This window comes from Nymphalis io, chromosome 13 (genome assembly GCF_905147045.1).
Source record: "Nymphalis io chromosome 13, ilAglIoxx1.1, whole genome shotgun sequence".
NCBI lineage: Eukaryota > Metazoa > Arthropoda > Insecta > Lepidoptera > Nymphalidae > Nymphalis > Nymphalis io.
In genome coordinates this window covers 12318418-12580785 of record NC_065900.1, presented here as the reverse complement: position 1 = coordinate 12580785, position 262368 = coordinate 12318418, and the positions used below count along the sequence as shown (strand labels likewise).

At 34.4% G+C, this 262368-nt stretch overlaps 9 protein-coding genes across 13 annotated transcripts; 3 read left to right on the top strand and 6 right to left on the bottom strand.

Annotated features, from left to right (window-relative positions):
* The first annotated feature begins 52659 nt into the window (after positions 1–52659).
* On the top strand, positions 52660–64659 carry LOC126773032 (iodotyrosine deiodinase 1). The gene is made up of 4 exons (XM_050493653.1): positions 52660–52915; positions 62617–62838; positions 63365–63681; positions 64195–64659. The coding sequence occupies exons 1-4, from the start codon at positions 52744–52746 to the stop codon at positions 64375–64377; spliced, it is 894 nt and encodes a 297-aa protein (XP_050349610.1). The 5' UTR covers positions 52660–52743; the 3' UTR covers positions 64378–64659.
* A 780-nt stretch (positions 64660–65439) lies between these two features.
* Positions 65440–70285, bottom strand: LOC126773037 (protamine-like). 2 transcript variants are annotated; one of them, XM_050493661.1, is made up of 6 exons: positions 70164–70285; positions 68611–68759; positions 67601–67714; positions 67095–67127; positions 66393–66519; positions 65440–65725 (listed from the first exon to the last, which is right to left on the bottom strand). In XM_050493661.1, the coding sequence occupies exons 2-6, from the start codon at positions 68754–68756 to the stop codon at positions 65603–65605; spliced, it is 543 nt and encodes a 180-aa protein (XP_050349618.1). In that variant the 5' UTR covers positions 68757–68759; positions 70164–70285; the 3' UTR covers positions 65440–65602. The 2 variants fall into 2 exon arrangements, with proteins under 2 accessions (XP_050349618.1, XP_050349617.1); XM_050493660.1 differs by lacking the exon at positions 70164–70285 and adding an exon at positions 69616–69636.
* A 1607-nt stretch (positions 70286–71892) lies between these two features.
* LOC126772994 (uncharacterized) lies at positions 71893–107839 on the top strand. 3 transcript variants are annotated; one of them, XM_050493600.1, is made up of 17 exons: positions 71893–73189; positions 75492–75697; positions 77119–77186; positions 78524–78746; positions 79299–79481; positions 101747–101872; positions 101994–102137; positions 102255–102362; positions 102901–103148; positions 104205–104424; positions 104720–104793; positions 104873–105352; positions 105429–105825; positions 105991–106093; positions 106548–107099; positions 107266–107396; positions 107691–107839. In XM_050493600.1, the coding sequence occupies exons 1-17, from the start codon at positions 72342–72344 to the stop codon at positions 107819–107821; spliced, it is 4242 nt and encodes a 1413-aa protein (XP_050349557.1). In that variant the 5' UTR covers positions 71893–72341; the 3' UTR covers positions 107822–107839. The 3 variants fall into 3 exon arrangements, with proteins under 3 accessions (XP_050349557.1, XP_050349558.1, XP_050349556.1); XM_050493601.1 differs by having other exon boundaries at positions 77113–77186; positions 104732–104793; XM_050493599.1 differs by having other exon boundaries at positions 77113–77186.
* On the bottom strand, positions 86539–91296 carry LOC126773029 (uncharacterized). The gene is made up of 6 exons (XM_050493650.1): positions 91117–91296; positions 89866–89996; positions 89249–89372; positions 88967–89131; positions 88641–88736; positions 86539–87174 (listed from the first exon to the last, which is right to left on the bottom strand). Exons 1-6 carry the CDS (start codon positions 91165–91167, stop codon positions 86728–86730), a joined length of 1014 nt encoding a protein of 337 aa, XP_050349607.1. The 5' UTR covers positions 91168–91296; the 3' UTR covers positions 86539–86727.
* Positions 91367–96427, bottom strand: LOC126773041 (uncharacterized). Its single transcript, XM_050493664.1, has 6 exons — positions 96301–96427; positions 95139–95206; positions 94614–94720; positions 93431–93509; positions 92320–92388; positions 91367–91547 (listed from the first exon to the last, which is right to left on the bottom strand). Exons 1-6 carry the CDS (start codon positions 96317–96319, stop codon positions 91464–91466), a joined length of 426 nt encoding a protein of 141 aa, XP_050349621.1. The 5' UTR covers positions 96320–96427; the 3' UTR covers positions 91367–91463.
* On the bottom strand, positions 96859–101372 carry LOC126773033 (uncharacterized). The gene is made up of 6 exons (XM_050493654.1): positions 101122–101372; positions 100190–100299; positions 99725–99954; positions 98933–99011; positions 98015–98083; positions 96859–97201 (listed from the first exon to the last, which is right to left on the bottom strand). The coding sequence occupies exons 2-6, from the start codon at positions 100241–100243 to the stop codon at positions 96881–96883; spliced, it is 753 nt and encodes a 250-aa protein (XP_050349611.1). The 5' UTR covers positions 100244–100299; positions 101122–101372; the 3' UTR covers positions 96859–96880.
* A 729-nt stretch (positions 107840–108568) lies between the features above and the next one.
* LOC126772996 (protogenin B-like) lies at positions 108569–217096 on the bottom strand. The gene is made up of 24 exons (XM_050493602.1): positions 216962–217096; positions 146426–146594; positions 143554–143681; positions 128670–128814; positions 128192–128257; positions 126323–126506; positions 125949–126089; positions 125287–125451; positions 124747–124819; positions 124433–124624; positions 123913–124004; positions 123699–123783; positions 123033–123209; positions 121600–121723; positions 120786–120932; positions 120336–120469; positions 119243–119406; positions 118800–118905; positions 118321–118469; positions 117799–117931; positions 117311–117398; positions 116846–116906; positions 115961–116035; positions 108569–115648 (listed from the first exon to the last, which is right to left on the bottom strand). The coding sequence occupies exons 1-24, from the start codon at positions 217023–217025 to the stop codon at positions 115346–115348; spliced, it is 3165 nt and encodes a 1054-aa protein (XP_050349559.1). The 5' UTR covers positions 217026–217096; the 3' UTR covers positions 108569–115345.
* Positions 217097–225386: 8290 nt separating this feature from the next.
* Positions 225387–238729, bottom strand: LOC126773042 (peptidyl-prolyl cis-trans isomerase 8). Its single transcript, XM_050493665.1, has 19 exons — positions 238391–238729; positions 238144–238249; positions 237204–237291; positions 235900–235929; positions 235591–235730; positions 235158–235263; positions 234532–234708; positions 233902–233974; positions 233515–233610; positions 233016–233082; positions 232568–232636; positions 232343–232408; positions 232186–232249; positions 231608–231850; positions 230750–231175; positions 230414–230483; positions 229279–229369; positions 226861–226939; positions 225387–226358 (listed from the first exon to the last, which is right to left on the bottom strand). Exons 1-19 carry the CDS (start codon positions 238583–238585, stop codon positions 226307–226309), a joined length of 2238 nt encoding a protein of 745 aa, XP_050349622.1. The 5' UTR covers positions 238586–238729; the 3' UTR covers positions 225387–226306.
* A 301-nt stretch (positions 238730–239030) lies between these two features.
* LOC126773025 (heterogeneous nuclear ribonucleoprotein H2) lies at positions 239031–246898 on the top strand. Of its 2 annotated transcripts, none has more exons than XM_050493645.1 (8): positions 239031–239289; positions 239530–239658; positions 239792–239956; positions 240271–240409; positions 242016–242188; positions 242853–242980; positions 243230–243337; positions 243654–246898. In XM_050493645.1, exons 1-8 carry the CDS (start codon positions 239172–239174, stop codon positions 243759–243761), a joined length of 1068 nt encoding a protein of 355 aa, XP_050349602.1. In that variant the 5' UTR covers positions 239031–239171; the 3' UTR covers positions 243762–246898. The 2 variants fall into 2 exon arrangements, with proteins under 2 accessions (XP_050349602.1, XP_050349601.1); XM_050493644.1 differs by having other exon boundaries at positions 242835–242980.
* Positions 246899–262368: the final 15470 nt, after the last annotated feature.

Here is a 262368-nt window from a genome sequence, read left to right as displayed (position 1 = left end):
ATTATCCTAGCGTCACGATAAAGCAGAAGGAAAACTAATATTAAACCCGGAGCGGTGCCTCCGTTTAGGCGTAAGCCAGTCACCTGCGGCCAAACCAGCACCACACGTATTGACTCGTCATTCCTGCGGATCCTGCTGGGGAGGAGGAGAGGGTGGCATGGGTACTGGGCAAGCCCGTGTTGCCATAAAGTCGCCTGGCCCAGGCGTAGCAGCATCCACGGAGAGGACACTTCGCTCACCTGTCTTGCAGGTGGAAAACAACACGGAGAGTGGCAGTCACCGGTTATAAGTCAACACGAATAGGCGTAAGTGCGGACGCCAGAGGCCACTCTTGACAGTAGGAGGATCCATCGTAGATCCATTGATCAGTTACCGCCTGCTTTAAGTCGGGCAGCCCCCGATCAATAAGGTACTGATCCGCCTCAGCGTTAACTTGTTCCGCCTGGGTGAACGGAACACAAGCCTTACAGCTAGACGTTGACGCTGTGACATTAACCACCTGCTCAAAGAACTCAAAACCCACACCAACGCTGCTTACATGCGCTTTGCGACATGGAATGTCCGAACGATGAGGACAGGCTTCCCGAACACCTACGTAAGCTCCGATTGCGCCCAAAAACTGCGCAAAACCTACAGTATCGACGTGGAGCTTAAAAGGCTCAATATCGATATTGTAGCCTTACAAGAGACCAGAACTGAAGACGAAGGGTCTTTGCGTGAAGCTAACTACACTTTTTACTGGAAGGGCGAGAGTTCCTTGGAAACACGAGAGCACGGTGTAGGTTTCGCGGTTCGAAACCATCTCATCAACGCCATAGAAACACCTGTAGGCGTTTCCGAGCGGATTATGGTCTTGCGTCTAAACACAAAAAGCGGCTTTGTCACGCTAATTTCCGCTTACGCACCGACGCTTAGTTCAAAACCTGAGACCAAGGATCAATTCTACGGCCAGCTCGATGAGACAGTGCGCAGGGTGAATCCAACTGACAGACTGCATATTTTGGGTGACTTTAATGCCCGCGTCGGTCAGGGCACATCAGCCTGGCCTGAATGCCTCGGTGCACACGGCATAGGCAAGCTTAACGACAACGGACAACGACTGTTGGAGTTTTGCTCAAGGCACCAGCTGTGTGTTACCAACACCTTTTTTAAAGGCAAAATGATGCGGAAAGTCTCGTGGATGCACCCTCGATCTAAACACTGGCACCAATTAGACCTTGCTCTTACAAGAAGGAGGGATCTACGGGAAACGCTCCACACGCGGGCGTTTCACAGTGCCGATTGTGACACCGATCACAGCCTCGTTGCTACTAAAGTCCGACTTGTCCCTAGAAGAGTCCATTCTTCCAAGCCACCCGGTCGAAAAAAGATAAATCAATTCAAGACTCGTGACATGGAAGTAGTGGAGTCATTTGGGGAACTCGTCCGCGAAGAAGTTGCAACTTGGGATAGTACGGCATCAGCGCGAGTCGAATGGAATAAAGTCAAGTCTCTTCTCACTGACACTGCAGGCAAGATTTTTGGCTATCAAAAGGCAAAATCTTACGACTGGTTTCAAGAAAACGAGGAGCACTTACTTCTATACTTCTTACTTGATTGACTCGAAACGCCAAGCCGCTTTAAATTTTCGCCTTAACCCTTGCGATGCGACGCGTAAAGATCTCATGAAGGCAAAAGCCTCACTCCAGCGTAGCACGCGCTTCTTTGTAAATGCGTATTGGACAGAGCTTTGCCAAAGCATCCAAGCGTGCGCAAACGCGGGGGATATTGGCGGGGTGTACGCGGGCATCAAAAGAGGTCTTGGACCTACTCCAAAAAAGACGGCACCTCTCAAGGAAACGGACGGTTCTGTTATAACAGACAGCACCCGTCAGATGGCAAGATGGGTAGAATACTACAAGGGGCTCTACTCGTGCCCAGTGAATATTCAGCCAGAAGCAATGGAGCTTGTCCCGAATCTGGCAACTTGGCACGAGATAGACGTTGCACCCACAGTAGAGGAACTTTATCTGGCCGTCAAGAAGCTCAAATGCGGAAAGAGCCCCGGAAAAGACGATGTTGTCACCGAAGTCGTCAAGCTTGAGTGCCTCTTGCCCATCCTTCATAACCACCTGGCTAAGTGCTGGGAAGAAAACTACGTCCCTCAGGATATGCGAGATGCTAACATCGTCACTCTTTATAAAGGCAAAGGCGATCGTGGCGACTGCAACTGTTACCGCGGAATATCTCTTCTTAGCATCGTCGGTAAAGCCTTTGCCAGGGCCATTTTAGGCAAACTACAAAGGCTCGCCGACCGTGTATACCCTGAGGCACAATGTGGTTTTAGGTCCCAACGGTCAACTGTCGACATGATATTTTCACTCAGCAGCTACAAGAAAAGTGTAGGGAGCAACATACCCCCCTAGTCATTGCATTTGTAGACCTAAATAAGGCTTTTGACTCCGTGAGCAGAGAGGGGTTGTACTCGGTTCTTGTCAGAATTGGATGCCCCCCAAAACTCCTAAGGATAGTGCAATCGTTCCACGAAGGTATGGAAGTCACCGTCCTGCACAATGGCAACGCATCCACGCCATTCGACGTACGCCGTGGTGTTCGTCAAGGTTGTGCACTGGCCCCCACCTTGTTCGGAATATTCTTCTCAGTGCTTCTGAAGGTTGCTTTTGGAGATGAACAGCAAGGCGTCCACTTACACACGCGAACCGATGGTAGGCTGTACAACATCTCAATGCTCAAGTCCAAACGCTACAGGGAGGACCTATTTGTAGATAGTCTCCTCTTCGCTGACGACGCTGCCTTCGTTGCTCATGACCAAGCTCAACTCCAGAGTCTAATGGACAAATTTTCCAGAGCGTGCGACCTCTTTTCAATGTCCATAAACTGAAAGAAGACCGTTATTTTAGCGCAAGGATGTTTAGAGCAACCAGTCATCTTGCTTAACGGCGCACCTTTACAGGTGGTTAACAAATTTTGCTACCTTGGATCGCATTTGTCGAGCAATCTCTCGCTTGATGCAGAGATCGACTTCTGCATCGGCAAAGCAGCCTCTACGTTCGGGAGGCTCTGTTCAAGGGCTTGGGATAACAGACACCTTACGGTAAAAACGAAAATGCCTGTTTACCAATCATGTGTCCTAAGCACACTCTTGTATGGAGCAGAAACGTGGACAACGTACGCAAAACAAGAACGCCGACTAAACACATTTCACTTGCGCTGTCTTCGGAACATTCTGGGCGTCACATGGCAGGATCGCGTGACAAACGAGTCTGTTCTAGGCGAGGCACAGCTGCCTAGCATCATGGCCATTCTCAAAAAAAAACGGTTACGGTGGCTAGGACACGTGCATCGAATGGAGCAGACCCGTCTTCCAAGGCAAATACTACTGGGAGAGGTTGTGGATGCAAAGAGGTCTGTTGGGCGGCCTATGCTCCGTTACAAAGATTGCGCTAAGCGTGATATGGTTGCGTTTAACATCCCTAGCAATCGATGGGAGGAACTGGCAGAGGACCGTGCCAAGTGGCGACGCCTTATTCACGAAGGTCAATCAAAGCATGACAATGACTGGTTTAAACTACTAAAAGAAAAACGCACTAGGCGTTATGAGCGGGCTTCAAACCCCCGCCCATCTGGGGGCGCATACACTTGTCGGAAGTGCGGCCGGAGGATCCTCTCTCGCATTGGTCTTTTCAGTCATGAACGCAAGTGCCTTCGCGATGCCGCTTAAATCATCTGTCAAAGATGCAGAGGCCTATATATTTCAACTTTTAATTTATAACAGCCATGTTTGTTATTTATATTTTCGTCTTAACGCAATCTGAAATCTGAACACGAAAACTAATATACAGCCTTGAACAGTAATAAAATTGATATAATATTTAAAATCAATTCAAATAACACTTTTAAAAGCCGAGGTAGCCCACCGGATCAGATCGCGTGATTCCTAACCGAAGGTCGTCGGTTCAAATACGGCCTAAGCTCAAAACCTTAATAAGACAGAAGGCGTTTGCCCAGTAGTACGATATTTAATGTATGTTACTTTACTTAACGCAGTGTAAAGTTAGTTCTTAGATTTAAAATTCAAATAAGGAAAACCTACTGTTCCTAGATGGAGAATGATTCATTTTCCGTAGAAAGTGAAACCATTTTATATAAAAAGAGTTTGTTTACCTTTATTTTCATCTCGCTGGAAATACACATTTACACGTTTCGCCTTCATGAAGTGGGGCATACTAGAGTTCCCGGTGCCGAGTGAGCCAGCATACCCACAAAGAACTAGTGTTATGCCCTTTGTCTATTCGGTGGCGTCACGGGATTCCTTGTACGGTTGACCTATGTGGGTCTGCATTCCTAGGGGATTCCCCGGCGGCACTTACGGCGGGAGAAGGTGCACATAGTGCCAACGCCTCCTCCCCGGTAATCTTCGGCAGATCGGATCAGCGGAGGAACTTTCCTGACGCTTTGCTAAGTTTATTTTCCTGAAAATAACTCTTATACACATTACTTTATTTATATATTTCAAACCGTAACCGTAACAGCCTGTGAATGTCCCACTGCTGGGCTAAAGGCCTCCTCTCCTCTTTTTGAGGAGAAGGTTTGGAGCTTATTCCACCACGCTGCTCCAATGCGGGTTGGTAGAATTCACATGTGGCAGAATTTCAGTGAAATTAGACACACGCAGGTTTCCTCACGATGTTTTCCTTCACCGTAAAGCACGAGATGAATTATAATCACAAATTAAGCACATGAAAATTCAGTGGTGCTTGCCCGGGTTTGAACCCACGATCATCGGTTAAGATTCACGCGTTCTTACCACAGGGCCATCTCGGCTATTATATTTCAAAGCCGCTGTTGAAACTGTAAGACTTTAAATATTTATTTATTTATTTTTACTTGTAATCAACAGTAAGGCCACATAGGATTACAATTTTATAATACGAAGCTTCAGAAAAAATAAAAGTAAAGACATAGTATAAGTATTAATATTTACAGTAAAAAAATAAAATAAAATAAAAACATTCTTGCTTAATATTAATGCGAGAATTCGTATGTATTGTTTGTGTTCACTTGTTTGTGTGTATAAAGAACATTATTTCACTTATTAATTTAATAACCTCTTCCAGCCCGATTTCGGCCACGGCGGCCAATCTCAAGAGAGGTTAGCCAACTGCGCATATTATAGTGCACAACCGTATGCTCGAAGAGAGGTGCACTCTCTATTCCCTAACTCTCATAATCCGATGGACGTCATTCCGACACAACTGGAAAGAGTTCAGGCGCAATACGAACGGCCCCACGTGATTTCCGAGGCACGGGACAATTTAATTATAATAATGTCATAAAAGGTTTAAGCTATGTGTAGATAGCAACCTATATATAAGTCGGAAGTATTCACTTCTCAATAACTTATCCTTTAAAAATCAACGCGTAATGGATATACGACGAAATAAGTAATTTAAGGACGAAACATTTTTTGGCTTGACTATTTTTTCATCATCATTATATGCGCAACGCCAGCGGTTGAACTCAAACTGACTATACTGACATTGTTTTTGTTTTAGCGACAACAAAAACAAACAAACGTCTGGATAAAAAAAATCCACCTGACCTTCGCACCTCGAATTTGCGTAAAAATCAATTCTATTAATGAAACTATTGAATACGATTTGTTTGTACAAAAGTTATAATATTTAAAGGATTCCGAAGACCTTCGAAATGAAAAAAATATTGGTCACATGAGAGTCGACTTAGCACACGGTGGTTCCGTACATTACTAAATATTTACAACAATAACAAATAAAGCTTTTATTCAAAAGATATTGTTTTGAATATTCATTATTTACAATTGACAAATTGCATTGAATAATATTACTTAATACGAAAGCAAATTGCCTCGTCATCGTGCGGGACGAAATCTCGGCCAACGCCCTCAATAGCACAGTGAATGTGTGACGTCATGGTTCCTTGACGTCGTATTCCTTTGACTGACATCAGAGAGAACGGTAGTATAGTATGAAATAATTAATTTTTTCTTATAAGCCCTTATTAACTTCAATAGAAAGTTATGTGGGACTTTAATATAAATACTAATTAAATTTTTACTGAAACGATAGTCGTCCATGAACCATCCTCAAACCTTTTTAAAAACCAGCTAAAATCAATTAAAAATATATGAAAAAATGTGGCTGAAACGTGACATCCGGCATATATGATATGGTAGGATATATATGTTTATGTGTAAAATAAATAAAAGCAGAGTTTTCTTAATAAAATCAATATATTTTATTCAAAGTATTAGGTAGGGCTTTGTGCAATCTCGTCTAGGTAGGTACCATCCATTCAACACATTCTACCGCCAGCAATATTTAGTATTTTTGCGTTCCGGTTCGAAGGATGAGTGAGCCAGTTTATCCATAGGCACAAGGGACATAGCATATGCACCAACCTTGGGATCGTTCCCAAGGTTGGTGCAGCATTGGCGATGTAAGGAACGCTTAATACTTTTACATCGCCAATGTGTTTGGGCGTTGGTGACCACTCAACATCAGGTGGCCCATTTGCCCGTCCACCTATAACATAAAAAAAGGTTTTTTTAATTAAAATAATATACACCAACGAAGTATATAGTATACGCAGGGTAGAATAGTGTAAAAGACCGCCATACCATTTGCCCGTACGGCATACAAGTCGGTTTTACCTCAAAGCGCGTCATCAGATGTGTTATCAATAATTGCTCTGAATTACAGGAAAATTAATGATTAACATAAGTAATTAGTTCCCATGGTTGGTGGCGCATTGGCAATATAAGAGATGGTTAATATTTCTTGCAATATCTATGGGCGGTGGTTACCACTTACCAAGCCCATTAGCCCGTTCGCTTACCTTTTCTATAAAAAAAAACTTATTTTATTTTTTTGTCACTATAGATGTTAAAGTCTAAATCCTAAAGAGATTTTGCCAAAATTACACAACCCTAACATTCAGACTCATACTAATTGTGATTATAAACATTGCAATAAGCATAGATAAGTTAAAAAATGTGATTAAATATGAAACTTCATTGCAGTTTAACTTTGAAATTAAAGACAACTGTCTGTACAAGCTTCATACAATATTATAAAGAACAGCGTGTAATGAAATAAGCTTTTGAATGTATTTGCAATATCGGGATCAGCTAGTATTCACATACACATATAATTGTTAATAAACACACTTTAATTTTCTTTGTTGCGTTTGCAGTTTAATTAGTAATCTTTTCTGTTTAACATTGAATGTGACAGTCAGAAGCCATACTTCGTGATATTAATTATCTTTGATTCAGGGGAGTTCCTTATTAAGTTTTTGAACCTGTTTGCGCATCGCCTTGCTCATCTTTTGTACCGGAATTAAAATACAATAGTATACTAGTTGATCATAAAATAAATGAATGTCCACCCACAGTCATATTGGACTTTAGCGTATTTTAATAAAATGTTCATCATAAACATTTAAGGACATATATGAACAAATGCCTTTATCGTATATATATATATATATACTTCTGTATATACTTCTGTATTTAATATTATAAAAAGTATAGATTTGCTTGTTTATCTACTACATAGTTACTATAGTACTAAGCGATTTTAATAATTAGAAAGACCCTTATAAAAATTATATCTTATAAAAGGCTTTATTTTATTTCACTATCTATTAGATCGCCTATAATCACTACATTATTAGAAAACAATGTGCCCCGCTGCCTCTATCTGTCTGGACGTGATAAACTCAAAAACCACACACCGGATCTTCATACTTTTTTAACCAATGAAAGGATTGATTCACGAGGAAGGCTTAGGAGTATAATTCATTAATATTTTGTGTAAATTAGCTGAAATATGACGATGAATGCTCAAGATGTCGGAAAAGGCATGCCAACTGGGAATTATACTGGCGTGTCTAGCGTAAACCAATAAAATTATAATATATGTATATGATACGAAATATTCGTCTTTATGTAGAACCTTATTCTACACGTGTGAAGCGGAAACAGGTAGCTAACATATAATAAGAAGCTTGAAATAATCGTAAGTATATGTTAAGCAAGCCAGAAGAAAAGCTGCTATATCCGCGTCCACGTTTGTATGTAGTACGCGGGCGAAGCTCGGGGCACAGCTAGTGTTTAAATAAATTTGTCAAAGACAAAATATAAGCTATGATTATAAATTATTCTTGTATACCACAGACAATATTTAACATATAAATTAGATTAACGCTCGCGATTAAATAAGAATCATCGCATGGAAGTCTGAAGCGATGGTGTGTTGGAATTAATTAGCACTTGAATGCGGTTGACCGAAATTTGCTAATCCGTTAATGTAAACAACAGCGAAAAACCCTAATAAGTCATAAGCGGATGCTTTACTATATACTATTTTTTTTATAATAGATAAGCAAACAAACCGAACTCATCAATATAACGTATTACTGCTGGCCGTGGAATATATAATGAGAGTGTAACTTCAGTCACAAGGGACATAACATCTAACTTTCAAATGTCGATGGCGCATTGGTAATGTAAGGAACGGTCAATATTTTTTACAGCTTCAATATCTACGGGGGGTGGTGACCACTTACCAGCAGGTGGCCCGCTTATCACAGTATTACAGATATGTTATTAGACCAAATAAACTAATTTAAGTATTATATGATTATTTAAACTTAAAGCTGACGACAAAAGATAGCATACTGGCAATCAGACAAAAATTCCACATAACCTTCTACCGGTTTGCTATGGGAGTAATGCATAAGTGAGTTTTCCAGGGTCCAAAAGGCCGATTCTTTTATAGCGATTGTGACAAGTGTAGCGATATAATTCCAAAAATTACAATAAATATAATAAATTGTTGCGTCATATCTAGGAAAAATTGTACCTAACATGTGGAATCTGGAAATATATCCAAAATCTAAATATTATTTAATCAATTAGACTTCTAAAAGCACTTTTGAATTGTTATCGGGGCGCACTCGGCGCCTTGGACAAAGCGCGAGCCCCACGTACACCCCCCCCCCACTGTTCCCGTGGGTTCTCCCACGCTGGAAACGTAACGCGTTTTTCTTGCGTTAAAAAAATAAAACATGTTAATTAAATATAATTAAATTGATTTATTTATCCCGCACGAAAATTTATTTTTGTAATCGAGAAATAAGCTATATTTATCAATGATATATTTTTATAAAATTAGATTTAAATTTATTATAATGCTGTGTTACCACAAAAAAACCCATACCCATTCATCATGAGCAGGAACTGTCTGCGACTATTAATACCAAGCCTTCATCTCTGTAACAAACAAGCATGTATAATATATTATCAACCCAGATATTAATGTTAATAAGTTACATTTTACAATGAACTTCCACGATACATGTAATCTTCGTTATCTTATATATATTACAATATATGTGACTTATTACGATATGGTAATAATATAACATATAATGCAATGTAAATATATATATAATATAATGCAATATATATATATATATCAACGTGTAACAAGTAATGGGTCCGAAATTATAATGCCTCTGGTTCCTGGCTGTACACTGGCTCACTTTAGCTTCACGACACGACTGTGCTTCTGTATTTGCACATTATATCCCTTTATTCTTATGATTCGATGAGATGGTAAATCCGGCAGGACCGGAAAGAGTTCAGGCGCAGGATCAACGGTTTTACATACTTTTCGGTCAGCCGGATATCATCATCATTAATAAAACTTTGTCTTCTTCATTCGAATGTCAGTGTCAATAATGACAGAAAGAGAGAAATGAGTGTTTAACTAAACAGCCACTAAGAATCGTTTATAAGTAAAACCGTAAATATTTCTTGCATATTTGTTTTTATACATCTCATTCAGTAATAGCACTTTCTGATGCGTGTCAGGGATTATTTTGTACCATAAATGTTGTAGCAACAGCCTCCGACTGCAGGTTACGTAACGTTCAGATCGCATATTACAACACTATCAGTTTTTAAGATAATACTGACTCGTATAGATGCTCTTAAAAGAAATATTGTTTCAAATTCTATATAACTACCAAACCTATCTTTAGCTATAGTTTATTTGTTTAGGATTAAAAGTCGTACTAGATTACAAAAAGAGACCCTGAGTATCTTAAATAATAATAAAAAAACTAAATCATAAATAAAAAAGCATAAATTTAAAACACTTTGGAAAAATATTAAAATACAGTTATGTAGCTAACAATAACAATTATAATTAAAAAATCTGTTTATATATATTTGAAATAATATAACGTAAATTCACCCCTTCAAAACTAATATTTTTTAATTATCTACATAATTTGTATTTTTTTCTTGTTAATATCTTTCTTTATATTTTTACACATTATTTCATCATTTTTTGTCACTACATACATTGTTTAATTTTAAGAATAACTATTCTTGTTTCGAGGTTTTTTTTATATATATTTTTTTTACAATTAATAGGCCATCGTTTGACCGTTGACTTGCTTGATGTTAAGCATCGACACGGTCTAGGATGTAACACGCTTGCCCATAAGGAAACTGTTTACTCTGGATTTGAAGACACCAATATTGTACCTATCAGGAAATACGGAGTCAAAGCATATTTATAAATTGTTTTGTGTTTTTACATTATAAGTGAACTATAAATGTGTTATTTATGGGAAAAATTATTACATTTAAGCCGAACTATAATGTTACTAGTAGCTTAGATAATAATAAAGGATGATTGAATGCAAGTGTTTTCATTAATCATTGTTATATCGTGTCAAGTGTGACAGAAGGATATATACTTTTAGTGATACATACATATACATATAATACCGGATAATTATAATTATTGTTAGCGTATAAGTATCCTAGCCAGGTTGTAAATATTTGAAAAATTATGAATTGCGCATATTGTTTTTAAAATAAAGGCCAAATTCAGTTAATTTATAAACACAAATCTAACCTAACCTTAAAGATTAGAATCGAAATTGTATGCAAGTTTTATTGTAAAAAAGTTTCCATCCACGTGTGAAAGGGACAGGTGCTAGGTTACCTATATCCTTACAAACAATTACAAGCTGAAAAGTTTCTATTAAGTTTGAGAAAAAGTTCAATTTTTTTCCTATATATATTTTTTGTTTTGTCATCTTATTCATCACATGTCGAGTTAAAATCGTAATTATAATTTTACCTGAATATTCCAAACACATTCATGTCACCCAACGAAGGGTTTCGATAAAAATTTTACGCTACGCAGATGTTATCTTTGCGGCCACATTTATCCGAAAGAGCTCGCTATTCATGTCATGTTTTTAATATGCGATTGCTCAAAAGAATGGAAGCATTTTATACACAAAGGTCACAATAACGTAACCCACTGACCGACCTCTCGTTATGCGCAATAAAAAGGTCTGATAGGTCGCCAGATATCTTTAGGGCATCATTGGAATTTTCGAGAATATTTGTAACAGGATGAATTCGTAAATCCCATTACTATTTAGTGGAGAATAATTTGTACAAAAATTGATTGATGATTGATGTAAGATTGAATTTTGAAGTCATTAATAAAATAATTTGTGGAAAGATTAGATTAGGCTTCAGATCAAACAACAAAGAAGATGAAAGACAGATAGACAAATATACCACTTAATATTAATGGTGACCTCTGGCAATCAAACTTTACTGTCTTAATGGGATCTCGATTGATCCTGCTTGTTAAAACATTTGTTCTCTTAACTGGAACCCAGTGGCTTAAATCCTTGGATTAAGAACCATCTAGATAGATAGACCTAAACAGGCAAAAAGGAAAATTCTTTATTGAAGTAGAGACATCATACGCAATTTTCTGCCATCACGTTACAGGATACATTCAGAAATAATTCAGTACACCGGTAGTGTTATTTTGTAAGAACACATTCGAAACTTACCCAAGAACACTCTGAAATCGATATGCGAAATTGACGAACAATTAAAGAAATGAGTGGATAAAGGTGATATGTAACAATTTATTAAATTATATTTTATCTCATAATTGAAGGTGTCATGTTCATATTTTATTTGTGCATTTATTACATAAATCTATCGCACAGCAAACTATTTAAATTGGAACTGATGTTTTGATTGTTTCTAAATTACAAAGTGAATTATCACGTTCATCAACTCTTGTCTTCAAATGTCTTCAAATGTAAATTAAATTTTCTCAAATGTAATTCAAAGCAAATACATACAAACAAATTTATCCTCTAAAGATATCAGCACATATGAGCTCCGCGCTTATTATCATCTATATATTCTCAAAGAAAGCTTGGACTGCAAGACCTACAACATATTTAACAGCATATGCTTAACAATGATTTTTATTGTTAAATCTACGATTTAAGGTCCCACCTGCAAATGTTACACAATGACTTTAATTCTTTTGAATAACGACTTATCAACGATGCGAGAGTTAAATGTCGAAATTTATTCGATACTAAAAATCCCACACATGAAGCTTAAGTCTTGATTTGTAACATATTATACCTATACCTATAACAAAATCAATGAGATTATTTTTTATCTGTCCTATTAAACATAAATGATAGAAATTGTTATGTATATTCCATTTTAAATGTAGTTGGGTATTTCTATTTCGGGATTAGCAAAATTTGAATTGTCTCTCCTTTCATCGTTAGATTAAACTTAGAAATTATATTGCCTAACATTGTAAACATATTGCCCTCCGGCCAAAAATTTGACAAATATTTAATAACTCTGTAAAAAAAACAAATGAGTTTCAATATTTGCAAAAATATATTTTCTTACCTCTCGGAATTCACTGCGCTACTTACGGTACTCGATTTGTTACTCCGATCAAATGACTATATCACTGGTGGTAGGGCTTTGTGCAAGCTCGTCTGGGTAGGTACCACCCACTCATCAGATATTCTACCGCAAAACAGCAATACTTGATATTGTTGTGTTCCGGTTTGAAGGGTGAGTGAGCCAGTGTAATTACAGGCACAAGGGACATAAAATCTTAGTTCCCAAGGTTGGTGGCGCATTGTCTATAAGCGATGGTTGACATTTCTTAGAATGCCAATGTCTAAGGGCGTTTGGTGACCACTTACCATCAGGTGGCCCATATGCTCGTCCACCTTCCTATTCTATAAAAAAAAAAAAAAAAAATGACCTGCGTCGTCGTTTGGAATGAGGCTTGTCGTTCCGCTTACTTTCTGCGCTGCGGCTCACTCGATGCGTGTTTACGCCCGCCACTCACTCGATGCTCGTGTTCACGCCCGCCACTCACTCGATGCTCTTGTTCACGCCCGCCGCTCACTCGATGCTCTTGTTCACGCCCGCCGCTCACTCGATGCTCTTGTTCACGCCCGCCGCTCACTCGATGCTCTTGTTCACGCCCGCCGCTCACTCGATGCTCTTGTTCACGCCTGCGGCTCACTCGATAATCGTGTTCAAGCTTGCGGCTGAGTTTCCGACTTTCTCAACGCTGTTCTGTTCTTCAGTTCGTGTTTGATGACTTTTTATCCGCTCGCCTCATCCGTGGACTTATTATTAATTAATATAAAAAACGACATACTCTCCAGTAATATTTTAAAATATATTTGCTAACTATGCTATTCATGGGAAATTTGAATAAACTGATGTCCCATTTAAGAAAATAACTGTGTGCGTGGATGTGTGTTTGTGCAGAAAAGTAATTAGAAGATAAACTATTTTTATATATATAAGTTACTAAAATGATAAGGTATACATTTTTGGAGTAAAATATTTTTTACTCGGCCTTTAACGTTATTTTTTCTACCTTGTAGTCAATATTTAAAAAATATATATTTACAAGAATACGAATGAATTATTTCAGCACTAATGCCTCATATAACACCATTGTATATGTGCAATGCTTATCAGTGATCATAATTGTCCTATAAGTACTAAAATATGACTTGAGTGAAACTGAAGCTTTTAGCTTGTTAAATAAATACGTCATTTGGAAAGCGTTTATTGAAAAGGTCCCGTTTAACGGTGGGTTCATTGAACCGACACAAACAATGAAATATAGGTTGTAATGTACTGTAACTTGCGTCACGAGAATACGCTTATTGACCAGTGGTTCTCGATATTTTAAAGTCAGAGAATATTTTGTAGATTTTTCTTTTCTTTTTTATTTCAAAAATAAAATATGTGTGCAAGTAAAATGGCCATGTGATAGTAAATGGACATATTTGAATCACCAACAGTTGTACATAAAATACCTCCAACACATTCTTTAAATTTACTTAAACTAAATATGCACTATTATTACCCGTCTCATACGTCAGATATTGTAGTATTACAATAGGCCTTCTACTGTGGAACGTAACATCTTAGTCCCCAATGTTGGTGGCATTGACGATGATATAGTTAAATTAGATAACATACCGTCAGGGGGCTTATTTGCCATTCCACCTACGTATATTAATAAAAAAAAGAAAAGGCCACGGGTTGGGAACCACTGTTATAGAGTAATCATATCGGAAACGAATTATCTTTACTTTTTTTTAAGGAAATTCCGATATCAAAGGGCAGTCTTAATTTAAATGACTTTATTTTTTTATAGTTTTTTTTTTGTGCTGAATTTGCTCGGAAGTAGAAAATCATTCTGTTTTGGAAATATAAAATCAACAGTATTTAGTACTAACAAAGTGCAATATTCATTGGCAAATGTTGTCAAAAGTATTAATGAATTAAAAAAGAAGAAATATTCGGATTTTATAACACAATTATTACACAATTAAATCTTAAAGTATGCATACAGTGATTAACAAATAAGGCGCATTACTCAACGAGTTATTTTATACAGAATAAAAAGCGTTAAGTTAATATTTGGCGATTTTCATGCATAATAATATATAATAATACCAATCTCAACACACCAGGGCCATCTGAAATATAACGCACCGTACTAAACTTATCTTATATTATAAATGCGAAAGTAACTCTGTCTGTTCGTCTCGTTCTCACGGCTAAACGTCAGAACTGATTGATGAAATATGTAATGAAGCAAGTTTGAACCCCAAGGAAGGGCATAGGCCCCTTTATAACACACTTTTATTATCTTGGTATGTATCCATATAACGAAATCCTTAAACGTGATTTTCACCCACTTTAAAACGTCAGATTGAAGTGGAACTTCAAACACTTATCAAGGATCGATAACAATACAATAATTTGATAAATTTGTCCGAGTTTAAAAAACTAAAAAACATGCTATTAAAGCTAGGGGAAATAAAAGTAGAAAATAAATAATAGTATAAAAGAACTTCTACTTTTTAGTTCGGCTAGTTACAAAAACGTGTTTTTTAGTTTTTTAAACTATTATTTATTTTTTACATAATACCGTGCCAGTGCTAACACGCGGTCGAAGCCATATGCGAAAAGAAGTCAGATATAAACAAACCATGATTTATCTGACGTAGACAAACGACAGGATTTAGTTAGGGTGCAGGGCCAACGGCTTTAAGTGATTCCAAGATAATGGAGGCTGTCAGATTGACAATGTTGCTACTGGCGGAAAGAATTAATAGCTTTGTCATTGGTTTCACCCGGGACGGGCTGTCAGGAAATTATTAGCCACTAAACCAAGATAAGAGAGAAGAGAGATTAACATGAACGCTTAAACATCGAATACTAGGTGGTCGGGCTTTGAGCAAGGCCATCTGGGTGGGTACCACTCATTAGACTTTCTACCGTTAATAAGCAATACTTAGTATTGTTGCGTTCCGGTTTAAAGATTGAGTGAGCCAGTGTAACTACAGGCACAAGGGACATAACATCTTCGTTCCCATATTAGTGTCGTCTTTAATCGAATTATCGTTAGTTGAAATTCAGCCATTTTTTGGCAAAAAATTCGACATTTCTCATTTTACACATCGATGACACAGTATATCTTTTTTATTAGTTAATATATAACTTTTATTATTCTTAACTAAAATAAATGACGACACTTCTCGATGCTTAAGTGTTAATAAATTATTAATTTTTTAAATATAGTAAATGATTTGAATTTGCAAATTGCTATTTAATGCAAAGATGAACTCAAACTGCCGTCGAGACCCGAAGGTCAAGGATTATTAAAATTTAACTTAAATATACAGTTTTCTGCTTAATTTATGACTTTTGTGAAGAATGGAATTTTTATGAAGATTTTTCTCGTCGTTAATTGAGGATTTCTCGCCTTATTACAAAAATATCTAGAAAACCAAACTTAATGACGTCACTGAACGAAATTACTTAAAGACGTCCTCATGACCGATTTTGGCACAGCGGCCAATCTGAAGAAAGGTTAGCCAATTGTGCAGGACATATTATAGTGTATATATACACTTGTGTGTGTGTGTGTGTGTGTGTGCGTGTGTGTATATACACTTTTTATACACTAGCATAATCCAGGACACGACCGGAAAGAGTTCAGGCGTAGGATCAACGCTTTTACGTGCATTCCGAGGTACAGAGGATTTTCCGAAGAAAACCTAATAAGGTTTTTTATTGACCCGACCAGGGGCTTAAGCCAGGGCCGTCGGATCTTCTGATTTTCTCGGATCTCTATCTAGCCACTAGACGAATGAGGCTTTCAAAGTCACGGTTATTTTGTTAATTACTTAATATATGTATATCTTAACTTTCTTATTATATAAAATGCAAAATTCTTGTATATACATATATATAAATTTATCTCGGAAACATCTCTAACTATTTGGATTTTTTTCTTGTATTTAGGTAATTCTTGAAAAACACTATTTTTCAAAAAAAAGTACATTTCTTTTATAATGAATTAAAGAAATCCAGTTGCACAAGTACTGAAATTTATTATTTGACTAAATTTACGTAAACGTGTTTATATGATAGTTATTTTTTTTTAATTTTTTTTTTAATTGATTTGGACTTAGGCCTTAAATTAATTTTCACGCCTGTGATTTCAAATGTAACTGATTTTCATACAGTTTTTGAGTATTATATTGTGAACTAAAATTCACATTTCGCACATACTAGAGTGAAATCGACACAAGCAAACACATGTAAAAATATATTTTAAGCAGACGAAGGCGTTTGTAACAAATAAATACAAGAATTCAATACACATTTCATATTTATCTCAGTCATTTTGTCAATGCTGTTTGAGACGTGTGTCTATATACAAATTGCAATTAACAACGTGCAGGTAACAGAAACTAATCTACAGGAGATTATATATATTATACGTTTTAGAATTAACAATGAGAATAAAATTTACTGATGGTAGGGCTTTTTACAAGCTCGTCTGGGTAGATACCAACTACTCATCAGATATTCTACCAGTGTAATTACAGGCACAAGGGACATAACATCTTAGTTCCCGAAGTTGGTGGCGCATTGGCGATGTAAGCGATGGTTAACATTTCTTATAATGTCTATGGGCGTTGGTTACCACTTGCCACTGGTGTAATATATATATAATGAGCTATTCTCAAATAATAATCACTCATCAAAAGATGCTATGCGACATTGACTATAATAATTATAACATTTAAATACACGCATCAAAATAGCGTATCACCGTAAGTCGGTTGTCAACATTTGTGTGTGATGAGTGAGATAGGAAGTGTGTTAATACGGGACTATTTGAAATATCAATTAATAGTGTATTTAGTTACGTAACGCCCACTCATCACATATTCTACTGCAAAACAGCAATACTTCAATTTGTTATGTTCCGGTTTGAAGGTTGAGTGAGCCAGTTCAAGTACAGGCATAAGGGACATAACATCTTAGTTCCGAAGGTTGGTGGCGCATTGACTATGTAAGGAACGGCTAATATTTCTTACAGCGCCAATGTCTATGTGTCACGTGACCATTCAAAACATAGAACACTTGACTGTCCGCCGACTATTTTACATAACAGTTACAGTTAACAGTTACAGCCTGTTAATGTCCCACTGCTGGGCTAAGGCCTCCTCTCCCTTTTGAGGAGAAGGTTGTATTTTATATAAAAAGCCTAAAATATAAAGTTATTTAGAGTTTAAGTACAACACTACTAAAAACATTGAGAAAGGTAATATGTTTTAAATTTTTGCATTTAAGCAAATCAAAAAGTTTGCCCGGCACGTTATCTCAATATTTATGAACCCATCCAACATACGCAACAATAATACTATAATTTTCCCGTTTTTAGTGCCAAGTGCAGTTAGATGACGTCAATACAAAGTCCGACCCTCCGTTCGTCTTAAGTCCCGTGCACACGTTAGTCCTTGCCTCCGCATTTAAGCAAAATTGTTAATCTTTTATAAGTTTTACATGAAAAACTAAGATAGAAGTAAAGTATTGTATATATAACTGAAAATTATATTTTTAAGTTTTTACACATTTTTTTAAAACATTTAAAAAAAACTCGATAGAAAAATAACGAAATGTTCTATTTTAACATAAGTGTACGAACGACCCTTTCGCTTTATTTTACAACGATAAAAAGCTTTTGATATTTACTATTTTGTTTCCGCGAAAATCACATTTCATCGCATGTCACCCATACTCAAAACAAATATTTGTTTCTTGAGTAAATTGCTGCGGCGCTATTGAGATGAGACGTCGAGACGAGAGGACAACGCTTTGCATTAATTATATCAGAATATTCTTATCAGAATATATTTAATATGCATAAATTTATTCCCTAGAATATACACAATACTGCCGGTCATTGTAGATAGAAGAACATGGAAACGAGGTCACGTATCGAGTGGGAAGCCACCTTAAGGAACGCGAGGGTGAAATCTAATAATTGCAACTATGACATCACCTTACCGCCCAATAGCAATACTGCTATATAATAGTATTGCTGTGTTCCTAGATACGATGAGTAAACATTATTTTTCTTGGCACGAGGGATATTACATCTTAAATCCCATGGTTGGCGGAGCATCACGGCGGTTTATGCTTCTGTGTCTGTGCAAAGCCTATTCCTGCTAAAAATAAATAATAAAAAAACAAATGGCTACGAAGAACGACAGCTTCTCCCGCTTACTAAAAAAAACCAGTTCTCCTACCACCAGTGCAATAAAACGGGGATATTAATGTATACAAAAATAGATTCACAAAATAAATTGTTAACTAAATAACGTACCTGTTGATTTATTTCATCTATAAAAATAAAGTAAGATTTCCTTGTAAGATAAGAAATAATAATAAGCATTTGGCACTCGCAAAACAGACATTTAAATGACAACAATAACCTTTTAAGTAAATTAAAAATAATTTATTAAATTTAATAAATAATTCGTATTTAAATGACGTCTACTTTAAATATTATAATGTAAAAATGTAAAGTTAGATGAGTTTTATGTGCTTTTTCATATTTTGTCCATTTAATGATACTTTTTCGACGTAAACGACGTATATTCTTCATATAAAAAAAATATTATGCATCAATCTCACTCTTATTATAAGGTACATGTTTTCATAAAATTTTGACGATTTCGATTAATTTAGGTAGTCGTTGAATAGACAACGGATTCGGTTTTGCATATATAAGTAATTATTAATTAAATGTTCACTTATTTCTGATTCGACAATCCTAAATTTGTTATTGCTTAGTATTAAAAAAATATTTTACATCCTTACTAATGCGAAAGTTTGTTTGTTGCGCTTTCACGTATGAACCACTTAACTGGTCATTATGAAATTATGCAATTATATTTAGAAATTGATCTGTTAGAAAATGACTTTAAATATAGAAGTATATGAATTATAGTTTTTGTAACGCCCGGCTTGTAAAGCCGCCTTAACCTTTATTGTGTAAGCAATGATGAAAAGATGCATCACCCGCGCCACGTATTGTGCGTTGATGTAACGATATTCGAGAAAACTTCACGCACATACCTTTTTTATGCAATGGAAACCTTCTGAACGGTACCCGAGCCATTGGAGGGACCGGGCTATGTTACTCATATAGAAAGAGTTATGGGATTTTTACCCACTAAAAATACTGAGACTGCCTTCGGCAAGTATAGGAGAGGCTGCGGAATCGTCGCGATATAAAGCTCCCGTGCTCTGTTCCGCTTATGGCTTGGAGTAGCTTTACTGGTGCCGAAGGTGTACAACAGCGTGTGGCCATCCTGGCTGCTATCCTTCTCAGGCTCGTCTGAAACAGAACAAGCGAGGCCTCAACCTCACGCGTCCACGGCCCCATGGATCATGCGCTATATTTTAAGCCCCGGGTATCGGGGCTGTTCAAGCACGTGTCAACACGAACTCGGCAAAGTTGCAAATTAATCCGATGTACAATACGCTAATTTCATAAAATAAGTACAAAAATAAGCAAATATAATTTTTTTTACCAGCCTTTTGCCGTCCACTGCTGGACGAAGGCCTCCATAGAACGCCAACCATCCCGATCTTGGGCATAAGTCATTACATGTAGGACGCACTGATTGAAGACCCTGGTCCTAAGCGACTGTGGGATCGACGATGAAAAAATATGAACAATATGACGTAACCTCCCGAATGCCGCCCAGCCCAAACGTATTCTTCTTTTAGCCTCCTTCTCAAAGTTGTGCCGGCCAAGTTGTATAGTTTGGCCCAGGTAGATATATTCCTGCACAACTTCAATTGGAGAGCCATTTACGACCACTGGTCTCGGGGATACATGTCGGTTTGCTATAACTTTGGTCTTTTCAATGTTCATCCCGAGACCTACTTGTCTTGAAGAATCGCTCAGGCTGTTTAGCATCTCTTCCAAATCCTGCAGAGTCTCCGCCATGATGACAATGTCGTCGGCAAATCGCAGATGTGTAATGTGTTGGCCATTTTTATTAACATGAACATTAAATGAATGAAAAATATAATTATTATATATAAAGTATGAAAACAAAGACGATTTTACCAAAAAGTTTTAAAACCAGCTTTTATAATATGTAACAAAATAAATGAAATAGTCTCATATAATATTGTTATTCACGTCCTCTAAAATATTAAATAAAAAATCTATAGCTTTAGTTATAAAGTATTTTTATTACACTTGATATCACTTACGTCAGGCCTCGGGCGATATCGATGTAATAGAACAAAAAAATACCTGACTAGACTAGACTCGTAATTGGTTTTTTTTTTTAATTTTTGGCGCATGTCATGTTAATCCATATTACAAGGAAAAAGCACATTTTTGTTCATAGAAAGTTGCAAATCCGTCCCATCGGATTATGAGAGTAAGGGAATAGAGAGTGCACCTGTGCTTGCGCACACACTTATGCACTATAATATATCTTGCGTAGTTGGCTAATCTTGATATTTACCGCCGTAGCGGAAATCGATCTGGAGGACATTATTATTATGGAGAAAAGCGCTGTTAACTTTACAAAATAATGATATATTATGTCAACTTTGATAATGTATTAAATGCCCTAAAATATAACATATATTTAGCGACGACCACACCTTATTTATTTTGTCTGAAGTTGCTAAGAAGTTGTATATATATTTCGGCTAATTCCCAAATACAATCTGTAGCAGATAACGAGAAACAAAAAAATAATATTGTTTTTCTTTATAAAAAGTATAAAACAAACAGAATTCTTTGTCTATATTATAAAGCACGTAAACTACACTTATAATACCTATACATGTAGGTATATCTAAATCGGTTCAACTTTCAAGTCGTTAGCTAGAGGCTGACTACGTGCTTAGACACAGGTGACCTTTATATCTCAAGCTCGAATTAACCGCGAAATTGAATGATATATTTTTATTGTATTTATTGATTTACAAATACAATTCAAGAGTGTGTAAGGATATAAAAATACAATAACTAAAGTAGTCAATATTCTAAGCATGGTTGCTAACAGACTAGACTGTATATTTATAAACCGCTGTTGTAAAGTTTCAGCTGGACCAGTAAATTATATAAGTAGTAGATAGTACTGTTTATTTTATTTTATTTTTTTGTAATTTTATATATGAGTCTTGAGATGAATACGTTTGGGCTGGGCGGCATTCGGGAGGTTACGTCATATTTTTGAATCGTCGATCCCACAGTCGCTTAAGACCAGGGTCTTCAATCAGTGCGTCCTACCTGTAATGACTTACGGTGCCGAAACGTGGACACTTACCGTAGGACTGGTCCACCAATTTAGGGTCGCTCAGCGAGCAATGGAACGCGCGATGCTTGGGGTTTATCTTGGCAGATAGAATCCGAAATGAGGACATTCGCCAGAGAACTAAAGTCACCGACATCGCGCTTAGAATTAGCTCGCTGAAGTGGAAGTGGGCTGGTCATGTCTCCAGGCGCATTGATGGCCGATGGAGCCGACACGTGTTGGAGTGGAGACCACGCTTAGGCAAACGTAGTGTAGGACGCCCAGTGACAAGATGGGCCGACGATTTAAAAAAGTTGGCAGGTTCGGGATGGATGCGGACTGCCCAAGATCGGGATGGTTGGCGTTCTATGGGGGAGGCTTTCGTCCAGCAGTGGACGGCAAAAGGCTGAAAAAAAAAAAAAAAAAAAATGAGTCTTGTTACTGTTGAATAAATAAATTATTATTGTTATTTCTTTGTATCTTTTTTTATATCTCCCTTTTAACAGGGGTAACATTACTATCACGCGGGCCATCACCAAGCGTGATAGGTCTGTTAAATATTAAATTGACAATGGTGATGTGAGGAACTTTCGAATAAGACGTGTGGTGTTCAGTATGACTGCTTTTTGTAAAAGTGCGGGAGTGAACTTGGACATTTGGAGAGTATTGAGATTAGTCTTGAGTGTTTTTGGGATAATGCCTGTATTGGAAAGAATGATTGGTAAAATTTTCACTGCGTTTATGCACCATTGTTTTTTTAATTCAATTCTATGTATTTTATTACTTTTTCATTGTGTACAGAGTAGGTTGTGTGTGTTACATGCTGCAATATCGATTATAAAAACTATTTTGTTGATTTTGTCTGCCACTGTTATATCCGGTCTATTATAATATATGGTTTGGTTGGTGATGATTTTTCTACCCCAGTAAATTTTATAATATTTATTTTCCAGGACTTTACAGGTATGGTATTTATAGTAAGCTACTTTATCTGTTATGAATTTATAAAATAAAAAAAAAAATATTGATGGGTTAAGTTTTGGTAAACCATTGCTGTTACTTGGTCATGCCTGTACTTATAATCAATTTGGACGATTGATTTGCAAGCACCGGTTATGTGTTGAATCGTTTCTGAACTGCTTTTTTACATAAATCAGTCGGTAAATTAGGTGTGCGAATAATATGTTTCTGATAGTTTCGGGTGTCTATTACTTGATATTGTATGGCTATCATAAAAGCCTCTGTCTCGAGGAATAACTCACCATGCCGAAGCCACTCGTTCAACGCTTCCATGTCGACATGTGTTTGGCTCAAGTCGGCTCGATATCTTCCATGCAATGACTTTTGTGACCACATACTAATTTTTTGTTCTTTACTTATTATTTGTTGGCTTGATGAAATAATAGAAATAAACAATTTCTATTATGTAGGAGTGGAGTGAATTTTTTATCAATTACAGTTATGTATTTATGGATTGGAGTACTTTCTGCCTTACCGTGAAAAAACTTTCTCAGCTTAGCTATGACACTATTGTGCAAATTATGTATATCAATAAAACCTCTTCCTCCTTCACCGCGTGGTAGTATGAGTCTCTGTATACAACTTTTAGGGTGATGTTTCCTGTGTGTGGTCATATGTGTGTTTATTATTCGCTGTAGTTTTGTAGTCCATCAGTTTTAGACCAATTTAAACTTCCAAAGGAATATGTGAGTAATTGTATAGGAATTGATCGCTTTTGTGCTGTTGCGTGAATTTAAATGTGTTTTTAATATTTTATTAAACCTTATTTTAAATTTCTGTGTTTTATTTGCTTGCTAACTCTTTTTTATGTGTTTTATTTGCTTAGACTAGTGAAATCCTAAATATTTATAAGTGCTCATTTCATCCATTGCTTCTATTTGTTCTCCCGTTTCTAACATTTATGTATTGATTACTGTTTTTCCCCTATTTATTGAATGCATTTTACATTTATCAACCCCAAAGTGCATTTTTTTTATATTCGCCGGGAGGGCAAATGACTCAACTCTACCTGATGGTAAGTGGTAGTAGAGTCCAAACGCGACGACGGCCAGTACAGACGGGAAAAACGTTTTGCACTAGCCGCCCTCGCCTTGCCGGCCCGCAAGATGCCTCTTCACGCCTCGTTTGAAGGCACCCGGGTTGTTAGAGGAGGGGAACACGTGAGCTGGTAAGGAATTCCATTTTTTGGAAGTGCGACAAAGAAAGGAGTTGCCAAATTTCTTTGTTCGCGATGGAATTGATGTCACAGTTAGGCGGTGACATCGAGAACCAGCTCGCGTGGACTTAAGAAGGAAGGGGGAAGCAGGAATTAGAGAGAATAATTCCTCAGAGCACTCGCCGTGATACAGTCGATAGAAAGCGCTCAGTGCTGCTATCTCACGACGCAATTGTAAAGGTTCAAGGGTTTTTGTGACCTTTACGTCGCCAATAATGCGTACGGCACGTCACTGGAACCGGTCCAAGGCCTCAAGTAGGTACTTAGCGGAGCCATCCCAAAGGTGCGAGCAATATTCCACGCAAGACCGTACCTGTGTTTTGTACAGCAGGCACAGTTGTTGTGGCGTGAAAAAGCGCCGCACCTTGTTCAGAACTCCGAGTTTTCGTGAAGCTGTTTTTATAATAGCCTCGATGTAATCCCTTGGACTAAGGTCGCAGCGAACGTCCATCCCCAGCATGGCGATTTTGCTTTGTATCATCAGCGGTGTGCCACAGAGGGAGGGATGAGGGGAAAATGTTTACTTTTTCGCCGTGAGAGCGCATACCTGTATTTTCTTGGCATTAAACTCAACAAGATTATTAGAGCCCCATTTGGTGATGAGCTCTAACGTCCTATCGAGTTCAATGACAAGATCCTTCCGCCTCTCCTCAATTTCCGCTCGCCCAGCCACTGCGCGTCCGTGGTATCCACCATGCACTGTACTATCGTCTGCATAGCAATGTATGTTCCCAAGAGAGAGCATATCATTGATATGCAAAAGAAAGAGTGTGGGAGATAGCACAGATCTCTGGGGGACCCCAGCATTCACTACATATAATTGTGAAGCGCAACCATCAACTAAAACACGAAGGCTACGCTTGTGTAGGAAGCTGGCAATCCAGGTGCATAGCTGAGCAGGCAGACCATATGCCGGCAGCTTGGAGAGAAGACTTCTGTGCCAGACCCTGTCGAAAGCCTTGGAGATATCGAGGCTGACAACCAACGATTCTCCATGCTTGTCGATAGCTCCACCCCAGAGGTGCGTTACGTACGCTAGAAGATCACCTGTGGACCGTTTTGGTCGAAACCCGTATTGACGATCATTAATTAAAGAGTGATCTTCTAGGTAATGGATCAGTTGGTTGTTTAAAATCCATTCCATCACCCTACAAAGTACTGAACTGAGGTGATAGCTATTGGCCGATAATTTGCCGGGTCAGACCGATCCCCTTTTTTGGGAACCGCTTGCACATTAGCTCTTCTCCAAGCCTCCGGCATACATCCCGAAGAGAGAGAAAGTTGGAACAGGCGCGTTAACACAGGAGACAGCTCCGCTGCGCACTTCTTCAGCACTATGGCTGGTATTCCATCGGGACCGCTAGCTTTCCGTACATCAAGTGATTGCAGCTCCGCACGCACATCACGTTGCCTGATTTTGATGTCAGGCATCGTATGGCCACATGAAGGTATTGTAGGTGGCAGCGCCCTACAATCATCGATGACAGAATTGTCGGCAAAGAGTTTAGTCAGGAGATCAGCTTGCTCTTGCGGACTGTGAGCTAGCGATCCGTCCGGATTTCTGAGCGGTGGCAGCGAAGGTTGGCAGAAATTGTTTTGCACAGACTTGGTCAGACGCCAGAAGCTACGGGAGCCCCTAGGATACGAAACAAGGTCATGACCAATCTGTACAACGCGCTGTGCATCCGCTCTCGTGTATGCCTTTCTACAGGACTTGGAATTTTTATTGTAGTTTGCTTTCAGTGAGTCAATGTTAGATGCCCCGCTAATGCAGCCATTAATCCACTTGCGATATGCCGCCTGCTTAGATGATACAGCATCGGTACATTCACGAGTGAACCAACGGTTACGCGTACCCCTACTGACGAGATCTGAGCTAGGAATGTAGTATTCCATTCCCAACGTGGTCTCGTCAGCAACAGCAGCGGCACTAGCTGTCGGGTCATTCCCACTGAAGCAACGTTCCTTCCAAGGGACCGACGCATAGTAATCGCGCATACCGTCCCAATCTGCCGACTTATAGTGGTGAGCATTAAAATCCCCCAAAAATACCAATTCCGCGTTAGGAAACTGCTCTTGCGCAGCATCTGCCACCCGACTAAGATGGTCAAATAATCGGCTTATCTCCAAGTCACCATTATGAGATCTGTAGAGACACACGTAGACTCGACTCTGACGAACCAGGTCCACACGTACCACCAACATAGAGAAGGAGGGGTCCTCCAAGCAGCGCAGTCGGTGACAGCAAACATCCGTCCTGACGAACAAACATACTCCGGCTTTCGCTTTGAAGGATTCTTCAAGCGTGTAGCCGGGATAATTAAGGTATCGGCAGGACGGAGTATTTGTGTCTCCGTGAGAAACAACATTGCTGGCCGTGCTGTCTCGAGATGGTGGTGGACAGCGTTGAGGTTAGTGTGGAGTCCACGGATGTTAGAGAACTCGACCTCAAACAGCGAGGGTATGGTGGGGGTGTGCACCGCTGTACGACCGTTATTTCTGTTTTGTTGCGCTACAATTTGGGGAAAAAAAATGGAAAAGAGACGTAAAGCGAGCGACGTATTGCCACGATAGGGATGGGCAAAGTGTGGAGGCGTGTTTCCCCAAGTGGTTGCCAAAAGGAAAAATACACTGACCCGCCGGACGGAAGGGCCCCCGAACCCCCCCGTAAGTGGCCGCCGGGACCCCGGTGACCTTCCGGTCACCAACCGGCACGACGGTCCACTCCGAGATTATGCGTGGCTTGGTGGGGCAGCCTCGCGAGCTGGTTAGGCATGCTCGGGCCCCTGTACTATGCCACTGGCGGCCAGCGGAGCAGCCGTTTCTTCGGGTCTCCCTGTCTGGCAGGTCAATACAGTTTCCCCCGGCATTGGTTCAACAGCCGTCTCCATTGGACCAACACCCATCGCGGAAATACTCGCTAGGGCTCTGGCTGTACGCTGGCTGACCTCGAAACGCGGCTGCAAGCCACTTCACGAGTTTTTCACCATGCGTACGGTGGTAACAAGCCAGGTGGATGTTTAACAGCCTACCACCAGATGAGCAGATGGTCGCTCAGATATCCCTTAGTCGCCTCTTACGACACCCATGGGAACGAGAGGGGCAGTGAAATGTATTCTTTCTCCGTCACTACACGGATAAAAATGTGTGATTTGTATGTCCGTAGAATAAGATTGTGTGACGTCTGTTGGTTTTGTGCATTAAGTGGGAAATAAGACAATGTGTGACATTATGTTTTAGCTTGAAACCAGCATTAGTATTATTAAGTAAATCAGAAATGGGGTTGAGTGCCATACGAAACCATAAGGGACTAAGTGCATCTCCTTGAAATATTCTTCTTTATATTTTAATCGGATCAGTAGTAATTGATGTGTTATTCTGATAAACTTTCAGTGTGGTTTACTGCTGAGGCATTATACAACTAAAAAAATTTATAAGTACCAGGTCGATCTTATAAAGTTGAAATACATATAGAAGCCAACTGTGAGGCACCGAATCAAATGCCTTCTTATAATTGACATACATTGTGTAGATATTTCGTTTGCTGGTCAGTGTTGTTCAATTGTTCTTTACATCCTTGACTTTTTTTCCTACAACATTTTTGTTGTTCTTTTTTTTTTTTTTTTATAGAATAGGAAGGCGGACGAGCATATGGTAAGTGGTCACCAACGCTCTTAGACATTGGCATTGTAAGAAATGTCAACCATCGCTTACATATCCAATGCGCCACCAACCTTGGGAACTAAGATTTTATGTCCCTTGTGCCTGTAATTACACTGGCTCACTCACCCTTCAAACCGGAACACAACAATATCAAGTATTGCTGTTTTGCGGTAGAATATCTGATGAGTGGGTGGTACCTACCCAGACGAGCTTGCACAAAGCCCTACCACCAGTGATGTTCTGTGATGTTCTGCTAAAATGTTATATGCTTCTAAATGCTGATAAATGATTTCACTAATACATCCTGTAATTATTTTATATATTATTGTAAACATGTGATTGGTCTATAATTTACAGGATTTTTAAGATCTGATTCATTAGGGAGCATGTAGTTAATTCCAGTTGTTAAAAATTTTGGTATAGTTTCTGGCGATTTGAGGAATTGACATATGTGATTATGAATGGATGCAAGTGAGTTTCTACTGAGTAAATTAGTGCATGTAAATATTTAAAATCTTTGATGTTATTTAAATGTTTCGGGAGGATTTCATTATTCAATGTTCGTGTAATATTAGCAAATTTACGAGGACTTTTTTGTTTTGGAATACATGGTCTTTCTTCTGGATGCATGTCTTTAAACCTATTTATTGCGTTATTAAGCTCTGTTTCGATAAAGTTGGGTGTTCATTTACTATTTTCTAACAAAATACTATCACTTTCATTTTTACTCAAAGATATACCGGTACCTAAAATGGTTTCGGGCTGGTTGCAATTTGAGTCTGTTAACGCTATATTTGATTCTATGGATATGTTGTGTTCAGATTGATTTTTGCATTTTGTAGTTTTTTGTTTATTTCTATTCTAATTTCTTCTATCTTATCTTTATTTACCAAATTATTGAAAAATATTACTCTTCGCTGATCTGCAATTCTTTGTTCTGAAAGATGTGAAAGGTGTGGGTGGATGTTTGTCTACAACGAGCTCAAATAACTTTTTCCGATAAGCTGTTTTATTTGTTTCTAGGTTTGTTGATTCAAAATAACATCGGACTATATCTTCATTGATTATATTGGACCATTTCATTCGTTTATTACGGTGTGAGTTTATCTGTGAGGCTAGGTGTTCGGACTGAGAAGATTGTCTGAGTGGAAAATCTACTATTTCTCCCTCTCTGTATTTTATCTGCCACTTCATTTCTTGTCTCACCTAAAACGTTCTGTAGTAGTAATTTGCGCCTGAGAATAGCACGTCGTTGATCTCCTACACGTTATCGTTATTATATACTGGTGGTAGGGCTTTGTGCAAGCTCGTCTGGGTAGGTACCACCCACTCATCAGATATTCTACCGCAAAACAGCAATACTTGATATTGTTGTGTTCCGGTTTGAAGGGTGAGTGAGCCAGTGTAATTACAGGCACAAGGGACATAAAATCTTAGTTCCCAAGGTTGATGGCGCATTGGATATGTAAGCGATGGTTGACATTTCTTACAATGCCAATGTCTAAGAGCGTTGGTGACCACTTACCATCAGGTGGCCCATATGCTCGTCCGCCTTCCTATTCTATAAAAAAAAAAAAAAAATCGCGATACTTGCATTTTGGAGAATTTCTGATTAAGCTGCTTGTGCAATAGTTGTAAATAATTATTCATTTTTGTTGTTTCGCATTTAGTAATTAGTAAATATGTGTGCCATATAAAGCGATTCATATCCTGAGACCATTTATTTCGCACACGAGAAGTACCAGCACTGGGCGCAGCATTGATGGCATATGCCTCCTGCGCAACAGCTGTTTGCATTGAAATATGGGATGAACATCGTGATGATGGTGAAGAGTTGGGTGATTTGAAAAGAGTTGCAGTTGAAGAAGGTGATGGAAAGTTAGAAGAAAGTGCATGATTTGAAAGTGAAATAGATGAAGGTGAGGGTGATTGGTCGGCTGTAACATATTCTTCGCGGGGAACCCACCTGTTCAGTCCCCCATCGCCAACGGATCGCATGCTGTGACATCTAGCGTCAGCTCCAGATGCGCCCCGGTGACCCCCGCGCAGCGACCGTAAACTATCTCTTTTATTACTGCGTTTCATGTTAATCTCCAATGACAAGATTGAGTCGGGTTTAGGATCGTTAGTTTGGGTACGTGTTTACCAAACAACAAGTTACCACCACTGTGTCGCTGACCGGGACACCGCTCAGCATACGTTGGAGGTCTGCGAGCAATCGTGACGGCGATGCTTTGCAGGGTATCAGCGTGGAGGGCCGTAGCCTCCTTCTGTGAGACAGTCATGGTCCAGAAGGAGACGGTAGAGCGGTAACGGGAAAGGGCCGATCCTGCTCGGCGGAGACGACGACGGCGTCGTCTCGGCCCTCCCATAGCCCAGACGCCCGGGTATTGGTCAAGATGATAGGACCACAAGAACCAGTGCCAGCTAATTATTATTATTATTATTAAAACCTAAATTACACAACATTGGATTATCCTCAAGCCATTAATCAGCCCAACCCATTAATATAGAACGATTTCTAGCACAAAAAGGAAAACAACCTTGCTTATAAGCATACGTGTAACTTTCATTGCATTTCCATTCGACTGACAACGGACTTCAATCAAAGAAAATTTAAACAGATATCAAATCGATACTTGAGTCTACTTTCAACTGAGTAATAATTAAAACTCGTTCTAAAATAAAATTCATGCTTGAGTTTTGATCTGTACCTAAAATTAGTTTTGGATGATTAGAGTTAAACTCTACTTGAGTCACTTTCTGGAATACGGGCCTTAAACGACTAAGTATATAAAGCCTAGAAGGTTTTAACCGGTAAGCTGATAGCGATATGAAGATTAGGATTTACAGAATTAACACGAACAGTTCTTTGTAGTTCTTAGAAATATTAATCACATATGGCTCAAGTTTTTTTAAAGGGATAGTTATTTATAAAACATTTTCTAGTTGACAGCTATGTATATAATGATATTTGTTAAAAATTTTCAAACATTCCATCATTGTGTATCCTTATTTACCGGTTATTGTAATACATACGTGACTAAGTAAACGTATCTTGGTATTATCTATGGTATCTAATGATTTAAATGCTTTTTTATGCGACGAAGATATATATATCTTCGTCTTACTGCCTCTACTGCTGACTGTTGGTTCATTTTTCACTCAGAGAATCGGAATTGCGATTCAAAGGGGAATGCTGCTAGCATTCTTGCCACCATTCCACGCGTTCATGATTTGTACAGTAGGTATTTTTAATTTTTATTTATATATTCAAGGTTTTAATGCATTAATATACAACAAGCGAATATATCACTGATATAATAATATTTAATAGATGTAACACAGAAAATAATACAATTATTTTTTTTTTACGGGATTCGGCGAAGGTCGGCGATGTCAGGAATTCATGGGTGTAGTCGAAGAACGCATACCAAATAATATATAATGTACTTTTACTTTGTATTCCTGCACACACAGTAAATACGAACTTTCTGTATGTCTATCTTTGTTTGTTTGCCTTAACATGATAGAATAACAGAAGAAGAAAAATATCAACAAGAGCGTTGGTCTCACATTCTGTTGATCATCATTAAAATAATTACAATTTCTTAATTTTAATTTGCTTAAGAACTGTGACGATAACAATTGGTAAAACACGGGAACCCTAAAACCAACGAGTGAGTTGCAGCACCAATGTCCATGTGCGTAATGAGTGTTTATAAATCATCTCGAGCTCGGCCGTAAAGAAAAAAAACCGCGAGATAATTTTAATTTCTGGTATAATTAAGTGTGATGCATCGTGGTTATATAAGATTCTAACTGTCGTCAAAAGAAAAGAAGGCCTTCGGATATTTCATTTAACTTTCTTACATATTTCCTTAAAATAAAACCTATTTTTTATTATATACATTTAAATTACAAAGTAATATAATTTGTACGTATCACGACTATGTAAAATGAATCCGACACATTTTTTAAATTAATTATACACTCGTTTAGTTTTCTTGCCATGACATTTTATTAAGAGAATATTTTAAGAAGTGTTGTCGCTGTGATTTTGAGGTTGGCAACACTGCTAAAAAAATAAAAACGTTGGCGGTAAAAAGGCATTGGAGGCGAATTGCGAAGAACTTTTCTTGATACGCTCGATTCGAGGGTATTGTGATCAGATGTTACAGAAGATAATTTAATATTTTAGTCTCTTTTTCTGCGTGCTTTTTAAGTTTTGTCTAGTCTAACAGTGACGCACACAAGTGTTTTTGTTTTTGATTTAATCCGGTCACAATAACCATTCTTAATTCATTCTTATCTCTGATAGTCGACTGCGCACTCTATTCTTTCATTCATATAAATTGATGGTGCCGTCCCATCTAAGTATAAGAATGAGATAATAGACAGGACCGAATAGGCAAGAGCAAGGTTTACATGCTATCCGGGGCACGGGAGTATAAACGCTACAAAGGTCAGTAGTCAAATAAAGATATAAAGGTAAATAAATATATAAAGATATTGGGTTATTATGGCTTAACCGATTTAGAAGATTTAGATAAGGCTGCTTATAAGATAATAACTACATCAACGAGAGGGTACCTACAATTTTATCTATACTAATATTATAAAGAAGTAAAGTTTGTGAGGTTGTAGCGGGTAATCTCTGGAGAAAAAATCAGTTCAGTAGATGAACTGATTTTTTCTTCTTAACAAATTCTTTCACCAATAGAAAGCTACATCATTTGTGAATGTCATAGGCTATAAATTAACCCGAAAAATGAAAAGAATTTTTAGTGGTAGTGGAATTTGCAAAGTAAGTCGAAGAAAAAACGTTCGAACATCAAACAAGAGAGACATACGATTGAGTTCTACAGAAAAGATATAGAGCTTAGAAATAAATTAAAATATCAAATACGCCAGATAATTTTATTAATGTTCAGCCAATCGATCACAAGCAAAAATGTTTAACGCCCAACGTAGTGGGCACGGGTCAGCTAATGTTATATATATTTAAAATACGTACGGACGAACAAATATGCCACTTAATAGTAAGCAGTCACCACCGCACATAGATGTTGGTATTGTAAGGAATAATAACCATTTCCTTCCATAGCAAATGCGCCACAAACTTTAGGAACTATGATGTTTTGTCCCTTTTGCACATGTAATCCTGGCTCACTAAACTTTCAAAAGCGGAACACAACAATATTAAGTATTGCTGTTTGGTGGTCGAATATGTGATGAATGGGTGGTATCCACCGGGCTTGCACAACTACAAAGAAAAGTATCCTTGTAATCCATCCATCGGATACTAGCATAGCTTTGAGCCATCGTCATGATAAAGCAAATATATTGAGTGGACCCCAATAGGTCGAATCATACAGAAGATATAAAATGACTACCGTAATAGCTTATGAATGTCCCACTGCTGATCTAAAGGCCTCCTCCCCTCTTTTTGAGGAGAAGGTTTGGAGCTTATTCCACCACGCTGCTCCAATAGGGGTTGGTGGAATACACATGTGCCAGAATTTCAGTGAAATTAGACACATGCAGGTTTCGTCACGATGTTTTCCTTCACCATCAAGCACGAGATGAATTATAATCACAAATTAAGCACATGACAATTCAGTTGTGCTTGCCCGGGTTTAAACCCTCGATCATCGGTTAAGACTCACGCGTTCTTACCACTGGGTCATCTCGGCTCAAACTACTAACAAACAACAATTATATACATATTTATATAAAATATATGTTTGATTAAATAACAAAAATGTAGTTAAACGTTCTTGAAATTAAATTTAATTCAAAAAGAGGTCAATGATTTTGCAATTTGATACTTATCTTGATACAATAATTCATGCTAAGATAACATTAGTAATGTAGAAACACTGAAACATTATTCTATATCTCTGGTAGGAAAAAACACGATCTCGCGTGATCGTAAGTGACGATTTAATCAAAGACGGTAAGCTGGCTAGGCCTAGAATGTAACTCTCGAAGATAACTCATGTTGACATTTTGTACTGTAGGCACGACCTTTACGCTGCAATGGTTCTAAATAACTAGAGACGCGGCCCAAAGCGCTTAAACGCTTATTGAGCTCCTATTAACTGCTATACGTATCAACCGACTGCAGCGTAAAATTCCGATCGATGTTTAAACGCTATACGACGACGACGATGATTGCTGACGATGTCGTCAGCTATCAATACATATTTCACCAGCGAACGACGTCTCGATCACAACAATTATCGATAAACAGTACTTGAGTGTAGATTTTTGTTTTCAATATTGAACTAGTATTAGACACGATGTTTACGCTGCGTACTTCAAAATAACTAGAGACGCAACCCATAGCATTTAAGCGCCGCGCCGCCTACGTCAAAATGCCGGCATAAGCGTTTTAAAGAGACAACAACAGGACATTTCTATAGTAAGCATCGACACGGCGTACGCTGTGACGCTGTAAATAGCCAATGTCGTGTACAGGATATAAACATATTATACGATATAAACTAAATAACCTGGATTGACATTAAAAATAGTTTTTGAATGAACTACAAAACATCATCGCTATCATTTCTTATTTTTTGATTAAAATATATCAACTTATTAACGATATCCATATTTTACGATCGGAAGTTCGAAACATATAATTTAAAAATTTCACTTGGACGGACGGAATTTTATATAAATTATAATAATGAGATACAAATAATTAACATAAAAACCTTAAACTGCTTATAAATAGCATTGTTATAGCGGAACTTCTTGCGATAAACATCACGAAGGCTATTCATACATTGGATAAACAAAATAGCATATGTGTGTTCTGACGTGATTATGATGGCGTATTTGCGTCCACCTGACTGATTTTGACCGCACTTGCTATTCTCAAGAGACCAGCAATCTGGAAAATATTATATAGTTCACATTACTTGGTGGTACGGCTTTGTGCAATTTCGTCCCTTAAACTACCGCCGAACAGCAATTGTAGATGACCCTATACCTGCCTACAATTGATAATTTATAAGTATGTGCGCAAACACAAACGGACTGTCTTTTCTCGCACTATCATTACCGGATGGGACAACAAATCCGAGACGTCTGGAATAAGTTCAGGTGCAGGGTTAACGAGTTTTCGTTCATTTCAAGACATGGGAATCAGTGAGCACACTTGCAAATTACAGACTCCGAGCTGCGACTGAAACTGATTATATTTATTTGTTTATTACGTTTTTACTTTTTGACTACTAAACCGATCATTATGAAATTTTGCATACATAATGGCAAGGGTACAAAAAAGGACATAGGGTAACATACAGCTAACCGCCCTCTAACACGTGGGTCCGATTGTGATGAAATCTTGGTGAGAAATTCTACGTACTTCCGTGAATTGGAACATTCAAAAACAAGAATTTTTCTTCATATGTTTGTCCTTTAATGTTCTATGTATACTGTTATCCTACTTATTCGAAGGCGGCAGTAATGTAATAATCTCCACTTATCTAAGTATTGACACGAGGCAAATTAATAGAAACCTTCAATAGGTAATTACAAAAAGGGATGATGTAACTGTAATTTTGCAAAAACACCAGCAATTACTTTTAATCTAGTCATAATTAACAAATATGATTATCGTAATAATTTCTTAGTACAAATATAAGTTATTACATGCGCGGACTAAGTTGGCCGGTGTGAAGTTAGTCTCTCCGAAATATTTTTATTGTTTGTAACACTACGTGTTAATCACTCAACTGATCATCATAAAATTTTGCATACACGTTATCAAGGATAACGAAAGAGACATCGAGTATCTAACACATTTCTTCTCCCCTCACGCAGGCGAAGCCGCGGGCGAAAACTAGCATCTAGGAATTGATGTGTTGCAACCATCTTGTGGCACCCTGACACCAAAATATATAGTATAACAAAAATTCTAAACACGTAGCACTTGGAAATTTAGTGGTCACCTTCCTGGTTGACCCATAGACACTGGCAATAAGTTTAAGTCAGTTTTTATACGATCAATATAACGACAACCAATCCAAGATGTTATATCCCTTGTGCTGGCTCAGTGGCTCACCCTTTAAATATGAGAACAGCAGTCCAACGTACGAGTAATACTGTTTGGTACCAAAGTAATTTATGTGTGTCAGTCGGACACCTCTACTATACATATTCATTAATTACATATCACTTTAATTTTTTTTTTATTCTTCATTTTTTTGAGAATTTGTCCATTTGGACATACCATATCATATACCCATACCATATCTTAAAATATACAATAAACAGATCATTCATTAAAGTATAAAGAGAGTCACTAACGAGAAGAAGCTATTAAATCATACATGACTACCGCAGCTTCCGAATTTGGAAAACAGAGAATACTCTGCGCAGCACCTACATTCATACAATTAACATTGTCTGTTGCCATTAGTCTCAATATCAAATAATACACATCTTCTAACACATTACAGACATCGCAATTTGGTGAATCAGTTTTTTTCATTAAATATGCAAACTTGTTGCATGGGTGTCCCGATCGAATCCTTACTGCTAATTTGACATATTTTCTTTTTAATTTTGAATTTTCAAACCACGGAATTCGAAGAGGGTCAGATTGCACATATTTTAATATTTGAGAACGCCTATTCTGAAGCGGTAGAGCAAAATTATATTATTTTTGCCCCTCGGATGGTCTCTCCCATAGGCCGGTGCCTTGTAGGCTTAGGAATAAATCCGGAACTGCATATATCTATTAAATATTAATGCAACTGCAAAAAATAAATGTTATAGTACATAAAAGCAACACATATTATAATTGACTTTACACTTTGAACCTTATTGTAATCCGTAAGTCATTGTGACTTCATGAACGAGATCAAATTATAATTAAAATTATATAGATAAATATACAATATAAACCCGTATAATTAAATGCATCAAGAGTCCTTTACATTGTGTATATTCATAAAGTATAATTTTATACATAATAAAAATTGATAACTGTTCTTAATAAAAAAATTGCATTCTAATGGAAATATTATTATGCACGTGGTGTTATATACGCGTTATTAATACATATGTATTCATAAAATATATACTTTTGATTGTATATAAATCGATATACTTTTATAAACAAAACAAAATTAATTTTATTACATTTATTGGAAAAATATAAGAACTATTGACTTAATACTTTTCTTAAAATCTGGTTTAAAATTATTATTACAAAAATGATATTAGTGTTTTTTTTTTTTTAATATATAAGCTAGCGCTTGACTGTTATCACACCTGATGGAAAGTGATGATACAGTCTAAGATGGAGCGCGCTTGCCTAGAAGATGCCTATTCACTCTAGACTTGAAAGTACCCATATTGTAGGTGGAGGGAAAAACGGAGGTCAGGAGGGTATTCCAGATCTTAGCGGTGCGTATCAGAAACGAGGAAGCAAATCGTTTCGTACGTGTCTTAGATACATCAACTACGTACGGGTGCAGATCTTTACGATGGCTCGCAGTTCTATGGCAAAAAGGTGACGGAGGAACCAAATTAAATAGTTCCTGGGCACACTCTCCGAAATATATTCTGTAGAAAACTGACAGACAGGCAACCTTACGACGGGGTTCCAAGGTCTAGAGTTTTGCGACCAGTGTCTGGTCGCCAATGAGCCTTCTAGCACGACGATCCACTGAATCCAAAGCTTCAAGCTGGTACTTAGCAAAGCCGCCCCATAAATGGCTGCAGTACTCCATGCATGATCTGACTTGAGCTTGATATATGGTCACAAGATAATAAACAATAAATCAGATACGCCTGAGCGTATTTCGCGCTATCAGCTGCTGTTGATATCTTGACGTATGACATTCGGAAAGTGTGACTTATTCTGCTTATACTATAATCAATTAACCAGACCTGCGCAGTCTAACACTGACGTCTGAAACTCGTCAAGGACGACGGCATTTTTAATATTAACTATCTAGACGACCTACAATTAGTGATAGTTTATTTATTTTATTTTGTTTTCCCATATTTAATAAATTTTATGATAGTTTATTAATTAGTATGTCGTAATATTTTGCTGTATTTGTTTGTTTTATTATTTTTGGGATGGCAACACGGTTTAACTTAAAAAAAGCGGGAATAATTATAAAAATTTTCAATTTGGAGGACTGTAACAAAACGCAAAAGAGTTGGACGATTGGTTTTATTTATAATTAGTATCAACCACGCTTTACATCCGTATACCATAATACTAATATAACAAAAGCGAGTTTATTTATTCGTGCGTTTGTTATCTGTGTATATGCTATGATACCTAACATAATATAACACTACTGGTGGTAGAGCTTAGTGCAAGATCGTCTGGGTAGGTACCACCCACTCATCAGATATTCTACCGCAAAACAGCAGTACTTGTTATTGTTGTGTTCCAGTTTGAAGGATGAGTGAGCCAGTGTAATTACAGGCACAAGGGACATAAAATCTTAGTTCCCAAGGTTGGTGGCGCATTGGCTATGTAAGCGATGGTTGACATTTCTTACAATGCCAATGTCTAAGGGCGTTTGGTGACCACTTACCATCAGGTGGCCCATATGCTCGTCCGCCTTCCTATTCTATAAAAAAAAATACTAAATACAGACTGAATGCCACTAAAAACGCTTTTGTTATTTCTAATATTAATTGAGTGGTATTGCTTGCCCGTATCCTTAACATGGTGCTCGTGTTTAACTAACCTTTTTTATTTTATTTATTGCGTCATTTGTTATTGCATAACAATTTTGTAATTATAGATAAATGCGCGTATTTTCATTAAATTCGACTGCATTCAATCCTTCATAATTGAATAAATCACCTCCTTGTATTTTATTATATATTTTTCCCAAAGATTGACTGAATGAGATTCTGATTTTGTGTTACGCCTATACACCTCACGCAACTTTTATAAATCCTACATATACATATGTTTTACTATATATTTGGGGTGAATATAGATTACATATATTTACAACGCGCTGTCACTGCCTAATGACGTCACTATTCATGATCTAGATATAAAATTACCCTTACTTTCGTTTGTAATAAAAAGTGAAACTCAATATGTACGTTTCCCTGAAAATAATTTCATTTAAATTTATTTCACTGGCTTTTGGCTTTGTGCAAGCTCGTCTGGGTAGGTACCACCCACGCATCAGATATTCTAGCGCAAAACAACAGTACTTGGTATGGTTGTGTTCCGGTTAAAAGGGTGAGTGGACCATTGGAATTACAGGTACAAGGGACATAACCTCTTAGTTCCTAAGGTGCATTGGCGATGTAAGTGATGGTTAACATTTCTTACAATGCCAATGTCTATGGGCAAAGTATTAGGCCGAGACAAACATCTATAGAGCTATTCTATAAGAACGAACTCGGAATAAAGCCGAAATAATTCCTGATATGTCAAAGAGCCTGAAATGTCTGAAAATTATATGTACAGTTGTACAAGAACTCTCCTATCACCATCATATTCAGTCCACATTAATTGTTGGCGTTTTTTGGCGTGCGAGTAAGGCGGCCTATCTCCACTGCTGGAGATAGGCCGCCTTACTCGCACGCCAATTCTCACGGTCCTGTTGTAAGCATATCTGTCACAGTCTGCCCACTGGCCTTTTGGTTCTAGGCCATCACTCCGTAAAGACTTTGGTCCACCTTCCATCCACATCGTCTATCCACATGTCCATATATCCATGTCTATTTATTTTATTTTATTTTTTATGTAAGAAGAGATGAATACCTTAAATTTAACACAGTCAGTAGTTTCTGAGTTTTCTTCAGTGACAACTAACTTTTTAACATTTAGAACCCAAGAAGTCACACCTGCGAATTGAAAAATATATTTCAAATTATTTTATCGAAGTCTTAGCACGTATGTGCCATCAAAACTTCTGAATCACTTCCAGAAGTTCTAAGACGTAAACTTAAAATCTTATCAACAACAGACTATATATATTACGGCACTATTAAGAAACTAATTAAATCAAACGATTTTATACGTGTGAAAAATAAAAAAATCTTTTACCCAGAAATAGTTACGAAAAAATCACACTATTGACATAAATAACAAGGATACTTTGAACCTTTCTTTTAGAGAAATTACAAGTATGCCTTGAATAATTATTTGTGCGTAATTACTTCCTTATATTAAATTTATCACGGCTTAAGCCATGGAACACTGATCATTATATATGTATTTATCTACATTATATACAGCCTTTTAACTATAAAAAAACTATTCTATCGTCATAATACTTAATCGAAAAACTTAACCAGTTTCGAATGATACTATTATCCTTGTGATGGAGTTGACTTATACAGACTTGTCTTGACTTGACTTGACTTGAGTTGTCTCATAAAGACTTTTTTTTTATAAATATACAAAAGGTTAATTAAAAATGAGCACCGTCGTCATAACGCTATTGTCATTTATAATTAGAATATATCAGACAAAGGACCATAATACATACAATGTTTGGACTTTTGAATATAGAACCCAAAACAAGTTAAACTTACTATTAAGTTACTACACCTTAATATACAAAGCCGTCGATATAGAACCGAGATGGATCAGTAGCTAGAAAAAGTGAATCATAAGTTTTTTTTTATAATTCATCTCGTGCTCGGTGCTGAAGGAAATCATCGAGAGGAAACTTGCATGTGTTGGATGAAAATCTTCTACACCTATAAACATATATCATTAGAAATCTAACTAACACATAGCAATTGGTTTTAATATTGTGTGGGCTACCTGGTAGTACTATTTCTGCACTCAGATAATTTAATTGTTCTCAAATATATTGCCAAGCCTTATGTAGTTAAGAAAATAACAAATAATTTTAAAATACAACTACCGCCATCTAGTAACAAAAAAAAAATTAAAATATCAGATACAATGTGATTTGAGCTTGAATAAATATCGACAACATGACACGCCCTTAAATTACTTATTCGAATATCCATTACATGTTACTTTTTAAAGGAAGAGTTATTGACAAGTAAATACTTCCGAGTTATATATAAAGTTTGCTTTCTACACATAGCTATAATCATATGACAATATTAATAATAATTGTTCATTTGTGCCTTTAATATTTACTAATTATTTATCATTGCAAACCGAAATACGTAACTTTATTTTATAGTAATTCACATTTTGATTTTTGGTTTATACGTAGTCAGTTCATTCCGCATGGAAATTATCATTTGATAAATGGCCATTTTATACCCATGAAACACAAACCTCCTTAAATATCTTTTTGAATTGACAAATAATAAAAGATAAAAATCCCATTGATGGCTCATTGGGCATCAACCAAGTGACCTAAAATATAATTTTGTCAATTCTGGTCGTTATGAACCGAGTTAGCCAAGTGAATAGAACAGACCATCTTACATGAAGGTAACGAAAACATCATGAAGAAACCTGCATGTGTCAGATTAAATTCTGCGACATGTGTATCACCAACGCGCGATGTGATGATATTCCAAGCCTTCAAGCCTCAAGGGCGAGCAGTGAGAGTTTTGCCTAGTTGGATATTTACTGGCTGGTTTTGCTTTTACTTTTTAAATCTTAATTTTAACATCATATCGTCTAGCTTAGCATAGCTGCATATGTAATACGCATCAGGAAGTAAATAATGGATGATAAGAACTTGACACTTATCGATTTTTAATTTAACGATATAATTGAAAACTGTACATAAAACTGAAGCAGATCGCCTTCTGGGGTCGTTAAATTCAATCCTTGTTGTCAAATTATAAGACGGTGTATTGTCTTATTGCTTAAAAGTCAGAGGTCGATAATCTCGTAACTACTTAATTTTTTATTCTGTCTCGTTTACCTAGTGGCAAGCGTATACGGGTGCAATTATAAGATTCAAATCCTATGTTTTTTTAATAGGGTAGGCGAACTGGTCACCACCTCTCATAGATATTGGCAATGTAAGAAATATTAAACATTCCTTACATCGCCAATGCGCAACCAACCTTGGGAGCAAATATATTATGTCCCTTGCTCCTCTTGTTACACTGCCTTACTCATCCTTAAAACCGAAACGCAACAATACTAAGTATTGCTGTTTGCTGAGTAGGTAACTACCCAGACGGGCTCCCACAAAGCCCTACCATCCAGAAAATTGTATGATGTGTAAGACATTGGAACACTGTCGTACTTGTTTCGAAATGATTTACATAAATGATGGCCCAGTGGTAAGAACGCGTGAATCTTAAACGATAATCGTGGGTTCAAATCCGGCACCACTAAATTTTCATGTGCTTAATCTGTAATTTTAATTCATCTCGTGCTTTATGGTGAAGGAAAACATCGTTAAGAAACCTGCATGTGTCTAATTTCACTGAAATTCTGCCACATGTGTATCCCACCAACCCGCATTAGAGCAGCGTGGTGGAATAAACTCAAAACCTTCTCTTCAAAAAGGAAGAAGAGGCCTTAGCCCAGCAGTGGGACATTCACCGGCTGTTACGATACGAAAGAATTACATAATATTATACTTAACTGGGCGTCGGGAAGCTGGGCTATCGGATCTAATTGTTGATTTGTGAATTCGGAATCCATGGTGGGCATTACGCTCAGGAAACGTTAAAATAAGTGAACTGCAACGTTGTCTTTTGTTACTATTTTAATTACAGACACTTCGATTTCTTATACAATGAGAGATTACATTAATAATTATCGATTTAAAGCCAATGGGTTCGCGAATGATCACCGCGTAAAAAATGCCGTGAAAAACGCAACTCCATTCGTTGTTATATCTAGCTATCGGTGGTAGCTCTAATAAACTAAACAGATTTAATTACATATAAAAAAATAGTAATAAAATAAATTATCACTCTCAAAATTAACTGATTTTCATTATTTAATAATATCACGCGCCGTTACACTAAAAAATTTTCTAGAGGATTCTTGGCGGTAAAGTCGTGAAAATATGAAAAGATAATAATTATTGAAACAAATATGTTTCTTTAAACTAAGGTGTTAGCAAAAATTAGCGTCTTGTTTGCTCGCGTATTTTAACTTGTTTTATCTAAAACCTTTTAATTTACGCCTTGTTGTGTTTCAAAATGAGTAGTGACGGTCATAAAGCGATATTATTCGTTGTGTTGAATATAATTGATGTAAATATACTAATAGGTAATTCAACAAAGGTTGTTTGTATTTTACCGCTAATATAAAATTCTATTACGATAGACACGTATTTTCGGTTTTTTTTCTAAAATTTCTTCGGAGACCTTAGACCAGTTTTTGCACAATTTTTGTTTTTTTTTTGTTAATTATAAATTTCCAATTTACTTGTGCTTTATTCAACTTATTTATATATATATATATATATGTATTTTTGTCTTTTATTTTTCCTAGCCATTCATCACATTATGATGAAACTTTGGTGAGTTATTCATCGTGCTTCTGAGATGAGGTTATTGACTCTGAAAAAACAATATATTTTTCAATTTGTATGTTTCTCCTCACCTTCTTGAAGCCGAGATGGCCCTGTGGTAAGAAAGCGTGAATCTTAACCGATGATCGTGGGTTCAAACCCGGGCAAACACCACTGAATTTTCATGTGCTTAATTTGTGATTATAATTCATCTCGTGCTTTACGGTGAAGGAAAACATCGCGAGGAAACCTGCATGTGTCTAATTTCACTGAAGTTCTGCCACATGTGAATTCTACCAACCCGCATTGGAGCAGCGTGGTGGAATAAGCTCCAAACCTTTTCCTCAAAAAGTGCAGCAGTGGGACATTTACAGGCTGTTACGGTACGGTACGGATGTTTCTCCTTCAATATATTAAATAACGTTTTATTTAGACCCTTATTCTACCTGTTCAGACAGAGTTTGAAACAGTTGAATAATAATTCAAAAACAAAACTTCAGTAAGAAAAAAGTGCATCTGTATATGCGCACACTTTTGTGAACGATAATATATCCTTCGCAGTTCTAGTCGCCCTTGAGATTGGCCGCCGTGACCGAAATTGGTAAAAAGGACATCATCATACTAGCCCAGCTCTCATTTACCGAGTATCTGGAGTGTAATGTGCGATATGGAACTTCGTTCCAATTAAAATATAATGTAAAAAATATGCGAAGGACAAATAATAAAAGACGAAGTTAAGGCACGTTAAAGTTCCGCTTTGCAAAAATAATTTTGCTTTATGTGACGATGGCGTGTGACGTCACTTGACCTTGACATAAGATGACGCAGCTCGTACTCGCTGAGGCCGAAAAATTCAACAAATTGTCTCTGTATCGCAATCGAATCGGAACGTAGTAGTTGCCGAACCGTTTCCTATTCTATTAACTCAACGATCCAGTTTTGGTTCGATCGAAGTTGGATCGGAATAGACTCAGGATTGATTCAGAATTGGTTCCCCTGAAGGACAATTTAAGTCTTGATCAGACAGCGGACGGCCAAGATGGCGACGCGACGATGGCATGATATTGTGTTCTATAATTTTTCATAATATTAGTTGTCTTTATATCTTATACGTAGTTTAATTGCTGACACCCCGTCACCGTGCCGTTTCGCTCGGCACCAACGGCTTTAAAAATAGCTGTCCCACTAATATTTCGGACTGTTTTAAGCGCAATATTATTATGTAAATTATAAAACACAATAAAGATTTTATGATCTACGACTGGTAGATAAGAATTGCCTTTTTTGTTTTATTATTGATCATAAAATAAATTATAAAGTCTACGCGCTGACGAACATATTAACAACCGACTCGGTGGTTTAGAAACCCGGTATGTATGACGTACAAGACAAGTTATGTACAAAAAATAATGGCACCAAAAGCTTAAAAAAAACTGCCTGTCTTAGTAAATACGACTTAGAACGCGTGTTATAAAATGTAAAAAAATATTTTTTTATCCTGTTGATTCTGTCCTTTTGAACGATTTAGGCTAATTACGCCGGACATAATTATTATAGTGGAGGCAAAGTGTGCACCCACAGAAGTGCAGCGTAAAATACCTCACTCTCATAATCCAATCGGAAGAAGTGCAGGCGCAGGGCCAACGGTTTCAAACGCTATCCAAGGCATGGAAGTGATATAACTCGGAGCTGTTACTGAAAAAAATATCGACAAAATGAGCTAATATTATATTTAATCTGGAGTTCAAACCTTGGACCTCGAGGTCTGCGGTCTTATATACCATTACAACTACACCAACGAGCCAGTATCAAAAGCACACACAAGATTTTGAATTGTCAATAGTGCAAAGGTTTACAGGCCCCTAGCGATGTCAAAGATTACAAGCTTTAATTACAGAAATAAGAATATCATTAATTTCTATAATACCATTCGTTACTTGACTTAAATTGTAAACATATATATATAAATATATATACATTAGCGATTCAGCCGCGATTACGCCCGCGGCATAATCGAAAATCCAGTTAAACGGGACAAAAAGGTCAAAATATGTTAATTATGTCATATATTAGCTGTAATAAAGTTTGAAGAAGTAACAAATATTCGCTACATTCCGTATTTATGATGTGAGTGTGATTATTATTAATAAAGTAATTAAAGAACTACATATTTTTGGAATTATTGTAATGCCTTATGTACTATATTAGGTGTAATGTTTCCATTTGCTAGGACTACGATATAATTGGCATGACTTACACGTAAACATGCTCATACAAATTACAACCCTTCTAATCTAATTAAACTAATAAGGTTGAAAATTTGAAACTAAGCAATTTAATGCAAACTTTGATTAAATCTATAATTTATGCACGCTTAATGAAATGAAATGAAAATGAAAATGAAAATGAAAAAATAGTTTATTCTTTATCAAGTTGTACATAGCAAATAAAGGTTGGGACCCTCTAGTGAGTATAATATAATACTCGTGACAGAAGGACCCGCTCTTCCATAACATACAATTCTGTCCATGTTCTTAAAAAGAATAAACAATATCTTACTATATACTAAAACTCACAAACGGTAGGTAAACTAACATTATATCAAAATAAATTTTACTTGTGTGTTTGTGTGTGTGTGTGTGTGTGTGTATGTGTAGGTGGGTGGATGTGTAGATTACAGTAGATTAGATTATGTTTTATGAAACAGAATTAATTCGGTGTCATCGTATGTTTTTGTTTTTCACCATTCAAATAATTTCTGTTTGACGTTAAAATATTGTTCGGGATATATGTTTAGAATTTTATTAATTTTATTATAAAGGTAGGCAAAACGTGTTATATATTGGTTGCTAGCAAAAGTAGTCTTAGCACCATACGTTTCAGCAATTTTATGTTTTATTCTTCTGTTTAATTAACTGGATTTAATGAATTTTAATGATTTATGAGCTTTAAGAATGATACGTTGGATATACATTTGTCTGACAGACAGTATCTGGCTCATTGAATATAGCGTGTCCGTTGAGAAGCGATGTGGCTTGAAGTGGATAACTTTTAGCAAAAGCCTTTGCGCTCTCTCAACTTCAATGAACTTAGATTTAGCAGCTCCTCCCCATACAGGAATACAGTATTCCAATATTGACTGCGCCAAAGCTTTATATATTTTATGTAATAAGGCCCAAGAGGCTTTGTGGCGTAACATCTTAAATATCCAAATTAGTTTACGCAATCTACATCCTACAGCTTCTAGCTGTGCATCCCATGATAGTCTTTGATCTATTAACACACCAAGGTACTTGAAAGAGTTCACTCGTTTGATCATGGAGCAGTTATTACAATCCTTACATTTAATGCTATTGGAAACATGAACTGTAATATTATAGTTACTATCTGGCTGGGTTCGATTATAGATGGAAAAAGGCATGTAGTTTGTTTTGGTTGTGTTTAGAGACAGTAAATTTGACTTCAGCCAACAGGAGACAGTGAAGAGACCTCTTTCTGTTGTATTTTTAACTTTAGTCCAACTAGTATCTGTAAAAACAATTGCGGTATCGTCTGCATAGGAAAATATTTTAGCATTGTTTATTTTTAAATTACAGAGATCATTAATGTAAATTAGAAACAAGGTAGGTCCTAAGACACTACCTTGCGGTACTCCATAAGTTATTTTTGAGGCACGACTAACAAACTGTCCAATTTTGACTTCTTGAGTTCGGTCGCTCAAGTAGTCCCTAAAAAGAGCCAGCGAGGTATCTCTGATTCCCAAATATTCTAACTTTTTCACAAGAATGGGGACAGAGACCGTATCAAAGGCTTTTTTTAAATCAAGGAATACAGCCAAAGACCTTTTACCACTGTCAAGACTCTTAACAATGTGCGAGGTTAGAGCTTCAACAGCGTCCTCCGTGGATTTGCCCTGACGAAAACCATATTGAGACTCTGACAAAAGCTTAAATTTATTTAAATAGTTGAAAACTCAAAAATAAAGGATAGCTTTATTACTAATGACAAAAATAAAGCAAGCACACCGCCATCTATCGGTTAAATGGTCGCAATATGTATTATGACTTATAACTTTAACTTTTGATAGGCTCAACCGATTTTGATAAAATTAAGACTAAACGGAACCTTGAAATCCTTCTTATTTCTATAACGCATATATTCTTATAACGCAGTTATTTCAATTTGTAATTTTAGCCCGGACAAACAAACACAGAGACAGGCTAATATAAAAATTGATTGTATTGGTTTTAGTAACTCTTAAATTACCATATTAACTTTTTAAAAGGGCAGTTATTTTGAAACCACAGACAGACACTTCAATTTTATTTATTTTTATAGTAAATATACTTTTTCTATGTGTTAAAGTGAAATAAATAAGCTGTGTACTTATAAGACGCCAAATAGTATATCCGAGAATGTGTTTATATCTGTATTAAACCAATCAAAAGAATATATTATATAATAATTACGTTTATAGTTTTATTTTTTATATCCTGGAACTCGAAGTAGTTTGTGGATGACGGTGTTTGTTTACCAATATTATTCTGACATCATTATCACTAAACGATATTTAGACTAAAAAAAAATCCTACATAAAAATCTGAGCAAATTCTATAATAACTGGATTGCTATAATAAAATTTAAGGCGTTTGCTTCAAATATAAAGCGATTTCAGGAATTTCAATTTCGAAAAAATATTTTCGGTAATGTATCAGTTCAAACAAACAAACGACGCGGTGGAGATTTTGTTTTATAATATTTAGTGATTACATTTACACAGAAACCACAATTATTGCCTTTAAAGATTTGTAGTAGTTATATTATACATTATAGGTACCCATTTATAAGTATTATTAATAATTAATAACTTAGTGATACGCAGTTTTGAAAGTATTACTCGTATATATATGAAGCATCATTTATAGCATACACTACTTCGTCCTAAATCGAGTCCTAGTCGCATAAGAGGCAACATTACAACGTGCGTATTTTGAACCCTCAAACATATTTTCAGCATCCGGCTTGAGTCATACTACTCATCCTTCTCCGGTGACGTCAAAGCCAATATTCAAATTTTGAGTAGATTTATCCCCCAGCTATCTAAGTAATCAGATGACGTGACAAATCTATCACATTCTTATGTGTCGGAAATCAAATCATCGCACACGCAACGCATATAGAAATATATTAAAAAATGAGTAAATTTTCATAGTTTGTTTGTTACAATAAAACTACATCCCCAGACATTATGTATTTTGATATATAATAGATCAATAATCAATATAGTATTTTATAAATAAAAATATAATATAATTATGGTTTTAAATTTAGTTCAAAAACAATACAGGTCAATTAGTTTCAGGTATTTGTTTAATATAAAACTTCTTAACTTCGTTGCTAATCAATAGCACAATTAACATACAAACAATCGATTATTCTTTTGAAACAATAGTTAACACAATTGTTCTTACTGAACAAATTTAGACCGTTTATTAATACTAAGTACTAGGTATTCTCAATAAAAGTGATTATGTTTAACCTCGATATGTAAATTTTGAACCAAAATTATGCCGTGGATGGAACATGCCATTTATTTTTCTGTGACATTTTTGTAGTCTTCGTTCCGATTATTGCGAGTGTTAAATCGAAATATATTTTACTCGCTGGTGGCTTTATCCAAGTCAGTCTTGGTTGGTACCAACCACATAACACTAAACAGCGAAAAAAATAATGAAAGTGTGGGGTGGGGCAGAGTGAGGCATTGTCATTTTCTACATTCAATTTATGAATAGTTCTTTATTCAGAACAATGCGATGCTCAATGTGGGATTTTTGTCTTATTGTACATTTTATTTGTTTATAATGCAACTATTTATAACAAATAATAATTTAAAAAGTTTAGGATAGATCTGTTATTATGATATATTTTTTTATTATAATATGTAGGCAGACTGACAAATCGGCTACCTGATGGTAACTGATCAACACCGCGCATAGAAATTTACTATAAGGAAATATTAGTCATGTGAGGTACATGCCAATGCGCCACCGAACTTGGGAACTAAGATGTTATGTGCATTTAGTTACACTGGCTCACTCTCTCTTCAAGCCAGAACACAACAATTCTAATTCATTCTATATATTAAATACAAAAAACGTACTTAATGCATGAAGGCATTCTTCAATTTACAATAATAGAAAAGTAAATAGTTAATTCTTATTATGTATCCAAGACTATATAAAGTTGGTCAAGGCTCAGAGAGCTAAATCATACTATATTATAAATTTGTAAGATTGGTCTGTTTATTCTTTTCGAATACACTCAAAAACTACAAATACAATTGAAATTGAATTTGTAATTTTGTATTTTGAAGATTTCTTGAGATATAGCCCATTATATCACGTAGTCAGGAAAAATTGTCTGTCCGTACGCTATTGAAGCTGACGCTGTCAAACTATTAAGCAACAATTGAAATTTTCTATAGAAAATTAACGATAATATTTATCTATATAAGTGTCAATACATACTAAGTTATTTCATTTGTTTAAAAATGGAAAGTAACTTAAGGTTAATTTAAATATTATCGTTATTAAAATAACTTAATAAATAATTACCTTTAAGGTTTAATAACGCACCGTGAGAAGCTTCCTTTATATATATTTCCTTTTGATATTTAAACAAACGCTTGTAAAAATTTCGCGGGGCGTGTTTGATTGATTCAGAATCAAAGCCGAGATGGTCTAGTGGTTAGAACGCGTGAATCTTAACCGATGATCGTAAACCCGGGCAAGCACCGCTGAATCTTCATGTGCTTAATTTGTGTTTATAATTCATCTCGTGCTGACGGTGAAGGAAAACATCGTAAGGAAACCTGCATGTGTCTAATTTCATTGAAATTCTGCTACATGTGTATTCTACCAACCCGCATTGGAGCAACGTGGTGGAATAAGCACCAAACCTTGTCCTCAAAAGGGAGAGGAGGACTTAGCCCAGCAGTGGGACATTAACACGCTGTTACTGTACTACTGTTTGTTTGATGCAATGATACAGGCGAATTTAACGACCGTTTGTATTTCATTGTAAAAATAGCGTGATATATAATCCTTCTTTTATTCAAGAAAGAAAGAAGTCAGGTCGGGTTACTAGTGAAAATATATATTAAAAATACAATACACGTAAGTGTATGCATTTCGCGTAGAATATCAACGACGCAAACGTCTCATGTTTCGCAATAAAGGCGGATGATGATTTAGTTTTCAAATTGAAACAAATATTTTAAAAAAAAATTGAAGTAAGTATATAACCTGATTAGTTTTCAGACATGCAGGGCCGGTGTTAGGTAAAACAAATCCAAGTCTATGTCTTGCCCTGTCTTGGTGTTCAAGCTTGCTTTATACCAAATATTGTCAAATTCGGTTTAGCCGTAAAAACTTCATACACTGATAAGCAGACAGAGTTACTTTTTAATAAAGCATTTATAATATTAGTTTAGATAAAAGGTCGGCTCGCTGGTCGAGCGGCTGGCTAATGAGACCGTAGGCTACAAAGTCGGGCGAGATTAACAAAAAAGCAAAATAACTTAAAAGCCCGACCTGGGGGTTCTTTTTTACCGAATATGGGACTCGTTTGACAAGAACCATACCAGATGTCAAGTACTTCCTGATGCAGCAAGATGCATCTCAAAATCTTGTTTTGAGATGCCTACTCACTGCCTTTAAGATATCCGGATGGTAATACTCAGGGAACATAGACAGACAGGTTATTTATTTAAAACTAAGTTTAGTCTTTCGATAAGCACAACTGATTGTAGTCAAACAATATTTTTTTTTTATAGAATAGGAAGGTGGACGAGGATATGGGCCACCTGATGGTAAGTGGTCACCAAACGCCCTTAGACATTGGCATTGTAAGAAATGTCAACCATCGCTTATAGCCAATGCGCCACCAACCTTGGGAACTAAGATTTTATGTCCCTTGTGCCTGTAATTACACTGGCTCACTCACCCTTCAAACCGGAACACAACAATATCAAGTATTGCTGTTTTGCGGTAGAATATCTGATGAGTGGGTGGTACCTACCCAGACGAGCTTGCACAAAGCCCTACCACCAGTAAAGCAATAAGTAAAGTAATATGATCATATGACTCAATATGTCTCAAAATAAAACTATTAAGGACCAAACAACTTATATTTAATATTTTATAACATCTAAATCAAATAAAAATATACTTTATTCAAGTAGACTTTTACAAGTACCTTTGCATCGTCGCAATATTAAGTACATTAAATTTAAAGCACCCACCGGTTCGGAATGAAGATTCTACCGAGAAGAAGCGGCAAGAAGCTAAGTAGTTAGGTACTAATTTCCACCAATGAAATAAAATAGATATGTTAATACAATACAATGAAATTTATTTATCCTTCCTAAAAATTAAGACAAACACCACGCATTTTTATCTAATGATTTCAATTTATTTATCCTTAGTCAACAAATTTAATTATTTTTATAAGTATAATGTGTAAACTTTGCATGAATGTCGAAACCGATTTGCGTAAATTTTATACGATTTATAAAAATGCAGGTCTAAGAAATCCTGTCAATGGAAATCTTGACACTAACTTGATATGAACTCCTAACATTAATTTAACAAAATACACAGTAACGCCTCCGTAGCTACCGGTCTACTCAGAAAAAAATAATTGAAAATATATAAGCCGACTATCAAATATATCACGTTTAAAAATGAGAAGAAATTAATATTGTAAATTAAACTTTTTGTGAATAAAAGCAATATTATATTATAATTTTCTCTTTAAGACTTTTAAGGCCCTGACTTTTCTTGCCTGTTTGTCTAGTAATATAAAATCCTTGACACATTTTTAATCGATCGTAAAATCAATTATTATAAATAAATAAAGATAATGGCCATACATAAATAAATCTTCTTTATAAAAGAATGTAGTCGACATAATAAAAAAGCAAAATTCCATCGAGGGCGCGTACAAGACATACGTCACACTTCATACACATTTCTTTTTTTTTTCGTCTGCAGTAGTCAAGGTCGCGTGAACATGCACTCGGCGTTATACAAGATTATCAATATATTCTAACTTATAAGTAATACACCTAACACAGTCACTAATACGTTGTAAAAAGGTACTTAATCGAGAAGCACTATCTCAACGACCGCACGTTAAATTATTTTATTCGTTTGGAAATGACAACAAACTTAGTTGGCCGCGTGCGAGCGTACATGTAGCTTGTGTTGTGAATTATTAAAAAGAAAATAAAGTCAACGTACGCGGGAAACATCGATTATCATGAATTTTATATCATTTGTGATTTGGACGTTAGAAAGTAATTGTTTTATAGTTTACACGGTAATGATAGTGCTTTTTGTTGCATTTACAATGTTCCACAAAAATAGGTTAGAAGAAAATCAAAATAGAATTGGCTCGAAAAAGAAATTGGTGAACAACAATGGCAGTAAAGGTTAGTATCGTTTTATTTATGTTTCGATTGAAAATTGCTATCATTACCAACATAAATATCCTTTTATAAGTAATATGTTCTCTGTAATGTGCCTATATAGAAGTTTGAAATAAACACATTAATAATTTAATAAACTTCTTCTGAATAATACGAATATTATAAATATTAAATTATTATTATTATTCAATATACGCTTTGTCCGTGTGCTACGCATATATATAGAGATTCTTTTACGATTTGGTATTTAGATGACTTCCTGTGTGTATAATGTAATTAGATATAGCTTAGGATAAGCACTGGAATCCCATAACATATTTGCCTGAATTAAAAAAAAAATCAACGAATTTTTTTTTTCGAAAGAGGTTTAGGTAAGAGTCGTAACTTTTACCAAAACCTCCTTCGAAAGATTGTATAAATAACAAACACCTGCAGTAAATTTACTAATTTAGCATCTTTATAAGTAATCGAGATTTTAGGTACTTTGTTCTTTTGAATTTATTCAATCAAATGTTTAATCAAACCATCAATCAATCAAAGCATTCTATATTCCTTAGAATATAGAATGCTTTGATTGAATATAGGCTTCTATAGAAGCCTTTTATTATTTGAATCATCTTTATTAAATTATTTAATCCTGTATTTTTATCATCTAAATATATATACATTTTTTTTTTATCGAACAATAAGCAATTTTTTTAACATGATTTTTTTTATTTATTGCTAAAGTTGAAAATATCTGCGGATTCTCGTTGTAGAACAACAATAAAAACCGATGATTAACTACTTAATCGGCGAAATGTTTACTTCATTCACATATGTTTAACATTACGCCGTCTATATTCTTGTCGGAATATCCAATAAATTACAATTTGGACAAAAGGTAAATAAACGCGATATTTAAATCTGTCAAAACATCCGTTCTGTTATATGCTCATATCAGTTACTAAGTATATATATATATGTATACATTTTTTAAACTAAAACCGAGATCTATTTACTTCTTTATACATTTTATTGCATCCTTGTTCAAGGTGAAGCAGCACACCACGTTAGAGCAACTTATATCAAGCTTAGATTCCATTCCATATGTAGTACGGTATTGCAGTGCGATTCTATCCGAACTTACTTCATTACTCACGCGTAAAATGTTGAAAACCGTCTTATGGTCAGTTACTATTTTGATGCGTATGTTCTTGAAATGTTATAATTGTAATGGTCAATATCGCATGTCACGACGTTTACGACTGTTTTCTGCGGTGAGTTTCGAATTTGTTCGTACAGCCATACTGTAGTCATATCTTCGATGGATTAGCTGAATATCAGCTTGCAAGTCTTCGGCGATGTATAAATAGACCAAACTAAGCTCCTATATTTCGAACGTTGCTGTAAATTTTCGAGTCTATCGATATTTTCCAGATTATTATTCAGATTGATTTGATCGCGTCTTTGTAGGGGGATCTACTGATACGTATTTGATATACTATTTCGTACGAAGCGCTTTGTTTCTTTATATCTGTCGCGAACATTTAAGGTGAAGAACGCTTATGCTTATATATTCAAACCAGATATAGGCATGTTCTGGATCAGCGAGTTTTGTCCTATAGATTATTCCAATGGTAGAAGAAATAAAGAAAAGTAAACATTCCATTTAAATATCCCATGCTATTTGCTATATTATGCACCATAAACAGTTCTTGATTAATTTATAATTCAACACTATTTCACTTAACTACTTATAACATTCATTTTACGTCCCCGATAACAAATTCGTCGACATTTAATTAAAAAAACGCAAATCCACGAATTTTAGACCTCGATCAATATCGATTCAAGGTCTATATTGTTTATTTATCTTAACCCCTAATGCCATTGGAAGATACTATAGCATTCAAAGCTTACGATATAATATCAATGTGTAGGTTTTTGAAAACTTTAATAAATATTACATTTATATTCAAGCTACACATTCATTAACGACCATAGATAACTTAACGATTTTTAATTTGTAATTATAATTTTTTTATTACATTCGTCTTGTAACGATACAAGTGAGTGAGTGAGTGTGAGCGTGTATGAGCAACACAAAAAAATACGAAGAATATTTCGCATTAATCGCCTAAAAAAACTAAGAAGGTTAATGGCAAGCCAAAATTAGTAGCTTTTTTTGAATAGTATTAATGATATTAATTATCTATACAACTAAAATTTTATAAAGCGGTGACGTTATAATGTAATTAAAAATGTATATATTTAGTTGTTAGTTACATTGTGTCGTGAGCCATGTTGAAAAGGACGTGCGTTTTTAATGTGGCAACGAAAGTGTTAATTTTATTAAAGAATATTTACATTTTTCAGGGCGTGTATTATATGACATACAGAGACAAACCTTGATAATCGTATATCCTTATCGTAATTCATTGGAATAGTGTTAATTAGATAATCTATTCAAAAGCCAACGGTCTACAAAATATTGTGTATAGATAATAACAGTTATATGCATGCGCGTTTTAACCACGTCGTGAATAGATTCCATGCATTTGTAATTAAATTAATAACAATCCTTACTTGTAAATATTCTTGTATTAAATATACGTTGAGTTGATCTTATCACCAATAACAAGAATTGTATGTTATTATATTGAATACATAATTATATTTACTGTTTTCAGACAATTCGAAAGGAAATGATAAATTCAGTAACGTTTGTTTTGTCTTTATGTTTCTCGATATCTAAATTCGCATCTAAGATTAGAATATCTATGTGTGTGTATTTTACTGGATATCTGGATATTGTGATAGTTGACCATGTATATATTTTAAGAAAAAGCGTAAACAGTTAGTTGCTTGACGTTCCTTCTAGATAGAATCTACATTCCGAACCGTGTCAGTTTTACATTTAATTCTGCAACTTGAGAATTACTTGTCCACTTAAATAAATTATATTTCGATTACAATATATAAACAAATTGATATGTCGATCCACTCCTATTTGCTCGAAAGGTGATAAAATCATTTAAATTTTTGGTTCTCCATTGATCTATTTTTAAACACTTATACAACTGGCAAGATATATCAGTATAAAATAAAAAAATAAAATTAAAAAAACGTTCGTTATCCGAGAGTTGATAGTGTTTTTATCATAGTTCTATTTAAAAGTATACAAGATAAGAATAGATATACACCATGAAGTAAAAAACAGACATACTGATGTAGACGAGTAGGTATGTTGTCCGTTGGTTCTTGCCTTGCTTACACGTGTTAAAGAAATACCACTTTTGACCAAAGCGTACCCTCCTTAAGGAGAACTTTTGAGGCTTATTTCACCACGGATTAGCGGTTACACATATGTCAGCTCCAATACGTGAAGGTTACCTCACGATGTTTTCTTCCACTGCCGAGGACGAGGTAAACATTTAACACAAATTAACTACATGAAAACTCAAACGGTGCATGTCTAAAATTGAAGTCTTGTGGGTACACCTGTTGGTACTTATTATTTCTTTCTTTAAGATCCTTAATTATTTGCTACTAATATTATTATTATTTATTATTACTTCTCTTTATACTTACTTTGTCGATAATAATTATGAGATGTATTAAGTACAGTACGAGTTACTGACTGGACCTTAGCTTCTATTTAAATTTCCTTTCCAATATATATGCAAAAATCAGTCAATTGTTTTGTATATGGATATATTTTATTTATTGAATATCAATTGTTTTATTTTAATATTCATTGATATGTTCCCGATATCGACAAAAAATATGTCACGGGGTCAGTACACTGAAAATAGAAGGTTAAACGTTGTGTGTTTATCTTATGAACATTAGCAGCAGTTCAGTCGTTATCATTTAATTGTTAGTGGCAAAATATAAATGGTATATAATAATATTCTTAAATATAAGTACTGACTATATTATTTTTAAATCCAATAGATCTATTTATTTAAGCAATTATTTAGCCGTTAAAAATTAAAACATATTTAAGTATATCAAATTAATTTATTATATTGAAATATATTGAAATATGATGCTTATTACATGGCTTGCCATGCTTTTTACATGAGTCTCACAGTTTCAGCTAACTTCAAATCTAAGCTCCAAGTGATCCAATATTGATATATTTTTTTATTTTTTCATATATTCTCTATTATGAATCAATTTTAACGATTTGTATACCCTATAAATATTTTCACGTAATTGAAGTTACGCGATAAACTCAAAAAACTACCGAACAAATTTTCATAAGGTTTTCCAGGCACGAGTCACGAGGGGTTAGGAATATAATTCATTAAGGATTTGAGAAATGACTGAAATATAACGACGATGGAAGAGGTCGGATATAGAATTTTATAAGAATCAGACTTATAATAGCGACTATGTATTTTACACTCACACTTTGTTGTAGGATGACCTTTGGTTCTAGATACACAAGTACGCAATCGCTAATGTCCATTTGTAAATGGCTATATAAATATTAAATATTCGTTATCTATAAAGCCCCGGCCACTAAACTCGGATATTATAGAAAATGTCAAATGCACTTTATAAAAAATACTGCTATTTTTTCTAATTGCATTTTGAACTTTGAAGCATCTGTTGTAGAAGTTTTTTTTTTTTAATTGAAATAGTTATTTAGATAAAAGTTTCTTTCGTAGGTTCTTCTTAGGACTTTAATAATAATAGACAAATACAAATTAAAATGATCGCATTGAATGTTGCTAAGAATGCTAGCAGGATTTCTCTGTTGATTCGTAATTCTGATTCTCTGGACGAAAAATCAACCAACACAGTGACGTTAAATAAGCTGTGTAACATAAAAATTATAATTTTAAGTAGATTATGAAGAAATAATAACAAAATAAAATTATATACATAAATACATGTTTATGTGGACAATTGGTGGATAAAAGTGCCAGTTCGGAGAAGATGAGATGGACGTTTGATATAACTTTGTGAAATGATTTAAAAGTACTAGATTTAAGAGTAAGTAAGATATACCTTGAATACTTTCAACTATTTTAATTTTACTAAAAAGTAAATTTCACTTGTTTAAAAATAAATTAGCACAAACATTGATTTATACTTGAGTAATATGAAAATAATAGCTTCCTTCCTTATGTAATCGTAAACAATTCGATTCCCATTGGTTTTATGTATTCCGGTAATTTACAAACCATTACACAAGCTTTAATACTTACAAATTTTATTGTTAAATATAATATTATATAAAAGAGTTTCCGCCTTCACAAGCTTAAATAAGCAGTGGTACTCTTTAAGAATTTCTTTGTCTCTCAGTCGAGAAATGTTGAAACCGACTAACAATGATGAACCATTCTGATTCGTATTTCCTTTAGTGCTTCGTGGAAAATATGATTTTATAGTACACTAGCATTATAGTAGTCGCCGATGTATCTTCATTCTACATAGCTACTTAATCAAATAAAATCGTTTTTATTAAAATTTAGTACTTTCGAATCGTCAAGCGCTACGGTTCAGAATGTAGATTCTAACGCGAAGAACCTTGTTTCTCCTTTTCTTTAAAAAAAAATATACATTTGCGTAAATTATATACAATTATTTAGCCCCCACTAATTCAATTCTTGTTTGGTTTTGTAAAATTATTATATGTTAATAATTTAACCATATCATATTAAAATAAGAGAACAATGTAATCAAAGGCACATACGGATGTCTAAAGAAAAATGTAAATGAATTTAAAAAAAATAATTCAGTAACGGCTTACATTTTATTTTACGAAACATTTATTTTCTTATTTCTGAAGTTAAAATAGTTACCGAGGTTATTCTACATTAGGTTTATCTATAGCTGTTTGGTTTGCTAAGTGGATTAGAGCCACTTCCTCGCAATTTATGGGTAACCTGATAAGAGGTTATCTTCTGTCATATATGGTGTGGTAGCGATAACTAATACATCAGCAAAAGCTTTCCTGAAGATAGCTGGCGTCAGGCAGATGGACGAACGTAAAACAAATGTAAAATAAGCAATCTCTAAATGTCCCACCACTGAGCTATGGTCTTTCCTCCTTTTGAGGACAATGCTTGGAGCCTATTCTACCGCCCTGCTCTAATGTGGGTTAATGAAAATACATGTAGCAGACTTTTTATCTACAAAACGCATTCAAAATATAGTGGTACTTGAACCCGCAATCGTAGTTTAATATTCACGTATTCTATCCACTGGGCCATCTCGGTTCGGACGAATATAAATTCTGCGAAATCCCTTCCCTTGCAGTGTCATCAAATACAGAATGCTGACCCTGAGTAAAATGGATAAGAGCAAGTGAATGGTGAATGTTGATGAGTTGTATCTATTATAGCCTTGCCAAAGTTTACAAGTTATAACAATAGCACGAGAATCAACGATTTTCTCGTGTACAAGATTATTCTTGCGTAAATCGGAATTAACAGACAAAACTAACCTCTTTATATCATTAGCTTGATACTTTAGATAAGAGTATTCATTATTAATGATATGAAATTATAATAATTAATACAAGATTAAAACTAATTTACTATTTTTAAAGTATATTAATACATTGAAATATTAAATATATACAAATAAAAATTAAAAATAGCTACTGTACAAATTGTGACCTCCACATAACGATCCTCTTGGCGAAAAATGAACCGGTCCGCCTATCACCAGTAGAAGCAATAATAAATAAGCATTATAATAATATCCACATTCAAAATCATCATGAAGACGCCAACATTTATGTATATGTATATTATATAAAACCGAAGAGTTTGTTTATTCGAACGCGCTTATCTCAGAATCAACTGAACTGGCTTAAATTTTTGCGTTAGACTATTTTTGAAAAATGTTACAGCCATGCTTTGTCTTTGTAGCTGGGATGAAACCACGCTAAGCGTTACTGCTTTCGTACGTGCCTCTGGTGTATCTATATATTAATATTATTTTAATTTGTCTACATGTTTTTATTACCAGGCATCACGATTTACGCCTTAGGAATTTATAGAAATATGGTACTCATATGCAATAAAAATTTGAGTTTGCATTAGACGTCGTAGATTCCAGACGACTTCTTCATTGACTCGGAATGTGTGCCAGTTTGACTGGATTTGTCTTGGGGGTTTCTAGATTCCTTAACCAGTATGGACGGCCAGTGTGCCCATAACCGGATCGTCTGTATCCATTTTTAGTGAAGCTATATAAAATTCAGGCTATGGCCTTCAATAGCGGAAATATCCATAAACGTTAATAACAATAGTAAACTGTATGAAATAGGAATGTGTTATCTAATGGGACGGAAACCGCGGGGCACAGATCGTTATGTATAAAACAATACGCATAGATATAAACAGAGCAAGATCAGAGTTCGCTGGGATTTAATTACATTCTCATCATAAAGAATAGTATTTATATACAAACATATATACACAGATATTTATTTGAAGAGAGACAACGTGGACGAAATGTATATTTTTGTTTGAAAAATTCTTTATTTGAATTAATTTTTCTTACTCATTCTATAGTAATCTAATCTCCACAAACTTTATTGCTTTATTTGCAAGCAATTACAATCTTAATTTTAGGTTTATCGACAATACAAATTATTACATTAAATTAAACTTTAATACTGAATATTATGTCATAAAAAGAAACTTTTCGAGACATTCATTTGTTTCAATAAGGCTTACAAAAAAATATCTACTATAGCTTATTCAACTAGGTGACTTTCATACCGATTATTTGATTAATTTTCGTGTGCAAAGGTATTAAGAAGTTTAACTTTAGGTTTGTAATTTCTCATTGCTGTTATTTTTATACTGCCTTTGTAATATCAGCTATCACGCATCCTGCGCAACATCCTCTGCGTTTTAAATTCAAGTTCAATAAAAGATTTTGTCGTGAGATTTGTTTTACTACGTCACGACGTCAGTATGACTAATTCGTATGACGCTACTGATATTAAAAATGCTAACGTCATTATCTCTACTAAATTTCATTTGATAAGAAATTATAAAAATAAAAAATCTAGATATGAGATTTTTATTTATGAAGGGTTCACATATACGATTATATCTAAATACAAACAACAAATAAAACTACAATTAACGACTAAAGAAACAATACACTACAGACAATTTGTTTAAGCTACAATCCAAAACAACGATGAATACAAATTGCAAATTGATATTGTATATATATCATCATTGATAGTATTACATGCAAGTATATCTTGATTTAGTTACATTTTGGCTTTAACGATGCTCATTTTTTAATATTTCTCGACATCACTATCTGATTGCCTTGGCGCAACTTGATTGGCGAAAGAGGATATTATTTCTAACATTCACCTTTGATTGGCTGAATGATTATGACAGATATATACAAAAAGTGTGAACCGGCCGATTGATTTCAACAAAACAGGGTCCAGTATATTCCAATTCGTGTTCCTGCCTTTGTTTTATCTTCCTCTTGGTATATAGTTTAGTATATTATGTGCCTACACATTTTCACCTGAACCCGTCGTCTCTATTATGAATCACCATTCTAAGGTTGAAGTTCAGATTCTCCTTGGTAGTTGCCAGTTTCCTCACCGCGACGTCATTGTCTTCGGTGTAGTAAACAAAGCTATGTGTGACACGTTATAGCATCCACTGCATAGGATACGCTGTCGAGTTTTGTGAGATTTGAAGTAGACCTTTATATTGTGAAGAAACGGACGGAAACAACAGGATTTTCTTTTATCTCGATCTTCTAATTCATGCGATAGTTCTAATGCCTAGTGATTAGCCAAACGAAAACGTCACCAATGTATGATTTATTATTATCAGAGGTCACTATTTTTATGTGCATAATTAAACACATAATTTTCATTAAATAAAGGAAACGAGCGATGGTCTAACCTTAAGGATAAAACTTGTCTGACTTGATACATTGCGTTGATTGCAAATTGAGGTCATATATATTTATACACTTACATTAGTGCGCAGAAAATTAATGGGGAATTGTACAGGACATCAGTTCACGTAGTCATGATACTGTTAGCATTGTACTATTTATCTCGTCCGCCATTTTATCATTGTCATCACTGAAGCGAGATGTAATTTAAATCATCTTTATCATCGTATCAATCAAGATTGAAAAAATCGGTAACTTTGCTCATAAATAGGTTATTGTTGCCCGAAAATTCAATAAGATAACAAAACGCATAGTGAAACTTTCGCAGAAAAAATTAATAAATTATTATAATATACTTCAGTAAGCATATTGAAATTAATTATTATTTACTATCCGAATAACAATGAAAAAATACATTAACTGTTATTTTTGTATTACCATAATAGTCTTCTCCTCAAAAGGGAGAGGAGGCCTTAGCCCAGCAGTGGGACATTAACAGGCTGTTACTGTTACTGTTACTTACTGTTAAAATAGTCCCGTATTCAAAATAACTGATGCTTTAAAATAATAACTTAAACCCTTATGATTGATATACATGTAGGAGATTGTTTTTATGTATATGTTGTGTGTATCATTTTGTTATATGTATTGCTTAATAAATACGCAAATAATAAAAGCAAACTAATTGCTTAATAAATACATTTTAAAAAATAACACTTCTGAGCAAAGATAACAATATTATATATTTATTAAAACAGGAAAGCAATACTCAAAATTGTTATTAAAATAATATTTAATCTACTTTGCAGAACGAGATCATTCCGATGATGACGATGATCCTGATTTTCTTGTGCCAGCCTTTCCTGACGATACTCCGCACATTCCTTACAAACCACCCAATAGGCCGATGGAAGACATCCTCCGGAGATCCCTAGATTATTACGAACTTATGGCAAAGAGAAGAACAGTAAGGAAATTTAGCACAGAGCCAATACCTCAGGAAATTCTGGAGAACGTTGTAAAGACAGCAGGTACGCCCTGCGATTCACCATCGTCAATACTCTTGTATTGCTTTGTCCTGATTTTAAGGCTGAGAGAAGCCAGCTTAATTCACAAGGGACACATTAATGTCTTAAACTCTTATGATCGACAGAATATTAACTTCACCAGGCATTGTTCCAAACATTGAAATGTATGGAAATAATGACTTACTGCCAGGTTCTCATTACCGTGCCCTGTCTGCATTTAAGATATAAAATAAAACGATACCTTCAATCTTATAAAAAATAATTCAATTAACGGCAGACCACCAGAAACATTCTTATTGACATACTTGTTTTGAAATCTGCAAAAAAATAGTCTTCATTACTTGTAAACATACAACCAAATCAAACTCACGATTTAATATTTCGCAAATTTAATTAACGGACACGAAACCGTCCGTGCGATGCGATTTGCGTGGTTTTTCGTATTTTGTTGCATTCATATTCTTATTAGTTAAAATTGATATAAATCTAAGACACGTTTGTATTTAAATTAAATATTATTCATAACTAGGTACGTCCCCATCTGGTGCTCACACCGAACCTTGGACCTTCGTAATCGTACAGGATCCAAAAATAAAAGCAGCTATTAGAGGAATTGTGGAAGAAGAAGAGGAACTAAATTACGCTAGAAGAATGTCTAGACAATGGGTGACAGACTTAAAACCTTTTGCAACGAACCACATAAAGCCTTATCTTTCTGAAGCGCCAGCTCTTATTCTGGTCTTTAGACAGAGTTATTCCTGGCGAGCTGATGGGAAGAAGAAGATGCATTATTACAGCGAGCTTAGTGTAGCCATTGCCGCTGGCTTTTTACTGGCAGCTATTCAGGTAATTATAATTCATCATACAAAGGTGGTTTGTTCAAATATGTTAGACGATCATGATATCGTCTAACATATAATAGCGATAGCGTATAAAAATCAACGTATGGAAGGAAATTTACAATTTTTTTTGGCCCCAATCCTTTGTGGGTTTGCGCAAAACAATTCAACAAGTTTTTATCGCAATAGGATGAATGATTTAGCAAAGCACAGGCAAACATTCATTTTTATTTATTAAGAAGAGAATAAAATTTTGTACAGAATAAAACGCCATATTTTTTGCTATATAATTTTCCATGCATTATCTGCGGAATATCTCAGAAAGTATCAACTTCGCTATGTCGAATATTAGGTCAAATCTAGAATAAGTACCATATTGTAGGGCCTCAGGAATATTGATTAATAGTTTGACCAAAAGAGATTCAATGTGGCTTTTACAATCTATTTGCAATCTAGCTTGGATAAGAGAAGACATTTTAATTTACTGATAAAAAAACTCAAAGCTTATTTTGATTTCTAGTATTGCGGCCTGGTAGCCCTAACCTCTACACCTCTGAATTGCAACGCTCGGTTAAGGGACCTCCTCTCCCGACCAGCTAACGAGCGGCTGGAACTACTCCTGCCTGTCGGAAGACCGCACGAAGAATCCACCGTACCAGATTTGAAAAGAAAAGATCTACATGAAATCATGATTAACGTTTAGTTATACCTAATTACATTTTTATCTGAAACTTTGCTCATTTGTAAATAAAATTAAGGCTTAGAAATAAACATTAATATTATGATTTTATTTTTTATTCAATTATAATGGTACTTGTGCTGCATGAGAGAGCTAATTCACGCAATCTATAATAACCTAGGAGATAAAGCATTAAAGAATAAATTCAAATTAAAATATTATATAACTACTGCTTCTTAGTTATTATCGTAGACGGATGTGGAGCGTGGTTGATACTGATTATATTAAATAAAACCAATTATCCAACTCGGTGACGTTTTATTACAATCCTGCACGGTGATAACTCTTGATAATTATTCCCGCCTTTTTCAAGTAAAACCGTGTTGCCATTCCAAAAATATTAAAAAAAAACAAATACAGAAAAATATTACGACATACTATTAATAACCTATCATAAAAAAATATGAGAAAAAAAATCACTAGGTCGTCTAGATAGGTTGTTTCACAATAAATATTTTCTAAAGTTATGTTCATAAAAATAATTTTTCAGAAAATGTGACGATACTCGTAACGTTGGTATAAAGAAAAAACAGTTTTTTCAAAAAGTTTTTAACTTGTGGGGCAATGTATACTGTTATACAAAAGGTTATCCTTGAAAGCCTTCAAAATTCCTGTTGCTAAAAAAACAATGTAACGTTTGTGGGGAAATTTAATGCGAGTTCATTGGAGCTTTGGGGGAGAAACGATCGCCCTTTGTCTTCGTTATATATTGAAACGGGAAGGTAATAATAATAACAATATGAATATCAAATGTATCTTTATATCTTAATACTTTTCCAATTCACCACTGCTATTTTCCGTTGTCATGGCATGACGTTAGAAAATTTAAAAATTTGTAAAAAAAGGAACCTGCTAAGTTTCTTTCACCAATTCATTTCCGGTCCTGTGGTAGATTATACGTTGAATGTTTTAATCTAATGCTCCTACTTTTAAAACTAACTAACTTAAAAGTTCAGTCCAATGATAAAAACGGAATAATCATTCAAAAACTTTATTAATTTATACTACAAAAAACAAACGCAACCAAACAAATATTAACTTGAATAAATAGAAGTATCAAAAATATAAAGCAATGAAGTTTTAAATCAATAAAAATATATATATAAATCGTCTAAATGGTATAATATTTTGATAATTTACGGCCATACGGAATGAAATGTTTTATACTATTCCATCGAGCCTGCAATCATTATCTGCGACAGCGACGACGACGGCGTCTGCGCCGGCGGCAGCTGCGGCGCCGTCGGCGGCGACTACGACTGCGCCTGCGCCGTCGGCCACAACTGCGACGGCGGCGACGGCGGCTACGACGCTGTTGATACGTTCAATTTTTACTTTGGTATTAGGTACAAGCTGAGATGGCCCAGTGGTGAACGAACGCGTGAATCTTAACCGATGATAATGGGTTCAAACCCGGGCAAGCACCACTGAATTTTCATGTGCTTAATTTGTGATTATAATTCATCTCGTGCTATACGGTGAAGGAAAACATCGTGAGGAAACCTGCATGTGTCTAATTTCACTGAAATCTGCCACATGTGTATTCCACCAACCCGCATTGGAGCAGCGTGGTGGAATAAGCTCCAATACCTTCTCCTCAAAACGAGGAGAGGAGGCCTTTAGCCCAGCAGTGGGACATTCACAGGCTGTTACGGTATTAGGTACAATGGTAAAAACAAATAGTTTGATTTTAAATTATTAATTTTTTCATATAGCATTTCATTTTATTTAACTATCGGAAAGGGGTACCTCTGAGTTTTTAACGGTTCGTATCGGTAGAATCTACATTCTGGGTTTTGTTTAATATAAAACAATTCATTATCTTATTCAAAATAAAGATCTTTTTTTCATCGAAAATCTAAAACCTTAAAAAAACACAAAATAAAACTAATAATAAGATTATTTTGTAAAAATTGTAGCTTATAAGCGATTGATTAGGTGTCGTTTGGAAGATTATCTGACAAAACCTTAAAACTCACACGACAGGATCGCCTTCGTGTGCGACAGGCCCGTCGTCGCCGCCTCCTGCAGCACGCATCTACAGGCTCGGCAGAGTGGGACCGAGAGGGCGACCGCGGCTTATGGTTAAATTTCTCACCATTGCGCCTTATGGAATTAAATTGCAAATGTTCATTATGATGTTGTACTGACCGTTTTCGGCCACGGTGGCCACTCTCAAGAAAGTAGCGCAATCGTATAATCCGATAGAGCGGCAAATCCGACACAACCGACGAGTTCAATGGCAGGACCTACTTCACGTAAAAAGGACGGTCTTTTTGAGGAACAAGAGTATAAATACTGCCAACTTCCAGATTCAGTAATACTCAGACTTCACGGCAAAAATCCAGTTTGTACCCAGGACATTGGGATCTGCCGATTTAAATTAGTAATAGCCAGCTAGATCAAACCTACGAGGCAGTTAAATATTGTCAAAGCCATTTTGTTATTACTTTTAGAAAGTCATTTATTTATATTTGTTTATATTGCATGTTTCTATTAGTTCTTAATCCTGAAACTTTTATTTTGATGCTTCTCGGTATTAAAAATGTAGACACATTCAAGTAACATATAAGAAAAGGCACAGACACGTTTGTGGAAATACAATAATAAATTTAAAATAAACAGAATATCTAAGTTTACATTTAACATTGCAAAATAAATATATACTCATTGTAAATTACCTCCTATTAACTCCATCTGTTGTAGCAGGTTGCCTGCAAATAATTTTTTTTCATAGAATAGGTAGGCAGATGAGCATATTACCAGATGGTTAGTGGTCACCAACGCCCATAGATATTGTAAGAAATGTGAGCCATCGCTTACATCGCCAATGCGCAACAAACCTTGGGAACTACGATGTTATGTCCCATGTGCCTGTAATTACACTGGCACACTCACCCTTCAAACCGGAACACAACAGTACCAAGTGCTGATGTTTTGCGGTAGAATATCAGATGATGAGTGGGTGGTACCTACCCAGACGAGCTTGCACAAAGCCCCACCACCAGTAGAATTAAAAATGTGACAGCAGTATTGTACTTATTCAAAAAAACGAGGCGTATATAATATTCATTCTGAGCCGGTGATAGTTTAATATTCAGTTTAATCGTATTACATGACGATGTACTTATGCCAACTCGAATGAAGGATATATTGATTTTGACATGTCAAATCACAGAAGTCTTACGTGCTGTCGCCTGACTTCTCATTCGGCTCTGAACTTTTCTTCTTTTTCGTTGCCGAACTGTCATGGTTGTATCTGTAGTCAGTGTGACGACGCGCGGCTGCGGCTCTTCGACGCCTACAATTTTACAAAAGCAATATCACGTTAACTCGTATTGCATTTGATACTGCAACATATATGATTAAGTTTATCTTTTCAATGCACATAGAACGAGAAACTATATGACCACAATATACATATATAAATAAAGCTCTTTTTAGATACAAACATCTAACACCAACCCATAAAATTTACGATGACACTAAATTATTCAATATTACACAAATTTACAAATACAATACAGCTATGTTGATAAGAAAAATTTTAAACAATAACATTCACACACAAATTAAATTAACAAAAAACGTACAGATACAAACACGAAGCTCACGACGGGCACATAACATTCAAGTATATAAACCTAAAACTAATTACGGAAAAAAATGTATTTTGTACCAAGGAGCACGAATTTATAATTCATTGCCAAATTATATAAAAAACGCAAAAACAATATATATTTATAAAAAATTACTTAAAGATCACATTTTCAAAGGTAATGCTAGTAAATAATCATATTTCAAAAATAATGTTTTTAAAAAAAAATTCTAACATGTAAACCGGCCTTTATGCTATTCTCAATAACAAGACAATTATTGAAATGTACCTACATATTCACAAATGCTTTTGTTAATCAAGTTTTTTGTAATACCGTCTATTTATTTGCGCACTCTGTATATTAATTGTAACTAATTTTGTTAAGTTTATTTATTGCTCCTCGAAGTGATTGTAATCTTGAGAAATAAAGTGATTTTAAACCGTAACCGTACATATATAAATATACATTTATATATTATTAATCCATACAACCTATTCAATAAAATTTATTATTGAAACTGAGAATATAGACTCGTATTTAAGACAAGAGCGCTGACTTAATTTTTTAGAATAATTAAAAAATCTTTAATAATAATTACTTCTGTTTAAAGTCAACATAGGTTTTAAGCCTGGCGGTGTATCGCGGTGCGTCAGTTTCGCTGCGTTTGCGCATGAACACCACCAGGTCATCGTTCAGTTTCTTCTTCTCTTCCTCTGACTCCATGCCGCTGCAGCCATTCACCATTACCTTACAGGAATTTACTTTTAAAATTAATAATAAAAATGTTAATATTTAAAAAATAAAACATTATTTTTTTTCCGTTGTGAACGTTAGCCACGTTGTGTTCAAATAAAATTAGGGGTTTAAAAATAATGTAATTAATAAAAGTACACAATTTGACTTCTTACAAATATACTTTCAATTCGCTTAATGCTTCGTCAATTAGCTTCTGAAGAAAAATTATGATGCTTCCTCCTCAACTCCGGCTATAGTATGATTATTGTAATCTATAGCCAATAGATACAATAAGTGAAAAGTGTAATATATTTCCAAAAAATATTAGTTGACAAAAAATAAAGACATTCATTATACAATCATCGGTATATATTAACATTAAATATTTATAATGATGCTTCCCAGGAATAGATTATTGTATCTTTATATCAATGTATAGACAAAAAATTGGAAAAAGCCATGTTTTGAGTTTAGTATATCAATATTTTATTAAGTGTTTTTTCTTACGAGTTCAAATATATATATATATATATAGAAGGATTTTTTGGAGCACTTTCTATACACTAGCCGTGACTACGAAAACCATGATCACGAATAATTTAAATTACCTCTTTATTAATTTCAAGACTGTCATTTATTTTTAGATTACTATATAAGTTTACGATATACCGATGTATGTTTCCCATGAGTTCATCGAAATAACGCTTGGAATGACGATTTTATATGTATCCAGGTTGAACTAATGAGGCCAAATTGAATCCTCCAAATTTTGATTACGATATCCTGACTACGGTGGCTATATTTAAATGAGACTTGCCAACTGTGCAGGATATAACGCAGTGCACTAGTGTGAGCGCAAACTACTCACTCTCATAGTCCGAAGCGGCAATTCGACTCGACCGGAGAGATTTGCCCGGCCCCAGTGTCATCTTTAGTTTTACAAGCTAGCCAGACTAACGAGTCAACCTACCACATAAAGCCTAGTAAAAACTATGTAACTTACTTGCGTCTTTAACCTTTAAAATCTGTTTGATAAATTTACTTTTGAACCAAACAAACAAAACCTTATTTACTATTTACGGGTTAACAAATGCCTACGAATTTTATTTGACATATCCGGAGACAATAGAAAAAATTAACTATATAAAAAGCCTCTAAGCGTCCCACAGGGTAAAATAGAAAGCTATTTACAAAAGTTGTAACATGTAAGAGGCTGTTCAAATTCAAGTTGTGCGTTGTTTCATCTATAATATCTTGATCATTATTTCATATATAATTTAATCTTATTATATATTAAAAAAGTAGTTCAAAGTTGAAATTGATACAGAGCGAGCGAGCGATTCACTTTATAGATAAAATATAAACCAAAATCGTTATTTTTTTTTAATAATTAAATAATTAAAATGCGAAACTTACCAATATTTGTTATTAGGGCGCCAGTACATTGTTGTATTTCTATAAAAATTTTGAAAAATAAAAATACAAAATCACAGCTAAATTCTTGACATAATAAAATTTCTTTGTTTCACTGTTTGAAGTGCTGAATTCTTTTAATTTTTATATACTTTTTTCATTGTAAATTTCATTGTGGCCAGTATTTATATAAAATATAATAATTGAAAATTTTTAAGTAATAACTACAGTAAATACTTTTCAGAAAGACAGCGGGTTTATTCTTAATATAAATTAATTATCTTTAAATAGTATGTCGAAAAAAAATTTTTTTTTCAAAAAAATTTCAGTTACCAACGAAAATCGCATTAACGTAACACAATGTCTGTTATATTTAAGTCACAATAACTGCTTTCTGTTAAATTAATCAATCAAAACACGGGTAGAATCGAAAATTGTACCCGTGTTTCGGTGTTTTTGGTACATTCGACAATTATATTAATTCTTGATTATGTACATTGTACATGTAAATTCCTCTTTAAATTAGTCAAATCGGATCTTTTGTTAAGAAGTTACTACTGATATAAAAATAGTAAAAGTAAAAAAAAATGCCGCGGTGTGAGCGAATCACGGACATCGGAAGAGAACAGTACGCAAGTAAGCTTATAACGGCCCGTCCCGACTTCATACGGGTAAATAAAGTATTAACATCCGCTATTTGGTCTATTCGCCCATACGGTACAGTGCTAAGGACATACAATGAGATATATGCATAAAGCATAGTACACCACGCTCTTAGTATTTTGTTATGCGTTTATTTATTAAATTCTAGGCTCTGTTTACGGCTTCTATTATTGTCTCATCGTACATTCGTCCCACATTTTAACAGACCTCTTGAAAGATATATAGAAAAATACATATATATATATATATATATGTGTGTATATGTATTATACAGCCATTTAGAATAAGCATTTTTTGTCCATAGCGATGTATCCTTTACATTGGGACATCTCTATCGTAAATAAGATTATATTTGAGGTTTATAATTTTTATTATAATAAATTATTCCAAACAAACTAACAAACTGATAAAAAAGCATAGTCAATTAGTATAAAAGTAGCCGATATGAGTCAAGATGGCTCATGGTTAGAGAGCGTAAGACTTAACCGATGATTGCAGGTTGAAACCCAAGCACCACTAAGTTTTCATGTGCTAATTTAGCATTTTTGTTTGTGTTTATAATTCATTTCGTGCTCGGCGGTGAAGGAAAACGTCGCCTGGAAATTTGCCATTTGTCTAATTGCACTGAAAATCTACCATCTGTGTATTACTGCATTGGAGCAGCGTAGTCTAATAAGCCCAGCGGTGGTGTATTTACAGGCTATTGCTTTAAGTTTTTTTACGACAAAAATGATTATCAAAAAAAAAACATCCATTGGAGTTGAAGTCAAATGCAACAACGACCTTCCACAAAGTTTCTTTAATAAAAATCACTTTCTAACCACGTACAGGGTGGTAACATAAAACGTTCATTTATTTCCATTAAAATATAGGTTAATGGGATCTCGGTCCCAAGCATTAAGAAAGTAGGTATTAATAATACGAATCCATTTGAACCAATGAAATCCTTTGCTCATTTGAATAAAGGTTAATATTCCTTGGCGGGAATTAACGAAAGTTGCGAGTTAAAAATACGCCCTCGGAAACATTCGTTTGCTTCCGCGCCAGTTCGCGCCCGCCCGCCTTCCGAGATGCGTACGCACACTTGGGCGGATGACAATACCGGCAAATATTAAAACAACAATACCCAGTGATCCGTTAGTCAATTATTTATATAAATATTTAGATGTTATATGCAATTTGTTTTAAATAGTTTGTGCTAAAGATAGTGTTACAGTTATATATGTTTCTTAGTTATTTGTGTAATCCAGATGTGTGAGCGTGCCTAGACGTAAATTAGTGTCTAGCGATATCAAGTGAATATTGTGCGAAATTTCCAATTAACGGCCACATACCAAATTGATATAACATTTCAGGCAAAAGTGATACTAAAATTAATAGAAATCAAAACGTTTTTGTGTCTACAAAACGAACAAAAGATGCATTCCTTTAGAATCTCTTCCATCTCCGATACGAGTGATACACGTGCGTTTATTTTCATTTAAAAATAGACACGAACCGACATCCGCAATTTTTACGATGGCATCAGCAAAAGAAAGTAACGACGCCATTGATACCAATGACAGGCAAACGGAAGACGACAGAACGACCAAACCAAGTCGAAGAGATACAAAAGATTTTTCAGAACTGCCACCGAGTGGCACTTCTCTGCATAAAAGACGAAGAGGAGAGCCTCCCGCTACTTTATCAGTCAATGCGGTGCAGACACCCTCTGATGCTGAGGGTTCTTCTCCATGTACTGCAGGACCCACACCAGAAGAAGCATGGACTCTCCAAGATGGAGATACGACGGATCCTGAAGCATTATGCGATAATATGCTTCTAAGACTAAAAGACCGAGATGATCCACTTTCGAAACGAGGTAAAGAGTTGGCGTTGCATACCAAAGATACATTGGAGACCTTGGACCAACTCGATAAATTACTCGAACTTCTGGACCAATTTGTTACTCTTAAAGAACACAATTCACAACTTTTCAGAAGACTTCGTGATATCAATCATTTGAAACGCTTTCATAACGCTCATAAAAAGATAGACCAGGAGAACGAAAGATTAAGAGATGAGACAAAAGAAATGGAACTTATAAATGAAGCGTTAGACGCTGAGCTAGAATGCGAGTATGGTCAGGTAATTTTTGACGCAGTGATGGCCGGTGGTCGAAGCATGAAAAGAACTGGGTCAAGGTGGAAAGGACATTCTAGGTTTGGAGGATCATTGTTGAGGAAACAGAGATCACGATCAGCAGGTGGGGAAGAAAGTGATGTATCTCCGGGAACTCCTCTTAGAAGGAGATCTGATGGTATTTTCTCAAAAGAAGTCGATAAGTCTAAAGTTTCTAATTGGACAAGAGTGAAAGCAGCTTTCAGGTACTGCAAATTATTATTATTAACATAAGCAAATATTATTTATCACATGTCCTACTAACACCGACAGAGAACTATTTGCTTTATTGAGCATTACACGTACCGATTTGTAGTCAAAATAAAAACAATCACTTTTTAGGTTATACTTTAGTTACCTATCATTGGATGAGAGCTACTTAAAGAGTATTTACTTTAATGAATTTATATATATATATATATATATATATATATACCAAAAATAAATACGAATATTATACCAATACAATGTAAGCTTATAATTACTTTTAACAATCTCCAGTGTAATGAATTGAGACAATTTATTTTTATATTATACATACGTCTGTCTAAATGTCTGTCTAAGTGCGCTCAAAAACTACCGAACAGATTTTCATACGGTTTTCGATGTACGATTCATTAAGACTTTGTGTAAATAGGCTGAAATATGACGATGATTGTTAAAGATGTCGGAATAAATCATGCCAACTGGAAGGTTCGCTGGCCTGCGCTGAGTAACCGATACTATATAATATGTATTACGATATAAACGAATCTGAGACTTTAAATAAGGGAAATTCATCGATACAACCATATATTTGTAGAAATTACGTTTTAAATACTTCTCAAAATCATTGAAAAAAAAAGAAAAAAATTGTACCAACAAACATTTAAAAAAAATTGTACCGCAGATTGTATTTAGCATACAGCAATCATTACAGAAAAAAATACACAAATAAATAATTTACTTAAAAGTAAAAGATCGCTAATTTAACGTATCTATTTAAATAAAAATCAATGCTTATATGTTTGCCTTCTATGCCTTTCCAAACCAGAAAAATGTGGGGGATTCGTCCACGCCCAAGAAGTTTCTTGCCTAAAAAACGAGCCTCTTTTGTATTGTTGTCCTTCGATAGAAACCTTCTTTGTATACCCTTATTTTATCCGCGTGAATCAGGGCAGGTATCTAGTAACATTTATATACATTAGAGTATGTATATATCACTCATTAATTAATTAATAGATTTTTTTATAGAATAGGAAGGCGGACGAGCATATGGGCCACCTGATGGTAAGTGGTCACCAAAGCCCATAGACATTGGCATTGTAAGAAATGTTAACCATCGCTTACATCACCAATGCGCCACCAACCTTGGGAACTAAGATGTTATGTCCCTTATGCGTGTAATTACACTGGCTCACTCACCCTTAAAAACCGGAACACAACAATACCAAGTACTGCTGTTTTGCGGTAGAATATCTGATGAGTGGGTGGTACCTATACAAACGAACTTGCACAAAGCTCTACCACAAGTAAAAGTTTACACCGAATGTAAAACATACAAAGTAACATTATAATATTGAAATTGTCTTTATATACCTAGACCTTAACAAAAAGTAAAGTAATAGCCTGTAAATGTTCCACTGCTTGGCACTAATGCGATTTGGCGTATATGGTACATGGGGAAGAATATCATCTGACAGAAGCAGGTTTGCCTTCACCACTGAGCAAGAGATGAATTATATACACAAGTTAAGCACATGAAAATTCAGTGATGCTTGTCCTGTAGCAAGATTCACGTATTTAAATAAATAACATTTATTTCTATAGGATATAATCGCAAATTGTAAACAAAAACGGTACATCCACATAATTTCGATTTTACACTTAAACGGATTTGAATAAATTTGGTCGTTGCTAATGCTTTGCATTACTTTTAATATAAACGTGGAAACCACTTGTTCAAAATGTGTACTAAGCTTGCCTTTTTACTACATTTACTTATCTTTATATTATATTTGTTTAGTGTTTTAAATAAGTATAGTAGCAGCCTGTAAACGTCCTATTGCTAGACATAGTCCTCCTCCTCGAATAATCTTCAAACTATTTTCCCCGTGTAAATAATGTTTGAAACTTATTCGATCAGGCTATTCCTGATTGGTGGAAACACATTCATCCATGTACACTGTACTATAAGTACTACTTATTATCCTATCAATTCGCCAGCCTTGGGAGCTAGCGCTGTTTAAAATAATAATGTGTTTATTCACGTAGCTCTATGAACATTTTTGATATGACAGTAATAGAATATTGACTCCAGCCATAATAACCATAAGATATCATGCAAATCTATGAATCATCATATAAAAAAATACGTGCTATGTTGTTTCCCATTCATGATTCTACAATTATATACGGTTACTGGGCCCTCAGTAAACTAAACGATGGCTGGATTAACCGTGATTTAACTGAACAAGCCACCAACGGTAGACGTTTACATAGCAATATCTTGAAGATTACTTGTTGCAGATGGGAGAAAGCACAGTGGCCACCAGCTACAATAGGGGGAGCAGCAGCAGTGGCAGCAGGAGCCATGGTGGGGGCGGTAGCTCTAGCCGGTTCTAGTCCAGGATCCCTTCCAAATCCCGAACCAAGGGATTCAGCCAGCTTGACTCCAGGAAGTGCAATATCATTGACACCGAATTCTTCGTGCGAGGAATTGAGAATGGAGACAGGTTTATAATTGTTCTTTGCATATTTCTATTGAGCGTTATATATTTAGGTAGAAGAACTCTTTTCATACTTAAAAGTAACTTTGAAAATAGAATTTTGATGTACAAACAACCAACGCATTAATATTTTTTACGTATTTATTTTTATCGTTCTGGTGAAACTTATGAAACGTGAATATGGTTATTTCCCCAAGCTGCTACAATGCGGTTGATTGAATACACATGGCAAAAGCTCGACCAACATATGCAGGTTACTTCACCGTGTTTTTCTTCACCACCAAACAGGGTATTTAATCCTAAATTAAGCACATAAAACTCAGAGGGAGAATCCACATCTTCGGTGAAGCTTCAAGTTTGAAGTTTCTAACAATTATGAGCATCTTGTCGAAGAAACATACCTCATAAGTTAATAATAAAAAAATAATCAAATTACCTCAAATTTAATAAAAATGTTTCATTGGTCGACAAATATATAATATTTACGATCAATATATAAATAAAGATATTTTTATAACACTCATAACTCACATACAACATCAAAAAAAGATAAATCGTATAAGTAATATGAGAATAGTATTCTATTTTCGAAACAAGTATGCGTGCGCGCATGATAGAATGCTACTCGAATTGCATATGGACATGCACTTTAAAAATTAAAATATTTTAATATCGTATATTTAAAATATTGTTTAAAATATTTTAATATAATATATTTTAATATATTGGGATGTGATCTTGGGTTTATGTAGGAGCTGTTTTGTTTGTAATTTAAACATGGCTTTTGTATGTTATAGGTATTTGGACGCGCTTAATGGGCCACCTGACGTTAAGTGGTCGCCACCGCCCATAGACATTATCTATGTAAGAAACACTAATCATTCCTTACATCGCCAATGCGCCACCACCCTTGGGAACGATGATATAACATTTTCTACAGAAGAGTGAGTGATCCAGCCACAAGAAATATAACATCTTACGTGATTGAGCTGGCTCCTCCGTCCCATTTATGTTATAAAGAAATATATAAAAAAATATAGTTATGTCTTAGCCTTAAATATATACAAATAAAAATTAAAAATAGTTACTCTACAAATCGTGACCGCGTGGAATGGTGGCAAGAATGCTAGCAGCATTTCCCCTTTGAGTCGCAATTCTTATGTATCCCAAACACCTAACAATTTTATATATTATAAAAATGTCTGTACATAGCTTAAAAATAAATGAATAAAAACAATCAACGAATACCAACTCCTAGCTCTCTTATTGTCTATAATATAATCCTGTACAGTATAATTAATAATTATTAACCCTTATATATTTTTAATATGACTTTTAAATATTCATTACTTTTAAAAATACTAATGTAAATTTAATTACTTAAATAATAATATATTAATATTTTTTAAATTATATTTTAGTTTCAGATGTGCGACGTAGAAGTTGTATCCGTAACGAAGACCACGACAACAGTTTTTTACAAGCACCAATTCAGGTGAAATGATTTTTTCAAATACTATTTATATAGACTAAGTAAATAGTAGTGTAAATAAGTCATAATTTATTTGCAACAACAGAAATTGAACCTACGATATTATTTCACTTATATCATTAGAAAATTATATTATTAAATTGCGTCTTTAATAATATTAGGTCCTTACATATGAAATTGGCGTTTTGTACGGGCGGAATATAAAGTCAATTTTTTTTTTGTAAAATATTATTAATTAATCAAAGTATGCACCGTTGTTATCTATGCACTTTTGCCATCTCATATGTAGTTCATTGATCCCTTTACTAAAAAAAACATGGGCGCGAGAATCAATAAACTCTTTGAAGGCTTTTTGGACTGCCACATCGGAGTTGAATTTTTTTCCTTGTAAGAAGTTGTCCAACTTTCGGGAAAAATGGTAATCTGTTGGAGCAAGTTCTGGGGAGTACAGTGGATGTCACAGACATTCCAATTGTAGCTCATCTAACTTAGTGGTTGTTTGTTGTGCAGTGTGTGGTCTTGCGTTGTCTTGAAGCAGCAGTGGCCTAGAGCGATTGACCAATCTTGGTTTTTAGCAGCTAGTTCTTCCTTCATGGTTTGCAGTTGCTGACAATAGATATCTGCCGTAATCTGTAGTGAACGACACCGGCGCTAGTCCACCAAACATTCACAAGTAACTTTTTCTGAGTCAATTTTCGTTTAGGGCAGGATTTGGCTGGGTCTCCAGCGTTCAGCCATTGCGACGAGCTCTTCCGATTATCGTATAGTATCCACTTTTCTGTGGATACTATACGATTCTGTTTTCTTTAACTGTATTAAGTGGATTAATACAGTTTTATCACTTACCCCGAAGCCTGCAGCTATCTCTGAAGTGCTTTGATTTTCAAAACTCAAATGTACCAGCTAAATGAATTTATAAATTTGAATTTGGAATTCTTAACCAAAGAGGAGACATTTCAGATCAAAGTGGTCAGTACGACAAAACGCTAATTTCATATTTAAGGACCCAATAGTTAGGTATTACTCTAAATAGAAATTTCAATCTCTTGTTCCGCATGAATTTATTGTTTATTTTCTTGTGAAACAGAAATATGCCATTTGCCAATCCACCTACCTATTTTAAATGATGATGATGATGTCCTCCTGACTAATTTCGTTCACAGCGGCCAATCAAGAGAGATTGGCCGTGCTTTTAATTATTTTAATGCACAAGTGTTTACGCATACACAGATGCATTCTCTATTTCCTCATGAATGTCAGGACCTTGGAATCCGCGGACCTTATATCTAGCTGCTAGACCAATAAATAAAAAATACTAATATTATAATTTCTCTACCCAGGACGACAGTTCTACTTCCCCATCTCCCAACAAACTGCACAAAAGCCCCTGGGTAAAGATGCGTGATATAATCCAAACTCACCGTGAGTCAGTCAAGAAGAAGACCAGGGTGCCGAAAGGGTCGCCAGATGTGGTACCGTCTAGGAGACGATCTTTAAGTGATGGCGGTGATAGTGACGCACCACCAGCCCTTACATTAACGATACCGTCTTCTGAAGAATTAGGTACATTACTAATTATTTAAGTCGTAATTAAACATAAAAATATGATTTTAATGTTTTATAAATTCATGGTCGAATTACTGTAGGTTGAACTAATTTATAACATAAACGCCTGATTTTGTTGGCGAAGACCGAGGTAGTTTGAAAAAAGTAGTCTACTATAAATAAATATTTTTACTTCAATCATTTTTTAACAAATCTTAAAATTGAACCTAAAAACGAATAAACATCGCACAAAACAAATATTAAATACATTATCTTAAATATCTATATCAAAAATCCCACTATACGACAAAAGCATTCACCCTTAAATTTATTAATTTATTTTAATTAAAATAGCAAAATATATAAAATATACATTGCAAATTAAAATTGTTTACTTACAGCAAAATAAAAATAAAAATATTACATACTTGATACAGTAACTACACACTAAGCAAGCTTGTGTCGTGGATACCTCACTACGATTTACAGACAGCGTTCCTTGGAATAGCGTGTTCTTGAGATGATTGAGTATGTAGGCTTTTACTTAAACTAATTATTATTTGCACTTAGAATCTGAGGGTTCCCACCCAGTACTTCGCAAGCAGCGTTCTCTGGAGCTTGGAGCTAGGCCGCCTCAGCATCGACCACCGAGAGACTCCAAGTGGTCAAGGGTCAAGCGTGCTTTCCTCACATCCGCTTCTGCTTCAGTACCCTCAAGTCCCAACCGACATTCAGCCTTCTTCACTGATGGGGGTGAGTTGATAGTTAACTTATATTTATTTTAATACAGGGATTATTTTAGTCATACATAAACAGCGTATTTTATAAATTAACTATAATTAATACAACATTTAACCGGGGTAACAGCATATTATTACTATAAAATAAAACCATACTTAGAAAGCTTATTTTTAGTTAGTGATTTTGTATCTGTATAAGGGTGGCGATGACGGTACATGTTCGTTAATTTATTTATTTTCATGGTCTGATTTCGAATATATACTACAATAAGTTTTAAATGTTTCTAAAGATATTTTCAATATTCCCAGATACAAACCAAGTGTTTGCTAATTGTGAGCAAAGAACTCACTTTGTATTTCCCTCATTGATTTGTATAAAACTTATGGCATGCAATTTTGATGCTTGTATCCATTAACAGTTATAATCATGATAGTCCTGACATTTCACGACCATGTCTGTTCTTTTAGAATACGGCACAGAACACTGCGGTATAAATATACACATAAATAAATGGACATTTGAAATTTTGCGTAACGTCATCACACAGTACAATAGAAATATACAATAACAAATTATTATTGTAGATCTATTTAGAATTACACGCAAATAATTTCGAACGTATTTTCATATTGCAAAAGAGCATAGAAACTGTGTATTATTTGATTACTAATATCGGAGCCAAGGCCCCCAATGACGCGGAGTTTACGAATCGTTTACCGATACTGGGAGCCACTTAAACACGTATGAGTAATGTTGCGAGAATATTACTTATCAAACAAACGTTCAGATCATATTATGATAATATTAAGGAAATGTGTTGAAACTAGAATCACGTATCCACGAAATGGTTGATTTTGCAGGACGGCTTAAATTTCGATGGCATTGTAATTAACGGTGAGGGTTTTTCAATTGGTGGTATTTCAGTTTGTGTAAGGGTTATTGACCTAGCTTTGAAATACAAATGAGACTCTCGTTATGTGTGATTTAAGCCTAAGGCTGGCAATGCGTTGACAGTGTAAGGAACAGCTTAATATTTCTTATAGTGCCATTGTATTTGGTGCACTTTTACCACCTCGTGTTATAAGCCAAGGTGGTCCAGGGCTTAGAATGTGACAGTTCGAACAAGTACCGCTGAATTCTCATGTGCTTAACATGTTTTTAATTCATCTCTTGCTCGGCGGCAAATTAAAACGTCGCGATGAAACGTGGCACAATATGTCACATTTGCAGGTTACCCAACTTTTTAACTTTTACCATTTCGTTGCTCAATCTCGTTTTTTTTTTAATAAAAAGCTTGAAGATCTATGACTGCGTTCTTATTATCCAATTAAAACGAATACAAGTTTCTACCGGCATTTTAAATTTAAGTCGGGTGTAGTTTGACCTATTCTATATAGCCTTAATAAACTTATTCTTAAACTTAGTATTAATATACTTAATAATTTTAAAACACGTGTCAAGATAAAAATGCGGTAAATTTGGAACCGTTTATCACGAGAACGGGAATAATGTGTGAGTTTTTAAATTTGAATTTAAATAATTTTTATTCAATGCGTCACATTTGAATACTTGTGACGAACATCGTGGAACAGTACAATGGAAATAAAATCATTGGCATCCGGCGTTTCCGTCTACCAAGCAATAATGCGGTGAACCAATAAAATATTTGCAGTTGTTTATCGTCTAATACAATATTGCGTCTCAAAATCTTTAGATAATTTCGTAGGTACAATATTGAAATATAAGGAAAATTGTAATGGTTTGCTCTTTGTTTAAATTTTTTTTTTAATGAAACAGGTAGGCGGACAAGCAAATGGGTCACATGATGATAAGTGCTTACCACCGCCCGTAGACATTGGCGCTGTAACAAATATTTACCGTTCCTTATTAACCTTAGGGATTAATATGTTATGTGCTTTGTGTCTGTCGTTACAATAGCTCACTTACCCTTGTCACGAATCGGAACACAATCATACTAAGCATTGTTGTTTGGCGGTAGAATATTTTATAAATTGGTGGCACCTACGTTCAGTAGATACGGCAAAAATATTTTTGAAACCTTACTTAAATAATTTTGAATAAAATTTAAACTTGTAAATTGGCGATACAAAAGAGCTTGTCTTGCAACAGTCATAAAGTATATTTTGGTTTATTTTGATTTAATCGTGATGTAAGGTCGAGATTGCTTGAGACGAAATATCCAATTGAAGATCAGCTCGCTGCTTCCATTATTGAATTTATCATAAATAATGTTATCTTAAGATCGTCAATTATCAAGTTTGAATAATTGATAATAATAATTTAACGCTGTCGGAAATCAATTTTGACCGTCCACTCGATAGTTAAAGCATGCAATAGACAAGTGACAGTGACGTTTAACAGAATGTTACGGCTATTATTTTAGGTGGTAGGGCTTCGTGTTAGCTGGTCTGGGTACTCTACTACTGATTACTAGGTACTCATCAGATATTCTACCACCAAACTGCTATACTTAGTATTGTTGTGTTCTGGTTTGAAGCGTGAATTTGTCAGTGTGACTAAGAAAAACCCTTCGTCCTCAGTGGAGTTTACTTTATATATATAAATATTTTTTGTATTTTTATTCCGTTTAATTACGATTTTAATTTCTAAAACGCTATGTTTATTTTCAATTATAAATCTTAAATTTACAATAATGCTTTTTTTTAATTTTGTTAGGATCTTTTTATGATAGCAATAGATATCGCGCCGCGGTTTAAAATAAATTAAGTAACGTAACGCTCGGTTCCAGGTAGCTTTTTGAAAAGCATGTTGTCTCTCTTTCGTTTTGACGTTATGATCCATAATCGCGTTACTGGTTCCAGTCGCTACAAACACGTCATCATGTTGACTAGCGTTAACACTTGCGTATTATACAAAGTATGTTTTACGAAATATCATTGGTTTTAGCAAATGACTACTGCCACAATAAAGTGAGCTCGTTGTGCTTAAAACTACTTAGTAAAGATTAAACAATGTTAATACCTGTGTATAATATACTACAGTACTATTATTTACAACTGAATAACAAAAAAGTGTATAATTATTTATAAAAGGGTATGCTATCATTTTCTATATCTTACTTATTATGGATTATTTACATAGATAAAAATAATAAAGTACATTTCAAGCACAGACACACATGCCTAACACCTGTTTACCGTTTCATTAATACACATTTATAGTGCGACTACGTTTGTTAACATAGTGGAGATCATTAGTTTATATTTAATATCTTTAATTACAAGTTGACATAAATTAGTAACGATAAATGCACGTTGAACTAAAATAGCTTCTTGAATGAATAGAAATCAACATAACGATGTTTCGTCGCCTTGAAATTTATAATGAGCGCATATTTTAAATAAACGTAGTAATATTGAGCTTTCAGATTTTGTTGCGATTTAAAAGCTCTTTACTGTGTATATTTGTGAAATCAACGAAGAATATTAGCAACCGCTTCCTGTTGCTAAAGTCGTATCCGGTGATATCCGGATGTGACGCGTGAGTTGTTGGTTGTTTTCTTTTCGTGGTAAGTTTAAATTAACAACGCAGTTTAATTATATTCCTCCTGAGTAATTTGTAAAGTATTGACAAAAACTATTTTACTATCAGAAACGAACAGAAACGAATTCTTTAAAATTAACAAACACACCAAAATTTTAATGTATGGTGTGTGGCACGTTAGTCTAATTCGAACTTTTACTAGCCATTCTATTTTAAGCCCCACTGGTTGGTGGTACCCGTATAATATTAATATCTTGTATATATTCCGTAACAGCCTGTTAATGTCCCACTCTGGGCTAAAGCCTCCTCTCCCTTATTTGAGGAGAAGGTTTGGAGCTTATTCCACCACGCTCCTCCAGTGCGGGTTGATGGAATACACATGTAGCAGAATTTCAATGAAATTAGATATATGCAGGTTTCCTCAAGATGTTTTCGTTCACCGTCAAGCACGAGATGAATTATAAACTCAAATTAAGCACATGAAAATTTAGTGGTGCTTGCCCGGGTTTGAACCCACAAACATCGGTTAAGATTCACGCGTTCTAACCACTGGAACATCTCGGCTACTATCTTGTATTTATAAAAATTTTATTTATCACTCTTGCAGTTTATTTGCTTCTTATCATCTATATATAAAAATGAATGTTTGTTTGTCCTGTCTGAATTTCTATATCTATATTGAATTGAAACTTCGTACTAGAAAGATTCTGAATCTGTATGATTTCATTATTTAGTGAAAACAATGATGTTGGATCTAAATAAATAAATGTAAACCAAACCGGTATATTATTGGCGTTTCCAATCCCTCATCACGTGAAATAAAGCAACGTTGGCTTGTATAATTTAAATTTTAACCGGATAATATCGTGGTGCACAGTAAGGCTATTCTAAGAACAAACTCGAAACTCACCGCAGAAAACGGTCGTGAAATGTCCGAAAGTGATATGCAACATTGACCATAATAATTATAACATATCAAGAATACACGCATCAAAATAGTATGGGGTGAGTAAAGAAGTGAATTCTTACAGAAAAGTACTGCTGATACCATAATTTCACTTATATATATATATGTATATCATTCAATTATTTAATTATTGTTAGCAATTTTATTCTGTGAGGTAACAATGATATTTGCAATTATTATTTAAAACACTAAAGTCTATAACTTGAACAGCGATAAAAAATATTCCACAAACTGAATTTCTAATACGGAAATATGGTATTTGAATTTAATTAGTTAAACAAGACAAATTTCACAGTCTTCGGTCATCAAATTTTTTTCATCCCAGACAGATCAAAATTACAAAACTCTAACAAAGGTGAATGTCCTGACGTCTTGCAGCCTATATAATTCATCTCTGACATTTGGCGGCTCGCCAACTCGATGGACATTCACAGGCGGAGATATTAGCGAGATCTTTTTGGGTTTTTGGGTTTCCAAGAACAGGGCCGTTTAGGTAACGTAAGATGTGTCATAAATTTGAGCAAATATCGCCGTTTTTGTCTTTAAATTATTTTGAAGACACAAAGTAAATAACAATAAAGTATACGAAAGATGTGAAGGAGTGAAAAATTTGAGCTTAATTTGAATTTTTTTAACACAAATTGCAACAAAAGTCCGAATTTGTTGTCGAATTGAAAAGCTATTACTAATAATAATAACATCACTTCTTATTCTTATTATATCTTACATTATAATATAATTAAGATACCAAATAACTAAGAAATCAAACAAAAAATGCAGGTATTATTTACTATAACGGGACGTTTCTACTGAATTCTACGATTTTATGCAATTACAACAGTTTACAATTCTTGAGAAAGTCCTCGATTTTGTGATTATTTAAGGTTATTACAGAAATTATCCACAATACGTGTGGACGGCTGGAGACGAAATATGAGGCGGAGCATTATCAAAGGAAACTTGACCGACACTAAAACCTTAAATCATCAGTTTGTACTTAAGGAAAATCAAAGAAATAAATCATAAGCTGACTGCCATCCATTAACGGCTGCTTCGGAAAATTTATACTATTAACCAAACAGAAAGTGTAATGTAAACAAGACTGGACGTTATCTTCTCTATCGTAAACACACCGGACGTTTCGTAAGCTGACCTCTTTCTGAATTAAACTAGATTTTGGCTTCAGCTTTGGTCGCATTCAATTAGCCGTACGATAATATATCGCATAGCCTATATTGTGTTACTATTCGTTCCTACAAATGTCAATATCAATCTTCTGACAACGAATGAAACGAAAGTATTATTAATAATGTAAAAAAATCGTTGCTCCTGACTTTGCGTTTATTATGAAATAATAATGATTATAGTATAGTATTTCAATGATTAATAATAATGTACGAGAAATTGGTGCAATTCCCTTGGTATATTTTTAAGTTGCATTTATTATTCTATCGTTATTTGTAAAATAACAAAACGTTTTGTTTTGATATGTTAAACAAAAATATCGTCGTAACGTTAGATGTTTTCACTACTAGTGAAAATATATTTTGTAATATAATACAAATATTGAAACGTCGGAATGGTAACTAGATTCATCCAAAAAATGCATATATTGGTCCATCTAATATTACCCAAAGCTTAAGGAAGCTATATTGTATTAATATCAAACTAGTGTTTCCCGCCAAATGCTTTCTTAGACAGTTAACATACCCAAAATTCGTTAACAATTCAGTCTAAATAATAACGTCTATAATAATTTATTTATCCAAATATTTCATACAGACATGACCCCGTTACAGATTGCTTATACACATACAAGTATAAATTGGGTTAATTCAATAAAGCTAAAATTAACTGCGCTGCTATTAATCCATTTTGACGTTCTGACATAACCATCCGTAACGCTGACTAATAAAACAGATTCATACTTAAAATCTCAACTAAAAATTTAATAGCCTATATAACTCGAAACGAATAATCAATTAGAACTTAAGAGGAAAATAAACCAACTCCATTATTTGCTTAATTGTTTTAGTTAAACCAATTTAGCACGATCATGAAATTACACCATAAAATGAGTGTGCAAAATTTCAGTCTAATTTAATTGGGTGGAATCTTTGGCTCGCAAGTTACCCATCAAAGTCCAAGTGATGATGAAATAATTTTACGCATGATGTATTTATTAATCTGTGCCAAAACATAGTAAGGATTTCGACGGTATTATAGAATATTAATTACGCAATATCAATTATCTCAAGAGTCGAGAAAGGAGAATCGGAATCAGAGATTGCGGATACAAGTCCCGGGCTAAATTTTCACTAAATATTGTCTCGGTAGAGGACAACATCGTGATGAAACCTGAAATTGGGTAGAACTTGTTAAAATAAGCTTCGAACCTTCCCCTTAAGTGAACAAGCCTTTTCCAGCAGTGGGACATTTACAGATTTCACCGCATTTTAACTGTTTTTAATTCTACGTAATAATTCAAACTTAAAATATACGACTTGCTTTGTAAATTAAAACGATTGCCTTTTAGATATTTACTTCGTCCAATTGTTACAATAAATAAACAACATATACAGAATAGTTACATACATAGTTTAATCCGTAGTCGTAATTATAATTACTAAGTGAGCTGTATTATAATAATAAATGCCTGGAATAGGAATATTAAAATTTCGTAGTAATATTATTTATATATAAAACTCTCCCCTTCGAACTAACCCTTATTAGAACTATAAAAAATAATTGCACAATTTAAAAACTTCATTCAATATTTCTCAAATTGTTTGCCACGTCAATAACATTTGCATTCGCATCCACTGCGTTCAAATCATTGTGCAGATTAAATAACTTCTTCTTAAATCTTTCATCTATGCTATTATTACTGTTTTCATTTAACATATTTTTTATGACAGCTTGCATTTCCTTCACACTCGTTTTATTTGTTGCATCATTTTCACTTGCCTTATTAGTTATATCAAGAACTGTAGCATTATTTTGCTTGATATAATTTTCAAATTCTCTATTATTTTCAAAGGCACATTTTCTAACATCTTTGATTAAATCTGTGGCTTCGTCCTCGATCGTTTTTATCACTTCAATAAGACAAGCTTCATGCATCGCACCGTGTGCCATTAATTTGGACAAATCTATAATTCCATTAATTAGTTTACCAGTTATTTCCATCATTGCAGATTTTATTACTGGTGACTGTAACAAAACACCATACACATTAATTGTATCTATTTTGTAAGTTCCTATATATTATATTAAAACTTTCTATTTTATCGATAGCATTGTCAAAGGTAGGTTTCAAGAGTATAATCCATCTGATTGAAATTCATCGTGAAGCTAATTCGGTAAAGCCGCAACATCTGTGTTTATGCCAATATACCTGTTAATGGCGGAGGCCAGTCGTTTGCTAAGCACAGCATGAACGCTTTAGAAGTAGGAATTAGGTACTTTGTAGGTATTGAGTTCAATTTGACGATCTATTTTTGTACAAATGTATTACAATAGCCAACTTGCTATGTTAATAGGAATAAATATTACAATAAATAACTTGTTTCATTGAAAGGTTGAAAAAACTGATTCACCAGATATCATCCACCAGGTATAGTTTACAATTTAGCGCATATTCCAAATAAGATAAGGACAATACCATTAAGAAAAGTAATCAATGATTTAACTAAATATTCAATAACAGTGATAGCTATAATTTGATCGATCATATGCATTACATTTAAATTTGATCTTACGGAAGCATGTATACACAAGCGGTGTGGGTGTTTTTGAGATTAGGATTATATTAATACTGAACATTGTTGGCATTCTTGAGAATCGTGCGTCGGCGCAGATCTAATACGAATGACCAGCGAGTAGCCGAAAATGAAATTGCGATTGAAACACAAATGCAAAAAAAAATTTAAGAATTACAATTAGGTAATTTATAAACAAAAATATTTATTATTATTTTTCCTATAATGTTCTCTATACTTGAATGCGAAACATAATTTATAAAGCAGATAATAAACAATATATACAACACGGCAGCAGGCGGATATGACTAATTTATCATTGAAGTTTTCAAACAATTTTAGTGTTGGTTCAATTTCTAAGTTTTTTATATCAGCCTCTGGTTATCGTCGAGACGAAAATATGCGAAGATTTTAAAGAACTTTACGTCAAATGAATAAGTCTTGCACTTGGCAGGAGAAATTAATAAGCTGAGTAGATAAACGCTCATTATTATTATTTACACTTAAATATTATGAACTTATTTTCACAAAAGGTGAAAATAAAAAATTCAAGCATTTAGAAATGAACGTGACTTATCTGATATTTAAAAAATGTAATCAAGTTGAGAGAGACGTCTTATAAAAGCTCTTTATTTCTGGACACTATATCTTCTATTATATTATAATACTATTCTAAATATACATAATACTATTCCCAGTGAAACCGTCCGCGTCAATATTATCCTTTAAGCTCCAGGTTCACGTCCCAGATCTAATTACTCAATGTAATTTTTTATTACGATTAGTTTAGTGTTAAGATGAGGCAAATAACAGCATTTATGTATAAATTAGTATTTCTTGTACCAAAACGCTACAAAAAAATATTTTTTTAAAGTCCAACTCAAACGATATCGCTTTTTAACTATTTCACTGTCTCACCTTCGATATGACGCATTTGACGACCTTCGTCAAAGAGCCGTGATCGTGCCCGCAGACTTTTAGGAGGCTATAAATTTCTTTCTTTTGTTCGTAGAGCTGAAATTTAGTTTTTATTAGCCACTTTGTCCACTCGTTAAATTTGAGCAAGGATATTAAAGAAATAATCAAACGGTCTACATGAATTGAGACCAATCTAATTACCTGCTTAAGTAGAAAATTAGCTTACGACTTTATTTATTGTCATATTACTTTGGTAGCAGAAGAGAATGAAAATTTATATGAAGAGTCATGAGATAAGATAATGTTACAAATGTATTTTATATTACCGGTTTGACTCCCTGTTTGATAATGTTTTTCATCAGAATGACCTTCCTCACAGCCTGCTCGGGGTCTTGGCCAATCAGCGCGTACCCACAAACCACCATTTGATGTAATGCTTTCTCCGCCAGCGCTGATGTCTCCTTATGTTTCTCTATTAAGCATTTCTCTACCTTTATGAAAACTTAAGATAATTAATTCTGTTATTTCACGTCATGATTTTTTAAATATCATATTCGGGCAAAAGAACAAAAAATATCTTAGTTTAATTTGATTATTGGCTGTATCACCTCGTCTTCCGCCTGAGTTTTCATCAAATCTAAAGTTCCTTGTATGTCCAGAAGCTTTTCTTGGATATGCTGGGTTCCATTTTGTAATAACAGCTTGATCTTCACCAACACCATGTCAACTGACCTAAAATTGTATCAAATGTGACTCAAAAATGTTTGGACAACTTAGACTACAATCCAAAATTGTCCAATAAATTGACCACGTGGAGATCAGATATCAGATCAGATTATCTCAGCTTAAACAAGTAACATAAAAGATTATGACCACTGTAACGTTTAAAAAGCTTTGTTATAATATTATACCACTTTGTGATAGCTATGTGCAAGCTCGTCTGGTTAGGTACCACCGACTCGTAATCATAGTATTTTTAACGCCAAACAGCAATACCTAGTATTGTTGTATTTCAATTTGAATAGTAAGTGAGTTAGCATAACTATAAGGTTCTCAAGGTTGGTGAAGCATTCGCGATGTTAGGGATTGTTAATATTTCTTACAGTGCCAATGTATATGGACTGTGGTGAGAAATTACTGTCACGTGTATACCATTTATCATTCTGTCGATTGATGTAAAATAAAAAAAAAACATGTAAAAAACGTAATCAGTTTGAAAAATTACCTTTCAAGGTCCACTTGAAATTTCTTTTCAATACTCTGCACAAGATCTTCTCCTAATTTTCGTGTTATTTCATCTTCTATTACCTGATCAACGTCATCCTTACCAACGCTGAGTGCATTTACCTTTATCATCTAAATATAATTAATCAAATTAAAAACCGTTTTTTAATTAACGCCCCACATTTTATTTACTAATTGTATTCTTTTTTTAATGTTTGAAAAAACAAAGAAGCGTGTTCATAGAAGAGTCATGTCACTTGACTTTTAAGAATATCACAATTAATAATTATTATTAGTTTTCATTAAGAAAGGAAAAAACAATTGCATCGAAACTGCTTCCAAATAAAAAATTAACAGAAATAAGAAAAGCGTGCAAACATGAAAGCATTTTATTTAACAACAAACAGATTAAAACAGCATCCGTTAAAAAACAAAAGAACAGCAGAAAAATATACAAAGCTCCGCAAAGGTGAATCCGTTCGTATTAATGTTTTGCTGAATTTACAGCGTTGTAAGAATGATTTACTTGACAATAAAAACTTACTTCTAATTTTGTTTAATTTTATATAGTATAAAACTAGAATAAACAAAAAATACGATTGATATTAATTAATATCTTCATTTTTCTGGGAAGGTAGGCAAATAAGCCGTAATGATATGTTTTCGCCTACGAAAAATGCAGTTTGTCTCTACGTTCACACTAGAGCTGAAAGTGAGCTTACAGTCGGCGGCCGACTTAATGTATGTTCGTAGATATGTTCGCTAATTATTGTGAACCGATTTTGATGAATGTTTTTCGAGGGTATTCTTATTTTAATTAAAAGGGTTAAAAGCTAATGTATTTGTTCCTTGTGAAACATTATTATGGATATTTAGAGAAATATTTAAAATATTCTTCGCAGAGCGTTCTTGAATTAAGTATTTGTTTAATTATATTGTATATAACTTCCAAATAACACTGGTACTTTGAGCTGTGATGGCCAAGTGGTTCGAACGCGTGAATATTAACAGATGATCGTGGGTTCAAAGTCTGACAAGCACCACCGAATTTTTGTGTCCTTAATTTTAGCTAATTATTTTGTGCTCATTTCCTGCTCGGCGGTAAAGGAAAACATGGTGAAGAAACCTTCATGTGTCTAATTTCACTGAAATTCAGCCACGTATATTCACAAGCTGTTACATTCGCATAACTATTACATTTCAACTAAATCACTAATAAATATAATAAACTAATAGCCGTGAAATGACTCGCCAATAGAAATGCCAAAATATGAAGTGAATTCCAGAGTCGTCGGACACTCATGCCGATCAAAGTCGTGCGAATTTCTCAATATCTTGATTAAAAATAGCCGTACAGAAATACGACGGGCGATACGGGTATCGGTATCGGCTAGGAGTGTTTACGATGTAGACACTATAAAAATATTTTATAGCTGTAGAAGTTTACATTATTTCTTAACATGCAATTTAGAAAAACAAGTGTATTATAATATTTATATTTTATTTTGGAATCAGCAAATCGTATACTCATATTCATTATTATTGAATTTAATACAGCTGTGTGTATATAGAAATTAATAAAATTATATAATTTAATTTTCAACAGTTTTTTTTTCTGCAGCTGCAGCATTTTCTTGTACACTTGCAAGCAAGTTGCTGCTGTTCAGCGTCTTCAACGCTAACCTGAAAGAAATAACGAGTACCATTAAGTGTGTAATCAATTGAAACTAAATGTAGCCTCGCCTATTAATTTCACTCGCCTGCATTTTTCGCCTTCATGCCTCAATCATTGAATATAATTTTTAAATCAATAAAGGAATTAAAGCCCATTCAAAAAACCAATCCAAATCGTTTTGCTTACGGATGGTACATTTGCTCATTAAAATTTCTATTGAAACATTAGTATATACCATGTCAATATATTTACCTTACTATACATTATTCATAGTCTTATAATCCGTAAGGAAAAGGTAATGACAGTTTCTTTACGATTCGTAGACCATTATACTACACGTATGCAAAACGAAGCGTGTCTTGAATATAGTAAGCATTAGACGAAGAAAAGAAGCAACAACAGGCCCATTGATCTCTTGTGTGGCTTATAAGTAGCTCCCGAGGTCTTGGGTTGGAATCCCAAGTCTAGCCAATAAAAATATTAGGTCTTATTGTTAAAAAAATCTTAATAGCAGTCTGAGTTTTGAGGCAATATGTACACTGTTCTACCTCGGTAAATCATTATATTATTTCTAGGGCATGTTATCTTATGTTAATCGGTGAATTTTATTTAAATGATAAAAAACGTAGAGATAGTATTAGTCGATTACATACATACGTCACACAGGACGTTCAAATGTTCTTAAGTTGATTTAGTTCGTTAAATTGATTTCATGTAATATCATTCACAACTCGAATAAGATATATTTGGTGTTTATTTTGATAATGAATTAGTTTTTACCTCACTGTCCTTACAACAAACTGACTGATATAAATCAGACCCGTCCACCTTATTCAATACAGCATAAAACTGAAAATAACACGTTAAAATTAGTTTCATATTTAATTATAAACTTTATTGTACGCAAAAACACACATCGTTATAGCAAACGATCTTTTATTTTTTTATTTTTAACGAAGCAAAAGTATACAGACATAAAAATAAGAAATTAATATAATTAAAAACAATGAGTCGAGGACACATACTGTAGGGCTTTGAGCATACTCATCTGAATAGGTAACACCCACCTGTAAGATATTCTACAGCCTAGCAATACTTAGTATTGTTAGGTGTTCCTCTCGTGCTTGGCGTGACGAAAAACATAAGCCATAAAGTAATTTTGCTAAAAAAAAACGATATCGACCACACCGGCCATTCGAGGGAAACGAGTCAACTGGAGTTGAGTCGCAGGACATGCATGTGTCATAATCCGATGGAACGGCATATCCAACTGAATGGAAAAGAGTTCAGGCGCAGGATTTTATTCTATTATAGGCGGGAGTGTTGACACTGCTAACTGCCCGTGGAACTGGTAACTGGTACGAACTGACCCAATACCCAATAACATTTAATCGGCCCGATCGGCTTTTTACTATTCTATTCTCGAATTCTACTAATCTCTAACGATTGCGATACGTTCCCGATTCAATTGCGATCCAACTTTGATTAATCTATATTTATTCGAATCGGAACCGAACCGATAATATTATTAACATATCCCGTTATGTTAATAATATTATTAATTTAATTATTATTATTATATGCCAATAGTCGTTAATTAAATTAAAGAATAGGATAACGGCTACGATCACGCTTCGATCGATTGCGATAAAGTGATAATTTGTTTGTAGAATTGGCCCCAGGACCTCACGACCTGCGTCTTTATAAGCTAACCACTAGACAAGCGAGTCAGTCAATAGTCAAATTACTTGTCTACTATTCCCTAATTATTTACATGGAAATGAAAATTCCAATAACTTTAAAAATAAATTAATACACAGATACACATACATACATATTTGTATACTAAAATACAATTAATGTGACAAGATAGTGTAATAAATGAATATACCTTTAGTTTAGCTTCATATAGCAAGTCCAACGCTCTGCACACCACTAACTCCGTAACTTCCTTTGTTTTGTTAAACAATCTATACATAAATTATTACATATTAAAATATGTATATTGACAAGTATGTTTAAGGAACAAACACAAACTAATTACTCCTATCTGCACAGTCAGTTACTCTTTTGTGGGGCATTGTATATTACTTATCTTGATCCCAGAGAGCGTTAAAAACATATATGTTGCTTAATTATTAGTTGATGGATAATCACAACTTGGGAATAAAACAATCGCCTCCCGGCTACTTCTTCGTTTAATTTTAAAATTGTAAACAATTACTAGATCCGTCAAAAAAAACCCGCTAAGTTTCCTTTGCCAATTCTTCTCAAGTTGGGGTATTTTTTTTTTCTATTTTCTATTTGTGGTAACAACAATGTGCAGTAGAATGGCAGATATTATTTTGATTTTTTTTTCAACGAAATCAATTTATTTAACAGGAAATATTCAGATGACTTAAACATCTGGTGGTAGGGCTTTGTGCAAGCCCGTCTGGGTAGGTACCACCCACTCATCAGATATTCTACCGCAAAACAGCAATACTTGATATTGTTGTGTTCCGGTTTGAAGGGTGAGTGAGCCAGTGTAATTACAGGCACAAGGGACATAAAATCTTAGTTCCCAAGGTTGGTGGCGCATTGGCTATAAGCGATGGTTGACATTTCTTACAATGCCAATGTCTAAGGGTGTTTGGTGACCACTTACCATCAGGTGGCCCATATGCTCGTCCACCTTCCTATTCTATAAAAAAAAAAAAAATCTTACATTATTATTTTTAATTAGCTTATTAATTAATTGTCAATTCTAATTTTGTAATTAATTAGCAAAAACACATAGTAATTTAAATATAGTTTGCATTAATGTAATTAAATACTTTGTTTACTAATGTCAGGCTTTCTGTGTAGGCGCTCTGGGTGGGTACAGCCCAGTGTCACTGTAATACCTACTATAAATACCGTGATTTGTATCCAATTGAATGGATTTACACAAGACGCATAACATCTTCGATCGCATGAATCGCGATGTCAACAGCACCAATGTCGAACGAGGGTGACCACTTATAATTTCGCAGCCTTCTATAATTTTTAAAATACCATAAATCTATCTATTAAGTATATAAAATGAAACTAACTTTATTGTTTCGATGTAGAATTCACATAAACAGATCAACGGTATATTTTGGTTTCGAGATTTATTCGTATTATTACATAATTCGGCCGGATCACCGATTGGGCAGAACTGAAATATAATTACTCAACAGAATATACATAAATACCAAGATGAGATAGTGGTTCAAACACGTGAATCTTTACCGAAGATAGAGGGCTTAACTCCAGCCAGACACTAATGAACTTTCATACGCTTAATAAATGTTTATACTTTGGAATTATTTATAAGTTTTATCTTGATTTTTCATCAATTAAGGGATGAAACTTAAGATAAGTTTGTTTGGAAATCCGTCGAATGTTAGAAATACGATAACCGGTGTTACGGTAGTTGTTTATTAATAAAAGACAGCTATTACAGTGTTTGTAAAAATTAATCACCACAAAAGTGGGGGAAATTGTGGATGAAAGTCTGTATAGAGCGCGGTGAATTTCTTTAGCACATTTAAAGATAACCCTGAGATTATGAATTAAATTGATTTTCAACTTACCAACACAAAAATCGTCAAAAGTGCAACAACCACAGCTTTCAATATACAAAAGATCGGACATTTACTTACTGAAAATAATAACAATATATTATAATATATAAACGGCAATAAATCTAAATACGTAAAGATTAATATTATTACAATATTGAGTAACGGTTGAAGAGTTAGACACTTGGTAGTAGATATATTCTTTAAGAGCAAACTCGAAACTCGACGCAGAGAACGGACGTAAAATGTCAGTGATATGTGTCATTGACCATAATAATTATAAGATTTAAAGAATACACCCATCGTCAAATAGTACATCAACATGAGTCGGTTGTCAAAATTTCACGAGCAAGTTCTTACAGAATTGAATTACAATATTATTTTTGTGTTCCTAAAGTTGTCAATATATGGCAATGTTCAATTTATAAATCTTTCGGAATCACGTTATCATTTGGTTAAAGAATGTATCTCTCTCTGAACTCTCGCGTAGGCTCCCCATTACTCAATAAAGCACGTAAGGAGACAAGACATACAATAATTACATATACAGTAACATACAACTTATATACATCTTCTATTAATGAGGTAGATAACAATAATTATACTTAAACTCAAATTATTAATGTAACTAATCACCTTTTCAATATTAAGTTCTTGTTTAAGAAAGTTAAACGAAAAAATATATTCTAAAATATATAACATACCTACTTGCTAAACACATTCGAAATTGTATAAATGTTGTTATAACATTATATTATAAGTTTTAGCCTGTAACTTTTCATGTGAGTAAATATTAATTATTAACGCCTAATATTATTATTAAGCCGTCATATTGTTATTATTTTATTTTCTTTCTTTTTATATTATTAGTTATAAATATTTGCACGCCCTAAAATGGGTAAAAAATTGTACTTAATATTTTGTACAATCTGTAACGAAATGTTTTATGCAAAAAAATCATTAATTCATTCTAATAAAAACGATAAAGTTTCTTAGACCCGATAAATAGTGGTAAGTGGCACAATATTAATATTATGTATCAATTATTACATACTCTAATAATGTCCGAAAAATAGAGGACACGCTTCTTAAGATCATAAATATATGTTTTGGTTGCAGACTTGTCATATAAGTATTACAATCTTATGGTTTTTGATATATTTTTTATACTAACCTCTACAAGGACCTTCCATGATTAAACTTAGTAGGTTACAGTTGTCTACATTATTTATATTGTTTTTACTTGAAAATTTTACTATTTACTATCTTTAGAACTACGCTTTGATTTCACACTAATATTCCGTCATTCTTATGACAGTTTTTTTTCAGCAAGTTTCAAATAAGTTTTCATTTTTAAGACAAACCTCTTTATTCCTTTCGTTTACACAATCGATACTTTTATTGCGAAAAACCGTGACTTCTGTGAAAGAGCTTGTAAACTGATTATTACAAGTAATAGCATATGAATGTCCCACTGCTGGGCTAAGTACTTATTACAAAATACTGATTCAATACGGTTATGTTCGATGTTTTCTGACTTGGACTGGGTAGTTATCACCCACGCCTGAGATGTTCTACCGGTAAACAACAATACGTAGTATTGTTGCGTTACGCTATGAATGGTGAGCGCCATAACTATAGCAGTGGTGACCACTGACCATCAGAACGGCCCATTCGCTCGTCCACCTAACTAGGACATAAAAAAATGTTAAAATAAAAAAAATAAGAGGAATACATTTAACGTGTTTACATTTTTATTTCTTTTTCTGTCGTGGACACGAACCGATACAAGTTTTACCCGTTTCTATACATTTCGAACAACTATTCGACAATTGTTCCGATCCTGCAGGACTTTTCGCGGATATTTTTGTGTCAATGTCTAGACTTATTGCTGTGCTTTCGGAAGTTCTGGAACTCGTAGCTTTGTACTCAAAGTCGTCTAATTCGGGCTTCTTTGGAAATGTGAACGTAGTCGGCTTTAATATGTTTTTGATGGGTCTTTCTTTTTCATCTTCCTCTTTCGTTGAACCGAAACTTATGTGGCCTATAGAATTAAGACGGCTTACAGGCAACATCTACAAAAAAATCAAAACTATTTTTCGTTAAATCAACATAATTGGTCTTAAAGTCTTAAAATAATAAATAAATATATAAGTTTAAATATTAAAAATAATACTTTTAATAATTTTTTTTCTTATTTAATAAATTAGCCAAATATGTAACGACATATAATTTTATGAGTATTCGACTCATAAGAGTTGAATTTGTTCGAGTTCAAGGAATATACACATACTAAAACATATTTGTAATAACAATGTTGCCACTTATTATATATACGTTTGAATGTTAACCATTACAATAAAATTATTTATTAATATTAATTATAACACTATAAATACTGGTAACCATAGCTTATTTCAATCGAAGGAGTAAGGATAAACAAACCTTAAATTTACATATTCTATGCGATTTGTTAAAAGCTATATAATGCAGCCGAAGAAGCCTGAAGCCGAGATGGCCTAGTGGTGAGAACGCGTGAATCTTAACCGATGATCCTGGGTTCAAACCCGGGGCATGCACCACTGAATGCTTATGTGCTTAATTTGTGTTTATAATTCATCCCGTGCTTGACGGTGAAGGAAAACCTCGTGAGGAAACCTGCATGTGTCTAATTTCATTGAAATTCTGGCACATGTGTATTCTACCAATTCGCATTGGAGCAGCGTGGTTGAATAAGCTCCAAACCTTCTCCTCAAAAGGGAGAGGAGGCCTTAGCCCAGCAGTGGGACATTAACAGGCTGTTACTGTACTACTATATAATGCACTACAAACAATTCTTGATTGATGATTATTTCTGTAATAATATATACATGCATGAGATATATCACCTGAGGTTGTCTCTGGCATGTGACGCCGCAGCGCATCACTTGGTCTATATAATTGAAGAAGTCACACAACTAGAAAAAATATAACTATCATAATAAACATATATATAAAAGCATTTTTTTTTAATCTTTCACTTGTAGATAAGTTAACAACTTCTAAAGTACGTATCTTTGACGTTTATATAATATATAAAAGTAATGTTGATAAAACATTTACGGCGTTACTAAGCAAAGCTCTGTCTTCTTCTTTCGAATATTCTTACTGGTGCTAGGAGTTTGTGCAAGCTTGTCTTTTTTTTTTTTTTATAGAATAGGAAGGCGGACGAGCATATGGGCCACCTGATGGTAAGTGGTCACCAACGCTCTTAGACATTAGCATTGTAAGAAATGTCAACCATCGCTTACATATCCAATGCGCCTGATGAGTGGGTGGTACCTACCCAGACGAGCTTGTCTGGGTAGGTACCATCCCCTCTTCAGATATTCTACCGCAAAACAGCAGTACTTGATATTGTTGTGTTCCGGTTTGAAGGGTGAGTGAGCCAGTGTAATTACAGGCACAAGGGACATAAAATCTTAGTTCCCAAGGTTGGTGGCGCATTGGCTATGTAAGCGATGGTTGACATTTCTTACAATGTCAATGTCTAAGGACGTTTGGTGAACACTCACCATCAGGTGGCCCAAATGCTCGTCCGCCGTCCTATTCTATAAATGTGTTGAGCAAGTTTTAAAACACTTAACATTCTCTAAGCTTAAATATCCGCCGATAACGCGTTGGTACATGGATAAGCGATTATCTTGCGACTTACAGGTTCTTGTTACTTTTTGACAAACAGACGAAAAAAAACTATAAATATGTGCATTTGTTCTAAAAAATACAATAAAGGCAAAAACATATTCTATGATAAAAAGCACACTTACGGTTTTGACCAAATCGTAATAACAATCAGATACGAATTCAATTGTTCTGGTGTAAACATTCGTGGCTGGACTACAGGTTCTGAAAACATACTATATTAAGACATGTTAAATAATAACTTTACTTAATGATAGTCCAGTAACATCATCTTTACTGGTGGTAGAGCTTTGTGCAAGCTCGTCTGAGTAGATACCATCCACTCATCAGATATTCTACCGCAAAACAGCAGTACTTGGTATTGTTGTGTTCCGGTTTGAAGGGTGAGTGAGCCAGTGTAATTACAGGCACAAGGAACATAACATTTTAGTTCCCAAGGTTGGTGGCGCATTGGTGATGTATGCGATGGTTAACATTTCTTACAATGCCAATGTCTATGGGCGTTGGTGACCACTTACCATCAGGTGGCCCATATACTCGTCCGCCTTCTATCTATAAAAAAAAAATCTTCATCATGGTGTGGAACTGCCTCTTTGTGGTGAGTGCCTTAGCTTTCAGTTTATTAGGCTGCACATCATGAGGTCCTATATTACAGCCCCGTGTCGGGTATAGCTTGGGTGATATCAAATTATTCTGTTCCCGGTTACTAGTGGCGTCTAATTTATTTTTACCACAGATTAAACTCTTTACCTCCTTGTATAATATATTCATATGTTCTACCCAGCTCCCAGACGACCTCTATATCAAGATATGATTTCATTACGGATCGTAACGGCTTAGGCCAGCGGTTTAGTCGTAATGAGATAGCAGTCAGACAGAGTTTCGTTCGCATTTATAATATAATCTGGTCTACTCACCTGAGAACGTTTTCAACGAGCTCGCACGGACATGAATCGCATACGCATACAGCAGTCGACCCAGTGCGCACGGAAGACAAGTATGATGACTCGGTGTTCCGGCCTGAGACTATTCCACTCAACCCACTGTACCCACTGTACCTACTCTGACGACATGATAGTCTACACGTGCCGGACCAGATCTGTTGGATAGCTGACGCGGTCGCCGTAAACTCTCTGTTATGATTCGTCTAAAAAAAGCAATTAAAAGTACCTATACTTTTAAATAATAAAATATATAGTACGACTAACTACGATTTTAATATACTAGTGTTCGAAACAATTGGTAAATAGAGAATGAAAAAGGGAACCGTTTTTTCTTTAACTTTTTATATATAGATTTATCGATATGACAGCAATGTTAATAAACTTTTATTTTTTATAAAAATATATAATGAAATATATATTTCCTAAAATGGTACTTACGTAAACATAATATATTGAAAGAATTATCAATATGATAACTAAATTTGCAACCATTTGATTTAAATTTTAATGATCTATTACAATTAACATTAATCATTACTGCTGTAAACCTGAAAACATTTTTAAGATATTTTTTTTTATTAATTAATCTTAAATATCAAAATCTTAAGTAAACATACTTGTACTTAAGTATATACAGCGCTGGCACTGGATACAAAAACGATGTTTAATTTTTGTAAATGTGGTCCATATTTAATAAATAACATTAACAGAAAGGCAATTTATGTGAAGTGAAAGCGTTGACGGAAGGACACTGAAAGGCAATCTCGCTCTAACATGATCGAGGGCCAGCGCTGACACATAAGGTGTAAATGCTATACATATTTACACTTTTTAAAATATGATTTTAGGTCATAAATTGCGTTTTAAATTAAGTTAGCATGAGTTGGCCGAAAGCCGAGATGGCCTAGTGGTTAGAACGCGTGAATCTTAACCGATGATCGTGGGTTCAAACCCGGGTAAGCACCACTGAATTTTCATGTGCTTAATTTGTGATTAAAATTCATCTTGTGCTTGACGGTGAAGGAAAACATCGTGAGGAAACCTGCATGTGTCTAATTTCATTGAAATTATGTCACATGTGTATTCTACCAACCCGCATTGGAGCAGCGTGGTGGAATAAGCTCTAAAACCTTCTCCTCAAAAAGGGAGAGGAGGCCTTAGCCCAGCAGTGGGACATTAACAGGCTGTTACTGTTACTGTTACTATGAGTTAAAATATAAACACAAATCAAGTACATGAAAATTCAGTGGCGCTTGCCCGAGTTTAAACACGGTATCGTCGGTTGAAGTCGGTTCACGTGTTCTAACCACTGATTAGAGATTTTCTCAAATTAAGGCAGTTACCACGAATGTGTTAAATAGTCATATAACCTGTCAATCTACAGCTTCACACGAAAAGCTACGAGAGTTCGTTTACTATTTATTGAAATATGTAATTCCAGTATAACCAGCAGGTTAGATGCTATGCAAAACTGTAATTCTACTCATCGGATAGCGTTGTCTCCATGTCCACACAACTTTGCGCCGCTGCTGGTTGATGGCTCAATTTCTTTGGTTTTTATGCTTTTCAATTTTGTTTATGACAGGAATTATAATACAGTTTTTTTATTTAATAGACGCCATGACAGTAAATACATTACTTTTTTGTAAATATTTTAAATTTTATTTCGAAAAATTGTGTCGGTTGACAGACTGACTTAAGAAAAACTTCATCATTATATTTGACACTTGAATCTTGTAATGTCACAACTTTAAATAATTTAAGGCTGTCTACACGAACAAGAGACGACAATGGATCGATTCTTCAAACTCAATCAAATGCTTTTAAGTTTCATAATTTAGTTTTTATGTTAGTCAACAATATACACCTAATAGTAATCGATGTTATTTAATGGGAAGCAAAACCCTTTTTCGCAAAGTAATGCTTTGTATATGGACATATATACACAGACACTAATCTTATAAAATTATTGTCAAGGAATATTTATTATTTCAGACACAGAGGGCGTGAGCAGCGGTTGTGAGGCGAGCGGAGTGCGGGAGGAAATAGCGAGGGACTACGCCGCCTTACAGTCGCGTCTGCGCAGAGAATTCTCTGACAGACGTGGCAAGTTATATGCTAGTGGGTTATATCTATTTTTTTTTTATATTTGCATTCGCCCGTTGATTGAATGATTGACAGACTGATCAGCTCTTGGGACGTATTTTTATTCAATCCATCAACGTGCCTTAAATTATTTTAGCGTCAAGACCTGTGGCGACAGAAGAGCAATTATCAGCGGACTTCAGAAAGAAGCTCACAGAATGGCAGAGATTGAAAGGTGTGAGGCAGCCTCCTCCTGTGCCTGCTCGTCAGGACCTGAGCGATGACTTTCTTAAAAGATGGGGTAATACCATAAAACAAACTACTATAGTTTACTGACCTTTTGTAATTAGATGTTTTATTTTTATTGTTAGTTTTTGTGTGTAATATACTTTAAGGCCACAAAATTGTATTACTTCAGACGCATGGAAACGAATGAAAGAAACAAATTCAGTACCTGCTTGGGAAGAAGAAGCAAAACCTGATGAGGTATTAGTACAAACGTCTACAGGACTCTTCAAATTCCAAGGTACTTGGTAAATTTTCACCTTAATTTTTTAAAACACGAAAGACTGATCTTTTTTTACACGAATAATTGACCCTTTTTTCCACTGGAAAAACGCATTTACGCGTTTCCCCCACATGAAGTGGGGGGAAGCGCCAGAGAACCCACTAAAAAACCAGGGGTACCCACTCCTCCTCGTCTACTGTGAGACTTCACGGAATTGCTTATAATCCAGTGTTATTTACAAGCTTAAAAACTATGCTAGTAGATATATTAACTATCACTTAGCATACATAAGGGGTCTAAAACAACGAGTAGATACATGAAGTTGCCCCCAAAGGTTAGCCCACCTATGCCAGCTTCAAATATCTAAGCAGTTTCCCGGGATACAGGGAACCTTCTTAGCCCTAGCGTCGTTAACGACGGATTGCGACCGATATATCCATCGTTAAGCTGTAGAGAAACATCGTACATGATAGCAGATCATAGCTATTAAATAAAATATACTTTTAATTCTTAACAAGTTACGCTCAGGTAGTGGCTGATATTTTTTTTATCTCAGGAATATCCCGCTCCTTCACTCGGAAGCTGCACGAGTGGGAAAAATCTCGAGGCATAGCCCCGGAAGCATCAACATCAGCGCTGTTGCGGGCCGCACGTACCAAGGTGAAGCTGCCGACGGCGCCGCTGACGCGCACGCAATCGGATGGCAGCGTCGCGCCATCCACTGGGTCGGGCAGAGTACACGCATCCAGTCTTAGCGTCAACGATGCAGATGACTTCGAATCAGAGTATGAGAGAGAACATTATGTGAGTGCCCTCTGTATACAAAACGCTTTTATTTTTTCTCATTTCGATTTCTAATAATAATTTAGTACGTAATTAATTATAAATTATTTATTTATTATTATTATGTAATTAATTTATTAAAGAATGTTGTTATGAAAAGTAGTTAAATACTTTTCGTACGTAAAACAACGGATTCATATAGACAGAACCTGATAAGTGAAGTCATTGGTAAAAACTAGAATCTTATGACTGTTTCTCTGTAGGGCACTGCAAATAAAATATTATATCTAATTGACATTCCAACAGTAACTTGTTCTAAACATAACTTCGATGTATGAGTTACAACTAAATCATAAACATTCTCAGCCATGTAATTTTAAGGACTTAATTAAAACAGACCTTAAATGCTCCTAAATTTAAAAAATAGACCGTAACCGTACCGTAACAGCCTGTGAATGTCCCACTGCTGGGCTAAAGGCCTCCTCTCCTCTTTTTGAGGAGAAGGTTTGGAGCTTATTCCACCACGCTGCTCCAATGCGGGTTGGTAGAATTCACATGTGGCAGAATTTCAGTGAAATTAGACACATGCAGGTTTCCTCACGATGTTTTCCTTCACCGTAAAGCACGAGATGAATTATAATCACAAATTAAGCACATGAAAATTCAGTGGTGCTTGCCATGGGTTTGGTTTGTTTAAAAAATAAAAACATTATCCAATCGAATATCCATGACACACAAAACATCTTGTTAATTTTATTTAAAATTTGTTTTACATTATAATTAAAAAATCAATAGACCAAAGGAACGGTGAATGATGATGATATCATTGAAGTTGCGGGAAATAACTGGATAATTAATGCCCATGATAGAGAGAAATGGCAGGAGACAAAGGAGGCTTTTACCCAAAAAGGGGTCTATATCAAATAATAATAAAAACTAATAATAATGAAATAACAACAAATATAAGGAAATTTACTATCAATGATTTACCTTTGATTTTGTAATTACATTTTAAAAATATATGGAATAAAAAAAGCTTTATTTTCATTATTATTATGAAATCATATTCTTTTCTAGTTGGATGGTGGTGATGAGTGTGATGGAGGAAATGCGCGCGAGGCGGTTCTTGTAGAAGTAGAAGCAGAGGAGATCTGTACTGCGGCACCTCTTATGGCGGTGTCTCCACGGCACACCGCTCAGAAGCCCATTTACACATACGGTCAGGCGGAAGCCAGACATTTATGCGAGACTAGTTCTGCTGTTACTGGCACTGCTGTATTGCAGCCGAATGGAGCTGGTAATAATAATACATTTGCAGGTTTTGAGTAAACAATTTATATTTTGTAATATTTTATAGTCAAAATTATTTTATAAAATTAAACTTAATTTATATCGACGTTGCATGTTTTTTTTTAATTTACTATTGTTCTAAATTGGACCAAGATAGTTATAACCCTATGTATAAAAGCCGATAACTTAAATATGTTTGATGATGATAGTATGAATTATAGAATCTTTATTATTATTATTAGTATCAGAGTATATAGTCGCATTAGTTGCATGATATATTCTGATTTCTAAAATTTCCACAGTTATTCTTTCAGATTCCCGTTGCGTGAAGTCTATAGAACAAACAAAGATCAAAACAAAGACTTCCCGCGAACAGGTAGCCCAGTGCGTCACTTTCTAAATTACTACGATTACTTCGAATAAATTTAGATCTCTGAACATTTACCTATTTTCAGTTAACATTTCTCGAAAGGAGTCCAAGAGTGAAGATAGTCAAGCAACCAAGTATAGAAGAGGACGCGAAATTTATTAGGAAAACAATCGAAGAAATCGAAAGAGGCTCCAGTCGATGCAAAGAAAACGTAAAATGTAATGTTTATAAACCAAACACGCTATACGAAAGACCAAGCCCCTCAACGAGCAAAAGTTCCAGTATAAAAAATCTTAAGCAATACGACTTCAAAGAAAAAAACGGTAGAGACAGTCATGATGAAAATAAAGATGATTATAAACGAAAAGAGGTAGATAAAAGTAACGGTAAAAAGAAAACAAAATCCCGCGCCAGACTCGAAAGAGAACAGTCAAAGCCATCTGAGAGTGACACGGAACCTGAGGTAGATACTGTTACCGTGGAAATACCACGCAGACGTAAACGACCACGCAAGCCATCTGAAAGACCTAGGACTCCACCACTTCATTCTGACTCCGATGGCGAGGTAAGAATTATCACAAAATTACTGACCTTTTTAAAAAAATCTTAAAACACATTATTTTATTTTGCTTTTACCCTAGGTTTTCGTTTTGAAGCTGAAGGCACCAGAAAATCGAGACGTCTCGCCAGAAGTAATTGTGAAAACAACAAGAAAAATATTTTCGCCAGTTGTCCGAAGCGGCGAGTCCATTCCCAGAGCTGTTATTTCGGTAGACGTCGAGGATTTAGATGAAGTTAGACCTGCACCTCCAACTAGTAAAAAATCTGAAGCCAGGTTACAAATAGAACTAAACACAGGTAAACAAGAAATCAAGAAGTCGAAAGATTCTAGTGATCCATTAGAAGAAGAACATAAATCTAAAAGTAGACCGCCTCTTCCATTATCTCCATCTTCTCAAAGAAAGCCTATACCAAAAGAAACAGCGCCGTCTATTCGTATCATGATCCAAAGATATAATAAGAAAATAAACGAAGAAGGTAAATATTATGTTAAAAGATTTAGGTAGTAATGTTTATTATCCTAATAATTAGGAATTGTGATTATACGAGGCAAATTTCTATTTCCCTCCAAAAAAATCTATTAAATTCCATGAAACCTAATTATAATTATTACACCTATGTCTGATGTGTGGCTATAAACAGGTCCACCATCAGGGGCTAGTAGTGGTGCCTCTTCTCCAGCTTGGCGGTCACCCAAGTCTGAGAGGCGACGACCTCCTGATATGCCCGTTGGCGTTAACATCAGGTATTCCATTTAAAACATACATTACATGCATAGTATATCTATAGTTTAGTGATTTTTAAAAATATATTATTTAAAGCATTTTATAGGCAATGCGTAATTAAGCAGTAATTATGTAAATGATTAATATAATCCGATAACAAATAAACTGTAACTGTGATATTTAGTCACATGAAGTGCAAATGCCTCATCTTCTGTGTTGCAGTAGGTTTGGAGGTTAACCTGACACTCGGAGTTACTTCTTCTCACGTTATTTTCTTTCTTCACTGTATGGTAGATGATTTATAAGCACATATTTAGTAGCTATATGTAAATACATTGATAGGCTTAAGCCCACCATTAAATATATTCTAAATATTAGTTAATCCCAACCTAATTTATATTATATTATTACTTATTAAAACATATAATATAAGGAATGTCTCTATATGTAAAAATTAATCTTTTTTGTCATTAGAAAAAACCCGTTCCTCGAGAGAGAAGTGCAAAAGTCGGCGAGCGCCTGCCAGTTATCACGACGAGACCAGACATCAGCTGAAAAAATTCTTGTACCTACAGAACAAACTCAAGACGGAGTATTAAAATCCCATAGTGCGAACGCACTACATCCGGATAAGTCTAGAAGTTTTACATCGCCGCCCAAAATTGATGACTGTCAAGAAACAGAAAATCCTACCGCGAGTACGGATACTATCATTCCAAACAGAGACAAAATAAACAGAGAGATTATTAGTAGCGAGAAAACAGACCCCCAGCTACCAGTATTAAGACAACAATCAGAATCTGTGATTCCTACTCTGTCCAGGTTTATCGCTAACAATCCTTGTTATTTCGAGAGATCATTATCAACTGTCGAATCTCTAGCTCCGCCGAGAGAGGTTGAAGCAATGGCCACTAAACTTTCCGAAAGAGCGGCGCGGATTAGGGCGGCGAGAGATAAATTCTTATCTTCAACACCTATGAGACGCGAGGGCACTAGCTCTGCTAGTGACTTGAGACCAGTTGATAGGTAAGATGTATTATAAATTTTTTTTTAGCCTTACTAACGGTACACGGGTGTCTGTTTATTTCCTGTAAAACAAATAAGAATAACTTTTATACCTACATAAATATTACAAATATACTAGATATTTATAATTAGCATCTATTTATAATTATTATTAACCAATTTCCAGATCAAGTCGAATTAGTTGCGATAGCGATGCAGGGGATAGCCAAGGTCATGCGCAAGAGGCAGCGCTCGGGCGCAGCGCGTCTACTGGCATGGTCAACGTGGACAGAGAAGCTTGGCAGAGAGTCACAGAAGGTTTGATCTGGCCATCTCATTATTTACACAAAACTTCATGAAATCTAATTTAAAATTTACCAAATTGAAGTACTCTAAAAACATTTTTAAGACTACCACAGGTTTTTTCTACTCTTTAACTAAAATTCTGTTGCGCTTTCACGGCTAAACCACTAAACCGATTTTGATAAAGTTTGGTATAGAGCAAGCTTCGGCCCCAAGAAGGGCAAAAGAAAAAAAAAACATAATAAATTATACGTAATGATCTACACTGTAATATCCGTTTTAAAATATAGTAATTATATCTATATCCAGGTCCCCGTCGAGAGCGTCCCCGGTCACGATTCAGCCTCGCGCGTCTGGCAGCCAAGTTGCGACGTAAAGACGAAAGTGCCGTCTCCCGCCTCTGCAGACAGAGCCTTCTCGTGCAATTACGGAAACAATGAATAAATACTGTGTAAACATATTGTGTATTATTGAAGACGTTTTAATTATATTAGCTTGAGGTTTAAGGTAGAAATGTTTTGAAACTTATTTAAGAACTAGTAAAGCCCACGGCTTCGCCAGCGTAAAATCCAATTCGTGTCGAAAACCTTTAAAATCTGCCATTTTATCTTTACGTTTACCATTTGAATTATACACTTTTAAATCATTAGGGAGCAGCGATAATCTAAAATAATAAAATATATTGTTTTGGTTGCGTTAACTCTGAACTTAATATATATAGTCTTGTTAACTTTAAAGAGACAGTTAACTATTTTGAAGTCATAGATAGACACTTCACTTTCATTTATTTGTATATTTTTTCTTTTTCAAAATGATAACACAGTAATGAATGCGTACACTTCCCATTGCCCTGGCAGATTAACAATATGTTTAATTTATAATACTTCAAACACTTATTACAAGGAATACACGTTCTCTTTCCAACTTATAACATAATATATATATATATATATTTGTCTCCCTCCCTTATCACTATTGGGATGTCGGTTGAACAATCAACGATGACAATGGTTTAGAAAAACTTCAACTAACCCTAACATCGACAAGAATATAAAGGTTAGTTATTGCGTGATTGTGTGGAATCTCACCAAGGGTTTATACCAAGGGATATTTCCCCATCAAATATATTGAGATTTAAGAGTGTACTGATAGAGTAAAGTAGTATGGGTATGAAATAAAAGTCACGGTAGCGTTTATTTTCAAATTTAATATCATCTTCAATCTTGACAATACCGCAGCAACACACCGTCAACCACATTCAATACTTTTGGTAACAATAGTTACCATATCAAAATGTGAAGTTGGAACTAATAATAACTTTATTATCAAAAACACTACAATTCAGGTATTTATTAGTAATAATTATAAGACTCAAGAGAACACTTATAAACAACGTTAATGGGTAATTTGGTTGAGGTAGATTCATTTATAATTTACAACTAATTCATTATTTTCGGTAACATGAATATCAGGTACGAAATATTTGCTTATTCCTTCAGCATTATATGACGCCTCAGACATTTTTTCGATTATTTCACCCTTGTCACGTCAATAGTCCAAAATCAAAGCGGGTGTAACTACGCATCGCAGCTATTTATATATTAATATTATATACTAAAGCTTTCATCGAACGAAAAGCGTTGCATCTTCTGGTATAAATTTTATCAGTTACGCATTACAAAAAAAGTTACAATTTAATAGGTTTGTTTTATAATGATGACGTCATTGTATAAATTGCTACATACATTGGCTACAAAGTTATCAGAAATCTGAATATATAACATTAGTAAGAAAGTTGCATGAGCCGAGATGTCCCAATGGTAAGAGCGCGTGAATCTAAACCGATGATCGTGCGTTCAAACCCGGGCGAGCACAACCTAATTTTCATGTACTTAATTTGTGATTACAATTCATCACGTGCTTGACGGTGAAGGAAAATATCGTGAGGAAATTTGCATGTGTCTAAATTCGCTTAAATTCTGCCACATGTATATTCCACCAACCTGCATTGGAGTGTGGTGGAATAAGCTCCAAAATCTTCTCCTCAAAAGATTAGAAGATTATAAGAGAGGGATATTCACAAGATGTTACTAAGAAAGTTACAGAAGACACGGGTAACAAAACAATAAACCGCCGAGTTCTTTCATACTCCTAATATTCATGTCCCAAAAAAATTTTTTTTTGACGAAATCTTATCTTATTCTTACACAAAACTAAAATATTTCGATTTTTTGTTATTGTAATATATGATAATGAAATTAGGTACAGATCAACACAATACCGAGAAATTGTTTTTACATAATTAGAAATATAAAAATGAAAAATGTTACGAAATTAGACGGTTTTCGCAAACCATTAATTTGTAACAAATTTCAAAAGAAAAATCAAGAAATAATTTCAAATAAATTGATTAAATTGATCTTTATTTTAATAAAATGTTAAAAAATAATAAATTAATTTTATTGTAAACAATAAATTAAGTAAATAAAAACAAAATCGAAATATTCCAGCCGATTAACTTAAGCTGGGCTCGATTCTGAGCCGCACAATATAATTACATTGTAAGTATAATAATTACACAACAACTTCTTAACAAACTCTTCTAGGTAAGGGTGACTTGTAATTAATTTAAGCTTCACACAAATAACTTAATTGATATTAAATTTTTAAATTGCTTAATTTAATTAATAAAAGTAAATACAGGCTGCATTTATTTATAATTCTCTATATTATTAAATCCATATATGGATGAGACGCAAAAAAGTTTAAAATATATAAATTAACACAAGTCATCCTTAAAGCCGAACCTCTCGCGTACCAAAATAATGAAACAACATATAAAATATGCAAGCAAGTATGCAAACACAAACAAATATATAGAAAAGAAAAACACAGCTCCCTCCTTATGGAAGAAACGCAAAACGTAAAAAATAATAAATACATAAATTAAACCTGAATCGTGTAAAAAAAAACCTTTTAAACTGGACGCATTTGTCTAAGTACATACATCACCGTCACTCAAATTAAAACTTTATTACAAATTAAATAAAGGCGATAATTATGTGAACGTAACGTGCGTTGAAAATTTAATTATATAACATATTAAAGGTTTCATATGATTGTTAAAATTGTAAAACTATTGCATTGTGATATGATAATATTAAAATATAATATATTATTTTGAACATAGCAACACCGTCAAGACATTAAAAGAATTAAATAAGTTTTAAAATTAAATGTGAACATCAATGTATCAATCATATACATTAAAAAAAAAACAATAATTATAAGACTATTTGTATACGTCATCACGGTGTTGCCAATTCAATTTAAACAGTAAACAACTTAATAATCCAGTGTGAAAATCTATTGCAGCCATAAGTGGAATGTGTTGTATAAACATTGCTATTGATATAAAATAATGGAATGGAAAATAATCGCTCTGTAACATAAAAACACCATCAAAGGGAACTTAGATGACGCCGCATTCAAACACGTCAAAAACGATGTAAGTAATGATGCACTGATCGTTATATCTCTATAGTAGAACTTTTATTAATTTAAATAATAATATAACATGAATATCTTTATAAGAAGCCGAGATGGCCCAGTGGTAAGAACGCGTGAATCTTAACCGATGATCGTGGGTTCAAACCCGGGCAAGCAACAACGAATTTTCATGTGCTTAATTTTTGATTTTAATTCATCTCGTGCTTTACGGTGAAGGAAAACATCGTGAGGAAAGGACATGCAGGTGCATGTGTCTAATTTCACTGAAATTCTGCCACATGTGTATTCTACCAACCCGCATTGGAGCAGCGTGGTAGAATAAGCTCCAAACCTTCTCCTCAAAAAGAGGAGAGGAGGCCTTTAGCCCAGCAGTGGGACATTCACAGGCTGTTACGATGAATATCTCACATATATATTATGTATTACATAACATAATTAAAAAATGATTAATAATAATTAACATCGTTTGAAAGCAATTAAATAAAAAATAAATTAAGGAATGGTAAGAAATTTTGCATACAATTATTACATATTGAATGTAAAGAAAAAAAAATATAAGAGAAATATTAATTTCGTCAGTCGTTCTATTGTATTAAGTAGTACATATATACTACAGCAAAAGTGTCCAGAGACAGTCTTACAGTTATTTCGACCTCTTTCATTGATCAAGTCAAGTGTAATGTGTGAAGTTCGTTTGAAATGAACGAATCATGTTTCATATATTTACAATACAGCATAAATAAATTAATCGGTAGTATATAATATACCACTTAAGTAATAATAACTTTGTAAGCAATATTTTTTTTAAAAATCAAACAGCGTCATCTAGTCCCCATCCGTACCATAGATTATAAAACCTAATTGCCTTTCCTCTTGAGTCATTTAACAATTAATAAAATATTGCAAAATGAGATTCGAAATAATTTTACCGAGGCACGTTTATCAGGCTTTTGTTCGTAATTCACTCCAAGGACGGACAAGCCATATGAAAGAAAGCTATACATATAAAATTAATATCATTGGAGTCGTACTCATTAACTGTATTATTACATACTTAGTCTATAAAAATCCTTATTTTGATTAAATATCTATCTGATGCTCAATTTATAAATTATTTCATTTTATTATTATTAGCATTTAAAAATATTTATTTTGAAAATTTGCCCTTTAGTTATAACATTAAAAACTTTTATTTATTTATACTGCAATATTTAATCAAAGCAAAGATCGCGCTAGTACAGTTAACGTCGAATAAAAATGGTTTGAAACTGGAAAGGAAATTTGCAAAAATAATTACGGCGCTGACTGTACCATCACTATATCATGATGATAAATACATGTTGTACGTTATTCAGGTATCTGTTATTGCTTTAAAGTAATATTTTGGTTCGTGATAAAACTAAAACAGATTAATATCACGTGTTGGTCAATTGCAAGCAACGAAGGAGAATTAAAAACGAATTCACCAAGTATATTGATTCTGTTATCATTTTTTGTTATTATGCATCAAATGATTGTATAAAAAAAAAAACAATATTTTTTTTAACAAATTGACCAACACGACTTATTACATGTAATATACAAAAATAGAATAAAAGCATAATACAAAAAGATGAAGTGGTTTGGACCACATAATACAATATGGCTTACTTTCTACAAATTGATTGAAATTAATTAAAAACAACACAACCTCGAGTGAACTTGTGAACGTGTTAGTGACATATATACATAATCTATTCTTAAACTATTAATCTATTTGTCTATGGTTTTTGAACTTTGTTGAATCAATATTGCCAAGTATTTTATTAGATCTGTCAAATATAAATAAAAAAAATTATAATAAAAGGCTTTGCAAGATGATAACTTAAGTGCATACGTGGAAAGTTTTTTAATAAATTATTTGGCAACACTAATACAGTTTTTTTAGATAATGCAATTGTCAGTGTTTGGTTGTAATTGGTCCGATGGACGATTTTGTTTTGTTTAATGAGGAGTAACTTAACGCGAAGGTAATATACAATACATTAAGAAAAAAAAACTACTTTAAAAATATTGCGCCGCTTTTCATCTTAACAATAAAACTAAGGCTGCGTCTCCACAAAAAAAATTGGCAACTTTTGTGTTGTCAACAGTCGTTAGTGACATTATTTTCTATAATTACTTTTAAGTTGTAAAGAAATATCATTGTTGTATAAAGTTCTTAATTGTTGTTTGAATTGCAACCGCTGTCAACTATTTCAGAGGAAACGCACCACAATAATTACCCCTCATTAATATAGAAGACAACAGCGAAATTCTAGCACGCGCTAAAGCAATTTTAAAAACGTAAAAATAAAATTGAAACCTGCTTGATTCGCCCTATTCCAAAAATCGAAGCTTAAGACCCTGTGACAAAAACCTAGCGTCAAAGATAATATTCTAGACTTTTCTAGATCTAGACTTAATCTAGATCCTATCACTAGACCTAAGTTAGCTTAGTGTAATTGAAGATTCAGGTACATTGTCGGCGATTCCTCCCTTTTTTAATTATATTTTAAACTGAGTTTCGATTTTATATTATATTTACAAACGCCGTTGGTGTTTTAAAAAGACACATTTTTTTATCTAGTATTTATGTCAATAACATTTTGTAATTAAATAATAATATACTATTGTGTGGTTTCGATAATACCTATTGTATATAATGGATTGTATTTGTAAAATGACCTTTTAAAACACGCAGCTTATTAATACAACTTACCATAATATATAAATTGTACCTAGGTGCTTCGCGTGATAAATATAAATAAATACGAATGATACTTTATTTAAAAATTAAAATTAAAAAAAATATTTTGCAATATTCTGATCTTAATTTATATTTTCTCTGATTGTCGAGTCTTTGAGAAACTTTTGTATTTATTTTTTGTTTATACTCGTCTATAATCTTGAAACTTTAATTTCGGAAAATTGCAAAATACTCCCTTAACGTGTAATAAAATAAATATGTACGCATGTTTTGAAAAGCGAGTAGTTTGGAGCGATCCGAATTAACCGTGTGCGTCTACAGAAGTTGTTGTTAGCATTAATATGAAAGTTATTTAAAAATCAAATGAACAAAAACATTTTATTTTGTCAAATACAGAACTTATAAAGCTAGAATAAATAAAAAAACACTATCTAACCAGAAGGTTGCCGTTGCGTTTAACCGCTTGTCGATGGGCATTAGAAAAAAACTTAACCGATTCAACATTAAAATCGTAACATCTAAAAGAACCTTACAACGAATAAAATGAGGTAGATTCAAATTGTGATATGGAATTATGAACAACGAACTTGTTTTTTTTTTAATTTTCAAAAAAGAATCAAGTTCCATTGTCACCGGAGAGGTTTTATATAATATAACGTTTTTGTAACATTTTTAACGATAACGAGTTTTTTATATAACTATTTCACGTACATTACGTAATATCAGTAGTTCGTTGTAATATTTTTTATTTTATTTTTTTATTTTAATATACTTTTTGAATATTTTTACATTTATCTTTTTTTAATCTATCTACGTATTTTTTATTTCTTTTTTTTGTGTCTATGTAGAAAACGATGTTTGGGGTGATTAAAAACTGCTAATAAAACTTTAACAGGTATATAATATATAAAAAAAAATGTGCGTTTCAATAAAAAAAAGTAGAATTATATTACTGGTGTGACATATAAGTATATACTTTATGTGGAATGTAGATTATGAAGATAACAGATAGCTTCTAAGGCTTTGTCTAAAAAACTGTCTATGAAAAAAAAAATATCAGAAATAAATACGGTTTTTCAACATCAATAAATACGCTCGAGATATTTACATGTCAGGTAATAAAGGGCTGTTTGGACATAATTTTGGTCTGTATTTTGTACGCTCAAGTTGCACTAACGGTGAACTACTATACTTTAATAGGTGTATTGGTGTGTACTATTCGCAGGCACTGTATTCATATCTATAATTATATAATTACGTAGTAAGCCGATTTAACGGCGCAATGAAATATTTTAGGTTATTTTTTTTCGCGTCATTTTAACCTTATTGTCTCGGTGATTATAATCTCAGGCCGATAAACGCTATATACACGCCACGGAGGGCACTAAAATGCCTATATACATTTGAATTTTATTTTATAATGGACTCTATTGCGTTAAGTTTAAGCGAGAATAACTTTACGTGAATATTTTTTTTTTCAGAGAACTAAATAACTGGATACCCGTACTATTGTTTACTTTAAAATCAGCCTTCGTTTGAAAATAAAGTCTATTAGGAACAAAACGCCAAGCTATCCTCGCACAAACCGGTCGTAAACCTCCGTCTAATATAAAACTGAACTGTACAAAATCTCATCCTATTCAGCTTAACTATTCGTAACCGGCTAGAACCGGTTTAGGGTCGCCTACACCCCATGTAGTTCTGAAAACCCGCGGCGTGTCATATTTCAACCGTTAGGCTGCAGCGTGGGTTGAATTTTGCTGTTGTCGAGTTGGAAATCGGCACTTCTAGTCAGTTCGGAGTTCATGTTGTCGTCCGGCAGCTTGAAGGAGTTGTTGGCGCTCAAGTTCTGGGAGGAGCGCGCCAGGTCGTACTCGGGGCGGCGCGACGTGTCCAGCAGGCTGTAGGCGGAGTCGTCCAGCACCGTCTCCGCCGTGGCGTCCAGCTCGGGCCGCGACACGTCGAACGCCTCGTAGGCCGCCGGCTCGGCGCGCCGAGGCTTCTTCATTCTTCCGTTTGGTGTTTTGGACTAATAACGAACAGAAACATTTCTTAATATCACAAATTCGATTTTAAGTGGTTATTTGCCTGCAAACACCAATGGTTGGTGGCGCGTTGGCGATGTAAGCAATTTAATATTTGTTACAGCGGCAATGTCTACCGGCAGTGGTGACCACTTACAATCAGGTGGCTCATGCCTATCTATTATAAATAACAAAATATTTTTGCAAGAAAAGGTTGACTTTATAGTAAACTCTTGCTTGAAAATAATTGTTCCTGGCAGTCATGGTCTCTGTTAAATAGAAATGATAGAAAAGAGATAGCGATAGAGTGTACTCACGGCGGGGTTCTCCGTGATGTGCACGTGCCCGTTGAGCAGCGGCTCGCCCGCGCCGCCGTTGGACACGCGCGCCGTCTGTGGCGACCGACACATTACACACACGCACACACTTACCGACCCTCTATTCTGTAATACTTTGATACTCTTTTTTTAATAGAATAGGAAGGTGGACGCTCCATATGGGCCACCTGATGGTAAGTGGTCACCAACGCCCATAAACATTGGCATTGTAAGAAATGTTAACCATCGCTTACATCACCAATGCGCCGCCAACCTTGGGAACTAAGATGTTATGTCCCTTGTGCCTGTAATTACACTGGCTCACTCACCCTTCAAACCGGAACACAACAATATCTAGTACTGCTGTTTTGCGGTAGAATATCTGATGAGTGGGTGGCACCGACCCAGACGAGCTTGCGCAAAGCTCTACCACCACATGAATACTCATCATACTCATACTATATTTAATTATTTATCTTATATTTATCAGTAAACAGTCGCCTGTTGCCACATTTTCACAAATGGGTTTTTGGTCGAGTTTCAAAGTTCTTACAGAATAGCTCCATAGGTTACTGCTTAATGTATCGAAGAAGTCAATAATTAGGGCTCAATTTTGAGTTTTGCGTGCTGTAATAGGGATATTTATGTTTTTGTTTTTATAATTTTTCTTTTCGAAATTTCATTTTCATTGAACTATTTGTAATGCGATGTAAGTGATAAGCATTAGTAGTCAATTTATAAATTGTTTATGAATTATCTTTTAATAAGTTACTAAACGTTAAGATTAATTAATGGATACATCTTCAACTCTACTCTACAAAGGGTGTTAGCCCAGTGGGACATTTTGCAGGCCAGTGTTACTTTAATTGGGTTTTATGTACCAACCTTCATTTCAGAGCCCTCCTCTTCTTGCCCTTCAACTGTCGCGACGGGCGTTCTTCGTGTTCTAGATAAAATATATTTATTAATAGAAGCATATCATATACGACAAATATAATACATAAGGTCTATTATAGACATCAGTTCAAACCATGCATCTTTTTATAACTCGGAAGTCATAAACAGTAATGTAGCAGATACTTAAGTTGTTAAAGTTATATATCAATTAACTATACAAAAGGGGTTAAGTCGACTCTTTTTTTCTTCGAAGACATCCGTATAATATAAAACAAAAACTTTTCAACATATAAAACTTAAGTATACCAGCAAACCTTACTTTACTCTGTCGATGCCCAGTAAGATAATGATTAAGTTTTTCAGTGTACGTGCAACTTGAAAAATCCACGCTTAACGAGGATAGTTGTTCCAACACTACGTTTAAGTATTAAGACAGAGAAGTAGGGGTCGTACCGCTGCGAGGCCTTGCGGCGCGTCCACACGCCGCGCGCGCCGCCGGCCAGCGCGCCGCACGCGCACAGCGCGCACGCCACGCCCAGCCCTGCAACACGCGCGGTCGCTATGTATATTTTGTATGCGTCAAAGCCTACTCAGTATTTATTCTATTGAACATACCAGCATTGTTGATGACATCCAATTTTTAAATTATGGCGATGGAGATAGATATAAATGGAGTATTTCGAAAAAGATTCATTATACATATGTATAAATTATACAATCATATAATTTTATAATATATAGACTAACCATGAAATAACAGTGCTCTAGTTCAATTCACCCTTTAATGTAAACATAGCATATTTTGCCTTGTTTTGTGATATTTACTCAATGAATTGTCCAAAAATACTTATTTTGGTATGAATAACAATCGTACATTTATTATAGCTATTTAAACAATCTAGTTCAATAGAATTAGTATCGAGGACAAGACCGTCACCCACCTAGATAGTAGTAGAAGTGGTCGCCGACGGCGGCGGGCGGTCGCGGCGGTACCGTCAGGACGTGCTGCCGTCGGCCGCCACCCGCAGCCGTCACCATCACGTACACCGGCAGGCTCGCATCTAGGTTCGTCAGCTGCAGCGACCGTAACATTCGACACTTATATTTAGTTACTATGTAAGGTAATAAATACTATAAACAAATAATAAAGTAAACAAAATCATTAATGTATATGTACACACGTATATGCAACATAAAGTATGAATGCACAAGTAGTCCAAAAAGAGTTATATAATGGAAATAGTTACAAAATATTAATAGCAAAATTATTAACACATGTGTGCGTCATTTATATGGAATATTATTTAGCTCGACATACTATACAACATTTAAAGTAAAAGATATAATTGTTTAACGATTACAATGAAAATACAAATATCAAATTTTTGGCATATAATAATTATTTACAGAATCGAGTGAACTACAAATGTATACAAGAATATGAGTAGTATGACGTCACCGACCTCGACGTGCGGCTCGGACACGTTGAGCGCCCGCCAGTCGTCGAGCGGCTGCGTGATGTTCTGCGCGAAGCGCACCGTGCGCGCGCCCCGCCCCGCCCAGCGCACGCGCACGCCCGCGCGCGTGTACTCGTACTGCAGGTCCTTGGCCTCTGCGCACACCACGCGGTTAGCTCAGCGGCCTCTCCGGGGCATTATTCGTTCGGACACGCATGCTTTCATACTGAGGTTTTAAGTTTGGTTTGTCTACTCGGAGGTGCCGCCACTAAGCGAGCGATCTTCCAAAATTATATATTATTTTTGTTTTTAATGTTATCAAAAAATCATGTCTACTAAATATCTTATTGCTCCTCTGGCCTATGACTCTTCTCCTTTTGAGAAGAAAATTTATTTATTGATTCGATTGTCAAACTTTATTATATTATTTTTTATAATCTTTTCAGATGGTCTGATAACGGAACTGATTTGACCTCGTAACTCACCCAATTCCTTCATCGGCGCGGGAATGTTTAGAATGGGGCTGTACGCCAGCGGCTCGTACCCCGTCACCATGACGTACGTTTGCTCCGTGGGTTCGATGCCATTGATCTGGAAAATATGTACTTATATAATATTCGGACGTCTATGAATTAGTCCAGCCACTGAAATTATAATATATTCTTCGTCGTATTTATATAAAATACGAATATGCTCATTGCTGAGAAACAGTTGCTGTGCCGCACGGTGTGGCGCGCGATACACTCGGGGCGGCAGGTCGTGGCCCATGGGCCGGGTGGCGGTACGTACCAGCGCCTGCGTGCCGTCGGCGTCCACGGCGGCCCACTGCTCCACGGGCAGGCGCAGCTGCGCGCTGTGCCGCACGGTGTGGCGCGCGATACACTCGGGGCGGCAGGTCGTGGCCCATGGGCCGGGTGGCGGTACGTACCAGCGCCTGCGTGCCGTCGGCGTCCACGGCGGCCCACTGCTCCACGGGCAGGCGCAGCTGCGCGCTGTGCCGCACGGTGTACCGCGCGCGCGCCCCGCGCCACCACACCAGCAGCGCGCTCGCGTTCACGAACTTGTACGACAGCTCCTTGAAGCGCTGCTGGCCTGCGAGAGCGAGCCTCGTGATAACTCTTCAATCGATCACCCGTTAATCGAAATCTCCGTCATTTTATTATTCGTAACATTATCGAGTATATATTGTATACACTATATGCGAACAATTTAATAATATGAGGGGTCCCCATGGGAGCTTAGGATAATACTATACCAAAAACTAACATTTGATTTTACAAATTCTACATAAAAGATAAGACAAGTCATGTATAGAGATGAGGAAGAAAAATGGACCAATAATAATTCCTCGAGGAACCCCACACCGTATGAAGATCCGGAAGATATTTTGCAATTTACATCGACCCCTTTGCTCAAATACGAAATCGAGACATTGGGAGTAGCCTCTGTAATAGCATAGTGATGTAGCTTCCTTATCAGTATTTCATGTTGCACACAATTAAAGGCCTGAGATAAATCACTTAAAATCCCTAAGGCATCTTGCGACTCCTCGCAGGTTCCAAAAATATTTTGAACGAGCTAAATACTTACATCGGTCGTCAAGTTATCCCTGGCAATACCCAATTGTTTATTGTTTAGCGAGTTGTGTATTAAAATGTACTAAGATTGGTTTTAATTTGAACTTTAAAAAATCTTCCTAACAGATGATGGTACTGAGATAGTTCTATCGTTATTAGAGTCCTCAAAAGTACCTGTTTCATTAGAAAAACTTCTCTAAATATTATCTTAGTGTTGCCTGACCTTTCTAAAAATTAAATATAGGTATATTGCAATTACATCAATTATTCAATTGACTGTCGTCAAAGATCTGAAGAGAAGGGGATGGAGAAGAAAATTAATGTCTAATGATTTAAGAGTATAGTATTCTTCCAAAATAAAATTAAAAAAAAATATAATATTCATCAACAAGAACTTGTCTATTGAAAACAGGCTCACACAATATATTTAAATCAATTACATACCCTCCGGTTGTGTAGTGACGTGGTAAGGCGGACTGAAAGCACCGCCCCGTGCTCTGCCTGGGATCCGAACCTGCACCCGAACCTCATACTCAGTATCCGGCTGGAGTCCTTCTATAGTTATAGTGGTTTTGTAGCTGAAACATAATACTGTTTAGCAGCAGAGAACTATTAAGTAATAAAAGTGACATTAATGGAATAATCTATTGATATAAAACTTGCAATATCTTCGTAAAACTTTGTGATTTTAATATTGTCGTTATAGTTATGTTTTTTTTTTAAATTACTTGTAATATAAAAATATTTATAAAAAACATCTTTTCAAAATTGTTTTTATAGCATATGAAAGTATGATATTTTGTTCATCAGTTATTGACTGAAACAATTGTACATATTTATATTTTAAAAATATCCTAACTTATTTTAATGATAGCATCATTAGATAGCACCTACCTTTCCTGACACTCATCATAGCCGTCGATTCTCCTAACGCAAACCATGAAGGTGTATCTTGAAGCGTCTTCACACCGCCACTTTAGTGTGAACCACCGCTCCCCCACTTCAGTCACTTCTAGATCTTGAGGTAGAACTGTTACCACGCTGAAGGGATTAACATGAATTATAGTATTTCTTAATATTTTTTTTTATATATACAATAAGAAGGCGGACGAGCATATGGGCCACCTGATGGTAAGTGGTCACCAACGCCCATAGACATTGGCATTGTAAGAAATGTTAACCATCGCTTACATCACCAATGCGTCACCAACGTAATTTCCCTTGTGCCTGTAATTACACCCTTCAAACCATAACACAACAATACCAAGTACCGCTATTTTGCGGTAGAATATCTGATCAGTGGGTGGTACCTACCAAGACGAGCTTGCACAAAGCTTTTTTACTAACTTTTCACTGGTGCTAGACCAGTGAAAAGTTAGTAAAAAAATTGTAAGCGACGAGGTTTATTATTGATAGATTTCATCGTATTATATACAATCACATAATTTTTAGTCACTCAACTTTATCATGAAAAATAATCTCTTACTATACTTGTATAGGTTGTGTACATAAGCATCTTGTTTATAATTGTTTATTTTAGAAGATATTGAAGTGTTTTTGGTCCGAATGGTTGAATCAGCTTTGCCTTATTAATGAATATATAACAAAAGTGTATGTGATAGTTTTGAAACTTAAAAAACGTCATAAAGTTCTTTGGTATTATATGTTAACAATAAAATAAAAATAGTCTTGGAGACCAGAACCTCACCCGTCGTCGTTATCCTGCCCCGCCGTGGTAGTAGAGAACCATGGCACCAGCGTCAGGTTCTGTGGAAGCCACTCCAAGGTTCGCGATCCCAGCAAGCGCACCAGGAGAGGAGAAGATTGAGGAGCTGAAAATATAAGCAATGTAAAACTCCTTCCGCAAAGTGTTGAATAATTGGTATTTTTTGTACAAAGTTGGTGGGACGATCACAGCATAGCCATCGGACGTTACGCTAAGGATGCAACTGAGTGGGGGTTTTCCTATCGTGAGTTACGAGCGCGATCTGATCGAGCGAGCATTCATTCATTTAAAAACCACATACACGCTCTGAGTATTGTTCATAATGAATAATGTGCTCCGGACTATTTTCAGCCACGGCGGCCAATCTCAAGAGAGAATAGCCAATTAATCCGAAATGACGGCAATCTGACAAGACCGGAAAGAGTTCTTGCGCTGCACCAACGGCTTTACGTGCTATCCGAGGCACGGGAGTGTACACACTTCCATTTTCCAGATTCCAGGCTGCTACTGAGACAAAAAACTCAATAACTTTTTATTGACCCGACTTGGGATTTGAACCCATGACCTCCGGGTCTGCGGTCATCATACATCTAGCCATAAGACCAACGAGGCAGTCAACTTGTTCATATAATGTAACAGTCAACAAAACATATAGTCTTATATTCTTTTTATTGGAGTTCCTGGATATAAGATGTTAATATTATCAAGAAGTTACATTCAAGCTTTCATTCGTGACTGAAGTTTTGAAAGAACGTGATTAAAGTACAAAAGTTTGTGTGAATAGATATTTTTTTGTGTTGAAGATCGAAATACATTATGCCAAATGTCATTTTGATTTATCTTTTCATCAATAGATGGCGTTAGATGTATTTTACATCGCGCTATAACAATGTTTTTTTGAAAGTACTACATAAGTTTGTAAATTTATAATGAGAGAGATCAACACTACAACCAACTTTACTGGTGGTAGGGCTTTGTGCAAGCTTGTCGGGGTAGGTACCACCCACTCATCAGATATTCTACCGCAAAACAGCAGTACTTGATATTGTTGTGTTCCGGTTTGAAGGGTGAGTGAGCCAGTGTAATTACAGGCACAAGGGACATAGAATCTTAGTTCCCAAGGTTGGTGGCGCATTGGCTATAAGCGATGGTTGACATTTCTTACAGTGCCAATGTCTAATGGCGTTTGGTGACCACTTACCATCAGGTGGCCCATATGCTCGTCCACCTTCCTATTCTATAAAAAAAAAACACTATCTGACCAGCAGTACATACTCGGTGGTTTTATTTTAAAGTCTCACAGTACCAATACTACCGGGTTACCCCAAGCACTCACGTCTAGCGACCAACTGGGTGGAACCTTCTATAAGAATATAAGTCGTGCGAAGCAGATATTTTTTATTGAATATAATCACCTGTTAATGTGTAGTTGACAACTTTCGCGGCCAAAGTAATGTTGTGTTCTTCATCGTGAGTTTCATTCTCGCTTCGATATTGTAAAATCCATTCCAGGACTCCTGGAGTTTCATCTGCGAACTGCTTCCAAGATACCAACACCTTGTCGTCTTCTAATTTTGTTAGTTTTATTGGAACTGCAAATAGATTCAATAATCATGAGAAATTTGTTGAAAATATCAAACTTAACTTCTACTCGTATTTAATATGATAGCTTTTCTGCCAAAGTCTACGAAATTCAGAAAAATAAGATTTCTTTAAAAAAAAAAAAAGTTTCTTGCTGATTTTTCCTGTACTCAAACTTTACACAAAATTTACTTTGTGTAAACTTTATTATTTCCGAGCAACATAACGATTCAAGAGAGTTTTTTTGAAAAATGTTTTTTTTTATATCACTAAGCCAACTGTCAAATACCGTCCGTTAATAAGTGGTAGTCGCCGGCTCTCTAAACATTGGCGCTGTAGGAAATATTAACCACTATACTAATGCTTTCCCAAAACCAGGAATTAAAATTTTATGTCGTTTGTGCTTTAGTGACACTGGCTCTCTGACAAATTTGAATGAATGAATTCAGAAAAAAAATCTTTAAAACTTCCACTTCCTAACAATAATAGGTTATCATTACCTCCTTGCCCCTGGCAGACGACACTCTCCGACATATCGCTTGGTATTATATATTTGTTTGTGGGCGACGAGATGTACGCTCGAACCTAGGGAAAAAAGCACAATCGTTACCAAATGTTTGGTGAAATAATTGAAGTTATAAGGAATGCCAAGGCGATCAGCTTTAGTTGATTCAATTTTAAAAAGGTAATTGTATATATTTGAAAGAAACTTACTTGAAATATATAAGGTTTCAACGGTTCCCTGACTCTGACGATTTCCTCAGTGTTTTGATGCGGCTGTCCAGTGATCGCTACGCCATGTTTATCTAAAATATAAAATAATTTTATACTACTTCCGTCGCTGTTACGGCGACGATGCATATTTCAAAGTTATGTATATGACTTATGTTTTTCGAACAACTTGTTATTTATTAAAACAAGAAAACCAACAGCGACTCTTTACCAGTGTAGAGTAAGATTGTCTTTAGCGTTACTACAATTATGCAAGCGTAAATCACATGATTTACCAAAAATGACTCAGACGTCTGTTTATCAGCTTACTTTAACTATATATTGAAACCTAAGAACACCGACCGGATGCATATACTTATATAGCAGTATTTGTCGATTGAAATTCTCTGTTAATTCTGTTAGTAATCTGCGTGTCAAATATCAAAGCGAGGGGTCGACTTCCGCTGGGCTAGGAAGATGTTTGCATGCAGTTACAGTTTGCGAGCGAAGACGGGGCCGCTACCTGCGGGGGTGGCGTCGACGGTGTAGGTGACGACGCGCGCGGCGGCGGGGCGCCAGCGCAGCGCCACGGCGGCGCCGGCGGCCGGCGCGCAGCGCACCGCGCCCGGCGCCGCCGCGCCCGGCCCCGACACGCCCAGCCGCGCCCAGCGGGACCGCGCCGCGCGCCCGCTGCGCGCGAAGCACTGGTACACGCCTGCGGGCAGCGCGCACTGTACTCACCGCACACTGAGGCCTCGGCTGCCTTGGAGCGGGCCGACTGTTTCAAACTATTTACGACATCATTTGTACTAGTATCTTTATCGTTTATAATCTCACCTGCGTCGGCCGATGTGACGCCGCTTATTACTAGCTCGATGCGCTTGCGATCGGCGGACGTCCGTAAATTTATCTAAAACGAACGAATAATCGTTAGTGGTGTGATCGTTAGTCATGTAATCGGTCCGTGGTGGCCCATTGCTGGTAGTATGGCCAGTATTTCCTGGGACACTAGTTATCACTCTAGGTTGAGGTCTGATGCCCGTAAAGCTAGTATAGCGAGGGACGATAATGATGTTCACCGATTTCAATCATGGCGGATATTTTCAACTGTAATTCTATTTCCAATCTCTCCAAACCGATTGGACAGCCATCCGACTCGATAGGGGTGCGTTCAGGGATAACGGATTTTCGGCCGTCAATGTGTCACGTTAGCAACCGATCCCGAGGCGCTCCTCGTTAAGACGGAAAGGGTACCGCTGATTTTTTTAATGGGTTTTCCGATGTTCGGGGCGCACTCGGTGCCTTGGACACCAGTGAGTCCCACATACCCCCCCCCCACTCCCGTGGGGGAAATGTAGGAGTATATTGTAGCCTTACCCGTCCAGCCAATACTAGTCGCTGCCCATCCTTGTACCAGGTGATTACAGGCTCCGGTCTGCCAACGGCGGTACAATTGAAGCGTACGGTGCTGGCACGCATCGCCTCCTTCGCTAACGGCGGTAGAGTAATACGCACTGGTTCTGTTAAGCTCACGTTGAAAGTCTGAAAATAATGAAAAATAACTGTTACTTGATTTTCACGCTAAACATATAAATTAAGTTACATACCGCTGAAAATATAAGGAATATGAATAATTTATTTCACTGAACGAAACTTTGATTTCTGAATTTCTTGGCAGTAATTTTTGGTATAGACTAATTAATTACCTGGTCGGTTAGAAGATATCATTGTGAGGAGACCTACGCGTATCCGATAAAAACGATAACTACAGGCACAAGGGTCATTACATCTTATATCCCAAGATTGGTGGCGTATTGACGATGTAAGGAATGGTTGGTATTATATCGCTAATGTCTTTGGGCGATGGGGACCATTAAGCATCAGGAGGCCTATATGCATTTTCGCCTCAGTATTTTATAAAAAAACCTGTCACATGTGACTATACCAATACTAAATGTTTTTATATGTAGTTAAATCGAATTATAAGATACAAAAGTCTATATGTATAGTCTATCCAACAAAGTTATGAATTATATTACCTTAACCAAATCGCTATGACCTTCTATGGAACAGGTGTAAACACCTTCTTGATCATAATCCAATTTTGAGAGAGACAGGACTTCCTTTGTTATCTCCAACTCACTCGTTCTTCCACCGGGTGGGGTCAGTTCCCATATTAACTAGAAAAATAAAATACATTTATATAGCAATCACAACAAACGTAATAATCACTAATAACTTAAGTTGATATAGCGGAAATAGCATGTTTTAAGTAAGCACCTTAAGCGCTGTATTGGAGGAAAACAATATCTTTAATTTTACAATTTTTTTATACATAAGTGCTTGTTATTTTTTGTCTTGTCTAATGATAATTAACCTTATCAATGTGGACGGGAACATGTTTCTTCCATACCTTGGGTTTGGGCCATCCAAGAACAGGGCAGAGGAGAAGGATGCTATCCCCTCGGGGCACAGCGCTGTGGTCTTCATGTTGCACAGAAAGGAAAGAGGGATCTTCGTTAACCGATTCCGTTACCGTCACTCTCCCTTCACGACTGATACGGGTCTTGTTTGCGTTGAAATTCGTTGCTATACACCTGATCAGAGAAAAAAATATAGCTTTTATTTTTTAATTACCTTTCATGTTTGAAACGCATCGAGAGCAGAGAATGTATACAAGTTAATACAATTAAATTGCCGGTCTATGATTTCAACACATCTGCCTTTTTAATTTGACTATTTGCGAGTTACCAAAACCAAAACAATCATTTTTCATTTCATTTTTGTGTATCTGCCTGTTTTTCCGGGTAACCTTCAAATGGCTAAAATTACAAATAAAAATAATGAATATTTCAACGTACAAGTATTTATTTTTGTTGTCCCATTATTTAAGCCTTAAATGTTTAAATATTTTGTGTCTATAATTCATGCACATTTCACAAATAAAATTAATTCCATGTAAATTACTACTTGGGTATATATATATACATACTCGGACAATCATTTTATCATAAATCGCAAAGATATTAATATCTAAAAAAAAGTGTTAAATGCAAAATTACAGTTAAAAGTCCCGCCCTAAATGATGGACATTAATTGACAGGATAATATCTAGATTAAAGCTACGATAGCTTTACAAAAATTCCGTATACATATTAAAGTGTAATTTGAACTAGACAAAATATTTCGTATCATCTTGTAAACTATTTAAGTTTAACTTTAAAATAGGCTTTTGGCGTAAAACGTTTAAGGAATATTAGGGTTTAATGTGTCGCTCGTTCAGATAGAAACACGACACTGACAAGGGGTTTGGGCATTACGCAATCGGGAGTACCGAAGCATGAGGTAATGTTAATTGAACTCTGGTTTGTTCTACTGAAGGATTAAATTGAATTACAAGTATTATCTGCAAATAGTATAAAGCAATGTCTCCCCACAGGCGTGTCTGTGTCTGCGTTTAAGAATAATTTTTGTAACAACGATGTAACACGATCATTTCGGTTGTGCATTTTCGCTAACATCCTAGCTAATATTAAAAATCACACGAAAGTGTGAAATGCGAAACTCGACTAACCATGAATGCTGCCACCCTCTCAACGCGGGTGATGCCGCGGGCATTCACTAATTTAGAATATATTAGGAATATTTCGTATAATTATATTATCTTTGTATACAAATATCGATGTTTTCTACGATATATAAAAATAACAAGAAAAAGAGAAATTGAATGAGAATTTAATATAATGTTATTTATGTTATAAATGATATATTTTTGAGAGATGTAACAATTTCGTGACATGGCTTCGTCTAAAGAGTATTAGTAATTGCTATTCATAACATTATTGCTACATTCAACGCGGGCACGATCTATATTGTATATTATGTTTATTTTATAAGATCTTTTGTGATTCGTAAATATGATATATGAGAAAGTATTATTAGGCTTTCATAAACTATTCGCTTCAACGTTCGGGTACATATAACTCAACAAGTGAAACCCATCGTTTTTTATGCTTTCGGTTGATGTTGAAGAAAAATAAAGCTTATTCCACCACGCTTCTCCAATGCGGATTGATGTTGGTTTGGGACATATTTCACGTAAAACGTCAACAGTCTGCCTTACGGGCCGCCTAGCGATATTACAGTCGCAGATTCGATTCTTACCCCTTGGGCTATTGTCGTTATTTATATTGTCTGGAGGTCATTATATTACATAAATTATTTATGTGTGTGATGACTAAATGTGTACTTTTATTTTAATGTCCAAGTTTTATATACATACCTATATACTCCAGCATCTTCACTTACAATATCTGTGATGAGCAATTCGTTGTCTAGGAAATAATATCTGTAAAATACAAATGACAAATATTAAGTTCGTGTAATGTCATCTTCATAGTTTCTTTTATTTTTGTACTTGGCTGTAAGCGAGATAGTCTGTGCCTAAATTACTAATTTTTTTTGCGGTTTCATATGATACAATTTTCTTGCATGTAACGTTTCTACAACTTTATGTATATTAAAATTGAATAAATGAAATATATTTATCATTTGAACTCGAATAATATGATAATACATTGCCGCGAATTATATAATTCAAAATATATTTATGCCAAAATATTTTCAATATTTTCAAACGAACATTTTAACACAAACGCCCACGTTTACAGTATTATTAAGAAATAAAGAGGAAGAACTCAATTATTTTTATAACGAAAGGACTTCTAATATTTAAAAAAAAAGTAATTTAAAAAGCTCACCTATCATTTTGTGGTAGAGTTACACCGTCCTTGGTCCACGACACGTTTGCTGCAGGACCGGAGTTAATGCGACAAGGGATGGACAATGGCTGGCCCACTCTCGCTGTAACATCTTCTGGCTGTGCCGAGAACTGTTTGTCCATATCTGGAACAAAATATTAGAATAAAACTATTTTGAAACACTTTTTTTTATAATATAGGTAGGCGGACGAGCATATGGGCCTGATGGTTAGTGGTCACCAACGCCCATTGACATTGGCATTGTAAGAAATGTTAACGATCGCTTACATCGCCAACGCGCCACCACCTTGGGAGATAAGATGTTATATCCCTTGTGAAGACATACGAATCCTTTAAATTTTCAACTATTTTAGATTAATGACCACAGGGCGAAAATTAGTAATAATAATTTCATCTCTTTTTATAAAATAATTTTAGTCAAATAAGCAATTAAAGCAAATAACTGCTTAACGAAATGTTGAGTAATGTAATACAAAACGAAATCAAGATACATTAGACAAGCGAGCGCTTAAAGTATTAAACTTTAAATTAAGAAGAAAAAAAAACAACTTTTTTATATATAGAATAGGTGGACGGGAATGAAACTTTACTTATAAACGCTGTTTAGCAAGTGATTAGGTAAACAATGTTGTGTTTTCTTCTAAAAATCTTTTACATTTAAAATAATCTTATTTGCAACAAATACTTGTCAAAAAAACATCAATGAACTATCAAAACACCTAAATTTCAATTCATGAAAGTAATAGAATGAACGTGTTCTATGAATAACATTCCATAGCAAGTCATCTACGTCATAATCAGATTCCGAGAAAATTATAATGAATCGAGACCTTTGTAAAAACATCTTTTGTAAGGACTCCAATAAGAAAAATGTTTGTAGATTTATAGATGTTCTTTGCAAAGTATGGAATAAAAATACCTGCTTTCCTATTACTAATGAATTTGATATCATTTTAAGAATTAGCATTCTTTGCGACTTCGTTCGTTATAAGTGCGCTCATTTGGCTGCAATCTGCACCCACAGTAGTGGTCTGTCTATGTTTCATAATTATACTGGTCAGGTTGAAGAAAAACTTAAGCATTCATAAAATTCAGTTTTCTACTTAAGTATTTTATATTTGAATCGGATTATGTGAGTTAAAATTTAAAATACACAAATCATGATCGCGTGGAATGTTGGTAAGTATGCGAGCAGAATTTTCCCGTTGAATCGCAATTCCGAATATTAGGGTGATAAATGAACAAATCATGTCACCAGTGTAGTAGGTGTAATTATAATTCGTTTTAAAAAAATACCTTAAATTTCTTAACAAATATATAAAAATGTGCAATAATTGGGGAAAAAATTATCTCATCTAGTCATTCGGCTAAAGAATAATTATTTACCACCATTGTTTCAAACATAAACACCATTGGATTATAGAATGCTACAGAATAAATATAAACTTATTCATTTTCCCGCAGTGCGACGATGAAATAGATTTTTCTAATAAATAAGATAGATATTTTTCTAATAATAGAACGGCAAATGGGCCACCTAACCGTAAGTGGTCATTAAAGGAATTAGACTTAATTTTTATTTATTTTAAAATATATCTAAAATGCGGTGTTCCAAAAAAATAATGTTATGTATATCGTGCTGGTAATCATACTGGCTCACTCACCCGGAACACAACAATACAAATTACTGTCGTTTGGCGATAAACTGGGTGGTACCTACTCAGACCATCGAGGATATTGAAGTATAGGATTTTTAATAATTCTTTGTCATTTTAGGCAACCTTTTTTTCCTATGCAAATGGGAAATGAAATTGTAATGTCATGTTATGCGTTTTATGCTTTTTTATTAAATTATACGTATTTGCACAAAAGCGCCGCTAACAGTTTTTTTTTTTAATAATATGATTGTTTTCTGTAGCGATTTTTTCTACAACATCTAATTGAGCGACAGCTAAGAATCTATATATGGAAGATATGGTCTCTTAATGTTATTTATAGGTAATTTATTTCATTGACTATCCCATTAAAAAACCTGTAGTCATCGATACCCTGGTGTAGAAGTTAACTAATGAGAAGGGACTGTTAAATTATGCCGCCCATTACGGATGCGTGGGCGACGTATACGACACGAAAACAAATTTCAAGTTTTTATTTAGCTCGCATATAAAGTTTACGAAATTAGATTACGGTCTGACAAACCGTTTGTAGACCGGTCGATGAGATGGAAATAGAAATTAAGTTCTGTCAACCGATTATGTTATTTAGATATATATTATGATTGTTGATATGTTTGTTTATATATTCTAAAGACTAGGCAGACGAGGTTTAATCCCGTTCGTATGTTACCATAGTGTCACAACTGACACCGGTTCGACAGATGAAGGTGTTTGATCCTGTTTGTATTAGGTCCTTACATATGAAATTAGCGTTTTGTCATACTGACCACTTTGATCTGAAATATCTCCTCTTTGGTTAAGAATTCCAAACACAAATTTATAAATTCATTTAGCTGGTACATTTGAGTTTTGAAAACAGTCTTTCATGTGATTTTTCCTCATTATTTTTTTCTTTGGCGTCGCTTATTACCGCACAATGTAAAACATGAAATATCGATATATTTACGAGTACGAGTTCTACCGTAGCAACAGTGCTGCAGTAACAGCTCGAAGAATTAATGATGTGTACGGCGCTGGTGTCGCAAAAGAAAGCACGGTACGTTTTTGGTTTCAACGCTTTCGTTCTGGAAATTTCGACCATCAGAACCAAGCCCGTAGTTAGCCAAAGACCGAAGTGGAAAATGAAGAATTAAAGGCTATTGTGGAAGCGGATCCATCACAAAGCACTTCAGAGATAGCTGCAGGCTTCGGGGTAAGTGATAAAACTGTATGAATCCACTTGAAGCAAATCAGGAAAGTAAAAAAACTTGAACGATGGGTACCTCATGAATTGAGTGAATCGAACTTGCAAACACGCGTCGACTGCTGTGTTACTTTGCTCAACCGATACAATAATGAAGGGATTTTAAATCGAATCATTACTTGGGATAAAAAGTGGATACTGTACGATAATCGGAAACGCTCGTCACAATGGCTGAACCCTGGAGACCCAGCCAAATCCTGCCCTAAACAAAAATTGACTCAGAAAAAGTTACTTGTGAGTGTTTGGTGGACTAGCGCCGGTGTCGTTCACTACAGCTTTCTAAAATTTTGCCAAACGATTACGGCAGATATTTATTACAAGCTGCTAAACAATTGAGATTGGTCAATCGCTCTAGGCCACTGCTGCTTCACGACAACGCAAGACCACACACTGCACAACAAACAACCACTAAGTTAGATGAGCTACAATTGGAATGTCTGCGACATCCACTGTACTCCCCAGACCTTACTCCAACAGATTACCAGTTTTCCCGGAAGTTGGACAACTTCTTACAAGGAAAAAAATTCAACTCCGATGTGGCAGTCCAAAAAGCCTTCAAAGAGTTTATTGATTCTCGCGCCCATGTTTTTTTTAGTAAAGGGATCAATGAACTACCTATGAGATGGCAAAAGTGCATAGATAGCAACGGTACGTATTTTGATTAATTAAATATATTTTACAAAAAAAAATTTACTTTATATTCCTCCCGTACAAAACGACAATTTCATATGTAAGGACCTAATATGTTGCCACATATTGTCACAATTGACGCTGGCTAAACTAAACTATCCCCTGACGAAAGAATGAAGACATACAAAAAATCATCACAATATAAAATAATAACTCGTAAATGTTTTGTTGTATATATGTAACTGCTGAACAAAAACTCCTCTTCAAGAGATTGGAGCTTATTCCACGAAGCTGCGGGTACCACGGGTTAGTGGAAATACATATGGCAGAATATATTCCGACTTATACGTTTCCTTTACAACTGAATAAGAGATAAGCCACGACCATTTGTCACGATGACGTGTTCTAAACAGTGGACTATCTCGAGTCTCCAACAAAATAAGACACATGTGTAATTTGTATTCAGTATATTTCGGTATATGTGAGCCCGAATGCAAAGTCTTCTATAGTTCAGGAGGATTGCTCACTCGCGTTGAAATCTAACGTAATTTGCCCTGCAAGACTGTAAATTTCTATTGTGCTGTACAAAGTCAATGACATGAATACAATGTGGTTGAAGAAAATACCGCCCCCAGATTGAAACCCACTGTAACCCGGCGCACAAATTGAAGTTTTTAATTATGTGTAATTTTAAATAAGACTTATTTATATACAATAATATATAAAATGGTACATTTTCACTATACATACATAATTGACTGTGTAATAATTTGACAAAAATTTAACAGAGAGTAGTAATGAAATATTATAGAAATATAAGATTATAGTAATACTGGTAACATTTACGTACATTTTCAAATCCTGGTTTAGGTCAATTAAATACTATTGGGCTTACTAACAAGATATTCTTCGCAGCGTTCTTAGTCCGGAGTTTTCACAGCAACTATTTACCTGCGCCTGATCTCTCCCCGATCGTGGAATTTCCTACCCATTGGATTATGTTAGCAACAAATTAAAGAGTGCACCCATGTGTGTAACAGGGAATAATCACGTGTGTGACTGAAATAGGTCAGAAGAACTTCATTATGGTTTCATATAATTTAAAGTACATAGGGAGCAAACATAGGGATAGATATCTTAACGCCACCTTTCCGTGTACGCTAACAATTTATATAACAAACAGACACTTGACTGTGCGACTCTGATAATAAACAAGAGCTGACTGATATTCAGGTTGATTAATGCTAAATAGACATAAATAAACTTTAAAAACATGTGACGTAGCGCCCAGTTTCATTTAAAAAAAAAGGAAACGCCGTTTTAAGTTGTATAAAATACATAAAATGTTGGTAGATAAAACAATATATAATTGAAAAATTAGTTTCGACAAAAGAAATGTTTATTCAGGATCGTTTCTCTTACCGTTAATGAAATTTTTAAGAAAAAACTCGAGACTTCAGAAGTTTTCCCGGAAGACAAATAATTGTTGAATATGATATATAACTTGCTCTCCGAAAACGGAAACAAAGCCGAGCTATTTCCCTGATCCATACCTGATATTACATACGATATGTATGTATGTGTACGCTTATATTTTACTTATTTAATGGCTCTAGACAATTTCTTGCCGTTTACTTGGATGTATGTAGATTTGCTGCGACTTTTTATTTCAGTTTTTATTTGTTTAAAATCCGGTTGGAATTACTGCAAATTATAATAGATCTACTATTTCAAATAAGGAAAGCAGGTTATTTTCTATGTAGTATTTGTTAAAAAGATTCAAGTGAAAAAAATATTATATTTCAAAGAATTTAAAAAAGTGTCGTTATTCCTGTTTGTTTCATTCGACTGTTACTGTTAAAGAACGAAACTACCTTAAACGTTTAATGTTAACTACCTTACTGTTAAAGAACGAAATTTTGTTTTTCTCAAATCAAGTTACGATAGAATATAGATTAATGTAAAATACAAATAGATCTAATACATACTAGACATGAAAATTTATATTTGGTTACAATCGGAAACACGAAGTTTTCCGGGAGTAATTAATAAAATAGAAGCACTGTAATAACAATTAACAGCAGTGTTTTGCTGTAAGGACTCACCTCTTATCTCACTCGTGAAATGTCGAAAACCATCTTACGGTGAACCGATAAGTATATTGATACGTATATCCTTTAAATGTTATTGTTAGCGATTTGGTAGTGGGGCTTTGCGTAAGTCTGGGGGAGGGGTACAATACGATCATTAGATATTCTACCGCCAAACAAAATATACAACAGCATATAGGTATATTTTTAAGGAAAACCAACGGAATATTATTTGTTAAAATTACCTTAAATACAATCTTTTACTTCGACGCAGTTGCAACAAAAAGCAAATCTCGTTTATAAAATAGAAACGTATTTAAATAATTTAAATCTCGGAAATATTAATCTAGAAAAAAAATACAAAAAATAATCATGAAACGAAGAATAGGAAAAACTACAATGGTAGCTAGACAAAGAGGCGACCGCGTCCGCTGCACAAAGCTTGTCTTACAAAGAGTCTACCCGCTGGAAGGAAAATAATAACGAAAACTTTCAAAAAGACGTCTTTTTACATTAGAAAAGAAACGATCTCTCTATTTAATCTTACTATTCATCAGCTGGTCGAAATTCAACCATCATCAGTATTAAAAGTTTAAGAAAAACTTATTTAATAGCAATTCCCGTTTTAAAGAAATTACTAACATTCATATTTACCCCGCCAATTAAGCATAAACCTTAAGTTAGAAGGGGACAGGACATTAGCTTGGGTCATGGTCGAACCTGCGACTTTTACATCGCTAGAACCATTGCGCTATTATAAGTTTTCATGTTTCGAACATTTTACAAAAGCTCATTAATGACTACGAACACAAAACATAAAGGAACATGAGGAAATTTCTATATTCCTTAAATAAAAAAAGAAAACTACATATCAGTATACAACAATATAAAGAATTTTCGCACTCATACGAGTGACAGCCCTAAAAATTTCGAATTTTTATGTTATTGAGGGTTGAGCCGTCCTAATTACTTACATAAAACGTTTACATTACCATAGAACCTTATTCAGTGGGTTATGTAATATTCTAAAAGCTGGTAGCCCCCTCAACTACCAATTGAGAAACAAGGCTAAAATGTTTATACTCGCTAAAACAATTAACTGGGTGGTAGGCCTTTATGCAGGCTTTTCTGGAAATGTACGGTGGTACTTATCAATTATTCTACCTGATCTTCATTCTTCCGCCAAACAGTATTCAAGTGATGAGTGAGTAAGCGACTTGACTTCTCCAACAATATATCATAAGAAAACCAGATTTGATAAGATTATGAATCTTACTACCTTTAGCCTACCTACCTACTTTTTACTTAAAATGTAAATCGCGTTCACACCTCTCCTATTATAACGTACGTCGATCCTGATGAATCTTCATCTCATCTCATTTTTACATTTATTAATTTTTTAATTTATTTGTTTGACACATACCCTATGTACACACAAGACTGTATACTGGGTACTGGGAAATATGCCTAGTGAACCGTGAACAAGGATAACGTGAATCGTGGTTTTAAAACCGACCACCATTGACTTTTGAAGTATCCACTTTATAAAATAATTATCATTAAAAAAAATACTTTATAATAACGCCTCCTATTGATAATAATACTAAGCACGAAAAATTAAGGCAAGTGTATACATTAAATATGCATTTGTTAATTAATAAAAATAATTGAGATTTTTATGTACTGTAAAAATATATAGGGTACTTTTTTTAAATCTTTTGCCTCAATATATACGCAGATTTACTTCGTGTTACAGAAGCTAGCGATTATGTAGGATTATTGATAGCCCGTAGCTTAACCCGCCTTAAATGAGACCTCTTACCTAACAATGGGATCGAATACAGCCGATGGTAGCCGGTGGTTAAGATCAAGTGGAAATCCAGCTCCATCCCTTGTTCTTCAACATTTTGTTGAATTACCAATTTGTTTAGTTACTAATAAGCAAATAACGAACGAATACCAGGTCAACTAAGCCTAATAATCTGACCATTAGACCATCGAAGCAGTCTATATATTATTTTACAATATTATTAAAATAATAAATAAAATAATATTACACATTTTATATAAAATAGGTAGGCGGACGGGCAAATTTGTCATCTCATAGTAAGTGGTCATACTATGAGATGACAAACCACCCCTAGACATTGGTGAAGTAAGAAGTTAATATTTCTTACATCGTCAATGCGTTACCAACCTTGGGTACTAAGATATTACGTCCCCTGTGCCTTTAGCTAAACTGGCTTTCTCACCCTTCAAACCGGAACACAACAATAGTATAATATATTTAACGTGGTGGTACCCACCCGAACTGACTTACTTGCAGTGAGTACTAATAGATGATTCTTAAACATGTATATTATATAAAGACTTTTGTATATTTTACTGCCTCGTTGGTCTAGTGGCTTGAAGTAAGGCCGCAGACCCGAAAGTCCAGGGCTCAATTCCCAGGTCGGTCCAGTAAAAAAATATTGGGTTTTTCTGTCAGAAAATTCTCAGTAGCAGCCCGGAGCCTGGAAGTTGGAAGTGTGTACACTCCCGTGCCTCGGAAAGCACGTAAAATCGTTGGTCCTGCGCCTGGACTCTTTCCGGTCGTGTCGGATTGCCGTCTCATCGGATTATGAGTTGGGGAATAGAGAGTGCACCTGTGTTTACGCACACACTTGGCGTAGTTGGCTAATCTCTCGTGAGATTGACCGCTGTGTCCGTAATTGGTCTGGAGGACATTATTATTATATTAAGAACTTAAAAGTTTTGGAATTACTTCCTCGGATTTGAACTCCCTTTCATAATTTGAACCTTCTGTGTGTGGTAAACCAGAAAAATTGAGCTACAAATGATCACATATAGCAAATACTCCCGATATTACATCTCCGCTCAATTTAGTCGAGCGGAAAAATGTTTCATGCATCAGAAGACTCGACTCATTGTCATTGAACGATATTTCGGATGATATTTATTTGAAGATAACTGAAATCATATATATGTATAAAGGGCAATGTCCTGACAACTTCATTATCAGCATACAGCCTGAATTAAGAGACAGAGACTTGTCTTTGAAAAACGTCAGGAAACCTACAAGTATCTAATAAAAATCTGACACAAGTGTATCCGCCTACCAACCTTTCCAGCGTGGTAGAATAAAGTCCAACATACAAACAAAAAAGGCTAGTTGTGGGACATTTACAGGCTGATACCTAATGTGATAATAATTTCACGAAAATAAAAATAAAAATATTAAATCAGGTAATATTTTGTACTAGCAATACTCAGCAGGCTTATCCTACTTTTGTATTTCAAACTCAACTCAAACTCATTTATTTAATATAGAATAAGACCTGTTGAAAGAAAAGCAAAACCACAGGTTCTGATAAAATGAACTTGTTTGTTTTTTTTTTGTAATGCCTAACTTAAAAAATCCACTAAATCAATATACATAATATAATTTGTTGGTGTATGTGTGCGAGCTTAAAAGATTTCGATACCCTTTGATCTATTAGCGTGAAAGTTTGCATATAGCCACATATATATACACTGGCTCACTCATCCTCCAAACCAGAGCACAACAATACTGAATATTGTTTGGCGATAGAGTATCTGATTAGTTGGTGATATCTACCCACGCACGAGACCCACCACCAAGTAACTATATACAACAAAAAGAACATTATTACATTATTATGAGACCATTGCAGCAACAATTAGAACATTAAGGTCGCGGGAAGCCGTTGGATGCGAGTAACGTAAGACCGGCCATTGTAGAAATCCTTGGGGGAGGCCTTTGTCCAGGAGTGGACGTTTTTCGGCTGGTATGATGATGATGATGATGAAGAACATTATTCCAGAAAAACTTCGGGAGGCTCATTTGTTTTGCACTAAATAATTTTTTAGTTGCAACTTTACATTCTATTTATGTTTTCAATTATTCGTAATGGAACTAATAAAGAAGCAAGTTTTGTCGCATTTTTATCTTTATGAAAAATGTAACGATCACTTGTTTTAATAACATTATCACAAATTACTTTTCCTCATCAAAATAAATTATACATTTTTTTTTAATTTATTATGTCGATTAATATTATCTTTTATACTTTCCGATTCGGATCAGTATTTTATATATAGTACTACGATATATATATATATATATATATATATATATATATATATATATATATATCTTTGCTATTTATGATATTAACAACATATATATCTCATTGTTTAAAAACAAAGGTACGAAGTCGGGATGGACAGTTAGATTATAACTATAAGGCAGTAGTAAAAGTACGCTTTTCAATATGCCGATCTGAGCACCGAGGCACTGATGCTGAGAGTACTGTAGCCGTATGTAGCTCTGATCAAAGGAAATGATTGAATACAATATTTGGACGTCGAGTGCCGTCTAATTAACCTTAATTAGGCAGACGGCTAAATAACCGGTAATTTATTCTCGTTCAAGCGCATGCGCAACGGAGATTGCATTCACGAGTGCGCAGGAGCAATTGTTATATAACATTATTTTAAATATGTAGATAACGTATGTATGATATTATTTTAACCAATAAATATTTTTAACTATTAAAAATGTTGACTGCCGAGACGGTCTAGTGTTTAGAGTACGTGAATCTTAACTGAAGGTGTAAAGGTGCCAAATCTAGGCGAGTCTCGAATGAAATTTTAACACGTGCTTATCCGCCAAGTTACATTAGAGTTTTTTCGTAAAATCGGGGAAAACAAACATATATATTTAAGTTGTCACCCGTGCCCCCCGTCCTACTCTTCTCGCCTTCGTATGGCGACTGATGCAACCATACATCATATCATCTCAGGGACCAAACCAAATTTTATCATAGTCAACTGAACGTAACGTGTAAAAGCACTGAATAAATTAATATGACTAGTGAAAATAGTATTCACGACAGTTAGAAAAAAAAATACATATAATATTTATTAATTACGCTAATGTTATAGACGACGATCGACGATGTTTAATATAATAAGATTATTGTACTATAATAGTAGCGTAATAGCGAAGTTAAAACATCTATGTCGGAAAGAAATGTAAGAGGCAAAATAAAATAGACTCGGACAAGTCTGTAAATAAATAATATTTATATTAGTATAAGATCCAAGAAATAAGAAATACAAAAAGAAAATAATGGCGCCTTACAAAAATAACAGCCTAAATTATATATTAAATACCCTCTGTGATAACATCCTGTAATTTGAATTGAACAAAATAAAGCGAAAGGCTGACGGCGATTCTGTAGAATTTTCCGACGGAACAATTTCAGACGAACATCACTAAATCGTGAAAGAATATACAATCGTTCGTCGAATGAACACGATACTTTTCCTCTTGGTAATGATTTATTATTGATATAACATAAACATATTTTATTATTCTTTTATTACATAATATATCGAGATACACATTTATATAAGATAGGCGAAATGGCAAATAGACGCCCTGATAAACCATCTGGTAATCACCACCGCCTATAGATATTACCGCTGCAAGATTTATTAAACAGTATTTACAACGGCAATGCGCAACCTTGGGAACAAAGACGTTATGTCACTTGTGCCTGTAGTTACGCTGGCACACACGACCTTCAAACCGGAACACAACAATACTAAGTATAAGTAAGGCAGTAAAATACTAAAGCTTAGATTAGGGTTAAAGTGTTATAGAGTTCGAATAAATAAATATCCTCCAAGTGTTGGATTAATGCCGAAAAAAAAACCTAAATCTGGACGCCATAGTCGCGGACGAAGCCGAGTCGTAAGCGACTATTATATAGCCCTTTCATTTTCCATTCCGCCGTTATATTTTACATGCCTACGTACATAGGAACATGATACAGTTAATATATAATATGATATATGAGTGTTATTCCGTTTCCCGCTGATGTGAACACATAATAAATTATCGTCGAGGGATGAGTTACAAGTTCTAAGGCTTTTGGTACGACCACATTAATAATATAGCTATGCCTGCCTTGGGGCAATACAGTTCAGAACAAACTTATAATAGTAATTAAGGATTCGTTTCTGCGTAAATGTGTTTGTAGGTAACGATCAACAGAATCCCAGAGACCGTTCAATTATTATTAATAGAAAAAAAAAAAACAGTTTTCATCAAACTAATAGCATAAATTATGATAACACACTATGTAAGAGAAATAATCGCATCCAAGCATTTAAAAAAACCGTTGTTTTATTTTCGGATTCTCTTCAGTCCTGAGGTATATTGTTCCAAACCCTTGGGCTTAATATTGACAGTCAATAAGCAAGCGTAATGCTTCTATATTGAATGAAAATTTAGACTAAAGACTTTGACTTTTGCCGCCAGAAGTTTCCATCGTCCACTACGATACTACGTTATAACATAAATTTAATATAACATAATATTTTTTCGTTAACGCCACCATGATACTTCGCGTTTATAATGTACAAAATGGACACAAAATTTCGTCGTGCCAATGAATTTCATGTGAAAAAGACATCCTTACTAATATTATAAAGGCAAAAGTCTGTTTGTTTGCTTGTTCCGATAACATGTCTTAATCACTCAAACGATCATCATGAAATTTTGCATACACCTTATCACTAGTACAGAAAAGATTAACTTACAACGCCGGAGTTAACTAACAACAACGGAGAAGGGCCATCACATGCGGGCGAAGCCGTGAGAGGAACCTAGTTTATTTAGAAGTCAAGTTACTCAAAACTATATTCCATCAAATATACAGTAAATGAGGTCTTATTTATATTTTTCAATATGATTTCTTTGTTAAGCGACAAACGGCCGTTAATTTTCAATTTGCCACGTCTACTTTATACAAAATTATGTTGTCGTGTTAGCAAATGAATCAACGTTATCACGGCGTCCCGGCGTCACGGCGCATGCTGTTAGCTGTACCAGAGGATGATGGATAATGAAAGTATACGTTGATATATAGCCTCCTTTGTACGTGCATGTATAAATAATGAAAAACGCGTCCAGCATTTCAATGAGGCCTCGCCCTACGTCGGCTCTCGACGGAGTCACCGACGTATATAGAATGCTACATAGTTATTAAATTACAAAATCAAGAGAATATCAGAAGTCGTTTCAGGTTAAGGTTTCCTTGTACTCTATTTACGGTGAAATATTGGCATTCAACGTCTACGGAATCACGGAAAGAAACAGATGTTTTTAAGATGACACTGCCTTTACCTCAGGTGTACTCAACAAAGGTTTTGTATTGCAAGAATGTGAAATAAATAAGGTATCGAGTTTGTTCGTTGTAACTTGTTGGTGTCGTATTATCGTTCCAGTATTTCATTCAAACTGTTTGTAGTTTATATATTTTCCATTGTTTTACAATTAGACAAGTTGAAAGTTGAAATCAGAAACTGTTTTGTATAAACGGAGCAAATTTTTTTGTTTCTGTCCTTCAGGTTTCTTTGATCTTAACTTTTTATAGTTGATATACACGTATAAGATATTAAGATAATTTATTTGGTTACTTAATTAAATGTAATTATATCGAGAACCGGCAAGGACCTCAGTAGCTCTTTTTCTCAAATTTTAATATGTAGTATATTTATTAAATTTATTGCATATCCTGCTTGACGCGCTTTTTAAATGTTCTAAATTCACGCTTTTTATCATCATATATATTCTTTTATCGAATAATAAAGTCTGTTTTTTTTATTTAAATTTATTAATAGGTCAAGTTAAAAATATCAGCGCAATCTAATTATAGAAACGAATATCATGACCCAAGTATTGGCACATTTATTGGGTTTGAGAAATATTTTGAAAACTTATAAATTAGCATTTAAGATATGTTCTATTCAAATTATAATAGTCTGGGAGTCAAGATTAAGCAATATTTTTATAAAACGATTGTTCTGCAAGTAAGCTATTAGGAATATGAAGCAGTGTTATAGTATCGATGCCAGTTTAGTTTTATTTTGAAAGCTAGATAATAAAGTGCATTTTTGGTGATACAGTAACAGCCTGTGAATGTCCCACAGCTGGTCTAAGGCCACCTCTCCCTTTTTGAAGAAGGTTTTGGAACTTATTCCATTCCATTATTTATTTTTGTGATAATTCTATTGCAATGGAGTTAACAACATCACAACAATTGATTTCAACCCAGTGACGGTGTAAACTCTCGGACAAATAACTACTTCTTTTTAATTAAAAATATCTCGATTATATTCTAAAATTAAATAATCTATTAAAATAAATAATTTATCAAATAGTCCACAACACCTAAAACATTATTAAGGAATAAAAAATCTATTTTTTTATTATTTATTTTTTGTTCCAAAAACTCCAAAAGTTTCGAGAATCTCCATTTCTTTTTCTGGTTATTGATTTGTACCGTAATTTGTCATAACATTACATTTTGTGTCAATTTTTATTTATTTAAGATTGTCTACCCTTTTTACTATGTGAAATTTGTTAAATTGCTCTTTAAGTGAACTGTATGTTCTTTGAGTAATAATAAAGATCTTTTAACTAAAATGTCTATATTAAAGAAACGCTACACGTTTACAAAAATATAACCTGCAATGATGTTTGGGGTTCCCCGGTTGTATCGGTACTGTGTACTTAAAATTAAACCACCGAGTATGTACCGCTGGTCAGATAATTGGTTTCTCTCTTTATAAATTTACCAAAAACTTATTTAGTACTTTCAAAAAAACATTGTTATAGAGCGATACATCTGACGCCATATATTGGCATAATGTATTTCGATCTTGAACAAATGATAAAAATAATAATACTAGGTAGTACTACCTATATAAGAAAAACCTTAAAGTAGAGTAACAAAATGGCTGACAATGTGACAACAAGTAGATATATATATAAAAGTTTAAACTTGCGATGAAATGCGTTCTTGCTATCATTCAACGCCGTCACGGTTTCCACAGTAGCTATATTTTACCGCCAAACAGCAAATCTAGGTAAGGTGAGCGAGTCAGTGTCACTACAGGCATGGGAAACATCTTAGTTCCCAGGTTGGTGATGGCGATTGGCGATGTTTGAAGTGATTAATATTACTTACAACGCCAATGTTTATGTGTGGTAGCTAATGTCAACTATAGGCAGAATATATTTTTCTTGAGTGTTTTTGTTACAACAGTCTAATATATTATTTGTTTATATGATCATCACGGTGGAAAATGGGAATATTAAAATCGTAATATCGAAATATAAAACTCACATGAAAACTTGAGATTTACAGGGTATCCAAGGATTTGACCTCCGTGATCCCAAACTGCACACTGGTACACTCCTTCCGTGCCTCCGCCGCTTTTGCGGCTCACTTCCAACGTACCGTTAAAAGCAACCCTGAAAGAAAACAAACCTTTTATACATAGTATTTATATAACGTGTGCCAAGTTTAAAAACATTTTAAAAATATGTTATTGACCGTAAAAGATGCAAAAAATTTCAATACTTTTGAAAAAAGCAGTCAGGATTAAATCCTATTTATTTTTAAATTATACACGATAAAAGCGTATCTTTTAAAAATAGTACCCGGGCAAGCTTAGCTCGGCTCTTTTTTTTTCCAGCCTTTTGCCGTCCTCTGCTGGACGAAAGCCTCCCCCATAGAACGCCAACCATCCCGATCTTGGGCAGTCCGCATCTATCCCGAACCTGCCACCTTTTTTAAATCGTTGGCCCATCTTGTCACAGGGCGTCCTACACTACGTTTGCCTAAGCGTGGTCTCCACTCCAACACGTGTCGGCTCCATCGGCCATCAATGCGCCTGGAGACATGACCAGCCCACTTCCACTTCAGCGAGCTAATTCTAAGCGCGATGTCGGTGACTTTAGTTCTCTGGCGAATGTCCTCATTTCGGATTCTATCTGCCAGAGAAACCCCAAGCATCGCGCGTTCCATTGCTCGCTGAGCGACCCTAAATTGGTGAACCAGTCCTACGGTAAGTGTCCACGTTTCGGCACCGTAAGTCATTACAGGTAGGACGCATTGATTGATAACCCTGGTCTTAAGCGACTGTGGGATCGACGATTCAAAAATATGACGTAACCTCCCGAATGCCGCCCAGCCCAAACGTATTCTTCTTTTAGCCTCCTTCTCAAAGTTGTGCCGGCCAAGTTGTATAGTTTGGCCCAGGTAGATATATTCCTGCACAACTTCAAGTGGAGAGCCATTTACGACCACTGGTCTCGGGGATACATGACGGTTTGCCATAATTTTGGTCTTTTCAATGTTCATCCCGAGACCTACTTGTCTTGAAGAATCGCTCAGGCTGTTTAGCATCTCTTCCAAATCCTGCAGAGTCTCCGCCATGATGACAATGTCGTCGGCAAATCGCAGATGTGTAATGTGTTGGCCATTTATATTAATGCCGCGTCCGTTCCAATCGAGCGTCTTGAAGACGTCCTCCAATGCATTGGTAAAGAGTTTCGGTGATATTACATCTCCCTGTCTTACGCCGCGATGCAATTGGATTGGTCTTGTGCTCTGATCTTGTACTTGGACGGTCATGGTTGCGGCTTCGTACAAACACTTTACCACCCGGATATACCGACAGTCAATTAGGCATCTCTGCATGGATTCCAGAACAGCCCAGGTCTCGATGGTATCGAAGGCTTTTTCGTAGTCCACAAGCTCGGCTCTAATTAGGTTTTATTTGTGATAAATTTCTTTTTTTTTACTAAACACACTTATATAGATAAATATCTAGAGCTAAATATGTAAAAGTAGGTATTATACAAGAATTTAATTTAATTAAAAAAAAGTCTTCAAAACTATTTATATTTTTATTACTTCAAAGCAAGAGCTTTAAAGATCCATCAACAAAAATTTTGACACTTATTTAATATTTATAAACAGTTAGTTATTTTTGAAGTCGGTATTTGTTTTTTTTTTTTAATTTTGTTTTTTTTTTAATTTTTGTTTCAGGTGTATTTTTTAAGTTTATTAATTTTTATATATAATATGGGTAACTTAACGCGCTGCTCAAATGAGACCGCCGTTTGGCAGAAAGTCGTTTTTTCTTTCTTCTTTAAGAATAGGTTTATTAATGTATAATAATTATCATGACGGCTCCTTATTACAAAAACAAACAATCTTCTTTGTTTTTGGTTAATGTTTCTGTGACGACAATTAAAAGAACAGAGATTGAAAGTCCTCATCAAAAACTTTTGCTGAAGGGAACCAACAACCAAAATATTATGTGTGTATATTTTTGTTTTTGTTAATTTTCTCAAAAAGCTCCGAATCAGTTACGATAAAATTTATATGGGACCACCTCTCAAATATGACCTACTAAACAAAAAAATAATGATCAATATCAATTCATAATTGGCGGAATTGTCGTGTAACAAACATACAAAAACATTCAGTCGAATTGAGAACCTCCTCCTTTTTTTGAAGTAGGTTAAAAAACATTTAAATATAATATATATGAAGTTGTTGTTCGCTCGCCAGAATCCTTCCAGCATAATACTTAAGGATCTTCAGTTGTGGTTTATATTAAATAATTATTTAAAATAATTTAGTGTACACCACAAACAGAAAAATGAGTACGATTTAAAATACAAACGTGTTGTACAACGGACGAATTTATGGCTAATTAGCCTTCTCTTCCAAACAACCCAATCTGAAAGAGATTTTTAAAACATAATTTGGGTCATAAGCTACTTACATTTGCTGTTTGCCAGTGGAATAATTGGGTGGTTACCACCCACACCAGGCCTGTACAAAGCCCTACCACCGGCGAATCAATCACTGTCTCTGACGCAATAAAGACGGGCATTAATCGTGGCCAATAAATATGAAGACTCAAATGTTTGTAACGAGCTAAAGGTCCAGAGACGAAATAACGTTCGTCTCATCGTATTTGGCTGTTCTAAGTCGATAAAGGATATACTGGACTTTAACAATTATCCAATAACGGTACCGTTTATTCGTTTCGTTTGAACCTTAGGTGGTATTATTTCACTAGTATTTGGTACAAGCGCTGTAAACATACGTATAGCAATTAAGACTATAATATCGCTTATATATAATGTCGCTTAATATATTATATAGGTAAGGTGCAATTTAAAATAATAAAACATACCGTTTAGGGTTGATCTGGTCATCGCCCTTCCTCCATATGAAGGGCTTTGCCCTTGATCGGTCTTCGTCGATCAACGGCGGCGGTCGGCGAGGCTGCACTCGACTCCAATCCACGACCGCGCACGGCAGCGACGCGGCGCGGGGACTCTGCGACCATGTTACTTGAACATCTGGAGGGACAGAACCATAATATTAGACAGATAAAATGCAATAGTAATTAATAAAAAATGCCTTTATTAAAGTAGACTCTTATGAGTATTTGTGAAATATCATGCAAAAGGACCAAATTAAATGCAAAGCTACCACCGGTTCGGAATGTCGATTGTACCGACCCGAACCCAATTGAGATGTCATTGAAATCGTAGAAGCGTGTCCAATGAAACATACAACTATGACGTCATGAGTAATTTATTTCGTACAGTGCATACCATAATTATCCAACTAAGTAATCGTAAAATATACTTACCCTTTACAACGATGGTTACAGATTTGCATTGAAAATATGCGACAGTCAGATCTTACATAACCCCATGAGATGCGCAAGGAGTTTGTACAAATATATTTTGTACATATTGATTATTGTATATAAAATACTTAGAAACTCGTACGTACCTATTTCTCAGCACCATACTCGATCGAGGACAACTCAATTATGTTATATTAAAAGACTAGCGACTCCACGCGGTTTTGCCCGGACTAAACGTTACTGCTCCACCCTTATGGATCGCAAGCGCTGTTATATATAGTTTAAATAAATGATTAATCGAATTCCCGCGCGGCGTCTGTCTATTAGTCTGACAAACTCAAAAACTACCGAACTTTTTAATAAGTTATAGTTAAGTATAGTACACCAATGAACGGATTGATCCACTCGAAAGGTTTATGTGTGTGGTTTATATATAAATCATTAAATTTTATGAAAATTGGCTGAAATATGACGTTAAATGTTAGATGTAAGAAAAGATATATTTTGTTACGTTTTCTGTTGACCCTTATAATACCCGTGCGAAGCCAAGACGGGTAGCTAGTACAGTCTGTAATCTTTTAAATTAAACTCATCATTTATTTGTATATAATTTATTAATATCACTTGCTTGTTTTGAAACAATAACCTACCATCACGTAAAAGTTACATATCGCTTTGTTAGTTTACTCGCGTATTCGAAAAACTTACCTTTTAATACATAAGAGAAACCATATCGTTATTTTGACATCATTCGGTTGTGGCAACAGCACCTTGCGGCCTTATTTGTAAATATTACTTAGCGAGTTTAATTAAACTATATTGCGTTACTTCGAATGGGAAATCAATAATGACAGAAATAAAGAAATCAGTGTTGAGCTAAACAGCCTCGGGACGTGATGGTAGTATGCGCAAGCGATTCCGTGTCGTCCCCCAAAAAGGCGGTGTGGGTAGCGCCGGCGAGTTCCACATACCCCACGTCGTGTGGGGGAAAGCGTAAATGCGTTTTTCCAGCGGAAAAAAACAGCCGCTAAGCAATGTTTAATACAAACGCCGTCGATTTCTATTTTCATATCATCTCGATTCTAATTAATGTAATATTTAGCCTTTTGATGGAAGCAGTGATCGAGGTGAAAAGTAATCTGTACGCTTGAAACTTCGTGTTTTCTTCAGCTCCAGTGAGCAAGTCCGCCCAGCACGACTATATTATAATTAATTAAATTGCTTTTTGTAAATATTTACACTCCGATATTCCGGGAAATTTATACATAAATACGTTTAATAGGAAAATAAAATAGATCACTTTATAGAGAACGTGGAAAGGTCAAGGACCTCGGAGTAGATCGTGTGCGTAATTTGTATTTCAATTTCATCTTAATCGAAAACGTGATAAACAAGTAATACAGGAGGAATCGAGATATGTTTATTCGTCAACCCGCAGAGGGGCGGCTAATTGACATTTTATCCTCCTCAAAAAGGGGGGCGAGTAGAGTACGTTTTATACAAATGAAGGCTAAATAGTAGACTAAAAGATACGAACGATATGAAATATAATAGTATGGTACGGTTTACTAGACCGATTGTAGTGAAACTTTCTTATTTTTTTAATAATATTGACAGTACCTAATTCTTTTCTTAAATATTTTCATATGTGTATATGTTTTGAAATAATGTTTTAAATATAAAGAGCAAATTACGCTCGACGTAAAATTAACTGCCAGCCAGTCATTTTCATTCCTTTACATTTTATTGGAAATATATTCGATTATTATAATAAATAAATAATAATTAATTAATTAAAAATTATAATGTCTTAATGTCTTGATAAAATGTCCTATAAGGATATATATTTACATTAACATTTAATTTGAAAAATTAAACCTTTAAGAAGAAACTTTTATAAGTAATTTATTAATAGGGCAACTTAACGAACAATGCCTATTGTTTTGATTAAAGCACAATTAACACTTTAAACGTACTAAATAAGTTTTAAAATGAAGCTTAACTAACTACAAGTCCATAATAAATAAATAAAAATAGTTATCCATATAGCGCGCCAATAATTCAACTCGTAACGAAAAGCGTCGTACAATGCAGGGGGCGCTAGGAGCAATTACTGCGCAGGTCAAGGCTACGCCACCTGTCCCACTCTAACGCACCTTAAAAATTTCACCTCTCTATCTACGCGCGTAGCCCACGTGATTACAACGTCCGTTCTGCGAGTACGTTGCACAGTGTGTCATTGTGTTAAATCGCTCGTCATATTGGTCAATGCTAACATGAGATGTCATCGATAGTTGGAAAACGGGCGAGTGTTCACGCACACGTTGAATTTTACGACATATTTTGTTTGCTTCTTACATTATAGCATGGCGCGTGTGTTGTGTTGGGGGCAATGCGGAAGGATGTTATTGTAATACGAATTTAAGGGACAAATATTCCGCAGGTTTCATAAATACGTGCTATCCTTTATAATATTATATATACAAAAGTATAAAGATTGTTTGGTCGAACGAGTAAATATTCAGTTCTCTATTTATTAAGAAAAGTTTTTTATTATACTACCTATACAAAAATACGCTACGAACCTAAACCCCACGGGGATGATGCAATAACGTTTAACGCGGCTAACGATGAAGCCGCGCTGAACAAATAATTGCCGTTTCACATAATTATTAAAGAAATAATAAATATAACTAAGCAAGCAATCTGTCTGTGGATCCATCAACCTAAAATGCAGCGTGCTGAACTAAACTTCAAATATACTCAACAAAAGCCTCCTTCCTGCCTTAGCCCAATGCGGGTTATTACTTCATCTAAAATATCTACGTGTTTTTTGTGAATATTTAATGTTACGTACATTAAATATTATTAAGAAGGTATGTATTCTATAGTCTATTACAAGCTCAACGCGCTGTCATTCGTCGAGACCTTGTATAATCTATTATATTCAACTATGGATTCGCGAAAATATTGCGTTTCTTATGACCTCGTAGCAGTATATTAATCCATAAGCGAGCATATAATATCGCAGAAATATTAGCAAATCGCATGAAATTTGTTTATATTTATTCCTTCTTTGATTGGAATAGGGTATTTAGAAAATAAAGATCCTATATAAAATACATATTCCACCTCTTTGCGTTCATTAATATTTATCCTGAGTGCAGCCACACCTCGGCTTTTACCTGTAATATAAGATACACAAACATAAAGTCATACTTATTTATGTTAGTACGTCATGTATATTAATTTCAACAAGAGGTTACTTTCGGTTTGTATTTGTATCTAAGCGTTTTGTTATTATTTATTGTTATTTTAATATATAGATGTATATAATTCAGATAAGTTCCGCAATAAATCTTTATGGTCGCCGAATGGTACCGGAAGAGTAGAACAGAGTCATCCCTTTTTTCTTACATGAAAAATCTTTTGAAGATACCCGAGTCTTGGTTGGAACTGAGTTATGTGGGATTCTTGCCTAGTCAGGTCGGTCTAGTGCCTATCTTAATAACAAATATATAAATATTTTGCCCAACGCCCGTATAACGACGAATAGAATTAACCAGCTAATGCATACGCCAACTCGCTTCAAAGATGACCAAGATGAAAAATATTTTTCGCCAGTAAGGTAGCACACTGCGTGAACACCAAATTAATGGGATTTTTTTATTGCTGTTAAAACGCGTTACGCGTTTCCCCCACGGGAACAGTGGGGGGGTATGTGGGCCTCACCGGTGTCCAAGGCGCCACCAGCGGTACCCTTTCCGTCTTAACGAGGAGCGCCACAGGATCGCTTTCGCATATTTACGGTCTCTAAACCATAATTTTGTTGAATCACATTACTTATAAAGCTGTGGATTTGGAATTGAAAAGATTAAGAAAAGCTTAAGCCTGTAACCCATGGATATTCCGGTCACTTACCGATGTGCGAGTCGCAGGTTCGTTCCTAGCCTTGGACACACTCCTAACGCAAGCTTATCGCTTAATTGGAGGGGAAATGTGTTTATTAGTAACTCGTTAAAAACAGTCACTGTTTGATTTGTTTTAATATATCACTATATAGAATCGAATAACTTTTTACATCAAAACTAAGCCTTACCTTTCGAATAATAAAGTTGATAATTTTTAAACATACTTCCAAAATTATTTTCAAATATTTTGCAAATAAATCTAATTATTGTCAAGTAAGAAACAACAAATCTTTTTCTCCTGCAATCACACTAATACAAAACCTACATAGCTATATGTGACAAAAAACTCAACACAACTAAATAATCAAATAAATTGTGATACGAATTGAGGGATTAAAAACGATTTAAGTATTCGCCGTCCCGACTTTTGGGGTTGATGTTGAGGGGTAAAAAATAGCTTTGGGGCGAGAACTGAGTACTTGCATAGGGAAGAAAATGTTTATCTATACATAATATATTAGGGACGAGGGTTACTTTAAATTTTGACTAAATTAAAGAATTTCAATGTAAACATTTTTACGACATAATTATATCCATACCAATATTTTTAAATGCGAAAGGAACTCTGTATGTCTGTTATGCTTTTACGGCCAAAACACTAGTTAAAGCATATGCCTGTATATTGAGCAATATTTAGATACAAGTATAATGTATATTTTATTATTTATATATTGTTTGTATATTACAGAGAAAAACATAAATTATATGTCTTACATAAGCCACGATAACAGATTGCCACCAAATGACTTTTATATTATCTGGGATCAATATATAAAAATTCAATTCAATTTGGTTTTTTTATAAGAGCAATTGATTTATTCACGTTACGAATTCATAATAATTCAAAAGAAACATTTCTCCATATATTTAATTCATAATTGACCACAAAATAATACATTTTAGAAAATTTTTAAAGAAGTAACATAACAATTGAATAAATTAAGCTGATTCATATTATATTATTTACTAGTATTATAAGTTTCAATTGTAATGTTATTAGAAAATTATGCAATTTTATTTAAAAACTTGACATTAGATGGTAAAGGATTACCGCCGGCACGTGTCTGTATCGAATTTTCCCTCCCTACCGACAGTATAGCTGTATATATATATATGGCTGTATGTAGTTGTATTTTCGTTTGGCTTTGAAAGAGCTTCCACGTAACATAAAATACATTTTTGTCTTATAAATTTATTTTAGGATCGACATGAGCTGCTTGTTGGCTAGTGGTCACCTGCACTCATATTAAAAAGGCGTGACCGTCGATGCGACGTCCAGGTCTTAGATTAGGTCCCTTGTGCGTGTACACACACTCATAACAATATTATTGACGGTAGAATAACTGACCACTACTTTGGTACTGCTCCAGATTCATTTGTGGTAGGGCTTTTTGCAAGTTCGTCTGGGTAGGTACCACCCACTCATCAGATATTCTATCGCAAAAAAGCAGTACTTGGTATTGTTGTGTTCCGGTTAGAAGGCCGAGTGAGCCAGTGTAATTACAGGCACAAGGGACATAACATCTTAGTCCCCAAGGTTGGCGGCGCATTGGCGATGTATGTGATAGTTAACATTTCTTACAATGCCAATGTCTATGGGCGTTGGTGACCACTTACAATCGAATGGCACATTCGCTTACCTATACTATAAAAAAAAGATAATGTACGAAGCCGAATAACCAGTAAATAATAAGCGACTCATTATAATAGTATATTAACAATTATGAATATATTTTTCTAATAACGTATATGTTTATCTGATGAGTGGGTGGCTGTGTGCTAAATGTGCCTGAATGAAGCCCGTAAAGGCTTCGTGTTAATTAGTAAGAGAATATTTAAGACATGCTAACTTTAATCCTAAATTACTAACCCTTAATGAATTAATTTATTAAAGAAAACGTTCTTCATATATAGACATATTCAAAGGATAAATAACAATTGAAATTAGCTTATCAATAGGTATAGGTAATCTCGTTTTAATTATCCGTGAAAGCGTAACAGATAGAGTTACTTTCGTATTCATGATTTAGATAACTAAGTCCACTCGAATTAATAATATTCGCAAATCATAAAACCCATTCACTTGACAAAGCGTAAATATTACATTACCGATCTTCTTGGTTTGTTGGCTGTAGGACACGGTGAGGGTTTCGAATATCCTGGAAGGATAAAAAGTATCCTCGATTTGAGACTTTTGTTATTTGTTAATTTATTATTCATCGATGTACAAGAAAAAGATCGAGTTTCATTTATGAACAGGCGTTTTTTTAAAGCGCGTCATCGTTGGTTACATCCAGGATTTCAGCGATCATTTAAAAAAAGAACCTTTTTTGTAACATTCATACATAAGGCGAACATGGAAAAACTTTATTTAAGTGATCATTTTATTAGCCTTATTCCATTATATTGTTATAATAAAGTAATACAAAAGGACTCCATTCCTCTTGTGGTTTGGACTTTGGAGCTTATTCTGCGACGAACGAAACATGCAAGTTCCCTTAAAATTATTTAGTTAAGCGCCGCGTACGAGACTAATGTTTTTGTGAGAGATAATGTCATTTTGGTAAAGAACATAGATAATGCCAGTGCATTGTCATATATGCGACCAAATTATAAGGGTCTTACAATCTCACTCATCCTTCAAACAATTTAAACTGGCGACATTCCAGATACATACGCAAGTTTAATAACAATACTGAACGTAGCTATTTGTACTTAGAATAACTGTATAGCATAGTATAGTTGTACTTGGTCAGATAACTATCTCTATTCCTGCATTGACCCATTCCACTAATTAGCTACTGGTCAGACATAGCAGTCTCCCTCTGCGATGATATCTGTGGCAAGAATGCTTCCTCAACCGCAACTGCTGTCTATATATTATTTGGGCTAACGATAATCTTGTCCAACTGTCTCTTTGATCTTTCAATGAAATTATGTTTATTTATTTATATATAAACTTATTAGATTTGTTAGTATGATCCGTGTTGGGGGGTCCTACGTAAAGGACATCTGTAGCCCTGATAGAAAGTATACAAGATTTCATAATGATCGGTTGACGTGACGACGTGAAAGCATTACAAACAAAAACTTACTTCCGCATTTTTAATATCTGTATAGAAAACTAGCAAATATTAACTTTTCAACAAGCAATTGTTTTATTTAGCTATGAAAACAAATAAATTAGGGAGCCTGTGATCATTAGTTAATATTTAGGTATTGCCATTTAATCAAAAATATTAATACCAGTCTGTATGTACCAAATTAAAAAGTTATATATCAAATTCAACACTTAATAAAAAATTACTGGTGGTAAGGCTTTGTGCAAGCTCGTCTGGGTAGGTACCACCCACTCATCAGATATTCTATCGCAGAACAGCAGTACTTGATATTGTTGTGTTCCGGTTTGAAGGGTGAGTGAGCCAGTGTAATTACAGGCACAAGGGACATACAATCTTAGTTCCCAAGGTTGGTGGCGCATTGGCTATAAGCGATGGTTGACATTTCTTACAATGCAAATGTCTAAGGGCATTTGGTGACCACTTACCATCAGGTGGCCCATATGCTCGTCCACCTTCCTATTCTATAAAAAAAAAAAAACTTAAGGATATTCTGATATATCTATCTATAATTCAAAACAAGTTAAAAAAAATATGTTGTAATATGTAACTCTACACCTATTGATATATTGAGTGCAATACGATTAAAATCGTAACTTAGAATACGTGCAATCTAAACTGGCCAAACAGGATATAGACTCTCCGTAGGGACCGAATATTAAATAATATGTAATAACTACTAGAATAGGAATTCACATCTTTACCTTAAATTATTACCTCAAATCTCGCTTTTATTCCTAAATAAATCTTTAGCAACTCCTAATTTATATAGTAGAGATGACCTAGTGGTAAAAACGCGTGAATCTTAACCGATGACCGTGAGTTCAAACCCGGGCAAGCACCACTGAATTTTCATGTGCTTAATTTGTTACTATAATTCATCTCGTGCATGACGGTGAAGGATAATATCGTGAGGAAACCTGCATGTATCTAATTTCACTGAAATCCTGCCACATGTGTATTCCACCAACACGCATTGGAGCAGCGTGGTGGAATAAGCTGCAAACCTTCTCCTCAAAAGGGAGATGAGGCCTTAGCCCAGCATTGGGACATTCACAGGCTGTTAGTCTAACTCCTAATTTCTGACCGGCCAACTTAGATCGCGGGTGTTATACAAAATTTAACATCTATAACTTTAGTGTGGTACAAAAGAGCAAAACCACGTAGCTATGTACTTAAACTCATCCACATTAGTACCCAACAAACTATCGCACGCGAAAGTCGAAACGTAAATAATTAACGCGATTTCCCCTGACGCATATCACCCTTATATGCGTCTTACAAAAGGTAAAAACATACGCGCGGAACAGTCGCCAGCTACGAAATGCCGAAAAGTGAATATATAAGGCGCGTAATGCTCTCTTTAATTACGTTTAGAGTTACAGTTATAAATCAAGTCAATTCCGTGATAAAAGCTAGAATGCCATGCCTATATCTGTAGAGCTATTCTCAAAGAACTAACTCGAAACACCGTAGAATACCATCGTGAAATGTTAGAGTGTGATATGCGGCATTGTAGTTTATATAATAATTGTAACATTTACATAATCGACTTTTTTTAAATTCTATTCGATTTTCCTTAGTTGATTGTAGTAACATTTATTTTGATTTTCCAAAGTCGGGTGCCAGATTCACACAGCTCCATACTAAGTGAGATAATAAACACATCGCATGTATGTGTACGCCCTTAGCTTTATAAAAAAGGATAACCAAGGACGCGCCGCCATTTTGTTAAAACTTGAATTTTCCTCGCGGTCTTTTTTTATTGTACAATAATAAAGCTTTTGAACTTCCTGAATAAACGGACACTGGCGGATTCACGTAGATTCGAAAAACTTTTATTATATCAACTTAATCGCCCACCTTCATTCTTTATGCAGTACATAGAACATTCTATATAGTTTTTGAGTTCAAATAACCTTTCATATATTAAAACTATTTATACACCTGACACTAGACTACATTTAATAAAATTAAAATATAACTTATTTTAATATAAATAAAAGGTATTATTGCATTTTATTATTATAATAGGTAGACCGGCGAGCAAATAGGCCACCTGATGGTAAGTGGTGACCAATGTCCATATACATTGGCATTGTAAGAAATGTTAACCATCGCTTACATCACCAATGCGCCATCAACCTTGGGAACTAAGATGTTATGTCCCTTATACCTGTAATAACACTGGCTCACTCACCCTTCAAACCGGAACACAACAATACCAAGTACTGCTGTTTTGAGGTAGAATATCTGATGAGTGGGTGGTACCCAGGCGAGCTTGGACAAAGCCCTACCACCAGTAAAAAGTAAAAACCATTATAACTGATATACAATATTGGTTTATCTATACTGAATACTAATATTATCGCGAAAGTAATTCAGTCTGTTCGTCTATTACGCTGTCACGTTTTCAATCTCACTTTTGAATTTATAATATAAGTTAAGATCTATAAGAAAGTAATTCTAAATTTAAACAAAAAAAAACGTTTAACAAAGTCAATTCTGAATACAATGGAGAAGAAATTAATATCGCAAAAATATCACAAATCACTCGCGCGATATCTTAGTACGAGGAAGAGTCGTACAAAACAAAATGTTTATCAGATACGAGAGTTGGTCAGTCCCCAAGATGGGCGTGCCTACAAGAACAATTTATTTGAACCTACAACAGCTGTCAGTACGGACAACTGAACAACCGACACAGGGTATTTGTCCAAACTAATATTAGACAATTTTTCCCGAACTCAACGAAATAACTTCATATTCTATTTTCCACTTCTGCGCAATATTTCACACGAACGCGATTTTCGCCTTTGTTATTGCTTTTTTATATGTAAATATATAGTCGATAAATAATGCGATATACAATCTTATATGTGAAATATTATTATGATACGAATATATAACTGGTCGTAGTTTTGGTGTAACTATTGTATACTTTATTCAAGTATTCACTTTCCAGGATTCAGTTAAACTAGTTTTCACCCTCGTGTAAGGGGTAGGGGGATTATGTAGGTGTTAGATGTAACAAAATAGCCTATGTCCGTCCTTATAGACAAACAGATCTCCTTTCCCATGAACATTAGTATTGATGAAAAGCTATAACCGCTTAATAATTTAAGTATCGATATGTTAATACAATCATTTATTCTATCACTAAACACCACTTTACATGGTTGTGTTCTAGTTTCATGGATGATTGTGCCAGTTTAATTAGTCATAAAGGATATAACACCAAATACCAAGCATGGTGAAACATTGACAGTTTTAGGAATATATTTCTAAGACCCCATTTTACCACCTCAGCTTTTTATTAGTAATAAAAAAAAAATCTTAAGATGAAATGTAACATTTTATCTTAAGATAAACGAATGTGCGAATTAATCATAAACAAAAGTGACTTACAAACCTAAAACAATACAATATCTTTGTAAATTAACGTTTACAAGGTTGAGAGTCAGGCTGAAGCTTGCTCAACTGGATAAGTTTTTCACACTTTCATATATGCCGATAACTTCTTCGTTTAATGTGAAAAGTTAACAATATTAGATTTTCGAGGTTCTCTAACATTTGCGAATCTTTTGACACTGTTTCAAAACTTTACCCCGTTTCCCCCATCTGTACGTATTCAAGAATACTTAAGAAGTAAATTTAATAAATAGAACTTGTATACAATATGATGATTTAATATTATTTTACCGTTATAAAATTAGTATTTGTGTTCAAGTTTTATATTAATTTACTAATGTTATGATTATTAAACGGAATTAAGAATAATTTTAGCAAATAAATAATATAATTATTGAAACATAAATAAAAACCCAGAGAGGCCTTTAGCCCAACAGTGGGACATTCACAGACTGTTACGGTTACGGTACGGTAAATAAAAACGAGACGATCGTGTTGATGCTGTCGGTACATTGACAGTGGCAATATTGAATTTTCTAGAATCAAGATAAATATTTTTTACGAGAATATAGTACTTAAAATACATTTCTATAATTATATTTGAGATTGGCGAGCAAGAAAATTGTAATATAAAAATAAATAAACCATATGTAATATAAAGCTATCGTCTATAGAATATAAATTCCACAAAGAGAAACGATCAAGAAAATTAGCCGGGCCGGGCGTGGTTGGTAGATACTTGCCTTTTACTCCGAAGGTCGTGGGTTCGATTTCCACCCAGGACAGACATTTGTGTGCATGAACATGTCTGTTTATCCTGAGCCTGGGCGTAATTATCTATATAAGTATGTATTTACAAAAGAAAAGTAGTATATCAGTTGTCTGGTTTCCATAGCACAAGCTCCGCTTAGTTTGGGATGAGATGGCGGCGTGTTTCAATCAATTAAATTAGAAAGCAATGATAATTAAAAGTACTTTAATGGAACGATAAATATGACTTATATATTCAAAAATCTTACGTGCATTATATATTAGATTATTTGCTATTAGCAAATCATTGTATTGGAAACGCATTTTGTTTAAATCAGCTATCAATTAGTTTAAGAAACCGGTCATTACTCTTTTAGCCCGACAAACAAGAGTGTCATAAAGCGCATTTTATTTAAAATTCAATGCATTGCATGTCATCAACTCTATCGTGACCTGAGAAGAGCACAGATAATGCATAAAATACATTAAATGTTTCACTAATGCAAATTTTAATTGCAGAGATAGTTGCAAAAATCTCTCAGCAACTAAGTGCTCTTAGACATGAACCTTTTAAAACGACAATTTAGTTGAAAGACCGAAAATGTTGATTATAGAAATATAATATAGAGTGCTATTTATTCTTATATGCGCTTTGCGTATGCATTAAAGTCAAAGTATGTGGAAAGTATCGGTTCGAGTTTAAATATTGTAAAGTTGAATGATATTGTAAAATGAATGATGATATTCGTGTTTCGTTTATCGTAAATATAGGAAAATAGTTGTAGGTTGTTGAAGACTAGGAGATCGAGTCACTGTCTCTTATATCTGACAGCTGTCACTGAAGACCATCGTCGAGGTGCATGAATATGGAGCTAAGTGATAAATTACTTCACTAGCTTTTACATTGCTTTGCAAAGTTAAATTTGACATTTTTTATTTAAAAAAAATCCAGCTGTTGTATATATTTGTATTCTTATTTCTTTATTTAAATTATTATAAAATAATTTAAATCAACAGTTCAACAAATAAACGAATTTAATTTAATGAATGAAAAAATGAATTAATTATGTTTCACAATATGATGATGAGTTGATTAATAAATAATTGTTACAAGAATGTACTTAACAAAGAAACCATCTACCATCAGTTAGCTTGTTATTAAGTATTACTTTAATTTATAACACAAATTAATATTTTTGTCGCTCCTCATAAAATGTTAACGAAAACGCTTTGAATTCGATTTCGTACATTTATCCTGTTTGTTATATATATACGACATAGAGCGTTATGCTTTAATCGATTTTAAAATTAGAATATAAGAATGACCTCACCGTAAATGCAATGGCGGACTGTCACGTTGCAATATCTGCAAACCAATTGTCAAACAAAGTTGCAATGGGGATTTAAAGTAAAAGTTATATTGTTTTACAATTGGTCAATTACTTCACAGTCATTATAATTAATATCATAATTGAGATTAAGACTGTCAGTTGAATTGTATGGATTATTTTTTAAATTCTTATTTGATTTATAACTTCTACTTACTAACATGAAGGAGCACAATCAAATGCTTCTACAAGCCGCGATGAAAAACAAGTCACGTGGATCTTAATGAAACGTATATGTTAGGATTCTTAATCACCAATCACCTAGAATAGAAAGGCGTGGTGAGTGAATTTCTAAATCCTTGTCCTCATTAAGATGGTCTACGTACATCAGACATTCACTAATCAGCACGAATAAGCAATAAATAAACCATACAAAAATGTTGTTTTTTTTTAAGAATACTATCTATATCCCTTTTTAAGTAATTACCGATATTCCTATTTACCTTACAACTTGTGTTAGGAGTGGACACGACAATAGCCCAAGCGGTCAGAATAAAACTTGAAACTTTTATAACAATGGTTGGTCCATTGCGCTATTGACGCTTCAAAATTATTAAAACTTTGTACATTTCAATTATGACTTTTTTATTTTCAAATATAAATAACACAGTATGTCTAATATTTTAAATATAAAACATATTTATATATAGTTAACAGTTTATAGTATGTTATGCAACTAAAAATAATTAAAAAAACATTCTAAGACGATTATGATTATTATTAATGACATTGTAAAGCTGCACTCGGTGTTGTTGTCTAACTAATGAAGTTATTTTAATACTTTTATTGGCTACCTTATGTACAATTTTGTAGCATACTTTACGTGTGTATATTAACACATTACGTTTAAACGCACACATGGAAACAAATGCACACTCTTCTGATCTCTGCACCGTCCACTTATTGATGTAGGTCAATTCGGTGTCCCGTTCTATCTCATACGATCAATCGGTCATCTCGCTCGCACTGGGAGCGGGCGTAGGAATTCACTGAGCCTCTACTTGGTAGCGGGCACTTGCATTCATTTCCTTTCTAACTTGTCTTATACTCGAATATCTACTATTACTACGGCATAGTTAAACGCTGAACTGTCATTATGTAGTATTAGCAGTAGTACTGATAAGCGTTTGTTTGTTTCTGTCCCTTTTAATATACAACTAAAAAATATCCAAAATCTCATAAACAAATTATATGGAATTACTTTGCTAGTAAAATAGCAGACGTTTTCTTTGTAATACCTTTTTATTTGAAACAAATTGAATTTTTTTAAGCCAATTTGCATAAAGCTTACTCCAGAAGTTGCTGCGCGTTTGAGAAGTTTTGGTATATAATATTACTTATATATTGACGTGACAATCGTCAATTTCATGTGCATTTAAAAATATACATTCGAAATCGATTAGCATTTTATCTTACCCGAATTCAGACATAAAAAGTTGTGTTAATTCTAAGTTGCATTTTATTTTCATAAAAATTATTAGCAAGCCCCTCCATACTTTAAACCCTGCCAGCAAATATCGGTTGGATAAAATACCGCTACCAAAGATTTTTTAAATATAATTATTAATGTTAACCATGTCTTTGTTATTATTATTTTATTTCAAATAGATGGGGAATACTGGCAAATGGGCCACCTGGTCCGCACCGCCCATAGACTGCAAAAATATTTTCTATCTACTACGTCGTCAATGTTATTAGCGTCACTGATAACATTATGTTAAATTTTGGTGATATAAGTAGGTGGTACATACCCAGACGGGCTTGCACAAAGCCCTATGTCATTATGTATGTACTTATAAAAAAGACAAGGAAGATTTTGATAACACTCCTAAATAAAAATTGATATTAAACGTTATTTTCCATGTATTATCACAACAAAGCCCATCGCAGATAGATATAACAGTTCGTATTATAATATGATTAAAAATCATACAACCGAATAAGGCTCGTGCTTTTAACATCTCATGGGTACAAGGCGATGACGCCATCAGTTAGTGCAACGATCGACGGGTTTAGCACTAATAAACTACGTGTAACGTGCATTTGACTTATGACTTATTTCCAAATTAATAAATAAATATTATTCATATAATGTCATCAATATAAAAGTGAAATAAGTTGAAAAATATTTCTTCTACTACAACATCTAAAACGTAATTATATGTATAAAGTTATCTACGTGAGAGAATTAAGAAAAACGCTTATATACAATTCTAGTAATAAACATAATATTAAGCCATATCTATATATTTTAACCAGCTGTATATAATTATCTGCGTGCTCGATGGTGAAGGGAAACAACACATGAATCCATCGACCCATGGGACTATTATATATTAGTAACGGAATAAATTTTACTAAATTCTTATATTTATATTTCAAGTATTTGATGTCCTCTTGCCTAACTTCGGCCACGGCGTTCAATCTCAGGAAAAACTAGGCATCTGCGCCGGACATATTTTAGTGCGCAAATGTGTGCAAAAGGTAGAGTGCAGCTTTTTCCCTCATTATCATAATCCGATGGGAAGGCAATCCGGTAATACCGAAAAAAGTTCAAGCTCAGGAACAAAGGCTTTACGTGCTCTACGAGGCACGGGAGTGTACACACTCCAGACTCCTGATCGCTATTGATAATTTTTCGAAAGAAAAACCAAAGATTTTTTATCGGCCTGACCTGGGGCTTGATCCCAGGAACTCGGGATCTGCCACTGGTGTAGTGGCAAACAAGGCAATAAAATATATATGTGAAAAGTAAAAAGTAGCTCAGATATACAGATACACTGAAAATCATTTTAGGTGTAACAGTAATAGCCTGTTAATGTCCCACTGCTGGGCTAAGGCCTCCTCTCCCTTTTTTGAGGAGAAGGTTTGGAGCTTATTCCACCACGCTGCTCCAATGCGGGTTGGTAGAATACACATGTGGCAGAATTTTAATGAAATCAGACACATGCAGGTTTCCTCACGATGTTTTCCTTCACCGTCAAGCACGAGATGAATTTATGTGTGTGCGTAACGAAAAATAATTCTTTTAACGCTGCCACTATAGTATGCTATATTATAGATACATCCGTAAAATGCACATTAAACAAGAGAATAAACTATTTACATTATACAATAACTCATAAGTATGTCATTCCTGACACATACTCGTGCATTTTATCTCAGAACAGTGAACATATAGACAAATAAATTGAGGATATGCGATCCACGGTGACGCAATCGTAAGCGCAGTGACGTCACGCTTTCGTTGTGGTGATCAACTCGCTGGCCTCGGGAAGCGAAATTTATCATCCTTTATTGAACTTTCTATGTGGGTTTGATTGTGTGATATAATTTTACATCGCGTTTATATACTGTCGCTATTTATATGTTAACTTTTATAAAACCGCGTGTAATTCGAACGTTGAAATATTTTTCGATTCATTTAGAAACCTTACATTTCGGGATAAAAATTGTTCAATTTACGAGTTTGATTCAAAGGTAAAAGCAGACAAGTAACTCGAAGTGACTTTATTTATAGATGGCACATTAACAATTATTTTTTGGTCTTATGTCTGAGGTATTTCTTTTTCTCGTTCATTTTTAAACGATCTTTAACAAACATTATAACATCACCTGTACATTTTTAAACGATTTTTATTATAGACAATAATTATATTTATGAAAATAGGCATAAATGTTAATAAGTTGACATAACGTCAATATGATACATAATATAACCGGGTCGTTTGATTAAAGGAAACATACATAAAATATTTTGTATTATCTTTCGACTCTTCCACAACTAGTTTCAGATATTATATTTTAAATTATTTTCTAACAATATCAAACGTTATTGTGACGTCATAGCTAAGCGTATTTTTTTAACTTATAAACATTATGACATCTACAATAGTCAGTACAATAACTGAATATAAACAAGGCGTTGAAAAAAAAAAGTTATGTAAACTTTATTTAATGTGAAGATTAATTTAAGAAAATTATCACCGATTTGTAGATGATGCTGTGTAGAAGTAACAGGCAAGCAGCTCAGTAGAATATGTAAGGAAGTGAAATAAATACAATATTAATAAAAATAACATTGCAAATTAAGAGAACTATTTAAACTATGAAGCAATTATAAAAAAAGAGATTAATGGCAGTATGACGTCAGTAAATATTCAAAATAGCGTCATATTTAAAGTATTATTATTGTCATGTGCTTCTACGACATAAATTACAATTTAAAAAGTCCTGTAATATGATATTTACAGCTTGTTTTAGTTTTAATTAAATAGCAAGTGTGTGCAGTACCCATATTTTATTTAAATTTCTTAACAATGTAAGTTTTTTATTAGAATTCTAGGCGTCGATCCGAGAGACGTTTCAAGTAAAGAATGACTAAACGATTAACACATTATAATATTAAAAGACCGCACTCCCATTAGGCGCACAGTCGACGCATGGAAATGCAAACGAATGCATATTTATCTATCACAAGCATTTTTTCCTTATCTTTATAGGAACTTGTATGAATTTTAAAATCAGCTGGCGACCGCTACTTTTAGTTAGATGTAATAAGATACCATTTAATATATAATACCTTGTGATACGCGAAACTAGAGTCAGCTCTGAACCATATATAATATGATGGCTAAAACGCAAATGTAATATACAAAATGGCTGATATACTTGCAAAAACTTAAAGGGTAAAAAAATGTTTTAATTTAAACAGTTTTATTTGAAAAGAAATATATAAGAATAGTGATAAAGATATGCACTAAAAGTTAAAACATAATTAGTTAGGTCCTAGGTTCCAGTCGTCACGCCACTGTTCCCAGCAATCAAGGGCATTGATCAGACTCCAAAATAAAATCGTGGGGCGTATATTTACTCAGGTTACGCTACTCCCATTTGTAATTTTTTATGGTTGTACTGTATTCTTCTAGTAGTTTATTTTGTCTTTGAGAATTTTGAGTGGGAGATACGTACATATTATTAGCTGACGATGCTTCAACCACGGAGTCTTGTTTTACCGTTTATGTCAGTCACCTAGAGCCCAGCCGCCTACACCGATATGGTCAATTAAGGTCGCATAACATTCGTAGTAGTACCGCTCATAGGTTTTTACACATCACCAATTACAAAAATTAAATATGCGGTTTGATGTAACCGTGTTGAATAAAAAAGAAAAAAAACAAACTTTTGAAGATATTATTGTGCAACTAATATTTATACCATCTATGTGATATGTCTATTTTATACAGATGACTTGCCCTACCATAAAAGATCCATTATCACATTTTAAACGCTATTTTGAATAACTGTCAGAATATTTGTCTTAAAAGTTGTTGTTAATATATATATTTATGTATTATATATATTTTATAAAGTTTATTCGTTATGTCGTACGAGATTTGATCATGTTATACAAAATTTCGATAATGCCGATCATTTTCTTTATTTTATTTTTTTACAAGCCCAGAGTGCGAATAAAAGGTGGTAGGCTGACGTGCAAATTAACCACCCGATGGGGACGGGTCAGAACCGCCAATATTGCCAATGCTCCACTCCAACCCTTGAGAATTGTGCCTGAAATTTCACTGGCTCACTCATCCTTCCAGCTGAAACAAAATAATACTAAGTATTGCTATTTGGCGGTAGAACATGCAATGAGTGGGTGATACCTACCTAGACGAGATCGCATAAAGCCCTATCACCAAATAAAATCGGTTGTCTAAATCGGTCAAGACATCACATGACATAGTAATCGGTACCTATTCGGCAAAAATAAAAGCTGTAAGCATCATTAAATATTATAAGTTTTATATTTAATTTATCGTAATCTGTATTCAATTATGATTACTAACTTGTAATATATAAAGCAGAAGTTATGAAGCAAAATATTAATGAGCGTCTAATGAAACGAAATAATTATCGCCTCATTAGTGAAAATTGGCTCCGCGAATTGTAATTATAATCATTAGTGTGACTTTTAAAGTGATTTCATTATTTCCTTTTCATAACTTCGAGTCATAATGATACCATAACGAAAGTCCTTATTAATATTATACATGCGAAAGTGAGTTTGTTTGTTTATTAATTTGTTTGTTTGTAAAGCATTCACGTTTCATCATGAAATTTTACATACACGTTGTCAAGGGTACACGAAAGTACATAGGTTATAGTTAGTTACTAACACGTTCCCAGTCACACGCAAGCGAAGCCGCGGGCGGAGGTTAGTATATAATTATTATGTGTTCTATAAGTACTAGCTGCGGCCTATGCAACTTTGCAAGTGTTTACAGTATGGCACGTTCAAAATGTTGTTTAATGAAACATCATTAGGCGCAATAAGAATACAATTTCACGGTCGAAATATAACGTTTCTGACGCAATAAGGTTTTACTTCTGTCACGTGAACTGAAATGGACGCCATGATTATTTTTTACTAATATTAAAGAGGCATTGTTATAATTTCACTAATCAAATCAAAAAACCAATAAAAGCGGTAAGATCACACCGAGGCAACTTAAAATCGATTACAAAATCCCTCGGTTCCACAGACAGACATAAATTTGTTATTCATATAAAAGTAAGCAAGGATGTTCGAACTTACACCTTAATTCTACCTCCGAAACAGTTACGTAATAGCCGGGGCGTCGAAAACAACAGTTTCGTCTGCGCGCGCGCATGCATTACCCGCGCTCAAGGCTGTCGCGGGTCGATAAGAGAATCGTCACTATTGAATACGATAATCTAGTTTCAATTTAGTCTGTTTTGTCTACCGGCCTGCTGTCTGTCGCCTATCTAAACTTAGTTTGATTTTACATTACAAAGAATCCTTGTCTATGATCGCAAAATATCATTTGCATTTATAATGCAAATAATTCTATACTCGATACTTTCGTTAATATTTGAAGCAACAACATTTATATAAAAAAAACTGTGGCACTAAAGAAATATGTATTTAATATTGTATTAAAAATAAGCTAGGTTTCTTAATGTTTTTGCAACCAATTTCTTTGAATCAGTTGCTACATTTAATATTAAAATTGTAACGCTTAATAATCTCATAAGTACGAATTCCGTGAAACACTTAAATTTTGTGCAACAAATATTTAATTAAGACGATCTAATTACCGTTCTACGAATCGCGAATCTAACAGCCAAAAAATATCAGTAACGGATCTAACACTCCTGGCCGTTAAAGACAAAGTGACAAATCACAAAATGAAAGTATCACCATCAAGCGACTTTCGGAACATCTGTGACTTGTAACAGCATGTAAATGCCCTAACGTTTGGCACTCCTCTTACACCTCTTTCTATGCATGAGAAGATTTTGGAGCTTACTCCACCACGCTGTTCCAATGCGGAACACAGTTTCTTTCACCAAGAACGCGATTCATTTATCACGTTATGTACATTAAAATTAAATGAAAATTCATTGATTCGGGTAAACCCGCAATCTTCGGCTAAGATTCTCGTACTCTAGCCACCGGCTCATTGGCTAGTTAACTTGTAAAAAATAAGGATACTTATGATTTAGATTAGCTTTTTGTTCGTTTCGCGTCAAGTTTGTTTGACGCTTAATAATTCTTATAACAGGCTATTATTAGTTCTACTTGGACCTAATGAAAGACCATTATGAAACGTCATAATTGGTATGGTATACAATATTGCGATCGTTGAATGTCAAATGTAAGTGGTTTTGTCGCAATCGTAATCACTTCTAAAATCTGACACTCGAAAAATTATGATTGACGAATAGTTGGTGTGTGAAATTAATCAGTTTACTAATGGAGCATTAGCATTTGCAAACAGGGATGCGTTGCAATGCCTTATTTTTCTAATAATTATAAAATCGCGCGGCGCGCCGGCTGTTGTAATAAAGTGAAGTTATATGAATGTCACGCTGCATAAAGGTCGCCTCTGCTATTCAATTAGATGGTTTGGAGGTTATACCTTAGGAGTATACCTTAGGAGTAGAGAACAAGATGAACTTATACAATTTTGACCAAATTACTGACATATTAATATAAAATAAGAATAAAATTTTAAATCTTAGATTACTTTGCACAGTATTCGTCAATCGTAATCAAGAATTTGATACAAGGCATAAATTTAAAGCAACAGTACAGTAACAGTAACAGCCTGTTAGTGTCCCACTGCTGGGCTAAGGCCTCCTCTCCCTTTTGTGGAAAAGGTTTGGAGCTTATCCCACCACGCTGCTCCAATGCTGGTTGGTAGAATAGACATGTGACAGAATTTCAATGAAATTAGACACATGCAGGTTTCCTCACGATGTTACCTTCACCGTCAAGCACGAGATGAATTACAAACACAAATTAAGCACATGAAAACAGCACTATCATCGGTTAAGATTCACGCGTTCTAACCACTAGACCATCTCTGCTTATGTAATAATGCTAATATAATTAAAAGCGCTATCCTTTAAATCAAAACAAATGACAGCCATTCCACGAACTAGACCAATTCGATCTCCAATGGAATACTAACAAGATAGAATACCTAGGCGCTTGATGAGACATAGGAACTATGTTTCCGTTTCCGGACAAGACAACACGTGATCAAAATTTGAAGCTCAAAAAGGCGGTAACATGTCTTAACGAGTTTCAATGATTTACGATCGATTTATTGAGTGGTAATGATTCCGATTGGCGGTATATATGGCAAGGCGTCCAGTGGTGGTGGATAGTTGTTATGAATATTCCGTGAGTAACGAAGTGGAAACACCCCTCGTGTTTTGTATGATCAGCTACGACTGATAATATTTTTATAAATAAGCCAACGGATTGCGGCTTCAATTATTCACAATAACGCTTTGCGGTGCTTCAAAGTACATGTTTTGTGTAAAAATATTTGTTAGTTTCATTTGCCAGTGTGTAAATAATTGTCGAATGATAGTGGAAACATAATTTATTGTATTCTTTATTGTGGTATGTTTTGAAATAAAGTAATATTTTATTATATTATATATTCTATTCTAAATGACATTTCCTGAGCAAATTAATTATGGATGTTCGATTGTAGAATTTTATATCGTTATCAAAATGGAAAAGAACACTAAGAAAACAGGTCCAATTTCCCACAAACGCACGTATCATTAAACACGTCCGTTAGTTTTATTGCTATGTAATTATTATAGATACGATCGATATTGTTCTAAAGGAGCCCCGTACTTCCAAGTACTCATGAAATATTCAGACCGGAAGCGGTACGGGGGTGCTGGGTTAAATGGGGGGGTGAGCACGCTATGCCATATTCTATACTTCACACGAGTCAGCAAATTTTGTGAGTGGTTTTATATGAGATGTTCGTTGATCAGCAGATTGAAAAATATAATAGGTAATATAAATATTTTATAAACATAAATTTGTATAATTATTTTATTTAAATATAAAATATTATTTAAAATATCAGAAATATAATAGAAACGGATTTAAAATACTTCCCGAATATACAAAGCAAGTTTTATAAATAAAAATAATGTTTATAGGTAATTTATTTTTTGTTACTTTTATATAAAATTAAATCGATCGTTTTTTTATCTTAATAGAATTACAAAATTAAATTAAGACATAAAAGATTACTCGCTTTTATTATGAGAGATACTTTATTAATGATTAATTGCTTAAATATACAGAACTGTAACGATACATGAGTTATCTATAAAAGTATAGTAATCACCGAACAAAAATTAACGATTTATAATAAATCCTAAATAGAGGCAATATTACCAATCACATAAACATTTGCTGAACTTTTACACCTGCCGTAAACCCGACATCGGTTCTGATGGCAGATTTTATTATTATTTTTATTATAACGATTTCGATGCCGTTAAAATGGTATTTATTTTTGTATCACGCGACAATTACTAGATAGATAAACAAGATAAAATAGAAAACATTGATGTGACAAATGTTTACCAGCGAACGAATTGGTTAAACTTTTATTACACTCGTATAAAGTTAAAGGCTTAAAAAGTTTTTTAAATACCTTAACTGGCGAAATGACAAAACTTATATCGATTAAAAAAAATTGCTTCAATGTTTTTTCTTATATAAAATTTTAGTCTTTATGAGATAATGTACAAAAAGCTTAATCAAAGAAACGTCCAAATAATGAAAACTGCCTCAAAGTTCATTAATTAGCTTAAAAGCCTTATCCGGAGACACATGCAGCCTAGGGTAACTTTGTCTTGTTTATTACTTCGTTTCTACCACATACACACTACATTGCAGTTTCATTAATCGTATAGCCGCGTAAGCAACTATAATTATATTACAATATGAAATCGATTTGTTTTTCTGTACTTTCCATTTATACAAAATAAATATAGACCTTATATATTTTTTGTTTAAGCTTAGTTATTTTTAAGTATCACAATGTAGAATTCCGTTACTATATTATTTTTACAACGCGTTTTATAAAATATTATCTACTTGAGATATGGCGCCTAAACTGGGTTTAATGCAGTTTTGTTTTTAAAATTTTAATATGCTTATTTAGCAATTTCAAAATAATATATGCAAATTATTTAAAGTTGAAATATTTTTATAGTTTTACTTTCTGTGTTATATATATAATAAAACATTCAAGATGTTGTGACTGACTGACTCACTCACTCACTCACTCACTCACTCACTCATTCATTCATTCATTCACTCACTCATGCTTATTATTTCTCATATTTTATATAAAATAAGCTAATCGACCCGGTTTCACACGGGTAGATAAGAAGAAAAATGTATTTTGGATAGTATTTGTGTAAAATCCGTTCTTAGTGAGCGTCTACGTTGGGGTACTGACAAATTTACTAGGCTACCTTAGGAAATCTCGTGTTGAGTGATATTTCGCTTATATTGCATTTTTATTATCTATTTATATAATATATATAGATAATAAAAACGCAAATGTTTCGTAAAACAAACAAATATAAACATCAGTTCAATTAGTCTAAATAAACATTATGTTATATAGTTTGAAAGCGATTAATGACATTCTAGATGTACTATTTCATTTTTCTTTTGATAAATTCTTGTCATTAAATAAAATGCTACTCTCCAAAGGAACGTAGATCTTACATAATGCTCCCCGAGAGGCTGACTATAGAGAAACTTCTATGCGGATATTTTACTTCAAATTATAAACAACTTTCAGCATTTACCGTAATTTATTTCTATGTGCATAAATACAAGCTTATATCATTATAAAATGTCCTTAACATTTTATGTATAATATTTCATTATGATTTTGTTCATGATAATGAAAATGTAAACAAACAAAAAAGTTAAAGAACCTTTTTTTAATTACATAGTTCTAATTAAGCAATAAAAGTGAAATATTAAAAAAGGAATTCAACCATCAATTGCTGTTAAAAAGAAACGTGAAGCTCGTACGTGTAAAAACATAACCTGACATGTATCTAGTAAAGTGGCGGTTATTGACCTCCCTCCAACCCCCCCTACACTTAACCCCTCGATAGCGCATCGACACGCGATCTCGAAAATGCCTTTTAAATGTCAAACCCATTTTAATAATATAGGTGAACATCTGGTTATCATTAATATTTGTAATAATTTACTATCAATGGTCCCAGAAACGTTAAAACATCATAACAATGAATCATTTGTATCATTATTGTGTTATTTACGAGTTAAGGGCTTCGTGCAGTGCCTGGGTAGGTACCACCCACTGAAAAGTTAATCTACCGTCCACACGTCAATACTATGCATTACTGTGTTCCGCCTCACCCTTTAAGGGTAAGTGTATGTAATTACACACACAAGGGCATACCATCTTAAGATCCCTGTGTTGGCGACATGTTGACTGTGTAAGGAATGGTATATACTCTCTGCAGTGCCAGTGAAGGGCAAATGAACATTTATCGTTAAGAAATCCATGTAGAATCCACCTACTTAAAATAAAACATATATTTATTAAAATACTTAATCCAATGATAACATTTGGAATTTTATTAAAAGGCAACAGCCATGACATTATAGCGCCGTTATCTTTTTTATGTGTAATTAACTACTTAATTTAATTAGTACATCAAAAATACTAAGTCTATTTTTGCGGCAAACGCAGACTGGGATCCATCCAGCCAGCCTGCCAGGTGGACAGGTGACCTGAAGTTGGCGGTGAGACCCGACTGGATGCTGAATGCCTATGTGCTGCATTGGATTAAGAATGCCTGAATAATGATGCTGTGTATGCTTAATTATCTATTTACCCCGATTTTTTATATACCTATTACTTTTCCCATTAGATAAACTAATGTTAAGTTGCAGTGGTATTGTAAACTCGATGACCTGGGTAAGTCCTCGTTAGGCACAACTTATTCCACAACCAAATTAATGGAACCATAGTGAATTTGCAAATAATTGTATGTCGACCCATCAAAATATAAAATTACCAAAAACCCGTCGGCTATTGAGCTGCATATTTACTTATAAGTGTTCTAACTTACGAAAATTTAAGATTTTGAATGAATAAAATTATTCGTAATTTAAGATAAGCTGGCGTAATACTACTGTATTACTTTCCTTTGTATATTTATTACTTATTGATCATTGATATTGCTCAAGAATATACATTATTATTTCTTATACCTATCTCGCTTGAGAGTGATATGAGTAAATATCGCTCCTTTCTTTTGAAATAGAAAGATATATTGAAGTAATTTATTGACAACCTATCTAAGGTATAATATATCTTGATCTAAATATATGTTTATAACTTCAATTTATTTATTCAATCAATAGATGTATATATAACCATTAAAGTTAATAAAAAAAAGTTGGGGGACTGGCAAACGGGTCACCAGATGGTGAGTAGTCTCGGACATCCAAATACATTGGGTCTATAAGAAATATTAAACATCCCTTACATCGCCAATGCGCCACAAACCTTGGGAATTAAGATGTTATGTCCCTTATGCCTTATGTAACTGTGCTCACTCACTCTTCAAATCGGAATACAGCAATACATATTACTGTTTTGCTGTAGCATATATGATGCACCTACCTAGACGCGATTGCACGAAGCCCTACCACCAAATAAATTTTGAAAGATTTTTATCGTAGGTGACATTACTATGGCAACTCAAAAGGACCGGCTTCTAGTCAAAATGCACAAGTGCAAGGATACGTGCATTACATGAATAACAAATACTGAGTCAATTTACAAATTTGTAGTTCAATAGAGACATGCGTGGCGATAGTCACAGACAGACAACAAATTATTTGCATATATAAGCTACTTGTTACTTGTACTATAGTATTATATTCCATTGGATATTTTTAATAACAATATAAATAACAAATTAATATAAAACTAACAACCAACGAAAAATATATAATATACTATAAAATAAATATGAGGATAACACATTATTGACAGACATTATTGACAGTGGGAGACACGAGCCACAACGCAATCTGCCTTTTATCACCCTTTACTTCGCGCTGCTGTACTCACTAGGGAAAACGAGAATTGCGGGGAAAGCACATCCCCTCAGAGTTACGACGAGCAACGGACGAACCACAGCACCCGGCCTGTGGGTCGCGGATTTGACATATTAAAGTGCCATAATGGGTATAAATCCCACATAGCCCTGTTCCCCTCAACAGGGTAACCATTTCAAAGATTAAGAATTAGGCTTATTTTCCCGAAAACTAAGGTATAAATGAGGTGACAATATTTTACTCTACTACATGACATAACCATTACTCGACTAAGCCCAATGAAATGCACGTCGAACTTGAAATCAGTATAGCATATCTATTCAGTATAAATAGCTCAACTGTAAACAGGCTGCCTAGAGATTTCAAATCGCAGATGCGATTCTGACTTAACTTAAGAACTACTAAGAATGTTAGTATTATTACCTTGAAGATAGCTATTATTTATGTCGTACATAAAAATATATAAAAAATATTCAATCTTATTTCAGTTCATTTGAATTTTTTTTTTTCGTATTTTTTATTTCGTATATATTTTTAATAATCTTAGTACTTATATACATAATGGTGATTATTTTCGAAAATACTTTTATATGTATAAGTACAGAACATAATCTCATCGTGGTGGTAGTATATCAAGATTACTCAATAGCAAATTTCATCAAAATCGGTTCAGTGATTCAGCCGAAACAGAGTTCTCACTTTCACATTTATAATATTAGTAGATTTTATTCCTAGAAATCAAAGGGTGGGTTTGCCAGACCATATACTGATTATTATTTATACAAAAAATGTATAGGTTTAACAAACAAAAAAATATATGTCAGTCTGTGAATAAATAATTTAGAAAAATAAGAAAGATTGAAGTTTGATTTAGGTTCTATGGAAGTTTAAGTAACTGACGCTAAATGTAAGCAAAGAAAATATAACTTGTTATTATATGTCTTAATATATAGTCTGCTGCTTTCAAGGTTCTGAGTTTAAACAACGAATCGGCCTAATATTAAAATGATAATAATATTAATAACATACTTCCGTGTCTCGAAAAAAAACGTGAAGTCGTAGGTCTCGTGTCGGACATTCCAATCGTGTCGGATTTGCCTTTCTATCGGATTACGAGAATGATAGAATAGAGATTGCATCTCTGTCTCCACAGACTTTTCCACATAATACCTCTTAAGCCAATTAAATATTACCTGGGCGTGAAATATTAATTCTACCTGAGCGGAGTAGGGAAGGATAGCTAGTCATACATAAATACTATAATCTCATCGAATTTAATCCCGCTCCAAGCGCTCAGCATCACTTCTAAACTTCACCCAGAGGGGAAGCTACCAATTTCATGATAAATTAATTTGTTGTTTTACATAACAAAAAATAGTGGAATTCAAAACCTTATTCCATTAGTCTCTTGATAGCTCTTTTGAATCGTCATTTTTAAAGGTTAATTTTTAATGTATATGGTAGCTACCACCGGTTTGGAAAGATTCTACCTAATAGACCGGGCAAAAATATCAGCAGTTACACTTTTTCATCAACTGAAAATTATACATGTATATTACATTATATGTAAATAATTCTGAACAGTATAATAAGCCTTATTTATTAATGTGTTTTTAATGTGAGTTTTAAATATAAAAAAAAACAATTTATCTAATTTTCATAAAAAAAACGATGACCTGACAAATTTTGTTTCTTCGTCTACGAGAGGAAATGGCCAATTGCTCTCAGAAAGATTACAGACAGCTCGAGATTACGTATAAGATGGGCCAAGTAGTAATAGATCTAGGATTAGGATTACGGTCTGGGATCTAGACTAATTAGTTATCGCTAATTAGATCTCTAGTTTCTTGATACAGACCGCGTACTTGTTTCCATAATTTGGGGTTATTTTTGTAAAGATTACTTTCTAGAATACAGCAGACAGACAGTATTGTTATAAATATAGTTTATTCTAAGAACAATTATTGAAGCACCGTTCACGTGTGCTGTTTTCAATCATCATCATGATCATCTGCGAAATCGATAGCGATTTGAAGCGCTTAAGCAGATTTTTTATGAAATCAAATAAAAATCATTCAAATGTTTTATTAATCTCAAACCTACTTCCCGTAAATATAAATATTATAATGTATAATAGCAATGTTTAACAAGTTTTTTTACATTGTCTCTTACTAGCTACTTGTTACTCGCACGGCCAGAATAAGGGTATACATAGAACGTGTATATCGTAATACATATAGCTGCAATGGATTATGTAACGGGCGGCACACGACAGTAAAGCTCTCAGTCGGCATGATTTTTTCGGACATTTTCAACACTTATTGTCATATTTCAGCCAGTTTACACAAAACCCTAATTAATTTTATACTTAATTCTTCCTCTTGAATCACTTCGTACATTGATGTAAACGTATGAATATCCATTCGGTAGTTTTTGAGTTTATTGTCCTCATACAGATAGACGCGACGGAGGAATGTTTTTTTTTAATAAAATAAAAATTAATCATAATACATATAACCGGGTTTGAACCCACGATCATCGGTTAATATTCACGCGTTCGAACCACTGGGCCATCTCGGCTTTTTGCCGGGCAAGCACCACTGAATTTTCATGTGCTTAATTTGTGTTTATAATTCATCTCGTGCTTGACGGTGAAGGAAAACATCGTGAGGAAACCTGCATGTGTCTAATTTCATTGAAATCCTGCCACATGTGTATTCTACCAAAACGCATTGGAGCAGCGTGGTGGAATAAGCTCCAAACCATCTCCTCAAAAGGGAGAGGAGGCCTTAACCCAGCAGTGGGACATTAACAGGCTGTTCCTGTTTACTGTTTTACATATATATATAATATAACATGAGCTATATAAATTTAATTGTATGAGTATGTAATTTTATCCAAGAAAATTGTTATCCGGTTATTCCTGGAAGAACGTACATTCGGAACCGGTGACAGCTTTACATTAAATTTAATCCTGTAACTGTGTTAACAGTTATATTTACAAGTGCTAATTTGATTGAAGAATTTTGACTCCTTAAAACCTCGCATTAAACAAAAGCATTTTAGCAGTTTTGAACTTTTTCGAACTTTCGAGGATGCTAGTAAAAGCTGAAGAAGGTTTAAGAGGTCCTTATACGAAGATAGTCCAAAGGTTATTGCATGTAGAAGTGGTCGATGCATCCCCACGACACTCCTAACTTAAAAAAGGGGTGGATGTAGCTACAAAACTATATGTTCATTTCACATAATGATAATGATGGAATATTATTATATGGATATTCTTTGCCAAGCCGATAGTAGTTTTAGCATCGGTTAAAACTTTAATAACTTTAAAATAATAATATTAACCAAACAAAAGGTACAAAAAGACAAAATGAGACAAAGGCTGTTCAACAATAAATAAATTGCATTTCCGAGTCCCAAAAAAAATAATTCATCAGAAAGCTACAGGCTCCTCTACTGTTATTTAATCAATATTTGAGAATAAGTTTAATAAACAATTTTAGCAGAACTGCTGCTAGCTTCAGACCGGTAAGTCTCACTCAAGCTTATCATGTTTTTACCGCGACTACAATCGCACTAACTTCACGCTCGTATACCTACGAGTTATTTCGATAACCGCCGGAACTCGATTAAAAAAATCAAATATACGTTAAGGACAAAGCTCCATTGAAGCGGATCGAAGCAAGGAAGATTAGTTTTTAAAATGGATTCGATGAAAAACCGCATTATTCACTATGTGACTTCGCCCGGTATGTGGCGTGATTCAGCGCAATGAAATGCGGCAATTTAACTTTTTATATATGCATTGGTTTTAGTTTTAATGAGGAATTTATTAATATGATTAGACTATCGGCTTTTTATTATAACGTAAATATAAATTGAATTCGAAGGTCTCTAATTTTTTAAAATATTTAAAATAATATATATATTATATTTTTAAGCAACTCCACAGACACGTTGTCTGTGCATTAGGTTTATCTATTCTATTATCTTTCACAATCGAAATCTTAGGATTTTTAATTTGAATATATATTTTTCTAGTAATTATTTTTATATTTGCAATTTATTTAGTGCCAGATATTGCGTGTCAGTTGTCTTCCTCGGTGTTATTGGCAACATTAATATGTCAATATTCTCTTTTATAGATAAAAGCACGTGAAGAAATAAGTCTAATGAGTAAGACCTAATTATCTCAAAAACTCCTTTCCAACAAAACACGTGAACTTTAAAATGTTATTAAACTGTTTCATAGCGTAATTAAGTATTTAAAGTAATAAAAATATTAATCCTTTGTGGCAAGGGGAAAAAGGTAAAATATTGAGCCCGTGTTTGGACTCGGGGTTAATTTTGAATAAAAATATGGACAATGAAAATATTGTAAGCGTTATCGTTATTTTTGGTATAAACGGAGATGTTTTAATAATATTTGTCTAACTTAATTAATCATTAATCCTATTTAATTTGTAAAAAATATACAGAGTACATTTAAGCTATCAGATTATTCATTAAGAACACTATGCATGAAGTGTTTGCTCTCAAATGGGTGTACATTTTTCTAGTTTTAGTACATGATTCATTATGATATAGTTTATGTAACTTCCGCTGGCAAACCTGTAATAAATAAATAAAGATTCATATTTACTAGTGTGCGTCTAATGGTCGAAATTCGAACGTAATCATTATTGAAAATTTGAGAAATACATATAAATTATACGTATGTTTTATTTCAACACTAAAACTCGTCAATAGTTATCAAAAAAGAATCTGTTAACAACCAATGACGAAAAAGGTAATTATCTGTTTTCTTTGTCTATGTATATGTATACTAGTATACGCCTGCGGCTTCGCCCGCATAGGGAGCTGTTATTTTAGACGTGTCCCTTTCTGCACACATCTGCACACAGGGGTGTGTGTAAAATTTTACCATTATCGATTGAGTAGTTAAGACGTGAAAGCGTAGTTAATCTATAAGGTTTTACTTTTTACATTTGCTTAATCTGTGTTTGTAATTCATCTCGTGATATACGGTAAATGAAAACATCTTAAAAATAATCTTGCCAGGTGAAAATTTCGTGTATCCTTCTCTAAGAGAGAAAAGAAACGTTTTTCCAACGTTAGCTTGTTTAAAGATTTTTGCTAAATAAATATTCAATCAATAAATAATAATCAATTATAACAACAAAACTGTTCTATATATTGTATTACGTCAAAGTATTACACTATTGTTTATCAATCAAGTCGAATAATTCCTCTCTAGTTCCCCCCCAGCATATTATTGTTGCGATCCGGATCGGAAACAAAGACAAGTGTAATAAACTAGCTTGTCTCTTCAAATGATTAGTCAATGTATCACAGAACTGATGTGTCAAGGAAACCTAGCAACCCTAGGCGAATAGATCCCTAGATCTAACACTATCATGTAATTTTTCTCCAGTCTCCTCACCCCGTTACGTCATTGTGAAACTAGACGAGGGTGATTGAAAATGTGGAATTAAAAAGTGTGAATTTCTTACACATAGCTGTTCGACATTGTTCCACAATTGCGTGATGAATCTAAAGTATTGTAATGGGTTAATGGTTGATTTTTTCCCTTTACTCGTTCGCCCTTTATTGGGTGGGGTGCATTGAGTGGTAAGGGTTGAGTTTCAATATAAAGTATTTATGTTTATAGTAAGCTTAACGCTATAGTGTTAACTCTTATTACGCGGTCTTTTCCAGGCTTCATTTGATTTCATATCTGCTATTTTCTATTTCGACACTATATAGAAAATGGTAGGTAGTAACTCTAAGATTTACTAAAATTATATTTTATAAAAATAAATAGTTACAAGCTGTCATATGAAGATATCCAGTTAAATTTAGGTATATGGTGCTCGAACCACACTTGGCTTCGCGTGTGATATGAGGCGTATTCGTAAATACACCAAACACCTCATCAAATTAAAGAACAAAAATCAAAATATTATAAAAGTAGATTCTTACAAAAACTTTTGATTCGTTATTTCTCAGGGTAACATTTAGTAAGCTCAAGTGAAGAACAACACAAAAGGCTTAATTAAATTGATTTCGTTTATGTCTAAATGAAAACCACCAAGAAACACATAATATGTGTCATTTCCCATATTTGTGCAAATTAAACAAATACTGAGAGAAAGAGAGACTATTTTAGCGTTATAATGTTTAAGACTTTTTTTTATATCAAGAGGTCTACTCTTGTTTTAGGACAATAAATGCAAATACTTGAACTCGCCACGCCAAGTGAAGCACCTCCTCCTCCATAATGATTTAAGGAAAGTAAATTACAAACCTTAATCATGCGAATTAGAGTTAATAAGCTTATCCTTGCCATCTGTCTGAATGTTTTGCTCAAATAATTTAAAATTAAAAAATCTTCATTCGTATTGATAATGATGATGTTCTCTTAACCGATTTCAACCACGACAGCCACTCAAAGGAGACTAGCCAACTGCGTGTGATATAGTGCACAGGTGTATGCGCAAGTACAAGTGCACTCTCTATTCTCTCACACTCATAATTCCGTGCGACGGCAAATCCGACATCATCAGAAAGAGTTTCAAGTTACTGCTGACAATTCGTCAACAGCAAAATCATATACTAACGTTTTTACCTATAAATGTCATTTAGCAGCGTCTTCTTCTTTCGAATTTGGAGTTTATATTATAAGTGAAAGAGAGAAATCAGTGTTTATCTAAACAATCGCTAAACGTTTATAAGTAAGACCGTTAGCTGATAAAGGCGACTTCCAACTCTAAGTTCGTTAATCAATAAATGTTCAGCAGGTGGCCGGCCATCTGCCGATACATCGGCAATTATCTGAAACTCCACCATTCATTAGTTTCCGTCGAGCTCGACCGGTCATTGCAATTTATTCACATTTCACGCTCTTCTATTACAGAGCCGTGGGAATTTTAAACTTGACCAAAAGTTTTCCTTGTTCAATAACAACAATGTTACCGCAATCTTGTTATATTTTTAGCGCGAAAGTTTTTTTCCGAGAAAAGTTTTGCGTATAATATATTTTGGTATTTTTTAAATTACCTTATTTAAACAGGGTTGTCTGAACATCTCTAAGCATACACAGTCCTCGTCTTTGAATATATATTTAGAAAAACTCGAGACCACCTTATATACTTTGAACATGTTCTTCAGTAAACTGGACTTAAAAGACTAAAAAAAATACTTAGGATTATTGCCTAGATAGTCCAGCAGTGAATAACAGAAAAATGCAAGTTCAAAATCCATCACTGAGTTTTCATGTACTTACTTTGTTTTTATTCAACTCGTGAGGTGAAAAAAAAACCGCGAGGAAAGCAGCGAAACAATTAATTACTACGATTACTTACTTCTTACTACGAAAATGTATCGACTACGATAAACTTCGTTCTATAACAAATAAAATTTACGCGTTTATTTAATAGAAATGATTATTAACTATTTCCATATAATACACACTAAGAAAAGATAACGTATACAAAAACTACGTACTCTCTACCCGTCCTTGTTCGTCCACTGCTGGACATAGATCACTCCTTGTTTTCCCACCGTCACCACTATATCGCACACCACTCCACATCACCTGACGTACTTCGCCAAGACGCGCTCCACTCAAGAACTCCTACCCATATTCATCGTACAATCCATTTCAACTTAAAATCATAAAAAACTCTTTGTTAGTACAAATATTGAAAATATGAATACGTAATACAGAAATGCGAAAAATTATTTTAATATGCAATTGTGCTCACAATAGATGTTAGTCCGAACGAGAGGAAGCGGTGTCGAGTGTCGCTATTATCATCAAACAGGCCGCGTCTCGCCGGCTAGTGTTGTATTTCTGACTGACACACAATATTGTATGCTTGACTCGGACTTGGAATATATATTCGATTACTTTGGCACTTCCGAAATATAATAAAATAACAAATAGAAGAGAAGCAAGGCCCAGTTTATGAGTAATGGTATTATATAATAAAATAGCTCATGTTGAATTTGCAGTGCCTGTTGTAAATTATTATTATACAAAAGATAAAGGAATCAAAGAGCTAATATGGCCCGGTGGTTAAAACGCGTGAATCTTAATGATGATCGCGGGTTCAATGCCGGGCAAGCACCACTGATTTTGCTATGTATATGCTTAATTTGTGTTTATACTTTATCTCGTGCGTGGTGGTAAAAGAAAACATCATGAGAAAACCTGTATGTGTTTAATTTCACTGAAATTCCACCACATATATCCCCCAATCCGCGTTGGAGCAGCGTAGAGGAATAACCTCTAATTCTTCTCCTTAAAGGGAGAAAAATCCTTAGCCCAATAGTGGGACATTATCTGTACAAAGTTCCAACTCCAATTTCCAATAGTATAAAAACCCATGCGATACAAACAAACAAAATCCCAACTATGTTTAGTTCGTTACGATATAACGTCTAAACTACTCACCGATCACCATGAAGTTTTGCAAACACTTTAAAAAAATGATGTACCCTATGTTACAAAACCTCACTGAACTCTACTCTTACATACGGACGATGCCACGGGCGAACACTAGTTCTGTTATATTATTATTAATGTTTATATACATACTGTTCATTAAAAACACTTTTCCATGTAAACTGTCTGTTTGTGCAAACAATACGATATAAAATTTGGGAGAATTGATTTTGATTGGAAAATAAACTTTTGGGTTAACTTAGTTTGTTTTTCTTTCTTAGTTTATTATTCTTAAATAAGGTCTCACGGCAGCAATACACGTCTATAAATATAAAATACACACAAAATAAATCGCCGGCACTCGCCATGTACATTCCATTGGATTATAAAAATATCAAAGTAAAAATTAAATCAACATGGCACACATAGATCATTGCCGGAGGTCAAGCCACAAATAAAATCAAGTGGTCGTCGGTACTTTAAAGGAAAAGAGAACTACTGAATTCCTTGTCGGTTCCTTGTTTTTGATGAATGAAGATTCAAAAGTGCTTAAGGGAGCCTACATAAATAACGTTTATTTTGATTTGATTCTTTCGTTATATATTTTATCGTGTTCCAGCAGTGGAATTGAATGTGCTGTAAAATAAACTTTATATTGCCAATGCGCTGCCAAATTACTATCTCCCTCGTAATTGTCATTACTTATTATATTTACTTCATGGCAGGATTTTGTGCAAGCCCATCAGAAGAATCAATATCATCAAAAGAGCAATACTTAGTATTGTTGTGTTCCGCTTTTGAAGGGTGAGTGAGCCGGTATATAACATCTTATTGCCCGAAATTACGATATGAGGAATGGTTAATATTTCTTATAGCGCCAATGTCTTATGTCGCCTATACACATAGGCGCCCGTCGGTCTAATTATTTTATAAAAAATTATGTATATACATATATTTAAAACAAGAATATGAAATTCTCGTTTATCACGTCAATAGTCTAATGAAAGGCGGATGAAACTGCGAGGCCCTGCTAATTATATTACGAAAAAAATGTCCCCCCACATTTATTAATATATTATTATATAAATTTAATATATTAATATAGATTTCTAATCTCAGATGCGAATTAAATGAGAAATATCTAATAAAATAATATCATCGTCACATTTAAGATCGAAAATAAACAAAATTGTATTTACTGATAATTTATAATTACCTATAATACCATTAAAATGTTAATAATATTATAATATATGCACTTCGCAAAATTTAAATCAACCGCAAAGTAGCAGCAAAAGGTTGTTTATTAAACTCAAAAGCTCCCCGTGCATCTCAGGAATGTTATAGCACCGTAACTCTTAGTGGCAATTCATCATGATCAGAGCCAGTTTCCAGTCTAAGAGTTAAATTGTAGGCTTGCGCGAACCTAAATACGAAAGTTAGCATAATCAGGCATCTAACCTGACTTTAGCCCGTTAGCCGCATGCCGGCAAGTACCGATCGGCATTCCTAAGCCGGGCTCCCACGAGGCGCCCCGCCCCGCTCGCTCGACCCCCTCCAGCGCCCTCTGGAAATACCTGCGCGGGCGCACGGGGCACGGAACCTAGCGGAGTGAACGCTCGCGTTTAGGGGTCGGAAATACTTGAGATGCCTATGCGCAATTTACAGGTGTATCCATTAAATTTATAGATATGAAGTTTCATTAATGCGCCTCGTAATGCGATACGCCTCGTGCTGTTGGTATTTGCAACGGACATTATGTTCACGTTGTAACGGTTTCTGTTTAAATTTGCTATTAATTTGAAAGTTGCATTTGTTTTATAATTAATTATACGCGAGACTCATATTTTAAAATTTCTATTTTATAGCCATTAAATAATAAGAATGCGATTTGCAACTATAAATAAAAATAAAATTTTAGGTTTTATTTAATTTCAATAATTTACACTAAAATTCTTGAATCATTTCTTAATTTTACTAATAAAATTAGTGTCACAATGTAATAGTTATATAGCAAAATATTTTTGCCGGTTGCTGTCGGTTGAAATGTAAAGCCAATTATATAGTCTGTTATGTAGTATACACTACTTTCCTGAATAAACATATTATATGAAACATATTTATTGACAGTTCGGATACTAAAATAAAAAATAACAACGTATATATTAAGTAAGGATAATTAAGAGTTATTTTTGAAATACAGCGTAGTTAAGGAATAAGCATTACCGTTCCTGAAATCTTCGTAAATCCAAGGATTTATATTAAATTAGAAAATATGGAACGGGCTACGATCACATTAACCGTTGTGATTAAAAAGATCAACGGGGCGGAACACATTCCAAAAACAACGAGAGCTATTTAATTTATCACGAGAACGAGAATAAATGGCAACTATATAATAACTATGAGAACACGTTATTGAGTCTACTAATATGAAAATCATACTTCATAATTCTATCAAACTTTATAACGGATTATATGCAATATTAGGTAACACTCATAAGATACCGCAAAACATCAGTACTTGGTATTGTTGTGTTGTGTTTTGAAGGGTGAGTGAGTGTAATTACAGGCACAAGGGACATAACATCTTAGTTCACAACGTTGGTGGCGCATTGGTGATGCAAGCGATGGTTAACATTTCTTACATTGCCAATGTAAGATAAGTATGGGTGTTGGTGACCAATTACCATCAGGTGGCCCATATGCTCGTCCGTCTCTTCCTATTCTATAAAAAAAACTCATTGGTTAAATTATGATTTAGTAAACAGATATAAAAAATATATTCTTTTAACTAATCGTTTTTGTCGGTGGGTTGAACAAATTATGACTATTATTTAGGAACAGTCTAAGTTCGACGACAGTCGTTACTGAAAATTTAACGTAATGTTATGAATTTGGATAATTAGAATAATTTGTTTTCATCTTTTATTACAGTTTATATATATCTATATAGGTAACATTAAAGCTCGGCAAGCTACACAAAAACTATTTCGTCTTTGCCTGATTATATTTTGATTGCATGGTACCAAAAAGAGGGCTCACAGAATCAGTTGAATTGGTTTAATTTTCAGAGAAACTGCCATACAAGTGAAGTCAAATAACATCTTGTTTAACAAGAAGTTATTATTCGTTTACTGTTAATGATATTTGAATTTATTTGTATTTTAATTTTTATTTAATTACATGCATAATTCAATTACTGCGCTTGAGTTACTAAGTTTCTCGCCTTTTTATTAAATTACATTTTGAACCAACGTTATATATATATATAGGCCTCTGCATCTTTGTCAGATGATTTAAGCAAGCCACTCTCCGTGTTGTTTTCCACCTGCAAGACAGGTGAGCGAAGTGTCCTCTCCGTGGATGCTGCTACGCCTGGGCAGGCGACTTTATGGCAACACGGGCTTGCCCAGTACCCATGCCACCCTCTCCTCCTCCCCAGCAGGATCCGCAGGAATGACGAGTCAATACGTGTGGTGCTGGTTTGGCCGCAGGTGACTGGCTTACGCCTAAACGGAGGCACCGCTCCGGGTTTAATATTAGTTTTCCTTCTTCTTTGGCGTGACGCTGGGATAATTTTGGGAAACAACGTATCAAGGAGAGGGTGGAGGATACTGTGATCACGGAAGATACAGGAATGTGACACTAGTAGCTAGAGCAGTCCGGGGTCGCGTACCCGTAGTGATTCCAACCAGCTATCGGACAGATAACTGGTAGATCCACCCTCTGGACAAACCAACGTTATATACACATTTTATTGATCTTGTAAAAAACATTTTTAAAAGTTCTTGTTAACTTACTTGAATGAAGCATATTTTGATTCGGACGTCACGTGACAAAGAAAGAATGTATGTAACATTTATATATATATATATATATATATATATATATATATATATATATATATATATATACATATTACATTATGTATATTTATATATATATATATATACACATATAGATAGATGATAATTTAAAACTTTTCTTAGGTAACTTTAGTTTTGTTTATATGCGATGAGTAAATAGAATCTTTAACAAGATACAATTGAATATAATAATATCAATCTAAAATAATGAGATTTTGAAAACGTAGTCGTAATACATTGGTTATAAATTCAATAAAGTCGTCAATTAATGCGTCAGTTGCAATTTTTTTGGTTCGACACATAGAAAGGGTTGCCTAGTAAACATAGATCTGATTTTCGTTTATTACGTTTAAAGTTTGATCATCCAAAGAGAGAAAACGGTCACTATCAAAATAGCACAAGCCTTTCGCAAATCTTCGCGCGATTTCAGCCACCTTAGACGTCACTGTTCTCCGCGTTGCCCGTAATAATAAAGTCTATAACCTTTCTCAATACATGGACGAGCTGATACAAAGGTTTCGGATTCGAATCGATCAACATGGCATAAAATATTTAGAAAGTAACTGTTTACAAATTAGGTCTAAAGTTAAAAATCGATTTAACATACTTCTAAATTTAATAACGCTGAAATTTTACAAGTATATGTACTTCGGATGGCAATACAATAGTTATAAGTTTCGATCTATATATTTATCGTCCTAAAATCAAGGAAGTACATAATCAACAAAATATCAACACTAATATTATAAATATGAAACTCTGTCTGTCTGTTATGCTTTCACGACTAAACCACTTAACCAATTTTGATGAAATTTGGTTAGAAGCAAGCGTAAACGTTAAGCACAAGGCAACTTTCTTATCCAATACCTAAACGCCTATCCGTAACGCGGGCGAAGCCGCGAGCGAAAACAATTATACATATATATAGCAAACTAGAGAAGCACTTGTATGATATAAGTCATAAAAAACAATTCAATCCGATTACATGTATAGTATTTTGTCGGTCACTCGTATCAAGTAATGTAATAAGTGCGTGATTTGACAGGCGTTGACATTTATATTTCCCGCGAGATCTCATTTCCGTCTTGATAGCAAAACTTAGCTCAGGTAGCATTTACATCACACATTTGTCTATTATATATTACACATGTATAAGATATGTATGTTTAAATATTTCAGTAGACACGACGAGGTATTAAAATGTAATTTTGAATTTTAATTTAAAACTATGTAAAACCCTTGCTATTACAAATAGCGCTCAGTTATATATTCTAATGCATATGAAAAGTAATTTTTAGGCAATTAAAATTTACCTCTCAAATTAAGCATAAAACTTGTGTTAGGAGTTTGTCAAAAACCCGGCCCGTAAACCAATCCGCTATTGACGCTTCAATATTTACTAGTGACGTTGAAATGTAACTACGATGTCCTCCAGAACATTGACAAATGACATTACAACCCACGAAGCCGACGAGATGACACGAGGCATCTCTAAAGTATGCCAAGTTTATTGTACATTGAGCGGTCGATTGATTGATTGATTAATTGTCAATGTCATAGCCAGAGGTAATCACTAACCATCGAATGACCTATTTGCCTTCACATATGTTAATAGAATTAATTGATTCGTATAACTTTGATTTTATTTATTTTATATGTAACCTTGTATGCGTCGACTATTGATACGAAGATAAGATCATCATATTTAATTTCATTCATATTTATTTAATATTTTTTTATGTGTGCCTTTTTGTATTATTTATAAATAATTAATAACCTAATCATAATTATATAACTAAATGAATCTTTATGTATTACCTTAATAATAAATAATACACGATTACGTTTGTAATAACTGACAGCAATGTATTTCGACGATAATAATCGTGGTAAGAAAGATCGAATTAAAAGTCATCACTCGCTTACTGCCTTTGCAAGTGCACAAAAATATCATCGTATCAATAATATCAATCAATAAAAAATAATAATTCTGAAAACAATTTTCAAAATGACACTAGTCAGCTCTAGCAGTCTATATATTGAGCTTGAGAAGTCAACAACCTTTAGTTTTCATGATAAATTATATGATAAATACCTTATCAGAGTGTGAGGAAATTGCTGGTAACGATTAGCGCGCCAAAACTTAACTCGACTAGCATATTATCGTTAGAATAGTTCATTGGTTGGTATAAATGGTAAACGCTATTAGACCTTATAAATATCAACCTATAATATTTAACACACATTAAGAAAATATAAAATGTATATATAAATTAAAATTAATTACTGTACTGTTCATGAATGCGTGGTATCGCAATTCCGTTAGATATACTACTACTGTTAGAGGACATGGTCAACTTATGATCGCAAGTTCCAATCTAGCCAAAAACGACTGACATAATGTGCGTAATTATATATTCATAATTCATCTCGTGTTCGACATTAAATAATCGTAAGGAAACAAGTAAGTATCGGAAAAAATCCACTCCCATTAAAGTATCGTGGTGGACCAGAATCCTTGTTAATGTTTGGTTCTTATCCATGAAAAGACAAGTCCACTATCTAGCGGAAGACTCACAGATTGTTTACTTTTTTATCTGATATTAATCTATATCTTATCTAGATCAATGAGCTTAACTCAATTCCGACCTCATTGTCAGTCCAAAACAATACTCACTCACATGGAAGTCGAAATTCTTCATATTCAAAACATCGTTATATGTATTTTAAATATCGATATATAATAAACTCATACATACGCAAATGAATATTAAAATAATATTTTATAAATTATTCGGAAATCGTTATCGCGGTTCTAATCGTAGGCACAGAGCTACCAAGAATTACAACTACACAAAAAAAAAAATGATAATTACTAATTATCTTCATTAGACGTATGCAAATGCGTGAATATTAGGCTTCGTAGATTTTTTTCAACCGAATTTCACAACTCGTTAGCATATAATTATGTATTATCTATACTTTTGTTATTATACATCCGTCGGGGCGCGTCGTTGCGAATATTGGGAACGCAAATTCGTTCCTTTTAATTTTCCAAAGCAGTGAACATATTAATATAAAAAGCTACGAACAAAATAAGACATTTTGTTTAACATTAATTAGTATTGTTCCGTATTGAAACATAAATAATATTTCAATAAATATATGTACCTTCTAAATACAACACAACCCTACGATAATGATTTAGAAAATACAGCTTAACAATTAAGCTTAACGCTTGCTATAAACGTTTAAACAAAAACTATAATATATTAATACGTTCTATGATAAGATAAAAGTCCCACAGTTGGACAAAACCTGTTTCGAACCATGAAACTCTAGGTATTTATCTTTACCGAACTCGAGATGAATCATAACAAAACTTTTACACTTAAAAAAGTCAGTGGTGCTTCGCCGGACTTGTAACAGTCACCTTTGTTTAATATCACGTGGTCATCGCTCACAGATAATGACATAATAATAATAATACCTGTTTAAGAAATCCATGTGTAGTTAAACGATATTTTTATGAAAACAAATCAACTTATCATATATGTAAAACTCTCTTCTTGAAATGGTCAAACATTTTTATCACAATCATATAGATGATAAAAAATATTCATAACACATACATTACAATAAAGGAAACTTTGGTTAGAATTAACATTTTCTCATTTATTAACACTGAATAGCATTTTAAAAAATCGTAGCTAGAGACCGTTGACTATTAAAAACAATAATTATAACGAATCTCATTATAAAAGCAAGATTTTATGAATGAAGTGTGCGCCGTATTTACCGGAGTGCAACATCGCGGGTCGGTGAACTTTTGACGTGGCGCCATGTTCGAAACATGGCCGCCTAGCGCGGGAAAACCGAGAGCACTTATTGCGATTGCTTCCACGCTATTTTTTCATAAAGATTGCGGTTTTAGTAAATTTGTTGCTTATTAGAATTCCACGAGCGTGCAGACGAAAGCTTTAATCACGGAACGTCGGCTCATACATTGTAATTGTCGTAAAATGAATACTTTAGTGCGTCTCCGGATTTCAAACGTAAGGAGATAAGTGGGGCGGTTAGGAAAAGTTTGCGACAATTGACATATATATTAGAGGTGCTATTTTGTACGCTTTATTGTTTAGTCCTCAGGTTTTATTTGTCGATTGAATACTAATGACTATGGAATCCAATACATTTTGTATTGAAATAAACTAAAAAAAAAAACAATTATTAAAACATATTCGGAGATACATTTTCAGCTACGATATTTTTTTATTACAATGTAAGAAAGAAAATGTGATAATGTTTTTTTGCCCTACAAAAATTATAAGTTTTTGTGTATACAATAAATGTTTTATCGCGAATGTCGAACAAGAGCACTAGTAAAGTCATTCTCTTTCAAGCAGTAGATATTTTCCTTAAACATTTGACACGAGCAATACACTATTTATTTATATAATTCGAATCATTTTGCGGTTTTTATTCATCAACTTAAACATAAACGCAACTCACAAAGTCAATATACTTTACAACTCATTCTTAAAAACGGTCCTGATTATTTTATATACATTTTTATCTCGAGTTTGTTTATTACCCAACCCATCATAAATTTAACACACATAGTTGTTTATGAAACCTTGGCGAATATTATTTACTATATAAAAAAAACGAAATGAAACGCTGGAAACTTATATAATCCATCGCTGATGTGGTTTATGACTTAGCCCTAGCGACGGTCAGTGTAGGTTACGGGCCTTTCGTGGGTGTGAGACAACATGTTTATGACTACGATTAAAATTAAATCGTCGAAATAAATATAGCGTTGGTATTTTTAAGATTATAGCTAGTATATTTTTAAACATATATACTTTGGTTTTTTAAACGTAAGTAACTTTTCAAATACAATTGATGCGAAATTCGTTTAAACGAATACTTTGTATTACAATATCATAAAAAATTTTCATAAAGAATCTTCTATAATCGCCTTAAAAATTTGGAAATCAGAATTAGAAAACTTAAATTCTGCATTTTCATTTAAACAGATACATAATAATTATTGGTTTAAAATAGGTATAATATATTGTGAATAATTTTGTATTTAACTTTCTCTTCTAGCAAATAATCCCCATAAAGCAAACGCAATATGTAAAAGAACTTAAAAATACATACATACCGAAACAAATGGATGACTCGTTCCCGATAGCTTTTATATCCTTATCAAAATCCGTTCCGCTATTTCCATTCAGGGACACGTACTTGTCTTTCAATTCGTAATTAACTAAACATTTGAAAATGTCAAAAATAATATATTTAATTACATTTAGATGTCTGTGTAATTAAATTCAAAGCTAATTCTGTCCCCAGCAGCCAGATCACGTAATAATACGTATCATTATAGCACTGTTATGAAACAATTGGGTCTAATGGCCAACAAGTTTAGGGACCAGTGCCTTTTCAAATACCCCTGACCCCTAGCAATTTTATTACGACGATAGTTGTTGGAATGATTTATTATTTCAATATGTGTGATTTTTTATTCATTGACGTATTTCGTGATATGAATTATAGAGTGAAAATATAACCTTAAATTAATAAAGTTATTCGAAATTAACGGCCTTACTCAGAAACTTTTAGTTAAATATTGACTTCTCTCTTTTCGTCATCATTAATTTGACATTAGACAGAATAAGATACGAGATCATTTATGATCGCCTTCAAACAACATTTATAGGTAAAACAATAAATTAATCGGCATATAGGTACAGACATTAGATAAATCCATCTTATATTATAATTCAAACGTAATTAAACTGGCTGTCCGTTTGACGTTCCTCCAGAGTGCATAACAACAAAATGACATAAATCAATGACGGCACCACAGTCTCGCTGACAAGTTTATAAGCAAAGATGTTTATAGAAACAGCCTGTTGATGTCCCACTGCTGGGCTAAGGCCTCCTCTCCCTTTTGAGGAGAAGGTAAGCTGCGAAGCTTTTTCTACCACGCTGCTCCGTTGCTGGTTTGTAGAATACACATGTTGCATAATTTCAATGAAATTAGACACATGCAGGTTTCCTCGCGATGTTTTCCTTCACCGTCAAACACGAGATGAGTTATAAACACAAATTAAGCACATGAAAATTCAGTGGTGCTTGCCCGGGTTTGAACCCACAATCATCGGTTAAGATTCACGCGTTCTAACTACTAGGCCATCTCAGCTATTAAAGATGTTTAATGAGAGAATATATCCCTGGGTCTCCCACCTCGTGTCTTAAGCTAAATCAGTCGTCACGTTATCGTAAATTCGAGCGTTAACTCAAACAAACTCCTCGTAAAGTTGGATTTCCTGCTCTTATCAAGTAAAACTTTTCAGTCGACGAGTACTAATCTTTGCGTGAAATTAGATTAAGTTCAGAAAGAAAAAGTTAAGTTAAATGCGCGTCGCTTATATCTGACGAAATATAATGTTTAACTCGCTTCTCTTTTTAATATGATTATTGAGTTTTTATTTACTTCATGATATTTCAATATTTAATCATTGCTAGTGTTTAGTTTTTTATATGTATATAGTTTTTCTATTATATAAATTTTATTTTTTTACGAATTAGTGAATATTTTATTGGTTAATGTTCCCTACACATCTTTAGGGTTTGTTATGTACTGATTATTTTCCTTTAAAATGAAATAAATTATTAAATATCAGGATTCCTTTTGAGACAAATAATAATTTTACGTCAAACATTTTTATTTCGAAATATGATTAATTATGAATACGTAAGCAACGAGTAGTTTGTATCCTAAATTTTTAATTTACTTTATGCTTCCATTATTCTAAATTTAATCACAATATGTACATTCCGAAGAAGAAATGGCTCAGTGGATAGGTTACGAGAATTTGTATCGTATGTGACACCCTATTTTAGGTTCAGCCTCTAAAGTATTAAATATATTTTATTATTTGTTACAACAGTTCTGTAATCAATCTGTAGCTTCATCTAGTCTACCTACAACCAAGTTACACAGAAGACCAATAAATATGGTATATATGTGGGATTAGAAAAACGCGTCGCGCTGCAAATGCACTATAATTTTTTTCATTATCCTCCTCGGAGGAAAGCGCGGCTCGTGTCATTATGTTTATTTAATATAATATCAAAACCCGGCAAACGTTAGAATCCATTATTTTTATTAGTTTCTGAATTAAGCCTAACACATAGGCAGCGTCACCGACCTCTTATTTTAACAGCATAATATATAATCGACGTCCAATTTTAAGGTTATGTTTGAAATCGGTTAAGTAGCTTCAGGGACCACCTCCCACAACCAAACTTACAAACATGACCACTAATATAGATACCAAGCTAATTAGCAGTTTTGATGTATGAATTAATTATACGAACCACAAAATAACGTAATCGATAGATGGCGCCGAAAAAATATATAAAACAAATGTTGACCTCGATCCGTATTATCTGAAGTTTGATCAAGATGAAAAAATATATTGTCCTACCTAATGTACCTACACTTGTGTAAACAAGGGGGCAATCTATAACCGACAAAATGGCGCGTAAGAGTTCAAGTAATCTTCTAAATATAAATGTATTTTTACCCTTTTAAGGCGAAGTATAATTAATTACTACATTTTTTTAAATCAAAATAATATACTGCATACAAGAAAGCTCTTACAAGCACTATTATATTATTTTTTAATCCACAAATATAAATTAAACGAATTTTTCTGTCTGTTATTTCCAAATCACAGCCTTTTTAAAGTTATTATGGCTAGTTCCAAGTGAGCGAAACCAAAACAAATATTTACTTTTACACTGTTTTTCCATGCTCAAAGGCATTTGGCTAATAAAAGTAAAATTTTGTCACGGTATGTTTACTATGTATGTATACTATATACCGTGTTATTAACTATATCGATGCATCGATAGATTTTTAACATTGACTTTTGACATTGTCCGACCACCATCGACACCCACATTCGGCACGCCTAATCTCGTATTACCCCATAACTTCAATTCATAACACCTTACATAATTATTCCCCGCGTCAAATATTATTAAATCCAACGAGTTGGCTCAACAAGGGCCTTTTGTATTTGCTCAATCAATCACAGTCCTTGAATCGGTATAATAAATAACAAGTATTAAAACTCCCATCGATTCCGCTCCAGCGAGTAAGCGGAAATGCCACCATTTTGCTATTCAAACGTCCTTGTAACTTTGATAAACAAAACTAACGCAAATAGTGTTAAATATTCCGACCGTAGATATTTTTTTATAGTATGAGACTAATTAGGATGGGCAGAAGGTAATATTATGTAAAATTTTATGATAATAAAGAGTTGAGACCGACACTGTGGACTTTGAAGTTATAGCGAAAGAGCTCTAACATGTAGTCGGAATCTTTTAATTTAGAAAAATACATTTATTATTATATATAATAGATAGAATAAATGGACAACCGGAGATCATGGGTTTATGTCCGGGTGAACTCTACGGGTTCAAACTAGAATAGAAGTTTGATAGAATAGAAGAAGCGCTGGTTTTCCGTGCTGAGCCGCAATATTAGATTCCGTTATAAATATAGACTATAGAGTTTTTATTTACATGTCGAAACAGGGGCTGTCGATCGGACAATCAAAAACAACTTTACATTTCTATTATGTTAGCTTAATAACCGAATTCCAAAAACTAATTTATGACACAGCAATTGTCACAGTCAAAAATATGCGTTCATAAATCGTGCGCGTAATTACGTACGCGTGTAGTAAGTGGATGAAACGGACCGCGCATGCGTCATGAGGCCCTGCGGCCTGCGCGTCGCTCTGAGGCCCCCGGAATTCGTAGCGAACTACTGAACGTAATACGCAACTATTATTTATATATCTATTAGCACATATTTCGTCTCACCTACAGCACGTGGGAATTTCGTGTAATAACTACAACGCAATATTTTATAAATAAAACTTTAATATGGGGGAAAAATTATAATGGGAATTACTTTTGTAGCTATATTACACAAATATATAAATAGACAAAATGAAAGAAAATTTTCAATCGAAGAATACGAAAAAAAAAATTGTAAATCAATTCAATTAACCATCCAGCTGTTTGTTGTCACACTTCAAAGTCGATTATTTCAACGAGATCATAAAGAACAATTTATAATTGACTTTGAAAGTCGGAATTTCACGATAACGGAATAATTTGTTACAGTTATGCCGCCGAGCGTAATGTTAGGTCAATTTACTATCGCGCAATTATAGTCTGAATAACATTTAGGATAACGTCTACATTTGCATGAAAAATCGTCAGATGTTATTGTCGGTCCATGGAGTGAATAGTTACGCTTTGTGACAAGTTACAAGGCTCGTTCGAGACTGTTACCTCTTCCTTTGTATTGACATTTAAACTATCTAATACCCTACGGCGGAACTCGACAGTCGAGACGTGTTTGCGGTTTCCTACCGACAGGAACTCGTGCGTTTTGCTACTCAATATTACTAAATTTACACGCGTAATTTGCTATTTTTAACATCTGCAATTAATGTAAATGTAACAATCTATTTTTACTTTATAAATGTATGTTACTAGAGTTTAACGAACACCGTTGGAAGTCACATTTAATATGACAAGATCGATATATAAAAATGTCAATTTTTATACCTATGAAAATCGAGATGGCCTAGTGGTTAGAACGCGTGAATCTTAACCGATGATCGTGAGTTCCAACCCGGGCAAACACCACTGAATTTTCATGTGCTTAATTTGTGTTTATAATTCATCTCGTGCTTGACGGTGAAGGAAAACATTGTGAGGAAACCTGCATGTGTCTAATTTCATTGAAATTCTGCCACATGTGTATTCTCCCAACCCGCATTGGAGCAGCGTGGTGGAATAAGCTCCAAACCTTCTCCTCAAAAGGGAGAGGAGTCCTTAGCCCAGCAGTGGGACATTAACAGGCTGTTACTGTTACTGTATGAAATTTGTTACTCAAAAGATACTTTAAATAAAAAACTAACCGCTAAGCTTGGGTTCACGTTTTAAACGTTAACGCACGGAGCATGTTATGTCATAATATTATATATACTTAAATCTTCTCTATCCCCTATCTAACTCAAAAATATTTTTTTCACAAAGGCCAATTAGATGCTAAGATTACGCGTTCAAAATAAACAAAATTTTTAGAGATATATAATATTATCGATGAAAAAACGTAATTTTATTATGGAAAAAAAAAGTTTGGCGGATTTACGAGTATATCGTTTTATTATACCCAGTTTTAAATTTCGACAATTTCTTTTATCTACGTATATATTAATCCTTAAAGTAAAAAAAAAAATAGTCACGACTATAGACAGCTTAATCTATAGGATAACGCACAGTAGCAGGTTCAAATTGGGCTGTGTCGCATGGATATGTAGTTTAAATTAAAAAATAATTTTCCTTAATAACACGAAATAATTCAAAAAACATTTATATATATATAATTGTTTGTAAACGCAATTTACAGGAAATATTATTTAGCAACTTAAACAAATTAGGATGTTTATTTATTCAGAGTAAAACACACAACAAAAGGCGCAACTCATAATTATTATCACCCCTTCGTTCGAAACAACTAAAAATACATTCTATAATTTATCTAATAACTTTGTCGAAGTTGTAAGTAAACAGTTAAAAATGAGATGGTTTGAAGAGTTTTAATGTTGACAGGTTGTAACGCATTCGAGGTCCGCCCTCCCGCGAGTGCCTCATTACCTCTATCACGTTTCGAGCTTTGTTTTCTTATTTTCACATTTGTAACGTCTAAATTCGTCTAACCCGCTACAAGGTCAGACCTAGCACGCCGTGCGTAAGACACCAGAAAAAAATATTTCATTAACGATCGATTCCGTGACGTCTAACAATGATTAGACGTGCCGGAGACGCGACACTCCGATCACAATCACTAACGGAACTTATAGATTTATATCATATTTGCAAGTGTAACTTTGAGTATCTAGATAAATAATATTACGCATTACGTCATAGATTATGAGTTAATACACTCATTTGTTAATTTTAATACTCATACAATATTCTTTATATATAAAGTATTTAGACGTTAATTTGTCAGTATTTAAGAATATTGCTACTGTTGCTGTTCAGTGCCTGTACTATGCGATGTCTTAGGAATAAGGAATCGTTCAGTCTTGTACGACAACGTGCAATTTAACTTGAGAGGTGTGAAGTTAGTATCTGATATTACTCTTAATTTTGACTCTGGAAATAATAAATTTAAATGAATGTAAAACTAACAACGTTATATATAATATAATAATTTAAGTAATTGTGTTTAATAAGCACATATACGTAATTAATTGCGTTCGTCAGAAATGGCAGCAAGCAGTCTGAGTGTAGGCACCATTCGTATTAATGTGTTAATATAAAACTTATTTGGAATGAATACATTATAAAATTACATAAGATTAAAGTTATACGTTGAGATGGTCTAGCGGATAAAAAAGATCTTAATCGCATGTTGCTGGTTCAAACCCTGGGCTGAAGTTGGCCACCACTATGTCAATTTGCGTTTATTCGATATTGCTCATTTGTTTCCTCTAACTCATATTGGAGGAGTTTAATGAATTAAGCAAAACCATTTCCTAAAAAGGGAAGGAAGCTTTAGAGCAGCATTAACATATTGTTACTTTATTCATTACAACACGTATTTTATATGTATTTAATAGTACATAAGCAAACAATTTATTACAAAGTCAGTTATTATGGTTATCCACGTTCAATTTAGTAATTCTAATTTGTTCATGTTTGAAGATTACCTGACATTAATGGATAATATTAATTAATCGTCACACCTGCGAACGCGTTCACATCACACGTGTAATGTAAAAGGGAAGAATGAACGACTGAATGGTATATAATATATCAAGCAGTTTTCAGGCTTCAGGCAATCATTCGATTCGAAAACTTTTATATTTTGCAAAATCGGTCCGTATTACGGGGTATACATACGATAAATGCTTAGATAACAAGTATGGATATTTTGTAAATTAAATTATAGTAATTACTACTACCAATTTGTAAAATGAATTCAACGGTGATCAGCGAATAATCTTTTATATTCAGTTTCAATTATTATAAATCATTAATTAATATTTTATAGTTATATATCTTACGACCCAAGGTCTAATTAGATGAAGAAGTAGGAGTATCTGAAAATTCAATACTTGGAAAAACATGGGAGCCTAAACTTTATACCTACTATAATTAAAAAAAAATGTGAATGAACGTGTGAAACTTACGTTCAATAATTATGTCATGAGTCATTTTTAAATGTCTCGCAATTTGTATAATTAAGATTAATAAACATTTATATTTATCTTGAAATTGAAAAAGGCTAAAATAAATTGCCTTACCAACTTTATTAAACAAAGTTTTTTTAAATGAACTCATAACTTAATCTGCCTTAATACCAATTTACTTTATTATCTGTGTTAATTACAACTTAAGAATTTAAATTATTGTTTTTAATCGCGACATAAAGTTGATTAAATCGAAATCTTTTTTAAATATACTACAGCAATTACAAGCACACGAAATCGTTTCATTAATACATTTGAGATTAAAAAGAACATCGCGTATTCTTTAATAAATAAAGCAACGGTTAAATAATAAAAAAAGTAGCGTCAGAATCCAGACATAAAAAAACACCGAAAATGATTATTGGAATTTCTACTAAACGAAGATATAGTAAAGAATGGTAACGAAAATTAAAAATCATATATGACCTGAACGATTTAAATGTAGTGGCACATCTGCGCAATTTGTTAGGTGTATGAGCCGGGGATCGTTGCCCGGGGCCAGACCGCGTGCTCAGAGCGTCGTGAGCGATGTTTTTCATTTTCATGCGTGTTCTATCGTTACGAATCGTAGATCGTCGTCTGCCACCGCCTTGACTAGGGAAATGACTCGGGAAGTGAAAATTACGCGTTACTACCAAACGGAACTGTGTTGCTTTAATTATTTTCTCATTCTAAATTCATTTCCAATTAAAAAAATTTTACGTCATTAAAAAAATAATATTTTATGGCTATTATAAATCTTTAATTAATACAAGTTATAAATTAGTATTTTAATGAAAATATTCAGGTTACGTATTTTATTTTAAAATGACGTTTTGAAGATTAGAAATATTCATTTCAAATTAAAAACAACTCGAACTAAAATAGACGAATACAAAAATATGTAAGTGTAAACGATAAATCCTACACATGTGTTGGCATCTAGATCATTAATCTCTGCTCGCCTAGGTCAGGCTCGCAGTGACATCATTAATAATACCTAGTCTTACGCCTGACTCCTGCTAGGTCATCCACTTTGCAGCCACGTACTCTTCTACAAATTATTGTCTAATTTTAGCCATAGTCACATAGAGCTATTCTTTTAAAACAAACTCGAGACAAAGTGACATGCGACATTGACTATTTAGTAACAACAATTAAAGGAAAATGCTATAAGCCATGTTGCGATATGCTAGCGCATAGCTGTGTTTGTTTCTCAGATTTTTATTGTATCAGTGTCAGTATTGATAAATTATCTTAATATTATTTAACACACATACAAATTGCACTTTTATTATTATATATTGTAATGGCGACACACGGTAACGCTATACTGAGTTTATGTATCTTAAAGTATTATTAAAATAATATTATTTAAATTTCAAACCCCGCCTCAATTTCAATTCCTGCGCTTGAACCCTCAACGGTAGTCGAATTGCCATCCCAGATCGTGAGAGTGCATTTGTGTTTTCTTTTTCACACACTTGCTCACTACACACTATAATATCATTACAGGACAGGATTTATATATATCTACTGTCCTACCAATCGTCAGCCATATTAGATTCTAATGACGTCATAGCGTACCAATATATATCATATGTCACAATGTAATGCTTACACTTATGGTAATGGAATAAATATCGAAAACAGTTTAAACTCTGAATACTTTCTACTAAGTAGAATATTTTTTATTTTATTTATCATAGTCCGACGTGATAGTTAAAAGTTTTTTCATTGAGAAAAACATTTAAAATAGCTGATACTTTCGTTTTGCTTTCGGGGCATAACTCTTCACTTTGGGTTATTGACCCGTCTACAACACAACATTCCAATTAAAAAAATTATATCAATTTATATATAAAATAATTTTAATTTTGTTTCGTGGACTAATTTAACTAATATCATAATAATAATCATATAAGAGGCAACTTATTTGAGCATGATTTTTTTTCTTTTATATAAAATAGAATAAAATAATATAGAATTTTAGACGACACCTGAGATTAATGTCATTGATCTAGTTTCGTTTCAATAAAAAAAACTATAAGTACCTAAAATCAAATGTTCTCAAGAAGCTCGAGTACTATATTAATATGATGTCCATTTTAATTATACCGTATTACATTTAAATTGTTTTAATATATGTTTAATTTTTAAAAACAATAATAGGATCGTTTAAGTTGTGGAAACACTGTCGAAAGTCAACTGGGATGGATAGACTATAAGTTACATAGTCAAAAAATCTCCGAAGACGTACTGACCGTATGGTCTATATATGTTATGGGCTTGCATGTATATATTTTAAGGCAGTATTTTAGTATAGAAGTATTAGGTTGTATAGTTTAATTAATAATAATAATGTCCTCCAGACCGATTTCGGCCTCAGCGACCAATCTCAAAAGAGATTAGCCAACTGTTCGCAAACACAGTTGCACTCTCTATTCCCTAACTCCGATGGGTGCCGTCCCATCCGACACGACCAAAAAGAGTTCAGGCGCAGTATTATTAACGGCTTTAAATGCTTTCCTTTTACGAGAGTATACACACTTCCAACTTCCAGCCTCGGGGCTGTCACTGAGAATTTTCTGACAGAAAAACCCAACAATTTTTATTGGCCCGACCTGGGAATTGGACCCAGGACCTCCGGGTCTGCGGCCTTGCATCAAGCCACTAGACCAATGAGGCAGTTTAATGAATAATGTATTATTGTAATATAATAGGTTTTATTACATAATGTACAATAAAGATTTAAAAAAATACATGGAACCTCATTCAGTATTCCATTACATTTTAGAAGGGATCGACGTATTATTAAACACGTGCAAAGTACCTTACGGTTAACTACAGATCATAGCGTTTAGAAAAAATGAAAAGTCTGACCTTCTTCGTTTGTGTCCACAATTAAACCAGCTACTCCCAGTTCAATCCAGGTCTTCTAAACATTGCGCTCAGGTTTAATTTGGTAGATTAATATACTAGTGATCGAGAAATAAATATTCATAATTAAAGTTGATTAAAAAATATATACATGGAAAAACAATTCTAATGGCTAGCTTTATCTCGCTAATGGAAACAGTAATTTCAACTTTCAAAGATTACTAATTAGTTAGAAAAATTGTATCTAAAAATAAAATCAACATTCTTTACAAATAAGATAAATTTGAAATTTAGTATGTCGGTCCCGATTTCATGTTACATCAACATCAGTTACAAATACGGAGACATACATACATGATATTTAGGGATTCACTGTTAGTTTCACATACAGTTTCCAGATCATGATTTCATATCGATGTTTCTTTACTCTCGTATATATTCTTACCGAATACCAAATTTCATCAAAAATCTGTTTAGTAGATTAGCGAAAAAAACACACAGCATTACTTTTGCATTTATAATATTAGTATAAATTGTATTTAAAAGCAATATATAAAACCCTTCGATAAGAAACCTATTCAGTATTAAAGCATCCTATGTACTACACGCCCACGTGTTTAGATAGACATGAATGGTTTACCTATTATATATTAGAATCGCTAATAAGACAGGTTCCCACAGGAGTCTAATATAAGACAAACAAGGTGAATACTCGCCGAACCTGATTCCGCAGACAATTCCGGTCGCGGGACTTGTATATAGAGCCATGTGGTATTATAGGGACTTGCCATTCATATCGATAACGGACTTATGCCATAAATTATATATAATGGGTTTTTTTTAGTACACAAAGCCGGATGCTGGATTAAATCGGAATTTAAGATGTATTCATTTCTTATTTTTCCTGTAAGCAAAATAAAATGTCATTGATATATTGAAACAAAATTATTCTATCCTTGAAAGATATCCTATGATTGAAAGAAGAAAACATTGGGTTTGATTTATAAGACAATACTTACGATAGTGTTAAAATATTTTTCTTATTTAACACTAAACTAGGGAGAGCGTATTACTCGAAGTGCAATATGACAGGTATTTATTCATCAGACGCCAAAGCATTTGGCGTCTGACCTCTGCAAGCTTATGGGCGACGCAGAAACACATTATTTACCAAAATATTAATATATATTATCCTTAGAGCTCATAATTTTTTTATTTGTTACTATGATATATATTTTGACATATATATGCATGAAGCTTTTAATTAGCTGAAAAATGTGTTCGAGAAAAAATATCTACGAATTTGAAATTTTTAGTAAGCGGCCATATTGCATTATAATTTTAACATTGAATCTTCTTGACATTTTTTATAAGATAAAATGCAGTGGAAACGAAATAGTGTCATTATCAGTGTGTATATAAAATAAAAATAAAAAACAAATGTAATTTTAATAATAAAATATTCATTTGCATCGAACTGTCAGATTGTTTTTAATAAACATCTAATTCAAATTATATGTTTATTAAAAACAATCTGACAGTTATAATTAAAAATTTACATCAAACATCTATCAGAGTATTTAGTTAGATCGTTTTCACTTATTTACGTTAAATTTTAATTTGAAAAGTTCACCGGTTCAAAGGCTTCCATTTTATTTTTAATATATTTCAATATTTATCTCATTTTATATATTTTATGATTACACAAGGACATGAAATTCACGCTTATGACCTATTACATACGAAGCGCAGCTACTTATTTAATATTATATACCTAACCTCCGAAACACGCTGCGTCTTCTAGTATAAAAGTAATAGCCTGTAAATTTCCCACAGCTGGGCTAAAGCCTCCTCTCTCTTTGGAGGAGAAGTTTGGAGCTTATTTTACCACGCTGTTTCAATACGGGTTGGTAGAATACACATGTGGCATAATTTCAATGAAATTAGACACATGCAGGTCAGCACGAGATGAATTATAAACACAAATTAAGCACATGAAAATTCAGTGGTGCTTGCCCGGGTTTCAACCCGTCTTCTAGTATAAGTTTAATGTATGCATATTTATCAGATATTAGTTTTATCAGATAGGTGTTACAAAAAAAACGTATTCCCATTTATACATACATTACATGTTATATATTAATATGTCATAATTGATATTCGTACTAGTATTCGCCAGCGTATGACGGGAGGATGTGTGTATGTACCCTTTTTTGTACCCTGGACAACGTGTTAAGTCGTGACAAACAAATAAACAAACTCACTTTCGCATTTATAATATAAGTGAGGATTTTTAAAATAAAAGTATCGACAACAACAACTTAACGAAGTCGCATCTCTAACTCGACGAGTTAGAAGAGTCTTTGAATGGCAGCAAACCTTGAAGGGCGTCCTTGAACAAATCCCTATGGTTATAAAAACTAGTCGCATTTACAATTGCACGGGTATTAAAGAGGTTTGTCGACGCTGGACCAACATTGAAAAAAAACCCGTTTTGCATACAGCAATATTGATTCAGGATGCTAAATTAAAAACTAAAAACTCGTCTGGATTAGAAACTTTGAAGAAAGCTATTTTTTGTTTGTCTAGAGACAGATTGATTTTGAAATAATTAAAGTACATTTTATACTTAGTTATTTTAATAATATTAGTCGTTTTTTTATATTCTGTTTGCTCGTTGACCTCTTTTGTTATATAGAAATATTTAAGGCAACATATATGCAGTTACATATATCTATGTAAGTCGTTACTAGTTACAGATATTTTTAATTTGGATTTGAATAGATTTTTTACGACCTTAATGTGAATAATTCTTATGTATATAAAGTTACAATTAAAAAAATTATAATAATTTACCCTTTTTAGTTTTACGAATAAATGGACCATATTTCCTATAGGGTTGCCTTTACCATACTTTATAATAACTTTATTTTTGGTAAATATATTCCATACTATTGCATTAAAATGAAGTATGTGAAAATAAATTATATCCAATTTTTACTGTGATGCGTAAAATGAAACACTTATATGGATAATTACTAAGCTATTCTCGATACTTCGAGAAATAGGACATCTATAAATGAAATAAGATGAGTTGCTTGTTTATTTAAATTTAAATTAGAACTATTAAGATAGCTTTCAAAAATTTACGGATAATGAAAAACTGTTTTCCCAACTTTTTCCCTACTTAAAAATGTGATACGTTATTTTTCTCAGAAACAGATGTCAAGCGTAGTTTTCTATGCCAAAAGTTACATTGGCTCACTCGATTTTTAAAACCCAAGAACAAAGATGAATAAATGGTAAGACGAGATGGGTGCGAAGGGCCTTATCACCGGTAGAAAATTGAAACAAATCAATCAATTTTATTCCTCAATACCTACAACATGAAATTCTTACAGCGTTGTGTACACGAAGTTACCGGGGTCTTGAATGTAATAGGATTAGGCAGTTGTAATGCGGGCTCTGGGTAAACACTTTTAGCGCGTAGTAGAAGGGCTTCTTTCACAAAACAATCATTTATAAAATTGACAATCGGCCCACAATGTCTAATCTAATATCGTAAATAACAACGACCGATTCTATTTTTGGCATTTCATATGTAATTCTTTTCAAATTCTTTTATAATTGAGAAATATCTGCCCAAAAGTATTAACAAATATACAGTGTGACGTATAGATTACCGAGCCGAGCCCTGTGGTAAGAACACGTGAATCTTAACCGATGATCGTGGATTCAATCCCGGGCAGGCACCACTGAATTTTCATGTGCTTAATATGTGATTATAATTCATCTCGCGCTTTACGGCGAAGGAAACCTGCATGTGTCTAATTTCACTGAAATTCTGCCACATGTGTATTCCACCAATGTATAAACGCGAAAGTAACTCTTTCACGGCTAAACCACTAAATCAATTTGGATGAAATTTTGTATGAAGCAAGCTAAAACCCCCAGAAAGGACATTCACTTTTTATACACTTTTTATACCTCACACCTACCCGCTATCACGCGCGCGAAAACCGATAAATAATAGACCTTACTTATTAACGTTGCTGAGCGGGTGATTGCGGCAAAGAATGCTGTCTTCTTCTTTCGAATGTCAAAACAAAAATGACAGAAAGAGAGAAATCGGTGTTTAGCTAAACATCCAGTCGACGTTTATAAGAAAGGCCGAATGTGTGAACAACATGAAACGCAATCGAACTAATGTAAATGTAATTTATAATATACTTCACTAAACAAGAGAACGAGTATTTCGATCCGTGTTTTATTTCCGCCCCTCCAGTCTTCTCTCAATATAATAAGTCTTGAGGGTGAAAAAGCTTGTGGAAGGTCAGGGCTAGCTAGGGCTTCGTAGCGTGCGATGTCATTTGAAGCGGATACATTAACTGAGCGTTTTGTATGTTGTAACATTTCTCTTATATACTTAAGTGACATGAAAGATATTTTATCCTTCTATATTGAAAACATTGTAAAACTGACGAGACTAAGTGTAAAAAAATCGGTCTTGAATGTACTGGTAGCAAGAAATATGTTGTTTGATATCTGTTTATAAATGGCTTTGATTTTAAAATAATTTGATACCTTAAGATACTCTATAGTATGTTCCCTTATAGTCAAATCTAGGTTTGACATGCCATTAGGATAAAGAAATAATACTAGGACGACATCAGTAACTGTTATGGTTTAACATTACAACTGATATTACCGATAGCCGATTGTTTATTTTTAGAACAATAATAATATTTTTGGTAATAAAAAGTATGAAATCGCTTATTTTAATTTAATCTAATATAAATATGAAAATGGTTTTAATTAAGATTAATTTATTACAAAAAAGTATTTTTATCACATTTATTTAAATTATTTGATAGCAAACGCACCCTACCTCAGAGCCCTTTAATCCCCTATCGAGGGGACTCACAAAAGACAGCCTGTTTCGCTTCGCGTTATTAAGGTCCGAAATGAAAGCAATTCTGCATACAAGTCTCACTAACATCGCCTTAACCCTACCCAAAACTAATCTCTATATATTCTTTTAATACCAGACATGAAAACTTGTTTTAGGTCACAAGGAAATGTTATATCGATGTTGAATGTAAGGGAATTAAATGTTACCTTTGTCATGAATTGATTAAAAAAAAAATTAAATACATTTTGTACTGTGTATAACGTACATAATACAATACAGTTTGTACCCTTATAGTTATATATATTACAAATTTATTTTGATTATTATGAAATGCTTCAAAAAATTCCTACACTTCTAATATATACTATATAAGAATAGAATTACTGCTTGCTTTTTATCACGCATCACGCTAAACATATTGAATATAGTCTCAAGACTTGCTTTCATATTTTCTCTGCTATATACTTAGTACACAATGGTTACCTATTTTCAATAAAAACCCTTCAATTAAACGTTCTTGTTTTAGAAGTATGGACAGCACTAGACTAAAGGGTCAGATATGAACCTGCGACTATCCCATGTCTAGCCAGTCTGTATGCCTTTCAGCTATTACGATTGAAAGTTATATTTAATGACAACTACTCTTCCTGGCTTCACACAGGTTGAATATAGTATAATAAGCATCTACATATAACGTTTATTTCCTAATATTATACATATAATTCTGTTGGTTTACGTGGCGCACGCCATCATAGCTCCCAGTCGTCATGATTTTTACGGCCATTTTCAACAATCTTTGGCATATTTCAGCCAGTTTACACAAAACATTAATAAATTATACACCTAAAACTTCCTCAAGAATCACTCCGCCCATTGATGAAAACCGTTCGGTAGTTTTTGAATTTATCGCGTTCAGACAGACAGACGCGGCGGGGGTGTTTTATAATATGTAATGATATTATCACAGGAAGGCGTCCCGTTACGAGTCGAAATTATACTTTGCGGGTATCAGGTAGTTTTGAGTAAACTTAAAAACTCATTAAAATCGTGTTTAAATAAGTCAAAGTAACATTTCATAATCAGTTAAATGAAATAGGCGTTAAGCTACTTATTCGTGATCATCAAAGTAATTCGTAATAGGTTTCTTAGAAACAATTAAAGTAAACGAAACAGTCTTTGATTAAAGCTAATAACCAATTCAAACAAATAAGTACTTTAATCACTGTCGACGTTCTCACAGATTACGTCATACGGAAACTTAGAATTCCATGGAGTCTCTCATTTTCCACGTGTTTATGTGACTGCGCAGTAAAATTTCCATCACACGTCGACTCTACATTTTTACATTTAATGTCACAAACAAATTTATACGGAATCCTTTTGTTTTAAATAAAAGATAATACACTATCAATACCCTTTTGAAGGTTACTTGTATACTTCTGTTTTCGAAAAGCTACGAGTTCATGCTACGCCGGGCCCTACGTTCGATAATTATGTACATCGCTTACTTATTGAGACTTAATTTTTAACACATTATTTTATTGTACTAAACATTTTTTCGTGTGTAACTAATGTATAAAAAATAAAATTGAATATATTTTGCAAAAACGTTATAATTGACCAACAGTTATCTGCGTTATTATTATAATAATCTTAAACATGTTTGATTTTCATCTTTTCAATATGAAAATCAAGAGAAACTTGGCAGTGGCCAAGAGACTGACTTAACTTCGATAGGAATTTATGACAGAATCATTTTTTCGTTAAATTATATTTTGGCAACTCACACGAACGATTGTGAATAACGAATGGGTAGAGCGTCGTACAGACGGTTTATATTGACGATCAGACATGTCTGACACGTACAATAATACTTTGAATTAAGTATTGTAGTTAAGTAACAGCTCGTATAGCCACTGCTGGGATAAGACCTGTTCCCTTAAAGATAAGGGGAGAGGTTACTCCAGTGCGGGTTCTATTCCATACGATGTTTTCTACCAGCGCCGCGTTGAAATAATAACAAATTAAGCTCATTGAAAATCAGCGTGCGTGCCCTTATAAATATACAAAGCATTTCAGATTAAAAATTTGAAATACTTTGTATATTTATCAGAATATCAAGAACAGGCCTGCCTACACTCTTATGAATTAACATGCCCTTACGTGCCTTTATACTGTATTAACCTACTTTTAACTAACATTTTATGTAAATATAAGAAAAAAAAATCTGTATAGTATGATGGGGTAACACCGGATCGGGGGAAGACCGGTTCAAAACTACTAAGCTTGATAATGTTTTCGATAACTGGCAAAAGTCTGCGGCGCCATTTCAGAGTAGTGGTAATTAATTATTGCCAATGCGCAATAAATTACTTTATGGCTAAGTTACGAAAATATTGAGGCAGTAATCACTATATAGTTCGTCTCCGAAATGTTCGGCTTATACTGATCTACGAACTTTAAAAGTGTCGTTCGATTTTCTACCTGTACAGCGCGATCTCTTCTAGTCACTAAACAGAAACAGCTGACAGCATGATGTTTACATAAACATACTTAACATAACATACTTCGTATAAAATAATTCACAATTTAATTAATCTATCTCAAATCGAATTCCTGTTAGTAAATTCTAACAAATCTTAATCTATTAAAAAAATGTATACAAATGAGCCCTGACCAGTTAGAAGACGTGATCTTAACCGAAGATTCCAAGTTCAGTTTTGGTAAAGGAAAACCTCGTGAGGTAACCTGCCTGAAAAAGTTTTACTTGTATCCAACAACCAGCATTGGAGCAGCGTGTAACCTTAAGCTCCAAACCTTCTCCTTAAATGGCGGAAGGTTTAACAGTGGGACATTTACAGACTGTTACTTTTTACTTTTATACGGTTGTTCATTTTACTATTATGCGCCGGATGAGTTTCCTTCGAACTTTACATACTCAGCGAAAGAAAAACTCATGTATAGCTGATTCCAATCGGAAAAGGAACTTTAGATTTACATATTATATGCAATTTGCTATCAACTATGTTATATTATGCGCTACAAACCATTCTTGATTAATATTTTAGAATACAGCATTATTGCATTAACTACTACAATCGACTTTAATTTTACTCCCAAATTTCCGATTACAACATACCCGATTTTCAAAACACGAAATGTCGCGAAATCACAATGAATATCATAGATTTTTCAAGAATACACAATTTACATCTGTAGAGATTTTATAAATATATTAATTTATACAGAATTTATATTAATAAGTCGTCAACTGAAAAAAATAGCGGTAAATGGTACGTCCGCGCCCATTCAGTACCGTGGGATCATCACAGGCGCAGGCGGCGGCGCGGCGTAACATTTGAGACTTGAGATCATATAGGCAGCACGTATAGCTCCATCGTTCAAACGTTGTTTTTATGCCATTTTTTTAACGTACAAACTAGACGCGTTGGAACCAGCACTGTTTTTATAGAGTAAGACTACATTCACTCGTTTCCATGATGTCTGGCTTCATTTAGGTTCATTTAGGTGTGTAGTAGTGTTTTCGTTAATAATATCAATATTATATAGGAAATGATTAGCTTATGTTAATTTTTTTTTAGAAATACTTGTCACTATTACTTTGTTATAATTGTAAAAAATAACAAATACTCTTTCTACTAGTTAAACGTACGAGATTTAAAAAAAATACATTTAAATCGTTTTGTGATGTTGGTGGCATCATAAATTCAGGAGGTCTCGGGACACTTCAACGAAATTATATAAATTTAAATTGTTCCGTTAGAGTTTAGCCCCTAGGGAATAACTTTAGCCTCATACACATATTACATACAAGATAAGTGCATTTACTGCGCGATAGTCGATTAAATGTAATAACAATGTACTAACTTTAAATAAGTCACGATCTTTTCCATTAAATCGAAGGTGGTGTACCTTAATTAATAGGTATTTTCAGCGAGAACAATAATTGATCGTTTATTAACAATAAAATCTGTGACCGTCGCGTCGTACTCGGTCCAGTCGTTGCCTTTTTATGCGCATTACATCGATTAAGGCTAGCAAGTCGAAAAATGTTTAATAATACAAACGGAAACAATCAGAGCCAGTTCCAGCCAGCCCCGGCCAGCCGATCACGAACAACGATCCGATACACGTTACAATTAACATTCTAAATTCATCTCTCGAACATCCGACGAAAACATCCAATTTTGGCCAATAACTAAACTAACGAGTAAACGGCGCTTTGCACGGCGGATTGTGCTAAAATGCGCGTGAGTCGGGCCCCTGACCTTGTGCGCACCCCGGCCCCCCTCCGGCCCCCGCCTAGCGAAGAACACGCCACTTCCAACTCGGTCGGCTAGTGAGAAAATTCTCTATCCCTTTTCAAACTAGGTATTTACATCATTTCGAATTCACAATCATTATACAATATCGTTTTAAATTTAGAAGAATTATAATATATCGTTATCGACCGTTTTGTTTTTTAGTTCTCGGAGTGACAAATTTAAATAAAAAGATATTAATAAATGGAAGTTTTAACCGCATGTGTATGCGATGATCAGTTGCGACATAGTACTCATACTTGGGTATATAATATGTATATTGCTGTTATATTTTTAGTTAATATGTTGTCTATAGTTTTTGCCCAACCATCGTAACACCAAAGGCAGTTTCGATAAATTATTTAACTTAACGAAGTTCGTATAGTTAACGTATTTTGAAATGTTGTCATCAGCTTGTCAATCATGTTTAGTTCGTCTGTGTCTTATAATTAATACTTTCTCTAATTTCCATTGATAAAAGGCGGTGTTGGTGTTTTTAAAGCCTTTCACTATATTACTAAAATTTTTAATTCGCAGTGCGGAAAGCCTCCAATTTGTTTAGGTCATTTATATCCGTATTAATACATCTTTACATAAGAATTATAGGATCGTGAAGAATCATTATAGCTCCAATTTGTATTATTATTAATTACGATTTTCAATTTTATTCGATTACAAGTTCTTAATAGCACTTGGCAAAACTGGGCGTCACGCAAATGTTGCTTTTATAATACAGCGGAGCCAATCAGGCGTCGTCATTCTCGACGATGGCTGCCTACACATTTGAATACAATCCTAGTCACAATGGCTTATATTTCCTAAATATTGTGTATCTTGGCCATGTGCCCGCTCATTCAAATGAGAAAGTAGCGTTACGCCATTAGAAATATCGATACATCTATCACCAATAACTTGAGCTGTGGTCGTAATTGCAGCACTCACCGAATAACTATTATTCCTCTATCTAAAGTAATATGAATTAGTGCAATATATTGTTGTAAGTATATGTTTTATCGGTTACTCAGATGATCACTTGCTTTAGTAACAAGTTTTGTGAAAAATATGTACTCACTAATTAATTCAGCAGTTTGTAAAATTATATTTGATTGAATCAAAATATTCTTCATTTTATTAGGATCTTGTATTTTTTGAATCATGTTACGGGATTCAATTCAATGTAAAGATACAACCGAGTGCGGAATGTAGATACTCCCGAATAGAACCTGCCTGAGGCTAAGTTGGGTTTATAATTGGATGTTTGTATATATGCAGACTCGATAGAATCTGATCAGGACCTACCTTCTAATTTCGCACGGGTAAAATTAACGTTTTTCAGATATAGACATTTATACTATTCTTATTTTATCACACGTATTTTTCTCTTTAAAATAACTTGTAGTCTTTAAACCGCTTAAATTAATATGTCATCATAATCGTGGTGAAAGATTGATCAATGAATTATCTGCAACCCTTTAATACAGTGCAGCGTCTTAAAGTTTCGATAGGAATTTATGTCAGAAATATAATGACTTACTAAAGTGATGACCACTACTAAAATGACAAATATCTCTTCAATTCTGTTTACGTGAAAGATAATTTAATAATCTTCAAAACAGTTTTCTGTTGATAAATATGTATGTAACGACAGTTTTTATTTACAGATAACGTAAAATTGTTTTGATTTATAATAAGAAGTGATACTGTGTCATATAAACCGAACCTTTGTTATAGTTTTTCTTTTATTTGTAAACATACTATTTTACATAATTACTTCTATCTACAAAGGATAAATACAATATGCAATTGTTTCTTTATTTATTATTATTGTTTAGAAGATAAAACTTTAAATGTGTGCTATAAAGTTTAAACATAAAGAAACGAAAGGATATGTGCCGTCAGCACATCGCATTTTAGTTGTACTCCATATTTGGCATGACGAAATCATAACAATTGCTTATTAGATTATTATAATACATAAATCAATCAGTCAGTACAGGGTACTCGAACAATTGTGACGTGTATAAATAAATATATTAGATTTCTTCGTTCTTTGAGTATTGGCTAGCCTCATACCTGGATTCGTCTCTCAATAATATACGCCTCAGTATCTCAAGATATCCTTATACCCGTAACCGTAACAGCCTGTGAATGTCCCACTGCTGGGCTAAAGGCCTCCTCTCCTCTTTTTGAGGAGAAGGTTTGGAGCTTATTCCACCACGCTGCTCCAATGCAGGTTGGTAGAATTCACATGTGGCAGAATTTCAGTGAAATTAGACACATGCAGGTTTCTTCACGATGTTTTCCTTCACCGTAAAGCACGAGATGAATTATAATCACTAATTAAGCACATGAAAATTCAGTGGTGCTTGCCCGGGTTTGAACCCACGATCATCGGTTAAGATTCACGCGTTCTTACCACACGGCCATCTTGGCTTTTTTTTTATTCTTATACGCTAAAAATATATAATGAATATAGTATTTACTTAATGTGGTAGTATGCAGTTCGAAAATACAATTCGAAATCTTTTGACTAATTTGGATGTGATATGTACATTCTTCTTTGGACGATTTTTTTATTTATCAACTTTATATAATAACTAAATCCCATTGATATATTAAGTTTTTAAGAGTAATTGATTTTAAGACCATTCTTTATATTCATTTTAAAATCGATTTGTAAATGAAAAAAATCAGAGAATTGTTATGAAACAATGTCATACTTAAAAGGTACGTTGTTTCTAGCATTTTCATAGTATATTCTATGGGTCTACATTCCTAAATCTGACTTTTTGAACGATAAGGAATTATATCTCAATTAAAAATAATTTGGGTATCGAGAGTTGACAAATTTATGAGACGAATGTAATAGAAATCCAACTGAAATGCCTAGTAGTTTATATTTTACGTATAAGGTGAGAGGGTGATACGGTGAAGCCCCGTTGGATCTGACTAGCTAACTCGTAACACCCTGAATCCCTTCAACTTATCCGGTCGTCTCTGATGTAGTCGTAACTACGTAAAAGTGTAAATTACCTTCACCAGCCCAAAAGCTTTATATTTATATAAATACATCCATAGACAATATTTTAAGTTGATTAAAAAATATATATATCAAGGGTCGACATTTATGATTAATGAATTTATAAAGTTAATCGTATAATACAAACATTGTTTTAAAAAATTATAACAAGTTAAATAAGCCGAATGATCAAACAGACACATCAATATCGAAATCTCTTTTAACACAATTCATTAGGTAAATTTAATGTATTGGCCTTGATTATCGCCAGTTATAACTACGCCACAAAATTTTTAGCGAAACGTCAAATAAAAAAAGCATTCGCGGCCTCTTTAGGGAATATCATGTCGTGTTGATGTACCTACGTCGATGTGTCCGCTAGTGTGAATGTGTTTTGTGTATGGCTCGTCGTATACTGTGTATATATCCCACAACTGGACAAAGATTATACCAACACGCCACTACTGTTGTGTTACTAGATTTTCATCCAACTAACAGATTTTCTGATATTATCCTTTAACGGCGACTTCAAAATGTGTTATTCTGAGTAGGATTTAGTAGATTATTGTATATTGTAGACTCCTCAGTTGAGTCTCACTGAGAATTATATATTATATTAAATTTAATACATTAGTATTATCGGGTTTTTTTATTTGGTAAGTAAAATATAGCTTTGAACTTGTATCATAATTAATTTATCCTTATGCTTATATTATGTTATGTAGGTAATATGAGGTTGTGTTTTTAATTTTAAATAAGACATATTTCCAACGGTAATTGCTTTCCAAGGGCCCGTCCCTTATATTTGTATAATAAGCATCATCAGTAAAATAACAGCCTGTACATGTCTCACTGCTGGGCTAACATTTCTCCCTTTTAAAGGTAACGTTTGAAACGTACTCCTCAAAAAGGATATCAATCAGTATAATCATCCAAATAATCTTTATATAATATTAGAAATAATAATTCTAAAACATCAGACGTATCGTCAAGCTTTTATAAGTATATTTTTTGTACCAATTCCAAGGCTCTCGCACTTCGCAAGAATACCTCAAAACAAAGTACTCTTCCGGTCGAAGTTAGCGTGACTAGGCTACATAATCTTCCCCGCTGTATTCTCTTTATGTTCGACGAAATTACGTTTTGTTAAAAGTATATTATTCGTCACAATATTCTTTAGAATTTCTTGCGCTCTTTTACATATCCTATACCTATAAATAATTGTATTTAAATAGATCTTAATCAACTTTCTTTTGAGTTTAAAAAAATAATTTACTCTTTTTAATTTAAATTTAGAATTATAATTAAATAACTTTTAATTATTACATGTATTTAACGCTAAAGTATTAAACCTCTTAAACGAAAACCTCTTTATTAGATACATAGTTTATGATGACTCAACAAACTTGTAATCGTGTTTATTAATTAAAAAAAATGTTTATATTTATTATATATACAATTCAGTTTTAATTAAAAGTCGAGTTAGAAGTTATTTGAATTCATATTATATTTCATTTTTTATAATAAAAATTACAATTTTTGTTTCTATTTACTTAAAATATTTTAAGCCGGAGTTTCATTAGTGTATAACGAATATTTTGTTATTCGTTGAACAGATTGCCTAAAAATTCCTCCTCACAAACATTGATCGTTTACATTACAGTTATTGTCGACTTATTGGCAATAAATATTAATAGGGATCTATTAACGTCGAAAAGTAGTACCGATATGCATTCAATGGTTTTGCGAAATTTATTAATATTAATGGGTTATCCGAGGATTGTATTTATGGTTAGGTAATTTTATGTTATAGCCTCGCACCCATCCACCGTAGATCCTTCGTAAGCCAGCCGCGTAACACCCGCAACATACAGTTGAAGCCTGTGATAAAATCATTGTTTCTTTTATATATTCTTAAAATCCGACCTTATCCTACAAAGGAATACCTATTGATCTGATATATCTTTGTATATCAAACAAAGGTTTATAATTAATCCTAGTGAAAACCTTAGAATTCTCTAAATAGGAATTTTGTTTACATTGTTACCGTTTGCGTCAATAGCGTTGTTATGTATAACTATTCTTACTATAGGCGTAATGGAATTTTCAAATAAAGTGCGTAATTTTGTTTTTTGTTTTTTTTTTTTTTACTTTAATGTTTGTTGATCCTGTATTGCTACTCTCTAAGAACTCATTTCATCACTCATCGGTGAAATATTAACAACCTACTTTTGGTGATATATTTTGATGCGTGTATTATTGAAATGTTGTAATTATCATGGTCAATGTCGCATATCATTTCTAATATTTCAAGATCGTTTTCATCAGTAATTTTGAGTTTGTTATTACTGCCATACAGATTTTAAGAGATTTTGAACTTTTATGGGGAGGCAATCCACCCCATGACATAATACAAGTTGTTATGTATGTTAGGTATGAATATATGAAGGCTTATGAATGGTGAAGGCTGCAAATAAGCTGGATAGTTATACTATGCTAGAAGGGAACCCTCGAAAACTTGATCAGTGATTAATGGAAGAAAAACATGCTTGCCATATGTAGGGTCCAAATGAATGGGATCAGAGTAAGCGAATGTTGATGAATTAATCAGTTTACGTTATAATAATTAATTCACAAAATACGTCCCGTACAGTACGAACGTTAGTTGCTTTATTTGAAACAACTTGTAAATGTTTAAATTACATCATTTTTCAGTGTAAATCTTTCGTTTCAACAAACAATTTGAAACGATTCTTTTTTTTCTTTAGTAAGTGCTGAGTATCAATCAATCATACGTAAATATAACATTTTTGACGTACCTATTGACTATTTGTATAGTTTTTTTTTGTTTATAATCTTTACGAGTTCTATTGAAATTGACTGACAGTCTTGATAAATATTTGAAGTAAATGAATTAATATTGTTTTGACTTAGTTTCAAATACTGACTCGGCAGCTTGATCTATGATTTATTTATCCCCGGTCATTCGGCGGGGTAATCATAGAGTTCTGTAACGAACAAAACAGGGCGATACAATTTATAGGCAATAAAGAACTAGGTGCCCGAATAGTTTCTAAGAACATTATGGTGAATTTATTACCGGCCTATTACTGAAATCAAATATAATGATACGAATCTATAATTAATATATGATCTTATGTATCTTCCTACGTAAGCGTAGAGGGGTTTACGTCGTATTTTAATACGCATTTATATTTCCTTTAGGATTCATACTTAATAATGTAATAAATTGTCTTTATTCACTCAATTAAGCTACTTGGCATTTTTAGTGCTCCCGAGTGTATTGTTTTCATTTGATAGCTTTTTAAGGTAAAACGTAACTTGACAATGTCTCAAGAACGCTTCGTTTGCCTACAATTTACAATTAAAAATGTTACCGTAAGCACAGTTTGCTTTGTACTGAAAATAATTCATTTTTTGTAATAAAAATATCAAGTTACATGAAATTAAATAAACGCACATTACATACTTACATAATAAAAGTCATTTAATGTAATACAATAATTATAATATAGTTAACGAATTGAATGTATTTTAAAAACGTACGGACGCATCGCTCCCTATATTCTTATTAGACACCACTTGACAAATATGCGACATATAGGAATCGGTTCCTATAGCAAGTAGCAGCGTAGTATTCCGAACGAGTCTTAACTAAACCAAGCGATCGTTCCGTTCGATACGTCCACAAGGACACAAATCATGTTTTGATTGCGTTTCATTATAATTTTACAACTATATACTTGTATTGATCGATTATATTATACAGATTTATTATTTGTTTAGAATTGCACGTTACACCAATGCTTCATTGAATGAGACCCGTTTACAAATCTCTGGATCGCGGAAACAAGCGTAACATTGATAGTAAACATGTTGGAAAATGATTAAATAGAACGTATTCGACTGTAGATTACTACCTTCACTCGGAGTCCGCGGCTGCAACGGCTGACCATTTAAAAACTTACCTCTTTGCCGGTTCATAATTACGTATAGAGGCTTCGTAGGTTAGGCCGGTGTTTGACCTGAGGAGGCAAACAAGCGGCGCGCATGCGTTGGCCGCCGTAAACACTGCCCGCGCCCGGGCTGACCACGTGGTACGCAATAACAATAGCACAGAAACAAACCGTCGACGGCTGCCGCGGTCACACCCAGCACCAACACTCGTAGTACCTGATATATGAGCGCCATAAAAACAAAATCATTTGCACACACGCGGTATCGTCGTATGGCGGGCTGCGAGAATACGAGCGGCGCAGCCCGCTGCCTCCGGCGCACTGACGCCGTGCCGCGGCGCTAAGCGTAGCGCTAGGCACGCTTTACCTCACTCTACATCGATATTATGACAACTTTCTGTTATTTGAATACTAAACATACATGTAAAAATATGAAAACTCATAAGACTTTACAATATTTCGTAACTGTTCTAATAAGAAACCAATCTAACAGCCTGAAATGACGGCAAAGTTGAACTGTATCTTTGATTTTGCCTCTAGACATGAATGTTAAAATAAAGAAATATAATAAGTGTATGTAATATTATACACAACATAGTTCATAAAATGCAATTTTGTTTATTTTATTATTTTTTATATTTTAATGTTTGTTGTTGTTCGTTATTATTATCGATAGAGATGTGACAACACTAAAACAGGCGGCATGTCCGCGCGCCCAGCACCCCCCGCACCGCGTCCCTCGCGAACCTTGTCCATTCAACGCATTTTCTGTCATAAGCAAATCGATAATCGCATTATACTTCCGCTTTCAAGCACGCGCGCTGCATCCAAACTATGTCACGAGGTACATCGGTCCTTTCCCCACAGAATTTTGTGTCATCCGAATGACAGACGAGCGTTGGATTCAAAAGTGAAGCCAGTGTAACAAACTTTTCGAGATCGTAAGGCAAAACTTTGAAAAAAAACTGCTTTGGGGCGCCTCGGCTCTATTAAGGTAGCTACTAAAATATTTATATATTTTGTTTTGTATTCACCAAATTGTGCGTCTCGTGATGTACATAATTCACGCAATGATACACGTTTTTTGTTCTTTTTTTATTCTTAAAAAAAGTTTGTTACAAATATTCAAACAAAGAAAAAACTGCTTTTAATAATTATAATATTAATATAAATATATACAAAATATCTAATACATTTTACGGCGTATTGTCGAACTGCCACACTTAAGCATATGTAAGGCTAGAAAAATAAACGTGCAAATGACACGCAACGTTTCCGAAATGGTTAAATACATATAAAATAACCAAACATCACAACAAATGCAATGTCCAACAGTACTCTGGTAAGGTAGGTCAGTAAAACACAAGATGGCGGTGCAATGTGACGCATCGCGCCTAAATTACGAGCAGTGGCTAGATAATATTATGCTTCGAAATGACTGACGCTATTTAATTTCATGGCGCCTGTTTTATTTTGTTTGTATTCAAACGAACCTATTTATTGTTACCATTTCAAACGTCAAAACCTAAACTAACCTAACCCTTATCTTAATTAAAAGTCATATTTTATGACTTGAATTTTAATGTAAATTTAGTAGGTACGTCAATAGCTTACGTATTTCTAACTACCTATAGTTTTACCAAAAGCTGATCAACGTAAGCAAGAATGCTATTTATTTTTTATAACGAGAACTTTGACCCAAATCAAAAGTTTAGTAGTTCAAACCTAAAACTTTACAAGTAGAGTATGTCAAACGTATATTAATTATTACGGTAATAAATTTGATTAAAGATGTGTTCACAATTGATTTCTAACAGTGGCGTACACCGATAGAGATTTAAGGGGTGGCAATTTTTTTAAATTTCTTGTGAGGCCATCAAGACACAAGAGCAGCAAAAATTGAACAGGCTACAGGTACTTGAAAAGTGTGTAAATCCACCAATGATTTTTACTTTGATTACTTCTTCATATCGTATACTATCTAATAATTGGCAACCCAAATGCGTTGACAAGACGCATATATTTTCTATATCGCTATTGTTAATACCTGCCCGGGTATGTACTCTTGTGGTATCTTTTAAAAGTTGTCTACCGCCAATTATCAATAGCTGATATTAATACCTTTGTTGCAAAGAAATGGTTTACATTTCTTGCAGTATTATTAAAATTAAAATAACTTAAAAATCATTATTATATTATCAGCTACCAGAAAATTCAATATTCTTCGTGTAACTAATCGTTTGGAACCCGTAAATTATCCGACAAGTTCAATTAATCGTCCTGCCATTACGCCCCGACGAACGGCGCTATGATCATCATTTTCGTTTCATTAATGACGTAATTCGACCGGTGGAGGGCCATACTTGTAGCGAATGACTAGTATGATATTATGTCACCTTCACCACCACTATGGGTTCTGAACAGACTGCGATTTACTTAAATCGCTTTAAGTGTGGCATGTTTTGTTCCGTGTTTTTTTCCTTTAAAATTAAAAGCGCTTATCCTTTAAGTTGATTTTCAACTCATGTCGTTGAATGATGACTTTCCCGTTGTGATCATCGTACGAGACAGAGCTAAGACAGTTATAAGATGAATGATCTATTTGTTATTGTCTTTTTCCGAATGCATCAATTGCTAATTTTATATATTGTTAATAATGTACGAGCACCTTTGTTATTTGTGTTTAAATATGTTACTACTTACTGGTGGTAGAGCTTTGTGCAAGCTCGTCTGGGTAGGTACCACCCACTCATCAGTATTCTACCGCAAAACAGCAGTACTTGTTATTGTTGTGTTCCGGTCTGAAGGGTGAGTGAGCCATTGTAATTACAGGCACAAGGGACATAAAATCTTAGTTCCCAAGGTTGGTGGCGCATTGGCTGTGTAAGCGATGGTTGGCATTTCTTACAATGCCAATGTCTAAGGGCGGGTGACCACTTACCATCAGGTGGCCCATATGCTCATCCGCCTTCCTATTCTATAAAAAATATATATTACTATATTTACTAGTAGCAGTTAGTACTAAGTTTCTTCCCGGCTCTTCTAGGTAGAATCTGCACTCCGAACCAGTGGTAGCTAATAATTATACGTATTATAAACGAGTCGGTAATTGTTGTTCTTATTTGTGTCTACCGTCTTAACTGATAAAATATTAGGTCCTTACATATGAATTTAACGTTTAGTCGTACTGACCACTTTGATCTGAAATATCTCCTCTTTGGTTAAGAATTCCAAATTCAAATTTATAAATTCATTTAGCTGGTACATTTGAGTTTTGAAAACAGTCATTCATTTGTTTTTTCCTCATTATTTTTTTTCTTTGGCGTCGCTTATTACCGCACAATGAAAAACATGAAATATCGGTATATTTACGAGTACGAGTTCAACCGTGGCACCAATGCTGCAGAAACAGCTCGAAGGATTAAGGATGTGTACAGCGCTGGTGTCGCATAAGACGGTACGTTTTTGGTTTCAACGTTTTCGTTCTGGAATTTTCGACCTCAAGAACCAACCCCGTGGACGGCCGGAGACCAAAGTGGAAAATGAGAATGAAAGCTATTGTGGAAGCGAATCCATCGCAAAGCATTAAAATAACTTGAAGCAAATCGGGAAAGTAAAAAGTAAAGGACCTAATAATAAACTAGCATAATTCAACACTGAATTGATAAACTTGGTATTATAATAAATATTTCTTTTGCTATATTAGATATGTTCAAATTGATTACATTTGTTAGTAAATAATATAATTGAGTCCAGGAAAATATTTGAAACGGGTTTATATAACTTAAAAGAATATTATTTATATTTAGAAATTAGAAAAGGCTACTTTTAATTTTTATTATTATTATTAATAATTAACGTATGTATGTGGTCAGAACATAAAAACATTTTGCATGAAGTAAACACACTGCTTATGAAAAGCATACATGCCCATTATTTGACATCTGCAGAGCTATTCTGTAAGAACAAACTCGAAACTCACCACAGAAAACGGTCGTGAAATGTGAGAGTGATATGCGACATTGCCATAATAATTTTAACATATTAGGAACATGCATCAAAATAGTATATCACGTAAGTCGTTTGTCAACATTTCACGGCTGAGTAATGAAGTGAGTTCATAAATAATAGCACTGCAGGCCAGCAGTGTTATTCTGTTAGATCTCTCTTAATATCTAATTTGACAAATTTGAATTACGGCGATACGTTATTTTGACGCGAGTTAACGTATTGCGTCGCGCAACACTTCATTCTTACATTTCCCGATCGAGTTCTGCGGTGACTTGAGAATTTTCTCTGACAAAAGAGCTCCTAGTGCGAGTATTTTTACTTCCTCAAAATTTAAAGCCCTTAGGTCTTAGACATCGGATCTAGTCAAATTCGCTTTGAGAATAGAATTGGTAAATTTATTCATTAATGTCCTAGATTAAAAATGAACGCATCTATCAGGAATTTGTGATTAGAGATGCTCTACAGGTTAGTCCGATATATTACTGACATTTAATTTGTGTTTGAAAAGTCGTAATACTTCTTCATTTTTGATGATATAATTACCTAAAACATACACGAATACTATCACATCAATAGTACGAATATTATGTCAGTTTTTGCCACCGCTGTTATGGGATAATGATGTAAAGTAAAGTGAACCGCGTATGAAAAAGTTAATTCTGAGAGTTACTTGCGTCGGTGCGCTTATCAGCCTAATCACGGTTCTGATTTAATTCTGCTACACGCTTCTGTTCCGACAAGACGAGTCTCTTAATTGGACGCTTGTATGTGTAACATCCGTACGAACTAGCTATGGTCTTTCGGGAATTTGTATCAAGGAATGGAACACGGTAGTCCGCCCAGGCGTTATAGTTATATTGTTATAGCAAAGCGGACGCTTATAGCGGAAAGACAAATCTCACGCGTTCACTCAAATCGATTTAAAGCAAAATCCAAGACAATCGATTACTGTTTCTGCTCAAATTAAATTTGCGTATAAGAAATAAATCTAATTTTAATGTTTTCAATGGAAAATCCTATCGACTCGAAACATTTTGGAACCATCAGGCTATTCTCAGATGTTTGTTTTTGAGAAACCTGACTATGCGCTTCTTATGCTTTTTGGCAGCGACGACAGCTTTGCATAATTAAATAAAGACCAAAAAGACCACGAAACATCCACGTTTGTGACTAAAATAATGACGAACTTCCATTAAAACTTTCATCCCCTTATTAACCTCCTTAGGGGTTTCAAAAAAACTTTCGTACCTACGTTACACAAGGAACTTCTATGCAAAATAATATGCTTCTAGACCCGCAGTATGTATTAGGCTACGCGTTGTCTGTCTGTTAGTAGTAGTGAAAAGTTGCTGTTTTTACGCAGATAGGTACAATACTAAATTATCTTATGGCCTTGAAATTACTGGACCCTTATATCTTTTCGAGATTCACTTTATGGGCTGTCTGTATTTATTATTTTGGATAAATTTTTCTTACCAAAAACTTTAATAATAACACAAGTATAATGCCTTCTATATATTAGGGGTGTTATTTCATATAATAATTAATATTTAATTAATAATAATAATTAATAATTATTATGTTTAATAATTAATAATTATTAATAATTATTATTTCATATATGTTTAAATACAGGTTACGTAGAACAAAAAGATACATTTGTTTCACTAAAACGCTTAGTATCAAGGGCGTGTACCTGCTAGTACCTAAGGTGCCGTAAAATTATTTTTTTTAATATTTTCGAGCTTAAACACTTTATCGATGATTTGTTTATATACGTAGGTGCTTATTTTCAGTAGACACAAATTCACAGGCTAAGAACTCACGAAGTGGTTTTCAAACGCGCGCACGGCGATTACGGGCCCGCGGCTTCTGAAGAATGCAGGTATGTATGTAAAAAAATGCGATTGTTTGCGGGTCCCGCTGCACCGGCGGGCAACTATGAGTAGCAGAATCACGCGGGCCGCGGTCATCCGCAGCTTCGGCGGGCTTCGTCTGCGCGCTTTGCTATTAGTTTTTTGGTTCAGAAATCTGCTGCCATTTTGTATAACCACTCGTCTTGAGATGATCGCACGCAAAGTTTACGGGCGATAACCGAAACCGCGACGTCAGCGTTAACCGAACAGAACTCCGGTCTCGTGAGTTTAGAAATAAAACCGCTGTTCGTCTACCGTAGCGGACGCAAATGAAAACTGCTTCGTGAGTTCTTAGCTTTAATCAGATCAGTGGGAATCGTTTTGGCAGTAACCTTTTTAACTTTTTCGTTTAAAATACGAACGCAACTCCAAATTATATTACGTACACTTATATATAAACTTATAACTATATATAAACTTTTTTTAATAAATTCGAAGCGCTATCCATTGAGAACGTAGTGCTACCACGTTTTTTAATTTTCCTTATTATACTTTGATGTAAACATTATTTTTAATTATATCGACGTCATTAAATTTTTTTAAGCATCCATAATGCATACCGGAGATTGGTGTATATTTTAGATCTCGACCAATGATTGATGATTGTTTTTATATCTTTACTCTTCCTGTCATTGAAATAGATTAAACCTATACGACCTATCTTACTGTAAACTGTCCGCTGAAAGTAAGGTGACGGACCCAAAAGCTAATATAGTAATAAAAAGTATTACTTGTTGAATGTTATAGCAAAAAGAAACAAAGTTTTCTTACTTTTCGTGATCATTTAACCCTAAGTATGCACTATGCAAAACCGTTGTACCACCCCCTCGCCGTTCGTTGACAGATTGCCGCCCTGATAGATTTTTTTTTATATTCGCCGGGAGGGCTAGTGACTCTACTCCACCTGATGGTAAGTGGTAGTAGAGTCCAAACGCGACGACGGCCAGTACAGACATTAAAAACGTTCTGCACTAGCCACCTTCGCCTTGCCGGCCTGCAAGATGCCTCTTCACGCCTCGTTTGAAGGAACCCGGGTTGTAAGAGGAGGGGAACACGTGAGCTGGTAAGGAATTCCATTTTTTGGAAGTGCGACAAAGAAAGGAGTTCCCAAATTTCTTTGTTCGCGATGGAATTGATGACACAGTTAGGCGGTGACATCGAGAACCAGCTCGCGTGGACATAAAAAGGAAGGGGGAAGCACGAATTAGAGAGAATTATTCCTCAGAGCACTCGTCGTGATACAGTCGATAGAAAGCGCTCAGTGCTGCTATCTCACGACGCAATTGTAAAGGTTCAAGGGTGTTTGTGACCTTTACGTCGCCAATAATGCGTACGGCACGTCGCTGCAACCGGTCCAAGGCCTCCAGTAGGTAGTAGGTAGTAGGTAGGTAGATTATGAAAGAGAAGCTTCTGCATCTGTGATTGCGCATACTTGTGCACTCCGCGTATCTTGTGAATGGTCCATGATGAGAATAGCCACCATAACCGAAACACATTTTTCCTTTTAAGCGATTAGAGTAAGTGGGACTCAGATGGACTTACAAAAAGCCCTATCACTATGTTCAATTATAAATTTATGGGTAAACTGCCGTTGCGTGATGGTCATTTATAAGGGTCCTCGATTTTACTTAGCCCAGTGATGGATTTATTAATATTACTATAAAACTAAGAGCTAGAATGCAACAGTTAAAAAATGGTCAATTTTGATGAACTAGTATTGGTGAGAAGATAGATATTCTTAAAATAAAACAAAATACAATCATCGATACGTGCACGGTAAATAATAATGGAAATATTAGGAAAACATTTTCTAGTATCAAGACAACCTGTTTTAGCTGTTATGTGTTTATATTCAGTAATATAAATTACCATTTTAACAATCTATTTTATTTCCTTAACAGCGTAGCCGTTTACCGTGTTTGCTAAAATGAACCGTGAGTCACATATTTATCAAAAACTAAAAATTTAATGCTGTAAAAAAGTTTAGTCTCTTATTAAGAGATTTTTTTATAGTATAGGTACGCGGCGGAAGCATATGGTCCACCTGTCGTAAGTGGTTACCAACGCACAATCATCGCCAATGTGCCATCTACCTTTGGAATTAAGATTTTATGTCCCTTGTGCGTGTAATTACACTGGTTCACTCACCCTTCAAACCGGAACACAACAATACCGATGCTGTTTTGCGGTAGAATATCTGATGAGTGGGTGGTACCTACCCAGACGAGCTTGCACAAAGCCAGTAAGGCTTTTAACAAAATCCTGGATAGACTTTACTGATATTATACAAATTATTTATTAATAATTCATATTTTCGAAAATTGTACAATTCAATGTGTTGAGAACTTAGTCCTAAGTTATTTGCATAATCACTACAAAAAACGACCATACTTAGGCAATCCGCTGAATAAATACTTATACAAGTATAAGTGTTTTATTTATAAACGTTGCTTTGATCACAAAAAAAAGACAACTATTATTCAGAATTCATTTATTGTTAAGAAAAAAAAAACTATTGAAAAGTGAATCTAGATAACAAACTATGAATACTTAACCGTAATTACCCCTAAAGTTTCCTTGCTTAATTTTTAAGACTTGTGATTGAATGACTCAGCTGTTTTTAATTCTTCCAAAAACCATTATCAGAAGGATATAAATAATAAAATAAAGCCTGTTGAAATTGCCTCCTCACTAACATACGTTGTTTATCGGTTGTGTAGTTACATATATACCTAATGCTTGCTTTTTTCTAATGTCATACGACTAATGCCAGCAAGAAAGAGTTATTATAGTAACTATTCACCCGCTACACGTTTATTAGTAAGGCCGTTAATGTTTATTGAGTAAAATAAAATTTCAACATAATCAAAGTCTAATAATACGGTTACATTACCTTAAAACGCAAAGGTATCTTACATTATACATATTAAAACTAAAATGAACGAGAAATCGAATTCACTGAAGGTCCTTACATATTTAAAACTATGTCATATTTTAATTATTATCAAAAGTTTGATAATAACACATTAAAGAAAACAAAAACCCATTTTCAATCCATTAATTAAGAAAAAATCTTTCGCTCAGAATCCAAATTTTAGTACAATTGTCATTTATATACATTATAAAATTTACAATTCGAATCATTTTTTTCTACCAAAATATAACAAAAATTACTTGATCGTATGAATGTGAAGTCAATTTAATTTGAATAATGATTAATTGTTTTATGTTAAAAATTATCTGTCTATTTTCCTATGGGTTGCAGTCAAAAGGTTCAATATTAATAATTATCTGTGTTATTACGAATAAAAAAATACTAGTCAATGTAAAGGTACACACACTATATCATTGTGTACAAGAAGCCAATATCAAACCAATTTTTACAAATGAACAGACGCACGTAATATATTAATATTACGAGCAACTTTATAGGGAACAATATTATTTATTATAAGAAATTAAAAGTATTAATATGTTTTAAAAAAAAGAAAATATTTTTTCTAATGTATAGACGACTATTGTAACTGGCTGAATTGGTTTAAAATGTGAGTATAGTTGAAACTTGAATGTGCTGGCGAGCGGCGACCCTTCAGTCGGAGCCGGAGCGCCGGCCGCGCCGCACGCGCGCGCTGCGGGCGCCCCTGGAACAAATACTTTATTTAAGACTTGCGAGCTTTATTATTGATTTTTTTTTTATAGAATATGAAGGCGGAGGCGCATATGGTCCACCTGATGGTAACTCTCACCAAACGCCCTTAGACATTGGCATTGTAAGAAGTGTCAACCATCGCTTACATAGCCAATGCACCATCAACCTTGAGAACTAAGATTTTATGTCCCTTGTGCCTGTAATTACACTGACTCACTCACCCTTCAAACCGGAACACCACAATACCAAATACTGCTGTTTTGCGGTAGAATATTCGATGAGTGGGTGGTACCTACCCAGACGAGCTTGCACAAAGCTCTACCACCAGTAAATATCATATTTACTGGTAGTAGAGCTTTGTGCAAGCAATATAAATTGATACGTGAACTTGTATTATTACACTTACGTCGTTGACTCTTCGATCCAAATTGAATTTATTTCTTATATAATAACTATAATAATTTGAAAAAAAAAACTATGTAGTTTAAAGATACCTGCTCCGACTGCGGCGCCGCTTGTCTCCGTCGTCCGAGTCCGACGACGAGCTCGACGACCGACGCTTCTTCTTAGTCTCTGTACATTCAATTATTAACTATAATATATTTGTCATTATTGTAATTTCGCCATCAAACTATAGATTGCATGTATAAACGTAAAAATTTTTTTTTTTTTTTATATTCGCCGGGAGGGCAAATGACTCTACTCCACCTGATGGTAAGTGGTAGTAGAGTCCAAACGCGACGACGGCCAGTACAGACGGGAAAAACGTTCTGCACTAGCCGCCTTCGCCTTGCCGGCCCGCAAGATGCCTCTTCACGCCTCGTTTGAAGGAACCCGGGTTGTAAAAGGAGGGGAACACGTGAGCTGGTAAGGAATTCCATTTTTTGGAAGTGCGACAAAGAAAGGAGTTGCCAAATTTCTTTGTTCGCGATGGAATTGATGTCATAGTTAGGCGGTGACAACCAGAACCAGCTCGCGTGGACTTAAGAAGGAAGGGGGAAGCAGGAATTAGAAAGAATAATTCCTCAGAGCACTCGCCGTGATACAGTCGATAGAAAGCGCTCAGTGCTGCTATCTCACGACGCAATTGTAAAGGTTCAAGGGTGTTTGTGACCTTACGTCGCCAATAATGCGTATGGCACGTCGCTGCAACCGGTCCAAGGCCTCAAGTAGGTACTTAGCGGAGCCATCCCAAAGGTGCGAGCAATATTCCACGCAAGACCGTACCTGTGTTTTGTACAGCAGGCACAGTTGTTGTGGCGTGAAAAAGCGCCGCACCTTGTTCAGAACTCCGAGTTTCCGTGAAGCTGTTTTTATAACAGCCTCGATGTAATCCCTTGGACTAAGGTCGCGGCGAACGTCATTACCCAGCATGGCGATTTTGCTTTGCATCACCAGCGGAGTACCACAGAGGGAGGGAAGAGGGGAAAATGTTTACTTTTTCGCCGTGAGAGCGCATATCTGTGTTTTCTTGGCATTAAACTCAACAAGATTATTAGAGCCCCATTTGGCGATGAGCTCTAACGTCCTATCGAGTTCAATGACAAGATCCTTCCGCCTCTCCTCAATTTCCGCTCGCCCAGCCACTGCGCGTCCGTGGTATCCACCATGCACTGTACTATCGTCTGCATAGCAATGTATGTTCCCAAGGGAGAGCATATCATTGATATGCAAAAGAAAGAGTGTGGGAGACAGCACAGATCCCTGGGGGACCCCAGCATTCACTACATAGAATTGTGAAGCGCAACCATCAACTAAAACACGAAGGCTACGCTTGTGTAGGAAGCTGGCAATCCAGGTGCATAGCTGAGCAGGCAGACCATATGCCGGCAGCTTGGAGAGAAGACTTCTGTGCCAGACCCTGTCGAAAGCCTTGGAGATATCGAGGCAGACAACCAACGATTCTCCATGCTTGTCGATAGCTTCACCCCAGAGGTGCGTTACGTACGCTAGAAGATCACCTGTGGACCGTTTTGGTCGAAACCCGTATTGACGATCATTAATTAAAGAGTGATCTTCTAGGTAATGGATCAGTTGGTTGTTTAAAATCCGTTCCATCACCTTACAAAGTACTAGGGTGATAGCTATTGGCCGATAATTTGCCGGGTCAGACCGATCCCCTTTTTTGGGAACCGCTTGCACATTAGCTCTTCTCCAAGCCTCCGGCACACTTCCCGAAGAGAGAGAAAGTTGGAACAGGCGCGTTAACACCCGAGATTATGCGTGGCCTGGTGGGGCAGCCTCACGAGCTGGTTAGGCACGCTCGGGCCCCTGTACTATGCCACGGGCGGCCAGCGGAACAGCCGTTTCTTCGGGTCTCCTTGTCCGGCAGGTCAATACAGTTTCCCCCGGCATTGGTTCAACAGCCGTCTCCATTGGACCAACACCCATCGCGGCAATACTCGCTCGGGCTCTGGCTGTACGCTGGCTGACCTCGAAACGCGGCTGCAAACCACTTCACGAGTTTTTCACCATGCGTACGGTGGTAACAAGCCAGGCGGATGTTAGCATCCTACCACCGGATGAGTAGGTCGCTCAGATATCCCTTAGTCGCCTCTTACGACACCCATGGGAAAGAGAGGGGCAGTGAAATGTATTCTTTCTCCGTCACTGCACGGATAAAAATGCTCTTTGCTGACCGTACGTCGCGCCCCTGACCCACGCACACATCCATCAAAATTATAATACAATTGTGGTAATGTTAAATTGCTTTAAAATCTAAACTGATAACATTTACAGGCTAAACGTTTGAAAATAACTTTTAATGTAACTGTCTATGTACTGTCTAAAGCCAAATGAAATTATTTGTGTATTTGTACAAATAAAGCATATATGTAGTGTAATGTTGGGATAATAAATACGAACACGCAAGCAGTGTATACGGTAATATCGGTATGCAAATTAAAATTTACCTGAAGCTTTACTCTCCCGCTCACGTTGCCTCGACTTGATGAGACGGACTATCTTCATCAGCTCCTTGCGAGCCTCGTTCCTCTCTTCCTCCTAAGAAATAAAATCAAAATTAACAAAATATACTTTATTCAAGCGACTTTCAATCGTCTATTCACAAGATTATATTAAATGTAATTCTTTCTTTACAGACAGGCCAGACAATAAATCTCGTTAATTACTCTTTTTATATTTAATTATAGCTAGCGCTTGACTGTTATCACACCTGATGGAAAGTGATGATACAGTCTAAGATGGAGCGCGCTTGCCTAGAAGATGCCTATTCACTCTAGGCTTGAAGGTACCCATATTGTAGGTGGTGGGGAAAACGGTGGTCGGAAGGGTATTCCAGATTAGCGGTTAGCGGTGCGTATCAGCAACAACTGACTCTTACGGATTAAAAACAAATTATATTACATTAGACACTGTTCGCAGCATCCAAGTAACTGCGGAGTATCTTGCCAGCTCTTTTCGAATTATATGACAAGATTTTAAACTTCAATTATACTACGCGGTAGAGTTGTGAAAGCCCATCTAGGTAGGTACCACTCATCGGATATTCTACCGCCAAACAGTAATACTTAGTATTGTTGAAGGGTGAATGAGCTTCACGCTCTTTAACTCCTCGTTAAGACGGAAAGGGTACAACTAATTTTTGGTGGGTATTCCGATGTTCGCACCCGGCGCCTTGGACACCGGCGAGCCCCACATACCCCCACTGTTCCCGTGGGGGAAATGCGTAACGCGTTTTCAGCGATAAAAAAAAAGAGTGAATGAGCTAGGGTAACTACAGTCACCGGGGACATAACGTTTTAGCTCCCTAGATCGGTAGCGCATTGTCGATGTAAGATATTTCTTACAGCGCCGAGCCTGTGCGGTAGTGAACTAGTGACCATTTACCATCAGGTACCATTTGCTCGTCCGCCGACCTATATTATAAATTTATAAAATTGTATGTCCATTTATCTGTCGTGAAAACTTTCATATGATTTTTTTGCTGTTCAATCAATTTATTGCCTTGTGATTCTACTGCGATAATTATTTGAAATAAAAACATTCGATATAATATTTAAAGCGATTTCTAAATTAAATCTTTACCTTTTTCTTTTCGTCGTCCGCTGACTTGTTATCAGACGATGGTTTGCGTTCAGGAGTTGGTGATTTAGATCTAAAAAATCCTTACATACTGTTAAGTCTTATAAAAGTAGTTTTAATTGTAATCGAATTATTTTTTTTATACGTTTAACATATATTATTTTGTACGTGTTTGAGGTCAAATTTGTAAAAGCCAGTTAATTTTTATCTGAAGTTTGAAATTAAGACAATTTGTCAATTTATATATATTATTTGAATTATTACAAAATAAATTAAATGAAAAATAAAAAATTAAGATAATATTTAGTATTTTAAGTTAAGTACAATAAACAAACTCACGTTTCCTTAACGGTAGTCGAGTTAGTTTTCTTGTCCTTATCAATCCTCTTCTTATCATCTCTGTTCCTATCTTTCTCCCTCGACCTGTCCCTCCTATCGTTCTTCTCCCTCTCATCGCCCCTCTCCTTCGACCAGTATCTCTCTCTGGACCTGTCGCGCTTATCGTCACGGTCTCGGTATGACTTTTGTCTTTCCAAAGGCGTGTCTCTTTGATTATCTTTCGTCACGCTGCGATCTCTACGTTCCCTTTCGCTCGATTTTCTTTCATCGTCTGCTTGACGTTTGCCTTCCTTGTGTTGTAATTTGTTCAAGTTCTTGGTCTTTTCATCATGCCCCGAGTACTTTTGTTCCCTCTCGTTTCTGTGCTTATCACGTAGCTGTTTCTCTTCTCTGTGCTTATCGTATCTTTCTGGACGGTCCTCTTTCCTATTACGAAAAAAAGAATCGGAAATTATATATCGATACTATTGCAATCGTCTTTAGGATACGGCTGAGAACCTATTTTTTAGGCCTAAATTAGATGATTGCTACTAAATTTTTAATCGTTTTGCGAATGTAAAGAAGAAGTATAAGAACAAATAATTTATAGCTACTATTTTTGATATATATTATTCTCAATAGGATAGATATTATTTTAGAATTGGTTATTCGGTTCGATGGTTCCAAACGTATTTTAATATGAACCAAATTTTTTTTTTAAATCAAATCGCAACGACCTTTCAAATACACCTCATAGTTACAATAGCTAAATAAATTTTAAATTTAATTTACAAAATGTAATATTGGATGGTACTCAATTGTAAAATTAGAATAAAAATTTAGCATGGAACTCATGACTTCCACAGCCGGCTCGGTCACCTGGCGGCCTTGTTCTTGGTGAACGTGCTCCGCAGCAGGCTGAAGGGGTCGTAGCCGGCCGGCGCGCCCGCAGCGCTCGCAGCGCCCGCAGCGCTCGCAGCGCCCGCAGCGCTCGCAGCGCCCGCAGCGCCCGCAGCGCTCACGGCGCTCACGGCGCTCACGGCGGCCACGGCCGACTGCGGGCCGCGCCGCGCCGCGCGCGCCTCTGCCGGCGGGCTGGCGCCCCCGCGCCACTCGTCGCGCCTGCGGACGCTCGGCCATGTAACAGGTGGGCGGAAAGCGAATGCACCTGATAGTAAGTGGTCCCCGCCGCCCGTAGGCATTGGCATTGAAGGAAACGTTTACCATCGCTTAAATCGTCAATGCGCCCCCGACCTTGGGAACCGAGATGTTACGTCCCTTGTGCCTGTAGTAACCCTGGCTCCCTCACCCTACAACCTGGAATACGACAGTACCAGGTGCCGCTGTTTTGCGGCAGAATATCTGATGAGTGGGTGGTACCTACCCGGGCGAGCTTGCGCGAGGCCCTCCCACCAGTAAAAACCCTATGCGCGAACACGTACGGTAAGCGGACTCACCGCTTGGGGTTGACTCCGAGAGCCCGCGCCAGCAGCTCGGCGCGCTCCGAGCCCACCGCGCGATCTGCACGTACGAAAAAGTTCATGTTTCAGACACTATGATTAAAAAATCATACAACTCGACCAGTATCAACGACTATAGACATCTAATAAATACCGTCATGTTCTATATCCTCTTCAAAGTCCAATGCGTTGTAATCAATCTTCTCGTGACGAGATTGATCTGGAAAGAGTAATCTATTAGTAGCAACTTCGATCCTACACCACAACAATAAAATAATAAACGTCGGTTTAAAAACTTTCTATTCGCATTAATCTCGAAAAAATATTTTTTTCGGTAAAAATAATTGTCCAATGATCACCGTCGCCGTGTGATACATACCCAAAGTAGAATCACATTCTCCCTCCTCCTTCTCCCGCGGTCTTTCTGGTGTACCCTCTTCTCCCTCTTCTAGTGAAAAGAAAAAAAAACTAGAAAACGGTTCTCCAAGACTACATTATATTAAGAGCTTTTTTATAATTAACAATCATTAGCCATGATTATTATCAGTTATTGATATCACATGTGGCAGAAATTCAATGAAATTAGACACATGCAGGTTTCCTCCCGATATTGTCCTTCACCGTCAAGCACAAGATGAATTATAAACACAAATTAAGCATATGGAAATTCAATAGTGCTTGCGCGGGTTTGAACCCATGATCATCGGTTAAGATTCACGCGTTCTAACCACTAGGCCATCTCGGCTGTTATTTATTTTTTGATTATCAGAGTATTATTAAAGAATTATATTTTATGTATATACACAATAAATAGTAATCGGACTTACTGCTGTGATGCTGCACCGTCACCTTGCTCTTTGGCCTCTCGTGCTCTATGTACCTGCGTTCCATCTGCTGCAACATTCAATTATACATATTTATATACATTTATATCACTGCTTATATAATTTCGTGCTCAATTTCATATACGCCAACTTTATCAAATATTATCAATAGCAACTTATTGTATTAATATTATTTTAAAGATCATGTTTAACACATGTTTATGAATGTATTCTAGTTTAAAAAAATTTATTTCAAATATATATATATATATATATATACAACTGATATACTACATATACTACTTTTCTTTTGTAAATACATACTTATATAGATAATTACACCTAGACTCAGAACAAACAGAAATGTACATGCACTCAAATGTCTGTCCTGGGTGGGGATCGAACCCAGAACCTTCGGCGTGAAAGGCAAGTGTCTACCAACCACACCAACCGGCTCGTCAATATATTTTAAATAACTGGAAGGTATTATGTCATGGCTTACCTCGACGTGCTGCAGCTTGACGATGCGTCGCTGCGCCTGTCGCCAGTGCGGGGGCGTGGCCGAGCGCGAGCGCGAGCGGGACGGCGTGCGGTAGCGCTGCACACACACGCACGTTACACACTATCACACACACCGCCACAGACCGACTCGGCCGGTGTAACCACACGCACGGGGGACATCTCAGTAGAACTAGGTTGGTGGCGCTTTGGCGTTGCAAGAATTGGTTATGAAACGGCGCCATCGTCTATGGGCTGTCGTGACTACTTATCCGCCTAACTATTTCATGAACTAGCAACGATGTTCGGTGATCATTTAACATTTCTTCTTTTGGAATGTCAAATCATTGATGATAGCCCGATAGTATTTTTAATCATATTGTATACTCACAAATACTCCACGACCTTTTATGATTCTTCCGCTTCGGGTGTACGAGTGACGTTCCCTTTCACGATAGCGCATCCTACAAAAAAAAAAAAAACATTTGAACTAAAATTAAATATACAGAACCCTAAAAATCCTTATCTATTTTACGTTATACAAGAAATTAAATGTAATTGGAGGGAACATTCTAAATGAATAAGAATTCATAAAAGTTCAAAAGTTTAGTATTGAAATTTTTATCATAATAATTCCACTTACATTAAAAATCGACTGAAACTGTAAATTAAAATATCATGTTAAATTTCTTAAGTTTAATTTCTTAAAGTTTTCTTCTTTTAAGGATAAGACGTAATTCTGGTAAATACATGTGTAGCCAAGTCAGCTTGGAAAAGTTTATACGTTTGTAGTAGTGCACGGTCAGCAGGTAAAAACTTATAATTATTATTATGACAAATACTAATTATATACATATTAAATGTAGTTTATAATCACGAACTACTTCAAAAGGAGACATTCCGTACTCACCCTACCTATTCAGAATATATAATAGGACTTGTTAAACCATATTTTAGAATAATAAAGAAAAAACTTTGATTTTTTTTTTGTCTACAGATTATATGGATTGAAATGTTATACCTTTCTCTGTCCCTCCTGGCGTCATTCCTATTGTCCCTGTCTTGGTCACGACCCCCTCTCATGAGAAACCTGTTTGTTGGTACTTCAGGTATCTCCCTCGGATCTATCTTAGAAGTTGTCACCAGAGGATGAGATGGTGCTTCAGGGACCTCTTCATCTGCTGAACGGTCTGCATGGCTGGTTGTACAAATGATTCAATTATTATATGATGTTAGTATGCATTTGTTATTAGTGTTTTTGTTCTAAGTCATGTAAATGGCTCACTAATGGGCAAAGGCTCTCGGGCAGGTTGATTGAACAAATATAACTACTTTCCATGGTTGGTCATCGCATATAGGAACGAATGGTAAAATCTATGGGCATGCGGTCCAATTTTCCATCTACCTATGTAGATGATATGGACAGTGTTACGTAACCTGATTTATATTTAAGTAACATGATAAGCTGATTGTTGTCAATAAGTGAAATATAGTTGCCTGTCTTGTATATTGATCATCCTAAATCATAAATATATCTGAAAGATATATTAATAGATAATTAAATACTATTGCTATATTAACATTAAGTAAATTGGCTAATAATTCTGACGTACAATGATATTACTGAGCTAGTTACTGTTATACTACCGTTTCTTTTTCTTATCTTTCTTCTTCTTCCTATCCTTCTTTTGGGACTGGTCCGATTCATCTCCACTCTCCTTCTCTTTTTCCTTTTCTTGCTTACGCTTCTTGCCTATAAAAAATATTTGAATGGTAGTTTTTAATTTTTTAATTGAGTACTTGAATAAAAATTAAATAATTATGTATTTTATTACTGTACTTAAGAAATAAATTTCAATTATAATAAGAGATTATAAATTATATTTATAACATGACATGACATGATTATTAAAATATGCTAAATATCTGGTAAATATGTGATTTCAATGTGATATATTAAAAAGTTATTTTAGTATTTTTTATAAATAAAAAAATATATAGTTTTTATTTACAACAAAGGAAAATTCTATAGTGACGCTAGTCACACAATATAGAGGGTGTTCACTAGTCAGGCACTGACCGGGCTTGATCCTGACGAGCTGCCCGCAGTTGGCGACGACGACGTCCTGCAGAGGGCGCGCGTTGCGGTCCACCGGCAGCGCCTCCAGCTGGCGCACCAGCGCCGCTCCTCCCGCCACGTGCCCGAACACTACGTGCACACTGGCCACAGACAAACTCCAATGTCAAACAAGGTATTAACTTTTATTTTAATCATTATATTTTTATCTAAATCGTATAAAATATCACTTGTAATTTACTATGTAATGCTATATAAAATTGTTTGATTCTGTTCTCTGTTACTGTGCCTAATAAAATGAAATAAACTCACTTGTCGAGATGGGGCGCCGGCTGTGTTGTTCTACAACACACAGAACACAACAAGAATGATAGCGCGCCGCTCCCTGCGTCGGCCGCGTTCTACGCAACAACGGACACACACTAGCGGTGGATGACTTCAAGCACATACATTCATTATAACAATGGCGACTCTGCCGTACACAATCGCAATATTGCTATCTCCTTCTTAAGGGAAACAAACCTTTTAATTATATAGATTATATACAGCAGATTTACCAATATTACGTAACCATAATTATTTATCATAATAGTAATGAATACAAGAATTAAGTTCCCATTAAAGGGTGTCAAGTTGCCCATGTTTAATGGTTGTGGTCCCACACCATCGTTAACTACTTCTAATTTTATTTTAACTTTATTAAATTAAGATATATTTTAAGACATGTTAAAAGTATACTACAAGTTGCATAGAAAGCTGGAATTCAATTTGAAAAAATAACTTAAATAAAACAGGACTTAAATACCAGGCGACACTCATAATTATGTAACAAACCAGTTCCTATATTTTCAAAACTATAAAGATTTCTGATGAGACAAATTTGTAGCTTATTTGATTTTTACACAGCTTTAAGCAATGGCATATTCAAATTATTACATTTCAGACTCTATAAAATAAAAAATTTTAAAATGATATAATTAATATGCAGCTTCATGTAATATAACAAATTTTTGCATAAATTTGTCACTCGTTTTATTTTTGCATACACTTGACACCATTTTGTTTTCTCAATTGATGTCAAGTTGAAAGCAGTTACAAGTTCACTTTTAATACAGGTATCTAAGTGCACTTTAGTTTTATTATTGTTTCAAAAATCAGAGTAGTGTCTATAGTGATGTGTGTCCAAGCAGACTTCGAGATTTCGATCAGACCACTTGAGAGTCATGAAGGAAATCATAATTAATAAACAAAGACATTACTGCAAAACTAATCAAAAAAATTATTGATATATGAATATTGCTTTTTAATAAATTTGGTGAGCCATAAAAGAAAAATTTAACTATCTTACTTATGGCAGTTTAGCCACATGACAAAACTTAAGCCTCCATCGCATAATTATCATAACACAAATTTAAAATAAAAAGTAATGTAATATTGAAGAATGGTCTCACATTTGTCGGTGAAAAAAAACTTCATGAGGAAACCTTCATGAGGAAACCTTCATGAATCAGATAAATAACAGCCATTTCAGTTTTATTAAAAGAATAATAAATCTCTGCATTAGTCTCAAGTCTTTGTAAAATATAAGTATTCCTTACCTATCATGCATAACTTACATAAAGAACTGTGAACCATTTGTGTCCTTGCCCCTGTTAGCCATGGACAGCAAATATGGTCTATCATGTTGAAGCTCAAATGTTTCATCTGTAATTCATAAACATTATCAAAAATAATTCTTTTTTTTTTTTATAGAATAGGAAAGCGGACAAGCATATGGACCACCTGATAGTAAGTGGTCACCAACGCCCTTAGACATTGGCATTGAAAGAAATGTCAAACATCGCTTACATATCCAATGCGCCACCAACCTTGGGAACTAAGATTTTATGTCCCTTGTGCCTGTAATTACACTGGCTCACTCACCCTTCAAACCGGAACACAACAATATCAAGTACTGCTGTTTTGCGGTAGAATATCTGATGAGTGGGTGGTACCTACCCAGACGAGCTTGCACAAAGCCCTACCGCCAGTAAGTTCTTTTTTCTTATATACATTAAGAATATCTTCTGCCCATCTGAATACATACATTTATATTTTAAAGCTGGATAGTATGTATAATTGAATGCAAATCACAGGAATGATTATTAGAACCAATATGGCAATTTTTTTTGCAACAAGCATATATATAACATTGATGATGAAAGCGCCGGATGAACCATCAAATAAATAATTTCTAGTTTATAAGTTGGAAATAAATATGTAAGGCAGAAAAAAATTACTATTTATTAATTTAATGTAACTAAGTTCACAAAAACACACTACATTGAAATTACTTTAAAAGATGTAAGATATTGTTGTTGCTGCTGTATGTATGTGTGCTGTTTATATATGAGTTTCTCATTATTAGTATGTACTTATATGTACTTTATTTACTACTTTGTAATATATTACATTTATGTTTGTCTTTGGTTAAAATTGACTAAATCAAATTAAACTGTTCTTAGGTACTCAGTATTACTATACTGTAGTTAAGCAATATATCAATGTCTGATATACCTTCAAATGTTCCTCCATAAATTGATTCACCACCAGTTCCATTGGCATTAGTAAAGTCACCACCTTGTATCATGAAGTCTTTCACCACTCGATGGAAGACCATACCCTATGATAAAGCAGTATTATTACTTGTGTAGAATTGCAATAACTAGGATCATACCAGTTTGGTCACATATTTAGCTATGAACTTTGCAATAAAATTTACAGGTTCAAGCGTTAACTTTGTCAATGCGGTAATTTTGCTAACCTTATAAGTTAAAGGTTTTCCAGTAACTTTTCCAATGCCCATATCACCAGCACATAGTGCACGAAAATTCTCAGCAGTTTTAGGCGCTACATCGTTGAATAACTCAAATATTATTCGACCGGACGGCAAGTCACCAATCGAAATATCCATAAACACACGGTCCCTTTGGGGTTTATCATCACCGTCCACCGTCATTTTATAAGTGGGTTTTATTATAGTATACAAAATACGTTTTAAATATATCGATAAAATTAAGAAGACAAATACGTTAAAACATTAAACAAACATTGAAATGTACATTAAAAATAATTTAATGTAATAAACCGATGCTAGATTCTGAATTCTCAAACCAAATACAGATTACAGAAAAACATTTTTTTCATCAATTGACATTACACAGGTAATAAATGTCTGAGTGTGTTCTATTAAGAGACATAATTAATATATTTTTTCAAAAAGATTCGTAGAAATCAGTAGCAATAAATTTTTGAAAAAATAACTTTTTACAAGTTTGATTAATGAAATTGTCAATAGTATTTGCTTAAATATTTTGTTTTGTATTAGGCTTTATAGGGTAAGACCAAAGCCAAATCTACTAAATACTAATAATTAAAAAATAAAAAGCGGGCCAAAAGAGACGTCACAAAATTCACGACGCCGAAAGTAAATTTTATCTATTTATAACTTGTGGAATGCTAATTGCCTATCGTTATTAGCAGCTAAAACAGTTTGTTTTTGTTCTTTTAACCATACATTAAAATTTACTGACCCATATTTCAAAATGTTGGGTTCGGGTGACGGTAGCCACATTATCAAACTACGGGGTTTGCCTTTCTCTACGACTATTGAAGATGTCCTCGACTTTTTAAACGGCGTAAATGTTTTGAATGAAAAAGATGGTAATAAAGAATTTCATATTTTTCAAGATGGTTTTAAAGTAATTGTTATAATTTATTAGATATGGCAGCACGACAAACAATTGATTCGTTTTTGTTTGCTTGTGATTTTGACGTTAAAAACTAGTTTTATATAAATAATCTAAATTTATATTAAAATACATATGAAGAATATTTTATATATGTACTTTTAAGTGTAAGAGGGATTGTAGTTACAATTATATCTAAAACTTTTTTTGTTAGGTGTTCATTTGACTGAAGTACGTCCTGGTAGGCCATCAGGAGAATGTTTTGTCGAGGTGCAAAGTCAAGAAGACGTTGAGGAGGCTTTGAAAAAAGACAAGGAAAATATGGGGAAAAGATACATTGAAGGTTCGCTGAAGGTTTACAATACCTTTGCCTTATTTTTTATCTATAAATCTTTTGAAGTCCATATGTTATCCTTTTTGATCAATGAATGTAATTACTTAATAGTATTTTAATTTTTTTTTTATTTTTGTTTCAGTATTTTCGACTGATCGTCAAGACATGGAATGGGCTTTGAATGCAATGCGTCAAAGTGAAAATGGTTTTGATAGTATACCCAATGTTACTGATGATGTAGGTGTTGTTAAACTGAGGGGCTTGCCTTTCGGTTGTTCTAAAGAAGAAATTGTGCAGTTCTTTAGTGGTGAGTATTTATGATTTTATCATCAGTAAATTAATCTTCAAAACCATAAAATTGTATCTTGGGGAATAGTAGGCTAGGACTGTGTAGTAAGAAAATTGAAAACAGTTGAAAATTGAAAAAATAAATAATCTCCCAAACAACCAGTTATTGATTGGATTTTAATTGCTTAAAAAAATCCTTTTATTCATTATCATTTACATTTGATAGATGTCATACATCACTAGATATTTATATATAGGGTCTAAATGTGAATTTCTGCAATAAGAATACACTGGCACCATGTAACTTGATTTTATCTGCTTCGGACGGGGCAGGGCTGACGGTGGCCCCTGACTGGGTGCACTTGCTCTCCGACCACACGGGGCGGGCCTCGGGCGAGGCGTTTGTATACTTCGTTGACAAGCAGAGCGCTCAAGACGCTCTCAACAGGGACAGGGAGAAAATAGGACACAGGTGGGGGGAACGTTATTTAATTGTGGTGTGCTATGTGCGGATATTTTGCAACTTTGTTTTTCTTCATTTTAATCTTGAAAGTTTTATCAACATTATATCTGATTGAATCTTATAATATGATATATAAGAATAAGTAAAGATTATATAAGTTTAATTTGCAAAAATATGATGCAATTTAAACTTTATATCTTAATAAAAATGAATTCCAAGCACACAAACAATCTCTTCACTAATGGTTTACTACTAATACTAGATATTGAAATATATTAAATATTAAATGGTAAGATTTCATCAAAATTATATAATTAAAAAACAGTTGCTTTAGATCTTTGGTATCATTAAAATGAATTACTATTAATAATTTAGCTAAAATGCTGCTATCACTCATCAAATGTTCGGTCGTATCCAATACAGGCAACTTGTCCCCACAGCAATATTGCCTAATATCCTCATGCGAAGATCAATGCACACCACAAGTTCAGTATATTGGTGTAGAGGGTTAACTATGGGACCCCTTTTACTTGAATCTGTGGTTTATAGAATTCTATTTAATTTTCATTGTTTATGTCTTATGTATAATGTATTTTATTATTTAAGTGTAAATTTGGGATGGTTTTATAGCGATACGGATATATTTTGATAGTTATTAAAAAAAAAAGTAATCATTTTCCACTGGGCTTCATTCTATAAATCATAGCTTTCAAACCATGTAACTGAGGTGTCATGATATAGATTAAAATTTGGGATAATTTAGTAAATTAAGGGCTAATAAACGATATATTTTGCATTTCTAGAATGCTGCTCCTCATGACATTTTGATATATAAATATCATAAACAAAGACAATGTTCATTTTAGTTTTTTTTTTAATTTTTAGATCTTCACCAAAATGATTTCATACCAACAGATATTCCTCGTATTATTCAACTGCATTTTTCCTTTTTATTATATATTATTAGAATTCATTAAATGTATGAAGATTTATTTTAAAGTTGTAAAGTAAATAAATTTATGGGAATCAAAATCATAGAATTTTGTTTATGGTATTCTATAAAGTGTCACGTTTGGTAGCATTTGGGAAGGCAATCGTGATTGGTTGTTGAGTTGTCCAAGGTTTGGGCGGTCGAGGGGAGCGGGGAGAGCGGGACGGGGACCCGGGGAGCGGCAGGAGATGAAGACGGGAAGACTGCTGGACTTAGATTTTTTTTAATTAGTCTGATATCAAAGCTAATGTAATGGTCTATCCATACATGTCCGGCAGAGACGACGCCGGCTTTCTAATTATGCCGGTTTGGATGCGCCATAACAATTTGTAGGGCAGAACTACACGATATATGCAATTGCTAAAAATACTATAGTGGTAAAATAAACCAGTCACATCCACACACTCAGATATGAGAATATAAATATAATAATATATGTTAAATTAAAAAAAAATCTTTTCTCTGGTATTAAAAATACTCACGGTCTCCAAATCGCTAGTGTTCCACAGATCAGAACCTTCGAATGAAATAAAAGATAATAATTAATAGTGATTGTTAAATCTCGATTAATATAATAACATTTAAGAGTATTACGAATTATTTACATTCTCCTCCCATTTCCAGATACATAGAGGTGTTCATGAGCTCTGCGGACGAGATGCGAGCGTACCGTTCGCGTATGGAGAGCGGTGGCGGGTTCAAATCCTCGAGAGGCTACCGACCCACGCCATACGATAGGAATGATAGATATGGAAGCCGTTTCGGAAGCAGGGGAAGGGGAAGCTCGTACGGACGAGGTAGGTGGACCGTGCTTGTATAAGCTACATCATCGTTTAATAACTTTTACTTAGTGGCAGGGCTTTGTGTAAGCCCGTCTGGGTACGTACTACCCACCTATCAGACAACCTACCTCTACCTACCTCTAGACAATAATACTAAGTATACTTAGTATTTCTCTGTTCCGGTTTGAAGGGTGAGTGAGCCAATATAATTACAGGCACTAGGGGTATAACGTCTTAGTTCCCAAGGTTTGTGGCGCATTGGCGATGTAAGGAACGGTTAATATTTCTCACATCGGTAATCTTTATGGGAGGTGAGAACCACTTACCATCAGGTGGCTTATTTGCCGGATAAATATGTTATAGAAACGCATTGGAGTTTCCTATTTCTACGCCATCCATATACAAAAAGTCAAAACAATAATGTTAGATGTCTTTTTATTCAGCTAAAATAGAACTCATTTTTATATCATTTTAAAATTAAAATAAATAAAGAAAAAAATAATAAAAATAAAAATCGATAAATAGATTGTCATGTTATGAACAAGAAAATATCAAAAAGTTAATCCAAAGGATTTATATTTTTGCTATACATTAGTTTTTATTGTTTATAATTTAACTTTTATGTAATTGATATTAATCTTTTTTTAATTTTTACATGCAGATCCGTCTCACGTTACAGGCGGCAGCGGTGGTAGCAGTAGTGGTGGTGGGAGTGGTTACTCTCGCGGCAGTGGCCGTCGCGGCGGCAGCTACTGCGTGCACATGCGCGGACTGCCTTTCAAGGCCACGCCGCAGGACATCGCTTACGTATGTGTACTATATACACACTCCTTACCTTACCTTTCACTTGACTGTGATATTCTGTGAAACCTGATCAAACTTTCCAAGAGCTAAATATAAAATTTGAAAATAAAAAAAAAACATGTTGGTAACTTCACTCCGCACTCAAAAGGCATTATCTCAAGTATGTCTATTTAATTCTCTCCAACAACCCACACTCTATTACTGGGTTGTATTAGATATTTAAAATTAATATTAGTTTTTTTTTTTTTTTAGTTCTTCAAACCTATTCGACCCATGAATATAAACATTCTATATGACAACAGCGGCCGACCGTCCGGTGAAGCGGATGTTGAATTTGAATGTCACGAAGATGCTATGAGAGTAAGTAATAATTTAGAAACGATTTTATAAATCATATTGCATTTTTAAAAGATAAAAAAGTTTGCCTATCATATTAAAATAGTTAATAATAACAAAAAATATATATATGTAGTAACATTAGAAATCAAATAAATATATTTTTTTGCGGCTTAAGCAGTATACGCGCTCATATGGAGAAGAGGTATTGCTTCTCCATGATACAGAAAGACGCGGAAAGGGACTTTGTTTTATAATATGTAGCAACTAATGCTTAGTTTGACTTTGTTACTATATTTACATAGAGTAAATTTTTATGTATATATTGATTATTCTGTAGGCGATGAGACGAGACAAGAACAACATGGACCACCGTTACATTGAGCTGTTCCTCAACTCATCCCCAGGAAGCAGCTTCAAGCCCACGAGAACGTTCCGGAACTATTGATCAAGCCACCCTTCGCCGAAAGACTAGAAGATAGGATCCGGTATAATTTGGCAAGAAAGAAAATGTACTTCTTACTTTGGGAATGGTTGGAATTATTATGAAAATATTTGGTTATAATATATATTTGTTTTATAACTTGAAACCACCCATCCGTTTTGAGTTTTGTTGTTATAATAAAACAGGGTCGTCATTATGCACTTTATTTCATAAAATTGGTATATTTGCAAATTTTATAAGACAAATTATCGCTGTAAATAAGCCTTTTTGTAACCGCTATAGATTCATATTTTTTATTGAAATATAAAAAAAAAATACAAAAAATTGGTTTTCAAGTTTAAAAATGTTATAAGGATAATAGAATAACATTCATGTTCGAAGTAAAAGTAATTCAGATCTTGAAAAAATTTATAGTTCCACTTGTATTAAATATGTGTATGAAATGCCTTAAGTTAATTAGTGACTTCACTGAAAATGAATAAATATTATAAAGATTGCAACTAATTGATCTGCAATTGCTGTTATCGGAGATGATTTAAATCTTCCTTGATATTTCTCATTTGTCAATTTTAAATAGCATTATTATTTATAGAAATAGTTATTATTATTGTAAGTATATGTACATTCTTACTGAAAAATGTTGTTCAACGGTTGAATAGTTTCAATGATTTGTCTCTATCCATCTTCAATAATCTAGTATTTGAAAGAAAAAGACGAAACATTATTAACTAATCCAAAATCGTTATACAATGTTTTTTAGCAAGGAATGTATACGTTGTGAAATTAAAATTTTAATATAACACAGATAGAATTTGACTTTAGGTTAAAACGGATTAGTCGTAAAGTTACAATTGATATGAAATCCTAGTACATAATATGTTTAAGACCTTAGGTTTGAGATTTTGATAATAAAGAAATATGTTGAAATATTTTCTGTAATGCAAATGCATGTAACTCTGTAGTTACTTATTAACTTTTTTCAGCAATTTATAGATAGAAAAGTTGTTTGTATCTATTGTTGTGAGCCGCAACAGTTTAAAAAAAATTGGAGAGGTATGAATCTAAAGATATGTAGGAAATTCTTTTAATACATTATTCATGTATAAAATTAATTAAGAAGTTGTTATTAATTGATGTATTAAACATTTGAAAAATTAAAGCATAGGGATCTTGAAATATATGATAATATAATTATTTTTTCATACACGTTTGGTGTACGAATATCTCGAATTTTATTGAAAGAGTTTTCCCTCCAAGACATGTTTTTTTTTTTTTTATTGATCTTGACAAAGGTCAGTGTGCGTTGTGTAAAGGAATGGGGTCCAAAATTGTTTTTGTACAAAATTTTTACCATTTTGGATTGATTTAAAAATTTTCATGAGTAATATTGCTTTGTAATTCGCACAAAGTAACCATCGCCTTTTGTTTAATATTTTTTATGTATAAAATAATATTCAGTTTTTTTTTATGAATTCTTCTTTAATTGTGAATTATTTAAAACTAAAGTATTATATAGAAATAACCTTATCAAATTTCTACGATTTCAATACAATAAGTACAAAGATGAAAACTATAGTCATGGCATATGGCATAAAGGCTTATACAAAATTAAAAAAATTTAATACTATTTAACTAAAGTTATATTAATACTTTATGCTTATTTGTAAGATAATATAGAAAAAATAGTAATTCTTTGAAAATGAATTGGTAGTAGTTGTTCGTAATAGATTATCTTGAAAAAATATTTTGCACGTTTTAACGGTTTTAGTTTAGGTTTAGTGACATTTGTTTTAAAACTAACCTTAACGAACGAACCCAAGAGAAAAAGGCCAATTAATATATATTTTTTATCATTATTTCTCTCCTTATTATAGTGTATGAAGCCGTTTATTTCCGTTATTGTAATGTACCGAACATTGAAAGATATCGTGAAAATAATTGAAGCAATAGAAAATTATAAGAGCTCTCCAAAAGCTCTCCATTTTGTTTTGTAAACATCTCTCTTCCCATAAGTACACATTTTATAAATATACTATAATACAATATAAAAGTAAATGACGTATTGAAAATAAATATATTTAAAATATTACTATTTAAGTTTTAAAAATTAAATTGAGAGAAATTGACTCGTACGAATTGTATTGAAATCCCAACAAGCAGGTCTTGTTAAAATAAATGATGTAATTCAAATGGACTGTGTTCTTTGAATATTATAAGGCGGTGGTTAAAAAATATGGATAGATAGTGTTTAAGACCGTATTACTATCATATAATAGTTATAAACATATGCTTGTAAGTTCTGATCAACATATTTTATATGTTTAGTTAACGACACATATATAAATATATAGTTTATTTAAAATGAATGTTGTACACAAACTGTAAACAAAGTGTCATGAACAAAATTAGCTCTTTATAATGTATTATATAAATGCAGGATCATACGCACAATTCGCCAGTTGGAAATTAAAAGATTTAATTTTATATTTTCTTATGTACCTATGTTCGCTATTATACAATTGTTGATATGCTATATAACGTTTCTAAATTATGTTGGATCGCTTGGAGAATATGCTTCTGACAGGCCTGAGATTGAAATTTCGATGTAACATTGCAATTGAGTTTGCATTCTTTATTTATACTAGGCGGTAGGCCTTTGTTCGAGCCCGTCTGGGTTGGTCCAACCCATTAATCACATATTCTACCGCCAAGCAGCAGTGCTAAAAATTGTTGTGTTCCGGCTTGAAGAGTGAGAAAGCCAGTGTAATTACAGATACAAGGGGTATGATATCTTTGTTTTAAAGGTTAGTGGCACATTACTGATGTAGGGGGAGGACCACTTACCGTCAGGGGACTCCTCTGCGAGTCTACCTACCTCTTTTAAATAAATAATAAATATTGTATTTGATTTTTTTCTTAATTCAATTTCGATTCTCGATTTGGCGAATGTTAGTATGTATGTATGACGAACGTAGTTGTTAAAATAATGAAATATTTTTCGGACGTTATATTGTCTCGCCATACTTTGTTTACACGTTTGGTGTAGTGAATACAACGACAGCTAAAACTTGTTACATTTTGTTCTCTTAGGTCGTACTGGACGTAGACACTTTTTACTTTAATAAATATTGTAACAATTTCGTGTTGTTTTAATTATCCTTATTTTTATAGAAGTGTGAAAATAAAAAAAAAATATTATGTAATGAATCATGTAAAATATAAACTTTTATAATAAATGTATTTATTTAACTTGTTCAAAAAATCCTCATATTACAATCATGGTTCAGGAATAAAATATATTTGGCAAAATATGGAAACGGGAATAATTAGATATTAATTATTGTCAAATTCACAAATTCTTACAATTTCATCGATTTCATTTCACATTATGAATAAATACTTAAAAACAAAATATGTTATTTAATTATTTTTTTAAAACCTTAAGTGTAAAACCATTATTTTCGAACTATGGCCAGTATACGCAGTATAATCATCAAATACAATTTCAATAAAGGTCTTAAGAAATTCATCCAACAATAAGAACAAAACAAATATACACTTCAAATATAACCCTAGCTTGCACAAAGCCCTACCACCAGTAGGTCTGGGTAGGTACCACCCACTCATCAGATATTCTACCTCAAAACAGCAATACTTGATATTGTTGTGTTCCGGTTTGAAGGGTGAGTGAGCCAGTGTAATTACAGGTACAAGGGACATAAAATCTTAGTTCCCAAGGTTGGTGGCGCATTGGCTATAAGCGATGGTTGACATTTCTTACAATGCCAATGTCTAAGGGCGTTTGGTGACCACTTACCATCAGGTGGCCCATATGCTCGTCCACCTTCCTATTCTATAAAAAAAAATAAAAAATAATAAACAGTTATGAATTAAAAGAAATCCTAATTATCTCAGATACAAAAGAGAATGGCAGTTAAATATTTATGCACATAATGCTATTGTCCCGAGTCAATGTCCTGAGCGCGAAGCTTCAAACAATGCGACACAAACAAGCATTACACCTTCGTGCCATCTCGCCGAGAATCAGGCAGCAATAAAAACGGCTCCCAAATAAATCATGGGCAATCATTAGTGGGCTCTTCGGCGGCGCTCCAAGGGAAGAGCGTGTGGCTTCTTCGTAAACTTAGTGAAAGGAATTATAATTATTTAGTGATAGAGTAATAAGACAGAGATATATCTAAATATAATTATTAAATTTTATTCATTTTATTTTTATTACACATTTCAAGTAAAGATAACTTTCTTATACTAATGATTTTAACGTATCCATTTGCATTTTATATTCATACAAATTTAATTCAATTATAAAACATATTTGCTAAAAACTTAGTCTCGTGCCAAGTTGAACGTTTATTAAATCAGTTTTAAACAATCATAACTATGCTAACTACTATTCTCAAGCCAAAACATAAAATAAATATAAATTGTCGATATCTATTCGTAATACAATACGCATAAATGATTGCATCTTCCAAGTAAATCACAAGGCCCATTCGCCCTTCTTTCCTATCTCAGACCGTGGCCACGTTTCGGACCGCAGGGCGCCGCTCGACGGCGGGCGGCGGTCGGTCGCGGCTCCGCGGCACCGCCCGCGCCGATCACAAATAAGTAGGCGCCACTACATTGTCTCACTGTTACTCGCCACGACCACCACGCACCGCTCACCACTCACCACCGCGAGCGAATACTAATGCGGAATGAATTATTGTTTCGGAGGGGTGTTATTGCTTAAAATAGCGACAACTGATACATAATATTAAATAACAGAGCAAATACATTTGAAGCGTAATTTGTTTTGTTGTTTCCTTTTAATGAAATGAAACACTTTACTGCTGTCTTGTTTCATTTATTTAGTTAACAAAGACCGTTTATTTAGTTTGAAATAAGTACTTTATAATTATACATTAAGTAACATTGTGTTTATTATTTACTTCAGGAAGGCAGACAAGCAATTGGAAAAGCTGGCACTGCAAGAACCAGTATAAACCACTCCTAATAATAAGCTATCAACCATGGGAACAATGTTATATCTCTGTGCCTATAGAAACACAAGCCACAGTAATTCAGAGTGGATGGTACCCGCCAAGACGGGCTTGCGAAAAACACTACTACCGTCAAGTCACAGCCCTGCTCATCTTTTCAAAATAACGATCATCATAATTAATTGAATCTCACTTTTTTTCATAATTCGGCTAACCTTAAGTAGGTTTAAAGATATTTTTCTAAATTTATTACTAGTAAATTCTTACTGAAGTTGTATCTATTGAACTACGATGTATATTAAGTATATAAATACAATATGTTTTCTAATATTACGAGTTAAGATTTTTTGCTCTTTACGTTTTTTTTTACTCTTTTCCTATTATGTATTATGTATAAAGCTACACTATAGTTTTATTCAAATCATCATTATAAAAAGACAGCGCCTACGCGGTCGGCCGTCGGGACAGGGGCGACAAACGGGCGGCGAAATGGGAATAGTAGATGCACTTCGATAATACACGTGTCGTTTAGAAATATCATTCCAAAAATTCAAACTATATTCACTTTATTACAACACAGTACAACCATTAAATTCTTTGTTATTATATCCATACTGATGAAGTTTATAGTTTGAACTTGTTTTTTAATTGTTTATTTTCTTTTGTTAAATTACCTAAGAAATCTAATAATGATAATATTTTTAATGATTTTGTTATAAGTGTACAGTACAGTAACAGTACAGTACCAGCCTGTTAATGTCCCACAACTGGGCTAAGGCCTCCTCTCCCTTTTGAGGAGAAGGTTTGGAGCTTATTCCACCACGCTGCTCCAATGCGGGTTGGTAGAATACACATGTGGCAGAATTTTAATGAAATCATACACATGCAGGTTTCCTCACGATGTTTTCCTTTACCGTCAAACACGAGATGAATTATAAACACAAATTAAGCACACGAGAATTCAGTGGTGCTTGCCCGAGTTTGAATCCAGGATCATCGGTTAAGATTCACGCGTTCTTACCACTAGGCCATCTCCAGAAATATACTTAGCATCCAGAAGTGAAACTGATTTTATAAGAACCTCAAATTAGTACTTTTAAAAATAGAACACTAAATCATATAAATTGATGTAAATAATTCCTTCAATTTCTCTTAAAAATCCAAATAACACATTTGGACACATTCAACTAATCACAAGTCGCGTCAATAATGAATTAACTACGTTTCTGGCCACCAACAGAATGGCGGTTTTAAATTAGCGCGCGTCTTTTTTTTAACAACGCTTTTGTATGGATCAAGAAATCTAGTAACTATATAATAAATTGATTTATAGCTTTTATGAAAAGTATGTTACTTTTTAGTAACTTTTATATTATTCGTTGTCCGGTTGAAACAGTATTTAATGATAAAAGACAATATAAATCCTAGCAGTCCAATAATTAACAATATAATTTAATCATTTAATTTAGAAAAGTAAATAATAAAGTTTGATCTTAAATATAAATTTAATTTTATGTACCAGTGAAATATTCTGCTTTCAAACTTATTATACCGCATACTTACTAATATTTTCATTCTTCAGTAACTTCGCAACTTATATGCTTGTAACTGTATCTATATTAGAATCAAACGATTCATGAAACGGTTATAATATGATATTTAGTATCAAGGATATTACTTGTATAAATAGTTATTTGTACAAAACATGTGAAGCCGGGAGATAAAGTTGTAAACCTAGTTACAAATAGGATTAGTAAACAGAAGTGTGTCGACATGCCAGCGCCTGCCGGCGGCGGGCGTCTCGCGGGCGGCTCCCTCTGTCTTCTAGACACGAGTTCCTACCGTTGTGATCGTGTGATGTTTTTATTTGCTACAAACAAATAATAGACATGCTTGGAGTCTATTGTATGTATTATATACAAGAATAAGTTTTTAAAATCGAAAATAACAATAGTACCATTGTTTTTTATTTCATTATAAGTAAGGTGAAAATAGGACTTGTATTCAAGAACAATGACAAAGCGTGTTAGGGATTTCTTCGTACAAAACTTCTTCTTTAAGCATAATAAAAGGCTGGTTATTGTTTATGGTTTTAAAAATACACTTAATATCAAATGTCATGTTTATCCATTAAAGTATCATATTTACACAAGTTGAAAACAGGAGAGGATATGTTGGCAATTATCCATTTTACTGACTTATATATTTTTTGAAAGTTCACAATGTTGGCAATTGCTACTCCTTAAAACTTAAATGTCTCGGAGAGAGAGGTGACCACATAATATCAGATCAGTAGAAACTCACCGTAAAACACGTGGTCGGGAAATCTCAATGTAAAATTCGACATAGGCTATAATAATATATAGTTAAAACATTTAAAGGATTACACGCATTAAAATAATGTTTCACCCTGATAACAATATTTCACGAGTGTGATATGATGTTCATAGAGAATAGCATAGCATATTTTTGTTTGCCATACTAATGTGCAATTTTATCAGCTGTTATTGCCGTTACCTACGTATACCTAAAGATTACAATATGAAATCCGAAAGACGACTTCAAGGACGTCGACTGGCATACATTCCGAGTTAATGAAGAAGTCATCTGGTCTCTATCTTTTATCAAATTTTTGATCCTAAAACTAAGACTTTTTACTTGGCCCTACTACCAAGTTTTTATGCACGCTGTCTGGGCAGGTACCACCCACTCATCAGATATTCTACAGCCTAACAGCTATATTTATTATGGTTGTATTCCAGTTTGATAGGTGATTTAGCCAGTGCGATTAATTGGCGATGTAAGGAATGGCTTATATCTCTTACATTATAAATATTTATTTGCGGTGATGACCACCGACAAGATCGGAAAGAGATTTGGATAACTGCTTTACGTACTTTCAGATCTACTTCGGTGTTAGTTTACCAACTTTTAGGAAGTTGGTAAACTAGCGAGCTGCGGAAGAGAATTTCTATAAGTCTTTTTGGCCTCAACTTGAACACTTTCAGAATCTTAAGTCATAAGGCTAACGAGGCTGTTCGCTATTATACCTAACATACAGACAAACGTCCGTGGAATATTCTGTTTATATTTACTGAGTATTGTTGCTCCGGGCGACAGACAGGCGGCAAACGGTCAATTGGAGTTACAAATAGAAGCACGTGTTATCTTAACGCTGAGAGGTTTAATTGAATCGAAAGTTGATAACAATCCGGAGAGTGAAACAAATTTAGTTAGAGTTTTGATGATCAAGCATTCATTAGAAAAATAACATTAATCTATTCGGCCTTACTTATATATGTTGTTAAGCGGGTGATTAGTAAGTTAAACAATGCTGTGTCTTCTTCCTTCGAATGTGAAATCGATAATGATAGTGTGAAATCAGTATAATTAACTAAACAGTCGCTAAGCAACGTTTATAAGTAATACAGATAATATATAATTTTTAAATAATTAGTAAATATATAATACCTTATTTTCAAGTATTAGCAATATTTAAACTTCATGATATATTTGATCGTTTTACGCCATTGTTATGTCGACCGTAGAGATAGAGACGGTATTCTTATAAATTATCAAACCGCCGAGGAATATTAAAACTAAGTATTCATTTTAAAATCAACATAATTTACTCATGAATCCAATATGTTTCATGAATAGTTAAAAAAATATAAAAATAGCTTATAAAGTTGTGAAGCGGTCGGAGAGTATCGTCGCGCCGGCGCCGCGTGTCGTCCGACACTGCGCCGCGTCGCTCCCGACCTGCCGCGGCCATTGCATTAGCGAACTGAATTGTATATTATAGTAACAATAGGAAGGTAAGCACGCAAAAGACCTGAGGTAAGAGGTTACCGGTAATAATAGACATGGCAATTACATAAAAAATATCACATAACGACTCGTTAATTACACTGGCGAGATGGACTCAGCCGGATGTTGGGAGCCACACAAGGGGCTCAAGAGAGTCGGACGTCCTAAGGGTGCCTCCTGTGAGGCCGGACCTCGGCTTAGGACGCCGTTGAAATCGGGAGGGGAAATAATTTAAGATTAAAATATATCTTATAAAAGTAAATTATACACAAAGCTAACTCTCAATTAAAATAAACAAAACATTTAAAAAACAATTATTATATTTTAAATTCTGCTTACCTAGAACCAAATTATTATTATTATACTACAGAACTTCAAAGAAATTATAATTTACTAATAATTACTAATTTGCTATAAAGTCTACTTTTATAATATGTTAGATTTCCTAAAAAAATATTTTAAAATATATATATTTTTTGGTTGATTAAGCTTTAAGATTTTTTCTCTCATTTCATAGCCCGCCTGTCCGAGTATGAGTGTTTGAGATGCATCCAGGAATGCCTTCAATATAAATTAGGGGATCACTTATTGATCTTCCCCTTGTCTATTGGGGACTTCCGGGTCTTCGGTATTTGCGGAAGTCAAGGGCGAATAAATATGGGGTGCCGTAGGCCTCATTGGCGCCTAACTGTCATTAAAAGTAACTTGATATTAATATAAGATTTCAAATTGTACTTAGAGATATCTCAACAATTTCAAACTTAAGTATGGAGTCGATCGATTATGTGCTCTTGTTATTAATATAAAATGTATTAAGTAAAATTTGTTAAATATGGTGATCAACAGATAACATGCTTGAGTTGATTTTACGATAGATGTAATAGATTACATTCAATTGTCTAAAAATGAATGAAAGATAAATAAGAAAAATATTATTTTTCAAAATAAGGTTTGACAACATTTATGATTTTATTTGTGATTAACAAAAGTATTAAAACTTATCAGAGCAACCGTTTCCTTTCCTCATTTTCAATTAAGAAACATTTAAGATAATGCCTAACGTATCAGTGATTCACATTAATATTAATCAACATTTTTATACATGGTATATCAGACTATCAAATGAACGTATCCAAATTGTTTTATTGTCGGACATCATGTGAATGTGACAAGATGGCGCCTGAATTTGGCGCCAAACATTGTCGTCACGGTGGCGCTGTCTTCGGCTCCTACGAATATAGTAAAAATACACTAAAAACAACCTTATTTTAACGGCGATAAAATTTCAATTAGCAGATCATGTTTGGAGAGCGGTGTTATGCGCTCACTCGCCTCTAGACGTAAACAGTTGTATTGCTTACAATTCATTCGTATATTCACGGCTGATTGATTGATTTTGTTCACTCAGTTAGCTTTTATTTAATAAAATTATATTATCTTATTATTAGTATCTACCTACCTACATGTAGACAATTTGATTTAATAAAAATTATATAATTTAATTTATGTAGCTTTATGATTAATAAACCCTTATTTCTTAAGTTAAAAATATTATATGTATATATACATCCTAAAGTCTTAATTTGTCTTGTTAAACGTCAACTTTTTGGCGCGAAAGTTTATCAATTGATACCCTACGCTACGTAATTTCCGTAATTTAATAGGGTTTGATGCTCGGCTTTAATACTGCTATGTGATAAATAAAAATGAGAACATTATATTTAATCTGATAAAGCTCTTTCAGAACATAAACAAAAAAAAAGTATTAAATATTCTGATCCTGGCAGAGTTACCAGCGTCGTGGTGTCAAAGCGAATCGAGAAAAATTAACCTTTGGTATTGCAACACATAACGAACGAGCTTTCGTTCATCATGCGTTTTCTCCGTATTTCAGTCTTGTATATATTTTTTCGGTGAATTAATGAGAATCTTTCTAGTCTAGTCTTGTCTATACAAATATATAATATATCTACATGATTCATACCTATTCATCTATTATATATATCCGTGAAAGATAAGAGTTTTCGTTAATTGTACAGTTAGGTATTCGAAGTAACTTAATCTTGTAAATTGACAAAGTGAGATTCAAAAGTATACATAAGAAGAAGCCAACTTCACTTAGGTGTACCTTGACACGGGAAGAGCAGCGGACGCTGCATTCAACTTAATTAATTTTATATTTAATATCTTAATGTTTCTAAACTTTTTATTGATTGCTAGTAAACTTCATCTAGCTGATTATCTCATTTTTTTTTGCACTTCACCATTCATGACGTGGTGGACAAACAGAAAGACAGTCAGATAGATGTATAGCATATGATATTTTTTTAACATGATCTTCGGCGCAGTCACTCTTTTGCCACACTTGTTTTTAAAAGTCGAAATGGCCCAGTGGTAAGAACGCGTGAATCTTAATCGATGATCGTGGCAATTCACCGGGCAAGCACCACTGAATTTTCATGTGCTTAATTTGTGATTATAATTCATCTCGCTATGCCATGCTATAACATGTGAAGGAAAACATCGTGAGGAAACCTGCATGTGTCTAATTTCACTGAAATTCTGCCACGTGTGTATTCGTGTGTAGCAGCGTAGTGGAATAAGCTCCATACCTTCTCCTCAAAAAGGGAGAGGAGGCCTAAACCCAGCAGTGGGACACTTACAGGCTGTTACTGTTACTGTTTACTGTGTTTTTAAAATAAAAGAAAAAATTACATAATAATAATTAATCATTTTTATACAGGATACCTCTGTAAGTTCATTTGAAAAAAAAGAGTATTAATGAGTTTCTGGTCGGTTATTCTCACTAGAATCTACATTTACAACCTTACATTCAAATGAGTTCTATTACATGACAATTGAAAAGTGTTTGTTTCACTCCAATAAAGAGTATTTTCCTTTTGAATTCGAATCATTAAAATAAATAAGTAACGAGCGAAACAGTGACGTCCAGCGACGACGAAATCGGAATATAATATTATAAAACAATATTTTTTTAATGTAGGTATGTAAAATAATCACTATAATTAAATATTAAATGATAAAATGTAAGAATAGTATACAGTTACTCAATCATAACTAACTGATATATTCGCAATCAACGGAGTGAAATAAAACAAAGAAAATAAACTCTAAAAATGACAGAAAAGTCTAGAGAAACTATTAGTTAAAAAATATTAATAATAGAAAAAAGCTTAAATATAATTTAAACTTGAGCTCTCGATTTTAGCAAAACTTTATTCAATTTATTTATTGATGATAAGCAGACGAGCTTAATAAACAATAAACAGATACTTAAAAAAACTAAGTTTATAAAATAAGCTGATAAAACATTTTGGTGCCAGCTCAGAGTTACAAGCATGTACTCTCAATACTTAATTATGATAGTTCCCGGTTAAATAAACAGAAATAGATCACTAACATATTAATTAAAACATAAAATAAAAGCGATATTTTTATAAGTGCGCTGGTATGGAACTGGTGAATCTTAACCGAAGACTGCGAGTTCCATCCCGGGCGTACACGAATAAATATGTGTTTCACGTGCTTAGTATGTGTTAATAATTTGCCTTGTATTTAGCGGTGAAGGAAAAATCGTGTTGATTAAAATTCTGTCACTTGAGTGCGCCAACTCACCTGGTGTAATTAACTCCAAGCCTTCTTCTTAAGAGGAGAGAAGACCTCTTCCTCGCAGTGGGACATTAACATTCTTACTTTTATTTGTTTACCACGATAACAGACATTTTTTTCTGTAATACTCTCGTGTCAATAATCGCAACGATCAAACGAAACTTCCCGAAAGACAGCCCTTGATTACTATTTGCAAACATAATTTGGCAGGGTTTTGTGCAAGCAAAACACCAGTACTTGGTATTGCTGTGTTCCGGTTTAAAGGGTGAATGAGCCAGTGTAACTACAGGCACATGGGACATAACATCTTAGTTTCCAAGGTCAGTGGCGCATTGGCGATATTAGGAATAGTTAATATTTACATCTTTACACATTACATCGCCAATGTTTTGACGGTTTTGACGACTTACCACAGTGGCCAATTTGCCCGTCCGCCTACCTACAACATAAAAAAACTAAGGAATGAGTAAAAGGAACAAATATTAAATATCTTCTTTATGTGGGACTATAAAATCAAAACGGAAATAAACTTAAATATCAGGTTTATTTTTCTATTGTATTTACTCGTCTTACTACTAATCTAAGGTGCAATTCCCTGTTCGGGCGCCATATTTCAAGCATCACAGTCCGCTAAATAGCAATACTTTGTAGTACTACCCTTTTTGAAGAGTGAGTGAGCCAGTGTTATTACAGGCACAAGGTACATAACGTCTTAGTTCGTATTGTGTTAGGAATTATTTAAATTTGTGATAATAAAAACGACTACCAATAGCCCTATAAGAACGTTTCGTAGGTTTTAAAGTACCATATATTTGTAAAAACATATATCCCCGTTATACGTAACTAGTAGGGCTATTCTGCAAAAGCAAACTCGAAACTCACCGCAGAAAGCGGTCATGCAATGTCAGAAAGTGATATGTGACATTGACCATAATAATTCAAACATTTTAAGAATATACACATCCAAACAGTGTACACAATGATTCGTTTGTCAACATTTCACAGGTGAATAATTAAATATTCCTACAGAATGACAATGCTTACAGAATAGCAATGCTGGCATCATCAAATAAAATCAAAATATACTCTATTCAAGGAGGCTTTTACAATGCACTTTGAACTTTTGAATCATCATTTTACAGAATTACATTGAATGCAAAGCTACCGGTTCGGAATGTAGATTCTCGGTAGAAACTCGGTAGTTACTGTTTTGCAACATTTGAAATACAAAGTTATATCAACAATTATATCCCGCCTGAAAGTCAACAAACACTAACTCCACCCTTTTTTATTATCTATATAATTTTGTGTTGAGTTAAGTTGAGCCTTATTTATTATCACTTTTTTAACAAACGACTGAAATTTATTAAATGTTAAACTAAAATATATCTGCGGAAATTTATTGTAGAAACGAATATCTTACCCCAGGAATGATTTATTACCTTTGTGGAGTATTCCTATTATTAGTATAAAATTTTAAACGATGTTTTCCACGAGGAAAATCTTTATGCAGAGATACAGACGCGATAACATACAATATAGACGCTATTCAATTTCAATTGTAACATAATTCCAAAACAATACAAGAGCGGTTTTTCTAAATACGGAATATTAAAACCGAAATGAATAATTCAGTGCGAGTCGTTTGATTTATCACCTGCCGATTGATCCACAAGCGATTGTACTCTAACCAAATCAAACTCATCAATCAAGCTCATTTTAATAATAATATATTTTCGAATAAATCATTACTTATTTTAGCGAAATTTAAATATATTTTGCAATATAATATAAAAACTTTTTCGTAAAGAGAAACACGAAAACCTCAGCAAATGGATACAGAATGTAAGTAAAACAATAAATAAATTGGGGCCCCTATGACCGTGATATTGAAATATTTTTTCGATACTAAATATCGGTTATCGTTTGGTGTTTTGACAGGGACTAGGGGCCTGCCCAGAATGCCCAATGGGAAAGAGGGGCCTGAGTGTAAGTCTAACAAACAAACTCTCTTTTGCATTTATAATATAGTAAGGTAAAATAAGATACAGCGTATTAAAAACAAATTTTAAAATTTTAGAGGAAAGTCATAAGAAAGCGCAATAAAAATGTTAATATTTTGAAATTCGACTCATTTAAATATATATACATTATATATCTACATTTACATTCAACTTTTATCATTGCAATTCATATACCAACATGATTATTATTATTATTTTTCACTTTCAAATAAATAATCTATGTGACAATGTGGCAGCAGCGATTCTAGCGCCATCGAGTTTCACGCGAAGTGAAGCAGCTCTTGGGATTGTTCTTCGCTTTGTCTTATCTCTGGTCATTTCATATCTATTGCACTAAATAAATTTAGTAGTTATTAGATACTTAATTAACTTTCTTCTCTCAGATATACTAATAATCAGTTTTCCCTGCCCGCTGAAATGTTCACCTTTGCTAATAAAGACAGCATTGTGACATGTATCTCAAGATATTCGGTGGGATATCCTATTTGATAAGCATTATTTGCGTTGTTAATTTATTAAATATATCATAGTACATCATGTAGTTGTGTCAAAGTGAAAATTCAGTAGTTATCTAGAGGCGACCGGACGCCTCGGCGCTTGGCGGCCGGGGCTGGCGTCATGGCGTCACGGCGCCGCGGCGCCCGGTCACCGGCTGCCAATCCGAAGCAGGTACTAACTAATACCGTGAGATTCTACCGATTCCTAAGAACTATCATATCTCGGTAATTAGATGTTATTTAAACCGGAAACTCATTAAACGTCTTAGAGCGTTCATTAGCACGTTCGTTTTGCTCTTACAAGACTACAAGATGTTTCAAAGTCCCCTAAGCGCGGATGTGCTTCATACAATTTATTACGCACGGAATTTAATGTGTTTTTTAATACCTTAATTAAGTCAAATTCGATAATTAGTTAATATACATATATTACAGGTGTGCTGAAAGGAAAATGTTTAATCTTAAATTCATTCAAATTACCGGACCGAGTAATGATAGATCTTCATTTGTCTAATGATCACAAATGAATAAAGCCAAAATTTACATATTTTTTTGCTAACGATAATTATTTTTAATGTGTGTAGCGATTATACCAAAAATAAAACATTGAAATTTATTATTTTATAATTAAGGATTAATTTCGATTTATCATTTTAAAAAGAACTAATTATATATAGTTAAGTTTCGAACCTTACGAATATTAGGATTGAATTTTATCAATATAGTTAGTAATAAATTGTTAAATAATTACGTATATGTACATTGCAAAGATGTCAGAGCTAGTCGTATAATGAATAGATTTCAACGTGGTTCACGGCTCGTTCACCTTTATTTGCTACAAAATATAATATATGCCAGTCAATAAAATAAAGTTTTTTTATTGTATGTAGTGTGTATAATGTGTTATAAATATGATATCATAGGGTACATAAACGTTTTAATCAAACGAACTATTCAAATTATATTAATTTTAATGGTAGATAAACCAATGCAGTCTTACCATTAGCGTTCAATTATAGATATGTCTAATGTATAGTCAAAGAGGTCCATTGGATAGAATTTGTTAATCTTAACTGAAAGTCCTAGGTTCAAATTATATCCTTAAACTGTGTTCATATTCACCTCATCGTCAGTATTGCAGGCATCTTGGGTAAAACCTGAACGTGTCGAATGATAAACTGATATTTGTATAATAATAAAAACATTTAGAGTGACCGTCTGCTTTAATTGCTGCCGCATTCTCATCTGTTTTATTAATTCAGAAGCTGCAGTAGCCATATTTGATTTGGTAGCGTCTCTTTGTCCTTTTTTTATGAATGATCGTGTATTGTTTAGGTTAAGGTATGATGGGGCTAATATGTCCAAATGGACATGACAGGCGGACGAGCATATGGGCCACCTGATGGTAAGTGGTCACCAACGCTCTAAGACATTGGCATTGTAAGAAATGTCAACCATCGCTTACATATCCAATGCGCCACCAGCCTTGGGAACTATGATTTTATGCCCCTTGTGCCTGTAATTACACTGGCTCACTCACCCTTCAAACCGGAACACAACAATACCAAGTACTGCTGTTTTGCGGTAGAATAACTGACGAGTGTGTGGTACCTACCCAGACGAGCTTGCACAAAGCTCTACCACCAATAATCATGTCTCAAAAAATATAAAGCCGTTGGTCCAACGTTTGAACTCCATGTCAGATTGCCGTTCTCGTTAGATTATCAGATTGAGTAAATATAAAGTAAAGAAGAAAAGAATAAGAAGTAAGAAACTTGTGTTTCTATCCATTATCCATTTAAAACGTATGTACACATATATGTTATGTTAACTATCTTTTAAGTTTTTTTTTACTAATTATATGTACGATTTACAGTTCGTTTTATTTTAGTCAGCGACAACTGGCTTCATTTTACGTATTAAGTTTACTTTAATAAAAGAAAATTTATTTTAGCTTCCTATTAAAAATATGACTAAATGAGCGGCCGGACAAACCACCCTTATACTTTAAAACTATAATATTTACGCAATTACTCGTGACTTATTGTTTAAAATGTTTTCGTATTATGTTATAATATGGTGTTACGAGGCGGTAGGGCTTTGTGCAAGCTCGTCTGAGTAGGTACCACCCACTCATCAGACGTTCTATCGTAAAACAGCAGCACTTGGTATTGTTGTGTTCCGGATTGAAGGATGAGTGAGTCAGTGAAGATATTTCTTACACCGCCAATACCCTTAAGCGGTAGTGACCACTTACCATCAGATGTCCCATTTTGCCCGTCCGCCTTCCTAATACTATAAGTGAAAACCTCACAGTAACTGCCTGTTAATGTCCCACTGCTGGGCTAAGGCCTCCTCTCTATTTTGAGGAGAAGGCTTGGAGCTTATTCCACCACGCTGCTTCAAAGCGTGTTGGTAGAATACACATGTGGCAGAATTTCAATGAAATTAGACACATGCAGGTTTCCTCACAATGTTTTCCTTCGCCGTCAAGCATGAGATGATTTATAATCACAAATTAGGAACATGAATATTCAGTGGTGCTTGCCCCGGTTTGAACCCACGATCATCGGTTAAGATTCACGCGTTCTTATCACTAGGCCATCTCGGCTTAACCTCACGTTAATGTTTTATCCTGTAAAACTGTAGGTTTTACAGGATAAAACATTAACGTGCAGTTTTAGAAAGAAAATAAATGAATATTTTAAGTTGAAATAAAATTATGTATGTTGTTAAGTGACGAGCCGGTTGGCGTGGTTGGTAAATACTTGCCTTTCACGCCGAAGGTTGTGGGTTCGAAGGTGGAAGGTTGTCCCACCCGGGACAGACATTTGTGTGCATGAACATGTCTGTTTTTCCTGAGTGTGGGTGTAATTATCTATATAACTATGTACCTACAGACTAGTATATGTAGTATATCAGTTGCCTGGTTTCCATAAAACAAGCTCTGCTTAGTGGATCGGATGGCCGTGTGTGAATAATGTCCCAGGATATTATTATTATTATCTGATACAAAAATAATATATTTATAATATACGAAATATAATATTAAGCTAATTCATTCAAACGTAACTACCGACAAGCGTTTCATTTATTAGATGCACCCACAATGTTGCACGTAGCAGTTGAAGGTACATCTGGAAAGTCTGGTATTTCTAATAATCTCGCTTATCGAAAAAAAAGTACCTTTGCGTTTTAAGATACCTAATTATAATCTCGAACAACCATTTTATGATTTAACCAGCTTCAATAATTTTTATTGTGACACATATCTATCATGATCTAGAAATAAAAAAATATTTTTCTACGTAGTTCTTTAAGCTTATAGTAAATTACCTATTAATTATATTGTTTCAAAAATAAATAAATGCTGAAAGTTTAACGAACTATCGACGAAATATTCCATAGCGTTTTTCGGCAATGTGACAAAAACGCCGCGCCGTAACTAATGCTAGCGGAAATTAATATAATCGCCATTTTGCGCTTACTACCACAGATAATGCGTAATTCAGCGCAACCGAACTGAAACTCACCTCCGGCCTTCGCGACTCGAGTTACTCCAAGTTTCATTCACAAATCCGCGAGCGCTTACATAAATAGCACCGCGCGCGGAAATTCGCGCCATTCTCGATCCGTCGGCCGCCAC

Bases quoted from the DNA above. Each gene is read 5' to 3' on its own strand.
- LOC126773032 (XM_050493653.1), top strand. From the start codon at position 52,744: ATGAATTTTATATCATTTGTGATTTGGACGTTAGAAAGTAATTGTTTT. The intron at 62,839-63,364 runs GTACGCCCTGCG...ATTCATAACTAG, and splicing joins GAACGTTGTAAAGACAGCAG to GTACGTCCCCATCTGGTGCT. The intron at 63,682-64,194 runs GTAATTATAATT...TTTGATTTCTAG, and splicing joins TTTTACTGGCAGCTATTCAG to TATTGCGGCCTGGTAGCCCT.
- LOC126773037 (XM_050493660.1), bottom strand. The intron at 67,715-68,610 runs GTAATTATTATT...GTAAAATTGTAG, and splicing joins TATGTTGACTTTAAACAGAA to GCGTCGAAGAGCCGCAGCCG. The intron at 66,520-67,094 runs GTAATTTACAAT...TAATTCCATAAG, and splicing joins ACAGATGGAGTTAATAGGAG to GCGCAATGGTGAGAAATTTA.
- LOC126772994 (XM_050493599.1), top strand. From the start codon at position 72,342: ATGGCATCAGCAAAAGAAAGTAACGACGCCATTGATACCAATGACAGG. The intron at 104,425-104,719 runs GTAATAATAATA...AAATTTCCACAG, and splicing joins ATTGCAGCCGAATGGAGCTG to TTATTCTTTCAGATTCCCGT. The intron at 104,794-104,872 runs GTAGCCCAGTGC...ACCTATTTTCAG, and splicing joins CAAAGACTTCCCGCGAACAG to TTAACATTTCTCGAAAGGAG.
- LOC126773029 (XM_050493650.1), bottom strand. From the start codon at position 91,167: ATGAGTGTCCGACGACTCTGGAATTCACTTCATATTTTGGCATTTCTA. The intron at 89,997-91,116 runs GCGAGTCATTTC...AATTATATTTAG, and splicing joins ATATTTTGGCATTTCTATTG to ATGATAAAGGTAAATGCACT. The intron at 87,175-88,640 runs GTGAGACAGTGA...GTTTTGTTACAG, and splicing joins TCAAATGCGTCATATCGAAG to TCACCAGTAATAAAATCTGC.
- LOC126773041 (XM_050493664.1), bottom strand. The intron at 94,721-95,138 runs GTAAGTTGAAAA...ATTATATTTCAG, and splicing joins TTTTGACGATTTTTGTGTTG to TTCTGCCCAATCGGTGATCC. The intron at 93,510-94,613 runs GTTAGTTTCATT...ATTTATGTATAG, and splicing joins TTCTACATCGAAACAATAAA to ATTGTTTAACAAAACAAAGG.
- LOC126773033 (XM_050493654.1), bottom strand. From the start codon at position 100,243: ATGGTTGCAAATTTAGTTATCATATTGATAATTCTTTCAATATATTAT. The intron at 99,012-99,724 runs GTGAGTAGACCA...GTATGTTTTCAG, and splicing joins CTCGTTGAAAACGTTCTCAG to AACCTGTAGTCCAGCCACGA. The intron at 97,202-98,014 runs GTGATATATCTC...ATTTTTTTGTAG, and splicing joins CATGCCAGAGACAACCTCAG to ATGTTGCCTGTAAGCCGTCT.
- LOC126772996 (XM_050493602.1), bottom strand. From the start codon at position 217,025: ATGGCGCTCATATATCAGGTACTACGAGTGTTGGTGCTGGGTGTGACC. The intron at 146,595-216,961 runs GTTTGTTTCTGT...CTGTCCCTCCAG, and splicing joins GACCGCGGCAGCCGTCGACG to ATGTTCAAGTAACATGGTCG. The intron at 123,784-123,912 runs GTAAGTTTCTTT...TTTTTTCCCTAG, and splicing joins TGAAACCTTATATATTTCAA to GTTCGAGCGTACATCTCGTC.
- LOC126773042 (XM_050493665.1), bottom strand. From the start codon at position 238,585: ATGACGGTGGACGGTGATGATAAACCCCAAAGGGACCGTGTGTTTATG. The intron at 237,292-238,143 runs GTATATCAGACA...TATGAATTACAG, and splicing joins TTATGGAGGAACATTTGAAG to ATGAAACATTTGAGCTTCAA. The intron at 231,176-231,607 runs GTGACCGAGCCG...TTTTCGTAATAG, and splicing joins ACCAAGAACAAGGCCGCCAG to GAAAGAGGACCGTCCAGAAA.
- LOC126773025 (XM_050493644.1), top strand. From the start codon at position 239,172: ATGTTGGGTTCGGGTGACGGTAGCCACATTATCAAACTACGGGGTTTG. The intron at 239,290-239,529 runs GTAATAAAGAAT...TTTTTTTGTTAG, and splicing joins TGTTTTGAATGAAAAAGATG to GTGTTCATTTGACTGAAGTA. The intron at 240,410-242,015 runs GTGGGGGGAACG...TCCCATTTCCAG, and splicing joins AGGGAGAAAATAGGACACAG to ATACATAGAGGTGTTCATGA.